General features: G+C 45.6%; 2 protein-coding genes across 11 annotated transcripts; both read right to left on the reverse strand.

The window, feature by feature from the left end:
* Positions 1-425: 425 nt before the first annotated feature.
* Positions 426-168,153, reverse strand: CYFIP2 (cytoplasmic FMR1 interacting protein 2). Of its 10 annotated transcripts, none has more exons than XR_013229167.1 (33): positions 167,882-168,152; positions 145,890-146,030; positions 139,343-139,432; positions 139,120-139,197; positions 117,527-117,628; positions 115,174-115,355; positions 114,822-114,918; positions 110,176-110,304; positions 109,037-109,141; positions 106,110-106,205; positions 103,363-103,454; positions 97,882-97,999; positions 94,105-94,224; positions 91,891-92,016; positions 89,284-89,450; positions 87,741-87,888; positions 85,509-85,662; positions 85,266-85,422; positions 84,487-84,583; positions 84,310-84,386; positions 81,759-81,867; positions 81,014-81,133; positions 77,266-77,465; positions 72,277-72,364; positions 62,227-62,370; positions 53,166-53,256; positions 35,830-35,960; positions 29,892-29,964; positions 29,388-29,482; positions 11,403-11,641; positions 9,964-10,111; positions 8,114-8,481; positions 426-3,829 (listed from the first exon to the last, which is right to left on the reverse strand). XR_013229167.1 is itself a non-coding variant. In XM_077326422.1 (33 exons), exons 3-33 carry the CDS (start codon positions 146,004-146,006, stop codon positions 8,314-8,316), a joined length of 3,858 nt encoding a protein of 1,285 aa, XP_077182537.1. In that variant the 5' UTR covers positions 146,007-146,030; positions 159,940-160,037; positions 167,882-168,152; the 3' UTR covers positions 426-8,313. The 10 variants fall into 10 exon arrangements, 9 of the variants coding, with proteins under 9 accessions (XP_077182537.1, XP_077182536.1, XP_077182539.1 ...); XM_077326422.1 differs by adding an exon at positions 159,940-160,037 and having other exon boundaries at positions 426-8,481; XM_077326421.1 differs by having other exon boundaries at positions 426-8,481.
* Positions 168,154-213,239: 45,086 nt separating this feature from the next.
* On the reverse strand, positions 213,240-230,157 carry LOC143832266 (tyrosine-protein kinase ITK/TSK-like). Its single transcript, XM_077326430.1, has 4 exons — positions 230,099-230,157; positions 229,149-229,267; positions 223,671-223,828; positions 213,240-214,675 (listed from the first exon to the last, which is right to left on the reverse strand). The coding sequence occupies exons 1-4, from the start codon at positions 230,104-230,106 to the stop codon at positions 214,604-214,606; spliced, it is 357 nt and encodes a 118-aa protein (XP_077182545.1). The 5' UTR covers positions 230,107-230,157; the 3' UTR covers positions 213,240-214,603.
* Positions 230,158-288,358: the final 58,201 nt, after the last annotated feature.

Raw genomic sequence — 288,358 nt, forward strand, 5'->3', positions numbered from 1 at the left:
TCTGGAGCAGCGGCGCTGGTATGGAACCGACTTAAGGTATGCCAACTGCTGAGTCTTGTCTTGCATTCATGCCCACAAAATAGTACTTGACAAAGGTATTCGATGAAGACCACATTGCTACTTGGCAGATGTCCTCCAAGAGAGTGCCTCACCAGAATGGTAGTGATGCTGCATGCACCTATGTAGGATGCTCCCAAAACTCCAGAGACTGTCCTGCCCCGAATAGCCAAGACTGTCCATCTAGAAAAGGAACAAATTTTGAGTCCTGTATCAGCTTTAAAACCAACAAAGTTTTATTCAAGTTATCTAGAAATGGTCTGTGCTGAGGCTAGTCTCCTCCTTGAGCTACCAAGGTAGCACTCAGGAAGGAATGGAAATTGCTAGAAGCCCTTCTGTCTAGGTAAAATAGTAAAGACCTCTTCACATTTATTTTATTTATTTTATTTAATTTATTTAGATTTCTATACCGCCCATTTCTCTGCAGCTCTGGGCGGTTTACACTGAACATTATATAACTTACATGGAACATTAACATCAACACAACTTTCAATAAAGCATCAAAATTTTAATAATAATAATAAAAAAATAACCTTCAAATTCTTTCTCTCCCCCTTCAGGCATGGTGAACAACTGCTGAAGCCTGACACGTCTGGTTAGGCCTGATAGCCAGAACATAGAAATGATGATGCGTAGCTCATGTTTAAACATTCCTAGAAAGATTTCTGGATCAAATCTTTCATTTTCAATTTTCTTTTCTAGGTTAAATAATATTTGTAGGGGTATGCCCAGAGGAATATTTTCAAATGTGGATTGTTTATATTGAAAAGTTTGGGCTTGGTTGGTACTCCCCATGAACTTGGACTTTAAGGCATCCCTTGTTAGAATACATAGTGCTGCATCCTCATCACCATTAGAAAAACCCGTAAACCTATTGTGACTTAATATTGCACTATGAACATATTAATAGTGAGTACAGTGGCAATTGACACATGGTAGGATGCAGCAGTTGGAAAAGTCTGAATCCCCAAATCTAACTTCAGGAAGTCAGCACCAACATACGCTGGTTCAGGTTGATTTGACGCTTATCACAAAACATAAGCATTAGGATGGAATACAAGCAGTTCTTCAATTTTCATTCCAAGCCTTGGGGTTGACACAATTTATGATCCAACTTTTATTTTCCTGTTGTTAACAGGATTCATCCCAGCTTTGCTGTACACATTGGATGCTGAAATACAGGTCATTTATGTTGTCACACACAAGGTGTTCTTATCATTACAGAAGCATTTTGAATGGAAATGAAAAACAAAATGTCTGCTGACCAAGGATGTAGGAACAATTTTTTTTTACAAAACAATACATATCATTTCAGCTGCTTAGCGAATATGAATCAAAAATTCAAACACCATAGTTGATCACTACTGGAAAGATACCGCACCATAAATAAATGTAAATCTGTTGTACAAAAGTCCTGGACAATTCTTCATACAAATATGGTACATTTGACATTATTATGCAAAGTTTTCTTTAAACATTTTTAAAACAACACCTTGCTCATGTTCTCAATTAGACAAATATCAATAAAACCAGAAGAATACATAAGAGGAGAAGAATTAATATGACCATTCATACTCCTGCCAAGCACTGCTGGAAAAAGAACATGATTGAGTGAACATAGTTTGCTCTTTCTTTAGGTTGTCACTAAACCTTCAGTGACTGGACTGTTTATAAACTGGACAGACCCTGGTAGTTCATTAGCACAGCCGCAATTTGCCCTCTGGCCTGGTTTATCCTTATACTTCTAGAATTTTCTTACACTGTGATACACATCTTTGTGGTTTCCTTCGTACTGGTAGTGATCGTACTTTGAAGTTAAATACAATCAAGAGTGGAAGAGTGATGGCAGGGAACCAATGGTGGGGAGAGAGGAAGGTGGCCTTTGTATGACTACGAACTACATACACTCAGCTAAGTATGGCTTCTCTACATTGGTTTCTACATTGGTCATGCTTCTACTCATGCTTCTACTCATGCTTCTTTTGAGACCAGCACCCCAGTTTTAGGATGAGACATAATTGAGGATAATCCTTTTCTCTCCACACTTGGGGCCTCTTTGCTTAATGTTCCTTACAAAGTCAGAGTCTTCAGGTGATTCTTCAGGTGATGGAATCATCCATTCACAGCTGTTGCAGAAACATATAAACATTACAGCTCTCAGTTTGCCTCTACAGGAGGTCAGTTCAGAGAAGTGAATTGTACAGAGACTATATGGAGGGCAGATGGGTACTCTGAGTTCTTCAAAGTCTTCAATTATGTAATTTATTTACGTACTTCTCATGATACATCAGTGATGTTTTTGAGGGACACCAACATGTCCTAGCACATGGTTTGATAATTGCTGAATTAGGTCTTCCATTTTTTTGGCATGGTGAAAACCTGATCTCTTCAGTTTACTCTTTGACTGGAACATTATGTAGCCCATAACAAATAACTGGAACTATCATATGATGAATGTCTAATGAAGGCCACTGGGATGTACTGCAAGGAATTAAAAAAATCTCAGGGGAAAAAATTTCCTATTATGCTAATAGATGTTGATTTAAAATCTAGGAAATAATTAATTTACCCTGAGCTTTTACCACATAGTGACTAAAATTATTACCCTGAGGTTAACCCACTCTTTCTCTGCTACATATTCTCACCAGGGGGTAAATAGTAGCCCCTCTACGATATCATTGTGAAAACCTCACAAACTAACTTTATAGATCTGAAAAATTTTGAGTTATGAGTCTTCAGTTTACTCTTTTATAAAACATTAGATATGAATGGTAACATATACCAGTGGTACTGACAATATCTGTTTTTTTAAGTTTTAGAAATTCTTAAAGCAAACATCATTTATACTTTTGGTATCTTCATCTGGTGATTGACCACCAATGTCAAAACATGAGAATAAAAAGTAATGAATATCAGCAGGCTTGTCCAGTTTGTGTCCAGTTTTGTGTTTCTCAAAGGCTGCTGGGATGAGTAAAGAAAGTTAAACTAGATCAGCCATGCCTATTCCCCAGAAACATTGACTTGTTCTAACAAAAATTTAGGATGAGACATAATTGAGGATAATCCTTTTCTCTTCACACTTGGGGCCTCTTTGCTTAATGTTCCTTACAAAGTCAGAGTCTTCAGGTGACTCTTCTGACACTTGCTTTAAGGTCTGTATAGCAGACTACAACAAGTATTTTGTAGTTTGAACAACTGCCTCAGCAATCATAGCTGACAAATGCTTACCAAGCTTGGCAAGGAGGATATCTATCAGGTACTGCGGAAATAGATATTGGCCTTCATAGAATCATAGAATCATAGAGTTGGAAGGGACCTCAGGGGTCATCTAGTCCAACCCCCTGCACTATGCAGGACACTCACAACCCTATAGCTCATCCACTGTAACCTGCCACCCCCTTGAGCCTTCCCAGAACCAGCCTCTCCGTCAGATGGCTATCCAGCTTCTGTTTCAAAATTTCCAAAGATGGAGAACCCACCACCTCCCGAGGAAGCCTGTTCCACTGAGGCCTCCTACCTCTCCCCACCCCCCAACTATTTTGGAATGTGAGAACTGCTGGGGGAAGTGCTTTTGCTGCTCCCGGAAAAATCTCTAAACACTGTAAAGCTTAGTGTGACCCTCAGCCCCTGCTCCTTTCCTGCAGAGAGTGGAGTCTCCCCATTGTCCTTTCCCAAGCAAGGGGAAAGAGAAAGGGAATCCTGCTAACCCCAGGAATGCCACAGTGGAAACACTCTTGAATTAGGCTGGCTTGAGGTCCAGTGGGAAATGGATCTGAGGACAACCATAAGGGAAACAAACAGCCTTAAGGGAAACACACAGATTTGTCAAAGGAGATATACCTCGTGCTAATAATCAATAGTACTCCCTTTATTTCATACAGAAAATTTTGTATCTGAGCAAGAACATTAAGAGGTTTCTACTTCATGTTCCTGGAATGTGAAGTCAAATGGGACTTAGGAAGTCTGAGTAACAATAAAGCTAGTGGAGGTGACAGCATTCCAGCTGAACTATTCAAAATCTTAAAAGATGATGCAGTGCTACACTCAATACACCAGCAAATTTGGAAAACTCAACAGTGGACACAGGATTGGAAAAGGTCAGTTTATATTCCAATCCCAATGAAGGGCAATGCCAAAGAATGTTCAAACAACCACATCATTGCACAAATTTCTCATGCTAGCAAAGTTATGCTCAAAATCCTACAAGCTAGGCTCCAGCAATATGTGGACCGAGAACTTTTTATTTTACTTATTTTATTTTATTTGATTTCTATACCGCCCTTCTATATGGCTCAGGTTCCAGAAGTACAGGCAGGATTTCAAAGAAGCAGAGGAACTAGAGGTCAAATTGCCAACAAACGCTGGATCATGGAAAAAGCTAGGGAGTTCAAGAAAAACATCTACTTCTGCTTCATTGACTATGCTAAAGCCTTTGATTGGATGGAGCACTACAAATTGTGGCAAGTTCTTAAAGAGATGGGAATACCAGAGCATCATCTGTCTCTTGAGAAACATATATGCTGGTCAAGAAGCAACAGTAAGAACTGGGCATGGAATCACTGATTGGTTCAAAATTAAGGAGTTTGGCAAGGCTGTATACTGTCGCCTTGCCTATTTAACTTGTATGCGGGGCACATCATGAGAAAGGTGAGGTTAGAGGAGTGACAAATTGGGATTAAGATTGCAGGGAGAAATATTAACAACCTCAGATATGCAGATGATACACTCTAATGGCAGAATGAAGAGGAACTAAAGAGCCTCTTGATGCGGGTGAAGGAGGAGAGTGCAAAAGTTGGCTTGAAACTCAACATCAAGAAAACTATGATCATGGCATCCGGCCCCTCAATTCCTGGCAAATAGATGGGGAAGAAATGGAGGTAGTGATAGATTTTATTTTCCTGGGCTTCAAGATCACTGCAGATGGGGACTGCAGCAAAGAAATTAAAAGACACTTGCTCCTGGAGAGAAAAGCTATGGCAAATCTAGGCAGCATCCTAAAAAGCAGAGACATCACCCTGACAACTAAAGTGCATCTAGTCAAAGCTATGGTCTTCCCAGTTGCAATGTATGACTGTGAAAGTTGGACCATAAGGAAGGCAGAGCATCAAAGAATTGAGGCTTTTGAACTCTGGTGCTGGAGAAGACTCCTATGAGTCCCTTGGACTGCAAGGCGAACAAACCGGTCAGTCCTAGAGGAGATCAGCCCTGACTGCTCCTTAGAAGGCCAGATCCTGAAGATGAAACTCGAATACTTTGGCCACCTCATGAGAAGGAAGGACTCCCTGGAGAAGAGTCTAATACTGGGAGCGATGGAGGGCAAAAGAAGAAGGGGGCGACAGAGAATGAGGTGGCTGGATGGAATCCCTGAAGCAGTTGGTGCGAGCTTAAATGTACTCCAGGGAATGGTAGGGGACAGGAAGGCCTGGAGGATCATTGTCCATAGGGTCGCAATAGGTTGGACATGACTTCGCAACTAACAACAACAACAATAACACTTCATGTTCTGTCAGCCGGGGAAAAACATTCCTAGTTCTGTATTCCAAAAACCTGTCATTGTTGTACTGTGAGAAACCAAACACCAGCAATCTTGTGCTGATTGACAGACCAAAGTACTCTGCATTGGCCACAATAACACTGAGGAGCAGTGGTGAAAACACTTCATATTCATCATCAGTGTGAATATCAGGATAACTAGGAAGTTGTTTTCACACCAGTTGCTGGTGAACCAGACTGTGACTCATTTTCACACTCTCTGTGTTAAAACAAATGGTTTGAGGATGGACTTTCCCCTGCGTAATCTTGGTGGTGGGGAGTTCAAAGGTATAACTGGCCTTGCCCCTCCCGAGGGAAGTGTTTTCAACAATAACCTTGCCTGTACTATGACTTCTTTTCTATGCTCCCGATTGTTCCTTCAAATAAAGAATAGCTGGAGTTTTGTTCTAAATGGTCTCCTTTTTTGAGTACTGAGGGAATTAGGACTGCATTCCTTGGGTCGTGACATTGATCATGGAGGACACAAGCCACCAGGAAGTTTTATAGGGCTGAACTCTCTTGTAGTTATTTTCACCTTATTTGGGTTTGTACAGTAGTACTTCCAGGTACAATTTAGTATTTCACAGGGAATTGCCCCTGAATTTCAAATGTTTCCATAGCACCTTTAAAAATTTTTGATTTGAAAACTTAAAACTAACAAGTCAAGGAGGAGGAAACAAAGTTATATCTTTTTCATTGCAGAATATCAGAACAACCTAAATTTTATTTCAATTTTATTACAATTTTTAAATAACCCCACAAAGAAGGCAGAAAATTTTTGTTTTGGTGCTTTTTGGTTATTTAATAGAAAGGATTCTTTTCCTCTTAAGATCGGTCATCTGTTTTGACATGTATTCAGTTCTTGTATGGTTCTGTAGAAATCTGTGACTTTTACTCTCAGGATCTAATATTTGGCCTTGGTAAGACGTTCTCCCTGGGCTGGATGCAGCAGTGACTATTTTATTACTCCTTGGCAATGTTTTGGCAGAATATTAAAAACTCTTGCTTTCTTTCTAAGCTTGTTCACTGACTTACAGGCATCTCTTTGGTGAGACACTTTGCTTATTCCTCCCTCTTGTGGGAGACAGTCCGATAGCTAAATTCTACTGTATGCTCTCTTAGGTTCATAGGGTAGCAAGAGGTTTGAGGAGTTGGATGGATTCCTTCTGCACCTACAGTTCTATGCATTGTTTGAATGGTTATTTTAATGTTTATCCCATAACTATTATAAAAGATTATTTTTAAACCCATAGGAAAACTGTGCTGGCTGAGGGAAAATGAACATGGCTTCTGAAAAGGGAAGTCCTGCCTCACCACCCTTTCGGAATTCTTTGAGATGGTTAACAAACGTGTGGAGAAGAGTGATGCTTTTAACAAAGTACCACACCAAAGATCCTTAAGTAATCTTAGCAGTCATGATATAATAGAAAATGTCCTCTTACGGATTAAAAATTGTTAAAATGACAAGAAGCAGAAAGAATGAATAAGAGGCAAAAGAAGGAGAGAACCTTGGTTTCCATGTCACTGTTGGCCATTCAGGGTAACCACAGTATGAAATAGGCTGTTGGACTAGATGGACTACTATTCTGAGGCAGGAGGGCTCTTCTTGTTCTTATCTCTTACAAGGAGTTAAATTTTGTTTCCTTTTCATTACCAAAGCCTAAATGTGGAATCATGAATTAATTACCAAATGTCATATACTTTCCTGAGACATGGACCAGTAATGCTTGCTCTTATTATTCCAAAGAGAATGATACCCAGCTTAGTGTGTTAATATTTCTTTAAAAACTTAAGAAGTTTTTGATTTCATGTGAAGCTCCTTGGTTGTTTAAAATGCTAAAGCTTGAGAAAGGAACTTTTGACAAACATTGGTGTAAGATCTTGAATAACCACGGTAAAGTTACTCAAGGCAAAATTTGAGAGGACTATCTTGTCGAGATTCAAATGGGTAGCCGTGTTGGTCTGAAGTAGCACAATAAAATCAGAGTCTAGTAGCACCTTTAAGACCAACAAAATATTTATTCAGGGTGTGAGCTTTCGAGTGCAAGCACTCTTCGTCAGACTATGATCTTCATAGTCTTAAAGGTGCTACTCGAGTCTGATTTTATCTTGTCGAGATTCTACTGTTGGGCTGAATTTAGCACAAATTGTTCTAGAAAGGCAGAAGGAAACATGCTCATGCCAATACCTGCTAATTCTAGATGAACAATAACATGCTATTCAGATTCTAAAGAAACATGATTTTCTTGATATAACAGGGTCTTTAAGCACTTCCTGTCATTAAATCATTAGGTCATATCAAGCTGGAATTCTGTTCCTGCTTTTTGTGCATTGAACAGAAGTTTTGCAACACTTCGAAACACTGGCTGCTTTAACTGGAACCCTGACTAAATACCACAGGGTTTTGTGCTTCATATATAGTGGCTTTAGGCCACCACAAAAGGAAATACCACAGAAGAAAAACCACATTATGCTCCTTTTCATCATATTATCAAATTATGGGAAAAACCAACCAGAAGGATACTATAGAAGAACATGCATTCAAACAGGACCTTCTAAGGAAATGCATTCTTTATATTCATTACATCCAAGTCTGCATTACTGCCAGATCTGTGTTCTTCCAGTTTTCTCTTCCAGACCTTCCTTGTGGTCCAGGTTCTCTCCCTTCACCAATTTCAAATGGAGAGACAAGGATATTATCATCGCTTTTCATTCACTGGCTCCTTAACATGTGGTGGCCAAGGACTGGTGGATGGGAGGCTGGAAGCAACGCACATGCTCAACTGTAGAGCTGTCTGTTTCCACTGACTTCATGTACTTGTTCAAGATGGCAAAAATCTCATTGTTCAGAATTTGGTACTTCCTGATCCTGTCAGCCATTTTCTTAAGTGGCTATGAAGAGACAAGGAAGGCAAAGTCAGATAAAATTACTGATCTCATTCTGCAGCTAGCCTAGCACTGAAAGAAGTCACAAAATCAACTGGAAGGATGAATGCATGGCCCAGTCTGTTCCAGCTTCTAGTAGGCAGAGATAATTTGACATCTTCTCATATGATATTGCATATCAGACAACTAGCAGGGAGCATATGCTGAGACAGCAGTCTGACATATTTGACCTACTTTTCACCAATTATGTATTGATTAGCAATGCAAATTAGTTACAGTTATAATAACAATTTGCGCCTGTCTGCATGGGAACTTGAGAACATCGCTCTTATTTGACAAATAAGCAAGCAGAGTGAAACATATAGGCAAAGCACTTGGCCTTCCTTCACCTTGCAAAACTGACTGGAAACTCTGGCAGTGTGATACCTGTCAAGTCATAGAATGCCTGTCTCACTGATATGGCCAAGTCTTGGAGACACATGATTTGTAGTACAAGCCTGAACTGAGAACACCTTTTGAAGCTCAGTAACTTCAATGGTGTTAGAAAAGTACAACTCGGTTTAGGATTGCACCCCTCCTTTTATTACCCATACTATTGAGCAGTGGTCCCCAACCTGCGGTCCATGGCCCGGTGCCGGGCCGCAAAGGCCTTGGCGCTGGGCCGCGGCTTCTTCCCTCCCCCGCCTGAAGTGAGAAGCTCGCCAGGCCGTGAGCAAATCGGCCGTCGAAGTGGCCGATTAGCTTGCGGCCCGGCAAGCTTCTTGTTTCGGGCGGGGGAGGGAAGAGAAGCTTGCCGAGCCGCAGGCTAATCGGCCGCTTTGGCAGCCAATTTGCTGGTGGCCCGGAGGGGCCGGGAGGCGAAGCCGCGGCCGCCGGCATGGCGGTGGCGCAAACGCGCATGCGCGGACTACCACGCACGCATGTTTGCGCCCCTGCCGGGTGCAAACGCGCGTGCGCAGCAGTCTGCGCACGTGTGTTTGCGCTGGGGCTGCCGCGCGTGTGCGGGCCCCCGGGCCGCCCTCTCCCCACTCTGCGGAGCAGCGGTCCGTGGCAGCCGAAAGGTTGCGGACTGCTGCTATTGAGGACTGCTGTCTCTTTTGCTATATCTCAGAGCAATGAAGAGGGACTTCTTCCTTACTCAAATGCTCCTTTTCATTTTCCTGCCTGACTCCTGGGCTGCTTTTTCCACGTTGTACTCCCAATACATCCCAAACTGCTAAGGCTAGCACAGATTGCATACAGCTGGACTTCCTTGCAAAGCTTCATGGGACTCTTGGCCAAAGCCTCTCCCAGAGATCTCATAAAAGCTCCTAGCTGACACATTCCTACAGAGGCTCCATGTCAGCCACAATGTTACTCTCTGGCTACACAATTCACTGTTCCGCTAACTAATTGGCTCCTCCCATCTTCGCCCACGTCCTTTGCACAATTCACATCCCCCAAACTGCACAACTTCATAAACTGACATTCTCCCCACCCTCAACTTACCACATTTTTAATGATTTCATCCTTCCCATCCTGCCGCTGCACCTTTAACAAGTGGTAACAGAAGTCAAAGAGATCAAAGCGGCGCTGTTGTCCCAGTAGAACTATGACTGAACAGCCAGCCCAGTTCAAACCATCTCCAAAACATTGCCTATTAGGAAAAGGTAACATGGCAAAATTATTTAGAGAACATCGGCACATAAGAATCTAAACAGCTGCTCTGAATTCTTTCCTTAAGTTATACCAAAATAGGTGCATCTGTACACCGCCCGTGGCGCCATGGGCGCCACGGACTATATAAAAGAGTAAGGGGTTGTGGGGAGGAGTTAGGGCGGGACCGGTCCGGGATAAAAACTCGGAGGCGTCCAATCAGGAGCCGCGAAGCGGCTCCTGATTGGGCCCCTCCGAGTGCCACTCGAGGGCCAAGTGGCCAATTGGGAGGTGCGCGTAGCGCGCCTCCCTATTGGCCACTTGGCCCGCTCTGGACTGGCCGCCCACATCCGCCATTTCCCCACTTGCCGCTGAGCTGGACGCATCTCCAGCAGGACCAGTGTCTTCTCCTGTCGGCAGCAGCCCGCATACGGCCACCAGCAGCCCGCCTTGCCGCCCTCCCAACCGGCTTCTTCTCACCCGCCGACACACTGGGTGCCGCCCACCCGCCGCCGCTTTCACCTGCCCCAGTGGCAAAGCGCCTCCCGACACCTCAGCCCGCCGCACAAGCTGCTGCCGCCGCCGCGCAAGGCCCAGGAGACGCCCGGCAGCCTCGCTCCCTCCCGCAGGCCGGGAATCGGCCCCAAAAGCCGCCGCCGCTGCGAGAGGCCTGGGAGACGCCCGGCAGCCTCACTCCCTTTGCAAGGCCGCCAATCGCCCCCAAAAGCCGCTGCCGCCGCTGCCGGAGAACCAGGAGACGCCCAGCAGCCGCGGGGAGAAGCCCAACCAGCGCCCCACCCTGAAACAACTCTGCATCAATCTGGAGCTCCACCACCTCCACGCCAGCCGCCCGGTGAGTGAGCTGGGGCCAGCAGCGTTCCACACCGCTGCCAGGCGCTCCCTGCAACGACAGGCTAGCGCCCATTGTATTTAGACATACAATGGGCTTTTTTACTAGTCTGATATAAAATCCAGAACACAGCATTGCCAAAGGCAGAAGAACCAACCAATGCACTTGGTCCAAACAGACCAGAGTCATTCAGAAAATAAATCACAAATTTTCGTCTACAAAATCCAGGATCCTATTTATGGATCAACAACAGAATGGGCAGCAGAAACAATGCCATGTCTAGTAAAATGGCTCACATTTATAATCATAACCCAAATAGTGCCATTTACAGGTCTGCTATCACTCAGAATATATAGCCTTATGAGGTGGAGAGAGGTAGTCCATAATACATGCAAATTAGAATTCAATGCTTTGCACCCCAGGGCAGAGTAGGCCTACTCACTCAGCAGTGAATTCATTTGTCCCCACAGGAATGCAGTAGACAAACTGCATGGCACTCCAAAGCCGGTGAAACTCAACACATTCATCGACATGCATAACACCATTGGTTGGGGGAGGGCCACGCCAGATGGGGTCCTGGAGGTAGCTCCGAATGCGGGTCAGAATAACTTCAAACATGGACAGGCCACAGCATAAGCGCTCCTTGGTCAGCAAGTCTCCTTCACGAGCTATGGCTATTTGCTGAAGAGGAAGAAAAGCCCAACAATAAGAATAGGGTAAGATGTCAATTCCTTCTCTAATCTTCATGCACCCCCCCCCCCGATGTGTTTTGCACCAGGTAATGAATTTCAGGTTGGAATTTACCTTGTTTTCTAAGAAAATAAAATTAACTTTGTACCTGAGAGCATTCAGTTGGTTTGCTATTTTTATTATGGAGGTGGAATTGTCCAAAATAGTACTTTGCTGACATAATTATTACTTGAAGGATCTCCTTGAAAAAAGCAATCCCAAGGGGGAAGAGTGAAACTGAAATTTGCTTCTCTTTCATATTTTTAGCTTCAAGATTTCCTGCACATTGTTTTATTGTTGCTGACTTAATTCCTCTTTGCTAGTTACTGGGTTGTAGTCCAGTTGTAGGACTCGTAATGAAGGCTAGGCTACCATGCAATGTGTTTCATATACCGTATATACTCGCATATAAGCCAAGTTTTTCAGCCCTTATTTAAAGTTGAAAAAGCCTCCCTTGGCTTATATGAAGCTTTAAAAAAATGCTGCCATACAAGAAATGAGGGTGGGGGTGGGAGACAAGTATACTTAACGGAAGAAGCAGAGGCAGGAACGGAGCAAGCCTAGGAGGGACAGTGGGAGGGGAGGTAAGAGCAGTCTCCGCCTCTCCCCCTCACTGCCTACCACAAGGCTAGCATGTGCTGCTGCAGGAAGCTCTGAAGCCTCTGTCTCAGAGGGAGAGCAGAGAGCAGAAGGAGAAAATACTCCTAGAGGAAGGAACCGAAAGTTGAGAGAACACCCGGCTAAGAAGAAGGGAATTGGATAAGAAGGATTGGATATAAAAAGGCAAGAGGGGTTAGAGGGAAAGAGGGAGGTAGAGGGGAAAGAAGGAGGAGGGTGGGAAGAAAAGGAAAAAAAGTTCCTGCCCAAAAGGGAAGGGGAGGGGAGGAGGAAAAGCCACTATCCAAACACCAGCCTCAGCTTATATGCGAGTCAATAAGGTTTTCTAGCATTTTGTGGTGAGATTAGGTGCCTCGGCTTATATGTGGGTTGGCTTATATGCAAGTATATAGTTTAATTTCTCTTACATGCTTATTTATTAACAGAAATAGCTTACTGCAAACTACTAAAATCTGAATCTCCCTGTCCATGATAGGCAAATAGGAGCTACTGTTCAGGATGGCCTATTTAACATATGTAATGTAATATGAAAGTCTAACTAGGAATATAATTTTCTAGAAAGACCTTAACATCAGACAGATGTTGGAGACATTATAAGCACTGCATGTTTGAGTGGTAGTTTTGTACACATTTCAGTTGTTTTTGGTAATTTTAGCATGCTTCTGCATTTCTGCTATCATATTTAAAGTATTAGCAAGAAATGTCTCTCCTCTCCTAGCATAACACTCAGTGCTAGAAAAATCCATATTTTGCAAAATAGGCAGGGCAACACTAGGGAATGAAAGAGGATCGCAGAGGGTCATTGTCTTCAGGATTGCACTGGTACGCTACATGCTGCTATTGGAAACAGAACACTAAGACAGAGAATATGAATATGCAGCACAGAAATGGGAGGCGGAATGCCAAGATGAGATGGTGGGAGCACTGGGGACAATTAAACTGGCCTTTCAGCCATCCTACAGCCTATCCAATATATGCCAGTGATCTTTTAGAATGCAGCTGACAGAGAACACAGCAGAACGGCTCTGAACAGAGGATGCTAAAGTACAGGATCAGTGGGTGTTACTCCTTGTGCTACAGCACCTATGTATGTCTTTATGATCAGGTGTCAATATTCCCCTAAAGGTTTCATTCTTCATTCCCTAGTGGCAAGCTAAAGTTGGATGTCCAGTACCGTGTTTCCCCGAAAATAAGGGGAAACCCATAAAATACCCATAAAATAAGCCATAGCAGGATTCCTAAGTATCTGCGCGATATAAGCCATACCCCGAAAATAAGACATACCCATAAGCCATAGCATGATTTCTAAATATACGCCATAGAAGTAAAGCTGCGGCTGACTTTTTACTCAGCATTGTGGGTCTCTCTCCCCCAGCCACAGGGCTGGGAATCCGCCCTGAGTTGGGGGTGTTTCTCTCTTCCCTCTTCAAATGGGGGGGTGGAAAAGCTTAGGCAAGAGGAGACAAAGGAAAGAGCCACTCACCTGCCTCCCTCCCTCGCGGCAGATTCCAGCGTGCTACCACATCTTCCTCAGCACAGCAGCAGTGATCCCGGCTTGTTCCCAGCAGCCAGAGGAGGAGAGGAGAGGCAGCGAGGAGGGCGTTTTTTGTAACCAGGGACAACCAGCAGCAACACGCCAGCTGATGCTTTGCGGAAGACTTGGGCACCTAAAGCCAGCCAGGGATCCTCCCAGGCACCAGCCCCGAGCACATCCGGCACATTTCCACCCCACCCCGCTTTTCTCTCCCCCTTCCCCCGCTGTGCACCCGCTTCCCTCCCCTGGTCCTTTTGGGGGTTGCTTTCCTGGTGGGAGGGGTAGAGCCTGCACCAGCGCGCCAGCTGGCACCCACGGAGCTCTGCGTCTGTGGGCGGGCGCCGGCTGATGAGCTGCCAGCATCAGCACTCCACCCCTCCATGGCAGCACTGGCTGACCCAGTCACTGACACCCCCCACAAACACCTGCTGCTCCCCGGCACTGCTGCTCCCCAGCCCTGGCCAGCAACAGTCTGTGGGTCTCTCTCACCCACACAAGCACCTTTGTTGATGGCACTGACATTTCTAAATACCAACAATACCAACAATACCCTTGAAAATAAACCATAGTGTGTCTTCTTGAGGAAAAATAAATAAATATAAGACAGTGTCTTATTATCGGGGAAACACGGTATGTCTCGTGGAATTTTCAACTCTATAACTAGACTGATCAATTTTTAAATTATTGCATAATAAAAACAGAAGTCATGAAAGGAAAATGCCACTTTAGAGAACCTTTTCCCAGGAGTAACATGATACATCCATGCAAGTTTTATAAAGGAAATCATTCATTAACTTAATAATATTTTTGATTCCAGATTATTCTTTCTTGCAGTATAATATTGATATATATTTAGAATGAAATCCTATGCACACTGTTGAGGATAAACTCCAAACTGTGAATCAGACTGAATAGGAGTTTACAACTGTGACATTCAAATGAAATCATGACAATTTAGTTAGACATTTGTCATAAGGACCCATTATGCATGGCGGCAGCTATGGCAGGCTGCCACCGTTCTGTTGTGGTGGGGCAAAAAGCCCCGCTATTCCCTATGTATGCATGGGGGAGGAACATGCAATGCGGGGCCAGGAGCACTCTGCCCCCGCAGTGGTGGTGGGGGATTGGGGACATGCTGCTCCCCCACCATGGTGGGGGGGCACCTCTGTCAGCTCTGCAGAACCATGGAGCTGGCAGGGGTGAGAGGTATCCCTGTAGGGACGCCATAGGTCGGGGGAAGAGCTGGACCGAAAGCCCGGCTCCTCCGATTATGCACAGTTCTAGCCCGACCTAGCCCTCGCCTGCACCTGTGGCAGATCCCGGCACACAGAAGAATCCACGTTTTCTTAACACGGGTCTACCAAGGGCCTGAGTCGGGCCAGGCCTTGGATGGCGGAGACGTCATGCATAATCCGGGATTTTCCCCTAAACCCTGATGGGCATTCCAGCCCATGCATAATCAGTCTAAGAAATATTTTCACAGTAATAGATTCAATCAGAAAATCTAGTAGTAATATCAGACCAGGTTTTCATCTTTCCCTGAATGAGCATGCCCAACACACAATCTTTTAATTTCCTGCACACAGTTAAACCTCACAATTTTTCTTTTGATATCTGACAAATTAGTAGTTTCTACCCCCTCTCTTTTCCCTAGCAGGCCTTCAGCAGTCACTCTACCATTATTCAGTGACAATACTAACCCAAACTTTTTAGAAAATTACAAAGACTAGCGTCAGCCTTGGCACCTGGCTTTCTTGATTTTAACCATAGTTATCTAAGAGTTAGAAGGCCATTGTGATGGAGAAGAGAGGAAATAAGATTCAACTGTAAGAAAATTCAAAGGGAAGAATGTAGGGTGGCCATTTCTGGGTTGGGAGATATCTGGAGACTGGGGGTTGGAGGTGGGAGTGGATGTGATTTGGAGTGAGGAGGGGTTTCAGTGGAGTATAATGCTATGGAATCTATGCTCCAAAGGAGCCATTTTCTCCAAGAGAACTGACCTCTTTTGGCGGGAGATAAGCTATAATTCCAGTGGATCTCCAGGTCCCACCTGGGGACTGGCATCCCTAGAAAAAAGCCAAATTACTGACTATAAACCTTTCAAATGATAGATTTTTCAGAATTTCCGATACTTGCTAAGTTTAACATGCCTGAACCCTGGTTTTAAAGAATTTATTCTCTTTTCTGATGAATAGGCTTAGTGGCAGAAATGGTAGAATCATGCCAGTTCAGTTTAGATAGAACAAAATTTCACTGGTGCTCAACCAGTGTTCCGAGACTAAATGTGTAAAAATGTAAAGATATGTTCTCTGTTACATTCCTGGGTGTTAAAATACATATGCCTTTCCTTCACAGCGTCACTTACTAGTTAAGTATACTTCTCAGGCAGGCTAATTACCCTCAGACATTCCTGCCTTCTCAATGTGAATGTGATGCCTGATTATAACTGCATCTGCTTATTGCCTGGTTCTCATACTTATGCAGGTTATCCTTGTTCTTCCTGTAGCAGAGGCACCATCTGTAACTGCTCCTGCGGAGCGGTAGTAATAAAAGAGTAAGGGCAATGTGGGAGGAGAAAGGGCAGGCCCTGTCCAGGATAAAAACTTGGAGGGCCCAGTTCAGTTAGTTTTATTACGGTCATAGACCAGCATAAGATGATACAGAAACATCCATTAAAACCAGGAATTAAAACATCTTAAAAGATAACAATAGAAAATAGAAAAGGTAGATAAACACAGCTGTCCAGATTCATTTAAAACAGACCATTCTATTACGAATTTTGATCGCTGCTGCGCAGAACTTGGCAACTCTATAAGTTGTATTATTTTCTATATATCTGCAAGCAGCAGAAAAATGTAAAATTCTCCTGAGCACCCTGGGAATCTGCCTAGCAATGGAAGAATTAGACTTAGATATATCGGAGGGCCCAAGTTTGGGCCCATTGAGTGTCAATCCAGGGCCAAGTGGCCAATGGGGAGCCACGCGAAGCGCGACTCCCCATTAGCTGCTTAGGCCAGCCTTGACTGGCCCAGCTGGGGAGTCGATGCACAGACGAAGAAGCCTGGCCGCATGGTGAGTCCTCCGGCAGGGTTCTCCTTGCACTAGGGAAAGAAGCAGGGACGCTGCGTCAAAGACGTGACATCCCTGATCCTTTCCTGCCCGTGGTCCCTTCCCCCTGGGGAAAGAAGCAAGGACGCCGGGTCTTCGACGCGGTGGCCCTGCTCCTTTCCAGCCCAGCAGCCACCCCCTAGGCCTGCACAGGCCAGCTGAAGTCTCTCGCCGCACCCCGCCAGCCCCGGGAGCGGGGGTGGGGTCAGGTCATGGCTTCGGCCGGCTTGAGCAGCCCTGGGGGGGTGGCTGCTGGGGGGTCTGGGGGCGGCCACCTACAAGCCTGCCCCGGGGAGGCCCCGCCCCCAATCCAACACGGCCGCCACGTCCACGCGGCGGCCCTCCTCTTTACTACCTGCTAATGCCGCCACGTCTCCCCAATAAGCTGCGGGCGCCTGTTTCCCTGCCGCCAGCACAGCTCTTCGCGCCGTGCCGCGGCCCATTGCTTCGGCCACCCGCTCAACCATCTCCCCGCCGCTCCAACAGCCCGCGCGCCAACACTTAAGCCGCGACGGGCCTCGCCGCGCCCCTCAAGCCCCACAGCGTTGACGCTGCACCCCTCCTTTGCCGCCACGACCCTGCTCTGTGCCCTTCCTCTGCCGCCGCCAGCCTGCTCTGCGCCCCTCTGTTACTGCTGCCAGCCTGCTCTGCGCCCGTCCTCTGCCGCCGCAAGCCTGCTCCGCGCCCTTGCTCTGCCGCGCCCTGCTCTCCGGCCGCCCCCCTGCTCTACAGCCACCGCTAACGCGCCCCTCACCCACGTGGTCTTCTTCCCCCCCCAAGCCAAACATGCCCATTTTTATAAATGAGCTTTGTTTCTAGTTGCACGTAATGCAAGCTGCAAGGCAAGAACTTTGTATGGATGTTCAGCTCGCACAATCTCCCAATATGCGTTTTTTTTAAAGATGGGCTTTTAATTTATTTAAAGTGTTTCTATAAATCCCCCCATTTTGTTCCACGTTGTTTTCATAAACCCAAGCAATCCTTTAACTGCATCCTAGTTACAAATTTTGTAATAATTCTGCAAGATAATAATGCTGCTTAACAGGGTCAAAAAGCTACTGTCTTCACCAAAAACAATTCTGCCTTACACTTTCTTCTGGGCACTAGCAAAGACGTCACTTCCTTCAATTTCTTAGGCAGCCCCATTTCATAGCAATGGGGCTGCTACAGGGAGGGGGGGGATTTGCTCAGAATAATATATTTCCAACCTCCTTTAAATGTTTGATAGAATATCATGCAAAATGGGTCTCTGAGTCCCACCTCACAAATTACATGAGGAGGTATGAATAACTGTTTCTGTACCATGTAAAGAGAATAATCAGGATGGGTCAGAATGTGAAGCAAAAAGATCATGTACATCTGGAGAACAAAACACTGTGTGGATTCTTTGTTCTTTGAGGAAGCATTACACCCGTAATCATACTGTTTAGCATTTATTCATTGGGATGCTTGGTTGTCTTTTAGTTGAACAGACAAGCAGGCAAGATTATTAGTTATCCAATTTTAATTAGCTGCTAATAATCAATTAATAATCAATTCAAAATGGAAGGTGAGCAAAAAGCTGATGTCTCAATCCAGTGAAAATTAAGCCATTTTCTTCCTATTGACTTCAACTGGAGAATTTAAATATGTGTTTTAATGTATCCTATTTAAAAATAATTTTAATCTATCCTATCTCTTTATAAACTAATCATCCCTATGAAGATAACGATTTTTCAAAAGCTAAAAGACTCAAATATATAGTTAGATAATCAGAAAGTTAAGCATTACATACACAAAGACACACAAGCACGAAGATAAACATTATCACAACATTATCTCTGATTGGAATTTGATGAGAGAAGCTCCTTTATTAGAATCCTTTAACAGCTGTATCTTCAAATAAAGTTCAAAATGACATTAGTGAATAGGAAACTTTTGTTTTGTTCCTATATAGCAGGCTTTCTCAACCAGGGAGACAGTTTCACGAATCGGTGGGAGTTAATTCCTTTTTAATATATTGTTTAAATATATTAAATATTTATTGGGTGATGTTACCATATATGGTCAGTCAACCCACCCACCCCCTCCCAAAATGGCTAATGATGGGTCTGGAGAGGGTGGGAAGGGGAGAGGTCCTGGGTGGGCATGTACACGGCTATACTTCCCAACCATATTCTGAACTTGCTACTTCTGGGGGTTCTCAAAGCCTGAAGAATGTTCAGGGGTTTCTCAATGGTTGAGGAAAAAAAGTTGGGAAAGGCTGCTATATATTCTTTCAATACTAAACGTTTTATCAACTTTAGAAAATTATTGAACCGAGATATTTCAGGGTCAGGAGGGTGATGGCTACAATCCTAGGTATATTCATAAGGAAGTACTTTGTACTGTTCTTGGTAGGACTACTTCAAAATAAAGTTTGAGATCTGATGTTAAGAGTTGCTTTGGTTCAGATTGGACATGATACATAAATGAGCACTGTGCTAGTGAAATTCCTCTTCTCCAAATGTCTTGATGCATTACATACTGAGAGGTCGACCTACCAAGGGAGTGTCAAAGTTATTGTTGTCGAAATACTGTTCTAGTTGGTATGTTATTGTTCTTATATTCTTATATTGATACTGATACTGTTCCATGTACATGTTCCAAAATGTTTTCTGTAAACCGCCCAGAGCCGTAGGGAAGGGTGGTATAAAAATATAAATGATAAATAAATAAATAAATAACGTTATTTCCAATTGAATGCAAAATCATAATATGTACACGCAGACCAACAAACTCCAATCTGTAATTCATCTCCCAAACTAGAGGTACAAACCTACATATGATTTGCATTATTGGCCTGGAGGAGAAGTGTAACAGAAATCATGGTTTGTGTTAAAGGAGAAGTCACTAATTGACTCTAATGGTGTGAGAGTAGTTGCACTGCCTAGAAGTTACAATGGACCTCTATGACACTCATCCCATCATCTGCAGTGAGTGTGACATGATTGCCTTCCTCCCTGAGGACAAGATGGACTACATCTGCCCCAAGTGTAAGCTGGTAAGACTTTTGGAGGAAAGGATTAGGGGCTTAGAAGACAGGATTATTACACTGACCCAAATTAAGAAAGGGGAGGAGTTCATAGACCAGAGCTGTGCAACTCGGAATAAAGAGGATACAACCAGTCCTGAAGAGGATAAGGGGATTGACCTCATTACGGAGCCTTTGCAGACAGTTAGGAAAAAGACTCAACGGTGTAGAGCGGGACGGTTCTCGGGGCCTTTGGAGCTCCAGAATAGATTTCAGGCCCTTGCAGAGGAGGTGCAAGTGTCAACGAGGGAACAGGTCCAAAAACAAAGTCTAAGACAAAGTAAAGAGGCCATGGGGATAGAAGGAAATGGTGTTGAGAAGAGAAAAAAAAGGAGAGTACTGGTAATTGGAGACTCCCTGCTAAGAGGAATGCATCGCCATGTGGCTGGGCCCGACCCGCTAACCCTAGAGGTGTGTTGCTTGCCAGGGGCAAAAATTAAAGACATTTCAGAACGGCTGCCCAAACTCCTCAAATCTACGGATCGCTATCCATTTGTGATGGTCCATGTGGGAACAAATGACATGTCCATGAATGCCATCATTCCTATTAAAACAGACTATCAAGGAAGCTCAAGCAAATGGGGGCACAAGTGGTATACTCTTCAATCTTGCCTGTCAAGGGACACACATATTGCTGGAGCCTAGCTTGTAAAATTTTGAGCATAACTTTGCTAGCATGAGAAATGAGTGCAATGGTGTGGTAGTTTGAACATTCTTTGGGATTGCCCTTCTTTGGGATTGGAATATAAACTGAGCTTTTCCAATCCTCTGGCCATTGCTGAGTTTTCCAAATTTGCTGGCATGTTGAGTGTAGCACTTTTACTGCACCGTCTTTTAAGATTTTGAATAGTTCAACTGGAATGCTGTCACCACCACTAGCTTTATTGTTGCTCAGACTTCCTAAGGCCCATTTGAGTTCACATTCCAGGATGTCTGGCTCCAGGTCAGTAACTACCCTTTTGTGGTTATCAGGGATGTTAAGCTTGCTCTTGTATAGATCTTCTGTATAATTTTGCCACCTTTTTAAAATCTCTTCTGCTTCTGTTAGGTCCCTACCATTTTGGTGCCTTATCATACCATATCTTTGCATGAAACGTTCTCTTCATAGGGAACCAAAAGTAAAAGGATTCAGATGCCTTTATACTAACGCCCGAAGCATGGGCAATAAAAAGGAAGAGCTGGAACTTCTCATGCTGATGGAAAGGTATGATCTAGTAGGCATCACAGAAACTTGGAATGATTCTCATGACTATAATGTAATGTAATAGTGGATGGATATAACCTGTTCAGAAAAAACAGAATAGATTGAAGAGGTGAAGGAGTGGCACTGTATGTGAGGAAAGGGCTTACCTGTCAGGAAATTCTAGTGAAGGAGAGCATATCTACAGTGGAAAGCATCTGGGTGAAAATAAGCGAGGGGGAAAAAAACAGTATGGTGGTTGGTGTCTGCTACTGACCGCCTGACCAGCTAGAGGATGTGGATGCTGCACTTTGTGAGCAGCTTGAGAAAATATCCAAGCGGCAGGACCTTGTCATCATGGGTGACTTCAATTTCCCAGATATGTGCGGGGAACAAACTCTGCAAAGCGTCCTCAGTCATGCAACTTTCTGACCTGCCTGGCTGATAATTTCATTTATCAAATGGTAGATGAACCCACAAGAGGTTCAGCCATACTTGACTTAATACTGATCAACAGGCAAGAGTTGGTGGATGAGGTGAAGGAGGTCGGGATCCTAGGGGGAAGTGACCATGTCCTCATAGAATTCATAGAATGAGATTGGGGGGGGGGGGCAAGGAAGCTTGTAGCCAGACGTGGATGTTGGATTTTCGTAGGGCAGACTTTAATACACTCAGAGACATGATGAGTGTCATACCGTGGACGAGAATGCTGGAAGGGAAGGGAGCATGTGAAGGGTGGGCGCTACTCAAACAAGAGCTATTGCATGCTCAATCAATGACTATCCCAGAAAGAGGAAAACACTGCAGGAGCTCTAGGAAGCCTATTTGGATGAATAGAGGAACTAAGAAAGAAAAGGGAAATGTTCAGGAAATGGAGGGAAGGACAGAGCTCTAAAGAAGAGTACCTACAGGTTACTAGGCACTGTAGATCAATCATCAGAAAGGCCAAAGCTGAGAGTGAGCTAAGATTGGCCAGGGAAGCCCATTGTAACAAGAAAAGATTTTTCAGTTATGTGAGGAGCAAACGTAAAGTAAAGGAGGCACTGTTGGATGTGGATGGACAAACTCTAACGGAGGATGCAGAGAAAGCAGAAAGGTTTGGTGCCTATTTTACATCTGTTTTTTTCCACAGGTCAAAGTGTTTAGGCACATCTAGAGATGGCCGTAGCCAAAGGATAGTGTCTGGGTGGTAGGTTAACATGGATAGAGAGGTCGTCGAGAGGCATTTAGCTGCACTGGATGAGTTCAAATCCCCTGGGCCGGATGAAATGCACCTGAGAGTGCTCAAAGAACTTTTCAGGACCTCTTTAAGGATTGGAGATGTCCCGGAGGACTGGAAGAGAGCAAACATTATTCAGATCTTCAAAAAAGGGAGGAAGGATGACTCGGGAAACTACAGACCAGTGAGTCTAACCTCTGTTGTGGGTAAGATAATGGAGCAGATATTAAATGCAGTGATCTGCAAACGTCTGGAGGACAATTTGGTGATCCAAGGAAGTCAGCATGGATTTGTCTCCAACAGGTCCTGTCAGACCAACATGGTTTCCTTTTCTGACCAAGTAACAGGTTTGCTGGATCGTGGAAATTCGGTTGATGTAATTTACTTGGATTTTAGTAAAGCTTTTGATAAGTTTCCATAGCTCCCCCTCCTGTGAGTTCTTATTTCTATGCCTTGGAGGGGGGCAGAGCCTGCATGCCAATTTCCATCTCAAAGTGTGTCCTGCCTCTTCCCTTTCCCCAATCCTCCTCAAACCTGCCTGTTAATGCAGGTGGTGATGCTGCTTCTGGTGACATGTAAAATGGGGGGGGGGGGGAGGGTATGGTGGGGAGGTATGGCCAGCTGACATCTGGGGCTCCTTGAAGCCTGAAAAAATATTTCCGGGGCTCCTCCATGGGCATGATAGGATATGATGTAATGTAATATAATAAAAGGTTGAGAAAGACTGCTCTAACCACTACATCATGCTGACTCTCTCAGGTCATCATCCATCATAAAAGATCAGATGTATTTACACTGGGTTCCAAACCCTTTTGAAGGCCAGCTTGGTGTAGTGGTTAGTAGTGTGGACTTCTTACCTGGCAAGCTGGGTTTAATTCCCCACTCTCCCACATGCAGCCAGCTGGGTGACCTTGGGCTCACCACAGCACTGATAAAGCTGTTCTGACCAAGCAGGAATATCAGGGCTCTCTCAGCCTCACCCACCCCACAGGATTTCTGTTGTAGGAAGGGAAGGCGAATGTAAGCCAATTTGAGACTCCAGGTAGAGAAAAGTGGCATATAAGAGCCAACTCCTCTTCTTCTTCTTCTAAAGCCTGGTCTTTGGAAAGCGCATTTGTTGACTTGAGAATTGTGCAAATTCTTAATAATAGGAGTTTTAAAAAATAACATATCGATGACATGAAGTTGCCCTAAATTGAACCATACAATTGTCTATCAAGGTCAGTACTTGACTTGGCAGTTGCTCTCTAGGTAGACTTTCACATCACATACTATCTGCTACTGTACCTGGAGTTTGATCCTAGGATCTTTTTTGTAGAAAGGAGATGTTTAACCGCTAAGCCATCCCCCCCACCTCTAATTGTTACAGTATTAGTATCTTCCCTGTGGGGACAGACATAGGCGAGGCAATGCTTGAGGAGATAAATGTAACCTTTGTAACTGCATTCCGAACTTGACTTATGGTTACTGAAGCTAGGCCTCAGTAGGACAGAAAGATCATTGAATATGGTACACTATCACTGCTGTAATTATAGGAGAGAAGCCCTTGCATATGGATGCTGAACATAATACTAAAGGAGTGAGGAATAAAAGGAAATAAAAACATTAGGTTCTAATATGCACCAAACTGAAGCTAGCTGTTCAGAACTAGCCACTAAGAATCAAATAATTTATGATACTAAACATTCCATGAAGGAAGCTCCTGATAGGTTCAACATCAACAACATAGTTTTATTACAGTCATAGACCAGCATAAGATAAGCTCCTGGTAGGTTTTATTTCTTTAAAGAGCAGATATAGGGGGACCCTATTCAGATAAGAACTGTGATGCAGGAAGTGGTGGTGCTTTAAACCTTCTCGTTGAAATTTTTCTCAGTCGCCAATGGCTCTGAAGAGCTATTATTTGCTCCGTTGGGGAAAAATACATATGGGTACCTAAAAAAGCAGAAATCAGTGGCTTAAATTCAGCTGTGGCAGTTTTCATTCCAATCTGATAGAAAATTTAGTTAAGACCCTATGGTGGTGGTAGAACGTGCTGTCAACTCACAGCTGATTTATGGTGACCCTGTGGAGGTTTTCAAGAAATTTACAAAGGTAATTTGCCATTACCTGCCTCCACGCCATGACCCCAATATTCCTTGGACGTCTCCCATACAAATACTATTCAGGGCCAACCCTATTTAGTTCCCCAGATTTGACAAGATCAGGCTAGCCTGTGCTGTCCGGGAAAGGGCTAAGACCTTACTTTATGGTGTTCCATAGTAAAGACAGAACAAAACTCCACACAGATTCAAAATCTGATACTTTAAAAACAAGTACTGTTATTAGTTTTAAAATAATGTTATATTGCTGAACAGAGTAATTTTACGCCTTGTTTTCTAAAATCCTTAAACCCAACAAGGTCTGTTATTGAGAATATTATGATCTTTTAAAACAAACAACATAACTAATTACTTTGGAATATATATATTTGAAATGTTTGCAGTCAAATATTGAGCTAAGGAATATTGCTTGAAAATATTATACCCATTGTTGTCCACTTCTAGTTTAGCATAAGAAACCACTTCTATGGAAACTACTGTTGTACCTTCATGAAAAGGATGCAGCCTCTCTCCACACATTCAGTCCACATACAATTATTTCTAAGGTAGAAGCAGAAAGAAGAGTTGCTTTTCTCTGCAGGAGTCTCAAAGTGGCTTACAGTCTCCTTCCTCTCCCCACAACAGACACCCTGTGAGGCAGGTGAGGCTGAGAGAGCTCTGACAAGACTGCTCAGTCAGAACAGTACTATTAGGGTTGTGACTAGCCCAAGGTCACCTCAGCTGGATGCATGTGGGGGAGCGGATAATCAAACCTGGCTCACTAGATTAGAAGCCGTCACTCTTAACCACTACACCACTCTGGCTGGTACATCTACAACTCAGGCTAATTCAATGCTTTTGTAGGCTGATCCACTTATACACATGCACCAATTAACTATGTACTTATCAGTACATGCCAGAGGCACTGCTGATATCCTTGGTATAAAGGGTGACTTGTGTGGCCTGTGTTAATAACATTGGTATAGTTTTTATGAGTTATTAAGTATCGCTTCCTTGCCGTGGCAAGGGGGCTTGCGTAGCTCAGTGAAGCTATGAGCTATGCCATGCAGGGCCACCCAAGATGGACAGATCATAGCAGAGAGCTCTGACAAAAGGTGATCCACTGGAGAAGGAAATGGCAAACCACTCCAGTATCTTTGCCATGAAAACTCTATGGACAGTACCAAAAGGCAAAACGATATGACGCCGGAAGATGAGCCCCTCAGATCGGAAGGTGTCCAATATGCTACTGGGGATGAGCAGACGGCTAGTACGAGTAGCGGCAGAATGAATGAAGCGACTGGGCCAAAGCCGAAAGGACACTCAGTTGTGGAAGTAACTAGTGGCGAAAAGACAGTCCAATTCTGTAAAGATTTTTATTCCATAGGAACCTGGAATGTCAGATCCATGAATCAAGGCAAGCTGGACGTGGTTAAACAAAAGATGACAAGACTGAACATCGCCATTTTAGGAATCAGTGAACTAAAATGGACAGGAATGGGTGAATTTAATTCAGATGACCATCAGGTATACTACTGTGGACAAGAATCGTGCAGAAGAATCTTGCATTTAGCTGCACTGGATGAGTTCAAATCCCCTGGGCCGGATGAAATGCACCCGAGAGTACTCAAAGAACTTTCCAGAGAACTTGCACAGCCCTTGTCCATCATCTTCGGAACCTCTTTAAGGACTGGAGATGTCCTGGAGGACTGGAAGAGAGCAAACATTATTCCGATCTTCAAAAAAGGGAGGAAGGATGACCCGGGAAACTACAGACCAGTGAGTCTGACCTCTGTTGTGGGGAAGATAATGGAGCAGATATTAAAGGGAGCGATCTGCAAACATCTGGAGGACAATTTGGTAATCCAAGGAAGTCAGCATGGATTTGTCTCCAACAGGTCTTGCCAGACCAACCTGGTTTCCTTTTTTGACCAAGTAACAGGTTTGCTGGATCGTGGAAATTCGGTTGATGTCATTTACTTGGATTTTATTATTATTTTTTATTATTATTTTTAGATTTATTTCCCGCTTCTCCCAACAGGCTCGATTTTAGTAAAGCTTTTGACAAGGTTCCCCATGATGTTCTGATGGATACGTTGAAGGACTGCAATCTGGATTTTCAGATAGTTAAGTGGATAGGGAATTGGTTAGAGAACTGCACTCAGAGTGTTGTTGTCAATGGTGTTTCATCAGACTGGAGAGAGGTGAGTAGTGGGGTACCTCAGGGCTCGGTGCTCGGCCCGGTACTTTTTAACATATTTATTAATGATCTAGATGAGGGGGTGGAGGGACTATTCATCAAGTTTGCAGATGACACCAAATTGGGAGGACTGGCAAATACTCCAGAAGATAGAGACAGAGTTCAACGAGATCTGAACACAATGGAAAAATGGGCAAATGAGAACAAGATGCAATTTAATAAAGATAAGTGTAAAGTTCTGCATCTGGGTCAGAAAAATGAAAAGAATGCCTACTGGATGGGGGATACGCTTCTAGGTAACACTGTGTGTGAACGAGACCTTAGGGTCCTTGTGGATTGTAAACTAAACATGAGCAGGCAGTGTGATGCAGCGGTAAAAAAGGCAAATACCATTTTGGGCTGTATCAACAGGGGCATCACACCAAAATCACAAGATGTCATAGTCCCATTGTATACGGCACTGGTCAGACCACACCTGGAGTACTGTGTGCAGTTCTGGAGGCCTCACTTCAAGAAGGATGTAGATAATATTGAAAGTGTACAGATGAGAGCGATGAGGATGATCTGGGGCCAAGGGACCAAGCCCTATCAAGATAGGTTGAGGGACTTGGGAATGTTCAGCCTGGAGAAAAGGAGGTTGAGAGGGGACATGATAGCCCTCTTTAAATATTTGAAAGGTTGTCACTTAGAGGAGAGCAGGATACTGTTCCCATTGGCTTCAGAGGAAAGGACAAGCAGTAATGGGTTTAAACTTCAAGTACAACTATATAGGCTAAATATCAGGAAAAAATTTTTCTCAGTCAGAGTAGTTCAGCAGTGGAATAGGCTGCCTAAGGAGGTGGTGACCTCCCCCTCACTGGCAGTCTTCAAGCAAAGGTTGGATACACACTTTTCCTGGATGCTTTAGGATGCTTAGGGCTGATCCTGCGTAGAGGAGGGGGTTGGACTAGATGGCCTGTATGGCCCCTTCCAACTCTATGGTTCTATGATTCTATGAGAGGAGGAAAAGAGGAGACATGCATGCATAGGGTTGGTGTAGCATCAATCATTTGGACTGGATCTGAATAAATTTTTTATGTATTTCATTAGTGTAAAATAACCTGATTTTCTTAGTTATATTTTGTTCAAATGTGTAAGGCTAATTTTACAGTCAGGGATAAGGCTAAGAACAGAATTATTTTCAGAAAAGCACTTAAAAATCGTGCTTAAATAAAGGAATGTGTGTACACCTCTAAGCATACACATAATGCTAAATAGTATATAAAATGTTTTCTGAATAAGCATTGGACTTATTTAGATCTTATTGCCCGTTAAGTAGTTTCTCAAAGACATGAGGGCACTTTTCAATTCTGCATCCCAATTATACAAATTTATTTGCCTTAAAATCAGCAGGCTTAATAGCTGCAGGAATACCGCTTCAGATCAATAATCACAATCTCTTTTTATAAAATTTCACTTCCTTGTAATTTCTTTCTAGACAATTCTCATGGCAAGTGATAATAATTATACTTGACAATAACAACATGTCCACCCTTGCTTTAGGATGCTTTGGGCTGATCCTGCGTTGAGCAGGGGGTTGGACTAGATGGCCTGTATGGCCCCTTCCAACTCTATGATTCTATGATTCTCTCTATATTTATACCCCCTCTTCCAGAAATGAAACAGTAGCAGTCCACTGCTTTAGATGTGTTGAGAATGAAAATGTCTCTTATCACAACATCACAGTGTGGAACAAGACTAAAAGACCATCTCATTCAGCTGCCTTCATTCATCCCAAATCTACACAGCAAGCAGAGAGCAGGCATGCTTTAGGAAAATACCTGAAGAAGAAATAGCTGGTGATGACTCATGCAAATAATGAGCCAAGCCACAGACTGCAGAAGACAGACAGACTGACCACTCTCCCAGGGTCATTTCAGCTCTGGTTGGATTTTTTCCCCCTTAATTAAAAATGTGATGGTACTTTTCAAAAGATGCACTCTTTTCAAAGCTGAGGATCATTTGGGTCCACTTCACAAGTTTCACTTTAGATACAGATATAATATTAAGTGTAAAGTGCAAATACACCAGTGTGTCTGAAAAAGTATATATTGTACAGAAACTTCAGATCAGAGAGGCAGATTTTATCATGTAATTTTGACCTCATTATACTGCATACAGCGAGAGGGGAAATTAACAGTATGATGTCTCAGAATCATATACTCATTGCCACTAGATATGTAGATTTTCAGAAATTTTAAAGCTAAGATGGGGGAGAAGGGGCTATTGCTGTTTTTCACCTACATTTATTATACTGCTTTAAGAATAATAACATGCGTCATTTATTGTGCTATCACCTGTTACACTGTTTGGAATACTTATATATTTTAAAGTATAAATGCCTTGGTTTTCGTCAAACAAAATTGCCACGAGAGAGAGAGAACTGAAAATGGTGACTATTGAGAACAAACCCTTTGTTCTTAGGACTGAATAATGTAAGAGGATGTGAATGCCCACACAAGACATATAGAAACTCATTGAAGACAATTGAACTTTAATTGGTCATTGTGATCTATCCATAGATGGAACTATATAGTGTAGGACTAAAACCCAGATAACAGCTGGAAAGACTTTCTGTATCTCAGGGTGCAATCTTAGGGGGTGGTGGGAGGCTGATGTGAATTTTGGGCAGCCTACTCGATGTGTGGGTTTTAATGTCATCCTTACCTGAGGTGTTCCCAGCCTCTCTATTAAGGGAACCAGGTGAAGTGGGGCATATTTGGCTTCGAGACGCTTCATGCGTACCTCCAAGCGTTCTCCTTCTGTTAAGCGAGCAGCAAACAGTGAAATGAGAAAGCAAAAACAAAAAAATGTCTAGTATTTCAGTGTCACCTCCCAACCATCCTCCAACTCTGGGACCAATGGGACAGAACAAAAACAGAGTAATGCATTGTGAAGAAGGAACTGTGATTACAGCCACAACACCAGGACACCTTGTAAAAGGGTTGTCATTTTAAAAACAAATGCCTTGCTTTTGGTCAAATTTTACCTTTCATATGGACTGTTCAGTGGCTGGCTAGGGTTTTGTTTTTGTTTTTTAGCCTTGAGGCCTATGTTTTTATACCAATCGCTTTGGAACCTATTAATCAAGAATGTATATCTGGAACTTTGTAGGTACTATACAGATTTGGGAATAAATGACTGATATCTGTTCACCTCTTCACTCCTTACCTTTGATGTAGACCCTGGGCAAAATATTTTGGAAGGGAGCAGCATGCAGCAAATCACACACTTCTTCCTGGGACTGAGGCAGGAGGAAGAAAGATAAAAGGTGTTAAAAATTCCCTAAGAGTTTGGTTCTTCAGCTGTCTGAAGGCTTAGGGGAAAGTGCTTCAAGAGGGCTTAATCAAATACCGCCCAACTTGCATAAACAACAGAAATGGAAGATAATGCCATGTGACTCCAAAGTAACAATTTATGCAAATCCTATAAAAGGTCATTTTTTCCTGAAAAATCTGGAGCTTTGCAAGTGGTTCTTTATCTTATCGAGTTACAGAGTCTATTGCAAGGCTTGTCCAAACCTTGGTGCTGAGTGGTGTGGCATTCTGTCATGATTCCAACATGTGCCGCTCACTGTTAACACAAGCTCCTTCTACTTTTGTATGACATAACAACATCATATGTTGTAAGGGAGTGTCTGCACCAGTTCACTGGGTGATTACAGACAACCATATGCTATCTATTCACTGCTAGTAAACTTTATCTTGGTCTATTTTTAAACATAGTATTATGACTTGCCCTGAAGACTCCTCTGTTAGTACCTTCTAGGATTATAGCCTTAACCTAGTGCAAGAGGACACCTGGACCCTATTATAATGTTAATTGTTGTTGTTGTTACTGTTATTATTACTAATATTGTCATTGTCCGTCACCAGCTGGATAGGGGCGGTTCAGCCATGCTGATTCTTTTAGATCTGTTGGTTGCTTTTGACATCATTGACCATAGATTGTTTGTCCACTGCCTCACCGGCATAGGGATACAGGGCACAGCTCTTTGCTGGATATGCTCCTTCCTCCAGAACCAGACTCAGAGGGTCGCGGTGGGGGATGAGTTCTCACGCCTCTATAGACTCCCTTGTGGGGTCCCTCAGGGCGCGGTTCTCTCCCCCACATTGTTCAACATCTTTATGCGTCCTCTGGCCCAGCTGGTACGGAGCTTCGGGTTGGGTTGCCATCAGTAGGCTGATGACACCCAGCTCTATCTCCTGATGGGGGTCCGCCCGGATTTTCCCCCGGAACTATTTGGAAGAAGTGACGGAATGGTTCAAGTAGAGTCACCTGAAACTCAACCCCTCCAAGACGGAGGTCCTATGGTTGGGAGGTAGGGGGTGGGACCAGGAAGCGCACTTACCCACCCTGGCAGGGATGCAACTTACAATCGTGCCCCAAGTAAGGAATTTGGATGTGACCATTGAGATCTCACTGACCATGGAGGCCCAGGTCAAGAAGATAGCTGGCCAGGCATTTTTCCATCTTCGTCAGGCTCGGCTACTAGCTCCCTACCTGTCCCCCGAACACTTGGCCACAGTGATCCAAATGACGGTCGCCTCCAGAATATATTTCTGTAACCCGCTCTATGCGGGCCTGCCCTTGTCTCTGATCCGAAGACTTCAGCTGGTGCAAAATTCAGCTGCTAGGGTCTTAACTGGTACACCTTGGAAGGCCCATATCTGGCCTGTGCTGAGGCAGCTACACTGGTTGCCAATTGCTGTCCGGATCCGGTTCAAGGTTTGGGTTTTGACCTTTAAGGCCTTGTGAGGGTTGGGACCAACATACCTGAGGGACCGCCTAATGCCATATGCTCCCTGGAGGGCTTTACACTCTGCTGGTGAAAATTTATTGATTGTTCCCGACCCCAGGGAAGCATGCCTCACCTCAACCAGGGCCAGGGCCTTTTTGGTCTTGGCCCCAATCTGGTGGAATGAGCTCTCTGGTGAGCTACGGGCCCTACCGGAGCTTTCGGCATTCCGCAGGGACTGTAAAACGAAGCTCTTCCACCAGGTCTATGGCTGAGGCTGGGATCAGCAAGGTAGACCAATGCCCCCCCTCCAGATATGAGCAGTACATCTGACCTCCTTCACCTCCCCTCTAATAGTGGGGGTGGGAGTGGGTTTCCCGCCATGTTGGGATTTTTTATGTCTTTTATTAGGGATTTTAATGGGGATTTTTTAAGACCTTATAAACAGTAATGACTGGGGAAGGCACTGGCAAACCACCCCGTATTGAGTCTGCCATGAAAACACTAGAGGCGTCACCCCAAGGGTCAGACATGGCCCAGTGCTTGCACAGGGGATACCTTTACCTTTAACCCGCCAAGAGCCGGTCTTGGAAGTGGCGGGGAATAAATTGAAATAATAACAATAACAACAATAACAACAACAACAATTGGGAAAGTGAATGGGGAAGGCACTGGCAAACCACCCCATATTGAGTCTGCCATGAAAACGCTAGAGGCGTCACCCCAAGGGTCAGACATGACCCAGTGCTTGCACAGGGGATATCTTTACTGTTACCTTTAACCCACCATGAGCTGGTCTTGGAAGTGGCAGGGAAGAAATTGAAATAACAACAACAACAACAACAACAATTGTTGTTGTGGTTATTATTGTATGCTGCCATTTCCAAACTGAGCCTGCTACTATTAGCAGGAACTTGTGCTCCGGAGATATTCTGAAACTTTTAAACTACAACTGAGTGACCTAAAGGTAGTGGCCAGGCCTGGCTTATCACCTGAAACTCATAGCCAGATGAAATGGGACACCACACACAAGAAACAACTTATTGTGGTATCTGATCATATACTGAGATAAAGAAGCAGGGATGTGGTAAAAATGACCTAAACTTTATCAACAATTAGTTTTCTGCATGGCTGCACATGCATAAAGTTATGTTTACAAGCAGTGACCACAGGCTAAATGGTTTTCTGTAGCTTCTCATTGTCACTTTTTCATTTATCTTCAGGATGCCTTTGTTGCTGTGCTAATCTTTGCACACCGGCAGTTAATATGTGCCAAGATCAGCACAGAAATAATGAAGGACAATGATGGACAAATGTGTTGATTAAAAACAATAAAAAATGGCAGGTTGGGGTGATTTTTCAAGTAGATTTACATGGTAGCCGATGCTCCAGTTTACTGTTTGAAATGGCAACTTAAAGAAAGCCAGTGTTTTACACAGTACAAAGCAATCCTAATCAGAAACAGAGAAACTATTCCAGGTATGTTTCTTGGGCGCACCTTGGGGGGAAATGTCTGGTGCAGACATAGTCCATGTCTTGTTATTTCGAATGGATGAAACTTTGGTGTTGCCTCTACTAGAGTAATATGGTTTGGAGACCTCCCTTCAAGATGCATCAAAGAGAACTCTGCAGGGCATAGATTGTGGACCACACAAAGGTATATGGAAGGGATTTAAATGTCTGTTTGATACCCACTTTTAAATACATTTAATCAGAATCAAAACTCATTGATGTACACTGTAGCCTAGCAACTTCCTGGCTATTAATTTGCCTATCTCTGGAGGTGAATGACCCTTTAGCCCCCACCCCTCCTTACTCCCAAGAAATCATGTTCAGGATGGGGCTGCAAGATGCCCAAGGAAAAACCACAGAATGAGAAGCAGCTTGAAAACACATAGAGTTAATCAAAGATACAAATGGGTAGCCATGTTGATCTGAAGTAGCACGATAAATTCAGAGTCCAGTAGCACCTTTAAGACCAACAAAGATTTATTCAGGGCATACCACAAGGGTGTACGCTCTCGTGGTACGCCCTGAACAAATCTTTGTTGGTCTTAAAGGTGCTACTGGGCTCTGATTTTACAGTTAATCAAGTTAATCCAAACCGCAGACACATAAAGAGGCAAGATCTGGAAAGCAGTAATGCCAAAGGAGACTTGAGTAATGGTTGGCAGTGAATTTTGCATGAGTATACAGGGCAGAACAGCAACAGAGTAAGCCATGATGGCTGCAGGTTGCATGCAAAGAGGTAAAACACTGCAAAAGGAGGAGGTGTCAGTATATCTCTGTACACATCTAGAATGTTGTGACCAATTTTCCAGTCTCCATCTTTGTCTTATAGTGTCAAAACTTTGTACATAGTCCCTGATCTAGGATTTATGGTACAATCCTGTTCAAAGTTACTGTTCCTGGGATTGCACTGTTAAGCAGTTCATTGTGTGAAGAAATACAACTGCCTCTTACTAGATGCTAGAATATTTGGGGGATAATATTTGGACTAGATGGCCTGTATGGCCCCTTCCAACTCTATGATTCTATGATTCTATAATACCCCTAGAACTACAAACAGAGTTGAATCTTTCTCTGAGGAATGATACAGCATCAAGCTGTTAAGATACTTTACAAATATTATTATTACTACTATTACTATTATTATAACTATGATTATAGTCAAAGGAACTCCATGAGCATACAGGTCTCTTTTGCCTTACATAGGAGACAATAAGCAAGCCTTATAACTTATGTTTTATTACACTTCAGGTCCAGTTGTGCTCCAGAACACATTCTGAATAACTGATTGGCAGTGCAGTCCTAAACTCAGTCACACTGTGCAATCCTAAATCACAGCTCACTTGATATTGGTTAACTTAGAAAGGTGTGGCTCACTTAGGACTGTGCAGTAAGTTCCTACATTAGTAAATTAATAGAGTAGCTTGCCTTTGGAAAAAGGATTTTAAAAAATCATAACTTGATTGACATTATGATGTTCAGGAAATCATGAATTCAAAAGCCCACTAGGAATACATTATTATTTTTCTGCTAGGAAAAACAACTTGTGTCGTATAACTTTGATCCATAATAAATGTGTTATTATGGGGGCAGTGAAGTTAAAGTGGAAAAAAAAGCTTGTGTCAAAATAGTTTCCCTTTAAACTGAAGATAAACAGAAATTCAGAGAGCAAAAATTAATGGATCAACCCACAATACAACTATAACCAGTAACTATGCAGCATTACATTCTATATATTTTAGAGCCTCCAGGAAGACTAAAGGAATTCAACAACATCCACAGGAATTTATTATTTTATCCAGAATCAAAATCATTACTGATGAACTTAGAACTCAAAGAGGATAAGATTATTATACACATGGATTCTACTGCCTGTTCCTTTCCTACCAGAGGCTCATCTACTTTTTTCACAGCACATGAGTGACTGCTCTTACCTCCATGTTCCTTTTTTTGTTTCTAAGCGATATAACATTAGCTCTCTAATGATGTGTCAATACTATGAAAGGCATTTAGGTGTTTTAAAGATCCCATGAGAAGAAGGTGTTCTGCACATTCAAGCACAGGTTTGACATTATGCAGACCAGAAGGACCAACATATTGACAATGGGAGAAGGCATTACGCAAGAGAACTGTGATAATTTCAAAACTCCAAAACAAGCATATGTTTGATCTTAATGGAAGGTAGTGGATTTCAAAATGACTAACTAGACATTTATGAGTACATCCTACTTCCCCTACTCTTGATTAGGTGTCCATATGTTAAACTAGGCAGGCAAAAAGTTGGGACAAAAAAAATCAGATGATATTTTTGCAGGTTTCCACGTCAACGGCATGCAAATAACCCAGTCTGTGCCAATCTCAGTATTGCTGCCATGCCTGAATGGGAGTATGTCTAGACATGCAAAGGATAAGCCACAGATCTATTTAAGGGTGCATATGGCCTGCAAGCACACCCTGCATAAAGACCACTGCACAAATGAGCTCCAAATACCCCTGCGAGACTACAGGATGGCATAGCTAGGAGTTCATACTGTCGGTACACAATATATCACAACCCACAAGCAAACTTCATGATGATCAGTTGCAATTTCTTCTAATAAAATCAAAATTCAGAATATAATTCAAACTACTTTCAAATTAATGTTCTTCCAACACGGAGCGATATTTAGATTATGATTTCAGCATGCACACCCCTAAATACTGCATTACAGCTGTCATTAAATCTCCTTCAACATACACATTTAAATAGCACCACAGTTGCTGGATCACAACCTCAGATGTTGTATTTGAACTGGGATGTCTTATTTGTCTTATTAAGCCACTTGTCTTTGCCAATGTTCAAAGGAATTCATTTTAACTCACCAAGGCCTGCTCTATGAGAAGGCAGAAAAGAATGGCATTACCCACTTCCCTCAGACTCTGGAACACATCGGTCTTTAGCTCTGCATACTCAATGATGTCCTTCAGCTGGTGATGGAAAAACTCCAGGATTCCTCAAGAGAAAGAAGGAAGACAGGGAAATTTAATCCAGGAGGATTTGATAATATAAAGCAGTGGACTGGTCCGTAGATCAGTCGGTACCGGGCCGCAGCTCCTCCTCATCCTCCTCCCTGGCTGCTGCCTCGTGGGCTGCCCTGCCTCTCTGCCGCCGACTCACCTTTGGTGCTCTCCAGCAGCCGCTGTGGCTGGGGCTCCCCCTTGGTGTGGCACTGCGCAGCCACTGCTGGCAGCGCCCCCCAGAGGGGCATCGGCAGGAAAGCAAGTGGAGCAGCGGCTCAGGCGGCGGCGGTGACGTCCCTCGGCAAAAGACTACCCCCCCTGGCCTCAGTAAAATTGTCAAGTGTTGATCAGTGATAAAAGGATTGGGGACCACTGGTATAAAGGATGAGTGTCATGAAGAGTGAGTTGGTAATGCTTTTGGAACTAGCTGTGATCCTGAGTTGTTGCCTCATGCTCTCTCCAATCATTTCATCCCTAGGGATACCCACAAAGTTCCCTTTTAGAAAAAGGGAAATTTTCCCACAGAAGAAAGCCTTCCTCTTGTCATGAGTACTCTTCCTTTGGATTGCTCTCTTAGTATAAGAAAACCATCAGATCCATCCCTATGATCGTTTATGCACAGGAGATGTCATGCTGGGTTGCTTCTCTTTTGTACATTGTACAGAATGTAACTGATCTGCACTGACTCACTTCTGCTTCTTCCTACACATTGATAAAATTCTGCATTTGGTTGGCTGGTTTACAATAAGATAACAATCAAATCATTAACACCCAATAAAAAATGTAGTATAGCAGGTCAAATCAGTTTGGAATTATAATAAAGGCAGCTCGGGAAGACAGGAGGCAAATAATTAATACCACTCTGTGAAGGCCAATTGCAATAAATGTTTCTGGAAAACCTAAAAAGTACTTTGCAGAGAATCCTGGTCCTTCAACAACTTCCTACTACTAGAATTATGCAGTGGTTGAACTGCTACAGTTCATCCACCTCCCTACTTCTTTCAGTGGTGGCTGCTGGTAGATGCAGAGATGCTCCTCAACTCCTTGTCTACTGCTCTAAGGTAGCCAGCATTCCACAGACCCACTGCTGACTGTTATTCACTGAATCCAACTTTCCCAGTTTGGTTTTAGCCTCCATTAAATTCCTGTATAGTGACTAAGCTCTGTGCATGACCTCCTGATGGGATGCCACCAGTGACTTTCTCAGAAGCCTTCATAGAATCATAGAGTTGGAAGGAACCTCCATCTAGTCATCTAGTACAACCTCCTGCATAATGCAGGAACTCACACCCCCACATTGACCACTATTTCATGCCCAAGTGATCCCAAGTAATTGATAAATTAGTGCTGAAATGCAGTCAGAAATTCCAACATGAATATACCCCAACATTGCCAGCATGGAGCACTGAACAGAGTGTTACTTGAATGTGACAGAATGGAGTTCAGGCTCCTGCTCTCCCTACTCCCTTTGGAGGGTACTAGCTGTAGTTAGGGGTGGGGTGAGGGTGGGATTCTTTTTCTTTTTGGGGGGTTGGGTGGGATGTGGGTGGGAGGGTAGTTTAGTCAGCTAGGGTTATTAGTCAGTCTAGCTAGAAGCTGCTCTACTGAAATGAGGTATATGGAAGAGAGAGGGGATGCTGGGCCAGGGATCCAGCCCGGGACCAGAATTCCAGTGATTTTGGGCCAAGGCAATCAAAGGGTGGGAGGAGATTCAATAATAGGGGGGCAGCGACATACATAGGAATTCCCATGGCCATTGGATGAACAGACATCTTTGGAACAGACCTCCCCAAACCTGAGAGCCAAAGGCCACATATATATAATACTAGTAATCAAGCCCACTGCAGGGGAATGCAGCGGGCGCTAGTTCCTTACTTTAGTCGGCTGCGGCGGCGGTGGGCTGGTCGGCGGCGGCGGGCTGTCGGCGGGGGCGAGCTTCTTTTGTTAGCGGGCTGGTCGGCGGCAGGCTGGTCGGCGTCGGCGGCGAGCTTCTTTTGTTGGCGGCAGCCTGACGCGGCGAGAGGCGCTTTGCGCCTCTCGCCGCGTCAGGTCGCCAGGCAGGGAACCCCCGGCAGCCGCGCTTCGCGCGACTGCCGGGGGCTCCCTGGGTCAACGGCCTGACGTGGCGAGAGGTCGGCGGCCCGACGCGGGAGGAACTGTGCGCTGTGCGCGGCTCGCAGTTCCTGAAGCTGGGGCTCCCTGGGTCGGCGGCCCGACGCGGCGAGAGGTCGGCGGCCCGACGCGGCCTCTCGCAGCGTCAGGCCAGGAGGAACTGCGAGCCGCGCTGTGCGCGGCTCGCAGTTCCTGGAGCTGGGAATCGGAGGGACCAATCGGCAGGCGCTTTGCGCCTGCCGATTGGTCCCTCCGATTGTCTGTCGTGAGGAAGGGTCCAATCTGGACCCTTCCTCATCACGGACTAATCCCACCTCTACCCTGCTTAACGAATTATTTAGTCCGTGGCGCCCGTGGCGCCATGGGCGGTTTAAAGATAATTTAAAGAAGGACAACCACTGAGGAAAACAAAATTGAAAACGGTTTAATCTAGAGGCCGTTCTGGTTGTGCTTATACACATAAATATATAAGAAGAGATAAGAAACGTTTATTTGTATTTATTGTTAAATTGTTTAATATAGCCCAGGATAGGTTCTTCTTCTTCTGTTACAATAATTTTGAACCGTCCCTTTCTTTTCGTGGTGTACTCTGGTCGATATGGATGCAATAAATGTTTCTGGAAAACCTAAAAAGTACTTTGCAGAAAATCCTGGTCCTTCAACAACTTCCTACTACTAGAATTATGCAGTGGTTATGCATTATTATGCATTCTTCAAATCTCCGATGTCTGCTACCGACCTCCTGGTGTCTGCTACTGACCTCCTGACCAACGAGAGGATGTGGATGCTGCACTTTGTGAGCAGCTTGAGAAAATATCCAAACGGCAGGACCTTGTCATCATGGGTGACTTCAATTTCCCAAATGTGTACTGGGAAACAAACTCTGCGAAGCGTCCTCAGTCATGCAACTTTCTGACCTGCCTGGCTGACAATTTCATTTATCAAATGGTAGATGAACCCACAAGAGGTTCAGCCATACTGGACTTAATACTGACCAACAGGCAAGAGTTGGTGGATGAGGTGAAGGAGGTGGGGACCCTAGGGGGAAGTGACCATGTCCTCATAGAATTCCTTTTGAGATGGGGAGCCAAGGAAGCTTGTAGCCAGACGCGGATGTTGGATTTTCGTAGGGCAAACTTTAATAAACTCAGAGACATGATGAGTATCATACCATGGACAAGAATGCTGGAAGGGAAGGGAGCATGTGAAGGGTGGGCGCTACTCAAACAAGAGCTATTGCATGCTCAATCAATGACTATTCCAGAAATACGAAAACACTGCAGGAGCTCTAAGAAGCCTATTTGGATGAACAGAGAACTTCAAGAGGAACTAAGAAAGAAAAGGAAAATGTTCAGAAAATGGAGGAAAGGACAGAGCTCTAAAGAAGAGTACCTACAGGTTACTAGGCACTGTAGATCAATCATCAGAAAGGCCAAAGCTGAGAGTGAGCTAAGATTGGCCAGGGAAGCCCATTGTAACAAGAAAATATTTTTCAGTTACGTGAGGAGCAAACGTAAAGTAAAAGAGGCAATAGGCCCGCTGTTGGGTACGGATGGACAAACTCTAACGGAAGATGCAGAGAAAGCAGAAAGGCTTAGTGCCTATTTTACATCTGTTTTTTCCCACAGGTCAAAGTGTTTAGGCACATCTAGAGATGGCCGTAGCCAAAGGATAGTGTCTGGGTGGCAGGTTAACATGGATAGAGAGGTTGTCGAGAGGCATTTAGCTGCACTGGATGAGTTCAAATCCCCTGGTCCAGATGAAATGCACTCAAGAGTACTCAAAGAACTTTCCAGAGAACTTGCACAGCCCTTGTTCATCATCTTCGGAACCTCTTTAAGGACTGCAGATGTCCCGGAGGACTGGAAAAGAGCAAATGTTATTCCGATCTTCAAAAAAGGGAGGAAGGATGACCCGGGAAACTACAGACCAGTGAGTCTGACCTCTGTTGTGGGGAAGATAATGGAGCAGATATTAAAGGGAGCGATCTGCAAACATCTGGAGGACAATTTGGTGATCCAAGGAAGTCAGCATGGATTTGTCTCCAACAGGTCCTGCCAGACCAACCTAGTTTCCTTTTTTGACCAAGTAACAGGTTTGCTGGATCGGGGAAATTTGGTTGATGTCATTTACTTGGATTTTAGTAAAGCTTTTGACAAGGTTCCCCATGATGTTCTGATGGATAAGTTGAAGGACTGCAATCTGGATTTTCAGATCGTTAGGTGGATAGGGAATTGGTTAAAGAACCGCACTCAAAGAGTTGTTGTCAATGGTGTTTCATCAGACTGGAGAGAGGTGAGTAGCGGGGTACCTCAGGGTTCGGTGCTCGGCCCGGTACTTTTTAACATATTTATTAATGATCTAGATGAGGGGGTGAAGGGACTACTCATCAAGTTTGCAGATGACACCAAATTGGGAGGACTGGCAAATACTCCGGAAGATAGAGACAGAGTTCAACGAGATCTGAACACAATGGAAAAATGGGCAAATGAGAACAAGATGCAATTTAATAAAGATAAGTGTAAAGTTCTGCATCTGGGTCAGAAAAATGAAAAGCATGCCTACTGGATGGGGGATACGCTTCTAGTTAGCACTGTGTGTGAACGAGACCTTGGGGTACTTGTGGATTGTAAACTAAACATGAGCAGGCAGTGTGATGCAGCGGTAAAAAAGGCAAATGCCATTTTGGGCTGTATCAAGAAGAAGAAGAAGAAGAAGAGTTGGTTCTTATATGCCGCTTTTCCCTACCCAAAGGAGGCTCAAAGCGGCTTACAGTCGCCTTCCCATTCCTCCCCCCACAACAGACACCCTGTGGGGTGGGTGAGGCTGAGAGAGCACTGATATCACTGCCCGGTCAGAACAGTTTTATCAGTGCCGTGGCGAGCCCAAGGTCACCCAGCTGGTTGCATGTGGGGGAGCGCAGAATCGAACCCGGCATGCCAGATTACAAGTCCGCACTCCTAACCACTACACCAAACTGGCTCTCAACAGAGGCATCACATCAAAATCACAAGATGTCATAGTCCCATTGTATACGGCACTGGTCAGACCACACCTGGAGTACTGTGTGCAGTTCTGGAGGCCTCACTTCAAGAAGGACATCGATAAAATTGAAAGGGTACAGAGGAGAGCGACGAAGATGATCTGGGGCCAAGGGACCAAGCCCTATGAAGATAGGTTGAGGGACTTGGGAATGTTCAGCCTGGAGAAAAGGAGGTTGAGAGGGGACATGATAGCCCTCTTTAAGTATTTGAAAGGTTGTCACTTGGAGGAGGGCAGGATGCTGTTTCTGCTGGCTGCAGAGGAGAGGACACGCAGTAATGGGTTTAAACTTCAAGTACAACGATATAGGCTAGATATCAGGAAAAAGTTTTTCACAGTCAGAGTAGTTCAGCAGTGGAATAGGCTGCCTAAGGAGGTGGTGAGCGCCCCCTCACTGGAAGTCTTCAAGCAAAGGTTGGATACACACTTTTCTTGGATGCTTTAGGATGCTTAGGGCTAATCCTGCGTTGAGCAGGGGGTTGGACTAGATGGCCTGTATGGCCCCTTCCAACTCTATGATTCTATGATTCTATATTGCCTCCGTTCCATCCCCAGGTTTGTGAGGGAGAGGGCTAGGGTAGAACCCGTGTTGATCTTATGCAACGCCAGATCAATTAACAACAAGTCCGCTACCTTGCAGGAATATTTTGCAAGGCATGAAGCCAACCTGGCTTGTGTGACCGAAATCTGGGTGCGCAAATGCGAGACAATCGCCTTGAAATAACTTATGCCACCTGGGATTTTGGTGGCAATCTTGGTCAGAGTCTCTGCACCTTCGATCTTGGGGATTGAGTGTGTCAGCCTAGAGTGGGAATCGGTTAAGAACGTGGTGATCTGGTTGGTATATCCAAGACTTTTGGTCCTGGGGGACATCAACGTCCATTTGGATGTGCCACCTTCAGGACATGGCCTGGACCTGCTGTCTGCCATGGAGACACTGGGGTTCTTGCAATTAGTTGCTGGTCCCACTCATCACGCCAATAAAACCCTCGATTTGATCTTTGGTGCAGGAGTAGCGGTAGATCTGGTGGCGAATAATATTGTTCCATGGTCTGAAGATTGGGTGACGGACATATTTTGGTCCGCCTGCGGAGACTTATGGAATCCCAGAAACTCCTGAATGCCCTGTGGAACCCGATGCCCTCCAGCAACTCATTGTCGGTGAAGGACTGACAGTCCTGCCTGACGGCCGCTATCAATGAGATTGCTCCTAGATGCCCTCTCCGCCTTCGCCTCAAACAGGCTTCTTGGTTTTCCCAGGAGCTTCGGGAGAGGAAGAAGGAAATGAGATGGCTTGATTGATTGTGGAGGAAGAATCGTGACGAAGTGACAAGGACAACTCATTTCACGCTTATGAAGGCGTATGAGAACACGGTGAAAGTGGTGAAACGAGACTTCTACGCTGCAGAAAACGCATCCGCAAGCTCTCGCCCAGCACAATTCTTTAGAGTAATTAGGTCATTTACTGCCCTCGAAGAAGAAGGTTTGGGGTTATGGGCTAGGGTGTCACCAATATACGCCAAAAATTAAGGGAATTGGATTTGAACTGTGTGGCATTTTTGAGCTATTTTGTGTATAAGGTTCTGTCACTCCGCCGCGACTTACCTGCCACTATTGATACAGTTAGCGAACTGGATACAGTTAGCGAACCGTGGCCATCGAGGGAGTTAGTGTTTGATTGCTTCAGGTGGCTTTCTTTAACCAAAGTAGACAAGTTACTAGGATCAGTGAGGGCTACCACATGCCGTTTGGATCCCTGTCCGTCCTGGTTGCTTAAACAGGGCAACCAACAGATAGGAGGCCCCCTGAGGGAGATTATCAACCTCTCTTTGACATCTGGAGAGTTCCCCGAGGGGCTTAAGGAAGCCGTGGTTCTCCCTCTGCTGAAAAAAACATCGCTGGACGTGCAGGACCCCGCCAGCTACCGCCCTGTCTTGCATCTTGCGTTTCTGGGGAAGGTAGTAGAGCGGGCTGCAGCAGACCACCTCCTAGTTTTCTTGGAGAAAACTTCAGCCCTCAACCCATACCAGTCTGGTTACCGTCCTGGCTATGGGGTGGATACCGTGCTGGTCGCTCTGACGGATGATATCCAACCCAGTTGATCAAGGTGGGTCCGCCATTCTCATGTTATTAGATATGTCGGCCGCATTTTATGTGGTTGACCACGAGCTATTGGTTCACCGCCTCGCCGGGACCGGAATTAGGGGGACTGCACTGCAATGGCTTGTCTCCTTCCTCTGGAACCGGATACAGAGGGTGGCAGTGAGGGATGAACTATCAAATCCCTGTGAGCTCCCTTGTGGGGTTCCGCAGGGGGTGGTACTCTCCCCCATGTTGTTCAACATCTACGTGCACCCTCTGGCCCAGCTGGTTTGGGGTTATGGGCTAGGGTGTCACTAATATGCGGATGACACCCAGCTCTATCTCCTTATGGACAGACGGCCGGGCTCCCCCCAGATACATTCGCCAGTTGTTTGGAAGCAGTGGCTGAATGGCTCAGGTAGAATCACCTGAAACTCAACCCCTCCAAGATGGAGGTCCTGTGGCTGGAAAGAAGGGGACAGGATCAGGAAGTGCATCACCCATGCCTGAATGGTGTACAATTAACATCTACACCAGTGGTCAGGAACTTGGGAGTGACTTTTGATGCCTCCCTGTCTATGGAGGCTCAGGTCACAAAAGTAGCCCAGACAGCTTTTTTCCATCTTTGCCAGGCCCGGCTACTAGCACCCTACCTGTCCTCGGAACACCTAGCCACTGTGATCCGACAGTCACTTCCAGACTAGAATACTATAACTTGCTTTAGGATGCTTTGGGCTGATCCTGCATTGAGCAGGGGGTTGGACTAGATGGCCTGTATGGCCCCTTGCAACTCTATGATTCTGTGATTCTGTGAACTCGCTCTACACAGGCCTAACCTTGACTCTGATCCAGAATTTACAGCTGGTACAAAATGCGGCAGCTAGGGTCCTCACTAGGACACCTTGGAGGGCCCATATTCAGCTGGTACTCCATCAGCTCCATTGGCTACCAGTCTGTTTCTCGGTCAAGTTTAAGGTGTTGGTATTAACCTTTAAGGCCATACGTGGGTCCTACTTACTTGCGGGACCGCTTGGTTGCTTATGCCCCCCGCAGGGCTCTCCACTCTGTGGGTATGAATCTACTGACTGTCCCGGGCCCCCGGGACGTTCGCCTGGCCTCGACCAAGGCCAGGGCCTTTTCGGTCCTGGCCCCAACCTGGTGGAATGAACCCCTGGAGGAGCTAAGGGCCCTGTCGGAACATCATCTTTCCACAGGGCCTGTATAATGGAGCTCTTCCACCAGGCATATGGTTGAGGCCAGGGCACAGCCCAGGTTCCATCCAAGATCCCTAATCCAACCAGTTTTTCTCTCCTCTCTCTCTTATGGAACTAACACCTGACCTCTCTCTGAACAAGCGGGGAGAGTCACAGAATAGAATATCATCTTTTTATTGTAATAATGGGTACTTATGGGGTTTTATGTGATTTACTGCGATTTTATATTTTATTATGAACCGCTGTGAGACCTTTTGGCGAACTATAAATAAATACATAAATACATAAACTCACTGGATGGCCTTTGTTGAGTCAATATTTCACAGCCTACCATATTTCATGGGGACTGGAAGGATAATCCCATTTTAGTTTCCCTGAGTATCTCAAAATGTCATAAATAAAGATTTAAAAGTTGTAAGCCATAATGGCCTATAAATGTAAAAGTATCCCCTGTGCAAGCACCGAGTCATGTCTGACCCTTGGGGTGATGCCCTCTAGCGTTTTCTTGGCAGACTAAATGGTGGTTTGCCATTTCCTTCCCCAGTCATTACCGTTTTACCCCCAGCAAGCTGAGTACTCATTTTACTGACCTCAGAAGGATGGAAGTGAGTTAACCTTAAGCCGGCTGCTGGGATCGAACTGCCAGCCTCATTGGGCAGAGCTTTCAGACTGCATGTCTGCTGCCTTACCACTCTGCGCCACAAGAGGCTCTTCCAAGAAATTTAGGGCAGTGTAAACTAAAATGTTGACCAAAAATATGACTGATTAAGCAAAAAATGTTTTATCAAAAAATCAGGTTTTGAAATTGTTAAAAAAGTAAAATACTTAAGGCATTTACATTTCCTGTCAGAAGACTTTATTTCAAGATACTTATTTCAAGATCTAGTCCTCTATAAAAAAGATTTACAGAAATGGTCAAGGCTAGATTTGTCTTTATTGGGGTGAATTGCTATTATCAAAATGAACCTTCTTTCAAAATTAATATTTTTGTTTCAAAATTATCAATATTCATCCCCATAAAATATTTTAAAATATGGCAAAAGGATATTCAAGATTTTATTTGGAAACAGAAAAAAAACAGGATTAGATTTAAACTGTTAACACATGATAAAGTTTGAGGCAGTTTTTCCCTTCCAAATCTTCAACTTTACCATGAAGCAGCATCATTGACATGGCTAAAGGAATGGTGTCTTCTGAAATATACTTGATTGTTGGAACTAGAAGGTTTTAATAAACGTTTTAGTTGGCACCAATATATCTGGCATGATAAAGATATTATACATAAAGAGTTTAAGGACCATTGTATAAGAAGAAACTGAATAACAGTCTGGAAGAGATATAAAAACAGGATGGAACCTTATACCCCATTATGGCTCTCTCCGGAAGAAATGTCGAGACTTTGGGGATTAAAGGAAACCCCTAATTGGTATACCTATAGGGAATTGATTTTTATTGATGGGAAAACTGTTAAACTGAAATCAAGAGAAGACCTTTCAGATCATAGGATAGATTGGTTTTTATGTTATCATATGGCGGAATTCTTTAAAATACATAAAGAAAAGGGTTTCAATATACAAAAACCTAGATTTCAAAAAGAAATATTAGAACAGGATGGTAAAGAAATTTCAAAACTCTACAAGCAGCTGTTAGAATGGAATATGGAAGACAAAAAAGTCAAAGAAGTAATGATTTCTTGGGCTACGGATTTTGGCAACTACGGAGTTTGGACATTTGGGAAAGGTTATGGAAGTGTCGGGGACCCGCTTGCTAACTGAAAAAACAGGGTGCCCCTTTGAAGAAAACGTCACGCCAGGCCTGGTGAACGATACAACAGGAACAAGCTTTATTTCAGCAACGTGGAGTCCGCTGGTATGGAGTAAGAGCTTCCACCGAACTCCAGGTGGAAGCTCCCTTTTATACAAAACCCACCTCCTTAGGCTGTATTGCCCCACCCAGTACTTGCGGAGGGAACATGCTGATACAATCATGACTCATGCACATATGCGAGGTTTTCCGGGGTTCCTGATGGCCCATTTTCCTGGAACAAAGGGCCATCTCCGGGCCCTTGTCAAAAGGTGGAGGGGGACATTGAGGTTCTTTAGCGGCCATTGCCACCTCAACGATCGGGTGGGGCGCCCAGCTGCCGGCTTGCCTATGATCACCATGCCCTACCTCCGTGATCGCGGGCGCCTCTGATGGCGGGGTTCGGTCCGGTTCCCAAGCCACCAAGGACCGAACCACGACATTCTGCCCCCCCAAAGGTCCATTCTCCAACCCCCCGGGACGGCCAGGATACCGCTTGTGGAAACGTTCAGTGAGTCGGGGCGCAAGGACGTCCGCTGCCCAGACCCATTCCCGGTCCCCCAAAGCGAAGTCCTTCCATTCCACGAGGTACTGCAACTTCCCCCTGTGGAGTCTAGAGTCCAGGATATCCGCCACCTCGTGGTGCTCCCCCCCCGGCAGGACCTCGGGCGCTGGCGGGGAAAACACGGGGTGCCAAACGTCACCGTCCGGAGTTTTTTTTAGAAGGCTCACGTGAAAGACGGGATGGATGTGCCGGAGGTTCTTGGGGAGCTTGAGCTTGACCGAAACTTCGTTGATCGGGGCCAAGACCTCGAAAGGCCCCAAAAACCGAGGGCCTAGCTTCTTGCTGGGCAAATTCAACCGTAGGTTCCGGGTGGAAAGGTAAACTCGATCCCCCGGTCGGATCTCTTCAGCTGGTCGTCTCTTCCGGTCGGCGTCCTCTTTCTGCGCTGCCTTGACTTTGTGGAGCTGCTCCTGCAGCGACTTCCAGCAGCTCCCGGCACGCTTCCCCCACTCGCGAAGGTCGGCCGATTCCCGGGCGGGGACCTCTCCAAGCTCCGGGAAGTGTCTCAGGTCTGTCCCGTAGACGACGGCAAAAGGCGACATCTCCGTGCTGCTGTGGTCTGCGTTGTTGTACGCGAACTCGGCCAGGGGGAGCAGGGGCACCCAGGTGTCTTGATGATAGGAACCGAAACACCGCAAGTACTGCTCCAGTACTTGATTAACCCGCTCGGTCTGCCCGTCCGTCTGGGGGTGGTAAGCGGAGCTCAGCCCTTGCTCGATGTCTAACAGGCGCAGGAAAGCTTGCCAAAACCGGGACACGAATTGTGAGCCCCGATCGGAAATCACCTTGTCCGGCAGCCCGTGCAGTCGGAACACGTGATCCAGGAACATCCGAGCCAACTGTGAAGCACTGGGGACACTGGCGCAAGGAATGAAATGGGCCTGTTTGGAAAATAGATCTACCACCACCCAGATCACCGTTTTCCCCTTGCTGGGAGGCAAGTCTGTTATAAAGTCCATGGAGATCACTGACCACGGCCGGGTCGGGACCTCGAGCGGGTGCAGCAGACCTTTCGGCTTGCCAACCCCCGGCTTGCAGGTCAGGCAGACAGGACAACCACTGACGTAAGCTTTTGTGTCCCGCCGCAGACTGGGCCACCAAAACCGCCGCCGGGCCAACTTCCAGGATTTTACGAAACCGAAGTGCCCGGCGGTCTTAGCATCGTGGCAGAGGCTGAGGGCTTCCCGTCGTAGCCCTTCCGGGACGTAGACAGCCTCCCCCCTCCGCCAGAGACCGGAGTCCAAAATCAAAGAGTCCCGGAGCTCAGCCAGCTCCTTGTCTGTCCCGTAGGCTGCCACTAGGCGGTCTCGGAGCGGGGCGGTCGCCGGGTCGGGCTCCCATCCCTCCCTGGCCCGACGCCTAGTGACGACCCCCCGTCCCAGCTGCTCCTCACCAAACACGGACCTGGTGCAGGGAGCGTACCCCTCCCCATAATGCGGCAGACGGGAGAGGGCGTCCGCGAGGAAATTCTCTTTGCCGGGGATGTGACCAAGCTTGAAATTGTACCGCGAAAAGAACTCCGCCCACCTCATCTGCTTGGCGTTCAGGGATCGCGGTTGCCGGAGCGCCTCCAGATTCTTGTGATCTGTCCAGACCTCGAACGGCTCCTCTGTTTCCTCCAGCCAATGCCGCCATTCGGTGAGGGCGAACTTAATCGCAAACGCCTCCTTCTCCCAGGTAGACCAGTTCCGCTCCGTTTCGGCGAATTTTCGTGAGAGGTAGGCCGCCGGCCTCAGCTGTCCCGCCTTGTCTCGCTGCAGGAGAACCGCCCCGGCTGCTGCGTCGCTGGCGTCGACTTGTACCACCATCGGCTGGGTTGGGTCGACGTGCAGTAGCGTGGGCTCAGACGCGAAAGCTTGCTTGAGGGCCAGGAACGCTGCCTCCGATTTCTCATTCCAGCCGAGCGCTGCGCTGGGCCGCGTGGCGCGAGGACCTCTCCCCTTGGTACCTAGCAAGTCCGTGAGGGGAGCCACTACGGAGGAGTATCTGGGGATGAAGCCTCTAAAAAAGTTAGCAAACCCCAGGAAGCTTTGTAGCTGTTTCCGGGTGCGGGGCCTTTCCCAGGCCAGCACCGCCTGCACCTTCTCGGGGTCCATAGCTATGCCCTGGGCTGAGATGCGGTAGCCCAAATAGTCCAGGGAGGGACGGTGGAATTCGCACTTAGCCAGCTTCACGTATAGGTGGTTTGCCAGCAGGCGCTTTAACACCTCCCTCACCAGGGTCACGTGCTCTTGGGGATCTTGGCTGTAGATCAGGACGTCATCCAAATAAACAACCACCCCCTGAAACAGAAGGTCCTGCAACACCTCATTAATTAGACTCATGAAAACCCCAGGTGCCCCGCTTAAACCGAACGGCATCACTTTAAATTCGAATTGTCCCAATTGACAGTTAAACGCTGTTTTCCACTCATCCCCCTCCCGGATGCGTACCCGGTAGTACGCCTCCCTTAGGTCCAGCTTAGTGAACAGAGTCCCTTTGCCCAGCCGGGCCAGCAAATCCGGGATCAGCGGGAGGGGGTAAGCGTTCCCCGCTGCGATGGCGTTGAGGCCCCGGTAGTCCTGGCACAGCCGTCGGGACCCATCCTTTTTCCGGACGAACAAGACTGGAGCTCCCATGGGACTGGAAGCGGGCCGGATGAAACCTCGGGCCAGATTTTTACCCAAAAACTCCCGGAGGTCCTTGAGCTCACCCTCACTCATCTTGTAGATGCGCCCTTTGGGTAGTACCGCCCCCTCTGGGATGTTGATAGCGCAGTCCGTGCGGCGGTGTGGGGGTAGCTCGTCCGCTTCCCGCTCGCTGAAAACGGCTGCGAGGTCTCGGTACTCTGGCGGGACCTCGGGCTCTGGTATCTCCTGCTGCGCCGCCGCCGCTCCCCTGGGACGCGCCGCCGTCCTCTTGTGGCTGGAATTCTCGTGGGGGACCCGATGCCGTGCACCCACCGTCAAGTCGAACTTCAGGGTCCCCGCCCGCCAGTCCACCACGGGGTTGTGTTCCTTCAGCCAATCCAGGCCCAACACCGCCCGATATCCCGCTACGGGGACCTGGATCAGCCACCGCAGCTCTTGGTGGTCCCCTATGTGGATGGCGATAGGACCCACCTCCTCCCCGAAAGGTCCCCCCTGAATCGGGCTGCCGTCCATCTGGACGAAAACCAGGGGAACCTTCCGAATGCGCTTCGGTAGCCCCAAAGCCCGGGCTATCTGGGGGTGGACCATGCTGTGGTCGCATCCAGAGTCCAAAAGAGCCTCCCCCACCCAACTTAGTCCGTTCTCCGGGTTCCGGAGCTCTAAAATTACCACGTTCGGAGGTCGCGCCTCATGCTGTAGGGGTTTTCCCTCGCACCGCGGGACCTGCTGCCCGGCGCCGTCTACAGCAGGTCCTGGCCGTTTCCCGTCGCCTGGGCGCTTCCCGGTTCGTTGCGGAGGTCCTCCGCCCGGCGTGCCTGCTGGGGGCGTGTCGCACCTCCCCCCTGGGAGAGCCCGCGGTCCTCCCCCCCTTGCCGTTGGCACGCTGCTGCGAAATGTCCTGACCCCCCGCATTTCAGGCACAGACCTTCCCGGCGTCTCCTTTCCCGCTCGGGGTTCGGGGGTCGTTTGGGGCGAGAGTTGTCGGGGCCCGGTCTCGGTGCCTCGGCTGACCCGCCTTTGGCCTCCCGGGGGGGTGCGGCGGCCCAACCCAGGCTGGCTTCCAGCTTGGCGACCACAAAACACCACCCCTCCAGTGTAGACAGATCTTCTTCCGTCCCCTTGATCACGGCCCATTCCCTGAGCTTCGGGTTAAGGCCCTCCCGGAAGTACTCGATTTGGGTCTCCTCGTTCCAGGAGAACACCTTGCCTGCTTCCCTCCGGAAAATGTCTATATAGTCCATAACCCCCCTAGTACCCTGTCGAAATCCCTTGATCCGACTCTTTGCCTTGTCCTCAGCCTGGGGGTCCTGGAATCGTCGGCGGAGCGCGACCACGAAGTCCTGCAGGTCCCGAGTTGCCGGGTCGCCGCGCTCGGCCAACCCTAGGTACCACTGACCCGCCTTGCCCTGGAGACACGAGGCCACCCCCCAGACCAAGTCCTCGGAGTCCTCATACCGGTCTCCATACCTCCGGGCATGCGTCAGCGCGTGGAGGAGGAACTGCGGGAGGTCGTCCGGCGTCCCGTCGAAACGCGCCTTAAGCTCTGGGGGGGAACGTTTTGGAGAGTAGTCCGACCCCCTCCGGATCCGGGATTCTCGGCGTCCGCCGTCTCGTCCTGCTCCGCTCCACCGGCTACCAACTTGCCCAACGACGCCGTGCCGCTCCCTGCCTTGCACGTTGCTCCTGCGTTGGTCCGGCTCTCGCCGCCCCGTCGGCTCACCCGCTCCCCCGAGATCCTCTGCTGTCTCGCCTCTCCGCTGGCCGTCTCGCCTACTCGGGACTGAAAACTGCTCCGGGTCGGGGTCCGGGGCCCGCTCACCAGTGCCGGGCTCGTCCTCGTCGCTGGAGACGTCCTCACTCGACGCGATCCCCTCCGCCGTTGTATTACCAGTCCCTCCGGGCCCGGCCCGAGCTTGCTCACGGGCTTCAGCTGCCTGCAAGCGCCTGGCCAAGTCCGCCATGGCCCGCCGCAGGTCCTCTAGGGATTCCTCAGGTCCTACCGGGCGAAGCGCCTGCCTCAGCTGGGTGTCCCAGGTTGGGGCCAACCCCCCAGACCTCGGCGCGCTCCCCGCCGTGCTTGGGAACCCCATGGCCCGGCGCCTTCCCTTGGCCGCCGCTGCCGAGGGTCTCGGGGTCCCGGACAGCTGCTCCTGGCCCCCCGATTTTTGGAGGAAATCTCCCGGGGACATTAAACTCATGTTCCCGGGGTTCGTGGGGGTCGAGACCGCCCCGTTGCTTGAAAACGCCATCTCTGGATCCGTCCCGATAAGCGCTCGGATGCGATGCCGACCCTGGAGTTCGGTGGGAAGCTCTTACGATGTCGGGGACCCGCTTGCTAACTGAAAAAACAGGGTGCCCCTTTGAAGAAAACGTCACGCCAGGCCTGGTGAACGATACAACAGGAACAAGCTTTATTTCAGCAACGTGGAGTCCGCTGGTATGGAGTAAGAGCTTCCACCGAACTCCAGGTGGAAGCTCCCTTTTATACAAAACCCACCTCCTTAGGCTGTATTGCCCCACCCAGTACTTGCGGAGGGAACATGCTGATACAATCATGACTCATGCACATATGCGAGGTTTTCCGGGGTTCCTGATGGCCCATTTTCCTGGAACAAAGGGCCATCTCCGGGCCCTTGTCAAAAGGTGGAGGGGGACATTGAGGTTCTTTAGCGGCCATTGCCACCTCAACGATCGGGTGGGGCGCCCAGCTGCCGGCTTGCCTATGATCACCATGCCCTACCTCCGTGATCGCGGGCGCCTCTGATGGCGGGGTTCGGTCCGGTTCCCAAGCCACCAAGGACCGAACCACGACAGGAAGTTTGATACGCGATTCACCCCTTGCTACTGTATTATAGAGAATACTTATAAAATGATTTACTGTTGGCATCTTACTCCAGTTAAGTTAGCTAAATGGAATAAAAAAATATGCGACAAATGTTGGAAATGTAAACAAAAGGGTGACTTTTCTCACATGTGGTGGGAATGTAAGAAAGCAAGACAGTATTGGGAGAATATACTTGTGGAATTTTAAAAAATGTTAAAATTTAATTTTGAAAAAAACCCAGAGATTTCTATTGAACCTTTTGGAGGGCAGGGTCCTCAAAGATCATAGAGTTTTATTTATGTATGCGACTTCTGCATCCAGAATTGTTTTTTCTAAATGGAAGAGCCTTGATATTCCCTCGACTGAAGAGTGGTTAACGAACCTGGCAGACTATGCTGAAGTTGCCAAATTGTCTGCCATCTACAAAAAAACTATCGAGACTTTGTGAAGATTTGTAAAATTTAACATAGACAACATTAGGTTTTAAGCATAGTTATGTCACAGATTTAGGTTTACTATCTCATTTGCTAGGACTAGGAGAGAAGTCTTGAATGTATATTTGTATTTATTTGTGATTGGATTTTAGATCGATGAATTGATGGATTAGTGATGGGTTTGGATATTTTGTCTATCAGAACAAAATATTTGAATTGAAAAAAAAAACGGATCTGGACAGCAACCGGTAACCAATGCAGCTGCCACAACACAGGCTGGATATGGGCTCTCCGTGATGTCCCAGTGAGGACCCTAGCAGCCGCATTTTGCACCAGCTGTAACTTCTGGATCAAGCTCAAGGGAAGGGCCACGTAGAGCCTCATGTCTCATGTTTTGTGTCATTTGTTTTGTGTCATTTGGGCTGGCCCCCATAAATAGATATCCAAAATAAATGATCATTTAGAAACATCTAATGAAGTTCAAGTACAAACCTGGAGATCCATATTCATGTCTTGGCAGACGACATATCTTCGGCATAACCTCTATTAAGGTTTTCACATACTGAAGGATGGTCCCTTGTAACTATCAGAAGCAATAGAAAATAAAATCAGTATTGCAAGTTAGCCTAACATATCTGAAAGTTTGTTCTGCTTTGCAAAGTGGTCAGCAATCCACAAATCTTGGTTGGCTTCTGTAATAAGTCAAAATTTGTGCTTACCCCCACCTCTTTCAATTCTGAGGCTTTGCCTCTCAGATTAACATGCTAACCTTTGGATATACCAGAAAACCTAAAGAGCTGCTTGTGCATTCCCAGAGAGACTTCTAAACCTTTTTTCATTGAAATGCCAGCATCTTCCAACCATGCTGTAATGCTCATTCTAAACTATTTTTCAAAATTGTTCATTTTTGTAGCTAGGGATGGGTTATTCAAGAACGGACAATTTAATACTTACAGTAAAGAGTCCTTCTCCTCTGAGGAAAGGAGGATATATTGGTGGGTGCTTCCCAACATCCATAACCCCCCCTGTCAGCATTTTTTTGATTCTGCTAAACTGAATCACACACCCCCAATGACCACTAATAGGGGCCAAAGGGCAGATTATGACAAGCAGTGCTTTTTGGCCCACTTTTGGTGTTCTGGTCCAATGTTCTCTCCGGTGGCAGTGGTAAAAGGTGCTTCCATCTCTTCCTCTGATAGAAAGCTGTCACTATCTCATCTTCACGCTATTACGAAGAGCAACTGAAATGACTCACTCTCTGCTTTCAAAATGACCGCCACATCGCAAAACAAAGCTTGAAGAGCCGTTCTTTTGCCTCTTCCAGGCTTGGGCTTAAAACAGTAAAAGGAAGGCAAGAGAGGAATGAAGAATGAAGAACTGAATGGAACAGAAAATAGGAATGTTTATGGAAAAGGAGAAGGATATAAAGAAGGAATAAAAGCAAAGCCAACACTAACACTGCTCTCTCTGATTAGGCAGGAAAGAAACTGAGAAGGATGGTAACTCTACCACAGAGACTGGAAATAAAAAAGATTGTTCCTGCCTCCCTGAATGAATGGTGGGAATGGTGAGAATCACCCACCAGGACTGCCACCGAGGGACCATTTATGTCCTGGGAACTTCACTGCCACAGCTCTACTGCAGGAGCACAAATTGTGGGTAGATGAGGTGCATCGGGCCAAATGCAGGAAGAGGTGGGACAACCTGCCATGACTAAAACTCCAGCCTGTAGCCCGGCATGAAGTCTCCAGTGCGTAAACAGTCAAGGAGAAATACAATGTTCAGGAATGAGTTTAAAGCTTACACACAAACTGGGTTAGAAGTTTGATTATATACATATTTCATTAAAGGAAATGCTTTTTCCTACTCTACAAATAAGTGAATACATCGCACTGTGTTCATCAAAATTATATATAACTGTGGCAGTCTGATACTAAAAGTATCAGAGATGCTAAACAACAAAGAAGCAGTTTATAATCTATTTTATATATTAAAAGATTTAAACTTTGACTATACAGTATTATTAAATTTTAATCACATCATTAATATAGTGTTTCCTGCATAACTGATTTACTTTTAACTTAGACAGCATCTAACCCCAAAATTATTATAGATCAATAAGCCTCTTCAGCACCATAAGTAAGCTGTATGCTAGGCACCTATGCTGGAAATAAAGAGACTAGCTAGAAGAAGAGAACATTCTAGCAGAGGAACAAGGGTGCTTTAGATAAGGATATTCCACACTGGATCATTGTATGCTGGTAGATCATCTAATAGCGAAATACTTCTCTAAGACATAAACCTCCCTTTATATCTCATTTATTGATTTTAAATCTGCATTGGACTCTATTTCAAGAGATGTGTTATGGGGCATAGAATCATAGAGTTGGAAGGGGCCATACAGGCCATCTAGTCCAACCCCCTGCTCAACGCAGGATTAGCCCTAAGCATCCTAAAGCATCCAAGAAAAGTGTGTATCCAACCTTTGCTTGAAGACTGCTAGGGAGGGGGAGCTCACCACCTCCTTAGGCAGCATATTCCACTGTTGAACTACTGGTCAAATTGGGCAGGATCTCCATAGACAGGCTACCTGTGCTTATTAAAAAACTACATGAAAATCTGTAACAGCGGGAGCTGTTATTAATAAAACGCTAAAGGCTAAGTGGGTGGAGAGTGGGCATCCCGATTGGGTCCTCCCTCAGACAGGTCATGCCCACTCAGGACTTTGGCCCAATCATTGGGCCAAAGTTCTGACAGGGCCCACCCACCCAGGGGCAATCTGGAGACATCACTGCCAGTCTGCTCCTAACCACCGCAGGGAGAGGTCTGTAGGGCTGCCAAGGGGGATGAGAACAGAGGTTTGGACAGGCTGTGCCAGCCTTTTTTACCCCAAGACTGTCCTAACTGTCATATCCAACTGCAAATTGCCTCAGAACCCTGACAGAGCTGGCAGGAGGCTGCAGAGTGCCCCCCCCCTTCAGGCCTGCTGGGAAAGAGCCTCTGACAGGCCCTGACTGAGGGGAGGGAGGCCTTTCCAAGAGCAACGCAGGGGAGCCTGAGGGCCTTCCTTTTGAGGGTGGGGAACTTTCCCCTCCTGCCAATAGTTGGCTGACAGGGAGGCCACAGAAAAGCCCCTTCTCACTTAAAATACTGCTCTAGCTGGGGGTTTGAAACAGCCAAGCTGTGTGTATTTCCTCTTCACAACTCTCTGCAGATTTGAGGCCTACTGCACAGCATTATTCTGCAGATGAAACTGGATGCTGTTGCAGAGGTTCTTTTGTCTCCTGTTTCATCAGCACAACAACCCTGTGCAGTAGGCCTGAAGTCTTTCAATTCAACAACAACCTGTGTGGGAGGCCTTAAATGTTTCTTCTCTACCACAGCCCTGTCCAAAGTAGCCCTTTCTGCCTGGGAAGCTGATCTGCAGATGAGCTATAACTCCAGGAGCTCTCCAGGCCCCACCTGGAGGTTCAGAAAAAAAAAAAGGAAATCACGAGGCACAATGATGTAGTAGTCTTCTTATATTTATAAGTGGAAAAGGTTATAACATAAAGTCTAGATAATCAAACATAAGGAATCAACCAAAACGGGATCCTTGGTTAAGTAACCCGCTTTCTATTCTATCTTCGTCAGCAGTTGCTCAGCAAAGTGAACAAAGTAGACAAGTAGAAAATATATACATGTAAAATTTCCAAAAAACATAGTTCATAAATTTATAAAGCTGCAGCATAACATACCTTCCAATATACTGTTGTAATAATAATCGTAGTATCACATTGTACTGTGACTACCCATGTGTATTAGGGCAGGGGACATTTCGGTGTCTGTGGCCTAATTCACACAAGAAGGGAAATGATGCAGAACTGGGGGGAGGAATTGGTTGCCATGTAATCTCCCCCTAAGAAGAATCTCCAGTCTGATTTTCCCTTCACATATCTGAAGACATGGCTCTGAGAAGCTCTGAAAAACTCAAATACTTTGGCCACCTCATGAGAAGGAAGGACTCCCTGGAGAAGAGCCTAATGCTGGGAGTGACTGAGGGCAAAAGAAGAAGGGAACGACAGAGAATGAGGTGGCTGGATGGAGTCACTGAAGCAGTCGGTGCAAATTTAAATGGACTCCGGGGAATGGTAGAAGACAGGAAGGCCTGGAGGATCATTGTCCATGGGGTCGCGATGGGTTGGACACGACTTCGCACCCAACAACAACAACAACAACAACAACAACAACAACAACAACAACAACAAACCACTATGCCAGAGTTCCCAACGGTCAGTCCTCTCCCATACTCAACAAACATTCCAAACCACAGGTTCGTGACACCCATATCTCCACACCCATGCCCTCATTTCTCACCATGCCACCACAACCTCCCACACAACACACACATTCAACCCCATGCCCTTACAGACTGGACAGCCCCTTCCCTTCCTCTTCCCACCACCAAGCTCTAGTGTCTGTTGTATTCCTGGATACAACGGGCTTTGCCCCTAGTACTGCCATAAGAATTAAATGTAGCCCTCAAGGACATCTCACAGATTTAATCAAGAAAACAAAGGGAGTTAAGCAGGGATGCATATTGACCTCCCTCATATTTAATTTCTTTATTAATGACATTGGCAGCTATCACAAAAACCCAAATTTCCATCCTCCAAAAATCAATGGAAAATACATTTCATGGAGTAGTAGGGGGAAGGGTTTAAGAGACAGAAGGAGTAAAAAGACGAATGAAGAGTATAATACAATATCTTTTTTTTGGATGTTTTATTTTTATTATATATAAGCATTTACAGAAAGATAGAGGGGAAAAAAAGAAACAACCAGCTGGCAGAATAATCATTGACCCATGTAAAAATACAATCCATTCTTATCTTTAAAAGTATGTACTCAGTTCCCATCGCTTCAGTTAAAGAGAAAAAGAGACAACCAGCTAGCCAAATAATTATTGATACATGTGAAAGTAGTTTGCCATCCTCTTATAACGTACATATTCAGTTCCCATCACATATTAGTCCTAACCTAGAATATTTACCGTCTTTCTTAGCAAAGTAATTGTTGATACATATGAGAGTATAATCTATTATGAGAGTATAATAGTATAATATCTTAAGTAATATAAAGTCAGTTCGTATGTTGGCCCTAACCTAAGAATTACTGCTGTCTTTCCCACAAAAAGCCAAGTAAATGCTCCACTGTTCATCACATTCTTCAGGTAGTCGCAGAAGATGAAATTGTGCTCTTTTCCATGATGTATCTGCTAGCAGGTCTTGAAGTATTTGTGTTTCTTGATCCACCAAACTCAGCGGTATCGCCTGATGGTTTCTGTATAGAGTATTTCTAGCAGCCTTGCTGTCAGGGCCAAAAATGTCTCTTGGTTGATTCTTGTGTGCAGTCGCCTTTGAATAGACTCTGTATACTTTATCAATCCGAATCTCTTCCTCCTCTAAGTAGTCTTCCGGGCTTTTTGTGATTTCATTCCTTAGATCTGTTTTCCCAAATTCTTCTGAGACGTCTTTAATTTTAATGTTCCTAGCTTTGAGTTCTACTTCCAGAGTTCTCTCCCACTCCTGTTGTTTGACTTCCAGATTCTCGTTTGGTGTGTTGCCTGCTGATTTGTGTTTTCATCAGCTGTTTTCTTCAAACCGTCGATTCTGTCTGAGAGCCCTTTCCTGGTATCTTGAATTTCATTTTCAATCTTTTTGACTACTTTCAGTATCTCTAAGTTGCCTTTGTTTAACAAATAAAACATCTGTGCATTTGTTAGATTTTCCATTTCTGTGTGCAGTATGCAGTAACAGCATCTCGCGAGAGTTTGAGTGATCAGATGTTATCAGTTTAAAAAATCTCCGTATTCTGTCAGGAACTTCCCCTGAGCTCACATTAACAAATACTCAAGTTCTTTCGTTGTCAGTTTTAACGAGTGTATTTAGCTGGCTTGCCTCCCATCCAAAGAAAGAATTTTCTTGGAAATTGGTTAGGGGGGAAGGAGGGAGGCTAATGCCTGGCTTTGAAGAAGAGAAGATCAAACAGAAAACTCACAGTCTTTGCGTTCCTCAGACTTCTGCTCTTTTCAAGCTGGAGAAAAAAAGATGGTCTGGGAAAAGTGCAGGCTTTTATCAGCTGGTCTTTCCAAGCTTAGAAGATTATTTATGACAAGGACGCCATTATGACCCCCTAGCACAAGTAGTGGTGATCCGGAGAACTTAGTCTCCGCGGATCTGTAGGACCCTCAGGAAGTTGTTCCCGGTTCCTGGGGCGACCGGCGAGCAAGATTTGCATATCTTGCTCAGGTCGGCCAGGTGCTTCTGCTCCTGGCCCTCTGTCTGGCTGGGGAGCCCGTTACGGATCGTGCTAGCACGGTGCCATCTTCAGTCATCTCTATAATACAATATGTTGATATTATGTTGGTATTACTATCATGCTGATACTATAGTTAATTTAGTTGTATTAGAAGACATACGTTATGAAAGAAGTTATATTAATTTAATTGGTAGGAAAATAATGTTATATCTAAAATGTAATAATAATAATAATAATAATAATAATAATAAAGATTTTTTTTTAAAGCATTTAGGTTTAAATGGGGGGGAAAAGGAAAACATATTTCACTTCTGCTTTAGGCCGATGATCTAGCCTTATTCTCTAGGACTCTCATAGGAATGAGAAGAGCTCTGAGTGCCTTAAACTTCTATTGCCATGCAAACTACCTTGAAATGAACTATAATAAAACCAAGGTGATGGTTTGTGGAAAAAGGCCAAAATCTCACACTTGGAGAATAAACGGGAGCCTGATAGAACAAGTAAAACACTACAAATATCTTGGAGTTATCATTCAGGCCACACAAAGTAGAACTGCACATATATAAAAATTGTATTTCACCAAACGTGCAGAAAAGCTCAAGTGCAATTCAGATACAAATCTAACAAGATGCCTTGGAAAGCATCAAAATCCGAAGAGTCCATTCATGGTTCCATCTCAAATCAATTTCATACTAGCCTAAGAAATTTCAGCAAACCTGTAGGATACAGTAAACCTGTAGGATTCAGACCTGAGGATTCGCATCATCAGGACCTCCTCTCTACCCACTAGTAATGGGAGGGGGGGAAGTTGAGTTGCCGTTCTTTGCCATGCCGGTAATATTGGTAACGTTATTATTGTTTTAATGGGGATTCTGGGACTGTTACCCGGCATGAGCCGCAAGGGAGTGGCGGGAAATAAATATAATGATAATAATAATAATAATAATAACAACAACAACAATAATAATTAGATAGGATTCCTGAACATCGCCCCCAGGATCTTAGAAAATATAAGGCATAGCTTTACTACACACATAAATGCCTATAACAATCACTCTTTCACCTCAGGTAATGCAATAACATTACTGTGGAAAGAAGGTAGGGGATGGGATTTCTAAGGAATAATTCTCAGCATCCTCACTGCAACTTCCACATTTCGTTGAAGAAAGCCATGACATTACTGAATTTTTGAGGTATAAAGGAACAAATAGTTTCTGGATTCTGGGTCCTTATGTTTGCTTTCATGTATAGAAGTTAGACATTGTATCTCCAGAGTTAAAAATAGAATATTTACAATTCTAGGAAAAATCAGGTAACTATATACAATAGACAAAGGAACCATACTCTAGAGCAGTGGTTCCCAAACTTATCTGGCCTACCGCCCCCTTTCCAGAAAAAATATTACTCAGCGCCTCCTGGAAATTAATTTTTTTTAAATTTTAATAGCAATTAAACAGAAAGATATATGTATTAATGTTTCTACCTTTTCCTAAAATATATTAAAGAAAGGTGTAAATTAGAAATATTGAAGTTTGAAATTATGAAACTATTTATTGAACTCAGAGTAGAAAGGTAATACAAAAAAAGTTAAAACATTCGAAATCATCTCAATGCTGCTATCAATTTAGTAATCCTATTTTTGTCAGCAGTAATCTTAAATCACCGCGATTGACGATTTGCAATCGGTTTCTTTTTTTGTTAATAAATTGGTTACCGCACTGAATCCACGTTCCACTAAATATGATGAAGAAAATGCAATTAAGAACTTTTGAATTACAGCCCATATTTCAGGATAAGCTGTAGGGATCTCCTTTTGCAGCCAGACTTGTTGGTAGCCGCTTTTGAATTTAAATTTCAATTCATCATTTGTACTTACTTCCATCTGTTCTTGCAACTGTGGAGATTCTTCTGTGTTTGCACTTGAAAAAGGATCCAAAATCCAATCAGGTATGTTCATTTTCAAAATATCATCAAATGTTGATTAAAATCTGAATGGAGAGCATCCAAGTCCTCACAATAAGAAAGTATGTCTTCATCTTTTTTTTATATAATTTGGCACCAGGATGATACCGGTGCGTGCCGCTTGGTGTCCAATTACCGAGTAGCCACGTCGAACGGCGTCAGCGTCACGCCATCGGCGCTAGCTAGAGACGGCGACCAGCGATTCTCAAATACGTTATTCCCTACAAATAATGGACCTATTCCAAGTATATGACTGACTTATTTATAGCTGCAGCTGGTGGGGACCGGAGAACCGGTCCGTTTCTCTACAAATACTTTACCAGAGAATCAATAGTTTTCAGGCCTAGTAAAAAGGCTTAAGTAGGGATCAGAAAACGGTTATAAATAAATAAATTACCGATAAATAAGTAAGAAATTTTGGTTTTAGACTAAAAACATAATACAAATAAAGGATGACGTTTTATATTTATTGGCATGTTTACGAGTTTGAAAAAAAATGATTCAAAAATTCAGAGCGAGACAGTCTCGCTCTTCAGTGGACAGAATCGAAAGTGCGGAGCGATACTGTCTCGTTCTTCGGAGTGAAAAGGTTTGTAAAGCGCATATAATTATTACAAAATAAATAAATAATACTCACCAATTATAGTTGCACTATTTGTTAGTTAACTTTAACTTGTACAATATCACAACAATCTAACTATATTACGCTGTAATTTTACCCTAATAATTATGGGAAATCTCCTGATTCATAGCGTGCTCCAAAATCTGCTGGTAGTACTGCTGCTGCCGTTCCAGACTTTGGCCTTGCGATTGACCAATCGCACGAGTGGCAGTTGCCCGCAGCAATGCTCAAAGTACTCACATGTTTTGGAACGGCAATTCAGTAGCACCGCATGAACAATAGCAGTGCGTGATTGCACATATCTCAATGCAAGTGAGGGAGTATGCTGAAACCGAGCTAACGTCCAGTACGTTGTTCAAAGAAAAATTAAGCGTTATTAGCGGAATACATAAATCAATTTTTCTAAATCTTCTCTTCTTTCTTTTATGCTTTCACCGCCCCCTTACAGTTATTCATCGCCCCCAAATGCACCTGTGGCCCATCACCGCCCCCCTGGATCACTGCAGCACCCACCAGGGGGCAGTAGCGCCCACTTTCGGAATCACTGCTCTAGAGGCATGTTGTAAAATAATGCCTACTTTTAAGATCATGTCCCAGCCGGAGATTATTTAGTTCATTGTTCTTAATTTTGCATCTATTTTAGCATTTTGCTTCAAATTTTGCCATTACCAGGCTCTTGACAATCTTCAGCAATTCCTCCATCACCACAGCTATCCCTTGGTATCCCAGAAGACGGCAGATTGTCTTGAAATGAGGGGGACCCACAAAGTTGCGATAGGAACTATAGATGTGGCTGTATGCAATGTTGAGTGGCTGGGGAAAAATGAAAAAAGCCAGTTATCAGCATCATTACCCGCTCAAATTTTACTTGTGCCTCAGATAGCTGATATGGCCATAACTCTGTATCTCAACTTTATCTAACCTCACCAAAGAGCTTAGGTTGGCTGCCATTTTATCCTCACAACAAGCCTACAAGGAATGCAGGGTCAATGAATTTGCCAACTTCATTACTGAGTGGGATTTTCTTGTCTCATCCAAGTCTTACTCTCTAGCAACATAATTGCACAGAGTGAAAAATTCTGCATTAGCTGTTCTGTCACTGATTCTTTCTTCCCCAAGTTCCAGTACATGGATTTCACAACATCACTTCCCCTTTATTTTATTTATTATATTTATATACCGCCCTCCCCAGAAGCTCAGGGTGGTTTACATAAGAACAGTACATGAAACAGTCTATAACATGTGACTAACCATACAATAATAATAACTAATAGTTGTAACCATATAACAATATAACAGTATAAACAATATAAACAATGCAACAGTGCAACAGTACAAACAGGTCCAGAGCACTCTGGTGGAGTTCTGAGGGGGGGTGGGGGGGAGCAGGGGCCCTTCAGTCGCTGTTGGTTATGTCGGGTCTTAACCAAATGCCTGGTGGAAGAGCCTTTTTGCAGGCCCTGTGGAACTGTTTAAGCTCTGTCAGGGCCCTGATCTCCTCCTGGAGCTCGTTCCACCAGGTGGGGGCCAGAACAGAGAATGCTCTTGCCCTGGTCAAGACCAGGCAGACATCTTTAGGGCCAGGGACCCTTAGCTGGTTGGTAGCGGTGGAGAGTAGAGCTCTTTTGGGGGCATAGGCGGGGAGGCAATCCCTCAGGTACACTGGGCCCTGACCATTTATTGATTTACATTATTTATACATCAGCTCTCTGATTGAGATTTAAGGCAGATTACACAGTGTAATCAAATGAAATCCACAGGATGGGGCATCCAATAAGCAGTGAAATAGGATTAGAATTATGGAAATCTGAAAGCAAGTGGAAACCTCAACTGTAAAATGGTACATCCAGTCAACAGTCCCTTTCAATTTCTTAAAGCATCATCCTGACCTTTGGCCTTCTGTATAATTCAGTTGTGGATAGTTTACTGAGAGCTAGAAGAGTGGGAGCCTTTCTAACTTAATTAGGCAGGCTATTCCATAAGGTGGGGACAGACAATCCAGAGGCATGGGCAGCTATTGATCTTTCCTAACTGTAGGGTGGCACTTACAGAAGGCCTTGCTCCAATGAGTAAAGCAGCAGTGACAGAGCATAATGAGACAGGTGGTCCTGCAGATATGAAGGTCCAAGGCCACAAACACTTCCACAATTCTGCAGGGCTTGCAAAAAGGAGCTCTTACACTATGCATTTGCTTGAGGCCAACTGACCCATAACATCTACAGATCCCCACCCCCCCTGCCCAGACTGAGAGGCCAAACCTTACCAAGGGAGTGTCAAAGTTATTGTTGTTGAAATACTGCTCTAGTTGTAGTTGGTATGTTATATTGTTATATTGCTGTATTGATACTGATACTGTTCCATGTAAATGTTTTTTCTGTAAACTGCCCAAAGCCATAGGGAAGGGCGTTATAAATAAATAAATAGATAGATAGATAGATAGATAGATAGATAGATAGATAGATAGATAGACAGACATGTTTGTATATGATAGTTAATGCCTTGAATCAAACTCAGTAACTGATGGGCAGCCAATGGAGTGACTGGAGGGTGGGAGTAATATGTATGCTCAGTTCCTGACAATAATCAAGCAGCATAATTCTGAATTAACTAGAGTTTCCAAGGTGACCTCAAGGGAAGGCCCATGTAATAGTGTAGCTCTGCGGTGACTGTGGCATGAATCCACATGGACAGGTCAACTGGGCTAAATGAAAACGGCAGTAAGCATTTTTTGCAGCTGCCTTAACTTGTTTCTTCAGCCTTTCTTAATTAAAATGCTTGGAATATTTATCTGGAATTCTATCCAGATTAGGTTCACACACAGGTCTACAGTGAGGTGATCCACACATACATGAACTGCTCCAGTAATCTTTTCTGGTAATATATAATTTGAAATCACCCCAGAGGACCTATTCTAAAAAGTTCCAGTGCAAAAGCCAAAACAATTTATTCTGTCTTAATGTTTCTAGTGCAGCAAAACACAAGGCAACTGCTTGTTCTGTGATTGCTAAATTAGATTTTAGTTTGATGTAAGGAAGCAAATTTGTATACTTTGAAATAAGAAGCCCATCCTGTTAGGTAAAAAGAACAAGTGTCATCTGCTGCATCGAAATCCTCTTTCAAATCCTGGGATAAGTTTCTCACCTGGATAAATTTGTTAGCATTCCTTTTTTTCCATTTCTGATCAGTTTGGTTTTCTGACAGTGGTTTTTTTGAAGCAGCTCATGGCTCTTAAGTCAGTCTTATATTTTAGAGGCCTTGTCTGAACCCTTCCCTGGCAAAGAAAGACTTTGCAAAAGTTTCCTTGTCTAGAAACTTTTATTTAAAACATTTATCATCCACCTTTGGAAATGCCCATTTCTGGCACAGTAGTTGCCAGTCTATCCTTCCTCCCTAGCCTGTTTCATAGTACCTCCTTTTATATTCCAACATCTCCCACCCCCTCTCATTCTTTCCATTCCCAGCCCTGTCTTCCCTGGACTACAGGCAACCAATGGCCACCCCCCTTACCATTCCCCCATTGGCTCTCTGTTCCCCAAGCCTTTCCCTTCCGATCACCCTTCAACTGGGTCACTCTTGCCTCGCCATCTTGGTCTGGGGTGGCAGTCTGTTTCTGATGGGGATAGGACTGGTGTTGCCTGATGCAGGCACTAACCTGGACAGCCCAGGTTTGGGGTCCTCTTCCTCCTGTACTTTTTCAACTCTTGTTCATGCACTATTCATATAATGATGACTTCTACAAAAAAGATGGTTCTTCTGAACCTAATGTATGAGAGAAATATATACCTCCTACTGATTTTCCTAAACAAACCTTTGTTTTAGTATGGACCTTCATATTTCTCCTAGCCAAGATTCAATTCGAGTTCACATTTACACAAGAGAGAATTAAATTTCTACTACATTGCAGTTCTACTACATTGCAACACAGAAATCAACACTAATAGTTTTCAAGGAATGAAAAATAAAATAAATGCAAAATTTTTATAGGTTTTGTTGAATGAGCATTTGTTGGTGGGAGAATACACGAATTGTGGAGCTATGCAAAATTTGTGATTGCATAGACTGGCAAGGCTACACATCTATGGCCTCCATGTGGAAGCTCTTGAACATAGCACCACAATACACTATAGTGTGTATAATGTGGAGTAGTGCTTGCAACCCATTTGTGCATATCTCCCGTCATTGTAAAATAGCTTTCTACTCAAATAGCTTTCATCCTAAAATGGCTGCCAGCTGAACCCCAACTAGACAAAAGTCTGTGAAATGTTCAGGAGAAGCACACCCCCCCATCCCCAGACCTCGGTTTGGGGAGCACAAACCAGGACATTTTTGCGGCATTTTGTGGTAATAGGTCTGGGAGTAAGATACAAATGATTACTGTAGTAAATATTACACATCTTCAAATGATATCATCCTAGCTGGAGTAATTCGTAGGCCACAGCTACTCTCAGCCATGATGCAGAGCAAAACTGCATATCAATACCATTTTTATTCACTGTAAATGACAAAATGATCAATATGACAAATAACTGGGAGGTGTGGCTAAAGATGTCATTCTGAGGGGATTGCAGTGCAATCACTGGAGCCTGACAGGGGTCAATTGTGGAAGCAATTGGCAGAAAAGAGGAAGGGTACGCAAACCCCACCAAGTTTTTTCTACCCAGGAAGTCCTAGTTAACTCTTGGGGCCGTCTCCAATCCTTTAGGGCAGTGGTCCCCAACCTTTTTATCACTGGGGTCCGGTCAATGCTTGACAATTTTACTGAAGCCCCGGGGGGGGTAGTCTTTTGCTGAGGGATGTTGTTGCCGCTGCCTGAGCCCCTGCTCCACTTGCTTTCCCGCTGGCGCCCCTGACTGCACAGCAGCTGTGCAGTGCCACGCCAAGGGGGAGCCCCAGCCATGGAGGTCACTGGAAAGCAACAAAGGTTAGCTGGCGGCAGAGTGGCAGGGCAGCCCCCGAGGCAGCAGCTGGGGAGGAGGATGAGGAGCCGCGGCCCAGTACCAACTGATCCACGGACCGGGACTGGTCCCCGGACCGGGGTTGGAGACCACTTCTTTAGGGAGCTTTTCTCCTCGGATTACAGGCTGTCAGCGTTTCAGGACAAGAGGACGACCGCCATATTTTTTCTTGGACTATTTTTCTTTCTTTCTTTCTTAAAAGAAACTGCTTTAACCCTCTTCTACGATTTATTTACTGCAAGTGAATGCGGTGGACTGGGTGGAGGACAGCATCTGGCAGCCTCAACAAAAGCCATTAATCAATGCTTCTATAAACAATAGCAAGTAATAAATCTAAGCTGGGCTCTGTGCCTGGCTGCTTTTTGCCTCTCTCTTTCCCTCCCCCTCTCTCTGCCTGAGTAGCCACCTCGATTTGGGGCAGGCTAATTTTCTTAAGTAGAAGAAGAGGACTTAGATTAACTTGCAATAGCTTTTACAGCAGTTGTTTTGGTTTCCGGAGATAAGAGCTGTGATTGGGAAGATCTCGCGAGAACTCTGCTCCAGGACGAGGCTATTGGCTTCACTGACTTCAAAACGTCATTTACTAGTGCCAGGAAATTCTGATATGCGACCAACTCTTAAAGGACACTTTTTTCGGCTATACTAAATTCAACTTGCTGAAAGTGCTTTAGTTCTAAACTGCCCTGTTTTTAATCTCCGTGCTGTTTTTTGGTCTTCTGTTTTTTTGTTTTGTTTTTTCATTCTACACTGAAGAACATTGGAGGACTAAACAGACTTTCGCTTTTGCCTAGGACTGTATACAACCTCTCCTGGCTAATTGCAATATTGTCTGAGCTTGGCTGCTGACTTATAAGCCTAAAAAATGTCTATGTTAAAAAGAATGGCCCATCTAATAGAGAAACAAACCCAAGATTTGAAAGCATTTACAGAAGGTTTGCTTAAGGATATTTCCAAGGAGATCCAAGATGGCAAGGAAGAAGTTTTCAACTGGATTGATGGACCAATAACAGTGGTTGATGACAGCACTAAACAAGGCTGGAAATCATCAGCAGAAGAGAAATCTGAAATTTTGGAGATGGAAACGGGGGTGTCGGAGCCTCGCACAAAACATGACTTCCCAGATAAGGACACCCTTTTTAAAAAGGCATACAGCTATTTCAAAGCAACAGTACACAAGAATCAACCAAAAGATACATGGATCTGTTTTGAAAGTAATCAATTTAAAGGAGCTTCTCAGGAAAAAAATTGTACTGATACATTTTGGATCGGCCATGAATCAAGGCAAGCTGGACGTGGTTAAACAAGAAATGAGAAGACTGAACATCGACATTTTAGGAATCAGTGAACTAAAATGGACAGGAATGGGTGAATTTAATTCAGATGACCATCAGGTATACTACTGTGGACAAGAATCTCGCAGAAGAAATGGAGTAGCCTTCATAATCAATAAGAGAGTAGGAAAAGCAGTCTTGGGATACAATCCCCAAAATGACAGAATGATCTCAGTTCGAATCCAAGGCAAACCATTCAACATCACAGTGATCCAGGTCTACGCCCCAACCACTGCTGCTGAAGAGGATGAAGTTGATCAGTTCTATGAAGCCCTACAACACCTTCTAGAAGCAACGCCCAAAAATGATGTGCTTATCATCATGGGGGATTGGAATGCTAAAGTAGGAAGCCAAAAGATAACCGGGATAACTGGCAAGTTTGGCCTTGGAGTACAAAATGAAGCAGGGCACAGGCTGGTAGAATTTTGTCAAGAGAATACAATGGTCATAGCAAACACTCTTTTCCAGCAACCCAAGAGACGACTCTACACATCGACATCACCAGACGGTCAACACAGAAATCAGATTGACTATGTGCTCTGCAGCCAAAGATGGAAAAGTTCTATCCAGTCAATAAAAACAAGACCAGGAGCTGATTGTGGTTCAGATCATGAGCTTCTTGTTGCAAAATTTAGGCTTAAATTGAAGAAAGTAGGGAAAAGCACTAGGCCACTCAGGTATGAACTAAATCATATCCCCGACGAATACACAGTGGAGGTGACAAATAGATTTAAGGAATTAGATCTGATAGACAGAGTGCCTGAAGAACTATGGACGGAGGTTCGCAACATTGTACAAGAGGTAGCAACTAAAACCATCCCAAAGAAAAAGAAATGCAAGAAATCAAAATGGCTGTCTGAGGAAGCTTTACAAATAGCTAAGGAGAGAAGGGAAGTGAAAGGCAAGGGAGAAAGAGAAAGATACACCCAATTGAATGCAGAATTCCAGAGAAAAGCTAGAAGAGATAAGAATGCCTTCTTAAATGAACAGTGCAAACAAATAGAAGAAAACAATAGAATCGGGAGGACCAGAGATCTTTTCAAGAAAATTGGAGATATGAAGAGAACGTTTCATGCAAAGATGGGTATGATAAGGGACCAAAATGGTAGGGACCTCACAGAAGCAGAAGAGATTAAACAAAGGTGGCAAAATTATACAGAAGAACTATACAAGAGCGAGCTTAACATCCCTGATGACCACAATGGGGTAGTTACTGACCTGGAGCCAGACATCCTGGAATGTGAAGTCAAATGGGCCTTAGGAAGTCTGAGCAACAATAAAGCTAGTGGTAGTGACAGCATTCCAGTTGAACTATTCAAAATCTTAAAGGACGATGCAGTAAAAGTGCTACACTCAATATGCCAGCAAATTTGGAAAACTCAACAATGGCCACAGGATTGGAAAAGGTCAGTTTACATTCCAATCCCAAAGAAGGGCAATGCCAAAGAATGTTCAAACTACCGCACCATTGCACTAATTTCTCATGCTAGCAAAGTTATGCTCAAAATCCTACAAGCTAGGCTCCAGCAATATGTGGACCGAGAACTTCCAGAAGTACAGGCAGGATTTCGAAGAGGCAGAGGAACTAGAGATCAAATTGCCAACATACGCTGGATCATGGAGAAAGCTAGGGAGTACCAGAAGAACGTCTACTTCTGCTTCATTGACTATGCTAAAGCCTTTGATTGTGTGGAGCACAACAAATTGTGGCAAGTTCTTAAAGAGATGGGAATACCAGAGCATCTTATTTGTCTCTTGAGAAATTTATATGCAGGTCAAGAAGCAACAGTGAGAACTGAACATGGAATCACTGACTGGTTCAAAATTGAGAAAGGAGTTCGGCAAGGCTGTATACTGTCGCCTTGCCTATTTAACTTGTATGCAGAGCACATCATGAGAAATGCGGGATTAGAGGAGTCACAAATTGGGATCAAGATTGCAGGGAGAAATATCAACAACCTCAGATATGCAGATGATACCACTCTAATGGCAGAAAGTGAAGAGGAACTAAAGAGCCTGTTGATGCGGGTGAAGGAGGAGAGTGCGAAAGTTGGCTTGAAACTCAACATCAAGAAAACAAAGATCATGGCATCCAGCCCTCTCAATTCCTGGCAAATAGAAGGGGAAGAAATGGAGATAGTGACAGATTTTATTTTCCTGGGCTCCAAGATCACTGCAGATGGGGACTGCAGCAAAGAAATTAAAAGACGCTTGCTCCTGGGGAGGAAAGCTATGGCAAATCTAGACAGCATCCTAAAAAGCAGAGACATCACCCTGCCAACAAAAGTGCGTTTAGTCAAGGCTATGGTCTTCCCAGTTGCAATGTATGGCTGCGAAAGTTGGACCATAAGGAAGGCCGAGCGTCAAAGAATTGAGGCTTTTGAACTCTGGTGCTGGAGAAGACTCTTGCGAGTCCCTTGGACTGCAAGGCGAACAAACAGGTCAGTCCTAGAGGAGATCAGCCCTGACTGCTCTTTAGAAGGCCAGATCCTGAAGATGAAACTCAAATATTTTGGCCACCTCATGAGAAGGAAGGACTCCCTGGAGAAGAGCCTAATGCTGGGAGCGATCGAGGGCAAAAGAAGAAGGGGACGACAGAGAATGAGGTGGCTGGATGGAGTCACTGAAGCAGTAGGTGCAAACTTAAATGGACTCCGGGGAATGGTAGAGGACAGGAAGGCCTGGAGGATCATTGTCCATGGGGTCGCGATGGGTCGGACACGACTTTGCACATAACAACAACATTTTGGATCGGAGTCCAGGAGGTGCAACTGCCTCAAGATTCATCTGTGAATATTTTGCGGGAACAACTGCACTTTCTATGCCAAAGTCTAACTGGACAGAATATTAGTCTACGGGTAAAACAAGGTGCAGTAATCCTCGATATGAGACCCCCTTAAGAAGATTGGGAAAGGGAAAGGAGAAGCAAAGGGAAGGGGGAACAAGATGTTTGAAATCTTTTCTTTATTCTTCTTCTGTACACTTTTAAGGCAATGCTGGAAGTGCTGGAAATGTAACTGCTGGAAATGTCATGATAAAGTGGGTTTTCCCCCCTTTTCTTTCTTCCTTATTAGTGTATTGTTATAGGCAAAGTTCATACTGTTCTACAAGAAATGTTCAATGTTAAGTATTTAATTCAAACCTGAAAATATGGTGTTGAATATCTGTCAGGAAGGCTCTTTTGACTGTTTTAAGTATAAAATGTTTTATAGGTGGTATGTGACACCAAAAGTGATTGCTAAAATTGCTAAAAATTATGTTAACAAATGTTGGAAGTGTGGTGATAAAGTAGGTTTCTTTTTTCAAATGTGGTGGAAATGGGAAAAATCTTATAAGTTTTGGGCAAAAGTTTATACCATTGTGTAGTTAATGTGGGGTCTTAGATTTCCCATGTAAACTGAATCGATGTTATTAAGTATATCTCTGCAGTGCCTTCTAGCCCAAACTCAAAGCTTAACTAAAAGGGGACACTTAATTTACAAACAACTATATACTCTGAAATTTTACCTGGCACATAATGCTGAGAACATCAAACCTCTTATTTGTTTCACCAGCATCTAAGTCAATATTAGAAAACCAAACTTTTAATGGAACCTCACAGAAAGGAAAAAAAAGATTCACTACTTTCTCTCTGGGGTACAAAGGGTAATGTGGAAAATTCAGGCAATTTCAGTTTCAGTTTCAGTAATGAAGAAAGGTAGCAAAGTACAGGATTATTACCTACTATATATAATTATATATGTATAATTAACAGAACTACCATGTGAACATAACTTATGCTGTATTCTATACTGCAACTCAAATTACAACTCAAATAGAACCAATCAGCCATTCAAAACTGGTTTTTATACACCACTTTTCACTACCCGAAGGAGTCTCAAAGCAACTTACAATCACTTTCCCTTCCCCTCCCCACAACAGTCAGCCTGTGAGGTAGGTGAGGCTGAGAAAACTCTGAGAGAGACTGCTCTGTGAGAACATCTTCTAATAGGGCTGTGACTAGTGGGAAATCAAACCCAGTTTGCCAGATTAGAATCTGTTGTTATTAATCACTACACCAATTAGGCATTAAACAGAATGAAACATGTTCAGTTTTGGGTTTTGTAGTCAGAAGTTCACTTATTTTGTCTTCTGGCCTATTCAGAAAAGAATCTAGTGAATTTAGAAAGTACATTCAAAAGAATGAGAGGGTTTTCATTTAACACTATAATCACAAAGGGTTTGCTGGAGATGTTTCAGTCTTGCTGTTACGGAAATTGTGAATTTGTTTGCTTGGTAATATTACTATGTCACTTGCTAATTTTGCTTCTTTCTTCAATCCTGTTAATAGATCTTTCTCCCCAGGCATGTATGAAGTATGATCTCATCATATATTCTGATTTCTTTTGAAAAATGACTTTCAAACTGGGTGCCTAATATGTTTCTCAACTCACCTTAGATCCATAAAGATAGTATGGTTGGACATTAGCCGGTTTGTCTCTTTGAGGTTCCTGTGTAAATGGAATTGCTGTCCGTACAAACCTGGAGTATGTGGAAATGAGAAGTAAATGGATTCATAACCTTTTATTTGGAGCAGCTGTGTTATGGTTCTGAACCAATCAAAGAACATGTCAGATTCTTTTTCTTCAAAATAACTGATTTTTCTAATATTTTCAGTCTGAAATAATGTTTTGATTGTTATCAACTACAGTGTTTGAGAAATAATAAAACTATTTACCTGCTAGAAGTGAATATTTACAGCTATTATCACCAGCTATAACTTCAGGCACTTAAAAAGTATATGAAATAAAATTGCATTGTTAATTCACAATAGGAACAATCATAAACATATCTACTCAGGGGTAAGTTCCCTTTTATTAAACAAAGCTTACTCCCACGAAACCATTCTTAAAATTGTATCTAACAATATTCCAGTCAAGAAACTCGTTACATTGACTGAGCTTCATGTCTATAACCAGTTCTATCACAATTATATATAAAAATTAAGTAAAGGTATAGGTATCCCCTGTGCAAACACCGGGTCATGTCTGACCCTTGGGGTGACACCCTCTAGCGTTTTCATGGCAGACTCAATACGGGGTGGTTTGCCAGTGCCTTCCCCAGTCATTACCGTTTAGCCCCCAGCAAGCTGGGTACTCATTTTACCGACCTTGGAAGGATGGAAGGCTGAGTCAACCTTGAGCCGGCTGCTGGGATCGAACTCCCAGCCTCATGGGCAGAGGTTCAGACTAGGGTTGTGCGATTCAGCCGCTTCTGATTCGGAGGATTCTATTCCTTTTGTGCTGCAAAGGCCTCTCACCGCCTCACAGGGTCAGAGAGAGGGCTTTCCTGCCCAAAGGGAAGCCTTTCAAAGCTTTGATACTAGTAATTATAATAAATATTTGGAAATTTAAACTAAAAAAAAATCTTTTTGCAGTTCAGTCTTTACATTTGTAACCAGTTTGAATGTTCAATGTAGCTTACTAATGCCACATGACCTCTGCATATACTTAGTGTTTTAACTGAATTAAACCAGAATGAATTACTAATGTCATACATGGTTGCATTGTTATGCATATATCTTGAATTAGTCAGAATCGGGGCAGAAGCAATTTTACATTTTTTAAAAAAAATCTCAAACTGTAGTTGGTCATGGTTGGAGGTTGTGGGAGAGTTGGGGAGAGATAAAGAAGTTTCACGGGCAAAGTTGCTTTATGCAGATTTGTTAGAGGGTACTTAATTTTTAAGAGCCTCTTGTGGCGCAGAGTGGTAAGGCAGCAGACATGCAGTCTGAACTAGGGTGGTACGATTCGGCCGCTTCTGCAGCCGTTCCCTCCGGGCGTAGCCAGCGCCGCGCCGCGGGGGGGAGGGCAGTGCCGGCAGTGGCGTGACAGCGGGCGCAACCACAAGGCGCGGAATTTCCTAAGGCGCGGAATTTCCAAACTGGTTACAAATCTAAAGACTGAACTGCAAAAAGATTTTTTTTAAGTTTAAATTTCCAAATATTTATTATAATTACTAGTATCAAACTTTGAAAGGCTTCCCTTTGGGCAGGAAAGTCCTCTCTCCGACCCTGTGAGGCAGTTGTGCTTTGCAGCACAAAAGGAATAGAATCCTCCCCCCCCTGCCGTGCTTCCCCTCGGCTCCCAAAGCCCTCTTGCTGTGTACCCGAGGTGGTGAGAGGGCTTTGGGGGCCAAAGGGAAGGGAATCCTCCACTCCGCCCTACGGCCGCTTCCCCTCAGCTCCCAAATCCCTATCGCTGCATCTCCGAGGCGGTGAGAAGGCTTTGGAGGCCAAGGGAAAAGGAACCCTTCCCACCACGCCCTGCAGCTGCTTCCCTTCGGCTCACAAAGCCTCTCTGAGATGGTGACAGGGCTTTACAGCCCAAAGGGAAGTGAATTCCCCGTGCTTCACTGCGCTGCTTGCCTTTGGGCCACAAAGCCCTGTCGCTGGCGGTGGCGAGGGAAAGGCTGCTGCCCCCACTGGCCCGCAAAGCACACCCCTAGGACAGAGCTATCTGTGAGCAGTGGATGTGCCCTCCTCACCAGCCAGGAAGCTTCTGGCAGCGTGGCTGGGCACGCAGCTCACTCCAGAGGCCGGCCCAATCTAGATGCGTCCAGCTTTGCTGGGCGCATCCGGATTGGCCCACTGGAAGGGAAGCGACAGCACCCGGACAGGAGGTTCCTGACCTGGACAGAGGTTCCTGTCCGGGACAGCGCCTGGACAGGACCGCCTAGATGGCCATTTCCATAATATAGAGAGGAACTATGGTAAGGATAAAGGTAAAGGTATCCCCTGTGCAAGCACCGAGTCATGTCTGACCCTTGGGGTGACGCCCTCTAGCGTTTTCATGGCAGACTCAATACGAGGTGGTTTGCCAGTGCCTTCCCCAGTCATTACTGTTTACCCCCCAGCAAGCTGGGTACTCATTTTACCGACCTCGGAAGGATGGAAGGCTGAGTCAACCTTGAGCCGGCTGCTGGGATTGAACTCCCAACCTCATGGGCAAAGCTTTCAGGCGGCTGCCTTACCACTCTGCGCCACAAGAGGCTCCTATAGGCACATTAAAAAGTTTAAAACATTGATAAAATATCAATTGTACGTATCAATCAATTGCTTTATAACGATCCATATTCAGCATACAAACACGTTAAAAAAAACACTGCTGGCATTCACACAGGTGATAAAACTGTAAATATCAAATAAATATAAATCCTTATCCATTGGTTCCTCTATATATTTATGAATCTGCTGGGGTAGAGCAAGTCCGGCTGTCTGAGTTGAAATTAGGCCAATCAGAGTGACTGGCCCTATTTCACCCTAATTGGCCCGGCCGGAACAACGGCCACCCTCACTCGATTGCTGCTCGCCACTCGCTTCAGAGGCACGCCTAGCTGCCTGAACTGAAGGGCGCCTCTCCACTGGCGTGACTGGTTAGGGGGGGCCTTTCCTGCCAAGGGGAGGGCTCTCAGTGTCCCCTTGGGCCGGGAAGGCTTCGCGAAGGCCACGCACCGCGGTGCTGATGCGCCGACATCCCGGGCCAGGAGGACGCTCTCCACAGGTGCGCTTGGTGGGAGGGGGGGCTTTCAGCATCCTCTTGCCCTGGGAAGGCCTTGTGCTGCGTTGCAGACGTGGGCCAAAGCCTTCCCAGGCCAAAAGGACACTCTCCGCCACCGCATCCGGCGGGGGGGTCTCTCACCATCCTCTTGGCCAGGGAAGGCCTTGTGCCGTGGCACAAATGCGGCACCAGGCCTTCCCGGCTCAAGGGGAAGCTCTCCGCCGGTACGCCTGGTGGGGGGGGAATCTCGCCCTCCTCTTGGCCTGAGATGGCCTCGCGCTGCATTGCTGGCACGGTGCATGCTCTCCCCGGTCCAAGGGGACACTCTCCGTCACCGCCTGTCTCTCCTCCTGTGCGCCCGGCGGTAGGCCACTCTCCTTGGCCCCTTGCGCTCACCCACAGCTCTCCAACGCCCCAGACCTCCACAAGCCACTGCAAAGGTAAACTTCGGGTGGAGGGGGGGCCATTCTCTTTCCCTTGCCCTTGTCCCTTCTCCCCTTTCAAAGCCCATTTTTTGCAAATGGGTTTTGCCGCTAGTCTATACATAAAAGACAATAATGTTTACTGGGAGTCAATCAGTTTCTTCTGCCTTATTTAGCAAGCTTCTGTGCAATATTTTGCTACCTTAAAAGTAATTTCAGTAGAGCTATCAACCAGAAGACAAGTATAAAAGTGGTATGTTCTACCTGGGAAGTTATATGTACTCTGTGGTGCAGCAAGTACAGAATCAATATGGAACATATAAGGAACAACACACAGAACATATAAAGAATGAAAAGCAGATACATTTAGACCCTTATACAGTCCTCCTCGGTAGTCAAATATGTTTAAATGCACTTCTTCAGTATAAAATTATATAATACTAGCAAGAAAGCCCATTGTAACCAGTAAGGAAATGGGTGCTAGGACCCAGGGGACACCGGGAGATGCAGATCTCTCTGTGTGTCTCTTTCTCTTTCTTTCTCTCCCGCTCGCTGCATGTCTCTCGGTGTGCCTTGCAGCAGGAGGCATAGCAGGTAATCAGGGCACGTTCTGAGGAGGGAAGCAGGGCTGGTCACCAGCTTGAGGTAGCTCTCTCTGTGTCTCTCTCTCTGTCTCCCTCACAGCAGGAGTGATAGGAAGGAATGAGGGCTTGTGTTCAGTCTGGCAGGGCTCTGTGTGTCTTTCTCTGTCTCTGGCATGGCTGAGAGGAACGTGGTTAGCGTCCAGGGAGGGAGGGCGGGAACTGTAGGGACAAGGCCCTATTCCAACTTGGGCAGCCAGACACATTCCATCCCCCAGGTGGTTTCACAAATATATAGAAGAACCATGGATAAGGACTAGAGGCCAAGCCCATTGCATTCAGGAATACAATGGGAGCTAGATTGGGGGGGGGGGGTTGGAAGATCTCTGCGGATGGCCTTCCCCTCCCCCCAGGACCTGGAAAGGCTGCAGGCAGCTGTTAGGGAACTCAATGGCAGGGGCAGCTCTCACAAAGCAGGGATCTGCAGCCTTCAAGCCTCAAGATGGAAGTGGAAAGACGAGGGAGCAATTGGCTGGCTGCTGGACAGACAGGCATGCCAGTTGGAGGAGGAGGCACTAAGGGATGGGACAGCTGTCCTGAGTGGGAGTTAACTGCTGAGTGGCACTTAGACATGCTCCTCTTCCAAGGCCTTACTAGAAATATTAAGTAGGACAGATTAGGGTACTATGTGGTAAAAAATATATAGAAACTGAAGCTCCAACTAATATGATTTGTATACAAGTATATCTAATATGGAGTCCACATTGTGAAGTATTGTTCAAAAACCACCACTCTCAGCATTGCTTGACTCTCATTCAAAATGCATTCACATGTGTTAAGCAGAATATTCTAACTGGCCATTTGATGTAGGTTTTTGTTACCTGTTAGTTGATCCATTGTAGCAATAATTAGGTAAAAAGTCAAAGTTTAGCTCCCAGAAGACATGCAGTGTGATGCGTCCATATGGAGCAGAGACATTATGATTGGCTTCCCGGAACATGGCATCAAAACTGTCCAAGGTCATGTGCTTGCACAGCAGTCTATGTGTCAGGCGGTTTATTTCCAAAAGCCACTCAAGCTCCTGCTCCCAAAGAAAGCAGCATCAAGAAGAAGACATGGAGTGTTATAAAATCACAGAACAATCTCATTGCATCAGCAAGGAGATGAGATACAAGGCAGGTTACATACAAACATCTCCTTTTCTCTAAAGTAAGGAAAGTGGCATATGAACCCAATGGGGTCTAACATTTTATACTAGGAAAGGGTAAAAAAAACATAGACCTCTGTAAGTACAATAATTTCACAATGTCACATTTTACATCAGAATATTAGCAAGGTATAAAATTGTATTTTTTTGTATTTTTATACTTCTTGACTCTGGATACTTCTCAAAGGAGGCTGATCACTGAAAATCCACATCTAATTTGAACAGATTCAGAGAACAAAGATAAAAATTATACATTTTATTTTAACTATATTACTGAAACCACTGTTTCCCTTCTACTAAGTGATCATGTCAAATATTAGATCCAGCTATATATCTCAGCATGTGTACAGCCCTTTGAAATCCACACATACATTTATCTCAGCAAATCTTGTGAGTGTTAAATGCCATCAAGGTGCTTTCAACTTAAGACAACCCAATGAAGTAATGATCTCCATAATATCCTATCTTTAACAGGTAATGTGAAATGAAGGTCATATCTTCCTTGACTGAGTCAATGCATCTCATAGAATCATAGAATAATAGTTGGAAGGGACCTCATGGGTCATCTAGTCTAACCCCCTGCACTATGCAGGACACTCTTATTCCTATCGCTCATCCACTGTAAGCTGCCATCCCCTTGAGCCTTCACAGAATCAGCCTCTCTGTCAGATGGCTACCTAGCCTCTGTTTAAAAATGTCCAAAGATGGAGAACCCACCACCTCCCGAGGAAGCCTGTTCCACTGAGAAACCACTCTAAGTGTCAGGAACTACTTCCTGATGTTTAGATGGAATTTCTTTTGAATTAATTTCATCCTATTGGTTCTGGTCTGTCCCTCTGGGGCAAGAGAGAACAACTTTGCTCCATCCTCTATATGGCAGCCATTTAAATACTTGAAGATGGTTATCAGATCCCCTCTCAGTTGTCTCCTCTCCAGGCTAAACAGACCAAGCTCCCCCAACCTTTCTTCATACGCCTTGGTTTCCAAACCCCTAATTATCTTTGTTGCCCTCCTCTGGACACGCTCCAGTTTGTCTACATCCCTCTTCAACTGGGGTGCCCAAAACTGAATACAGTACTCTGTGAGGCCAAACCAGAGCAGAATACAGCGGTACCATCACCTCCCGTGATTTGGACACGATACTCTGTTTGATACAGCCTAAAATCCCATTTGCTTTTTTAGCCACCGAGTACTCAGCTTACTTATGTTCAATGTATGGTCTACTAAGACTCCTAGATCCTTTTCGCACATGCTACTGCGAAGACAAGTCTCCCCCATCCTATATTGGTGTATTTAGTTTTTCCTACCTAAATGAAGAACTTTACATTTGTCCCTATTGAACTTCATTTTATTCAGTTTAGCCCAGTTTAGCCTATCAAGATCATCCTGTATTCTGATTCTGTCTTTGGTTATGTTTGCTACCTCTCCCAGTTTAGTATTGTCTGCAAATTTCATAAGTATCTCCTCTAATTCCTCAGCCAAATCATCTTTAACCGCTCCTAGCGGAGCAGAAGAAATAAAACAGTAAGGGCCCCGAGGGCAGGCCCTGTCCGGGATGAGGAAGGGTGCCGATAGGCCCCTTCCCCTGGACTGAAAAGCAGAGGGCCCAATCGGGAGGCGCAAAGCACCTCCTGATTAGGCCCTCCATTTGTCAGTCCAGCCCCAAACTGCCAATCAGCAGCCGCGCACAGCGCAGCTGCTGACTGGCTGTTTTCCCAGACTACAACCAATTGGGAGGCGCGAAGCGCCTCCCAACCCGCCCCACCCCCCACTAGAGCGGCTCGCTGAGCCGCCCAGAACCTTCCCTGGGGCCTGGGGAGCGTTTTGAAGATCGGGGAGGGAGGAAAAAAGCTCCTCAAGCCCTGGGGAAGCTCCCCAAGCTCTGTGAGCCGCGGATCGCCTTCCCCGGGGCCTGGAGAGCTTTTTTTCCAGATCGGGGGGGGGGGGGGAGGAAAAAATCTCCCCAAGCCCCGGGGAAGGCGATCCGCGGCTCCGCGATCGCCTTCCCCGGGGCCTGGAGAGCTTTTTTCCAGATCGGGGGGGGGGGAGGAAGGAAGCTCCCCAGGCCCCCAGCGCCCGCTGAATTTTGGTTTCAGCGGGCTTTACTACTAGTTTATAAATATGGTCATAGAATCATATAGAATCACAGAGTTGGAAGGGGCCATACAGGCCATCTAGTCCAACCCCCTGCTCAACGCAGGATTAGCCCTAAGCAATCCACCCACCCTGTGTTGAACAACACAGGCCCCTAGGGTACTCCATTTGTTGGTCTGACATGACTTGTTCTTGCAAAACCCATGCTGAGTCTTAGAAATCACAGCTCTCAGTTCCAGCTGCTCAAGGACTGAGTGTTTAATTATTTGTTCCAAAATTGTGCCAGCTACATGTCAGGCTAACGGGTCGATAGTTACCCGGATCCTCCTTTTTCCTTTCTTGAAGATGGGGACAACATTTGCCCACCTCCAATCATCTAGCACCTCTCCTTTTCTCCAAGAAGTGTCAAGAATAATTGATAGAGGTTCAGAAATTATATCTGCAAGTTCTTTTAGTACCCTAAGATGCAATTCATGTGGCTCAGAAGACTTTGTTTCATTTAAAGAAACTAGGTGTTTGTGGACTGCTACAACAGTGATCCTAGGCCACAATTCCCATCCCCCGTGTTGTGTTATGTTTTTGCCACCTTGAACACTATTTGTCTCACAAGAGGAGACTGAGGAGAAATAGGAGTTAAGCAACTCAGCCCTCTCTTCATCATGTTAGGTTTCCTTTTCCTTCAACTTTTCCTAGCATAATTGTCTTTTCCCATGAGTCTTGTATTTTCATAATATGACCAAAGTGCAAGAGCCTTAGTTTAGTAATTATAGCTGCTAGGAAAAGTCCATGCTTGATTTATTGTAAAACTTGTCTGACACCTTCCCGAACTGGAAACCATTCTGTGTCTCCATATTCTGTCCTAACAATACTCTCTTGTTCAGAGTATAGCTTGCACATCAAAATAATCAAACATAGTGGCATATCCATTTCTTTAAAAACCAACCATAGCTTTCCATAATCAATACAGTGAAAACCTTTGCTGTAATCTATGAAAAAGCCGATTTTCTACTGAAATTATCTCTTTTGCTTCAATAACCAACATAAATTTGCAGTATGATTGCCATACTGTGGAGGCTGTCAGCAATCACAAGGAAATACTGACAGTTTTTCCATTGTCAAGAGGTAGAATGGTGAATGTGGACAGCCTCAATTTACGGTCACAGCCAACAGATGTGTTCTGAATATCAACAGGTAATAGATTCTACAGTAATTAGGCACACAATAACCTCCCAGTACACTGTTAGATAGAAACCAGAAAATACAGTTAGTTAAACATGTTATATCTGAGCAACTGAAAATAGTTCTATTTATCTAAATCCCCCCCTTACCACAATAGATGTCAGGTCCTCACTCTCAAAGCGACTAATGGCCTGGTCCAGTGATTTATACATTGCAGCTGAGATACGTTGGGTGATAAGCCTGTTTAGGTCAATTGACCTACCTAGAAGCTGTGGAAAAAGCAAAATGCAGAGAGTAAATAAAATCAGATTGTTTTGTTTTAAAGTCCAACCCTAAGTACAAAATACAGAAAGATCTCATTTGGATCACAAATTATTAGTTATTATCTAAATAAAATTAACATGTTTGGAAAACATTATCTCTTTTTCTTCCCAGTAAAAGTAGGCCCAGGTTCAAAATTAACTATCACTATACTGAATTCTCATGGTTTAGTTATTCACTTGTATGTAACTTGCCTATATTTTTAAGCAGGCATATAGTGTATTTTTCTGATCTAGAGGCATATAAGCATTCCAGTGCACTCATAGAATATCCATCTATCTGTAAAGGGTATTAGCAGAGTTTAAATTTGCAAAGAGGTGCAGAGCATCAGGATGCTTAATAGAATACAATAGTTTAATTAAGAAGAGAAACAAACTTTGTGTAAATGGAGAAGAGAGATTCTTAACATAGTTTATGCTAAATACACATCTCCTCTGATGCCCCCTGCTTGATACTCTTCATATTCTGTTCAGTCATGCACACTGCAAATCTTGCATATTCCAACAAAGTGAATGTGTAAAATGACCTAGCTGATATGTCATATTCATTCTACAGAAATTAGCAAAATTGTACCTGGACATGTCTCTGTTTGAGCAACGTCTCATAACGGTTGGATGGTGGGTAAGGGATAATCACACCATAATTCTTACATTCAGCCCGGAACCGTTTATCTAATAAAACACTGCAAATGGAAAATAATATCAATATATTTATTTTATATATATATTTATTTTATGCCTCATTATGACCAAGATTCATATCTGTATAATAGGAGGCAACTCTATTATGTTTAATTTCCTGCTTTTTATGATTTCTATTCTAGCACATTGTGAGCTCTACTGCAAGTTTGTGGTGAGTAGAAGTCTCATCCACAGCAAGTAGTTGGAAATCAAAATGGGTTATAGAAATTAATCAAACATTAGCTAATCTAATTATATAAATTCAATGCATAGAAAATTGCATGGGTTACTCTGAATGTCAGGATCAGTGCCTGTTCTCTGCCATGTTTTATTCTAACCAGAGTTCTTCCATGTTTTCTTAATTGTTGGTTTATTGCTGGGCCCCTATGTAACCCTGGCCCGTTATATTAGCTGCCTGCCTGAAAACGAAACCTGTCTGCTGTTTGCTTGTTATCATGATTTGCTGTGCTCGCTGTGAACTGTTTGTCTTTTGAACCTGGCCAGCTAGCTCTGCTTAATGTAACAATAATAGTTATCTTGTCATTGTCCGCCAAACAAATGAGGTGGGCGGAGTTTTTCTCCCGGTTCAACTTTACTCTAAAGCATCTGCCGGGGAAAATGAATTTTCTGGCCGACGCGCTGTCGTGCCTCCCCCAGTACAACAGCAGACGGGACCCATTGGTGGATACAGTATTCACGCCCTCCCAGTTGGGACTGGTGGTCATGACATGCAGCAAAGCAAAGGGAGGGGTGCCGTTCCCCGGTGGGCGGGTCCAAAAGGACGTCCTTGCTGACGTGGAGTTTCAATCACTTCGCCCGTCCCTGGATGAGAAAGGAGGCATGTTTTTGAGAGACAATCGTTTGTACGTTCCTTTGGGGGCCAGAGCTGCTGTGTTGAAGCTAAGCCATGACTCAAAATCCGCAGGCCATTTCGGCTTCGTGAAAACACTGCACCTGGTCAGGAGCCATTATTGGTGGCCTTCTCTAAGACCAAGCGGTCCAAGGACACTCCAGAAGTAACACTCCCTGGCTAATTGCCCAGACTGGCACCTGGAGCCCTCCCTCTGGGAACCTTCAAGTTTTGGGTGGGAGAATTGTCTTGAAAAGGGCTTGGTTTTGTATTGTAAGGCAGATATGACTTTGCTAGTTATAGTGACTGAAGTAAACTTCCATGAAAGCTTTCTTTTTACAGAAGTTTGTTGTAAGTTCTTTTAGCACTTGACAGAATACAGTATCTGGCCTATTCCTAATTTTAAAAGCTTGGTTTCAATGACATGTATTTTCTGAAAATGCACAGATGCGCCGCCTCTGAGAGAGAGAGAGAGTTACCCCTCTCCTCTCGCCTTTTTTTGGGGAAGGGAGGTAATCACTAATCCGAGCATAGTTTCTTGCTTTCTTTTCTTTTTTTATGGCTCTCTCTTTCTCCCTCTCCCCCCCCCTTCTGATGCTCTTTTACGTTTTATTTGGTGTGTGGAAGAGGGGGTAGTCTTATACGTCGAGTATATAACAAACTCTATATTTTGAGTGGAAATGTTGGGGGGTGGTCTTATACGCCCAGTCGTCTTATACGCTGGCAAATATGGTAACCAAATTATGAAATTCAGTACTTGGTTGCGGCGAGACTGCCTTGGGCCCGCCAGAAGGCTGCGCTGCCCGTCGCCACCTGGAGCCTTCTGCCGGCCCCAGCAGCAGTCTCGTTGCGTCCTGGATGCAGCGAGACTGCCCTGGGCCCGGCAGAAGGCCGCACCGTCCGCCGCAGCTGCCTGGAACCTTCTGCCACCCCTGGGGCAGCATTGACACATCCTCGACACCGCGACGCTGCCCCTGGCCCCAGCAGAAGGCCGTGCCAACTGCCGCCGTCCGCCCCCACCATCCTCGCTCACCTCCGCCGCCGCTTACCAGCCCCCACCCACCCACCAACCCACACCCTCCCCCACCATCCCCACCCATCGCTACTGTCCACTCCCCCCATAGCACCTTACCCCCCTCTTCCTCTCACCCCTGCCCCATCCTCTTTCATGCCACCTACCTGACTCCCTTCCTGCCTTCCTTTCTCATAGCATTCCCTTTGTCCTCCCTCCCTCCCTCCTATCTCCCTCTTTCTCGCTCCCTGTTTCTCTCCCTCTTCTTTTGGCTCTTTCTGTCTTCCTCCCTTTCTTTCTGTCTTTCTCTCTGTCTCTCTTTCTCCTTTTCCTCCTTCCTTCTGCCCATCCACCCACCCACCCCGCTAGTGCCCACTGTATTTTGGCTAATGATCTTGTGGGAAATGATCTTCCACTCCTATGAAGCTTTACAATTATTTATGAATCTGTCTTGTTTTCCACTGATTCTTCTATTGATATTTGCTGTGATCTGATCACATGCACAAAACATAAAACCTTAAGGCCGGATAATAAATTTATCTTTGTAAAATTTACACAATAGAAATCAATAAAACCTCATACCTGCCAGCCATTGCTTTATAATAAGCAAAGATCTGATCTGCCAATTTGTACACAAACTGATCAAAACACAAGTTCACCTAGTAGAAGAAACAGGAAAGAAACAGGCTTCAGAATAAATATGTAAGTGAATACTTGCTCATGGAATTCCAAAAACAGTTGATAAAAAAAGAAACTCACTTCAGCTTCAATTTCATCATAGAGAAACTGCTTCTTAAACTTGGTCAAAGCATAATATGCACTGTCATTGTAGAGGTCCAGTGGGTAGAGCACATATCTGCAATTAAGGTTACAGGTAAAGGTAAAGGTGCATGTCTGACCCTTGGGGTGACGCCCTCTAGCATTTTTATGGCAGACTCAATATGGGGTGGTTTGCCAGTGTCTTCCCCAGTCATTACCGTTTACCCCCCAGCAAGCTGGGTACTCATTTTACCGACCTCGGAAGGATGGAAGGTTGAGTCAACCTTGAGCCAGGTGCTGGGATCAAACTCCCAGCCTCATGAGCAGACAGCTTCAGACAGCATTTCTGCTGCCTTACTACTCTGCACCACAAGAGGCTCCTAAGGTTACAGGTAGTTTCAGTTTAAACAGTCCAAGATTACTAATAGTGTAGGGATTACAACAACATAAACTTTTTTTGGGGGGGGTCAGTTAAGAGGCCCATAAGATTGTGTGTGGGGGGGTATAACTTTTTATTGCCATACAATTTCCCTGATGACAAGGAAAATGTAATTAAAAGCCGGTATTAAGGCTCATTTATGATAGCTCACCAGGACCTTGTCTAAAATTAAAATAATTTCTATCATTTAAGAGGCAGGTGCTTTGTATTAGTCATATTTCTTCTCATGCTAGAATTTAGACTGCAACCCCCCCCCCCACATCTCTCTGCCTATTCCTATTCTCAGTTACCCATGTTAATTAGTTTCGTAATACACTTTTTCCTATCTTTGAGTTCTTACTCCATCATAGAAGGCTCTTTGGTTTCCAGGATGTGATCTGTTAGAATCCAAGGCATAGACATTTCAATGGGGAACTGAATTCGACGGCCCATGGTCAATTCCAGAAAAAATTCTCGGAACCAAAGCTGAGATAGGTCACAACACTGCTGAAGAGCTTCTGAAAATAGACAATATATACCAAGCATCATGAGAGTTAAAGACTCATTCAGAACAGCATACTGTTATCCCATCATTGCTACTTACCACTAATGTTGAGAAGATGAGTGAAAAAAAATGATTGCTTATGGAACTCTTCAATGGCCAGAACTATTGGTCCATCCAGGCTGCTCCTGAGAGTCTTCTTTGAGCCACTCTTGTCTGCAATGAGGGACTCCAGCATGGTTCTTACCATATAAAGCTGAAAGAAGATGCCAATTATTTCATTAAGTTTCAAAATGAATAATCTTCTATGTGCCCTGACTATGGGTGGCAGAATGCATTCATCTGTATTTTGCCTTTATATGCTTCCAAGTAGGCCCATAAGGACATGAAGGTCTCATTTACTCCAGTTTCTGATCTCCATATTATCTTCTCTTTCCCTCCACCTAGTAATCCCCATATCCTCCCCCCCTTTCCCTGTTTCCTGCTTTCCTTCCCATCCACCAGCCAGCATACCTTTTATATGCCCACAAACTTTAGCTATACTTATTATTTATTTACTTCATTTTACCTCACCTTTTGCCTCAGTGGGGACCCATAACAGCTTACATCATTCCCCTCTCCTCCATTTTATCCACCCAACAAAATCATGTGAAATAGAATCCAGGGAGTATATGAGTGGCCAAGATCACTCAGTGAATTTCCTTGGAAGAGCTGGGACTGGAACCTGGGTTTCTCAAATCCCAGTCAGAAGTGCAAACCTCTACACTACAGTAGCTTTCAAGGATGACAGCTGTTGAACAGCCACAAGCAGCTGTGCCTGAGTAGGCTGTGCAAGTTGTATGGTATCAAGTTGCATGGAAAGTGCTGTGCCCTTCCCCCTCCTTTTACAACAGAAACCAAAGACTGGAGGTTGCCAATACTGCTGTAGTTCCCAGAATGGCCACTTCAGAGGGCACATTTTTTTAAACGTACCAGAACTGTTCCTACTATTCTGGTATTGTTAACTCCTGTGTATGTGTGTTTACGTTTTCAGCTTTTTCTGCAAACCTTAGGTTTTTCCATCATGTCTGTTCATGGCTCCAGCCTTTAGAGTTAAATATCCACAGATGGGGTCAGGCTGATGATTAGATATACTGCTAGGGTCCTCACAGGCACATCTTGGAGAGTCCATATCCAGCCTGTGCTGAGGCAGCTGCATTGGCTGCCAGTTGTAGCTCAGATCAGGTTCAAGGTGCTAGTTTTAACCTTTAAATCTATCTGCGGTTTGGGCTCTACCTATCTGAAGGACCGCTTCTATCCTTATGCCCCCTGCAAGGTTCTTCACTCTGTGGGTGCTAATCTGGCCCCAGGGAAGTGTGCCTGGCCTCAACCTGGGCCATGACCTTTTCAATCCTGGCCCCAACCTAGTGGAATGAGCTCTTGGAAAAGAGTTCAACGAGATCTGAACACAATGGAAAAATGTGCAAATGAGAACAAGATGCAATTTAATAAAGATAAGTGTAACGTTCTGCATCTGGGTCAGAAAAATGAAAAGCATGCCTACTGGATGGGGGATACACTTCTAGGTAACACTGTGTGTGAACGAGACCTTGGGGTACTTGTGGATTGTAAACTAAACATGAGCAGGCAGTGTGATGCAGCGGTAAAAAAGGCAAATGCCATTTGGGGCTGTATCAACAGGGGCATCACATCAAAATCACAAGATGTCATAGTCCCATTGTATACGGCACTGGTCAGACCACACCTGGAGTACTGTGTGCAGTTCTGGAGGCCTCACTTCAAGAAGGACGTCGATAAAATTGAAAGGGTACAGAGGAGAGCGACGAAGATGATCTGGGGCCAAGGGACCAAGCCCTATGAAGATAGGTTGAGGGACTTGGGAATGTTCAGCATGGAGAAAAGGAGGTTGAGAGGGGACATGATAGCCCTCTTTAAGTATTTGAAAGGTTGTCATTTGGAGGAGGGCAGGATGCTGTTTCTGCTGGCTGCACAGGAAAGGACACGCCATAATGGGTTTAAACTTCAAGTACAACGATATAGGCTAGAAATCAGGAAAAAAATGTTCACAGTCAGAGTAGTTCAGCAGTGGAATAGGCTGCCTAAGGAGGTGGTGAGCTCCCCCTCACTGGCAGTCTTCAAGCAAAGGTTGGATACACACTTTTCTTGGATGCTTTAGGATGCTTAGGGCTGATCCTGCGTTGAGCAGGAGGTTGGACTAGATGGCCTGTATGGCCTCTTCCAACTCTATGATTCTATGATTCTTTGATTCTATGATCACTGAATGGGTAAAAAGTGGGTAAAAAGTCTGCCCACTGCTGAAAAATTAGTACCTACCTGTGTGCTGGATGGCCCCACTGCTCGTCGTGGGACCTTGATGTCAAAGCCACCTTTGGGATCCTTCTCTCCTCTCAGACAGGGATCATTTGGAGGCTCACGGCCTCCTTCCCAATCACAAATAGTCTTTCTAATTGCCTGAAGGACACTGGGAAGGAAAGCATTTAAAATCACCAGGACTGGAAAGATTTGATTTAAATCCCTAGGAAGATCCCTGCATGGCCTTGGACAACTTATTTATTTGTGGTACTTGTGTACTGTTTTTATCTAGAAAAGAACTGTAAGTCACTTTGAGATCCCTTTGAGCCAACTCTTCTTCTACTTTTTCAATATCAGCACCTCAGATTTTGACCCAAAGATACAGGCAGTCAATGTTCATACAATATGCTGCATCCTGCCCACCAACAGACAAGCAGCAGCAGGTTAAGCTGCAGTTTCCAATTAAATCCAGTGGTGTTCGGGAAACACCACAATAATCTCCTCCATTTTATCCAGACAGAAGCTGATTCTGCACTTCCTTTTTTTCTGCTGTTGATCCTGATTAATTCAGATTGATTTGAACCCGAGTTTTTGTGCTCCCCACCCCCCCAACTTGAAACAGAAACCCATCTGCACTTGAGCATGAGGCTGCCCTTCCTAAAAGAGCAAGCGGGTGAGCGAGCGAGCAAACGGGTGGGTGGGTGGGCAGATGGGGCAGGGGGGGGGGGAGGTGAGCCAGCAGCAGCTTCTCACAGAATGAGGCAAATTTCTGCTGAGAGAAGTCTGGGATTCTGGAGCACAATCACATTAAACCTTTTAAAAATAAATCTTGGGAGGAAAATCTTGCAACCCGGAACTAGGAAGTCTTCGAACTGACACCCAGCCAGTCAGGGACAGACTGCTTCTCTACATCAGCGGGGAGGATGTTATTCTTGCAAAACACAGATCTGCACTTTAATACTGGGAGCCCTCAAAGCGGCTTGATCAATTATACCGAGTTTTCTCCAGTCCTGGATATCGTGGGGGGAAAAGTAGGATCACCACGACTCAATCAGATTGGTTCCAGATAGGAAATTTAAATTGCCCAAAATCAAAATAGAAATCACATTCAGTGTAGACGGCAGGGATTTAATTGACCTGGGATTGGAATAAAAGCTCCGTGCAGATTCAGCCAGAGTCTTACCTGCTCAACTGACTTTTTCTGGTTCAACTGTAAAGGATGAATGTTGGGTATTGTCAGCATGCTAATGACACCACACTCTAAATCTTCATATGATTACTCCTACCAGTTTATACAAGACCTTCCCCCTGGTTGTTTGCCCCTTTCCCTCTTCTTGCAAGGAGCAGGCAGAGGCCTACTAGATTTTTAACTGGAGATGCCAGAGATTAAACCTAACATTTTCTGCATACCAAGTATGTAGCTCCTTATAGCTCCTAACAAGAGCTTGTAAATGTATAAATGCTCATCAAGGAACAGTTATTTTTACCAGCAGCCCTGTGTTCATCATAAGATCCAGTTCCAGCCACAGAATATACAATGAAGTTTTGGAAAACACAATCTCACCTGATCAGGACATTCTTCTTCTTCCGGACAGCTTGTCTTAATGGCTCTCTCAGTGTCACCTGAGCAAAATCCTGCAAAGCTGCATAAATAGTGTTCCTAATGGCTTGGTTGAAGACACTCTCCATGCGGCCCATTAGCACTTGCAAACCTTTTATCATAGCTATCACCTGAATAAAATGAAAATAATCATTTCTTGTCTACACCCTGTTGTAAGGAAGAAAGACTTGTCAGGAAAATGAAATTCCAGGCTGAGGAAGAAAAAGTCTGACCATTTCAAAACTGCTTGGTATATTTCCCCCTCTATGATCAAATGTGCTAATACAGAGAAACTTTATGTTGAAAAATGATACATGCAAAGCAAATAATATTCTTGTACCTATTTTATGAGTCAAACCATGATATCTTAAGAGATTCCAATGAATATTTCCAACCATGTGAATTTAGCAACCATACAGCAGTACAACTGACCTGTATAAGAACTATGAACAAGATTAGTTATCTTTCAACATTCCTCAAAGACACGCTGTGGCCCATTATGCACTATGGGGAAGGTCCACATTCGGGGTGGAATGGCATCGCCTAAAATCACCGATAATGCACGGCGCCAGCTGCAACCGGCCGCAGATTTGGTGCATGCCGCCGAAAAAGCTGTGTTAGCAAAACGCGGAAGAAAGTGGAGCTTCCGGGCGACCAGGGCGCAACCAGAAGTGGCGCTGGGGTCGCCGCATGCACAATTGGTTATTCTGGGTTTTGCTGCCGTTGCGTCCTGTCCCATCCCGTGCGCAAGCGGTTTGCTTCGTGTCTTCCCCCTCCACGTTTTCCATGTGACCTGAAATCGCTGTTTCGGTGGCCGTGCATAAGATGCAAGGTTCCCCCTGGCCACCAGCAGTGGATGGGAGGGGGACACAGTTGCCAGATCCCAGTAGTGAGACTCCTGGAGATCTGGGGATGGAGTCTGGGAAGGACAGTGACCTCAGTGGGGTACAATGTCATGGAGTATACCCTCCAAAACATCCATTTTATCCAGGAAAGCTGATCTGTGTAGTCTAGAGATGAGCTGTAATTCTAGGAGATCCCCCAGGCCAGGTGTTGCCAGCATGGTGTTGCCAGCAGGGGTTCATAGGAATTGTAGTTCATGGACATCAGAAGAACCACAGTTTGGCTACCCCTGCAAAAATCCCACCAAAATCCCACCATCAGGCCTCACATCCCTAACAGGCTGAGATCCAAATAGCTCCTAAGGATCACTTCAATAGTTTATGCTGGCCTACTAATGTTTTCACTATTTGCCTTTGACTTGTAGACCGCAGTGCCATATCATGAACAACTTCTGTCCAGCCTCTCCCAGACTCCCACTCAGGGGGCCAGACTCCAGCACTCTCCGCCCCCCCCAAGCCCCGCCAAGTTGCAGACTCACCTGGGCCACCATGGGCCAAGATGGGCCTGCAGATGGCCAGAGCAACCCAGAATGAGAGCTGGCTGGCCACAGGCTTTGAGCAGCCGCCGAGCTGAGGAGGCACAGTGGCCCAGGCCCAGGAGATACAGGGCAGCACACCGTTCAAAGAGCCACCACCCTGGAACAGAGTGACATCTGGGTGGCCTCTGGGGCACAGCAGTGAAGGGAGGCAGACTGAGTCAGGCTCTGGGGCCCTGCCCAGAAGCAGAATGCCGAGGCAGGGCAAAGACTCTTGTCAGCTCAGGGAGAGACTGAGGGCTGATGGGACTGCTGGAAGGATAAAAGGCAGGAAGGCGAGCAGCACAGGGTCAGAAGTAGAAGGAGAGGTGGGCGAGCGGCCTGATGGAGGAAGACAAAGGAGTACAGATAGATGGATAAGCAAGGAGAAAGCAGACAGAGAGAAGGCAAAGGAACATCAATAAGTGGCAGCGTAATGCAGCCTTACGCTGGAGGAGACTGAGTGGGAGCTCTCCTTGGTGGGTGAGGAGGAGAACGATTTGGACAATGACAACCCCTCCCTGCCGCCCATCTGGTGCCCTCTGAAAGGGGGACCTCCACCCCACTTGTTAGGACAGGCACTAGGGGGAGCCCTAGCTGACAGGCAAGCGGAAGGCACTCACAACTTCTGCAGCGCTTTTCAGTTTACGCCACATGGCACAAGGCAGTTTTCAAGAAAAATAAAGCTAAAAACTTTATTGAACTCATGAAACTAAGTTGGCAGCACTTTGGTAAACCAGTCAGATTTTAAACTCATGAACCCCAAGTTTAATTTTGGAAGGAAATATCATGTAATAGGGACATGATATATCTGCCTAATTAGAACACTGACATGAGCATTCTTCATTGCTGAGAATATCTTTCTTTGTGCTCTATCCAATATACAGAGTTTTGGGTCATAGCTTTTGTCATTGATAACAATGGTAGTGATGTCTACATTCATAAAAATTTAAAAAACACTAATATAGTTCACTTGTTTTGTTATATATAATCCCCTAGAGAACAATATCACATAATAAGTTTGTTGATCAAGGGAAACATGAAGAAACAGAGCCAAATTTTACCCCAGATTCTTTGACTCTCAAAGACCATTACTTCAGTCAGCCTTTTAAACATGCACTTGCTGTTCTGAAGAAATCAATGTAACCACCCACCTCAACAAAAGCAAACTTTTCCTCACTGGTATAATTGTACCGTGTGGCTCTCTCGTACTCTTCAGCAGTGCCTGGGCAATCTTTGTTACAGAACTTATCTGTGGGATGGACCAGCTTCCAAGAATACTGAATGGAGAAAACATGGACAGAAGTACAAAGTAATCCAGCCACCAGTCTGCTATTTCAGGGGGGAAAATAAGTGTAATAATTCTTCTATTGTGTCTCTGCTCACTTTATACCTGGTGATACCACTCCTTTCACTTTGTTCAAATACCACTTCAAAATTTTCCTTTTCCCTCAAGGCTTTGACATAATGCTTTGATCACCCTTCCTCTAAAAACCTAAACCAAAGAATAGATTCAGATGAGTAGCCAGGTTTGTTTGAAGCAGCAGAACAAAGTTTGAGTCCAGTAGCACCTTTAAGAAGAATTAAGTTTTATTCTAGGTATAAATTTTTGTGTGCACATATACTATTTCAGATAACTAAGAATGTGAAATTGGAATGAATGCATGTTTTCTTCCACTGTTTATCCCTGCCTCCATCTTCTCCCCCACTTCCCTTTGTCATATCCCCTATGGTAAACTTTAGTTTATAAGCTCCTTGGGACAGGGATCTATATGCTTAGCTTTAACCGCTCCTCGTGGAGCAGAAGAAATAAAACAGTAAGGGCCCCAAGGGCGGGACCTGTCTGGGATGAGGAAGAGTGCCGATAGGCCCCTGGAATGACAAGCGGAGGGCCCAATCGGGAGGCTTCGTGCCTCCCGATTGGGCCCTCCGCTTGTCAGTCCAGCCCCAAACTGCCAATCAGCAGCCGCGCACAGCGTGGCTGCTGATTGGCTGTTTGCCTGGCCAACAACCAATTGGGAGGCGCGAGGCACCTCCCAACCCGCCCCACCCCCACGAGAGTGAACCTTCACTCCATGGCCCCCGTCCTCTACCCCAGAACGGCTCCCCAGACCCCGGGGAGGCCACTGGCCGCCTTGCCACCCCCCCACGCCCTCCTCGATGCGTGGGGAGCCTTTTTGCTTGCTGGGGTGAGCCAAAACGCTCCCCAGGCCCCGGGGAGCATGATCCGCGCCTCAGTGAGCCGCGGATTGTCCTCCCCAGGGCCTGGAGAGCCTTTTTGCCAGTCGGACCCTACAGAAAAACGCTCCCCAGGCCCCGGGGAAGGTGTCCTCTCCAGGGCCTGGGGACCATTTTTGCCGCGCTGGAAGCTCCGGACCCGGCCTGGAGCCTGCCGGGCCCATTGCCCTTCCTGCGCTGCGCCCGCCCCTGCTGCCTTCTCCCCAACCCTCCACATGCCCATTTTTTAAAATGGGCTTTGTTCCTAGTACTGATATAAAGCAGGGAGCCAAAATTGATATTGATGTCTTAATAATAGACTTTTATTATTATTATTATTATCTTTCGATTTATTGCCCGCCACTCCCTTACGGCTCGTGGCGGGTTACAACATTTTAAAACCCCCAATAAAATCCATTAAAAACCCTCAGCAACAATTACAATATAACATTATCGGTTAGCAAGCTAACCTGGCAAGATAGGCTAATCAACCTCCCCCTCCTACTACAAGCAGGTGGAGAGGGGATACTGATGGTACTAATCCCCAATCACAATCCCAGGTCCCGGGTCCCGGGTCCCTGGGGGGGGCATAGATGTTAGCCTCGTCCTCAACCGTAAACCTGGCGGAAGAGCTCCATCTTGCAGGCCCTGCGGAATGATGGAAGATCTCGCAGGGCCCGCAGCTCTCCCGGGAGCTCATTCCACCAGGTAGGGCCCTGGTCGAGGCCAGGCGCGCTTCCCTGGGGCCGGGAACGACCAGCAGATTTTCTCCCGCAGAACGTAAGGCCCTGCAAGGGGCATAGGGCGATAGGTGGTCCCTCAGGTATGTGGGTCCCAACTCGCGTAAAGCCTTGAAGGTTAAAACCAAAACCTTGAACCGGATCCGGGCAGCAATTGGCAACCAGTGCAGCTGCCTCAGCACTGGCTGAATGTGGGCCCTCCAAAGTGTACCAGTGAGGACCCTGGCAGCTGCGTTTTGCACTAGCTGGAGTTTCCGGACCAAGGACAAGGGAAGGCCCACGTACCCTTCTTTGCACCCTTCTTATCAGTATTCTTCTACATGAATTTCTCAATAAAACATTCCTTGATTATGCTCACCCAACTGGATAAGTGTCCTGGATTATGACTATGTGGTGCTGACCAGAACTTACCACTTCCATAACATGTGCACTCCACTTGGAAAGAAGTTGTAATCCTCGTAAAGCCAGGTCAAAAAGCTCTCTGTATTCTTCATCTGACTTCTGACTGTCCAGCCCTGAGCCAGTTACAACCTGAAGGACACCAGATAGTGCTGTGGGAACTATCTTAACAAATGTTACTTGATAAATGCCACTTCCCCATTACTGAGGTAAATAAACTGAGATGTAAATAGGAGCAAGAGAATGGAAACTCTTCTGAAAAAAATATAGAAAAGAAAAAGAGCAAATACAGCGAGTAAAAATACGAGGAGCCAGAACAACTGAGACACGGTTGAACTGAAACAGAATAAATCATCATATATTTTAATAGTTGAGTGTGGGCCCATCAGTAGATAGCTAAATCCATGCATCATGCCACAGCAACATAAAATAAATTTTTCTCCATACCTGGAATATGCCAGGTTTGCAGAAAAATCATTAAAAATTACCTGAGCTGTTGATGTGGCAGCTCCCTAGAGCCCTGTCAGTGACCAGGGAAGTGCTGCCGATGCAGCTACTCCTGAGAACCCTGCTGCTGAAGTGGCCGTTGATAGGAGTGTTGCCACTAATGCAACAGCTTTAGGGTTCCTTACCAGCTGCTGGGGGCCTGCTGCCATTGATATGTTGACTCCCAGGGAGCCTGCTGCCAATGCAGTGGCTCTCTGAGCAAGGGCAGCCCCAGCAGCCCATGGCAAGGGGGGAAACATGTTTGTGGTGGGGATAGTAAAAATCTCATGATTGCCTCCAAGGTCTTTATTGCTGAGGCTTTTATGGATGCTATGTGGGCATTCCATGACAGGGTCTCAGAGAATGTCACACCTAAGTACTTAAATGATTTGCATTGCTCGTTTGGGTGCACTTTATGCTCCAAGTTGATCTTTTTGGTTTTCTTTTAAAGACTATGACTTTTGATAGTTAATGGTTAGAGCTTCCTTCCTACAGTAATCACTCAATCTGTCCAGCAGCCTACTGTTATGAATCTAGATTCCTGACCCCCGTTTCACCTTGTTTCACTCAGGAGTCTCCCAGACTATGGTCATTAAGCCATAAACCCTTCCTGGTTCTTCCCCCACTTTGCCTACCAAAGTGTATGGTTGATTTGTTGTTGTTATGTGCGAAGTCGTGTCCGACCCATCGCGACCCCATGGACAATGATCCTCCAGGCCTTCCTGTCCTCTACCATTCCCCGGAGTCCATTTAAGTTTGCACCTACTGCTTCCGTGACTCCATCCAGCCACCTCATTCTCTGTCGTCCCCTTCTTCTTTTGCCCTCGATCGCTCCCAGCATTAGGCTCTTCTCCAGGGAGTCCTTCCTTCTCATGAGGTGGCCAAAGTATTTGAGTTTCATCTTCAGAATCTGGCCTTCTAAAGAGCAGTCAGGGCTGATCTCCTCTAAGACTGACCGGTTTGTTCGCCTTGCAGTCCAAGGGACTCGCAAGAGTCTTCTCCAGCACCAGAGTTCAAAAGCCTCAATTCTTTGACGCTCAGCCTTCCTTACGGTCCAACTTTCGCAGCCATACATTGCAACTGGGAATACCATAGCCTTGACTAAACGTACTTTTGTTGGCAGGGTGATGTCTCTGCTTTTTAGGATGCTGTCTAGATTTGTCATAGCTTTCCTCCCCAGGAGCAAGCGTCTTTTAATTTCTTTGCTGCAGTCCCCTTCTGCAGTGATCTTGGAGCCCAGGAAAATAAAATCTGTCACTATCTCAATTTCTTCCCCATCTATTTGCCAGGAATTGAGAGGGCCGGATGCCATGATCTTTGTTTTCTTGATGTTGAGTTTCAAGCCAACTTTTGCACTCTCCTCCTTTACCCGCATCAACAGGCTCTTTAGTTCCTCTTCACTTTCTGCCATTAGAGTGGTATCATCTGCATATCTGAGGTTGTTGATATTTCTCCCTGCAATCTTGATCCCAATTTGTGACTCCTCTAATCCCGCATTTCTCATGATGTGCTCTGCATACAAGTTAAATAGGCAAGGCGACAGTATACAGCCTTGCCGAATTCCTTTCTCAATTTTGAACCAGTTACTGATTCCATGTTCAATTCTCACTGTTGCTTCTTGACCTGCATATAAATTTCTCAAGAGACAAATAAGATGCTCTGGTATTCCCATCTCTTTAAGAACTTGCCACAATTTGTTGTGCTCCACACAATCAAAGGCTTTAGCATAGTCAATGAAGCAGAAGTAGACGTTCTTCTGGTACTCCCTAGCTTTCTCCATGATCCAGCGTATGTTGGCAATTTGAGCTCTAGTTCCTCTGCCGCTTCGAAATCCTGCCTGTACTTCTGGAAGTTCTCGGTCCACATATTGCTGGAGCCTAGCTTGTAGGATTTTTGAGCATAACTTTGCTAGCATGAGAAATTAGTGCAATGGTGCGGTAGTTTGAACATTCTTTGGCATTGCCCTTCTTTGGGATTGGAATGTAAACTGACCTTTTCCAATCCTGTGGCCATTGTTGAGTTTTCCATATTTGCTGGCATATTGAGTGTAGCACTTTTACTGCATCGTCCTTTAAGATTTTGAATAGTTCAACTGGAATGCTGTCACCACCACTAGCTTTATTGTTGCTCAGACTTCCTAAGGCCAATTTGACTTCACATTCCAGGATGTCTGGCTCCAGGTCAGTAACTACCCCACTGTGGTCATCAGGGATGTTAAGCTCGCTCTTGTATAGTTCTTCTGTATAATTTTGCCACCTTTGTTTAATCTCTTCTGCTTCTGTGAACCACTGGGAACCAATGACCCTTCCTGCCTTTGTACCTTCCCGTCCTGGCACCTTCTCACCTTGTACCTTCCTGCCTAAGTACCTACTCATCCCCCTCCCCTATAATGTCTGGTATATAAAGACCCCTTAGGATTTATTGTTCCTTGTCTCTGCCAAGACGTTTTCTTCAATGAACTCTGCCTATAGCACCTTTGCAGTAAAACCTGGAATAAAGCTTCCTTTTGGATTTCACCAACTGGTGGTCTCGAGGTTTGGCTTGACAAGTTTTCTGCAGGGTGTCTTCTGCCCAGTTCCTGACACCTACTTAGTCTGACTCTGGTGAAAGAGAAAAGGGCCATATCATCCGTATACAGCAAGACTGAAATTTTCTGCTGGCCTATAGAGGGTGCCACAAATTGTTGGCTGGCTAGTCATTAATAAACAAATTATGGGGATAGTAACAGTGAAGGGGAGGGAAGCAAGAAATAGATGAAGATTGTCAGAGAAGGGGAGGAGAGGATTAACTGAGGAAGGATTTACGGGGGGGGGGGCAGGACTTGAAACCACGTAACTTGTATGATTCATCTACATCTGGCTGTTTTTTATGGTTTAACAGGAGCCACTTCTTTTGGATCAACCAGGCATAGCTGACCTGGAAGAAGCAGAAGGCTCTGGGAAAAAAGAACAGGAAGAAGGGCTTAGCTCACAGTAAGCTACCTACAGTCTGTTGCAGGAGGCTACATCTACCCTGCCAAGTGATGATTCACAATCTGACAGTTGCACCCCAGTTGTTCAGGCTCAGGGCTCAGAACTCAGGGCCTCCCTCATCTCCAGAACCATAGCAATGGAGATGTTGGAGAGAAGGCGGAGTTAGTAGTTAGTAGCCCAAAAAGGGGAGGAAAGTGAGGAAATTTTGTCCCTCATTACCCACTGAGAGTTCCTGGCCATTGGAGATTTACTGAAGTCCATACACAACACTTAGTTTTATCTCCAGAATTCCCCTAGGGCCTCCTTTAATCTACAGGTAGTTTTAACTTACCTCACTGTTACTGTAGCGAGCAAGTTCTGAGATAAAACGAATGTGGTCATCTCGAATCTGTACCATCTGTTCACAGATGTTATACTGGGGACTGATGCTGCTCTGAGTACATGTCCACCTGGGCAGAAAATCAAGGCCTTTAAGTAGATGGCAGGGGGAATAACACTGTAAAATAAGTTAACTCCTGAGATATTTCTGCTTCATAACTCTTTGGATATGCCATTATACCCACTATAGCTTGCTGCTACACCCAGACATGAACATTTGTCAGACTGTGTTCATGAGTGCGACTCTGTGCGACATAAGTGGAACATATATTATTCTTTTATCCTTTTATTGATCTTATTGTTTTATAACAAAGGGCAGTCTATAAATTGAATAAATTTATTAATTAAATAAATAATAATGTTAAAGATTTACAGAGGATGGCCCTTTCATACAGCAATCCAGATATTAATGAATTAGTTTCAACTATCTTGTGCTTGTTTTGTAGGTTAGGAGAAAGCTGGACATTTGCAATGCCTTTGGCAAGAAACAGAACAGTTGTATTATGACCTTTCAGTAAATATGTGACAGAACTGGAAGACTGATTACTGGTATGTATCTTGTAAAGAAGGCCAAAAGTAGAAGGAATGTCTCTTTAATATTTTATATCAGCTCTAGGATATTTGCTTACAACTAAACCAATAAAAAACATCTGTGCTGCAAAGTGAAATGAGTAATTTTCACGAAAATGTTCACGAATCCGCCCAACCACTGGGTCTCAGTACGAGTTCAGCTAAGGCTCTTTGCAGTTCCACCTTCCTTTAATGTTATTGTTGTTATTGTTATTATGTTAATGTTATTGTTGTTACCACCTTACTGTTACTAGAGTGATGCTACCTGCACCATTTTGTTGTTTCATGTAAACCGCCCTGAGCCTTCGGGGAGGGCAGTATATAATTACAATAAATAAATAATACCTTTCTGGCTCATTAAAAAGCACTACAGTGGTGTAAACAGCTTATCTGCAAATTCGACTACGAACCAATCATTTTTCCTTCCACAGTGTTGATTAGCCAGAGATCTCACAACTGAAATGATCATACAAAAGTTCTTAAATAAAATAATCTCATGGTAGTCCTGTTGATTATTTCCCCAAATGAGGCTTCATAATTCAAAATCTACTATTTGTTTTGAGTCATCAGTACTATGTAGACCAAGCATGTTTTAATCCTGTAGGGAGATAAACTACATTTTCTTAGTGTCACTGTGGTGGATCCAGTTGTTAATCACATTAACTTCACTCTTACCCTTTCAGTGTCTCGCTTCCCGCAAAGGAATCGGCAAGTTAACAGGGATGATCAGATACTTTGATGCCTGCCATATATAATCTAGTTCATAATGCAGAATTAAAATTCCATGCAAGAAAAACAGTTAATTGCATCTCAGAACAAGGGTAAAATGTGTAAGGGAGAGGAAAATAAAAGGAAAGATATGGAAGTGCAGGAACACAGGAAAACTCTTGGAAACCATTGTGTATGAAATCTTTTTCTCCTAAGAAGGAGAGCGCCTCAAAGGTCATGCTGCTCTGGTTGGAAACTGAATGAGAAAGGTACGATTAGTATAGGAGGAATATTAGAAAGAAATATTTTGACCATTTGGTTGTAACTGAAGTAATCAGAAATGGGATTAAACAGACACATTGTTAGAGAGCTTCCATAAATCTTCTAAATTTACCTCAGGTTAAGTTAGGATCCAACAGAGTTTAGCAGTAATGCAGGAAAGGTTAGGATGATCAGTGAGGAACCACACATTCATACTGGTGAGGGAAATCATTTATCAGGTAGTTCAGAACTCAGAATATATATCCAAAGAACGGTGACTGAATTTTTTCATCAAGTTACTGAAAACTCTGGTTTTGTGTACTCGTGAGTACTTTCTATATGTAATTACCCTGTAACCTTTGAATTCATGGGGTCTTGACTCCTGATCTAAAGCCAAGATGCAGCAGGAAATATATTCCACATAGGTGGCTTATATTTACTGTATTCCAAAAGTAACCAAAGTTAAAGGAACACAATGCTAACTTCTGTAGGGTAATGTAAGTGGAGAATATTATATACCATCTGAGAAATGTGGACCAATATTGTTACAAAGCTAGCATTCTTAACTTTGATGATACCAGAGAAACATTGTAACTAGTCTTTGTGAAACATTTTTCAGAATTTTTTTAAAAGAAAGACAGACAAGTTTGTAAATGATCACTTGATGGGTTTTTTGAAACACAACTGTGAGGAGACTTTCATTTCAAGAGGCTATCCATGATCTGCTCATATGTGCTAATGGAGTCTGACAAAAGTTCAAATGGACTTCCCTTCAAAAAGACAATGCTCGCAAAGGTCACAGAGCCATGTTATTGTGCATATGCTATGGTACTCAAAATCCATTTTCAAATTTATTTCATGTGATCTGAATCCATATGATCAAGCCATTTGAATGAGACTCTAAAAGAAGCAGTGAACCTGAGCTCCAGTTTCACACTATATTTCCCCTTGAAAGTCTCTTGAAAATTCCTACATTGTTTCCTGATTATCTTCCTTAGTATCGGACAGAAAAAGAAAATATGGTGTCCATGCTCTGGAGGATTTTACACCCTCTACTGAAAAATGTGGATAAAAACTATCCAGAGCAGGCACACTTAATTCACATTCACATCATGACCATTCATTCTAACACTCACAGCCACCAAACAGAAAAGCATACAAGAACAGTGGACATACAGAGACTTACAATATATTTATAGTATACGTGCACACAAATATTTATAGGCATACCTTTGTTTTCAGATATATTAGATGCACACATCCAGCCACACTCTCATAATCATCAATATCCATGGCTAATATGGCATACAGCAATCACATACTCTCCAGGACAAATTGGACATGAGAATTGTCACTTGGTCACTACAGAAACATCTAGCCACATGCCACCTGCAAATTCCTCATGAGTCCTGTTTAGCAAAGCCTCAAGCGTTCAATTCTGGCTGAGGCCACAGTGTATGGGAAAGAGGAGTTGTGCAGTTACATAGGACTGGGTTTAAGCAAAATATTGGGGCAGGATCCTGGAAAAGCATGCAGAATGGGTGAGAAAGAAGAGTAACAGCGGCTTGGTTTGGGGCAAAAATAATGTGTTGTAGTAGTATACCTGAGGCCTACAGAATGACGGTGTGAAGTCCTAAGCAAATAAGGTGCAGTGTAGAAACAATTGGATACAGCAAGCACTAGGTAGCAGGCAACAGAAAACAGACAACAGGAGGCCAGAAGTCAGAGGTTTAGTCCGCAAGATGAGGACAAACTTACAAGGAGTACAGATGTTTCTCCAATGCCAGTCAGAGAATCCATAGCCAAAGGCCAAGGAGATAGTTTATCTGGATTGCCGTGGACATAGTCTATCTGGACTTCAATAAAGCTTTTGATAAGGTTCCACATGATTTTCTTGTTCACAAGTTAGTAAAATGCGGTATGGATCCTAATTCTGTCAGGTGGATCAATAACTGGTTGACAAATCGTACCCATAGAGTACATGTTAATGGTTCAGCATTTTCTTGGAAAACAGTGACAAGTGGAGTACCCCAAGGATCTCTCTGCATTGTTTATAAATTATTTGGATGAGGGATTAGAGGGGAGACTTATTAAATTTGCAGACAATACTAAACTGGGAGGGGTAGCAAACACACCTGTAGACAGAATACAGGATGATCTTGATAGGCTCAAGAAGTGGGCTAAACTGAATAAAATGAAGCTCAATAGGGACAAATGTAAAGTTCTGCATTTAGGTAGGAAAAACCAAATACACCAATATAAGATGGGGGAGACTTGTCTTGACAGTAGCATGTGCAAAAAGGATCTAGGAGTCTTAGCAGACCATACATTGAACATGAGTCAGCAGTGTGACTCAGTGGCTAAAAAGGCAAATGGAATTTTGGGCTGTATCAAACGGAGTATTGTGTCCAGATCACGGGAGTTGATGGTACCGCTTTACTCTGCTCTGGTTTGGCCTCACCTGGAGTACTGCGTTCAGTTTTGGGCACCCCAATTGAAGGATGTTGACAAACTGGAACATGTCCAGAGGAGGGCAACAAAGATGGTGAGGAGTTTGGAAACCAAGACATATGAAGAAAGGTTGGGGGAGCTTGGTCTGTTTAGCCTAGAGAGGAGATGACTGAGAGGGGATCTGATAACCATCTTTAAGTATTTAAAAGGGCGCCATATGGAGGATGGAACAGAATTGTTCTCTCTTGCCCAGAGGGACAGACCAGAACGAATGGGATGAAATTAATTAAAAAGAAATTCCATCTAAACATCCGGAAGAAGTTGCTTTAGGATGCTTAGGGCTGATCCTGCGTTGAGCAGGGGGTTGGACTAGATGGCCTGTATGGCCCCTTCCAACTCTTATGATTCTATGATTCTATGATTCTATGATTCTAAGTTCCTGACAGTTAGAGCGGTTTCTCAGTGGAACAGGCTTCCTCAGGAGGTGGTGGGTTCTCCATCTTTGGAGATTTTTAAACACAGGCTAGATAGCCATCTGATGGAGAGGCTGATTCTGTGAAGGCAAAGGGGTGGCAGGTTACAGTAGATGAGCGATTGGGATGTGAGTGTCCTGCATAGTGTAGGGGGTTGGACCAGATGACCCATGAGGTCTCTTCCAACTCTATTATTCTATGATTCAATGAAAGGCCTATTTCCCATCTGGGAGGTCTTAAAGGAACAGAGTTGTGACACCTCTAAATACCTATCAGAGATAGCAACTGACGGCCTTGCAGTCATTGGAAAGAAAAAGAGACCATTTTCTTTCCCTGAAAGATGCACCTCAGAAGGAGAGTCGGATATCACATCATCTACTACAGGGCTGCCTTTCAGAATGATCCTAAGACAAGTTCATGGAAGATGCCAGACTCTCTCTCCTCAGGGCATAACCTGACCTGGAAGTTTGAGGTGCAGGTCACATATAAGAGCAAGCCACAAAGAGGAACAAGCAGTTCTCAAGATGGCAGCAATAAAGAGCATGGGTCAAAGAATAATATCAGCAGCAGTCTGCACAGAGGCACAGACAAAAGCACTAGACTGTGGACCAGACATCTATTGGGATTGTTCTTTGTGTTGGGGGGGGGGGCACATTCATTCTTATGACATGGTAGGTTCGCTTAAGCCTGTTTTAATAACCATAGGGAATGCCTAGTTCTACACAGAATTGTTTGATCATTTCCATTCCAGGTATGGGACAGAGAGGATGGAGAATGAATCCAAATACACCACACATTTAAGTACTCACTTGTATGGAGTCATGCCTGGGATCATAACCTTATGGACACACACTCACAGGCACCCATGCAAAGACCTTACACGCGAGAGCAGGAGAGTTGCAAATGTCTTGGCAACTTCCTCTCTTGACCAGGACACACCAAAGCCAAGAGACATTATGGCAGGCACTCACTTGGATTTGTTCTCCTCATAGTGAGCACTGGTCTTAATGTATCTGGCCAGTTCTATCTGCATATCGCCGAATAAAGGAACCACCTGCAGCTGCTGGAAGAAAAAACAGAAGATGGTTTAAATGAGGCAGAGGTTCCCTTATGGGTCTGAGAGAGCAACACATAAGACCAGAAAAAAACAAAAAGAGGGGGAAACATTCCATGTAAAATTACATAAATGTTCCATGTAAACCGCCCAGAGCTGTAAAGAATGGGCGGTATAAAAATCCAAATGAACAAAGAAAGAAAGAAAGAAAGAAAGAAAGAAAGAAAGAAAGAAAGAAAGAAAGAAAGAAAGAAAGAAAGAAAGAAAGAAAGAAAGAAAGAAAGAAAGAAAGAAAGAAAGAAAGAAAAGTCCAGAACAATCTCCCCATAGAGTGCTGTGAACTTTTAGAATGAACTAAATAAATGTAATTAGGTGATGTGGCATGGGTTACTATAGTGTTTCAAGCCAGATTCACACACTCATTTCTGACATGGTAAAAACCAGAGATGCTAATGAAAAAGCTGGTTTTATAACTATCTAAAATATAAAATAAAATAACCATGAGAAGAATTTCAACTAGATTTTTTGGTGTGATGAGCATTTTCTTTCTGAAGAGAGTTATGTCTGGGGTGGTAGGTTACAGTAGATGAGCGATTGGGATGTGAGTGTCCTGCATAGTGCAGGGGGTTGGACTAGATGACCCAGGAGGTCCCTTCCATCTCTATGATTCTATGATTCTAAGATTCTATGAAATGTCACTACATCCTTGGGAAATATTAAAAACTAAACATTAAATTATACAATGATTCAGATGTTTAACAATACATTCCAATACAGATTTACTCTAATCCAAGTGTGCTGATTATAATGGGCTTAGAGTAGCTCGGCATAGAAATGCTAACAGGAAATATCTCTTTAACCAGCTACTTCCTATTGTGCTTCCAGAAACCAGCAGCAATCACAATGTTTTCTATGGCCATGGCTATAACAAAACTGTCTAAAATTATCAGCACAACAGGTACCAGACAGAGCCCTTTGACCATAAAAGTCAGGGAGATGGAAAGCTTTTTAGGGAATAAATTCAAACTAGATCTACCTAAAAAGTTCTGTACATGATGGAGCTTTCAGAATGATCACTTCATGATAACCTACTCCCCCCCCCCCGCATTTTCCATTTTTTAAATTCAATAATGAATACTGACAATGGTCTTAGAACTTCAGCTTGCATTCATGTTACTTTTAGATTAGATGCATGTCAGTTTCATGATGTCAACATATTTAATCAGTGACTAGAATGTAGAGAAGCCACCATGATCAAAAGCTTCCAGTGACCCACAAAAGGAAGCAATGACAGTCTGGACTTCTTTAACAGGTTTATATTTATGGTTCAAAATGGAATTTGCTTGAGATCAGAATTATTTCTTTGTCCCTTCCTTTAGAAAATGAGTTGCATAAATAATCTGTACTTCTATAGATCTTTCATGTCACCCCTGTGGCCCATTATGATGTGGATAACCAAAGTCTTAGTTATTCCAATACCTGGCAGAGGCAGAGGCTTTGCCCACTGACTTTGGCCTTTCGTGCCTTCCAAACCTTGATGGTAAAACAGAACTGTCACAGAGCATTCCAAAAACTAAGTGGATCCATAAGTCTCCACGGGCAGGCAAAAATACACCCCCTGCCCAATTGGGGAGGGGGTGGTATCCTGAGCCGGGCCCGCAGGGCATAGTGGTCCGATCATGGCACAGCCAAAGCCGTATCCAGAACCACCTTTATCCCTGCACCAAAGATTAAGTCGAGTGTGTGTCTGGCGTGATGGGTGGGCCCAGCAACAAATTACGAGATCCCCAGTGTCACCATGGATGACACCAGATCCGCACCAAGTACTGGGGATGGTGCGTCCGCATGAACATTGAAGTCCCCGAGGACAAATAGCCTGGGATACTGCAACGCCCAGGTGACCACCGCCTCCAGCAGGCACGGCCGGACATCTGGGAGCACATTGGGCAGACAGTATACCAGCCAGATAGCCACGCTCTCGACTGAGTTCTTGAAAATCTTCATCTGTTTTTCCATTGTCTATCAATGTCAGTTTGGCCATTTTGGTCAGGTCTGCCAGCTTGGTAATCCAATCCTCTATTGAAGGTAGGTCTTGCATCTTCCATCTACTAGCCTTGCTGCTGTCGTCATATGGAAGAATAGACTTTTGTTTTGCGCTGGGAGGCACTGTGGTGGTATATTGCAATAGGGGTTCTCTGTACCTCACACTTGGCTTATCTTTCCCAGCATAGCTGGACCTAACCTGGATTTCCCCCCTCTCAGAAAAAAAAAGGAGTAACCCTCTACACCCCTCCCAAACTCAGTCCCGATGAGAACACCAGAATTTCCTCAAAAGTTCTTCTTTTTCCTCAGGGGAAACAGGGGATTTCCTCAAAAGTTTTTCTTGGTGCCAACAGATGGAACTAGAAGAACAGTCTATGAAGCCAGGGGTCCAACAAACTGCCTTGGATAAGTGATTACAGACTATGGCCCATATGGCTATGTATAGCTTACTGTAAGTATCATGAAGATAGATGCAGGTGTTTGTTCGTCTGAAGCAAGAGAACAAAGAGACTACTGGCATCTTTAAGATCAAGTATTAAACTTGAAGATCCGGAATGAATCGTTGCTGGTTTTAAATACTGGGCTCAGACTTTGTTCTGTAAGCATCATGTTAATACTTACACTATTCTTCAGTACTTTCTGATGGTTCCAGACTTCTAAAATCCTATTGAATTGACAATCCCATTCTGTTGATTGTACTGACTCCCCATGTGAAATCTGCCTTGAGTTCCAGTGAGAAAGGTGGATGTAAATAACATAAATAAATAAATGATATCAAATTTGGACAGGCATCATGTATGATATAAATTCACAGTCTCAGGAAGTGTACTACTGAACTCAGAGGGCACAATGGCCTCTTGAAATATTTTTCTTCAGATACCATGGGCACGATGGAAAAGACAGATTCTTGCTTTTCCATGATAAGTCACATTTCTGACATGGTAAATGTTTGCTCAAAAATTCTCATGTAGACATAGGTCATGTTGTGTATTTTGACAAAATCAAACAATATGAGCACCATGGGAAAGTCAGGTTTTAATTTTTTTCCTGGTTTCTTCATGATAAGTAACATTTCTGACATGGTAAATATATGTTCAAGGGTCCTGATGTATTTGGACAAAATCTTCCTTGCACACCTTTGAGTGCTGACCACATATAGGAAGCAAATTAAACTTGATGTTCTCAGGTTTTATATAATGTTATATCTGCCAGATGAATGATGTCTTAGTATTTTAGGTTAGAATGACACATGTCCAAAAGACCTTAGGGAGGGACTGCTGGCTCCAGAAATAGAAGAGCCTCTTCCTTGCATGCAGAAGATCCCAGGTTCAATCCCTGGCATCTTCAATTTAAAATGGTTCTGGCAGTAGGTGATACTCTCCCTTAGACCCTGGAGAGCCACTTCATCTCAGTAGACAATATTGACTGTGAGGGACCAATAGTCTGATTCAGTACAAGTTCAAGGACCTGTCTTACATGTGACCTTAATGCAGGTGAACAATGTAAAATTAATTATACTAATTTGATTTTTATGGTGAATGTTCAGCCTGGAGAAAAGGAGGTTGAGAAGGGACATGATAGCCCTCTTTAAGTATTTGAAAGGTTGTCACTTGGAGGAGGGCAGGATGCTGTTTCCGTTGACTGCAGAGGAGAGGACACACAGTAATGGGTTTAAACTACAACGATGTAGGCTAGATATCAGGAAAAAATTTTCACAGTCAGAGTAGTTCAGCAGTGGAATAGGCTGCCTAAGGAGGTGGTGAGCTCCCCCACACTGGCAGTCTTCAAGCAAAGGCTGGATACACACTTTTCTTGGATGCTTTAGGATGCTGAGGGCTGATCCTGCATTGAGTAGGGGGTTAGACTAGATGGCCTGTATGGCCCCTTCCAACTCTATGATTCTGTGATTCTGTGATTCTATGAAGGGTTTTTGCAACAGTAAGAACTATGTCTGTATTAATTCGCTAATTTCTTCTGGAGGTCATAGCATAAATGTATTTGTCTTCCATACTCCCTTCCTTGCCCCAGGCTCCATCAAGAACTGGACAGCCTATCACTTCCCCCCCCCCACACCTGACCTACGGTATCCTGGAAGAGACAATAAATGGTCCAGGCAGAGTTGCTAGGGGCATTTATGTTATTTTTAAAACGGTGAGATTACGCAATCCCATTGTTTTAAAAATAACACAAATGCCCCTGGCAGCGAAGCTGTGTGGCAGAACCTTGCCAACGCAGCTGCCTCATCTGGAGGTACACATCTGGAGGCAGACCCTGTCCAGCAAGGAAAATGCTCCTCTGTACAGACCTAGGAAGAGGCAGGGCGACGTGCCCCAGCTGAAACATCTGGCAGCAGACCGGTGCAGCACCACTGGTGCAGAAAAGGTCACAGAGAAACAAATCCACCATGTTGGTACGTGGAAGCTGGAAAAAGACCCATTTGTCAAATGTAGTTGAGCCGGATCAAATACTATGTGGAAGCATATTATTATTATTATTATTATTATTATTATTATTATTATTATTATTATTATTATTATTATTATTATTATTAAATCTGAGTAAATCCAAAATTTTGCTAAATGTTTTGCACCTCTGATTTTGAGGAAAGTTGGATTTTTTTTCACCATTGCCTTTCTCGCAGTATATGGTTTGGACGGTCATAAAGAGACAGGTATTGGTGGGTGTCTTGTTTTCTAGTCCCTTCTTACAAAGAACATGGTGGTTAGGTGGACACCAGTCAGAACATTAAACAACTAAAAGAAGCAGTGCAAGATGGGAAATTGTGGCAGCAGTTGTGCCATAGGATCGCCAGGAGTCAGACTTGACTGAATGGCTAACATCATCATCATCCATCCTGAGTGTTGTGATCCTATAATTTTGTTTCCTACTTAATTCTACAATGTTCTTTACAGCACTGGTGCCCATATGATATTAAACATACTTTCAAAGAATAAGTTCTCGCAGTGATTCGTTTTCAACTGTGTAGTATATTATTATGTTACCAAAGTAATTGTTAAATTCATCTTTCACCCTAATCAGATCATTGATAATAACAAAAATGCAGTATTTTCAAATTAGGAAATTAATCTTCAGCATGTCAGATCACAGCCTGCACAAAACTGGGTAACAATCCAGAGAAAGAATCTATCAGAGTGTAACTGCATCCTCTGCAGTTCCAGGTGGAGCCAATTTATACTGTAGTCTTGCTGCAAAAGTGGAACACAAGCATTCAGAAAGGCTGCAAACTGATGTTAGAGATCTACTGATCAAAGAAACATAACAGATGCAAATAGTGATCTTATTAAGAGGTGAAACTAGCAAAAGTGAAACCAGCCCAACATGGAAACTATGACATCTGCTCAGCCAGACACAGCTTTCCAGCTCACCACATTATCAGACCCTGAATATTTCCCCTGTGCCTTTCAACCCAGAGTACCAATTAATTCTTCAGACCTTGTATGAACTTTATCCCTTGACAGACGGCCAAGCACAGTGAGCAAAAGCACTTCTGGAACATGTTCTAAACAGAAACAAATTCAGACACTGACCTTGAAGAATTTATCAATTTTACTGAGGTTGATTCTCTTCTTGGCATCTAGTTTATAAATATTACTGACATTTCCATCCATCAGATATAGACCAAAACCCATCACCTAAAAGAAAAATGAAATAATTCAGTTGTCACCTATGTTATGATCCTAAAAGAGTGCAAAACAGAATGTAAGGCTAACATTTCTACCATTTATTTATGATGATCTTGATTTCTTTGTTCCTCTGAAATACGATATTCAAGAAGAGATGCTTGTTAGGATAGACATGGATCCATGACACCAACCCCCCTCCCCCATTTTCTTAGGGAATCTCCACTGAAATGTTTGGCTCCCACATCTTTACACTGCTCCAGGAGGGGTATAAATAAAGCAGTAAGGGGGGTTGGGGTGAACCCAGTCTGGGATGAGAAAAGGGCGGCTCCTGATTGGCCCCGAGTCCCGGACTGCCCACCCAGCCCAGGACTGACAGTCTGGGGGGGGGGGCAATCGGGAGGCGCAAAGTGCTTCCCAATTGGCCCCCCCAATTGTCAGCCCTGGCCCAAGGGGCCAATTGGGAGTCGCGCACAACGCAGCTCCTGATTGGCCTCCTGAGCCCCAGACTGCCCCAGACTGCAGGGGAGAGGGCTTCACGACCGGGGAAGGAGCTGGGCCAGCGTGTCGCAGACGTGCCAGCCCAGTTCCTTCCTCAGGTTGGGCTGGGAAGGGGGGGGAGAGGGCTTCACGGCCGGCAAAGGAGCTGGGCCGGTGCGTCACAGACGTGCCGGCCCAGCAGGGAGGCTGGGGTGGAAGGGGGGCAGGGGAGAGGGCCCCCCTGCCACAGCCCCTTCCAGCCCGCTCCTAGCACCCATTGAATTTAAGAGTGCAATGGGCTATATTTCTAGTACATAATATAACAGATTAAATGTAAGGACAGGCAATTTAGCCCTATTTCCCTAGTCAGTTTAGCCCTGTTTCTCATGGCCTGGGGAATATAAAATTGTTAATTTTTCTATCTCTTTATAGACGAGTGCAGTACCACGTGGAGGAAAAAAGGCAAGGTGGAAGACAAAGAGCCACAAATACATTAATTTTTAAGAAAAGAATCCCAATGGAAAAGGAAAAGTCCAAGAACATATATCTGAGGATAGGAAACTTACTTTTAAGAGCATGTGCTTCTCACTGGGTGTCAAGTACATCTTATTTTCATAGTAATCTACACAGATGTTGACAATATCAGCCAACAGTTCTTCATAACCAGGGATAACTTCTAGCTGCTGATGCAGGCACTTTAAACAAACAAAAAACAAACCAAACATGAGTACAGAATACTCAAACACAAGTAAATGACTATAGCAAAGACAATTAATACATACAAAGTTAATTCACTTGCCGCATAGAAAAGAAACATCTCCCTTCAGACTTGCAGAACTGATGCAAAAATATTACTTCTTCATTTCAAACTGTAATATTTTGTTGTTGTGGAAATGTAGTTCTTAATTTTATTTGCCCATTCCTATTGTTTGCCCCACTTCAAGGATCACTGCCTTGACATGGCAAAGGGGCTTGCGTAGCTCAGTGAAGCTATGAGCTATGCCGTGCAGGGATAACCAAGACGGACAGGTCAAAGCAAAGATCTCTGACAAAAGGTGATCTACTGGAGAAGGAAATGGCAAACCACTCCAGTACCTTTGCCATGAAAACTCTATGGACAGGTTCAAAAGGCAAAACAATATGACTCCGAAATATGAACCCCTCAGGTCGGAAGGTGTCCAATATGCTACTGGGGATGAGCTGACGGCTAGTACGAGTAGCACCAGAACGAATGAAGCGACTGGGTCAAAGCCGAAAGGAAGCTCAGTTGCGGAGGGAACTGGAGGTGAAAAGGCAGTCCGATGCTGTAAAGACTTTTATTCCATAGGAACCTGGAACGTCAGATCCTTGAATCAAGACAAGCTGGAAGTGGTCAAACAAGAGATGACAAGACTGAACATCGACATTTTAGGAATCAGTGAACTAAAATAGACAGGAATGGGTGAATTTAATTCAGATGACCATCAGGTATACTACTGTGGGCAAGAATCTCTCAGAAGAAATGATCTTTCATAATCAATAAAAGAGTAGGTATAAAAGAGTGGGTATACAATCCCCAAAATGACAGAATGATCTCAGTTCGAATCCAAGGCAAACCATTTAACATCACAGTAATCCAGGTCTATGCCGCAACCACTACTGCTGAAGAGGATGAAGTTGACCAGTTCTATGAATCCCTACAACACCTTCTAGAAACAACGCCAAAAATTGATGTGCTTATCATCATGAGGGATTGGAATGCTAAAGTAGGAAGCCAAAAGATTACTGGGACAAGAGGCAAGTTTGGCCTTGGAGTACAAAATGAAGCAGGGCACAGGCTGGTAGAATTTTGTTAAGAGAATACAATGGTCATAGCAAACACTCTTTTCCAACAACCCAAGAGACGACTCTACACATGGACATCACCAGACGGTCAACACAGAAATCAGATTGACTATGTGCTCTGCAGCCAAAGATGGAGAAGTTCTATACAGTCAGTAAAAACAAGACCAGGAGCAGTTTGTGGTTCAGATCATCAGCTTCTTGTTGCAAAATTTAGGCTCAAATGGAAGAAAATAGGGAAAAGTACTAGGCCACTCAGGTATAAACTAAAACATATCCCTAACGAATATACAGTAGAGGTGACAAATAGACAGATAGAGGTTTGCAACATTGTACAAGAGGTAGCAACTAAAACCATCCCCAACGAATACACAGTAGAGGTGACAAATAGATTTAAAGAATTAGATCTGATAGACAGAGTGCCTGTAGAACTATGGACGGAGGTTTGCGACATTGTACAAGAGGTAGCAACTAAAACCATCCCAAAGGAAAAGAAATGCAAGAAATCAAAATGGCTGTCTGAGGAAGCTTTACAAATAGCTAAGGAGAGAAGGGAAGTGAAAGGCAAGGAGAATGAGAAAGATACACCCAACAATGCTGAATTTCAGAGAATAGCTAGAAGAGATAAGAATGCCTTCTTAAACGAACAGTGCAAACAAATAGAAGAAAACAATAGAATAGGGAAGACCAGATTACTCTTCAAAAAATTGGAGATATGAAGAGAACATGTCATACAGGGATGGGTAAAATAAAGGACCAAAATGGTAGGGACCTCACAGAAGCAGAAGAGATTTTAAAAGGTGGCAAAATTATACAGAAGAACTATACAAGAGCAAGCTTAACATCCCTGATAACCACGAGGGGGTAGTCACTGACCTGGGGCCAGAAATCCTGGAATGTGAAGTCGAATGGGCCTTAGGAAGTCTGAGCAACAATAAAGCTAGTGGAGGTGACAACATTCCAGTTGAACTATTCAAAATCTTAAAAGACGATGCAGTAAAAGTGCTACACTCAATATGCCAGCAAATTTGGAAAACTCAACAGTGGCCACAGGATTGGAAAAGGTCAGTTTACTTTCCAATCCCAAAGAAGGGCAATGCTGGAACATGGAGAAAGCTAGGGAGTTCCAGAAGAACATCTACTTCTGCTTCATTGACTATGCTAAAGCTTTTGATTGGGTGGAGCACAACAAATTGTGACAAGTTCTTAAAGGGATGGGAATACCAGAGCATGCTATCTGTCTCGTGAGAAACCTATATGCAGGTCAAAAAGCAACTGTGAGAACCGGGCATGGAATCACTGATTGGTTCAAAATTGAGAAAGGAGTTCGACAAGGCTGTATACCGTTGCCTTGCCTATTTAACTTGTATGCGGAGGACATCATGAGAACGGCGAGGTTAGATGAGTCACAAATTGGTATCAAATTGGGATCAAGGCAAATGCCATTTGGGGCTGTATCAACAGGGGCATCACATCAAAATCATAAGATGTCATAGTCCCATTGTATACAGCACTGGTCAGACCACACCAGGAGTACTGTGTGTAGTTCTGGAGGCCTCACTTCAAGAAGGATGTAGATAAAATTGAAAGGGTACAGAGGAGAGCGACAAGGATGATCTGGGGCCAAGTGGCCAAGCCCTATGAAGATAGGTTGAGGGACTTGGGAATGTCCAGCCTGGAGAAAAGGAGGTTGAGAGGGGACATGATAGCCCACTTTAAGTATTTGAAAGGTTGTCACTTGGAGGAGGGCAGGATGCTGTTCCCGTTGGCTGCAGAGGAAAGGACGCGCAGTAATGGGTTTAAACTACAACGATATAGGCTAGATATCAGGAAAAAAACTTTCACAGTCAGAGTAGTTCAGCAGTGGAATAGGCTGCCTAAGGAGGTGGTGAGCTCCCCCACACTGGCAGTCTTCAAGCAAAGGTTGGATACACACTTTTCTTGGATGCTTTAGGATGCTTTGGGCTTATTCTGCGTTGAGCAGGGGGTTGGACTAGATGGCCTGTGTGGCCCCTTCCATCTCTATGATTCTATGATTCTATGATTCTATTGCTGGGAGAAATATCAACAACCTCAGATATGCAGATGATACCACTCTAATGGCAGAAAGTAAAGGGGAACAAGGCACTCTTGATGCGGGTAAAGAAGGAGAGTGCAAAAGTTGGCTTGAAACTCAACATCAAGAAAACGAAGATCATGGCTTCTGGCCCTCACAAATCCTGGCAAATAGATGGGGAAGAAATGGAGGTAGTGACAGGGTTTATTTTCCTGGGCTCCAAGATCACTGCGGATGGGGACTGCAGCAAAGAAATTAAAAGACGCTTGCTCCTGGGGAGGAAAGCTATGGCAAATCTAGACAGCATCCTAAAAAGCAGAGACATCACCCTGCCAACTAAAATGTGTCTAGTCAAGGCTATGGTCTTCCTAGTTGCAATGTATGGCTGTGAAAGTTGGACCATAAGGAAGGCCGAGCGTCAAAGAATTGAGGCTTTTGAACGCTGGTGCTGGAGAAGACTCTTTTGAGTCCCTTGGACTGCAAGGCAAACAAACCAGTCAGTCCTAGAGGAGATCAGGCCTGACTGTTCCTTAGAAGGCCAGATCCTGAAGATGAAATTCAAATACTTTGGCCACCTCATGAGATGGAAGAACTCCCTGGAGAAGAGCCTAATTCTGGGAGCAATTGAGGGCAAAAGAAGAAGGGCACGACAGAGAATGAGGTGGCTGGATGGAGTCACTGAAGCAGTTGGTGCAAGCTTAAATGGACTCTGTCGAATAGTAGAGGACAGGAAGGCCCGGAGGATCATTGTCCATGGATACGACTTCGTACCTAACAACAACAATTGTTTGCTCACATCATTGCTCTAGGTGATTCATAAACAGTGATGCTCATTAGCAGCTGGTGTTCTCCAAAAGTAACAGTGTACACCGCTCTATCCTTAACCCCTTCTCTGTAACTACTCCCACATATCCCACACACATTTGTCTCATCCAAGCCCATCCATACACAATTTCCATCTTTACACAGTCCAGTTAGGTTTCCAAACAGAATTTCCTTTCACATAGTCCATTAGTAGTCCATTTACTACATTTCCTTGTAGCAAATGCACAGAAAGAAGAGAGGTAATTTCTTTTTCTTTCTTTCTTTCTTTCTTTCTTTCTTTCTTTCTTTCTTTCTTTCTTTCTTTCTTTCTTTCTTTCTTTCTTTCTTTCTTTCTTTCTTTCCATCTGGAACTATAGGCAAGATTTTAGTGTCTTCTGTAGTTATACTGTCCTAATACATCTAAATATGAGCAAAATAATAGTCTATGTTCTAGAAAACAGACATTGTTAATTGTATTTCCTGACAAAGCAAATGAAATATACTGTAAAGAAAGGAAAAAAAGATCCCTACCTGTGTAATTCTATTGTGATTTGCTAGAAACATGGAGAGGTTCTGTGATTCTTGAATAGACTGTGGATCAGCCATTTTCCTCAAAAACTGGGCTGCTCTGAAAGACAATAGATTCTCTTAGCTGGTCAAGAGAATCACTGCTTTAGTATAGGGTTAGCTAATACAGTCCAATAAAATGAGCCTGTCTTGTAAAGTTAGTATTGGTTTATTCTAACTACGTTCCTAGGGAATAACGATACAGAAAATTCTGTTCCATGACTATTCTAAGGGACTATCAAATTCATACAGACCTATATTCAAAGCATACTGATAATGGCCAGACTAAAGATTCACTGCCATTTATCCATCTCACCTTTTGTAGGCAGAGTGGTCATTTTTGACACTGCATTTCATATTCTTTAATTCATCCAGGACAGCAAACATATTGATGAACTTCCCCAGAGTTAGCAGATATGCTTCTGAAACAAAATCTTTCCTTCTCTCTGCATGGCACAAGCGCTTCACCTCACTACAGAATCGTTCAATGGCCTTTCGCTGAAAGACAGCAAGAGATCAACAAATGGGGGTAGGTGGGGAAGAGATGGCAAAGGAGCTGATGAAAACTGTTGGATTCTGACTAGGCTCTCATAGCATTACCAGCTTCAATTTTCATTTCTCAGAGTTCTTGTTTGGGTAGAAGTAGAAAAATTCAAATTCATCAGTCTACATTTCTTGACTTGAAAGAAAGGGATGAAGAGGCTGTGGCTCAGTGGTAGAGCATCCGCTTGCTATGTGGAAGGTTTTAGGTTCAGTCTCTAGCATCTCCAAATAAACCTTGCTCCTCATTAGTACTTTTGCGGTCCCTTTGGATGGCTGCTAGGATAAAAGAGCACCTGCGACAATCTCCCCGTGGTCATTACTTTTAAAAATAGGCGTGGGAGAGTGCGAGATAGAAGTAAGCCCCGCACTTCTTTACCGGACAGCTTCCTGCCCCCCTTCTGCCTTTCTCAGCTCTGGATCCGAGAAGCTGCGGCGGAGCAAGTGCTGGCAGAGAAAAGAGGCAGCGTATTCATAGAATCGTAGAGTTGGAAGGGGCCATACAGGCCATCTAGTCCATCTAGTCAAGACCACAAGGTGGAGAGATGGGGGGGGGGGGTGCCAGCCTCCGCCCTCACCCCCTCTCCTCTAAGGCACTACAGATCTGGAAGTCCATGGCCAAAGCACGTCAACCCTGGTGCCCTGAGTTCCGCAGGAAAACCGGCGACTGTGTCCTGGGGAGAGGCACCCTTTTCACGACCTCCATTCTCGCGGGAGATCCCCTCCTGCCCCCCAACAGCGGTGGCTGCGTTTTCATTGGTGGCGCCAGAACCCGGGCCCACGGCCACCCGGCTGCGCGGTCTCTTTACATGCTCCCCTCTCTTCCCCTCCCACATTTCGCCACCGCGAGTCAGTCCCTGCGTCATCAGAAGGGCTTCCTCTGCAGGGAAGGCTGGGAAATGCAGGGCGCCGGAGGGGGAGAAGCGCGGCGCCAGCAGCAGCGGCAAGTGCAGCCGCCGCCCAGCCCTCTCCGAGAGCGCCGCCGGCTCGTCCACTTACATCGCGGTGATGGCCGCGACGGGGCAGGGCGGCGAGGGCTCCCCGGGGCCCTGAGCTCTGCCGCTGCCACCTCGAAGCAGCAAGGAAAGTCAGACAACAAGGGAGAAACGAAGGAAAGGAGGAAGGACAGCAAGGGAGATAAAGGGATTGAAGAGATAAACGACGAAGAACAGAAAGTAACACAGTCAGCAGAGAAAGGGATGCATGGGCAAGAGAGAGGAGATTCAGGGATGGATGCCTGGAAGGATAGAAGGAAATATGATAGAAACACACAGCAATGGACAATTGAGAGAGAGAGGCAGCAAGACAGAGGAACAGAGACAGAAAACAGAGAGAGAGAGAGAGAGAGAGAGAGAGAGAGAACGTAAAACAGGGAGGCAGGAAGGATAGAACCGAGGAAGGAAAGAACGAAGGAAGGAGAAAGAGAGGGGGAGATAAGGGATGGGAGAAATACAGGGAGAAGGACAGAAAGTCAGACAGAAGACAAACGCATGGATGGGAGAGAGCAAGGAGATACAGGCGTGGGTGGATGGCTGGGTAGAACACTAGGAGGACGGCAGACAGAAAGACAGACAGAGGAAGAGAAATGGATAGATAGAGCCACAGACAGAGAGAAACACACACAAAGGAGATAGAGAAACACAGGGAGGGAGGGAGGAAGACACACAACACGCCAAGACACTCTCTACCCCACCCTTTCTAGTACTTGTTGCATTTACACCTGAAATGGGCTCTAAATCTAGTTCAGTGTAAGGCAGTTTATGTGTGTTCATGTGTTTATCATTTGTTGTTTCTGCTACCTCTAGTGATTGAGATCAAGTAAGAATTTTGGTACAGCTTGGTTGATTGAGATAAAGAGGATTAAGGCTGCAGCTAGATTGAATGGTGAAGATTTACAACAGGATCTTTTTAAACAGGGAGACTGGATTTAACCTGTGCATTTTTCCTGATAAAAACTGCCTCATCCCCATCCCCCAAGGTCTGTCATACAGATACAGGTAATGTGTAGCTTTAATGCACATCACTAATGGCATTTCCAGCCTTACTCTGAAGTATAAAATTTGTTCACCATGGTGGGCAACCAGGATCATGCTGAGGCATAGGATATAGGGCGTTCATGCAGTATTTACCTGAAAATACATGAATTTCATGAGCTTTGTGACCTCTGGTTCTAAGACTTCCACAGTCTTCTCATAAATCTCAACTCTGTTTGGCTGTTCATTACACTTTACCTAAAAGATAACATCACATTTATTATTATTATTATTATTATTATTATTCTAAAAGACATCACATTTATCATCATCATCATCATCATCATCATTATTATTATTATTTATTATTGGCATATATGCTGCTTTTTTGCTTCAACAGTGACAAAATAAACATCAGAGACAGAATTTTATGGCTACTTTCAACAAGGACTGAATTCAACTAATAGATATTGCTGTCATATTTTTCCTTATGTTTTTTCTAATTTAAATTTAAAAACATTTCATCCTGTTTCCTCTTTATTATGATTAATGTTTTGTTTTCAACTTTTTGAACTGCATTTAAAAAAAACTAGCAATGTCCATCTTTTAAGTTCAAAGTTTATTTCTCTTTAAAAATAATTGAATAAAAATGATTGTTTCCTAATCCTTTAAAGAAAAAAATGAATTACTAAATCTAATACAGATGATATTAGAAAACAGTGTACTTTGCACTGCTTTGTATACATTAAATAGCTTGATGGATTGATGGATTTTGTGATGTGGTTATACAGATTATCTTAATCTATGGAGAAGGAAGGCAACGGTATAGATCTTGGAGGCTAAGCAAGACTGATACTTGGATCCAAACCTACCAAGGAACACTCTGCAGAGGAAGACCACAGCAAACCATCTCTGCTTCTCACTTGCCTGGAAAGCCCATTTATGAGGTCACCATAAGTTCACTGGGACTTGACAGCACTTAAAATATGTAAAGCCTAAGAGGATTCCAGCAAGGGCCAAGACAGGCAAGTTAGAAAGAAAAAGAAACCCACATATGCCATAGCTCCATCAACTAAAGCACAAGAAAAAGTTTGTCTCCTGAGAACCATTCCCTTCACCAGTACATTCCATCAGATTTATACTTGATATTTATTAAAATTAGCCTGAATCATGCTTCAGTAATCAAAGAATGAAACCCAAACATATCAAACATTCCTAGGAAATAAGTAAATTTCCTTGGAAGCTCAAAGGATGCAGGAAGACAGAGAACCAACCCTCAGGGCCAAAATAGATGCTTCTTTTTAAAATGATTTGGATCAGGGTCCCCTCAACTTGCCTCTCATTCCCTTCAGTCAAAGAGCAGCTGCTGGGTTTCCCGGTACTGCAGACTCAGTTTAGATCAGGACTGTGGAACAAGAACACCCAACCTGAAATGGTCCAGGCAGAAGCTTATTTGCCTACTAGTTTTAAAAAATCTAGTTTGCAGATGATACAAGACTTGGAGGGGTAGCAAACACAGTAGAAGACTGAGACCATTGCCACATGGAGGCGAACAATGTGCACCATCTCCTGTTTGCAAACGTGAGTTAGTAAACTACATGTTTGCAAGGTTCCTGATGGGAGACAACCCCCCTGTGTTATTGCCAATAAACACAAGCCACCAATCCCTTCACAGCTGTTGCTTTGGCGACTCAAACCTCTGTCCCCCTGAGACCAGAAATTCATTTAAAAAATACACTTCTGCATTTCTATGGGAACATGGCAACACAGTAAAAGCTTTTTTTTTTTAATACACTTCCATGTTGCTATGGGATGACGGCACAACAACAAAAATGTCCTTAGATCTCTTTTTGGGATTCTTTGTATAATTGTCTCTATGTTTGGATAGGTTTTTGATAGGCTGGCCATGGTAACTGAATCTGATTATTGTGTGTTCACAATAAATATTTACAATAAAGAGCACAGATGCAAAGCTAATAAGGAGAGGTCTGCTTAATTACATGCCACTCTTTTTCCATTCATACCCCTCCACCAGAAAACATATGCAGAGTACTTCATTACTTAAATTATATAGGATTTCACTTGAAGACTTAGCTGCTCCGGCTCCTGTGTGGAAGCACAAATCCAGGGCGAACGAGGTACCCCAGGCCAAATACTCCCCTGTGCGGTAGCAGGAAGAGGAGGGACAACCTGTCCCAGCTCAAACTCCAGCCTGCAGCCCAGAGCAAAGCCTCTGGTATGGAAACAGTTGAAGTGAGGCAAAACCTATACAGAAAATGGTTTAGCTGTCTTTAAAATTTATTCTGGCAGATTTGTTGTAGTCAAGAAGACTATCACAAAAGCAAAGTTCATGGAAGAAGGAAACTTTAAGGGCAGACAATAAAATATACAGCAGGTATCAGTAAGTCTATAGAGAGATAATTAGGAATATTATGGTGGAATCAGTACTGTGCTGCAGAAGAAGAAGAAGAAGAAGAGTTGGTTCTTATATGCCGCTTTTCCCTACCCGAAGGAGGCTCAAAGCGGCTTACAGTCACCTTCCCATTCCTCTCCCCACAACAGACACCCTGTGAGGTGGGTGAGGCTGAGAGAGCCCTGATATCTCTGCCCGGTCAGAACAGTTTTATCAGCGCCATGGCGAGCCCAAGGTCACCCAGCTGGTTGCATGTGGGGGAGCGCAGAATCGAACCCGGCATGCCAGATTAGAAGTCCGCACTCCTAACCACTACACCAAACTGGCTCTCTCTGCAGCAACATAACACAGTGAAAGAGAATTCAGGGACCATCTGGTGGTAAGTAGCTTATGCAGTAGCAGCCAGGAAACCTTGATTCAAGTTTCAGTCCAGCCATGTACTCACTCAGTGCTTTAGATCAGGGGTCCCCAACCTTGCCCAGTGCCTAAAGAGAGCCACATCTTAAAGCAAAATGTAACAAACCTATTAACCTACTTATTTAGATCAAAACTAAACATTCAAAGGTAAATGAAATGTTAACATTAATGCAATCTATTTTGGAAAAATATTTGAGTGTGGAATCCTTTTATTTAGCTACACATGCTTACCTAGTCAGTGATTTTTGTGGCTGTTTTCTGTTAGCCAAGGCATTGATGTCCAAGTCAAGGTTTGTGACAGAAACTCTTAAAATGTCATGTAAGACCCTTTATGAATGGCGGCAGCTTCCCTGTGCTGGCGCTGTGCTGTTGCGCCCTGCCGTTTCCCGTGTACGCACGGTAGCAGGGCATGCTGGGTTGCTCCGGCATAGCATGCATGCGCTTTACACCAGGGCCAAGAGGGCCAGATCGCTGCCGGCCAAAGTAAGTGAAGCAGCGGGGGTGGGGGAGGTGGGGAGGGGCCAGGCCCCCTCCACACACACTGGTGGAGCCAGGGGGTCGCCCCTGCCAGCTCCGTGGCTCCACGGAGCCCGCAGGGGTGTGCGGTGTTCCCTGCATACATTCCCTTAAGAGACACAGTAGGGTTGGGGCTGGGTGGGCCGACAGGCCTGGTGGTGGCAATTACATGGGGGGAAGGAACTCAAAAGTTGAGCTGAACAATAAAAATAATGTAAAACTTGTTAATTATTTATTATAGTGCACAGTTAAAAACAGAATAAAAACATCTTAAAAACTATACTGAACTAACAACACATAGGACCAAACGCATTTCAATCCTTCCGGGTCTTCCTCAGTAGTCAAAATTATAATAATACACTATATAGCACTCTCTATAATGTGTAGCTGAATGGTTGAATGGGGACTGTAACTTATGGCTCCAACCAATATGTATAAATTATATCCTTTTTGGAGACCAATTCCTATGTTATGTCCCTATGATATAGCTTTTTCTGACGCACATGAGAATACACTCTGAATACAGAACTTAATGATAGAAAAATGAGAGAAAATTTTGAAACTAATGATGAGGAAGGCCATGATGCCTAATGTACTTAATGCTGGATATAACTATACATATCACGCTTACCCACTGAAGAATCTTATTACACAAGGCTTGCTGAAATTGCGTGGGAAGTGTACCGTTTAATTTCAATATAACTTCATTGATTTTTGCTACTACACCAATTTTACTTCGCACCATATTTCTTGCACCATCAATTGTGTTGCTTTTCAATTTATCCCAACTCAGATCAAGATTTTCTACTGATTTACACACCTTCATGAATATGTTTTCTGTACTGCACACATCTCTTCTGTAATTCTGAAGTTGGAAAATATCCCCCTGATAAAAATTAGTAGTTGCAGTGTCTATAATGTCATTGCTCTCATCTAATTCCAAGGGGGGAAATCAAAAAGTTTTTGCCTTGACAACTAGTGACATATGCAGCTCTTCTTCTGGTTCTTCAACTTACCTGGTGATTGTAGATGCAGATAAACTGACACTAACACAAGATACCTTCTTAGGGCACATTTCCTCCATTATTTTAACCATACATTTTTGAACTAATTCAGCTTCACAGAACGGGCTACCACTCTCAGCAATACATTTGGCAACATGATAGCCATGCCCTCACAGTAGACAGGTTCTCTTCAACACACTTTCTAAAATTATTTGCTGCAAAAATATTGATTTTTAAGAGGTTAAAAAATCACACTTGCACCACACCTAGATATATTGAGTAGCTCTTGTGACAGGATTCAAAGTGCCTTTTAATACTGTACTCCTTTAATACTGAGACAGTTTCAAGACATATTAGGCAAACTGCTTTATCCTTCTTTAAAACAAAGAAATAACTCAGTAGTCCATAAGTCATTAAAGACATGGTGCTCATCTGCAATTTTTCATTTCTTTGAAACAGAACTTCCATTTGCAGACATCTTACAGGGTTTTTAGCAGAGCAGCAGTTAGAAAGTTTCCATTTTATCCTTCAATAAATAAAATTGAGTAGTATAATCTTAGGGGCCTAACTCCTCCCTTTCTCATTAAATCCCCTCCCCTCTAGCTGCTATTAGCGGGGGATTTCCAATTCAACCATGGCAAAGAAGAGAAGAGACTCCTGCCTCACCTTTCCACTACAGTTCTCAGGAGCACTGGGCTATATACACAGGCTAGGAACAATTTTTAAATGATGCATTGTGAATCTGGCCTTCCAGATGGTAGAGTTGCAATCCTAAGAATATTAAAGACTTTGAGATTTATTCTATGATTCTATGATTCTATGATTTCTGAATAACACATCCCATGAAGTTTAAATATACAATTGCTAATACATTTCAATTTTAATACATTAAAAACTGGGGGCCCTCCAAAAAAGGGCAAGTAGACAGGAAGAGTGAAGGAGGGCAGACTTCCACCTGGAACAGAGGATATGCCATTAAGTTGGCTTCAGATTTTATGCAGGGTACACATACACATTGCTTGCCAGCCAAGCCTCAATCATGAGAAGTAAAATGGCAATCAGAGGGAGGGGAATTTGGCTGGAGGAAGATGTGAGAAAGGGAATGCCATAAGCTTTCCTGCGAAGAGTGTAGTCAAGGGGCCACTCACCGGCTCCTGCAACCAGAGATGTATAAGAAGACTCCTAGCTGGAGTGCAGGGGGAGGAGAGGCAGAAGGAAGAAAGGCAACCAGCTCTTGTTGTGGAAGGGAGAATGCTTTTGCTTGCAGCAGCAATCTCACCTGTAACTTTGGAAGCCATTTGTTTTGATGGGTAGAGCCTCTAGAAATGTTCAGTATGATTGATTATGCACGGGGCTAGAAATCCAGGGTGGCAGCAGCAGGGCAGCCCCGATTATGCACCCTGCCGCCGCCATTCCAGCCCTGGCCCTGGCCCTGGGCCGGCGCAGTGCCTCAGAAGACCTACGACAAGGGAATGCTGAATCTTACATGTTCCCTGGGATGCCATGGGTGCCAGCGGGGGCTGGCTTGGGCCAGCCCCATGCATAAGCGAAAGAGCCTGGCCTTCTGGCCCTTCCCTCAACCTACAGGGTCCCTAGAGGAACATTGCACACCCCTGTCATCTCTGTGGAGCTGTGGAGCCGACTGGGGAGTCCTCCTACCCCCACTTTGGTGTGAGAGTGGCATGCCACTCCCTGCCATTGTGCGGCGGGGACCCCATTCACGCCACTCCCCTCCTCACTGTTGCTGCATCCAGGCAGCAAGTCGGGCTATCCAGCCCCAGCATTGTGCATGTGCATGTGCACATGCCCGTGCTACACTGGGGCAGCCCGCATCCTGCCCCAGCGCAATGCCCAGCAGCAGCCAAGCTGGGCTGCTGCCATGCATAATGGGTCTATTTAAAACAATTTGTATCCTCTTTTTTTGGCAAGAATACCATACTTTTTACTGTCTTTTTCCTGCCTGTTTTGCAAAAGAAGACCTGACATCTCCTGAACCCATTCATATAGCAACTTTACCTCTCTTATATATAAACATAGCTTCACTATGGTAATTCATGGAGAGGGTGAGTTTAAAAGCTGAGTGGTATGCTGGCTACCAAAACACCTAGAATGGCCAGAATTCTGTTATGGAGGATAAGAACAAGCGAGGGCTGACAGAAGGAACCATGGAGGCCAAAACAAACAATGTTACTATTGTCTTTTCTGAAAGAAGCATAGAATCATAGAACCATAGAGTTGGAAGGAACCTCATGGGTCATCTAGTCCAACCCCCTGCACTATGCAGGACACTCACAGCCCAATCGCTCATCTACTGTAACCTGCCACCCCTTTGCCTTCACAGAATCAGCCTCTCTGCCAGATGGCTATCTAGCCTCTAAAAATTTCCAAAGATGGAGAACCCACTACCTCCCGAGGAAGCCTGTTCCACTGAGAAACCGCTCTGTCAGGAACCTCTTCCGGATGTTTAGATGGAATTTCTTTTGAATTAATTTAATCTCACTTGAATTAATTTCTGTCCCTCTGGGGCAAGAAAGAACAATTCTACTCCATTTTCCATATACTTGAATATGGTTATCAGATCGCCTCTCAGTCGTCTCCTCTCTAGGCTAAACAGACCAAACTCCCCCAACCTTTCTTCATATGTTGGTCTCCAAACCCCTCACCATCTTTGTTGCCCTCCTCTGGACATGTTCCAGTTTGTCAACATCCCTCTTCAACTGGGGTGCCCAAAACTGAACACAGAGGCCAAACCAGAGAAGACTACAGCGGTATCATCACCTCCCGTGATCTGGACACGATACTCTGTTTGATACAGCCCAAAATCCCATTTGCCTTTTTAGCCACTGAGTCACACTGCTGACTCATGTTCAATGTATGGTCTACTAAGACTCCTAGATCCTTTTTGCACCTGCAACTGCCAAGACAAGTCTCCCCCATCTTATATTGGTGTATTTGGTCTTTCCTACCTAAATGCAGAACTTTACATTTGTCCCTATTGAACTTTATTTTATTCAGTTTAGCCCACTTCTCAAGCCTATCAAGATCATCCTGTATTCTGTTGCTGCCTTCAGTTGTGTTTGCTACCCCTCCCAGTTTAGTGTCATCTGCAAATTGAATAAATATCCCCTCTAATCCCTCATCCAAATCATTTATAAATATGTTGAACAACACAGGCCACAGGACAGATCCTTGGGGTACTCCACTTGTCACTCTTTTCCAAGAAGAGCCATTAACAAGTACCCTCTGGGTACGATTTGTCAAGCAGTTATTGATCCACCTGTCATAATTAGGATCCATACCACATTTTACCAACTTGTGAATAAGAATACCATGTGGAGCCTTATCAAAAGCTTTACTGAAATCCAGATAAACTATGTCCACGATATTCCCCTGATCCAGCAAGAGATAAGGTTGGACTGACATGACTTGTTCTTACGAAACCCGTGTTTAGAAATCTTACAAATCACAGCTCTCAGTTCCAGCTGCTCAAGTACCGAGTGTTTGGTTATTTGTTCCAAAATTTTGCCAGCTACAGATGTCAAGCTAACGAGTCAATAATTACCTGGATCCTCCTTTTTCCCTTTCTTGAAGAAGGGGACAACATTTGTCCGCCTCCAGTTGTCTGGCACCTTACCCATTCTCCAAGAAGTGTCAAAAATAATGGACAGAGATTCAGAGATGACATCTGCAAGTTCTTTTAGTACCCTTGGATGCAGTTCATCTGGCCCAGAAGACTTTGTTTCATTTTTAAAAACTAGGTGTTTGTGGACTGTTCCAACAGTGATCCTAAGCTACCATTCACGTCCCCCGTGTTGTGTTACATTTTTGCCACATTGATCACAATTTCCCTCACAAGAGAAGACTGAGGAGAAATAGCAGTTAAACAGTTTAGCCCACTCTTCATCATCTGTTATAATTTCAGTTTTCATATTGAGCTTTGGCTTTTCTAACACTCCCCCTACAATTATTGATTATTTGTTTATACTCATCCTTGGTAATAAGGCCTTCCTTCCATTTCCTAAATGACTCTTTTTTATTCCTCAAATCTTTTGACAACTTCTTATGGAGCCAACTTGGCTTCCTTAGGCTCCTTCCATCTTTTCTTCTCAAGGGAATTGTTTGTGATTGAGCCTTCAGTATTTCACTTCTAAGAAACTCCCAGCCCTCTTGCACTCCCATCTCTTTAAGTCTTTCTGACCATGGGACTCTACCCAACATACCTTTAAAGGTAAAGGTAAAGGTATCCCCTGTGCAAGCACCGAGTCATGTCTGACCCTTGGGGTGACGCCCTCTAGCGTTTTCATGGCAGACTCAATACGGGGTGGTTTGCCAGTGCCTTCCCCAGTCATTACTGTTTACCCCCCAGCAAGCTGGGTACTCATTTTACCGACGTCGGAAGGATGGAAGGCTGAGTCAACCTTGAGCCGGCTGCTGGGATTGAACTCCCAGCCTCATGGGCAAAGCTTTCAGACGGCTGCCTTACCACTCTGCGCCACAAGAGGCTCTAACATACCTTTAAGTCTGTGAAAATCAGCTTTCCTGAAGTCCAGTCTATACGTACGATTACGTAAAGATTTTCTCTTTCCCACAATTGAAAATTCCAAAAGCACATGGTCACTGCTACCAAGTATGCCCACTACTTCCACCTCATCTATCAGTTCTTCCCTATTGATGAGAATCAAGTCTGAAATAGCAGAGCCCCTGGTTCCCCTCTCTACATTCTGGGAAATTAAGCTGTCAGCAAGACAAGTTAAGAATTTAACAGAGTTTGCATTTTTAGCAGAGTTGGTCTTCCAACAGATATCTGGGTAATTGAAGTCACCCATGACCACTGTTTCCCCCTTTTTTGAAAATTGTGTAATTTGTTCTAGCAGTAACTCATTCAAGTCCTCTAACTGGCTTGGTGGTGTATAGCAGACCCCCACAATAATACCACTCTCATTTCCTACTCCTTTTATATTTACCCAAATACACTCAACTGAACTTTCATGCTCGGGTACCTGTATTTCTTCACAAATATAAAGATTCCTAACATATATTGCTACACCTCCCCCTTCTTTTCTTTTCTGTCCCTTCTGAATAGATTGTACCCCTCAATTTTAGTATTCCAGTTGTATTATCTCACCAAGTTTCTGTCATTCCTATTAGCCCCCTTCCTCTATTACGACTACTAGTTCCTCCTGCTTGTTTCCCATACTCTGTGCATTAGTGTAGAGACATCGTAATCAATCCTTCCAGTCCGGAGGACTGGAAGAGAGCAAACGTTATTCCAATCTTCAAAAAAGGGAGGAAGGATGACCCAGGAAACTACAGACCAGTGAGTCTGACCTCTGTTGTGGGGAAGGTAATGGAACAGATATTAAAGGGAGCGATCTGCAAACATCTGGAGGACAATTTGGTGATCCAAGGAAGTCAGCATGGATTTGTCTCCAACAGGTCCTATCAGACCAACCTGGTTTCCTTTTTTGACCAAGTAACAAGATCGTGGAAATTCGGTTGATGTCATTTACTTGGATTTTAGTAAAGCTTTTGATAAGGTACCCCATGATGTTCTGAATCTTGAGGCTTCGTCGTGACCTTCCTTCAACTTTAGACACAGAAAGTGAACTAGAGGCCCCTTAGCCATCTTTGGAGAGAACAATGAATCACTTCAGACGACTCTCACAAACTGAAGTGGACAGGATGCTAGCAGCAACGAGGCCAACCACTTGCCCACTAGACCCATGCCCATCATGGCTTCTAAAAACAACAGACAGAAGAATAGGACCCCCCCCTCCGGGAAATAATTAACCTCTCCCTCTCTACAGGAGAATTCCCGGAGGGTTTAAAAGAGGCAGTGGTACGCCCGTTACTCAAGAAACCATCCCTGGCTGCGAAAGACCCTGACAACTATTGCCCTGTTTCACACTTAGCGTTTCTGGGGAAGTTAGTTGAAAGGGCTGCTGTGGACCAAATATCAGCATTCCTGGAGGAAACTTCAACCCTTGACCAATTTCAGCCGGCTTCCGGCCTGGACATGGGGTGGAGACAGCACTAGTTGCACTGATGCACGACCTCCGACGCCAGCTAAACCAGGGCGGATCAGCGCTGCTCATACTATTAGACGTATCGGCAGCGTTTGACACAGTAGACCATGAGCTCCGCCGACACCGGAATACGGGGAACGGCCCTCAGATGGCTGAATTCCTTCCTCCGGGGCTGTGGACAGAGGGTAGTGATAGGAGAGAGAATATCTAACTAACACCAGCTCACATGTAGAGTCCCACAAGGAGCAGTCCTCTCTCCTATCTTATTTAAATCTTTATGCGCCCTCTGGCTCAGCTGGTGCGGACGTTTGGGCTGGGTTGCCACCAATATGCGGATGACACCCAGCTCTTCCTCCTGATGGATGTCCGCCCTGACTCCCCCCCCCCCCCGAATCCTTAGCCAGATGTCTGGAAGCAGTGACTAAATGGATCAAGCAGAGTCACTTGAAGCTCAACCCTACAAAGACGGCGGTCCTATGGTTGGGTAGGAAGGGACCATGGGAGAAAGTACGTCTGCCCACCCTGGACGGTGTGCAGCTCTCACCAAAGCACTCCGCCAGGAACCTGGGCGTGATCCTGGATGCTTGCCTTACAAGGGAAGCCCAGGTCACAAAGGTAGCGCGGCTGGCATTCTACCACCTCCGCCAAGCCAAGCTACTAGCGCCCTACCTGGCCCCAGAGCCCCTAGACACAGTGATCTATGCGATGGTCACCTCTAGGTTGGACTTCTGCAACTCGCTTTACGCAGGCCTACCCTCATCCTTGATCCGGAAACTACAACTGGTACAGAATGCTGCGGCCAGGATTCTCACTAAAACATCATGGAGATCCCATATCCGGCCAGCACTCCAACAACTTGGCTGCCTCCCAGTTGAATTCCGGATTAAGCTTAAAGTTCTGATAATCACCTTTAAGGCCATACGTGGTTTGGGCTGAGTGTATCTGAGAGACCGCCTCCCTGCCTATACCCCCAAAAGAGTCTTACACTCCGCCACCTCCAACTGGCTGCGGATCCCTGGCCCCAGAGAAGCGCGTCGGACCTCAACAAGGGCTAGAGCCTTCTCGGTCGTGGCCCCCATCTGGTGGAACGAGCTTCCTGAGGAGATCAGAGCCCTGCCCGAACTTCCACTGTTCCGCAGGGCCTGCAAGAGGGAGGGAGCTCTTTCACCAGTCATTTGCTTGAGGCCGACCGACTCAGAACACCTGCTGGTCCCCCCAGACGCCTGCCCATGACTCTCCCAAAGTTACTGTTAATTGTTATTATACTACAATTGTGGTTTTGTAATATTTTGATATTTTTTAAGTTGTTTTGATGCTATAGTCTGCATAATGTTTCATGTAAGTTATAATGTTCTGTGTAAACCGCCCAGAGCTGCAAAGAAATCTAAATAAATAAATAAACAAACAAACAAACAAATAAATAAATAGTTAGGTGGATAGGGAATTGGTTAGAGTAGCGGTCCCTAACCTTTTAAAGGTTGAGGACCGCCTCCAGGCAGCCCGGGTGCCGCGCATGCTCATTAGCACACCCTGGTGATGAAAACGTGCATGCGCGGGAGCTCCGTGAATGCGCGTTTGTGCCCGCTGGCGTGCTGACAGCTGCGCCTGTGTCTTCCCCCCCAGCTCTCACAGCAGAAAACTAGCCGGGCCGCGAGTGAAGCGGCCGCTTTGGCGAGAAGCCTGGTGAGCTTCTCTCTGCGGGGGAGGGGGGGAGAGACAGGCGTGGCAGCCCATCACCGAGGCCTTCGCAGCCCACTAGTGGGCCGCAGACCGGGGGTTGACGACCCCCGGGTTAGAGAACCGCACTCAAAGAGTTGTTGTCAATGGTGTTTCATCAGACTGGTGAGTAGCGGGGTACCTCAGGGCTCGGTGCTCGGTTCGGGACTTTTTAACATATTTATTAATGATCTAGATGAGGGGGTGGAGGGGCTAACATCAAGTTTGCAGATGGCACCAAATTGGGAGGACTGGCAAATACTCCAGAAGATAGAGTTCAACGAGCTCTGAACACAATGGGCAAATGGGCAAATGGGCAAATGAGAACAAGATGCAATTTAATAAAGGTAAATGTAAAGTTCTGCATCTGGGTCAGAAAAATGAAAAGCATGTCTACTGGATGGGGGATACGCTTCTAGGTACCACTGTGTGTGAACGAGACCTTGGGGTACTTTTGGATTGTAAACTAAACATGAGCAGGCAGTGTGATGCAGCGGTAAAAAAGGCAAATGCCATTTTGGGCTGTATCAACAGGGGCATCACATCAAAATCACAAGATGTCATAGTCCCATTGTATACGGCACTGGTCAGACCACACTTGGAGTACTGTGTGCAGTTCTGGAGGCCTCACTTCAAGAAGGACATAAATAAAATTGAAAAGGTACAGAGGAGAGCGACGAGGATGATCTGGGGCCAAGAGACCAAGCCCTATGAAGATAGGTTGAGGGACTTGAGAATGTTCAGCCTGGAGAAAAGGAGGTTGAGAGGGGACATGATAGCCTCCTTTAAGTATTTGAAAGTTTGTAACTTGGAGGAGGCCAGGATGCTGTTCCCATTGGCTGCAGAGGAAAGGACACGCAATAATGGTTTTAAACTACAACGATACAGGCTAGATATCAGGGGAAAAAATTTCACAGTCAGAGTAGTAGTTAGCAGTGGAATAGGCTGCCTAAGGAGATGGTGAGCTCCCCCTCACTGGCAGTCTTCAAGCAAAGGTTGGCTATACACTTTTCTTGGATACTTTAGGATGCTTTGGGCTGACCTTGCGTAGAGCAGGGGGTTGGACTAGATGGCCTATATGGCCCCTTCCAACTCTATGATTCTATGATTTGTGTGCCTCAAGGTTTTGGTTTTTGAACTTCCTTGTAAGCTACTAGTTCCCTGCTTATGTAACATTCGCTGTAGATCTGAGATCTTCTCATGTTCAGATCTTGCACTGCTCTGCACCACAAGAGGCTCTACTCCTATGTGTAACATTCTTCTAATTATTACCCTCCTGTATTAGGTGCTCCTGATTATGTTCTGGTAGATTTCTCCTCCTGCAGTGTAATCAATCGTTTCTCTAATCCCCGGACCTTCTCCTCCAGCAGAGCCACTAATTTGCACTTGCTGCATTTGTAAAAATTGTCCCCCTGAGGTAAAAAGACAAACATTCTGCAGCTCGTACATGTCACTACGCAACCTTCTTCAGTCTTCACACCACTTTGATCCATCTGAACTGCTCACTTACTTTGGACACATGCAATCAAACTCGCTAGAAAAGTCATTAATGCTCGGCATGGTCAGCGGCAAAAGGAAATGTGGTTGCCAAAAGATCCACTGGTTCGACACGATCAAAGTCGATACAGGGATGACCATGAACCAACTAAAAGAAGCAGTCAGAGACAGGCGAAGACTTTCCTATAGAAATGCCAAGGTTCGGACACGACTGAAATTCATTTTGTTTTGTTAAAAACATTATTATTATTATTATTATTATTATTATTATTATTATTATTATTATTATTATTATTATTATTAGATTTATAGCCCGCCACTCCCTTGTGGCTCGTGGCGGGTAACAATATCACAAATCCCCATTAAAACCCCATAAAAAACAATAATAACATTGCCAATATTGCCAGCATGGCAAGAATGGCAGCTCAACTTCCCTCCCCCTCCCTCCCAGTACTAGCGGGTGGAGTGGGGGTCCTGATGATGTTTTGCTTCGGGTCCAGAACCCGAGTCCCCGGGGGGGAGCATAGATCTATTATCAGCCCCGGCATCAACCATAAACCTGGCCTATAGAGCTCCATCTTGCAGGCCCTGCGGAACGTTGAAAGATCCCGCAGGGCCCGCAGCTCTCCCGGGAGCTCATTCCACCAGGTCGGGGCCAGGTACGAAAAGACCCTGGCCCTGGCTGAGGCCAGGCGTGCTTCCCTAGGGCCGGGAACGACCAACAGATTTTCACCCGCAGAGCACAAGGCCCTGCAAGGGGCATAGGGCGATAGGCGGTCCCTCAGGTATGTGGGTCCCAACTCGCGTAAAGCCTTGAAGGTTAGAACCAGAACCTTGAACCGGATCCGGGCAGCAATTGGCAACCAGTGCAGCTGCCTCAGCACTGGCTGGATGTGGGCCCTCCAAGATGTGCAAGTGAGGACCCTAGCAGCTGCGTTTTACACTAGCTGAAGTTTCCGGATCAAGGACAAGGGAAGGCCCGCGGAGAGCAAGTTACAGAAATCTATTCTGGAGGTGACCGTTGCATGGATCACTGTGGCTAAGTGTTCGGGGGACAGGTAGGGCGCTAGTAGTCAAGCTGACTCTCCTAGATCTTAATCTAGCATGCTAACTAGGGGTGTGAAATTTTGTTTCCCAGTATTTTTTAGTTCATTTCTACTGGATCAGAAAACAAATAGAATTGCCTACCGGTTCCAGTAACTGTTGTTCATTGACGTCTTGTCGTGCAGTCCCACATTGGGACTGCGCACGCACAGGCCTGCCGCTCGGAACTTCCCTAGCTAAAAGTCTCCAAAGAGGGTGCTCCGCACCACTACCACGCATGCGCCAGGTTTCCTGCGCACCGATCACGAGGACACGGGGCGGAGCGCCCACCCTCCTCAGTTCTCTGCTGCCGCTCTTCGGAACGAATCCGATACACTCTAAGACTCAGTGGGGCAGGCGGGAGGGAATGTGTGCCTGCACACAAGACGTCAATGAACAACAGTTACCGGAACCGGTAAGCAACTCTGTTTTCATTTTCCGTCTTGTCATGCAGTCCCACATTGGGATTTTCACAAGCTAAATATCTGTGGAGGTGGGTGAGTCCTTTAAGAAAAAAGTGAATGCAGGACCGAAGTTCCAAACCGAGCCTCTGATCTTGCCAACAGATCGATTGCATAGTGCTTGATGAAAGTGCTTTCATTAGACCACGTCGCTGCTCTGCAGATGTCACGAAGAGGAACCTGCCTGAGGAATGCAGCAGAGGTGGCCTGAGATCTCAACGAATGCGCCCGCAGGTGTAATGGGCATGGGAGTGCTGCAGCCTTGTATGAGGCACGAATCGTGGACACCAGCCAACGAGAGAGGGTCTGGGAAGACGCCTTGCATCCCTTCTTAGGCCCCCAATAACAAACGAACAGGGACAACGACTTCCTAAAGTCCCTTGTCCTATCCAAATAATAAAGAATCGCACGTTTGACATCTAAATTGTGTAGTTCCTTTTCTCCCGGTGATTGTGGGTTCGGGAAAAAAACTGGAAGGGAAACCTCTTGTGAAAGATGAAATTGTGAGACTACCTTGGGTAGAAACTGCCAATCTGGATGGAGGACAACCCTGGAGGGGAAAACCTTCAGGAAGGAGGAATCTATCCTAAGCGAGGCTAGTTCACTGACTCTTCTCGCAGAGGTAACCCTGATTTAAAAAGCTACCTTCATGGATAGCAAAGCCAATGAAATGGAACCCATGGGTTCAAAGGGAGGACTCATTAAGGCCTGCAGGACCACCTCCAAAGACCATTGCGGGATTGGTGGTTGACGGGGAGGAAACAAATTAGTAAGACCCCGGAGAAAATGTTTGGATAATTTGTGGGCAAATAATGAAGTGCCTTGCACCTCGGCGTGGCAAGAAGCCAACGCCGCCAAGTGAGTCTTGACAGAAGTAACTGCCAGACCAGAGTTTGCTAATTCCCATAAGTACAACAGGACCTGTGGCAAGGGACAAGTAAATGGGCAAAGATGTCGTGATAAACACCAACGTTCAAACCTAGCCCACTTATTCCTGTAACTATGCCTAGTAGAGCTTTTCCGAGACTGCAACAACACCTCCCTCACGCTAGCCGGGAGGGGTTTGTTAGTGGTGTAATCCTCCATGCCGTGAGGTGAGGTCTGGACAAATCTGGGCATGTTTGGGAACCGTAAGTCAGGAGGGCAGGGTCCAATGGGAGTCGGATCCAAATGCCGTTGGCCATCACATTCAGTTTGGTAAACCATGGCTGACGGGGCCAAAAATGGGCAATCAATATCGCATCCGTATTGTCCGCCAACATCTTCACCAACACCCTCGGGATAAGAGGTAATGGGGAAAACGCGTAATGAAGAACCCCTGTCCATGTGATCTGGAACGCATCCCCCAGAGACTGCGGGTCTATCCCCCCTGGTGAGCAAAACTCGTGGGCCTTTGCAGAATGTGCCCTGGCAAAAAGGTCGATCTGGGGGGTTCCCCATAGGGAAAATAAACAGCTCAGGATCAGGTCGTCTAGTGTCCAGTCGTATTCCTGAGAAAACACCCTGCTCAATCTGTCTGCCCTGGTATTCATGAAGCCCGCTATGTGTATAGCCCTCATGTCTGCTTGAATCTCGAAAAGTATCTGCCACACTCTCAGAGCCTCGGCACATAGGGCTAAGGACCCGGTGCCCCCTTGTTTGTTGATGTAGAATAGGGTCGCAGTATTGTCCGTGCGAAGAAGAATCCGCTTGCTCCGGCATAAATCTGAAAAAGCAGTCAAGGCCAAAACCACAGCTCGAATTTCCAGAAAGTTAATGTGTAATGTACATTCCCAAGGGGACCAACGACCCTGAGTTGACAGCTCGCCACAGTATGCCCCCCAACCCTCTAAAGACGCATCAGTAGTAAGAACTAAATCATGCGTCCAGGAGCAAAAGGGTACACCCCTCAACAGGTTATTTTCCGAAGACCACCAGTGAAGGGATCGGACAACTGACCTCGGAACCGAAAAGTGTTGGAACTGTGAGTGTCTTAATGGGTTAAAACGTCTAACAAACCAGAATTGAAGACCCCTCATGTGCCATCTGGCATAGGGAACCACAGCTGTCACTGAGGCCATAAGGCCGAGAGCCTGTTGAAATCTGTATGCAGGTTGCCATTGGTTCCGTCCCAAGGAACCTAGAACCGAAGACAAGGGCCGTATTCTATGGACTGGCAAGGAGGCAGTAGCAGTAGAATCTAGGAATGCTCCTATGAACTCTACCTCCTGAGACGGAACAAGGCGGGACTTCTCTCTGTTCACTGCCAAGCCCAGTCGGGCACAGACCGATAAGGTAAATCGGACTTGGTCCGTGAGCTCCGAAGCGTCAGGACCTACTAAAAGCCAATCATCCACGTATGGAAATATGGTAATGCCTCTGAGTCTAAGAAAAGCAATTACTACTGCCATACACTTTGTGAAAACACGCGGAGCAGTAGCTAATCCAAAAGGTAAAACAGTATACTGATAAATATCGGATCCGTATCAGAACCAAAGGTATTTTCTGTAGGACCTATGAATACCAATATGAAAGTATGCGTCCTTGAGGTCCTTGAGGTCCAAGACCGCAAACCAAGCATTGCGTTGTAGAGATTCGATAATGGAAGGTAAAGAGACCATACGAAATTTGGAAATTTATAAGCATTTATTCAGCTGCCGAAGATCTAGGATCGGGCGGACCCCGCTGTCCCTCTTATCCACCAGGAAAAACGGGAGAAAAAACCCAACTCTTGGGCACCTGTTGGCACCAACTCTACAGCTCCCTTGGACAAGAGGTCAGAGAGCTGGACACTAAGCTCTGGGAAGGGGTTGCCTGGGGCAAAGGAACCCAAGACACAGACTGGGGAGGACTGAAACTCCAAGCGATAACCCTCAACAATGATGGACAAAACCCAGGTGTCCTGGGTAACACTGAACCAGGCCTCACGGAATTTGGCCAAACGATCCCCAAAAAATCGAACTACGGGTTCGGGCTGCTGGCATAGTCAGAACTTTTGTTGGGGGTGGGGGTGGCTTCGACCAAAAGATTGGTTCGAAGGGCGTTGACGCTGAGGATGTTTTCGAGCTTGGAACTGGGGCGGACCGGAGCAGGGCGGATACTGGGATGGAGGACCTGAGGAACATTGAGGGTAGTAAGGCGTGGAAAACGAGGCCTGACGCTGGAAGCGCTGCTGATAATAATTTTGAGAAGGTGGAGGAGGAAAAGAATTCAAATATCTCGCTGACTGCCGGGTCTTCTTCAAGGAGAATAAGAAATCATCCGTTGTCTTAGCAAACAGCGAGGACTTCTCGAAAGGCATATCTTCAACCTTGATTCTGGTTTCGAGAGGAAGGGATGTATTTCGGAGCCAAGAATGGTGACGAAGGACAATAGCGGAGGCCATGGATCGGGCCGCGATATCTGCCGCGTGTTTGCCTGAATTGGTACCCTGTTTGGAAGTCTTAATCGCCTCTGCCTGGATCATGCGGGCAAGGCTTCGTTGTTCCTTGGGAATCAGCTCGATATATTTCGAGAAACTCTCCCACAAGCATAGCTGATGATGGCCTGGTAATTGGCTATACAAAAACTGAGCGCCGAGGAGGAGTAGACCTTCCGTCCCTAAGTATCCAAGTGCCTGCTCTCCCTATATACCGGAGAGGAATGTTGGCCAGGTTTGCGTTTCAACTGCATATCGTCTATAATGGACGACGTGGCAGACGGATGGATGGAAAGATATTTCGAAGAATCGGGCTTAACCCTGTACAAGGATTCACTTTTCTTCGGTGCCGGTTGTACCAAGGCAGGTTTGTCCCAGATAGGGACCATCAGATCCTCGAAGCCCTGGATAATGGGAAGGGCAATGTTCGACGGGGTGTTGGAATAGAGTCTGCTCAGGATCTTGTCCTTGGGCCTTGCATCCAACGTTGAAACGTCCAGTTCAAGGACCTTAGCCATTCTTAGGAGCTGCTCTCCATACATTCTGTAGTCAGTAGGCGAAGCTGAGGTAGGGTCTGCTAATGCTTCATCGGGGGACGGATCCGACACGGATTCTGGGCTGGTGGGAATCGGGACAGACTGGAGCCCAAGCGAACCCGACGGAACAGCCGACATCATGGCCGAAGCACTATCAGGGAAATCCAAAGTGGGATCCTCCTCCTCGGCCATAGGCCGGTCCCATTGGCCGACATAAACTGGCGAATGCTCCACAGGGACCTGGGTCAACCGTCTCCACTGTGCCAGGGGAGTAGAAACTGATCGAGGCAACGCTACCGAGGATCCATCGTCCTGCACATCCAAGGAATAGGATTGCGTTAAAGGCTTTCACAATGGAGATGTGGAGGATCGACGATTGGAACCCATGGATCTGTGTTTCGGAACCGAAGGCTTGTCCTTATGCTTGGACTTTTCGCCTTCTTGACAGGGGGGTCGGCTGAAGCGCCCCGTTCCAATGACGGTAAAACCAGTGCCGAAGCTATGTTAGGAACCTCAGACGCCACTGGGGGTCTCTTAGGAGGTTTCGGGGAGCCTCTTGATGGCTCCATGGCAGAACGAACGGACGAAGGCCTTGATCCAAGGACGGATGGGGCCTTCGATAGTGCCCTAGATGGAGTCGGCTCAGACTGAGTTCGTACAGGAGGGTCTGCTGAAAGGGCCCTCTCCCAAAGCGCTGCCTTGAGCCTCGCAGCTCTGTCAGAGCGGGCCTTTGGTGTAAACTTTTGACAAATTGTACACGAAGGTACGGAGTGGCCCTCACCCAGGCAAATAAGGCAACGGTCATGCTCGTCCGTCACTGGCATCTTCACAGCACACTGGCTGCACTTCTTAAAAATAGCCTTAGAAGCCATTCTGAAGTAATCGACTAATGCAGTAAGAAAAAAGATGAGGAGACTAGCAAAGGACGTCCACTAATTGCGGCGGCAAAAAGAGAACTGAGGAGGGTGGGCGCTCCGCCCCATGTCCTCGTGATCGGTGAGTGGGAAACCCGGCGCATGAGTGGTAGCGGTGTGGAGCGCCCTCTTTGGAGACTTTTAGCTAGGGAAGTTCCGAGCGGCAGGCCTGCGCGTGCGCAGTCCTAATGTGGGACTGCACGACAAGACGGAAAATGAATTTTGGGTTTCCTGAAAAACTCTGGATTCTAATACCAAGAATGTATATGGATCCAGGATTTTTTGAAAATCCCAACTTATTTCTGGTCCAATAGACCTGAAATGAAATATACGGGGGGGGGGGGGAGAGAAAGGAACAGCAAAGAAACAAAAAACAGCTAAGGGGTGGCTCAGCTGGGGTCTTTTGGGGGGTCCGTTTACACAGGACTGCCAACAGAACCCTCCACCAGTGAAGCCATGAAGCAAGCAGAAGAAATAAGTCTCAAGCTGGCAATGGCAAGCACAACTATTTATTTCAATAAAGGACAATGTCCCAAAAATGTTCAGATCAAAATCAGAATGGACTCCTAGGTATTATCCAATTTTTATGTCTTCATCAATTATACTTAATGTTATATTTGAACTATAAATGAATCCTTTTCAATTGTAGAAATGTCTCAAAATGGTATCGACCTGCTTATTCAGTCCTTTGTTATAATATTAATTAATGTATATAAGATCTGAAATTTGATTATTCATTCTCCATGTTGTTCATTTTTCCAAATACTAATCTTTAAACAGCCCGTGGCGCCACGGGCGCCACGGACTAAATAATTCGTTAAGCCCCCTTGAGGTGGGCTTTGTCCGTGATGAGGAAGGGTCCGGGTTGGACCCTTCCTCACGACAGACAATCAGAGGGACCAGTCGGCAGGCGCTTTGCGCCTGCCGATTTGTCCCTCCGATTCCCAGCCTGAGCAACTGCGAGCCGCGCGCAGCGCGGCTCACAGTTGCTCCCGGCCTGACGCGGCGAGAGGCGCGAAGCGCCTCTCACCGCGTCAGGCTGCCGCCCCAGGGAACCCCCGGCAGTCGCGCGAAGCGCGGCTGCCGGGGGTTCCCTCCCTGGCGGACTGACGCAGCGAGAGGCGCGAAGCGCCTCTCGCTGCGTCAGACCGCTGCCCGAGGGAGCCTGCCGCAGCAGCGGCGTCCCCCAAGGAAAACCAGCAGAGAGGCGTCGGGGAAGGGGCTGCCCGGCCGCCGCCTCTCCGGGCCTGCGTCTCCTCGCCCATGGTCCTTCGCCTCCTCCCACGGCGCGACGAGCGGACCTCAGCGACGGGGTCTGAGCTGCCTTCCCGCAGCCGGACCCACCAGCCCCAGCAGCAGCAGCAGCTACGTTCCCTGAGCCAGCCAACAGCCGCTGAGAAGCCTCGGGGAGGGGGCTGGCCAGCACACGCCTCTCTAGCCCGTGTCTCCAACATGCTGCCCGGCCTCCTCGGCCACGCCCGCGCCTTTAACGGCCAGGAACAACGCGAAGCCGGTGAGTGTACCTCGCGTTCTCACTCGCCTTCGGAGGGAGGACTGCGGCGCCGCTTTTCGGGGGGAGGCTCTAGGAGAGGGGGTGGGTGGGACCGTGTCCCTTACTCTTCCCCCTTCTCCTCTTTCAAAGCCCCTTTTTATAAAGGGGCTTTGAAACTAGTACTAATATAATCATCATTGCTTCATGACGCTGATTGAACGATCTTCCTGATTTACCAGGTGGCATTTTCTACTCAAGCGAGCTGGGTAGACTTTACCTGAGGAATGGCTCTAGAACAGCTTCTCCAGGTATAAAGCATCACTGCATATTCATGTCCTTCCTCCAGCATTTCATTCTGTAACACAGAAACACACATTATGGCAAAATGGCAGTACTGGTTGTCAGAGAAAAGTAAGCTATACCATTCAGTTATAACTTAATAAATCCTACCCTGGAGTCCCCTCCAGTGAAGATGGCTGCCTATCTCCTACCACACTTACCATGCTTGAGTGTACTGTGGCTTGTTCAATATACCTGGCAATGCCAGTCACAAAGGCATTTCTGTCTTCAAAGTTGGTATCAAAGTTAGCCTGGGAGCAAGCAAGAGGCAAAGGTTAAAATGTGTTACCGTTAAAATGTGAACAACTTCACAGATATTATATACATGGTAACCCCAGTTGTTATTTGATAACTAGAATATTTACATTCAATATGTCATAAATGGAAGATCACTGCTTATTATCATTGCACATCTCAGAATAGAAACCTTTTAGAGGAAAGTTCCACTGCTTTCTTCTATGCTCACCTTCTGTCAAAATTTTCCCCATAGGATTAAGGGTAGAAAAAACATATTAAAATAAAATACTGAAATTTATATTAAGCATTGGAATACTATTTATTTATTTAATCTAGTTATTTATTATATTTATATACCGCCCTCCCCAAAGGCACAGAGCGGTTTACAAGAAACAAGAAAAAGATACAGATAACATATGGTAACAAGTGATAACAGTAATAACATTATAACAACAACTAGATATTAAGCCCGCTGTGGGCAAAATACAGCGGGCCCTAGCATGATGGGTGGGTGGAGGGATGGGGCGAAGGAAGGAGGAAAAGGAGAGAGACAGAAAGACAGAAAGAAAGGGAGGAAGATAGAGACAGAAGAAGAGGGAGAGAAACAGGTAGCCAGAAAGAGGCAGATGGAAGAGAGGAAGGGAGAAAGGGAAAAACAAAGTGAATGCTGGGAGGAAGGGAAGGAAAGGGCAAAAGGAATGCTGGGAGGAAGGGAAGGAAAGGGCAAAGGGAATGCTGGGAGGAAGGGAGGAACAGAGGAAGGTAGGTGGCCTTGGGACCTTTTGCTGGGACCAGGGGCAGGCTCGGCTGCTCTAGGGCCCGGCAGAAGGCTCAGGAAGGCGGTGGCAGGCTCCGCGGCCTACTGCCAGGCCTAGGAGCAGTCTCGGCTGCTCCAAGGCCTGGCAGAAGGCTCTGGACGGGGGCGGTGGGCTCCGCGGCCTACTGCCAGGCCTAGGAGCAGGCTCGGCTGCTCCAGGGCCTGGCAGAAGGCTCGGGACTGGAGCAGTGGGCTCCGCGGCCTACTGCCAGGCCTAGGAGCAGGCTCGGCTGCTCCAGGGCCTGGCAGAAGGCTCGGGACGGGAGCGGTGGGCTCCACGGCCTACTGCCAGGCCTAGGAGCAGGCTCGGCTGCTCCAGGCCCTGGCAGAAGGCTCGGGACTTCGGGAGTGGGCTTTGTGGCCTTCTGGCGGGCCCAAGGGCAGGCGAGCCTGCCCCAGGGCCCGGCAGAAGGCTCCCTGGGCGAGGGGAAGCCGGCCGGAGGACTTACCGCTGGGGAAGGCTTCTTCCTCTGAGCGGCAACTCCCCGGCCGGCCCAGGCGAGGCTGGGCCAAGCAGCCAATGGGGTGCCGCGCTTTGCGCGGCTCCCCATTGGCTGCTTGGCCCTCGAGTGACACTCGGAGGGCCCAATCAGGAGCCGCTTCGCGGCTCCTGATTGGGCCCTCTGAGTTTTTATCCCGGACAGGGCCCGCCCTAACTCCTCCCCACTTGCCCTTACTCCTTTATTCCTCCCGCTCCTCTGGAGTGGGGGGAGGGTTAAAGATAACCTTAACATGATCACAACAATAACATTAGAGAGTGATGGAGCTGCAAGAGAGCCCCAGCTCAACTCTTACTGGGACCCAGTGGGTTAGGCAGATTACTGGCAGTCGTAGTAGTAGGGGAGGGGGCATGGGGGCCAATGGGAAGCGATGGTTTGGGTCGACCTCAACCAAATGCCAGGCGGAGGAGCTCCCTTTTGCAGGCCCTGTGGAACTGTTTAGGTTCTGTCAGGGCCCTGATCTCCTCAGGGAGCTCATTCCACCAGGCGGGGGCCAGAATGGAGAAAGCTCTGGCCCTGGTTGAGGTCAAGCGGGCTTCCTTGGGCCAGGACCACCGAGAGGTTGGAGGTAGTTGAGTGCAAGGCTCTTTGAGGAGTGTAGGCGGAGAGGCGGTCCCTCAGGTATACTGGGCCCACCTTAAGCCTTAAGCCTGATCCGGAATTCAACCAGGAGCCACCACATCTGCTGGAGGATGGGCTGGATGTCGATCCTCTGAGGTGTTGCTGTGAGGACCCTGGCAGCCGCGTTCTGGACCAATTGCAGTTTCCGGATCAAGGATAAGGGTAGACCAGCATAGAGCGAGTTACAGAAGTCCAGCCTAGAGGTGACTGTCCCGTGGATCACTGTGGCTAGGTGTTCCGGGGCCAAGTAGGGTGCTAGTAGTTTGGCTTGGCGAAGGTGGTCAAATGCCAGACATGCTACCGTCGTGATCTGAGCTTCCATTGAGAGGGAGGCATCAAGTATCACTCCCAAGTTCCTGGCGGGCCACTATTAGCTGAACTCCATCCAGATTGGGTAGGCACGCTTCCTCGCTTGGGCCTTTCCTGCCCAGTCACAGGACCTCCATCTTTGAAGGGTTGAGCTTCAGACGACTCTGCTTGAGCCACCCCGTCACCGCTTCCTGGCAGCTGGCTACTGTTTCTGGGGGAGAGTCAGAGTGGCCATCCATTAGGAGGAAGAGCTGGGTGTCATCAGCATATTGGTGACAACCCAGCCCAAACCTCCACACCAGTTGGTCAAGAGGGAGCATAAAGATGTTAAATAGGGTTGGAGAAAGAATTGCCCCCTGGGGAAATCCGCAAGCCAGTTGGTGACGGCTTGATGAACTCTCTCCTAATGCTACCCTCGGTCCGCAATTCTGGAGAAAGGAGATCAGCCACTGAAGGGCAGTGTCTCTGATCCAGTGAGGCGGTAAGCTAAAAGCTCATGATCTACTCTGTTAAACGCTTCTGAGAGATCTAATAATATAAGTAGCGCTGACCCGCCCCGGTCCAGCTGGTGACTACCAATTGTGTAAGCTCCACTCCAACCCAATTATTTGGCACTGTCTAGTTAGACAAATCATCAGAAAGAATATACGATATAGGGATGATTTCCTGCTACCTTTTTTCGTCATCCTTATTTTCAGCTTCTTGCTCTGTTATAAATATGTAGATAGCGTACGAAACAAAACACCTGGTTCTAATACATGGTCTTATATGGAACATAAAGCCAAGTCACACAGAATATTTTTTTATTGCATAACACAATACTTTGCATAAAGGTAAAGGTATCCCCTGTGCAAGCACTGGGTCATGTCTGACCCTTGGGGTGACACCCTCTAGCGTTTTCATGGCAGACTCAATACGGGGTGGTTTGCCGGTGCCTTCCCCAGTCATTACCGTTTACCTCCCAGCAAGCTGGGTACTCATTTTACCGACCTCGGAAGGATGGAAGGCTGAGTCAACCTTGAGCCGGCTGCTGGGATCGAACTCCCAACCTCATCGGCAGAGCTTCAGACTGCATGTCGGCTGCCTTACCACTCTGCGCCACAAGAGGTTCTAATACTTTGCATAGCAGGTGTTAACACAGGTAAAAAGTTTATGACACTTTATAAGTTCAATGAAAGCAAAATATTTCCTTTCTTCCCAATTTTCTTCACCATTTTTAAATGCCACTTTCATAATGGTTCAACAAATTAAATACATTCATTCAATGCATTTATTTATTTTATTTATATTTACATTTATGGTTCACCGTTCCTCAGCCAGTCATGTCACAAAGTATTCCTTAATACTCCAATAATCTATATCTTCTACTTGCTTCTTGCTAGCCTTTGCTCTTCAGTTCTAGCTTGCTGACCTGCATCTTCTCCCAAGATCACCCTTGAGGCACTGGGTGTGGAAGGGATGGTGGAGGGAGGATGAGAGTTTTATGCTGCTGTCTGGTTCTTAGTAATTGTGGGTTTTTTTAATTGGGGGAGTCTATGTTTTTATGATTGTGAGGTTTATGCTCTATGATTGTAACCCACTGAGAGACGGTTCCCTGATAGCGGTGGGAAACAAATCAGATCAATGAATCAATTAAATATTTTATTGTCCTCAAACTGCAAAAAAGAATTGTGCAATCTATGACAGGCCTTTCCTGCCATTGAGGGGACCCAGACAGCATCCTATTATTTGGGTGGAGGGGATCAAGTTTGTTTTAAACTACTAATCCTCCTCTTAGTTACCAGAAGTTCTCAGGGTAGCAATTGCCATGACATAAGCTTTGTGGCAAACAGGTAGAAGATAGAGATCACTGAGGCTAGAGTTGTATAGGGAAGGGACCAGGAAGGAGGTCAGGTAAACTAGAGGTAAAGGTGGTGAGGGTAGGGGATGAATGGGGAGAAGGAATTTGTGTGTGTCTGAGAAAGGGGAATGGGGAGGGAGCCAGTCAAGCTAGGGGTAAGGAGGGCAAGGGCAGGGGGAAATGGGGGGAAGGAGCTTATGTATGTGTATGTCTGAGAGAGAGAGAGAGAGGTGGGACCATGGAGCCCTTGGCAGGTATGTGTTCCACATACCTTATGAGAGTCATTAATTTATTTATTTACAACAGCACAAGTTTCCAGATAATCAGAGAAGAAACTAGGCAGAGGCACATACATTTAAGATAGTTACAGCTTCCAAGTGTGGATTAAATTTTTTCAGAGCTTTCTGTTACAAACAGGCTTTTACTGACCAGGTTATATCCTCTCACATACATGTATTCTGTCCTTTTCCAAGAGTCACACTACATGCTGTTACCAGAAAAAGGCCTAACAATAAGGTACTCTCTTCACTCCCAGAGGTAGAGTTTATTTATTTATTATTTCGATTTGCATTTCCTAGGAACCCTCGGCGGTTCACAGAATAAAACATTAAAATACAATAAACCCCCTGTAAAACCCCAATTTACAGTAGACAGCAAGTGGACAAAAACGTATCCCATCCCACCTTGTTCAGATGGAGGCCGTGTCTTTTACACTCAGAGTGAGTAGGTGCAGATCTCATAAACTTTAATAGACTTTGGGAAGTGGTCCCCGATGGAAACACCCGGGGTCTGCCCTGGTCTCAACCAAATGCCTGGTGGAAGAGCGCCATCTTGCAGGCCCTGCAGAAAGCTCACAATTCCGGAAGGGCCCTCAACTCTTCGGGAGCTCGTTCCACCAGGTTGGGGCCTGGACCAAAAAGGCCCTGGCCCAGGTTGAGGCCAAGTGAACATCCCGGGGGCCCAGGACAGCCAGTAAATTCCTATGCACAGAGCGGAGGGCCCTCTGGGGGGCATAAGCAACTAGGTGGTCCCACAGGTAAGTAGGATCCAAGCTGCGTATGGTCTTAAAGGTTAATACCAAAACCTTGAACTTGACCCGGAAACAGACTGGTAACCAGTGCAGATGGCGGAGCACCAGCTGAATATGGGCCCTTCAAGGTGTCCTATTGAGGATCCTCAAAGACGCATTTTGTACCAGCTGTAACTTACGGATCAGAATCAAGGGCAGGCCCGCATAGAGCGAGTTACAGTAGTCTAGTGTGGAAGTAATCATTGCATGGATCACTGTGGCCAAGTAATCCGAGGACAGGTAGTGTGCTACTATTGATCTGAGGACAGGTAGTGTGCCAAGCGATCTGAGGACACGTAGTGTGCTTGGCAAAGATGGGAAAATGCCATCCGGGCTATGTTAGTGACCTGAGCCTCCATAGAAAGGGAGGCATCAAAGGGCACACTGAAATTCCTGGCAACAGGTGCAGGTAATTGCACACCGTCCAAGCATGGGAGACGTGCTTCCTGATCCTGCCCTCTTCTTCCTAGCCACAGAACCTCCGTCTTGGAGGGGTTGAGTTTCAGGAGCCATGGCTTCCAAACAACTGGCAAATATATCCGGGGGGGGGGGGGGAGAGTCTGGCCATTAGGAAGTAGAGCTAGGTGTCATCCACATATTGGTGCCATCCCAGCTCATAGCCCCAGACCAGCTGGGTTAGAGGGCACAAGTAGATGTTAAAAAGTGTAGGGGAGAATATCGCCCCCTGCGGAACTCCACAAGGCCGCTCACTAGGACCCGACAGTTCCTCCCCTACAGCAACCCTCTGCATCTAGGTCCAGAGAAAGGAGACTAGCCATCAAAGTGCAGTCCCTCTTATTCTGGCCCCAGCAAGGCGGTGTACCAATAGCTTGTGATCAACCACATCAAATGCGCCCCACAGATTTTAAAGCACGAGAATGGCGGAACCGCCCCAATTCAGCTGGCATCGGATATCATCCGTCAGGGTGACCAGCACAGTCTCCACCCCATGGCCAGGATAGAAGCCAGACTGGTATGGATCAAGGGCCAAAGTTTCTTCCAAGAATACTAGGAGTTGGTTCGCCGTGGCCCGCTCTACTACCTTACCCAGAAAATTACTTGCCACGCTACCAGGCAGACTAGAGCTATCACTAGCTGAGCCAGTCCTGAGTATCACTACCCTCTCCCTCAGGCAGAACTGAACTATTTTCTGCTGTGCTTCCCTCCAACAATGCACCCCACCTTCTGAAAGGTGATTGGAGCAGCATTTCCATATGTTCATCAGAATGTCTGTTTTCCCCCTCAGGGGTAGGGCAGCTTTCTGTCTGTTACACAGTCTCCTCTGGGCCCTGATATTTGAGGGACTGCTGCTTACCTGGTACATGATAGATGAAGGAGGTGGCTCGATGCATGGCTGCTGGTCAGGCAATGGAAGCTCCTCCAGCAGATCCACATTGGACAGTGCATCCTCCAGCGTGACATGAGTCGTCATGGTTCTATGCTTTAAGTCTTACCACTAAACCAAAAGAAAGCCAAATTATGGGAGAGAATGAAACCAAGAAATTTTGGGTTTCTAACTGAATCATTTTGACTGAATCAATTTGACTGAACCCCCCCCCCCCTACATCTCCCATATCCCCCCTCCATCAGCACTTCATGACCTCAGTCCCCAAGGATGCTTATAGTTCTTGGTTGAGGAGTGGCAAATGAGAAAACAGATCAGCAATGTTTGCTTAACTTGCCATTAAAACCAATCTGACCTAAGTAAGTATGGTTTAACTATGGATACTACAACACCTGTCAGTTCTACTCTACTTCCCACTGGTGAACAGGAAACTGACTGTTTTTTCAATCACTTCAGCTGTTTATGAGAAAGTCTAGCTTGTTCAATCGCATATATTTGAACAGTACAGTACAACAGTTCATTGGCAGTAGTTCATACATGTGCATTCTCACACAACCTGCTGGCAGCCCAAGCCCCCACCCCACAAAGATCTGTTGTTGCTGTGCACTGTTTGGTAACCAATACTTAAAACAGGAAAATAATAAAGCCAGCCAGTCCATTTAGGGTTCATTTAAGTCTGTGATATAAATGCTATTTTGTGCATACACATTTTCATACTCCCTTATGGGAGTTTCCCACATACTGCATCATTTAACTAACTGTCTTGAGCATACCCTGGGTTAAATTTCACCAATAGCATGGATGCAAAATTAGAGACACAGCAAAGATGGAAATACCACCAGCAGAGCTAATGTGCAGTTGCAAAGCTGTTTGACAAGGGCAAGGTTCAGTTTCCAGGTGAACACAGCCACCAAATGGAAGCCTCGTTTTAATTATTCTATAGCAGTGGTCCCCAACCAAACATGAGCCAGCAGCAGAGCGGCAGGGAAGCCCCCGAGGTAGCACCCGGGGAGGAGGATGAGGAGGAGCCACAGCCTGGTACCAACTGATCCACGGATCGGTCCCGGTCCCCGACGGGGGGTTGGGGACCACAGTTCTATAGTCTACAGCTGTAGTCAGATGTACAGCTCATTGAGAATCAACCCAACTGACATCAGCAGGGCTTATTTCCAAGTATGTACAATATGAGTATGAGTAGTAGTAGCAGTAGCAGTAGTAGTAATTAAATTTCTTACCCACTGCTTTCAGAATTTACTCACGGCAGGTTACAACAAGAATAAAACCCCAATACATAAAAGCATAAAAACCAAAAAATCAAATCAGCACCTCATGACCCCAAGGATGCCAATAGTTCTTGGTTGAGGAGTAGTCCCCATGATCTCTCATGCCCTGGCCTCAACCAAAGACCTGGCAGAAGAGCTCCATTTTACAGGTCATAGAACCATAGAATCATAGAGTTGGAAGGGGCCACACAGGCCAACCCCCTGCTCAGCGCAGGATCAGCCCAAAGCATACTAAAGCATCAAAGAAAAGTGTGTATCCAACCTTTGTTTGAGGACTGGCAGTGTGGGGAAGCTCACCACCTCCTTAGGTAGACTATTCCACTGCTGAACAACTCTGACTGTGAAAAATTTTCCCCTGATATCTAGCCTATATCGTTGTACTTGTAGTTTAAACCAGTGGTCCCCAACCTGCGGGCCGCGGCCCGGTGCCGGGCCGCAAAGGCCATGGCACCGGGCCGCGGCTCCCTCTCCCCGCCCCGCCCCCGCAGTAAAAAACTTCCCAGGCCGCAAGCTTGCGGCCCGGGAAGCTTCTTACTGCGGGAGGCGGGGAGAGGGAATCAGGGTCGGGCCGCGCCTGTGCGGGCCACGCCCGCTCGGCCCGATCCGCGGGCGCGGCCCGTGGGCGCGGCCCGATCCGTGGGCGCGGCCCGGGCGCGGCTCGCGGGCGCGGCTCGGGTGCGGCCCGCTCCGCGGGCGCGGCCCGCGGGCGCGGCCCGATCAGTGGGCGTGGCCCGCACGGGCGCGGTCCGCGGGGGCGCGGCCCGATGCCCTGCCGGTCCCCAGCCTCGGAAAGGTTGGGGACCACTGGTTTAAACCCATTACTGCGCGTCCTTTCCTCTGCAGCCAACAGAAACAGCATCCTGCCCTCCTCTAAGTGACATCCTTTCAAATACTTAAAGAGGGCTATCATGTCCCCTCTCAACCTCCTTTTCTCCAGGCTGAACATTCCCAAGTCCCTCAAAGTATCTTCATAGGGCTTGGTCCACTGGCCCCAGATCATCCTCGTTTTCCATTATGTTCAGATCTCATTGAACTATGTCTCTATCTTCTCAAGTATTTGCCAGTCCTCCCAATTTGGTGTCATCTGCAAACTTAATGAGCAGTCCCTCCACACCCTCATCTAGATAATTAATAAATATGTTTAAAAGTACCGGACCAAGCCCCGAGCCCTGAGGCACCCTGCTACTCACCTTCCTAAAGTCTGATGAAACACCATTGACAACAACTCTTTGAGTGTGATTCTCTAACCAATTCCCTATCCACCTAACTATCTGAAAATCCAGACTGCAGTCCTTCAATTTATCCATCAGAACATCATGAGGAACCTTATCAAAAGCTTTACTAAAATCCAAGTAAATGACATCAACCGAATTTCCACGATCCCGCAAACCTGTTACTTGGTCAAAGAAGGAAACCAGGTTGATCTGACAGGACCTGTTGGAGACAAATCCATGCTGACTTCCCTGGATCACCAAATTGTCCTCCAGATGTTTGCAAATCATTCCCTTTAATATCTGCTCCATTATCTTCCCCAAAACAGAGGTCAGACTCACTGGTCTGTAGTTTCCCGGGCCATCCTTCGTCCTTTTTTTGAAGATCGGAATAATGTTTGCTCTCTTCCTCCGGGACATCTCCAGTCCTTAAAGAGGTCCCGAAGATGATGGACAAGGGTTCTGCAAGTTCTTTAAGCACTCTTTGGGGCATTTCATCCGGCCCAGGGGATTTGAACTCATCCAGTGCAGCTAAGTGCCTCTCGACAACCTGGCAGGTCCATGTCAACCTGCCACCCAGACGCTATCCCTTGGCTATTGCCAACTCTGGATGTGCCTAAACCCAGAACTGTGAAAGCTCCTGCAGAGCTCTTAGCTCTTCCAGGAGTTCATTCCACCAGGTCGGGGCCAAGACCGATATAAGGCTGTGTTTAAATGACCAAATGGTATTACAAGGCAACATCCTAACAATGTCCAGAACAAGTACATGATGTGTCTGCTCTAAAAAAAAAAGACATAAAGAAGCAAAATGAGAGACATAATCTCCAATTTGTAATTTATTAGTACTTTGCTTCTATATAATACCTCAGTTACTATAATCCACAAAGCATTTTTCATCATGTATTCTCTCAGTCTATATAAGGGTGAAACTATACTGAGAATGGTCATAATAAAGGTAATCATTAGGGTTGAAACCAATCAGTTGTTCCACTGCTGAAAATGAAAGAAGGCTGACTACCCAAACAAACAAATTCCTCTCATTGGGCTTAGACTTCCACTTTTTGATGGATCTTGAGGAGAAAAGTATATATAAGTTCATAGTAAAGAGACTGGAGGACATTGAATATCAATCCTTACTGTCATTTACATTTCCATCTTGCTCTCCCCGTGTATGGAATATTATCCCGTTATATAAAGTTACCCTCCTCCCCTCCTTACCATTATTGAAGCTTACTCCTACAGGAAAGCTTTCATGCTTGCTCGGCTGAACTCTTTCCCTTCTAACGTTCTCTGAGGGAGGTTTAACCATATTCATTCAGCGGAGAGATTGTTTTCATGGTTGTATGGTCCCTGATCTTCTTCCTTATATTATTTTATACTAGGCAAAAAGCCCATTGCATTCAGGAATGTGATGGGCACTAGCGAGCAGTGGCAGGGAGAGCCGGCCAAGGTGCGGGAGTACTGGAGGCTATGGGTGCGGTGGTGGCGAGCAATTTTACTGAGGCCCGGAGGTTGGGGACCACTGAATTAAAGTATTTGTGAATAAATGTATATCTTTAACATTTTTTACTCCCTTTTATATTTCGGAAACAGCCTCCTGGGAGGAGACTGTCCGGGGCCCTGTCCGTACAGTGTCCATCCGGTGCATTTGGCCCTGTCCGTCCGGTATATCCCTCCTGATTGGCTGGCGATCATATGGCCCATCCCCCACAAAGCCCGCAAGGCCAGTAGCCACCATTTGGCCACTGGACATTGCCAGAGACATAGGTCAGAGTCAGGGGCACTGGTCTGGAGAGTGGGTGATGAAGGGGCCTGCCTGCTGCTGCCCCCGCTGCCAGAAAACCTCTGCTGCTTGGGAGTAGGCTCTGAGGCAATGAGTGCTTGGTCCCCCTCAGAGCTATCAGCCCCACTTCTCTCATAGGATGTCTGTTATGGGGAGAGGAAGAAAAGGCGATGTTAAACTGCTTAGAGACAACTGAGGCCTGCTGGGTGACTTTGCACCATTCCAGTTCTCTCAGAGCTCTCAGCCCCACTTCACTCACAGGTGACTGTTAGGGGAGAGGAAGGGGAGGCAATTTTAAATTGCTTACAGACATCTGAGGCCTGTTGTGTGACTCAGAGCCATTCCCAATTCTCTCAGGGCTCTCACAGCCCCACATCCCTCACAGGTTGTCTATTGTGGGGAGATGAAGGGAAAATGTGTTTGGTAACAGCTTTGTGATATCTTTTGGTAGTAAACAGCAGTGTACAAAAATCCACCTTCTAAGGGGCAACAGTGAAAGAAGCATGTGGACACATAACTTTATATCAACAGTAACAAAATTGAGACAGAAGGAGTAGGGCCACAGAACTGGGAGGAATTGGTTGCCATGTAATCTCCCCCTAAGAATAGTCTCCAGTCTGATTTTCCCTTCATATATCTGAAGACATGGCTCTTGAAAGCTCATATTTAACCACTATGCCACAATTCCCAAAGGTCAGTCCACTCCCACACTCAATTAGCATTCCAAACCACAGGTTCTTGACACCCATATCTCCACACCCACGGCCTCATTTGGCACTACGCCTCCACAGCCCCCCACACAACACACAACCTTTAAAGACCTAAAGGGCCTGGCACCATCATACTTGCAGGACCTCCTCTTCCTTAAGTCCCCCAAGGAGCTTTAAGATTCAGTGAGCAAAACATGCTCAGGATCCCCGGCCCCAAGGAGATTAGATTGGTCACAACTAGGGCCAGGGCCTTTTCATTCATTCGTTCGCTCGTTTATAGATTTATATACCACTGCTCCCCGGGGACAACCAATAAATTCATACCCACAGCGAGAAGGGCTCTGCAGGGGGCATAAGCAACCAAGTGGTCCTGCAGGTAGGCAGGACCCAGGACGCATATGGCCCTAAAGGTTAATACCAATACCTTAAACTTGATCCAGAAACAGACTGGTAACCAGTGCTGATGACAAAGGACCGGCTGAATATAGGCCCTTCGAGGTGTCCGAGTGAGGACCCTTGCAGGCGTATTTTGTACCAGTTGTAACTTCTGGATCAGAGTCAATGGTAGGCCTGAGTAGAGCAAGTTACAGTAGTCTAGTCTAGAAGTGACCGTTGCATGGATCACAGTGGCCAGGTGTTCCGAGGACAGGTAGGGCACTAGTAGCTGGGCTTGGCAGAGATGGAAAAAAGCCATCCGGGTTACTTTTGTGACCCGAGCCTCCATAGAAAGGGAGGCATCACCCTCAAATTCCTGGCAACTGGTGCAGGTGTTAATTGCACTCCATCCAGGCATGGGAGATGTGCTTCCTGGTCCCGCCCTCTCCTCCTCAGTCACAGGACTTCCGTCATGGAGGGGTTGAGTTTCAGGCGACTCTGCCTGAGCCAGCCAACCACTGCTTCCAAACAACTGACAAATGTTTCCGGGGGGGAGGGGGGGAGTCCGGCCGGCTGTCCATTAGGAAGCAGAGCTGGGTTTCAACCCTGGCCTAGATTTGGTGGCATGCACTTCCAAAGAAGATCATAGTCCTGTGAGACCTTGAACAGTTGTGCAGGGATTGAGAAATGGGGCTGTTTTACCAGGCCTTTGAAGCCTAAAACAACATTCAAACTGTGTTGGCCTCCCTCTCAACCCCCCACCCCCACCCCATGTATGTCATCCAGGGTAGATTATGAGCTTCCCACCTCCTTTCCAGTGAACAGAAGAACTATGCAATTAAAATTTTGCTATTAATAATTTTAAATTTTATTTAATTAATGATTTAAATTTTATCTGTATATTCTATTTTATATAAACTTAATTTGATGTACTTTGCCCAGAGTCTCCTGAGGTAGGGAGAAAAATAAATGTAACAATAAATAAATAAAAATAAATGCCAGCCTTGCAGCAATATGACAGGTTAGGCTTTTCTATTACTTAATCTCCATCCCAAGAAAAGTTTCACCCACTAAATTTTGGCCTATATGTAATGGGTTCTACTGCTTATATGAGCAGGTTTACATAAACCTACTGTTTCTGCCTTTTTAATTCATTATTTCTACAGAACAATTAGAAGTAAAGGCATATAAAATCACAAAGAATTTTTTCCCCACATTTTGAGGAATTTTTATTTTGTTTTGCCAATGGAGTAAACTGAAATTTTGTGGAGCATTAGACTGTTATAAATTATTTTCTCTTTCAGAATGATTTTAATATAAGATTTCACAAATTTAAGATCTATAATATGGAAACTTTTATTTTAGACATTCAGCGACACCAGCTGGATCAACGCGCTTCTGCTGTGCTCGTCTTATTACATCTGTCGGCCATGTTTGACGTGGTCGACCACGAGCTACTAGCACACTGCCTCACTGGGACGGGGATAAGGGGCACAGCTCTTAGCTGGATATTCTCCTTCCTCCAGAACTGGACCCAGAGGGTGGGAGTTAGGGAGAAGTTGACGGGCCCTTATTGACTCCCTTGTGAGGTCCCTCAGGGCTCAATACTCTTCCCCACGTTATTCAACATCTTTATGCACCCTCTAGCCCAGCAGGTAAGGTGTTTTGGGCTGGGTTACCATCAGTACACTGATGACACCCAGTTCTATCTCCTAATGGATGGCCACCCGGATTTCCCCTCCATTTGCCAGATGTTTGAAAGCAGTAGCTGAATGGCTCGAGCAGAGTTGGCTGAAACTCAACCCTGACAAGACTGAGGTCCTGGGTTTGGGCTGTAGGGGATCAGGAGAGGAAGCACGTTTACCCCCTCTGGAAGGGATGCAACTTAAGATCACGCCCCAAGCCAAAAATTGGAGGGTGACCATTGATGCCTCCTTAACACTCGAGGCTCACGTCAAGAAGGTAGCCAGCCAGGCTTTTTTCCATCTGCACCAAGCTCGGCTACTAGCACCCTACCTGTCATCTGAACACCTGGCCACAGTGATCCATGCGACGGTCACCTCCAGAATAGATTTCTGTAACTCGCTCAACACTGGTCTGCCCTTGTGATTGATTCGAAAGCTTCAACTGGTGCAGAATGCAACTGCTAGGGTCCTCACAGGTACATCTTGGAGTGCCCATATCCAGCCTGTGCTGAGTCAGCTGCACTGGTTACCGGTTATTTTCCGGATTTGGTTCAAGGTATTGGTTTTGACCTTTAAGGCCTTACGTGGTCTGGGCCCGGCATATTTGAGGGACCGCCTGTTGTTCTATGCCCCCGCAGGGCGTTATGCTCAGTGGGTACTAATTTATTGGTTGTTCCTGGCCCCAGAGGAGTGTGCCTAGTCTTGACCAGAGCCAGGGCTTTTTTGGTCCTGACCCCGACCTAGTGGAATGAGCTCCCGGAGGAACTGCGGACCCTGCGGGAGCTTTCAGCATTCGCAGGACCTGCAAAATGGAGCTCTTCCATCAGGTTGTTGGGTGAGGCTGGGCTGCAAGATTGATCTGCCCCCCCCTAGCAGCTATAGCAGCAGTATCGAAGAACAACTGACACCCTTATCTTCCTCCCCCCCCCCCCCAGGATGGGTATCAGAGGTGGATTAAGTTAAGCTTATGTGTTTTTGCCGCATCTTGGTTTAATGTGTTGACTATGTTTATGTTTTTTGTGATTTTATTGTATGGGGTCTTTTATTGGGGTTTTTCATCTACTGTAACTCGTTTTGAGCCTCCGGGGATAGGCGAGTAACAAATCAAATGATGATGATGATGAAGATGATGATGACAATGACGACATTTTATATGTATGCTGTACATATATAGAACATTTTCAACATTATTTAAATAATAATTATAATAATAATAACTGCCCAGTGCCATAAAGAATGGGCGGTATAAAAAATCCATATAAATAAATAAATAAATAAATAAATAAATAAATAAATAAATAAATAAATAAATAAATAAATAAATAATATTACTAATTTGATCAGAATTAGCATGCTATTATGCATATGGTTGTTATATATTATCAAAAATAAAAAGTTTTCAATATTATTGAGTTTAACTTGATTTTGAATATTTACTTATTAGTGCTCAGCTGGCAAAAACTAAGATTAATGAGCTATGGTAGCACAGGGAACAGCATTTTATAGTTCCTCAGTAAGGTAACAAAATATGTTTATAGACTATAATAAAATAAACATTGCATACTTTTCAATTCCCCTCCCCACAAATTTGCCTGCTTTGAGGCAATGAGGTCACTGGGTCAGTGATCAAAAGGTCAACATGGGGTGTGAACTAGCACAGGTCATCCGTGCCTTCCAGACTAGTATTAGGCAGAGATCACTGAAGCAAGTCCTCCAAAATGGAAAAAAACAGCATGAAACAACATTGGTTGTGGTTTACATATAGGTGCAACATTTCCTGCATTGTCATCACTGTCATACAACTGTTGCAATACCACAAAGATGCTCAGCACATTTCTAGAACATTAGGCTAGCAAACTCAGAAATGAGACTTTTGCACAAGGCTTTATCTTTGTATGGGAAATCGTCTGCAATTAAACTTTTAAGCAAAGAAAACAGTACCTCCAAACAATCTTGTGTGTGTATTTTAAATATTTTCCCATGCAATGCTTTCCTTTCCTCACTCCAGCAAGAGAAGATCATTTTAAGTATTTCCAGACATCACAAAAATAGCCTAAATCAGAAACTTCCCCAGTAAAATTAGTGATATGCTAGGAAGATATTATGTTGACTAAAAATGCTTGTTTTTTGATGGATTTGGAGAATATATTTGATTGGTCTAGGCCAGGGGTAGTCAACCTGTGGTCCTCCAGATGTCTATGGACTACATTTCCCATGAAAACCTGCCAGCATTTGCTGGCAGGGGCTCATGGGAATTATAGTCCATGGACATCTGGAGGACCACAGGTTGACTACCCCTGGTCTAGGCAACTGCTTTCATAAATGGGCAGGAACCTCTTTAAGCATCAGCAGAACATCGGTTCCATGATTAAATGGGGGCAAATGTCTACATTGGCATAATGGTTGGCTATCACTGTTCAAAAAAGATGTTCTCACATAATTTCATTCTGTGGTTCTCACAGTGTTGTGGTTCTCACAGTGTTATCTAGTAAGAATTTCCTGATTCTTATTTTGTATACAAGCTAAAATGTAATTGGAAGAAAAAAAATCCACAATAAGATCTATGAGATGGATCCAGAATCTCATGTATTTCGACTAGTACTTGTTCCTCCAGAAGAGATTTTGGTCAATCCCCCCTCTACACTATAGCCTGTGTCACACTGAATTTTGTTCACAATGTTCCGAACTAACAGAAAAGGACTTTCAAGGTCTTTGAATTATCATATATACTGCATATACTTGAGTATAAGCCCACTTTTTCAGCAGATCTTTTATGCTGAAAAAGCCCCCCTAGGCTTATACTCAAGTGAGGGTCCCACTTAGCTGTTATTGTTGATATTGTGGTAACATTAGGTGCCTCAGCTAAAATTCAAGTTGGCTTATGCTTGAGTATATTTATGCGTAATTGATTCTTACCATATTCCAACTATGCTGCCGTTTTAGAATTGATTTTACTGGAGGGTTATTGCTTTGCTGGGTGTTTCTTAGCAAGAACTAGAGGGAGGACCCAATCCAAGTAGTATGTTAGAAATACAGGTTGTTTTCATTGGCAACAAATCTACAAATAACGGTGATTGTTGAAAATTGGCAGCAAGGGAGAATATGTTCTGTGACATAAAATTCTGTTCTGTAATTATCTGCTAGGATAATTAATTATTAGTAAAATTATTTGAAAGTCACCCCTTCTCTCCTTGTCCAGAATGCCCAAATTATGACTTTGTATAGTTAAAAGATCACAAAGGAATTATTTCCTGCACTTTCCCAATTGCAGCTGATATTGATTTAGTGCAACAGTAACAAGGCTTCCATCCACTTAGTGGATTTCCCCACATTTACCATGCCCTCTTTTGCACCTTACTCCTCTGCAATAAAAATATCTAAAGACCTATCTTTAACTGTTCTTGCGGCATTAAATAAAAGGGTAAGGTCACCTAGGGAGGAGTTAGGGCGGGCCCTGTCCAGGATAAAAACTCAGAGGGCCCGCGGCTCCTGATAGGGCCCTCCGAGTGTCCATCCAGGGCCACGTAGCCAATGGGGAGGCACGCAAAGCGCCTTCCTACTGGCCCCTCACCAGGACAGACCAAAATTCCATTCACCCAGCCCAGTCTGGCTGCCAGTCTGCTCCTGACCACCGCAGGGAGAGGAGGTCAGTAGGGCTTCCAAGGGGGATGAGAACAGAGGCTTGGACAGGCTGTGTCAGCCCTTTTCGCCCCAAGGCTGTCCTAACTGTCATGTCCAACTGTGAATTGCCTCAGAACCCTGACAGAGCTGGCAGGAGGCTGGAGAGTGCTCCCCTGCCCCTTCAGGCCTGCTGCGAAGGAGCCTCTGATAGGTCCTGACTGAGTGGAGGGAGGCATTTTCCTTCCAAGAGCAACACAGGGAAGCTTGAGGGCATTCCTTTTGAGGCTGGGGAACTTTCCCCTTCTGCCAAACAGTTGGCTGACAGGGAGGCCACAGAAAAGCCCCTTCTCACTTAAAATACTGCTCTGGCCGGGGGTTAGACACAGCCAAGCCATATGTATTTCTTCTTTGCAACTGTCTGCAGTTTTGAGGCCACTAAACAGCGTTATTCTGCAGAGGAAACTGGCTCTTTTGTCTCCTGTTTCATCTGCAAAACAACCCTGTGCAGTAAGCCTCAAGTCTTTCAATTCAACAACAACCTGTGTGGGAAGCCTTAAATGTTTCTTCTCTACCACAACCCTGTCCAAAGTAGCCTTTTCTGCCTGGGGAGCTGATCTTTATACTCTGCAGGTGAGCTGTAATTCCAGGAGCTCTCCAGGCCACACCTGTAGGTTGGCTACCCCTGGGTTGGAAATATTCCTGGAGGTTTGAAGGTGGGAATTCAAAATCATACAATGCCTCAGAGTCCAGCCTTCAAAGGAGACATTTTTGCCTGCAGTTGGTAGGAAGTGGTGCTGGTGTGTCCCTCCTGGGCTATGGGCTATGGCCAGCCCTTACCAGCAACTGTTTGTATTCTGGGGCGCAGACAGGCAGACCAGCATCAGTCCTGTGAGTCTGGAAAGTGCAGGAAGATCTAAATAAATATTTACAGCCTGAAACTGTAAATAGAGAACAAGTGAATGTCTGGAGACACATAGTAACTGTAATGACATTGGCCTGGCAAATAGCCTTAGTCTGGCAAATTAAAAAAACAGTATAAAAAACCTTACTAAGGTCAAGACTGCTGTGTACAGAGAGTCTTCCCCTTAGGGTTGCCAGCTTCCCTGTGAGGCTCGCTACCCCACCTCCCTCATGTGGAGTCTGCTATGGGGAGAGAAAGGGAAGACGATTGGAAAATGCTTTGAGACACCTGAGGCCTGCTGGGTCACTGCGGCCCATTCCCAGTTCTCTCACAACCCCACATACCTCACAGGTTGACTATTGTGGAGAGACGAATGGAAAAGGTGTTTGTAAACCACTTTGAGACTCCTTTGGGTAGTAAGCAATAGGGTACAAAAATCCGTTCTTCTAAGGAGCAACCATGAAAGAAGCATGTAGGCACATAACATTTTACCAACAATGAAAACATGGGAGACAGAAGGAACAGGGTGGACACCTGTATACTGTGACTACCCTATGTATATTAGGGCAGAGGGGCATTTCGGTGAATGTGGCCTAATTCACACAAAAAGGGAAATGACGCAGAACTGGGGGGAATTGGTTGCCATGTAATCTTCCCCTAAGAAGATTCTCCAGTCTGATTTTCCCTTCACATATCTGAAACCATGATTGTTGAAAGCTCATCTGTAAGGACTATGCCAAAATTCCCAAAGGTCAGTCCTCTCCCACACTCAACGAACATTCCGCACCACAGGTTCTTGACACCCATATCTCCACACCCATGCCCTCATTTGCCACCACGCCACCACAACCTCCCACACAACACACACATTCAACCCCATGCCCTTACAGACTGGACAACTCCTCCCCTTTCTCTTCCCACTGCCAAGCTCTAGCGCCCGTTGTATTCTTGGATACAACGGGCTTTGCCCCTAGTTTTTAAATAAATATATAAAAGCTGGGAATCAGGGGAGACTGACAATAAATAGTTAACATGTTAATATGCTATTAGTGATCTAGCAATGTCCATTTTTAAAAAGCCCTCCAGTGTGAGGGAAGAAATTATGGTCACAGGGGACAGCAGAAGGGACCAAGAAAGATCAGGACCAAGAAAGGACCAAGAAAGATCAGTACTTTCACATCCACATGGCACCCACTCCAGCCTTTCCTAAGTAAATCAGAAATAAAATACAGAAAAGCCAAAGAGAATCTAGGAGGCGCATGAAATCACTAAAATGTTGTGGAGATTTTGGGGGGAAACATGCTTCCGCATGAACTGAGGCAAACAATCCATGTGTAAGATCCCTATATCTAATTGTGAAGGGCTGGCAACCATCATCCGTATCCATTATCGGTCCTCTTAATATTTGTGAAACAGCCCTGGGGGGGGGGGAGAGTGTCCTGATGGTCTGAGATGGAACAGGGCCCTTCCCCTCCAGCTCCCACCCTCCACCTCCCACTGGGAACATTGTTCACCTCCGCAATAGAGGCCCTGCACATCTTGCGCACCTCTCCCAAACTAGCAGGGGAGGTAAAAGTGGCACACCTGCCCTGCAGAAGCCCCACCACTCTTGACTGCCTGCTTGCTGCCAATGGGGTGGGGAGGAGCAGCTGTCACATCCTCCACTCCCTCCAACCTCTCACTGTGAGAGCTGGGCAGGGCGGGGGAACACCAGTCCCCAGCCCGTTTTAACAACAGGCTTCATCACTAGTTTAGATAATAAAATAGATCCAAATGGATCCAACACATTATTATAACTGATGGTTCTGTAAATCTGTAAGAATCCTAATTTGTAGAAGCATCTCACTTTTAAAAAGAAAACACACACACACAATTGGAGGATAAATTTTTTTTACCAGCGATGTGTGTAACCATTGAAAAATTTTAAAAGCAGGTGGAGTTTCAAATAGTAAGAGCAATGTACACTGAGGCACCTACCCCATGATTTGGCCACACAGCAGGCAGAATGTAAAGGCGAAAGAGGAAATGGAATTGAGCATGAAAGAAGAGAAGGGGGCCTTTCACACAGGGATGGGTTTATGTGGTTTCTCCTTTGCAGGTACAGGTTCTCCCATAGTTTCCATGCCACAAGTCCCCCATCTCCAGTCCAACTGAACTTTTGCAGTTTTTAAAATAGTCATCACTAAACTATTGTTATGTAAATACATCAGTCTAACAGTAGGAACAGCAAGTTCTCTGATTCCAGAGCTACTTTTTTTTTAAAGGTAGGCTTATTGTTCCTTCCCTTATGAAGAATCATAGAATCATAGAGTTGGAAGGGGCCATACAGGCCGTCTAGTCCAACCCCCTGCTCAACGCAGGATCAGCCCTAAGCATCCACCCCATTGGCAGCAAGCAGGCAGTCAAGAGTGGTGGGGCTTCTGCAGGGGAGGTGTGCCACTTTTACCTTACCTGCTAATTTGGGAGAGGTTCGTAAGATGTGCAGGGCCTCTATGGAGGAGGTGGACAGTGTTCCCAGTCCCTGGAGGTGGTGAGGAGACAGTGGAGACCTGCAGAACAGAGGAGAGCAGGGGTCATCTTCCTCACCATGGCCAGTGATGATGAGGATGGGGAGATTGGCAGGGCCTCCACAGAGGAGGCAACTGCCTTCCATGCCCCGTCAGTGGGAAGGAGGTATGTGAGAGTGGTGGAGCCATCATGGAGAAGGCAACCAGATTCCTCGCCCCTGCCATCAGGGGGAAGATGGCCAAGAGTGGCAGGGCCTCTGCAGTGGAGGTGGTGGGATTTGCTGGGCTTGGTGTCGGTGAGGATTTTGGCAACAGCTGCGGGGACTCATTGGAGAATGGGGGTGGCCTTCTATTTGTGGCCCTTGGTCGGCCCTCAGTGGGGGAGGGCCCTCGCATTGAAGGGCAATCAGAGGGCCGGGGTAGAGCATGCCAGGCCCTCTGAATGGCTGTCATTAGGAGGGTCAATTAGAGGGTTGACATATTGTGGTCACAATTTTATATGTCACTAGCATCAAAGCTCATTCTCCCTTGCTGCCAATTTTCAACAATCACCGTTATTTGTAGATTTGTTGCCAATGAAAACAACCTGTATTTCTAACATACTACTTGGATTGGGTCCCCCCTCTAGTTCTTGCTAAGAAACACCCAGCAAAGCAATAACCCTCCAGTAAAATCAATTCTAAAATGGCAGCATAGTTGGAATATGGTAAGAATCAATTACCCGTATATACTCAAGCATAAGCCAACTTGAATTTTAGCTGAGGAACCTAATGTTACCACAATATCAACAATAACGGCTAAGTGGGACCCTCACTTGAGTATAAACCTAGGGGGGCTTTTTCAGCATAAAAGATCTGCTGAAAAGGTGGGCTTATACTCGAGTATATGCAGTATATAGAATAATTCAAAGACCTTGAAAGTCCTTTTCTGTTAGTTAGGAACATTGTGAACAAAATTCAGTTTGACAGAGGCTATAGTGTGTGTGTGTCGGGGGGGGGGGACTGACCAAAATCTCTTCTGGAGGAACAAGTACTAGTTGAAATACATGAGATTCTGGATCCATCTCATGGATCTTATTGTGGGTTTTTTTCTTCCAATTACAGTTTAGCTGGTATACAAAATAAGAATCAGGAAATCCTTACTAGATAACACTGTGAGAACCACAACAATGTGAGAACCACAGAATGAAATTATGTGAGAACATCTTTATTGTACAGAGGTACCCAAACATTATGCACACGTAGACATTTGCCGCCATTTAATCATGAAACTGATGCTTTTCATTTTTCTGCCCCAGATGCAGAACTTTACACTAATCTTTATTAAATTGCATCTTGTTCTCATTTGCCCAATTTTCCATTGTGTTCAGGACTCGTTGAACTCTGTCTCTATCTTCTGGAGTATTTGCCAGTCCTCCTAAATTGGTGTCATCTGCAAACTTGATGAGTAGTCCCTCCACCCCATCATCTAGATAATTAGTAAATATGTTTAAAAGTACCGGATCAAGCACCAAGCCATGAGGTACCCCGCTACTCATCTCCCTCCAGTCTGATGAAACACCATTGACAACAACTCTTTGAGTGCGGTTCTCTAACCAATTCCCTATCCACCTAACTATCTGAAAATCCAGATTGCACTCCTTCAATTAATTTATCCATCGGAACATCAAGGGGAACCTTATCAAAAGCTATACTAAAATCCAAGTAAACGACATCAACTGAATTTCCACGATCCAGCAAACCTGTTACTTGGTCAAAAAAGGAAACCAGGTTGGTCTGACAGGCCCTGTTGGAGACCATACCAGGAGTACTGTGTGCAGTTCTGGAGGCCTCACTTCAAGGACGTAGATAAAATTGAAAGGGTACAGAGGAGCGCAACGAGGATGATCTGGGGCCAAGGGACCAAGCCCTATGAAGATAGGTTGAGGGACTTGGGAATGTTCAGCCTGTAGAAAAGGAGGTTGAGAGGGGACATGATAGCCCTCTTTAAGTATTTGAAAGGTTGTCACTTGGAGGAGGGCAGGATGGTGTTCCAGTTGGTTGCAGAGAAAAGGACGCGCAGTAATGGGTTTAAACTCCATGTACAATGATATAGGCTAGATATCAGGAAATTTTTTTTCACAGTCAGAGTAATTACGCAGTGGAATAGGCTGCCTAAGGAGGTGGTGAGCTCCCCCTCACTGGCAGTCTTCAAGCAAAGGTTGGATACACACTTTTCTTGGATACTTTAGGATGCTTCGGGCTGATCCTGTGTTGAGCAGGGCTTTGGACTAGATGGCCTGTATGGTCCCATCCAACTCTATGATTCTATGATTCAAATCCATGCTGACTTCCTTGGATCACCAAATTGTCCTCCAGATGTTTGCAGATCGCTCCCTTAATATCTGCTCCATTATCTTCCCCACAACAGAGGTCAGACTCACTGGTCTGTAGTTTCCCGGGTCATCCTTCCTCTTTTTTTTGAAGATTGGAATAACTTTTGCTCTCTTCCAGTCCTCCGGGACATCTCCGGTCCTTAAAGAGGTCCCGAAGATGATGGACAAGGGTTCTGCAAGTTCTCTGGAAAGTTCTTTAAGCACTCTCGGGTGCATTTCATCTGGCCCAGGGGACTTGAACTCATCCAGTACATCTAAATGCCTCTCGCCAACCTCTCTGTCCATGTCAACCTACCACCCAGACGCTATCCCTTGGCTACTGCCATCTCTAGATGTGCCTAAACCCTTTGACCTGTGGGAAAAACTAATGTAAAATTTCTACTTTCTCTGCATCCTCCGTTAGAGTTTGTCCATCTGCACCCAACAGTGGGCCTATTGCCTCCTTTACTTTATGTCTGCTCCTCACATAACTGAAAAATCTTTTCTTCTTACCATGGGCTTCCCTGGCCAATCTCAAGCTCAATCTCAGCTTTGGCCTTTCTGATTATTGATCTTCAGTGCCTAGTAACCTGTAGGTACTCTTCTTTAGAGCTCTGTCCTTCCCTCCATTTCCTGAACATTTTCCTTTTCTTTCTTAGTTCCTCTAGAAGTTCTCTGTTCATCCAAATAGGCTACTTAGAGCTCCTGCAGTGTTTTCGTCTTTCTGGGATAGTAATGGATTGCGCATACAATAGCTCTTGTTTGAGTGGCGCCCACCCTTCACATGCAATAAAGGCAAAACAGGAAGTGGAATTGAGCATAAAAGAAGAGAAGGGGGCCTTTCACACAGGGATGGGTTTATGTGGTTTCTCCTTTGCAGGTACAGATTCTCCCATAGTTTCCATGCTACAAGTCCCCCCTCTCCAGTCCAACTGAACTTTGCAGTTTTTAAAATAGTCATCACTAAACTATTGTTATGTAAATACATCAGTCTAACAGTAGGAACAGCTAGTTCTCTGATTTCAGAGCTACTTTTTTTTAAGGTAGGCTTATTGTTCCTTCCCTTATGAAGAATCATAGACTCATAGAGTTGGAAGGGGCCATAGAGGCCATCTAGTTCAACCCCCTGCTCAACGCAGGATCAGCCCTAAGCATCCAAGAAAAATGTGTATCCAACCTTTGCTTGAAGACTGCCAGTGAGGGGGAGCTCACCACCTCCTTAGGCAGCCTATTCCACTGCTGAACTACTCTGAGTGTGAAAATTTCTTTCCTGATATCTAGCCTATATCGTTGAAGTTTAAACCCATTACTGCATGTCCTCTCCTCTGCAGCCAACAGAAACAGCATCCTGCCCTCCTCCAAGTGACAACCTTTCAAATACTTAAAGAGGGCTATCATGTCCCCTCTCAACCTCCTTTTCTCCAGGCTGAACATTCCCAAGTCCCTCAACCTATCTTCATAGGGCTTGGTCCCTTGACCCCAGATCATCTTTGTCGCTCTCCTTTACCAGACCGAGTCCCGAGCCCTGAGGTACCCCGCTATGATATAAGAAAGAAGGTATATATATTTCTGATATAAGAAAGAAGGTATGCCTTCTTTCTTATATCTGCACAAGTGAAGAAATTATAGACTGTTAACAATGTAAACTGGAAATTCAGAGAACCTGCTATACCTTTAGAGACATTTCTAGCTGATATACATTTATGATTTCAGTGTAATTTAAAAAAGATTTCGAAATAACCTGTTGCAGGGGGGAGGAAATGGCAGAGATAGCTGGCTCTGGGTTAGAAAACATCTAGACAACTGGAGGGTGAAACCTGGGGAGGGAGATGCTTGGGGATAGGAGGGACCTCAGCAGGGTATAATGCCACAGAGTCCACTCTCCAGAGCTGCCATTTTTTTACAGGGAAACTGCTGGTGGGAGAACTCCAGATTCCATCTGGAGGTTGGTAATAGGATGCCAGATCCCAGGTGGGACCTTGGGATCCTCTAGACTTACAGGTGTCAGTGTAAAGCAGCTTTAAGAAACATCAGAGAAAAGCACAAATGCATCATGACGCTGTGGGGACATGGGAATATGAACCACTTCCCAAAAGCATTGAACCTGGGGCAGATAATATATGTGGAAGATCTTCCTGAATACTAGAAATGGGGGGAGCAACACCACCCAGTAGCATGGGGAAGATTATGGTAACCGGGAAGAGAAGGAACAGGAAATGGTGAGTAGGAGTAGAAGAAGAAAGAAGGGTTTCCTTCGAGTTCCCTTCCTGTACTTATCTAATGCATGGCAAGTATGTTACAAAGCAGCTCTTCAAATTCTGACACAATAAGGTTCTCGGAAGTAGATTCAAATGAACACCTGCCATGTGGTAGCTGTTTAAAAATCAGCCATGTGTTAAACCAAATAGCTGTAATTTTTGCTAAGCAGTTAGGCAATTTTAACATAGCTTTCCCACTGCATAATGGTCAAGTCGCTATGCTACAGATGTGTCAGCACAACATGGCAAATCAATGTTAATGTGAATTTCCTGTAAATCAAAAAAAAAGACCATTTTTAATAACTCCTAGATCAGGATTAATATGCGATGGGAATTGAATATGTATGTTAATATGTATGCTAAAAGAGGATGACAAACCATATTTTATAGGCATTAACAAGACAACAGTAGTAATTCGTGGGTCAAGGCCAATTTATGAAGGAGACTGACCTAATATCATTTAAGATAATAACAGAATGTATTCCTATAACAGATCATACTCTCATATGTATTAACAATCACTTGGCTAAGAAAAATGGTAAAAACTTCTAGATCAGGAATAATATGTGATGGGAACTAAATATCTATGTTAGATGGCAAACCATATCAACTGGTCGCTTTTTCTTTACAACTTCTTTGTAAATGCTTTATATAACGATAAACAATAAAATTATTATAATAATAAAAAAAAAGACCATTTGATCCTCCCTCTCCAAAGGTGTCTCATGCAAAATGTTGTCTGGGATCCAAACAGCATCTCATGGAATTCCAAGGATTCCTGCCTTTACCCCCTGAGTCATCCAGTTTCTTTCTTTTCTTTTCTTTTTTTTTTACTGCAAAAGAAAGTCAGTTCACAGGATGAGATTGGCCTTTAACCCCTGTCAATATTGCAGAAGAAACAAAAAAAGTACTTGAGAACTGGCAGGTAAAAACAGAACTGGCAGGTAAAAAGTTAGCATACATAGAAACACATACTAACTCAAGGAGCCCTCTCTCACATTGATTTGTGACTGGCTGGCAAAGGCCACTTCTCTATCTGTCTGTCTGTCATTTTGTACTACCCATTCTTTACAGCTTTTTTTGTTTTCTTTTCTTTTTCAGCCATTTTGAGAACTTTAAATTAGAGGGGAGATGTTTTAAAATAGTCCCCAAACAAAAAAAATCCTCTTTTTGCACAAAGATCAATTTTTCCCCTCTAATTAACTAGGCCAGAAATAACATTTGACTTTCTTTTCATGCCTTTCTTGCCATTTCCTGTAATCAATAGATCACCTTTAGCAGTTTAATAATTTTAAACCCAACCTAATTACTTAAGTTTCTTATGATGCATGTATAATCCCACAGCTGCAAGCTAGCACAAAGGCAGCAACAGATGGCCTTGAGGCACCTTCTGTATTATTAACAGCAAAATCATTTTTGCCTTTAAACTACACATTCTTATTTATTTTTAATTTGATGTATATGTTCTGGACCTCACAGGGCACAAAGCACTCCAGAAACACTCCACACACAAAAAAATCAGCCCTCATTTTCCACAGATTTTACCTGTGATTTCCCCAACAATTACCTGCAAAAGATGGGCTGTAATCCTAAAAATACTCTCCTGGGAGTAAGCACCACTTGATAAAATGCAACATACTTCTGAACAGGCCTTCTTAATATTGCACCACTGCACTGTCATTTGGCAACAGAACCTATCTAACTCATTTCCACCACATTCACCGATTGTAGGTTTCAAAGTCTGACTCAGACAAATGCAGTAGCATCATGCTACTTTAATATCCTCTTAAGGGTGAAATGGAGAGATGGGTTTAAACAGATGTGAGGGCAGAACTGCAAGAATTGAGCTTGATTTACTGTTGATCAATTTAAAAATACATATTTGAGGTACATCTAAAGGCAGACCTGTTTAAGATTAACTTCTGATTCCAAAATATCACAACATTCATAGAATCATAGAATCATAGAGTTGGAAGGGGCCATACAGGCCATCTAGTCCAACCCCCTGCTCAACGCAGGATCAGCCCAAAGCATCCTAAAGCATCCAAGAAAAGTGTGTATCCAACCTTTGCTTGAAGACTGCCAGTGAGGGGGAGCTCACCACCTCCTTCATTTCCATCATTTTCACTGGCTGCAAACATTTCTGTCCTCCCACTTTCAGTATGACTTGCATTAAAATGTTTTATTTGGTTTTGTTTATTTTTATTACTTCCACCACCATATCACCTTTTTTTTTACTTTCAGTTTAAAAGATAACATTTACAGGTCCCAAACTTCCAAACTATTTCCCTCGTCACCCACTCCCCAATCTATTTGTGCCTATATGCCACGCCTACAATATAAAACTAAAACCAAAATCCAGCATCATAACCAAATTATTAGTTAACTGGGCATTGGATGATGAGCCAGGATTTTATCTCCAAATGAAACCTGATGTGGCAGTTCAGAAATAAATCAATAAGCATCCCATCCAGAATTCTAAATATGAAAATCCCAATTTTTCACCCAGATCATTTGCAAAGCTTGATCACATGGTAGTTGCTTGGTGCACTAAAATAAACAAGAAGGCCTTGAATATTGCAGGTACCTCTAAGCATTCTGGGATATCTCTTGTAAAAACGTTTCTTGAGGGCCAAGCTGGGCCCAGTTTCTTTTCAGAGAGGCATGAACATGCTTTAAAATCATCATCATCTTAACGTTTTCCTCCTCCCTCCTGATCTCGCATTAAAACCACCGAGCTGTGTTAAGCAGAAATCCCAGCGCCTGTGTGGGCTAGATTCGTATCATGGCAGAGCTTCGCAGTCTCATGCTAAACCACCCTTCTGCAAAGCTGTCACTTTCCGCCCCGAGAAGGCAGCCAGCCCTAACCCCCCCCCCCCACCAGAACACTGCCTAGAGCCTTCCCATCAAATAGTGACACTGGCCCCCATCCCCCTTCTAAGCTGCTGCTGTCGCGTGATCGCCCAGCCTGGATCAACTAGACAACGAGTCAATCAGGGGGCGACGGGCAGGTCCCAGCTTCCGTCGCCACAGGGAAGAGGGGGGCCGTGGATCCCGCCTTCCTCTCCCCCCCGCCCCCGCATCAGACATGACAGCCCAGCTTGGTAACCTTCGCCCACCCAATCCAGCCAGGCGGCATCCCTGCAGCCGCAACCACGGTTCCCTCCCGTCTCCAGCCTTGTGCTCAATGGTGGCTATCCTTCCCTGCGGTAAAGGGACTGCCATGATTCCCACGCACCCCCAGAGAACAGAAGCGGGGAAGCCTCAGCTCCTACCTGTGGGGGGAAGATGCGAAGATGCTGCTGGCCTCTGCAGCTGGGCGTGGGATACAGCAGCAGCAGAAAGGTGGCAGAGATGCTCAGCGAGGCTGCCGCTGCCGCCGCCACCGCACGTCAGTCTCCTCCCCCTCCGCCCCCTCCTACTACTGCCTGGGTCTATCTGTGTCACCAAGAGAGGGAGAGATCCACTCTCACTTACATACAAAGAGCAGGAAATGGCTACAGCCAGTGCACTTCCCGAGCACTGTGCTGAACTCACCGCCTCCCGCCCACTGGGGAGAAAAACCGCCCCTTGCCCATGCCCGCGCAAAGCCTCCCACCCTGTGCAGCCGGCCCCTTTCCTGACAGGCAGCTGCACCTGTTAGTCAGACAACAGAGACCCCTTTGAGTCGACTCCTTTCGGTTGACATAAAGAGGGATCTCATCTGTTGACCTCTCTCTCTCTCTCTCTCTCTCTCTCTCTCTGGCTTCATAATAAAAGTAAAAAGGCTGCCGTTCATGATTTGGAGTGTATAGTTTATGCCTTGGACAAACTGTTGGACATAGTTGATGAAGGAGGTTGGTTGATCCCCTACTCCCAATGGGAAATATTCATCCTTCCATAATATCATGATATAATAATAAGCTATATTTCTCTTCTGCCTTAGTAAACTGTGTATGATAAATGTCACTGAGAAAAACTCAGAAATCTAAGGAGAGAATCAGAGCATTTTCATTATACATATTTGTGACCATTGAATTCATAACAATCTGGCATGGCCATGCAATTTTATTATGCTTTCAGTCACTGAGAATTAAAGGAGGTTACCCACAAACCACTTGAACCAAGATACTTAAAATAAGACAGTTATTTTTGTTTTCCAACCTCCAGGTGGTGTGGATGCCAAATGATAGAGATTAGTTGCCATGTTGATATAGGATGGATGCTATGGTGTTAAACTCTTTTGGGGTCCCTGACCTTCCAAACCCTGTCTTCCTCAGGCTTCACCCCCAAATCCCCAGGAGTTTCTCAACTTGGACTAGCAATCCTACATCTGTGATCTGGTACAAATCTCCACTCTGCCATGAACATCTCCTGGGAGATCTTAGGCCAGTCATACACTCTCTGCCTTATCCACTCCACATGGTTGCGTTGATGATAAAATTGAGGGGAATGGTGATAGATGCTTTGGGGAGAAAGGCAGGGTATAAATAAAGTTGATTATTTTAAGCAAATAGCATGAAGACATTTGTATACTGTTGCTCATCTGTATAAGACTCATGAATGCAACTGTGACTAAAGTTTTGAAGGGAATTTCATTGAAATAATTTCATTGATATTATTGCAGAGGAACAGGCAAGATTTAGGGAAGGCAGATCCACCTTAGATCATTGTCTAATCCTGCAACATATTATTGGAAAGTATAGCACAAATGGCCCACTATCCTTGTATGCCGCATTTGTGGATCTTAAGGCAGCCTTTGACTCCATCTCTCCCCTTATTCATTCTACATTCATAATTCATCCCCTTCTACATTCATAAAATGTATAGTGGATTTTTAAAACTAGAGCAGAAATAGCTTTGCGCATGAAACAAAATCCTCATATTCTCGACTCTGGGCAAAGCTTGAAGCATCCACAGCCACCTGCTTTACCCCACTCGAAAAAGTACAAACCAAATTCCTGAGAGCATAAATTACTGTCTGACGAATCCCCTAAAATCACTAAACCTGTAGCTAAATTTTGTTCAATAGTATGTAGAGTTTGTGGAGCTGGTAGGGTCCACCATGAAAAAATGAAATATGAGGATTTTGTTTCATGCGCAAAGCTATTTCTGCTCTAGTTTTTAAAATCCACAATACATTTTATGAATGTAGAAGGGGATGAATTATGAATGTAGAATGAAGAAGGGGATGACAGAGAATGAGGTGGCTGGATGGAGTCACTGAAGCAGTCAGTGTGAGCTTAAATGGACTCTGGGGAATGGTAGAGGACAGGAACGCCTCAAGAATGATTGTCCATGGGGTTGTGATGAGTCAGGCACTACTTTGCACTTAACAACAACAACAAATACATTTTACTACCTTATCTGGGATGCATTGCATAATTTCCCCTGATGTGCCTGCTGCAAACTGTAATAAAATTTCTATTCTATAACTGAAGCAATGCCTCTTGATTGAGAAAAATGCAGATTTTAACCCTCTGTTGGGGCTCTTCTGGCAGAACAATAGAACAGTTGCTAAAAAGTTGAGAGGGAGCCTACAAGAAGGAGAGCTTCATGATTCTTAAAGCAATGCTGTGAAGAAGTATTTTGTATAAACTAGAATTAAAGCCCGTTGCAGCCGATACAACGGGCGCTAGCAGGAGGGGGGTAGGGAAAAAATAGCAAAGAAAGAGAGGTAGAAAAGAAGAGTCATTGAGATAGAGAGAGCTTGGCATTGGGAGGAGTAAGGGGAGGGGTTGTCCATTCTGTAATGACATGAGGTTGAATATGTGTGTTGTGTGGGGGGTTGTGGTGGCGTGGTGACAAATGAGGGCATGGGTGTGGAGAGATGGGAGTCAGGAGGGAGTGAGTGAGGGAGAGGACTGACCTTTGGGAACTGTTGCATAGTGGTTAAAGATGAGATTTCAATAGCCATGCCTTCAGATATGGACGGAAAAATCAGACTGTAGACTATTCTTAGGGGGATGGCAATGAATTCCTCCTAGTTATGTAGCCCTACTCCTTCTGTCTCCATTTTTTTACTGTTAATATAAATGTTATTTGCCCACATGCTTCTTTAACTGTTGCCCCTTAGAAGAAGAGATGGATTTTGGACCCTGCTGTTTACTACCAAAAGGAGTCACAAAGCGGTTTAGAAACACCTTTTCCCTTCATCTCCTCACAGTAGACAACCTGTGAGGAATGTGGGCCTGTGAAAGGTCTGAGAGAACTGGCAATGGTCCACAGTCATCCAGCAATCCTTAAGTGTCTCTAAGCAGTTTAAAATCGCCTGCCCTTCCTCTACCCATAAGTCAGTCTGTGAGAGAAATGGGGATGAGAGCTCTGAGAGAACTGGGAATGGCTCACAGTCACCCAGAAGGCCTCAGGTGTCTCTAAGCAGTCTTCCCTTCCCCCCGTGAGGTTTGTGGGGCTGTGAGAGGGCTGAGAGAACTGGGAATGGCTCACAGTCACTTAGCAGGCCTCTGGTGTCTCTAAGCAGTTTAAAAGCACAAATTTATAGAAGAACCATGGACATGTATGTGTGTATGTATGTATGTATGTATGTATGTATGTATCTTTAAATAGGACAGGGTCCTATTAAATAAAAGAGTAAGGCCACCTGGGGAGGAGTTAGGGCGGGCCCTGTCCAGGATAAAAACTCAGAGGGCCCAATCAGGAGCCGCGAAGCGGCTCCTGATTGGGCCCTCCAAGTGTCCATCCAGGGCCAAGCAGCCAATGGGGAGGCGCGCAAAGTGCCTTCCTATTGGCCCCTCACCAAGACAGACCAAAATTCCATTCACCCAGCCCAGTCTGGCTGCCAGTCTGCTCCTGACCACCAAAGGGAGAGGAGGTCAGTGGGGCTTCCAAGGGGGATGAGAACAGAGGCTTGGACAGGCTGTGCCAGCCCTTTTTGCCCCAAGGCTGTCCTAACTGTCATGTCCAACTGCACATTGCCTCAGAACCCTGACAGAGCTGGCAGGAGGCTGCAGAGTGCTCCCTCCCCCTCCCTTCAGGCCTGATGCGAAGGAGCCTCTGACAGGCCCTGACTGAGGGGAGGGAGGCCTTTCCAAGAGCAATGCAGGGGAGCCTTAGGGGGCCTTCCTTTTGAGGGGGGGGGATTTCCCCTTCTGCCAAACAGTTGCCTGACAGGGAGGCCACAGAAAAGCCCCTTCTCACTTAAAATACTGCTCTGGCCGGGGGTTAGACACAGCCAAGCCATGTGTCTTTCTTCTTTGCAACTCTCTGCAGATTTGAGGCCACTGCACAGCGTTATTCTGCAGAGGAAGGGGCATTTCGGTGAATGTGGCCTAATTCACACAAGAAGGGAAATGACGCAGAACTGGGGGGAATTGGTTGCCATGTAATCTTCCCCTAAGAAGAGTCTCCAGTCTGATTTTCCCTTCACATATCTGAGGACATGGCTCTGGAAAGCTCATCTGTAACCACTATGCCACAATTCCCAAAGGTCAGTCCTCTCCCACAATCAACGAACATTCCACACTACAGGTTCTTGACACCCATATCTCCACACCCATGGCCTCATTTGCCACCATGCCACCACAACCTCCCACGCAACACACATGACAACCCCATGCCCTTACAGACTGGACAACTCCTCCCCTTCCTCTTCCCACTGCCAAGCTCTAGCGCCCGTTGTATTCTTGGAGACAACGGGCTTTGCCCCTAGTAACAAATAATGCAATAAAAACTGCTTAAAATTTCACTAGCATTCTTTAGCATTGAAAAGCTACAGGAGCAACATAGGTTGTCTGTCTTTGAAGAAGAGAACATTTCAGATTTATAATGGACTGAAAGTCTCTAGTGAGATGGACTGAGACTCTGAGGTCATTCTAAGTTTACAGAGAGTTCCGTGTTCCATTCACCACTGCATTCCTGAGGTTTGTGGCCTGGTTTAAAAATAATACCAGGCTAAATTCTATGAAGTCGGCAACATGTTTAGCTATCCTGGAAATGCACATATATGTGATATTATCTTTCAAGGCATTCATTATTTTATTGCATTTATATACTCCACTCCCTTGTGTCTCAGGGTAGTTTACAGTGAAATTCATGGTGCCATACAGAGAACATATAATAATTGAGAACACATATATTTCTAACAGTGGAAATGCATATCAATAATCTGTAGAATATTTGACACTTAATTATAACATAATTTATAACTCACGATTTCATATTTCAGTGCAATAGTTTGCAAGATATAGTTGGTGTTATGGGGGGAGGGTCTCTAGATCCTGATGTACTGCCAGACTGAATATTACATATGCAATGGCAGCCTTACCCATACAGAGAAGTTTTCATTGACATGCCTATGATCATGTTTAATCAGGCCTATACTGTTTTTATTATTATTTTCCAGTCACACAAATGACTAAGGCCATTCCACACGAGTTCAAAGTAGCAGAAGGCTTGCAAATGGTAAACGCTACTAATTTGCCATTCCGCCTGACGTCACACACAATCTACAACAGTCCTGCAACATTAGTGCTAAAATTGCTTCGTTGTAGTGATTTCCGGTGAATCCAGAAAAGTGGATTCACCCTCAGAAAATCGCTACACTCCTGCCAACAACCTGCAACACTTGCGAAAAAGACCTGTGCGTTCTCAATGTAGCGGCGTTCTCAATGTCCCTCACCTGGCTCTCTCCTCCGAACTTCCAGTGAAGCGATCACCATTTTTTCCCCCTCGGAGCAAGTGGGGAAAGCAACGGACCAGCGAGGCTTGATTCACCCAGCAAGGCTTCTCCAGCTACAGTCCCTCCACAGAAGTGCTTTAAAACTCCGCTAAGTCCCCAAGCACAACACAGCCCCCTGTTTGCCAGTTCCCTTTATTTTCGGCTGAAAATCATGCCCATGCGGGGGGGGGGATTTTTTTTTCACTCGGGGGAGCATGGTAACGATGACTCGCCAGCTCACATGCCAGCTAGATGAGTCTCTAGTTAGGAAGAATCAAGGCATATTCGTTGCAACGTGTGTGTGTTTTTTTAACCTGTGCTTAAAGGGAAAGGGGCTTTTCGGGAGCATGATAACAACTGCCCATTGGCTGTTCGTTTGATTGATGGCCGGGGGTGGGAACAAACACAGAAAAAATCGCTTCCTTTCTAGCGATTTTTGAGAGACCGGAAACCTGTGGGGAACGAATGAAACGCTACTGGATTCCACTACAAATGCAGGTATGTGGAACGCCGAGATTCCACTATTTAAAATAGCATTTCCATTTTGTGAAACCAATTGGCAACATTGGTCCTTGTGCAGAAAGGCCCCTAGTATTGCTAATGTCCTTATTGCTATTATTAATGCTGCTGCTACCAACTATTTGAGAGCAAGCTTGGTTGTAGTGGTTAGGAGTACGGACTTCTAATCTGGCAAGCCGGGTTTCATTCCGTGCTCCCCCACATGCGACCAGCTGGGTAACCTTGGGCTCACCACAGCACTGATAAAGCTCTTCTGACTGAGGAATTATATCAAGGCTCTCTCAGCCTCACCTACCTCACAGAGTGTCTGTAGTTAGGAGCGGAAAGGAAAGGCCGCTTTGAGATTCCTTCAAGTAGAGAAAAGCAGCATATAAGAACCAACTCCTCCTCCTCCTCCTCCTCCTCCTCCTCCTCCTCCTCTACTTCTTCTGCTTCTTCTTCTTCTTCATGATAATTTGTGTCAGTAGTATAAAAGTAATAGTAATTGGGAGGAAAGGAACTGATGGCAAGTAATACATGTGGCATAACATAGATAAGTCATTTATTTATTCAAAACATCTATAAACATACCTTCCTCCCAAGGTGGGTATCAGAATAATACCACATGAATAACAGAACGTTGCAAACAAATGATAATAGCCAACAGAAGCCTTATACACTCCAAAGCCTGTCTTAAAAAGTCCCGTCTTTGCTGTCAAGTTGTTGTTAGAGTGTTCTTCCATAGGGCTGGAGCAGCTACAGGGAAAGACCTTTGGAGATGGGGCAGCTGCAGAACAAACCCCTGCAGAGACTGGGCTAACTAACAAGTGTTGCTGACCCAATAGTGGAATAGATGATCCTTCAAGTTGTTGTTGTTAGTTGCGAAGTTGTGTCCAATCCATCACGACCCCATGGACAATGATCAATTTTCCAGATGTGTGCTCAGAAACAAACTCTGCAAAGCGTCCCCAGTCATGCAACTTTTTGACCTGCCTGGCTGACAATTTCATTTATCAAATTTATCAAATGGTAGATGAACCCACAAGAGGTTCAGCCATACTGGACTTAATACTGACCAACATGCAAGAGTTGGTGGATGGGGTGAAGGAGATGGGGACATTGGAGGAAGTGACCATGTCCTCATAGAATAACTTTTGAGATGGGGGGAGGCAAGGAAGCTTGTAGCCAGACGCAGACGTTGGATTTTCCTATGGCAAACTTTAATAAACAGAGACATGATGAGTATCATAGCATGGACGAGAATGCTGGAAGGGAAAAGAGTGCTCAAAGAACTTTCAGGAGAACTTGCACAACCCTTGTCCATCATCTTCGGGACCTCTTTAAGGACTGGAGATGTCCCGGAGGACTGGAAGAGAGCAAACGTTATTCTGATATTCAAAAAAGGGAGGAAAGATGACCCGGAAAACTACAGACCAGTGAGTCTGACCTCTGTTGTGGGGAAGATAATGGAGCAGGTATTAAAGGAAGCAATCTGCAAACTTCTGGAGGACAATTTGGTGATCCAAGGAAATCAGCATGGATTTGTCTCCAACAGGTCCTGTCAGACCAACCTGGTTTCTGTTTTTGACCAAGTAACAGGTTTGCTGGATCGTGGAAATTCGGTTGATGTTGTTTACTTGGTTTTTAGTAAAGCTTTAGATAAGGTTCTACATGATGTTCTGATGGATTAATTGAAGGAGTGCAATCTGGATTTTCAGATAGTTAGGAGGATAGGGAATCGGTTAGAGAACCACACTCAAAGAGTTGTTGTCAATGGTGTTTCATCAGACTGGAGGGAGGTGAGTAGCGGGGTACCTCAGGGCTCGGGGCTCGGTCTGGTACTTTTTAACATATTTATTAATGATCTAGATGAGGGTGTGGAGGGACTACTCATCAAGTTTGCAGATGACACCAAATTGGGAGGACTGGCAAATACTCCAGAAGATAGAGACAGCGTGCAACGAGATCTGAACACAATGGAAAGATGGACAAAACGGAACAATATGCAATTTAATAAAGATTAGTGTAAAGTTCTGCATCTGGATCAGAAAAATGAAAAGCATGCCTACTGGATGGTGCATATGCTTCTATCTAACACTGTGTGTGAACAAGACCTTGGGGTACTTGTGGATTGTAAGCTAAACATGAGCAGGCAGTGTGATGCAGTGGGAAAAAGGCAAATGCCATTTTGGGCTGTATCAACGGGGGCATCACATCAAAATCACAAGATGTCATAGTCCCATTGTATACGGCACTGGTCAGACCACACCTGGAGTACTGTGTGCAGTTCTGGAGGCCTCACTTCAAGAAGGATGTAGATAAAATTGAAAGGGTACAGAGGAGAACGACGAGGATGATCTGGGGCCAAGGGACCAAGCCCTATGAAGATAGGTTGAGGGACTTGGGAATGTTCAGCCTGGAGAAAAGGAGGTTGAGAAGGAGGTTGAGAGGGGACATGGTAGCCCAAGCCCTATGAAGATAGGTTGAGGGACTTGGGAATGTTCAGCCTGGAGAAAAGGAGGTTGAGAAGCAGGTTGAGAGGGGACATGGTAGCCCTCATTAAGTATTTTAAAGGTTGTCACTTGGAGGAGGGCAGGATGCTGTTCCCGTTGGCTGCAAAGGACGCACATTAATGGGTTTAAACTATAAGTACAACGATATAGGAAGTAAGCGATATTTGCCGTGCTTTGTCCCGCCCCTGGCCATCAATCAAACGAGCAGCCAATGGGCGGTTACCATGTTCCAAAAAAGGCCCTTTGCCTTTTAGAACAGGTTTAAAAAAAAAAACATGTTGCACTGAATCTGCGTTGATTCGTTGCAACGGAGAGACCCATCTAGCTGGCAGGTGGTGTATGAGCTAGCGATTCATCGTTGCCACGCTCCCCCGAGTGAAAAAAAAATCCCCCCCGTGCACGGGCGCGATTTTCTGCCGAAAATAAAGGTAACTAGCAAACGGGGCTTGTGTTGTGCTTGGCGACTTGAGGCAAGCTTTAAAGCAGCTCTGTGTAGGGACTGCAGCCGGAGAAGCCTCGCTGGGTGAATGAAGGCTCACGGATTCGTTGTTTCCGCTCGCTCCGAGAAAAAAAATGGTGATCGCTTCGCCAGAAGTTCAGAGGAGAGAGCCAAGGGGAGGGACTGTGCTGAAACCCCAACAATGGGAACGCACAGTTCTTTTTCTGAACTGTTGAAGATTGCTTGCAAGAGGGTAGCGCTTTTTGGAGGGTGAATCCACCTTTTGTGATTTCCCTTTATGCGCTACAAAGAAACGGTTTTAGCTGATCGTTTGCAGGAGTGTGGCAGATTGTCTGCAATTGCAGTTACTAATTTACCAACTGCAAATTAGTAGCGATTACAATTTGCCACACTCCTGTTACTTTGAACACGTGCGGAAAGGCCCTCAGTGTACATTGCTCTTACTACGTGAAACTCCACCTGCTTTTAAAATTTTTGAATGGTTACACGCATCGCTGGTAATATTTTTTTTATCCTCAAATTGTGTGTATGTATTTTCTTTTTAAAAGTGAGAAGCTTCTGCAAATTAGGATTCTTACAGATTTACAGAACCATCAGTTATAATAATGTGTTGGATCCATTTGGATCTATTTATTACTAGTGATGAAGCCTGCTGTTAAAACGGGCTGGGGACTGGTGTTCCCTCGCCCTGCCCAGCTCCACAGTGAGAGGTTGGAGGGAGTGGAGGATGTGACAGCTGCTCCTCCCCACTCCATTGGCAGCAAGCAGGCAGTCAAGAGTGGTGGGGCTTCTGCAGGGGAGGTGTGCCACTTTTACCTCCCCTGCTAGTTTGGGAGAGGTGCGCAAGATGTGCAGGGCCTCTATGGAGGAGGTGGACTGTGTTCCCAGTCCCTGGAGGTGGTGAGGAGGCAGTGGAGACCAGCAGAACAGAGGAGAGCTGCGAAGGAGCCTCTGATAGGTCCTGACTGAGTGGAGGGAGGCATTTTCCTTCCAAGAGCAACACAGGGAAGCTTGAGGGCATTCCTTTTGAGGCTGGGGAACTTTCCCCTTCTGCCAAACAGTTGGCTGACAGGGAGGCCACAGAAAAGCCCCTTCTCACTTAAAATACTGCTCTGGCCGGGGGTTAGACACAGCCAAGCCATATGTATTTCTTCTTTGCAACTGTCTGCAGTTTTGAGGCCACTAAACAGCGTTATTCTGCAGAGGAAACTGGCTCTTTTGTCTCCTGTTTCATCTGCAAAACAACCCTGTGCAGTAAGCCTCAAGTCTTTCAATTCAACAACAACCTGTGTGGGAAGCCTTAAATGTTTCTTCTCTACCACAACCCTGTCCAAAGTAGCCTTTTCTGCCTGGGGAGCTGATCTTTATACTCTGCAGGTGAGCTGTAATTCCAGGAGCTCTCCAGGCCACACCTGTAGGTTGGCTACCCCTGGGTTGGAAATATTCCTGGAGGTTTGAAGGTGGGAATTCAAAATCATACAATGCCTCAGAGTCCAGCCTTCAAAGGAGACATTTTTGCCTGCAGTTGGTAGGAAGTGGTGCTGGTGTGTCCCTCCTGGGCTATGGGCTATGGCCAGCCCTTACCAGCAACTGTTTGTATTCTGGGGCGCAGACAGGCAGACCAGCATCAGTCCTGTGAGTCTGGAAAGTGCAGGAAGATCTAAATAAATATTTACAGCCTGAAACTGTAAATAGAGAACAAGTGAATGTCTGGAGACACATAGTAACTGTAATGACATTGGCCTGGCAAATAGCCTTAGTCTGGCAAATTAAAAAAACAGTATAAAAAACCTTACTAAGGTCAAGACTGCTGTGTACAGAGAGTCTTCCCCTTAGGGTTGCCAGCTTCCCTGTGAGGCTCGCTACCCCACCTCCCTCATGTGGAGTCTGCTATGGGGAGAGAAAGGGAAGACGATTGGAAAATGCTTTGAGACACCTGAGGCCTGCTGGGTCACTGCGGCCCATTCCCAGTTCTCTCACAACCCCACATACCTCACAGGTTGACTATTGTGGAGAGACGAATGGAAAAGGTGTTTGTAAACCACTTTGAGACTCCTTTGGGTAGTAAGCAATAGGGTACAAAAATCCGTTCTTCTAAGGAGCAACCATGAAAGAAGCATGTAGGCACATAACATTTTACCAACAATGAAAACATGGGAGACAGAAGGAACAGGGTGGACACCTGTATACTGTGACTACCCTATGTATATTAGGGCAGAGGGGCATTTCGGTGAATGTGGCCTAATTCACACAAAAAGGGAAATGACGCAGAACTGGGGGGAATTGGTTGCCATGTAATCTTCCCCTAAGAAGATTCTCCAGTCTGATTTTCCCTTCACATATCTGAAACCATGATTGTTGAAAGCTCATCTGTAAGGACTATGCCAAAATTCCCAAAGGTCAGTCCTCTCCCACACTCAACGAACATTCCGCACCACAGGTTCTTGACACCCATATCTCCACACCCATGCCCTCATTTGCCACCACGCCACCACAACCTCCCACACAACACACACATTCAACCCCATGCCCTTACAGACTGGACAACTCCTCCCCTTTCTCTTCCCACTGCCAAGCTCTAGCGCCCGTTGTATTCTTGGATACAACGGGCTTTGCCCCTAGTTTTTAAATAAATATATAAAAGCTGGGAATCAGGGGAGACTGACAATAAATAGTTAACATGTTAATATGCTATTAGTGATCTAGCAATGTCCATTTTTAAAAAGCCCTCCAGTGTGAGGGAAGAAATTATGGTCACAGGGGACAGCAGAAGGGACCAAGAAAGATCAGGACCAAGAAAGGACCAAGAAAGATCAGTACTTTCACATCCACATGGCACCCACTCCAGCCTTTCCTAAGTAAATCAGAAATAAAATACAGAAAAGCCAAAGAGAATCTAGGAGGCGCATGAAATCACTAAAATGTTGTGGAGATTTTGGGGGGAAACATGCTTCCGCATGAACTGAGGCAAACAATCCATGTGTAAGATCCCTATATCTAATTGTGAAGGGCTGGCAACCATCATCCGTATCCATTATCGGTCCTCTTAATATTTGTGAAACAGCCCTGGGGGGGGGGGAGAGTGTCCTGATGGTCTGAGATGGAACAGGGCCCTTCCCCTCCAGCTCCCACCCTCCACCTCCCACTGGGAACATTGTTCACCTCCGCAATAGAGGCCCTGCACATCTTGCGCACCTCTCCCAAACTAGCAGGGGAGGTAAAAGTGGCACACCTGCCCTGCAGAAGCCCCACCACTCTTGACTGCCTGCTTGCTGCCAATGGGGTGGGGAGGAGCAGCTGTCACATCCTCCACTCCCTCCAACCTCTCACTGTGAGAGCTGGGCAGGGCGGGGGAACACCAGTCCCCAGCCCGTTTTAACAACAGGCTTCATCACTAGTTTAGATAATAAAATAGATCCAAATGGATCCAACACATTATTATAACTGATGGTTCTGTAAATCTGTAAGAATCCTAATTTGTAGAAGCATCTCACTTTTAAAAAGAAAACACACACACACAATTGGAGGATAAATTTTTTTTACCAGCGATGTGTGTAACCATTGAAAAATTTTAAAAGCAGGTGGAGTTTCAAATAGTAAGAGCAATGTACACTGAGGCACCTACCCCATGATTTGGCCACACAGCAGGCAGAATGTAAAGGCGAAAGAGGAAATGGAATTGAGCATGAAAGAAGAGAAGGGGGCCTTTCACACAGGGATGGGTTTATGTGGTTTCTCCTTTGCAGGTACAGGTTCTCCCATAGTTTCCATGCCACAAGTCCCCCATCTCCAGTCCAACTGAACTTTTGCAGTTTTTAAAATAGTCATCACTAAACTATTGTTATGTAAATACATCAGTCTAACAGTAGGAACAGCAAGTTCTCTGATTCCAGAGCTACTTTTTTTTTAAAGGTAGGCTTATTGTTCCTTCCCTTATGAAGAATCATAGAATCATAGAGTTGGAAGGGGCCATACAGGCCGTCTAGTCCAACCCCCTGCTCAACGCAGGATCAGCCCTAAGCATCCACCCCATTGGCAGCAAGCAGGCAGTCAAGAGTGGTGGGGCTTCTGCAGGGGAGGTGTGCCACTTTTACCTTACCTGCTAATTTGGGAGAGGTTCGTAAGATGTGCAGGGCCTCTATGGAGGAGGTGGACAGTGTTCCCAGTCCCTGGAGGTGGTGAGGAGACAGTGGAGACCTGCAGAACAGAGGAGAGCAGGGGTCATCTTCCTCACCATGGCCAGTGATGATGAGGATGGGGAGATTGGCAGGGCCTCCACAGAGGAGGCAACTGCCTTCCATGCCCCGTCAGTGGGAAGGAGGTATGTGAGAGTGGTGGAGCCATCATGGAGAAGGCAACCAGATTCCTCGCCCCTGCCATCAGGGGGAAGATGGCCAAGAGTGGCAGGGCCTCTGCAGTGGAGGTGGTGGGATTTGCTGGGCTTGGTGTCGGTGAGGATTTTGGCAACAGCTGCGGGGACTCATTGGAGAATGGGGGTGGCCTTCTATTTGTGGCCCTTGGTCGGCCCTCAGTGGGGGAGGGCCCTCGCATTGAAGGGCAATCAGAGGGCCGGGGTAGAGCATGCCAGGCCCTCTGAATGGCTGTCATTAGGAGGGTCAATTAGAGGGTTGACATATTGTGGTCACAATTTTATATGTCACTAGCATCAAAGCTCATTCTCCCTTGCTGCCAATTTTCAACAATCACCGTTATTTGTAGATTTGTTGCCAATGAAAACAACCTGTATTTCTAACATACTACTTGGATTGGGTCCCCCCTCTAGTTCTTGCTAAGAAACACCCAGCAAAGCAATAACCCTCCAGTAAAATCAATTCTAAAATGGCAGCATAGTTGGAATATGGTAAGAATCAATTACCCGTATATACTCAAGCATAAGCCAACTTGAATTTTAGCTGAGGAACCTAATGTTACCACAATATCAACAATAACGGCTAAGTGGGACCCTCACTTGAGTATAAACCTAGGGGGGCTTTTTCAGCATAAAAGATCTGCTGAAAAGGTGGGCTTATACTCGAGTATATGCAGTATATAGAATAATTCAAAGACCTTGAAAGTCCTTTTCTGTTAGTTAGGAACATTGTGAACAAAATTCAGTTTGACAGAGGCTATAGTGTGTGTGTGTCGGGGGGGGGGGACTGACCAAAATCTCTTCTGGAGGAACAAGTACTAGTTGAAATACATGAGATTCTGGATCCATCTCATGGATCTTATTGTGGGTTTTTTTCTTCCAATTACAGTTTAGCTGGTATACAAAATAAGAATCAGGAAATCCTTACTAGATAACACTGTGAGAACCACAACAATGTGAGAACCACAGAATGAAATTATGTGAGAACATCTTTGTTGTACAGAGGTAGCCAAACATTATGCCCATGTAGACATTTGCCACCTTTTAATCATGAAACTGATGCTTTTCATTTTTCTGCCCCAGATGCAGAACTTTACACTAATCTTTATTAAATTGCATCTTGTTCTCATTTGCCCAATTTTCCATTGTGTTCAGGACTCGTTGAACTCTGTCTCTATCTTCTGGAGTATTTGCCAGTCCTCCTAAATTGGTGTCATCTGCAAACCTGATGAGTAGTCCCTCCACCCCGTCATCTAGATAATTAGTAAATATGTTTAAAAGTACCGGATCAAGCACCAAGCCATGAGGTACTCCGCTACTCACCTCCCTCCAGTATGATGAAACACCATTGACAACAACTCTTTGAGTGCGGTTCTCTAACCAATTCCCTATCCACCTAACTATCTGAAAATCCAGATTGCACTCCTTCAATTAATTTATCCATCAGAACATCAAGAGGAACCTTATCAAAAGCTTTACTAAAATCCAAGTAAACGACATCAACTGAATTTCCACGATCCAGCAAACCTGTTACTTGGTCAAAAAAGGAAACCAGGTTGGTCTGACAGGCCCTGTTGGAGACTGGTCAGACCATACCAGGAGTACTGTGCAGTTCTGGAGGCCTCAATTCAAGAAGGACGTAGATAAAATTGAAAGGGTACAGAGGAGAGCAACAAGGATGATCTTCAAGCAAAGGTTGGATACACAATTTTTTGGATACTTTAGGATGCTTTGGGCTGATCCTGTGTTGAGCAGGGCTTTGGACTAGATGGCCTGTATGGTCCCATCCAACTCTATGATTCTATGATTCAAATCCATGCTGACTTCCTTGGATCACCAAATTGTCCTCCAGATGTTTGCAGATCGCTCCCTTAATATCTGCTCCATTATCTTCCCCACAACAGAGGTCAGACTCACTGGTCTGTAGTTTCCCGGGTCATCCTTCCTCTTTTTTTTGAAGATTGGAATAACTTTTGCTCTCTTCCAGTCCTCCGGGACATCTCCGGTCCTTAAAGAGGTCCCGAAGATGATGGACAAGGGTTCTGCAAGTTCTCTGGAAAGTTCTTTAAGCACTCTCGGGTGCATTTCATCTGGCCCAGGGGACTTGAACTCATCCAGTACATCTAAATGCCTCTCGCCAACCTCTCTGTCCATGTCAACCTACCACCCAGACGCTATCCCTTGGCTACTGCCATCTCTAGATGTGCCTAAACCCTTTGACCTGTGGGAAAAACTAATGTAAAATTTCTACTTTCTCTGCATCCTCCGTTAGAGTTTGTCCATCTGCACCCAACAGTGGGCCTATTGCCTCCTTTACTTTATGTCTGCTCCTCACATAACTGAAAAATCTTTTCTTCTTACCATGGGCTTCCCTGGCCAATCTCAAGCTCAATCTCAGCTTTGGCCTTTCTGATTATTGATCTTCAGTGCCTAGTAACCTGTAGGTACTCTTCTTTAGAGCTCTGTCCTTCCCTCCATTTCCTGAACATTTTCCTTTTCTTTCTTAGTTCCTCTAGAAGTTCTCTGTTCATCCAAATAGGCTACTTAGAGCTCCTGCAGTGTTTTCGTCTTTCTGGGATAGTAATGGATTGCGCATACAATAGCTCTTGTTTGAGTGGCGCCCACCCTTCACATGCAATAAAGGCAAAACAGGAAGTGGAATTGAGCATAAAAGAAGAGAAGGGGGCCTTTCACACAGGGATGGGTTTATGTGGTTTCTCCTTTGCAGGTACAGATTCTCCCATAGTTTCCATGCTACAAGTCCCCCCTCTCCAGTCCAACTGAACTTTGCAGTTTTTAAAATAGTCATCACTAAACTATTGTTATGTAAATACATCAGTCTAACAGTAGGAACAGCTAGTTCTCTGATTTCAGAGCTACTTTTTTTTTAAGGTAGGCTTATTGTTCCTTCCCTTATGAAGAATCATAGACTCATAGAGTTGGAAGGGGCCATAGAGGCCATCTAGTTCAACCCCCTGCTCAACGCAGGATCAGCCCTAAGCATCCAAGAAAAATGTGTATCCAACCTTTGCTTGAAGACTGCCAGTGAGGGGGAGCTCACCACCTCCTTAGGCAGCCTATTCCACTGCTGAACTACTCTGAGTGTGAAAATTTCTTTCCTGATATCTAGCCTATATCGTTGAAGTTTAAACCCATTACTGCATGTCCTCTCCTCTGCAGCCAACAGAAACAGCATCCTGCCCTCCTCCAAGTGACAACCTTTCAAATACTTAAAGAGGGCTATCATGTCCCCTCTCAACCTCCTTTTCTCCAGGCTGAACATTCCCAAGTCCCTCAACCTATCTTCATAGGGCTTGGTCCCTTGACCCCAGATCATCTTTGTCGCTCTCCTTTACCAGACCGAGTCCCGAGCCCTGAGGTACCCCGCTATGATATAAGAAAGAAGGTATATATATTTCTGATATAAGAAAGAAGGTATGCCTTCTTTCTTATATCTGCACAAGTGAAGAAATTATAGACTGTTAACAATGTAAACTGGAAATTCAGAGAACCTGCTATACCTTTAGAGACATTTCTAGCTGATATACATTTATGATTTCAGTGTAATTTAAAAAAGATTTCGAAATAACCTGTTGCAGGGGGGAGGAAATGGCAGAGATAGCTGGCTCTGGGTTAGAAAACATCTAGACAACTGGAGGGTGAAACCTGGGGAGGGAGATGCTTGGGGATAGGAGGGACCTCAGCAGGGTATAATGCCACAGAGTCCACTCTCCAGAGCTGCCATTTTTTTACAGGGAAACTGCTGGTGGGAGAACTCCAGATTCCATCTGGAGGTTGGTAATAGGATGCCAGATCCCAGGTGGGACCTTGGGATCCTCTAGACTTACAGGTGTCAGTGTAAAGCAGCTTTAAGAAACATCAGAGAAAAGCACAAATGCATCATGACGCTGTGGGGACATGGGAATATGAACCACTTCCCAAAAGCATTGAACCTGGGGCAGATAATATATGTGGAAGATCTTCCTGAATACTAGAAATGGGGGGAGCAACACCACCCAGTAGCATGGGGAAGATTATGGTAACCGGGAAGAGAAGGAACAGGAAATGGTGAGTAGGAGTAGAAGAAGAAAGAAGGGTTTCCTTCGAGTTCCCTTCCTGTACTTATCTAATGCATGGCAAGTATGTTACAAAGCAGCTCTTCAAATTCTGACACAATAAGGTTCTCGGAAGTAGATTCAAATGAACACCTGCCATGTGGTAGCTGTTTAAAAATCAGCCATGTGTTAAACCAAATAGCTGTAATTTTTGCTAAGCAGTTAGGCAATTTTAACATAGCTTTCCCACTGCATAATGGTCAAGTCGCTATGCTACAGATGTGTCAGCACAACATGGCAAATCAATGTTAATGTGAATTTCCTGTAAATCAAAAAAAAAGACCATTTTTAATAACTCCTAGATCAGGATTAATATGCGATGGGAATTGAATATGTATGTTAATATGTATGCTAAAAGAGGATGACAAACCATATTTTATAGGCATTAACAAGACAACAGTAGTAATTCGTGGGTCAAGGCCAATTTATGAAGGAGACTGACCTAATATCATTTAAGATAATAACAGAATGTATTCCTATAACAGATCATACTCTCATATGTATTAACAATCACTTGGCTAAGAAAAATGGTAAAAACTTCTAGATCAGGAATAATATGTGATGGGAACTAAATATCTATGTTAGATGGCAAACCATATCAACTGGTCGCTTTTTCTTTACAACTTCTTTGTAAATGCTTTATATAACGATAAACAATAAAATTATTATAATAATAAAAAAAAAGACCATTTGATCCTCCCTCTCCAAAGGTGTCTCATGCAAAATGTTGTCTGGGATCCAAACAGCATCTCATGGAATTCCAAGGATTCCTGCCTTTACCCCCTGAGTCATCCAGTTTCTTTCTTTTCTTTTCTTTTTTTTTTACTGCAAAAGAAAGTCAGTTCACAGGATGAGATTGGCCTTTAACCCCTGTCAATATTGCAGAAGAAACAAAAAAAGTACTTGAGAACTGGCAGGTAAAAACAGAACTGGCAGGTAAAAAGTTAGCATACATAGAAACACATACTAACTCAAGGAGCCCTCTCTCACATTGATTTGTGACTGGCTGGCAAAGGCCACTTCTCTATCTGTCTGTCTGTCATTTTGTACTACCCATTCTTTACAGCTTTTTTTGTTTTCTTTTCTTTTTCAGCCATTTTGAGAACTTTAAATTAGAGGGGAGATGTTTTAAAATAGTCCCCAAACAAAAAAAATCCTCTTTTTGCACAAAGATCAATTTTTCCCCTCTAATTAACTAGGCCAGAAATAACATTTGACTTTCTTTTCATGCCTTTCTTGCCATTTCCTGTAATCAATAGATCACCTTTAGCAGTTTAATAATTTTAAACCCAACCTAATTACTTAAGTTTCTTATGATGCATGTATAATCCCACAGCTGCAAGCTAGCACAAAGGCAGCAACAGATGGCCTTGAGGCACCTTCTGTATTATTAACAGCAAAATCATTTTTGCCTTTAAACTACACATTCTTATTTATTTTTAATTTGATGTATATGTTCTGGACCTCACAGGGCACAAAGCACTCCAGAAACACTCCACACACAAAAAAATCAGCCCTCATTTTCCACAGATTTTACCTGTGATTTCCCCAACAATTACCTGCAAAAGATGGGCTGTAATCCTAAAAATACTCTCCTGGGAGTAAGCACCACTTGATAAAATGCAACATACTTCTGAACAGGCCTTCTTAATATTGCACCACTGCACTGTCATTTGGCAACAGAACCTATCTAACTCATTTCCACCACATTCACCGATTGTAGGTTTCAAAGTCTGACTCAGACAAATGCAGTAGCATCATGCTACTTTAATATCCTCTTAAGGGTGAAATGGAGAGATGGGTTTAAACAGATGTGAGGGCAGAACTGCAAGAATTGAGCTTGATTTACTGTTGATCAATTTAAAAATACATATTTGAGGTACATCTAAAGGCAGACCTGTTTAAGATTAACTTCTGATTCCAAAATATCACAACATTCATAGAATCATAGAATCATAGAGTTGGAAGGGGCCATACAGGCCATCTAGTCCAACCCCCTGCTCAACGCAGGATCAGCCCAAAGCATCCTAAAGCATCCAAGAAAAGTGTGTATCCAACCTTTGCTTGAAGACTGCCAGTGAGGGGGAGCTCACCACCTCCTTCATTTCCATCATTTTCACTGGCTGCAAACATTTCTGTCCTCCCACTTTCAGTATGACTTGCATTAAAATGTTTTATTTGGTTTTGTTTATTTTTATTACTTCCACCACCATATCACCTTTTTTTTTACTTTCAGTTTAAAAGATAACATTTACAGGTCCCAAACTTCCAAACTATTTCCCTCGTCACCCACTCCCCAATCTATTTGTGCCTATATGCCACGCCTACAATATAAAACTAAAACCAAAATCCAGCATCATAACCAAATTATTAGTTAACTGGGCATTGGATGATGAGCCAGGATTTTATCTCCAAATGAAACCTGATGTGGCAGTTCAGAAATAAATCAATAAGCATCCCATCCAGAATTCTAAATATGAAAATCCCAATTTTTCACCCAGATCATTTGCAAAGCTTGATCACATGGTAGTTGCTTGGTGCACTAAAATAAACAAGAAGGCCTTGAATATTGCAGGTACCTCTAAGCATTCTGGGATATCTCTTGTAAAAACGTTTCTTGAGGGCCAAGCTGGGCCCAGTTTCTTTTCAGAGAGGCATGAACATGCTTTAAAATCATCATCATCTTAACGTTTTCCTCCTCCCTCCTGATCTCGCATTAAAACCACCGAGCTGTGTTAAGCAGAAATCCCAGCGCCTGTGTGGGCTAGATTCGTATCATGGCAGAGCTTCGCAGTCTCATGCTAAACCACCCTTCTGCAAAGCTGTCACTTTCCGCCCCGAGAAGGCAGCCAGCCCTAACCCCCCCCCCCCACCAGAACACTGCCTAGAGCCTTCCCATCAAATAGTGACACTGGCCCCCATCCCCCTTCTAAGCTGCTGCTGTCGCGTGATCGCCCAGCCTGGATCAACTAGACAACGAGTCAATCAGGGGGCGACGGGCAGGTCCCAGCTTCCGTCGCCACAGGGAAGAGGGGGGCCGTGGATCCCGCCTTCCTCTCCCCCCCGCCCCCGCATCAGACATGACAGCCCAGCTTGGTAACCTTCGCCCACCCAATCCAGCCAGGCGGCATCCCTGCAGCCGCAACCACGGTTCCCTCCCGTCTCCAGCCTTGTGCTCAATGGTGGCTATCCTTCCCTGCGGTAAAGGGACTGCCATGATTCCCACGCACCCCCAGAGAACAGAAGCGGGGAAGCCTCAGCTCCTACCTGTGGGGGGAAGATGCGAAGATGCTGCTGGCCTCTGCAGCTGGGCGTGGGATACAGCAGCAGCAGAAAGGTGGCAGAGATGCTCAGCGAGGCTGCCGCTGCCGCCGCCACCGCACGTCAGTCTCCTCCCCCTCCGCCCCCTCCTACTACTGCCTGGGTCTATCTGTGTCACCAAGAGAGGGAGAGATCCACTCTCACTTACATACAAAGAGCAGGAAATGGCTACAGCCAGTGCACTTCCCGAGCACTGTGCTGAACTCACCGCCTCCCGCCCACTGGGGAGAAAAACCGCCCCTTGCCCATGCCCGCGCAAAGCCTCCCACCCTGTGCAGCCGGCCCCTTTCCTGACAGGCAGCTGCACCTGTTAGTCAGACAACAGAGACCCCTTTGAGTCGACTCCTTTCGGTTGACATAAAGAGGGATCTCATCTGTTGACCTCTCTCTCTCTCTCTCTCTCTCTCTCTCTCTGGCTTCATAATAAAAGTAAAAAGGCTGCCGTTCATGATTTGGAGTGTATAGTTTATGCCTTGGACAAACTGTTGGACATAGTTGATGAAGGAGGTTGGTTGATCCCCTACTCCCAATGGGAAATATTCATCCTTCCATAATATCATGATATAATAATAAGCTATATTTCTCTTCTGCCTTAGTAAACTGTGTATGATAAATGTCACTGAGAAAAACTCAGAAATCTAAGGAGAGAATCAGAGCATTTTCATTATACATATTTGTGACCATTGAATTCATAACAATCTGGCATGGCCATGCAATTTTATTATGCTTTCAGTCACTGAGAATTAAAGGAGGTTACCCACAAACCACTTGAACCAAGATACTTAAAATAAGACAGTTATTTTTGTTTTCCAACCTCCAGGTGGTGTGGATGCCAAATGATAGAGATTAGTTGCCATGTTGATATAGGATGGATGCTATGGTGTTAAACTCTTTTGGGGTCCCTGACCTTCCAAACCCTGTCTTCCTCAGGCTTCACCCCCAAATCCCCAGGAGTTTCTCAACTTGGACTAGCAATCCTACATCTGTGATCTGGTACAAATCTCCACTCTGCCATGAACATCTCCTGGGAGATCTTAGGCCAGTCATACACTCTCTGCCTTATCCACTCCACATGGTTGCGTTGATGATAAAATTGAGGGGAATGGTGATAGATGCTTTGGGGAGAAAGGCAGGGTATAAATAAAGTTGATTATTTTAAGCAAATAGCATGAAGACATTTGTATACTGTTGCTCATCTGTATAAGACTCATGAATGCAACTGTGACTAAAGTTTTGAAGGGAATTTCATTGAAATAATTTCATTGATATTATTGCAGAGGAACAGGCAAGATTTAGGGAAGGCAGATCCACCTTAGATCATTGTCTAATCCTGCAACATATTATTGGAAAGTATAGCACAAATGGCCCACTATCCTTGTATGCCGCATTTGTGGATCTTAAGGCAGCCTTTGACTCCATCTCTCCCCTTATTCATTCTACATTCATAATTCATCCCCTTCTACATTCATAAAATGTATAGTGGATTTTTAAAACTAGAGCAGAAATAGCTTTGCGCATGAAACAAAATCCTCATATTCTCGACTCTGGGCAAAGCTTGAAGCATCCACAGCCACCTGCTTTACCCCACTCGAAAAAGTACAAACCAAATTCCTGAGAGCATAAATTACTGTCTGACGAATCCCCTAAAATCACTAAACCTGTAGCTAAATTTTGTTCAATAGTATGTAGAGTTTGTGGAGCTGGTAGGGTCCACCATGAAAAAATGAAATATGAGGATTTTGTTTCATGCGCAAAGCTATTTCTGCTCTAGTTTTTAAAATCCACAATACATTTTATGAATGTAGAAGGGGATGAATTATGAATGTAGAATGAAGAAGGGGATGACAGAGAATGAGGTGGCTGGATGGAGTCACTGAAGCAGTCAGTGTGAGCTTAAATGGACTCTGGGGAATGGTAGAGGACAGGAACGCCTCAAGAATGATTGTCCATGGGGTTGTGATGAGTCAGGCACTACTTTGCACTTAACAACAACAACAAATACATTTTACTACCTTATCTGGGATGCATTGCATAATTTCCCCTGATGTGCCTGCTGCAAACTGTAATAAAATTTCTATTCTATTCTATAACTGAAGCAATGCCTCTTGATTGAGAAAAATGCAGATTTTAACCCTCTGTTGGGGCTCTTCTGGCAGAACAATAGAACAGTTGCTAAAAAGTTGAGAGGGAGCCTACAAGAAGGAGAGCTTCATGATTCTTAAAGCAATGCTGTGAAGAAGTATTTTGTATAAACTAGAATTAAAGCCCGTTGCAGCCGATACAACGGGCGCTAGCAGGAGGGGGGTAGGGAAAAAATAGCAAAGAAAGAGAGGTAGAAAAGAAGAGTCATTGAGATAGAGAGAGCTTGGCATTGGGAGGAGTAAGGGGAGGGGTTGTCCATTCTGTAATGACATGAGGTTGAATATGTGTGTTGTGTGGGGGGTTGTGGTGGCGTGGTGACAAATGAGGGCATGGGTGTGGAGAGATGGGAGTCAGGAGGGAGTGAGTGAGGGAGAGGACTGACCTTTGGGAACTGTTGCATAGTGGTTAAAGATGAGATTTCAATAGCCATGCCTTCAGATATGGACGGAAAAATCAGACTGTAGACTATTCTTAGGGGGATGGCAATGAATTCCTCCTAGTTATGTAGCCCTACTCCTTCTGTCTCCATTTTTTTACTGTTAATATAAATGTTATTTGCCCACATGCTTCTTTAACTGTTGCCCCTTAGAAGAAGAGATGGATTTTGGACCCTGCTGTTTACTACCAAAAGGAGTCACAAAGCGGTTTAGAAACACCTTTTCCCTTCATCTCCTCACAGTAGACAACCTGTGAGGAATGTGGGCCTGTGAAAGGTCTGAGAGAACTGGCAATGGTCCACAGTCATCCAGCAATCCTTAAGTGTCTCTAAGCAGTTTAAAATCGCCTGCCCTTCCTCTACCCATAAGTCAGTCTGTGAGAGAAATGGGGATGAGAGCTCTGAGAGAACTGGGAATGGCTCACAGTCACCCAGAAGGCCTCAGGTGTCTCTAAGCAGTCTTCCCTTCCCCCCGTGAGGTTTGTGGGGCTGTGAGAGGGCTGAGAGAACTGGGAATGGCTCACAGTCACTTAGCAGGCCTCTGGTGTCTCTAAGCAGTTTAAAAGCACAAATTTATAGAAGAACCATGGACATGTATGTGTGTATGTATGTATGTATGTATGTATGTATCTTTAAATAGGACAGGGTCCTATTAAATAAAAGAGTAAGGCCACCTGGGGAGGAGTTAGGGCGGGCCCTGTCCAGGATAAAAACTCAGAGGGCCCAATCAGGAGCCGCGAAGCGGCTCCTGATTGGGCCCTCCAAGTGTCCATCCAGGGCCAAGCAGCCAATGGGGAGGCGCGCAAAGTGCCTTCCTATTGGCCCCTCACCAAGACAGACCAAAATTCCATTCACCCAGCCCAGTCTGGCTGCCAGTCTGCTCCTGACCACCAAAGGGAGAGGAGGTCAGTGGGGCTTCCAAGGGGGATGAGAACAGAGGCTTGGACAGGCTGTGCCAGCCCTTTTTGCCCCAAGGCTGTCCTAACTGTCATGTCCAACTGCACATTGCCTCAGAACCCTGACAGAGCTGGCAGGAGGCTGCAGAGTGCTCCCTCCCCCTCCCTTCAGGCCTGATGCGAAGGAGCCTCTGACAGGCCCTGACTGAGGGGAGGGAGGCCTTTCCAAGAGCAATGCAGGGGAGCCTTAGGGGGCCTTCCTTTTGAGGGGGGGGGATTTCCCCTTCTGCCAAACAGTTGCCTGACAGGGAGGCCACAGAAAAGCCCCTTCTCACTTAAAATACTGCTCTGGCCGGGGGTTAGACACAGCCAAGCCATGTGTCTTTCTTCTTTGCAACTCTCTGCAGATTTGAGGCCACTGCACAGCGTTATTCTGCAGAGGAAGGGGCATTTCGGTGAATGTGGCCTAATTCACACAAGAAGGGAAATGACGCAGAACTGGGGGGAATTGGTTGCCATGTAATCTTCCCCTAAGAAGAGTCTCCAGTCTGATTTTCCCTTCACATATCTGAGGACATGGCTCTGGAAAGCTCATCTGTAACCACTATGCCACAATTCCCAAAGGTCAGTCCTCTCCCACAATCAACGAACATTCCACACTACAGGTTCTTGACACCCATATCTCCACACCCATGGCCTCATTTGCCACCATGCCACCACAACCTCCCACGCAACACACATGACAACCCCATGCCCTTACAGACTGGACAACTCCTCCCCTTCCTCTTCCCACTGCCAAGCTCTAGCGCCCGTTGTATTCTTGGAGACAACGGGCTTTGCCCCTAGTAACAAATAATGCAATAAAAACTGCTTAAAATTTCACTAGCATTCTTTAGCATTGAAAAGCTACAGGAGCAACATAGGTTGTCTGTCTTTGAAGAAGAGAACATTTCAGATTTATAATGGACTGAAAGTCTCTAGTGAGATGGACTGAGACTCTGAGGTCATTCTAAGTTTACAGAGAGTTCCGTGTTCCATTCACCACTGCATTCCTGAGGTTTGTGGCCTGGTTTAAAAATAATACCAGGCTAAATTCTATGAAGTCGGCAACATGTTTAGCTATCCTGGAAATGCACATATATGTGATATTATCTTTCAAGGCATTCATTATTTTATTGCATTTATATACTCCACTCCCTTGTGTCTCAGGGTAGTTTACAGTGAAATTCATGGTGCCATACAGAGAACATATAATAATTGAGAACACATATATTTCTAACAGTGGAAATGCATATCAATAATCTGTAGAATATTTGACACTTAATTATAACATAATTTATAACTCACGATTTCATATTTCAGTGCAATAGTTTGCAAGATATAGTTGGTGTTATGGGGGGAGGGTCTCTAGATCCTGATGTACTGCCAGACTGAATATTACATATGCAATGGCAGCCTTACCCATACAGAGAAGTTTTCATTGACATGCCTATGATCATGTTTAATCAGGCCTATACTGTTTTTATTATTATTTTCCAGTCACACAAATGACTAAGGCCATTCCACACGAGTTCAAAGTAGCAGAAGGCTTGCAAATGGTAAACGCTACTAATTTGCCATTCCGCCTGACGTCACACACAATCTACAACAGTCCTGCAACATTAGTGCTAAAATTGCTTCGTTGTAGTGATTTCCGGTGAATCCAGAAAAGTGGATTCACCCTCAGAAAATCGCTACACTCCTGCCAACAACCTGCAACACTTGCGAAAAAGACCTGTGCGTTCTCAATGTAGCGGCGTTCTCAATGTCCCTCACCTGGCTCTCTCCTCCGAACTTCCAGTGAAGCGATCACCATTTTTTCCCCCTCGGAGCAAGTGGGGAAAGCAACGGACCAGCGAGGCTTGATTCACCCAGCAAGGCTTCTCCAGCTACAGTCCCTCCACAGAAGTGCTTTAAAACTCCGCTAAGTCCCCAAGCACAACACAGCCCCCTGTTTGCCAGTTCCCTTTATTTTCGGCTGAAAATCATGCCCATGCGGGGGGGGGGATTTTTTTTTCACTCGGGGGAGCATGGTAACGATGACTCGCCAGCTCACATGCCAGCTAGATGAGTCTCTAGTTAGGAAGAATCAAGGCATATTCGTTGCAACGTGTGTGTGTTTTTTTAACCTGTGCTTAAAGGGAAAGGGGCTTTTCGGGAGCATGATAACAACTGCCCATTGGCTGTTCGTTTGATTGATGGCCGGGGGTGGGAACAAACACAGAAAAAATCGCTTCCTTTCTAGCGATTTTTGAGAGACCGGAAACCTGTGGGGAACGAATGAAACGCTACTGGATTCCACTACAAATGCAGGTATGTGGAACGCCGAGATTCCACTATTTAAAATAGCATTTCCATTTTGTGAAACCAATTGGCAACATTGGTCCTTGTGCAGAAAGGCCCCTAGTATTGCTAATGTCCTTATTGCTATTATTAATGCTGCTGCTACCAACTATTTGAGAGCAAGCTTGGTTGTAGTGGTTAGGAGTACGGACTTCTAATCTGGCAAGCCGGGTTTCATTCCGTGCTCCCCCACATGCGACCAGCTGGGTAACCTTGGGCTCACCACAGCACTGATAAAGCTCTTCTGACTGAGGAATTATATCAAGGCTCTCTCAGCCTCACCTACCTCACAGAGTGTCTGTAGTTAGGAGCGGAAAGGAAAGGCCGCTTTGAGATTCCTTCAAGTAGAGAAAAGCAGCATATAAGAACCAACTCCTCCTCCTCCTCCTCCTCCTCCTCCTCCTCCTCCTCTACTTCTTCTGCTTCTTCTTCTTCTTCATGATAATTTGTGTCAGTAGTATAAAAGTAATAGTAATTGGGAGGAAAGGAACTGATGGCAAGTAATACATGTGGCATAACATAGATAAGTCATTTATTTATTCAAAACATCTATAAACATACCTTCCTCCCAAGGTGGGTATCAGAATAATACCACATGAATAACAGAACGTTGCAAACAAATGATAATAGCCAACAGAAGCCTTATACACTCCAAAGCCTGTCTTAAAAAGTCCCGTCTTTGCTGTCAAGTTGTTGTTAGAGTGTTCTTCCATAGGGCTGGAGCAGCTACAGGGAAAGACCTTTGGAGATGAACCCACAAGAGGTTCAGCCATACTGGACTTAATACTGACCAACATGCAAGAGTTGGTGGATGGGGTGAAGGAGATGGGGACATTGGAGGAAGTGACCATGTCCTCATAGAATAACTTTTGAGATGGGGGGAGGCAAGGAAGCTTGTAGCCAGACGCAGACGTTGGATTTTCCTATGGCAAACTTTAATAAACAGAGACATGATGAGTATCATACCATGGACGAGAATGCTGGAAGGGAAAAGAGTGCTCAAAGAACTTTCAGGAGAACTTGCACAACCCTTGTCCATCATCTTCGGGACCTCTTTAAGGACTGGAGATGTCCCGGAGGACTGGAAGAGAGCAAACGTTATTCTGATATTCAAAAAAGGGAGGAAAGATGACCTGGAAAACTACAGACCAGTGAGTCTGACCTCTGTTGTGGGGAAGATAATGGAGCAGGTATTAAAGGAAGCAATCTGCAAACTTCTGGAGGACAATTTGGTGATCCAAGGAAATCAGCATGGATTTGTCTCCAACAGGTCCTGTCAGACCAACCTGGTTTCTGTTTTTGACCAAGTAACAGGTTTGCTGGATCGTGGAAATTCGGTTGATGTTGTTTACTTGGTTTTTAGTAAAGCTTTAGATAAGGTTCTACATGATGTTCTGATGGATTAATTGAAGGAGTGCAATCTGGATTTTCAGATAGTTAGGAGGATAGGGAATCGGTTAGAGAACCACACTCAAAGAGTTGTTGTCAATGGTGTTTCATCAGACTGGAGGGAGGTGAGTAGCGGGGTACCTCAGGGCTCGGGGCTCGGTCTGGTACTTTTTAACATATTTATTAATGATCTAGATGAGGGTGTGGAGGGACTACTCATCAGGTTTGCAGATGACACCAAATTGGGAGGACTGGCAAATACTCCAGAAGATAGAGACAGCGTGCAACGAGATCTGAACACAATGGAAAGATGGACAAAACGGAACAATATGCAATTTAATAAAGATTAGTGTAAAGTTCTGCATCTGGATCAGAAAAATGAAAAGCATGCCTACTGGATGGTGCATATGCTTCTATCTAACACTGTGTGTGAACAAGACCTTGGGGTACTTGTGGATTGTAAGCTAAACATGAGCAGGCAGTGTGATGCAGCGGTAAAAAAGTTGGAATATAGTAAGAATCAATTACCCGTATATACTCAAGCATAAGCCAACTTGAATTTTAGCTGAGGCACCTAATGTTACCACAATATCAACAATAACAGCTAAGTGGGACCCTTCTGTCTCCATTTTTTTACTGTTAATATAAATATTATTTGCTAACATGCTTCTTTAACTGTTGCCCCTTAGAAGAAGAGATGGATTATTCTCAGAAAGTAAATATCCCATTAGTTCATAAAAATTTCAGATATCTTGGTATAACAATTACTAAAAATTTGAATAAGATGTATCAATATAATTATAAGCCATTGTGGAGACAGATATTAAGACATGAAAAACATTTTCCAGAGAGATGTAACTGGATGTTGAAACTTCAAATTTCATCCTTTCTGCAAAGGAAACAAATTCAAATCCAGTTGGATAGACCATTAACAGATTTTGAACAATTAATTGCCAACATAGTTAAAATTAATAGGGAAATTAATGTCGAAATTATATAAAATACTAGTAATTAAGCCTGCTGTAAAATTAATACAGCGGGTGCTAGCTGTTCTCAACCACCCTGGCAGTGGTAGTCGGGTGGCTGGGAAGGGCTCCCGCTGCGCACAGGCTGAAGCCGTTCCGAGGTAGCCGGGAAAGTGATCCCCGGTCCTTGGGAAGGACTGTAGGCTGTGGTGGGGTGGAGAAAGGCCTTCCCAGGGGGTTGGAAGAGCGCTCCCTGGCCCCTGAGAAGGACTGTAGGCTGGGGGGGGGGCAGAGAAAGCCCTTCCCAGGGGCTGGGGAGAACGACAGGTCCCCCGGTCCCTGGTAAGGGCTCAAGGCTGGGGGGGGGGGTGGAGGAAGCCCTTCCCAGGGGACAGGAGAGCGACCGCAGTCTCTGCAAGCCAGTGGTTGGTCTCCCCGGTCCCTGGGAAGAGCTTAAGACTGGGGGGAAGGAGGAGAAAGCCCTTGCCAGGGGCTGGGGAGAGTGACAGCAGTTGTTCTCCCCGGTCCCTGGAAAGAGCTTAAAGGTGGGGAGGGGAGGAGAAAGCCATTGCCGGGGGCCGGGGAGAGTGACAGCAGTGGTTCTCCCTGATCCCTGGAAAGAGCTTAAGGGTGGGGAGGGGAGGAGAAAGCCCTTGTCAGGGGTCAGGGAAAGTGACTGCAGTCGTTCTCCCCAGTCCCTGGAGAGAGCTGAAGGGTGGGGAGGCGGCAGAAGCCTTTCCCCTGCAGCCCCCCATCGGTAAAGGCTCCCTCGGGGCCGGGGACAGCGCTGGTCGGCTCTGCGAGCTGCCCAGAGCCGCCCCCCGCCCCAGAGAAGGCTTTTTCTTCCCCCCCCCTACCGGCAAAGGCTTCTGCGGGGTGGGGAGGACGCTGGTTGGCTCGCAGAGCTGGCCAGCACCGTCCCCAGTGCCGCTGAAGCCTTTTTCTCCCCACCCCCCGCACCGGGAAAGCCGCCCAGCGAGCCGCCCAGCACCCAACCGCCCCGCAAAAGCCGTTTTGCTCCTGCAGTCGGGGGAAGGGACGGCGGCGGGCAGCGGAGGCTTCTGCCAGGCCCAGGTGCTCCCTCGCGGCTGCGGGAGAGCTCCTGGGCTCGGCAGAAGCCGAGAAGGTACAGCGGCGGGCAGCGGAGGCTTCTGCCGGGCCCAGGCACTCCCTCGTGGCCGCGGTAGAGCACCTGGGCCCGGCAGAAGGCGGGAAACAACAGCGTCAGGCGGCGGAGGATTCTGCCGGGCCCAGGCACTCCCTCGCTGCTGCGAGGGAGCGCCTGGGCCCGGCAGGAGCCAGAGAGAGAAGGCGGCAGGTGGCGGAGGCTTCTGCTGGCATCAGGCGCTCCCTCGCAGTCACGAGGGAGCGGCAGGGGCCAGCAGAAGGGTCATGAGTAAGGGACCCGGGGCGGGAAAGGAGCAGGGACGCCGCGTCGAACTCTAACTTAAAGAGTGAGGAGGGAGTGAGAGGTGATAAGGCTGTGAGACTGATAATGAGAACAATGAAACGCCCACGTTCCCTCTCAGAGGAGCTTGAAACTAATGTGGGGAAACAACTCAGAATAGACTGCTTTCTGGAAAACAATAATCCAGGAGACTTAATACTTTAAAACTTAACTCAAATACTTTGGCCACCTCATGAGAAGGAAGGACTCCCTGGAGAAGAGCCTAATGCTGGGAGCGATCGAGGGCAAAAGAAGAAGGGGACGACAGAGAATGAGATGGCTGGATGGAGTCACTGAAGCAGTAGGTGCAAACTTAAATGGACTCCAGGGAATGGTAGAGGACAGGAAGGCCTGGAGGATCATTGTCCATGGGGTCGCGATGGGTCGGACACGACTTCGCACATAACAACAACAACAACAACAACAGGAGACTTAATAAGCACTTTTCCTATATCAAACAGTTTTTCTGTCTTGAGTCCTAGGCAAGGAAAAGACCAAGAATGCACTCGTCAGGGAAAGGAGCATGGAAGGGGAGAGATGACTCCTTTAGAGCCACTTACAATACCCGGAGAAATATTGAAGCTAACAAGTCCGGTGGAAAAAATAAGTGACTTGGAATTGTTAGCCAAACAAACTACCTTAGTCTCAGAGATGTTGGTAAACTTGTATATAAAATTGGACTTGATAAATATAAACCTTGAGAAGGTTAAAACAACTCTGACCTCTCTCACTGAAAAAATGCTGATTCACTCCCCAGGAGAGTCAAAAGCAAGACTATGCACTCGGGACAGTAATTGCCCAGTAATGCTTAATAAAACATCAAAAACTACTAAAAAGGAAACTCACCTGGGAAAATGTATCTCTGAGCCGAAGCATTCTCCTGCTATACTTGGCAAGCAGAACAACAAAAATACTCACAGACTTCAACTAAGAAAGGTGGCCCTGCTCATTGGCAAACTAAGAGTAAACGCTGGCAGATGGGACACCAGAGCAACTGTAGAATGCTCCCTTATCCAACTTTTGAACAACAATCGTGTTAAACAGGAGATTGTAAGCATTCATTGGCTTCCAAGTAATGACTTCCTCAAGAGGCTAATCATCACTTTTACATCTAATAACTTCCCTTCTCTACTCTTGAGAAGGCGAGGGCATCTAAAGAACTTCCAAATCACTCCTACAAGGGTCTTTGCAGACAGTGAATGCCCCCCATTGTGTAAGCTGAAGGATCCTCAAAAACAACTAAGAGGCATAAACATAAGGCCTGCAGCACTGAAGACAGGAGAGAAGGAACTATCTACTTCTAAAATGCTACCAAATAGCAACATATGTAGGAGGAAAGGAGTAATAACTTCCCTACAAAAAGGAAATCTAAAGAAGTCAAAGCTGACAATAAATCAACAGAGTACAAGAATAAATCCAAGTAAAAGTTCAAGGAACTTAAGCCTTAAGGGGAAAACATACAGTGTGGTGGTTGGTGTCTGCTACCGACCGCCTGACCAACGAGAGGATGTGGATGCTGCACTTTGTGAGCAGCTTGAGAAAATATCCAAGCGGCAGGACCTTGTCATCATGGGTGACTTCAATTTCCCAGATGTGTGCTGGGAAACAAACTATGCAAAGCGTCCTCAGTCATGCAAGTTTCTGACCTGCCTGGCTGACAATTTCATTTATCAAATGGTAAATGAACACACAAGAGGTTCAGCCATACTGGACTTAATACTGACCAACAGGCAAGAGTTGGTGGATGAGGTGAAGGAGGTGGGGACCCTAGGGGGAAGTTACCATGTCCTCATAGAATTCCTTTTGAGATGGGGAGCCAAGGAAGCTTGTAGCCAGACGCGGATGTTGGATTTTCGTAGGGCAAACTTTAATAAACTCAGAGACATGATGATTGTCATACCATGGACGAGAATGCTGGAAGGGAAGGGAGCATGTGAAGGGTGGGCGCTACTCAAACAGGAGCTATTGCATGCTCAATCAATGACTATCCCAGAAAGACGAAAACACTGCAGGAGCTCTACGAAGCCTATTTGGATGAACAGAGAACTTCAAGAGGAACTAAGAAAGAAAAGGAAAATGTTCAGGAAATGGAGGGAAGGACAGAGCTCTAAAGAAGAGTACCTACAGGTTAATAGGCACTATAGATCAATCATCAGGAAGGCCAAAGCTGAGAGTGAGCTAAGATTGGCCAGGGAAGCCCATTGTAACAAGAAAAGATTTTTCAGTTATGTGAGGAGTAAACGTAAATTAAAGGAGGCAATAGGCCCATTGTTGGGTGCGGATGGACAAACTCTAACGGAAGATGCAGAGAAAGCAGAAAGGCTTAGTGCCTATTTTACATCTGTTTTTCCCCACAGGTCAAAGTGTTTAGGCACATCTAGAGATGGCCATAGCCAAAGGACAGTGTCTGGGTGGCAGGTTAACATGGATAGAGAGGTTGTCGAGAGGCATTTAGCTGCACTGGATGAGTTCAAATACCCTGGTCCGGATGAAATGCACCCGAGAGTACTCAAAGAACTTTCCAGAGAACTTGCACAGCCCTTGTCCATCATCTTCGGAACATCTTTAAGGACTGGAGATGTCCCGGAGGACTGGAAGAGAGCAAATGTTATTCCGATCTTCAAAAAAGGGAGGAAGGATGACCCGGGAAACTACAGACCAGTGAGTCTGACCTCTGTTGTGGGGAAGATAATGGAGCAGATATTAAAGGGAGCGATCTGCAAACATCTGGAGGACAATTTGGTGATCCAAGGAAGTCAGCATGGATTTGTCTCCAACAGGTCCTGCCAGACCAACCTGGTTTCCTTTTTTGACCAAGTAACAGATTTGCTGGATAGGGGAAATTCGGTTGATGTCATTTACTTGGATTTTAGTAAAGCTTTTGACAAGGTTCCCCATGATGTTCTGATGGATAAATTGAAGGACTGCAATCTGGATTTTCAGATAGTCAGGTGGATAGGGAATTGGTTAGAGAACCACACTCAAAGAGTTGTTGTCAATGGTGTTTCATCAGACTGGAGGGAGGTGAGTAGTGGGGTACCTCAGGGCTCGGGGCTTGGTCTGGTACTTTTTAACATATTTATTAATGATGTAGATGAGGGGGTGGAGGGACTACTCATCAAGTTTGCAGATGACACCAAATTGGGAGGACTGGCAAATACTCCGGAAGATAGAGACCGAGTTCAACGAGATCTGAACACAATGGAAAAATGGGCAAATGAGAACAAGATGCAATTTAATAAAGATAAGTGTAAAATTCTGCATCTGGGTCAGAAAAATGAAAAGCATGCCTACTGGATGGGTGATACGCTTCTAGGTAACACTGTTTGTGAATGAGACCTTGGGGTACTTGTGGATTGTAAACTAAACATGAGCAGGCAGTGTGATGCAGCGGTAAAAAAGGCAAATGCCATTTTGGGCTGTATCCACAGAGGCATCACATCAAAATCACAAGATGTCATAGTCCCATTGTATACGGCACTGGTCAGACCACACTTGGAGTACTGTGTGCAGTTCTGGAGGCCTCACTTCAAGAAGGACGTAGATACAATTGAAAGGGTACAGAGGAGAGCGACGAAGATGATCTGGGGCCAAGGGACCAAGCCCTATGAAGATAGGTTGAGGGACTTGGGAGTGTTCAGCCTGGAGAAAAGGAGGTTGAGAGGGGACATGATAGCCCTCTTTAAGTATGTGAAAGGTTGTCACTTGGAGGAGGGCAGGATGCTGTTTCTGTTGGCTGCAGAGGAGAGGACACACAGTAATGGGTTTAAACTTCAAGTACAACGATATAGGCTTGATATAAGGAAAAATTTTTCACAGTCAGGGTAGTTCAGCAGTGGAATAGGCTGCCTAGGGAGGTGGTGAGCTCCCCCTCACTGGCAGTCTTCAAGCAAAGGTTGGATACACACTTTTCTTGGATGCTTTAGGATGCTTAGGGCTAATCCTGCGTTGAGCAGGGGGTTGGACTAGATGGCCTGTATGGCCCCTTCCAACTCTATGATTCTATGATTCTATGATTCTATCACCTCTCCAGACTATTCAGACTTTAAGAGCAAAGAGTAGCAGCTACAAAGAAAGCCAAAGAGACTTAGATCTCTCCCTAAACACAAGTGAAGGGAGACCAGTAACTCCTGACTCAATGCCAGCTTTAGAATCCACCTTCTGTTTAGCAAAGGAGGTGAGTCTGAGGAAACCAGACCCATTTAAAGGCCTGGAAATGGAAGAAAAAAATAAACCGAGGGGGTCAAGAAATGAACTTGAAACAAATCCTCAAGGAAAGAGACTAGAGAGATCCATGGCCTCATCACAGCCAACAGATCACAGAGAAGATTTTGAGTTGGACTCACGAATAATTCTTAGTACTTTGCTGAGCCAAAGACAAAACAACCAACCCAATACTAAATCTCTGGCCCAGGAATTTTGAGAATTAGTAAATCAAACACCACATATTGCATCCAGGGAACTTTATAAGATGATTGAAGAAAAGAAGCTGTTGTTAGATACTTCACCTTCCCCCTCATCCCACAATACGCCAAAGACTAATGCAAACGTGGAAGGAAAATCTCCACAAGCAAAATCTCTCCAGGAAGATCTTAAGACCCCAGAAGGGGAGGAGCTCACTCAGACCAACTCTGATCCTTCTCCCCAGTGGACGCAACCTGAAGAACCAGCTGCAAGGAATGATTGACTATTTGGAGACCATTCCCATCTTAGACTTCGGATAGCATCCTGGAACATCGCTGGATGGAAAAACAAATCCGGAGACTCTGATTTTGCGGAATTTTTAACCTCCTTTGATTGTATTCTCCTCCAGGAATCTTGGTTTCAAGAAAAAATTCATCTCAAGGGATTTACATCATTTAACTTATCAGCCTATAAAAATGAGCCCAAGGGACGTTACAAAGCGGGCATTTCCACCTTGCTGAAGATTGACTCTGTTGCTAACCCTTCTATTTTAGGCTGCTGCCAAAATTTAGCTATGGCCATCCTATTGCACTGGAATAATTCCTCACTAATAATAATTAATGCTTACCTCCCTCCTGCCCAGAATTATTTGACTCTCAACCAAAACTGGGCCAAATTTTCTAATTTTATATTTTCAATATATAAGGACCACTCTTCAGCACAATTTATTATTTTAGGAGATTTTAATGCTCGAATTGGCACTAATAATAATGATATCTTTGCAAGGTTGGGGTTTGGGGAAGATGATGAGGACTTACTACCCTCCCTTTGGCCTTTGAGGAACTCAAGGGACAGTGACATTAACGAGGCAGGGATCAAATTAACTGAATTCTGTATAGAGCACAATTTTCTGATATTAAATGGTCAAAGCAAGTTTCCCACATCTGCAGATTTCACATTCATGTCCCCTCGAGGACAGAGTGTGATTGATTACGGCTTATGCACTTTTAACTGCTTCCAAAATATTTCTTCTTTCTCTATAGAGTCATGTACTGAGAGTGACCACCTTCCATTGACTCTAAACTGGGATCGTACTGGAATAGATGTTTAAAGTCCCAGTGTATCTCTACCAGCAGCTCCCACGGAATCTTGTTTGAAATGGATTAGATGGTCCGCTAAGATTCCAAAAGAGATTACATCTCTTTTGGAATCTGAAAGAATGATAGAACTTTGGGAGACTTTAATTAACTCAAGCTCACCTATGACTGCTGTAGAGCTGTATTCTCAGATAATTGACCTTTGCGGCCTTAAAGCACAACCAGTCTGTAACAAAGGCAGCAATTCCTCCTGGTTTGACCAAGAATGTCATATCTCAAAAAAAAAAAAAAAAAAAAAACCTGAGAGAGCTAATTAGACAGGCCCAATCGTCAGAGGATCAGACTATTATCCACAGTTACTTTGAACAAAAAAAAACAGTATAATTATCTTATCCGAGAGAAAAACCGGCTTTATTCTCACAATAATTGGGCCCGCCTATTTGACATTGTTAAATCCAAAAATTCCAAGGCATTCTGGTCAGCTGTAAGAGGACACTTGAGTGGGAAGACAGGTAATTTAGAACTTATTATTGCCCCCCAAGTTTGGGTTGATCATTTTTCTGCTCTATTTAATGTCCCAGCAGCTCCAGAAAATCTGCTGAATGACTCCATCCCAACTAATGTCCCTAGATGGTCCCCAGTTTTGCCTGACGAAGTAGAGGAACTAATTCTGAGCCTTAAGATAGGGAAAGCCCTAGGCCAGGATGCCCTATCAGCTGAACTTCTAAAAAACAACCCTAAATGGTGGGCTCCACCCTTGGCCAACTTATTTAGCTTAATTGACTTGCATGGGATTGTCCCAAATTCTTGGTTGAATTCAATCATTGTTCCCATGCTTAAAAATGGTGACCATAATGACCCTAATAATTTTAGACCTATTAGTTTATTATCAATTATAGGTAACATTTATGCAAAACATCTTGAACGGCGCCTAACTGACTGGGTTCGCTCTCAAAGAATTATAGGTCCTGAACAGATTGGTTTCTTGCAGGGTAACTCTACTATAGATCATTGTTTAACTCTCTCATGCCTGGCCGAGAAATATACGTCCCAAAATGGTAAGAGGCTATACACAGCTTTTATAGACCTTAAAAGTGCCTTTGATAAGATAGATAGGGATATGCTCTGGAATAAATTGCGATTAATGGGTATGGAACCGAGACTTGTGTTTCTCATCCAAAAACTTTATGTTTCCACCTCCTGTCAAGTGCGGTATTCTTCAAAGGGAGACTTAACCTCTAAGATCTCAACAACCATTGGAGTTAAGCAAGGCTGTATTCTGGCCCCCTTGTCATTTAATTTATTCATTAATGATTTAGCGCAAAAACTGGAACCTATTAATGGTCATCCCCCAAAACTTGATTCCCAGCATATTCCTTTGTTGTTGTATGCTGACGATACTACAATACTCTCATATACAAGGGTTGGCTTACAACGATACTTATCCACCTTTTACCAATATTGCCAAGATAATAAGTTAGTAATTAACTATGGTAAAACAAAAGTTTTGGTTTTCTCTAAGAGCTGGCACACAATGACTTGGTCTATTGGAGGCACTTCAATAGAACAAGACAAAACATTTAAGTATCTAGGTGTTACCTTCCAATATAACCAGAACTGGCGCTCCCACTGCCAACGAGCTATCAATCTGGCCAAATCCTCATCTTCCTTGATAAAACAGTTCTTTTTCTCTGTGAAAGGTAACCAATTTATTCCTGTAGCAATTAAAATTTTTAATGCCAAAGTAATGTCCCAGCTCCTGTTTGGATGCCCCTTATGGGTTCCTGCCTTTAATAAATCTATTGAGGGTGTTCAATCTGCTTTCTATAGGCAAATTGCAGGGGTTCCCAATTGTGTCTCCTACCATGCCATTTGCACAGAATATGGCCAAATTAGGGTAGAGACAAGAGCCTGGATAGCTACTTTTAAATTTTGGGTCAGACTGTTTTTTAGAATAGAAACTGGCAACCTTTTAACTTGTCTAAAAAGTGACCCTCTTAAATTTCAATGGTTCCAGGCTATTGAACAAAAAGTAGTCTCCATTGGCATCGATCTGAACTCGCTACTACCTCTGGAGGAAAAATGTATCTTCCGAATTATTAAACAGAGAATATTAGACCATGAGCAGCAGGAACTCATACCTACCTAGCCTCGAGTCTGCTCACCAGCATTCTTTGGCATCATTATGCAGAGAAATATTATGCCTACATATTTGCATCTCTTTGATGTCCCACCCCTGAGAAGAGCTTTTCTCCTGGCACGAATGAATGCTTTCCCCTCAAAGGTCTTAGAGGGAAGATTCCACCGTATCCCATACCATGCAAGACTCTGTCCGTGTGGTTCTGGCTGCCCTGACTCTGTCTCACACATTTTGTTAGATTGCCCCTTATATGAGCAGTGTTGGGATGACAGCTTTGTTGCTTTGCTGGGAAACAAGCCTTCTGTAAGTAAATCTATAACCTTGCAATTTCTGCTCTCTGACAAAGACCCAGAGGTAACCATTTTAGTTGCCAGAGTTTTAACTAAGATGCTTTTATAATATGCTGCCTACCTTGTATTTTATCTTTTATAGTTTATTTAATCATTTTAAGATCTGTTCGGTTATGTAACCCTATTTTATTATTTTGTTGAAATTTCAAACCCTATTTGTCTTATACATATTTTATGCCAATAAAAGGTTACTGACTGACTGACTGACTGACAAGTATTTTAAAGGTTGTCACTTGGAGGAGGGCAGGATGCTGTTTCCGTTGGCTGCAGAGGAGAGGACGCGCAGTAATGGGTTTAAATTTCAAGTACAACGATATAGGCTAGATATCAGGGAAAAGGTTTTCACAGTCAGAGTAGTTCAGCAGTGGAATAGGCTGCCTAAGGAGGTGCTCAGCTCCCCCTCACTGGCAGTCTTCAAGCAAAGGTTGGATACACACTTTTCTTGGATTCTTTAGGATGCTTTGGGCTGATCCTGCGTTGAGCAGGGGGTTGGACTAGATGGCCTGTATGGCCCCTTCCAACGCTATGATTCTGTGATTCTGTAAATCCTCCAGGCTGGATGCCATGATCTTCATTTTTTTTGGTGTTGAGTTTCAAGCCAACTTTTGCACTCTCCTCCTTCACTCAAATCAAGAAGCTCTTTAGTTCCTCTTTGCTTTCTGCCAGTAGAGTGGTATCATCTACATATCTGAGGTTGTTGATATTTCTATCTGCAATCTTGATCCCAATTTGTGACTCATCTAACCTCGCCTTTCTCATGATGTGCTCCGCATACAACTTAAATAGGCAAGTATACAGCCTTGCCGAACTCCTTTCTCAATTTTGAACCAATCAGTGATTCCATGCCCGGTTCTCACTATTGCTTCTTGACCTGCATATAAGTTTCTCAAAAGACAGATAAGATGCTGTGGTATTCCGTTCTCTTTACGAACTTGCAACAATTTGTTGTACTCCACACAATCAAAGGCTTCAGCATACTCAATAAAGCAGAAGTAGATGTTTTTCTGGAACTCCCTAGCTTTCTCCATTAGCTAGCATATGTTGGCAATTTGATCTAGTTCCTCTGCCTCTTTGAAATCCTGCCTGTACTTCTGGAAGTTCTCAATCCATGCATGCACGTTTGCGCTGGCGGCCGCGCTTCCCTCCACCCCCCACCCGCAGAAAAAAGCTTGCCGGGCTAATCGGCCACTTTGGTGGTCAATTAAGTGTATCTTTATCTTTCTCCCTTGCCTTTCCCTTCCCTTCTCTCTTCAGCTATTTGTGAAGCTTCCTCAGACAGCCATTTTTCTTTCTTGCATTTCTTTTCCTTTGGGATGGTTTTATCTGCTAACTCTTGTATAATGTTGCGAAACTCCATCCAGAGTTCTTCAGACACTCTGTCTATCAGATCTAGTTTCTTAAATCTATTTGTCACCTCTACTGTATAATCATTAGGGATATGATTTAGTTCATACCTGAGTGGCCTAGTGCTTTTCCCTACTTTCTTCAATTTGAGCCTAAGGGGCTTTCCGCACCGGGATCTTTGTAGCAAATTGGTTGCTGAATGAAAAATCGCCATTTAAAATAGTGGAATTCGTCGTTATGCATACCTGCCTTTGTAGTGGAATCCAGTTGCGTTTTGTAGCGTTTCCCACAGGCTTCCGGTCTCGGCAAAAATCGCTAGCCAGGAAGCGCTATTGCCAAGCTGGTCCCGCCCCTGGCCGTCAAGCAGCCAATGGGCGGCCGTTAGCATGCTCCCAAACAGCCCCTTTCCCTTTAAGAAAGTTAAAAAAAAAACACACCCATTGCAACGAATCTGTGTTGATTCGTTGCAATGGAGAGACCCATCCAGCTGCCTGGTGTGTTTGAGCTGTCGTTTCATCGTTGCCACGCTCCCTCCGAGTGAAAAAAAAATCCCCCCCCCTCTCACGGGCCCGATTTTCGGCTGAAAAAAGTGTAAAAAATAAAGTGAAAATACATCAGCAAACGGGCTTCTCTGTGTTTGTGCTTAGTAACTCTGGGGAGGGACTGAAGCCGGGGAAGCCTCTAAACAGAAAGAGGCTAGCTGGTGCGTTTATCCCCGCTTGCTCGGAGAAAAAAAAATGGTGATCGCTTCGCCAGAAGATCAGAGGAGAGAGCCAGGGGGAGGGACTTTGTAGAAACCACAACAATGTTAACGCACAGGTCTTTTTCGCTAGTGTTGCAGATTGGTTGCAGGAGAGTATCGCTTTCCGGAGGGTGAATCCACTTTTGGGGATTTCCCTGAAAGCGCTACAACGAAGCGCTTTTTGCGGATCGGTTTCAGGTGTGTGGCAGATTGTCAACGACGTTGTGCATAACGGCAAATCAATAGCGTTTTCAATTGGCAACCATTGTGCGATTTTGAAGGCGTGCGAAAAGCCCCTAAATTTTGCAACAAGAAGCTGATGACCTGAACCACAATCGGCTCCTAGTCTTGTTTTTATTGACTGTATAGAACTTCTCCTTAGAATCATAGAACCATAGAGTTGGAAGGGGCCATCTAGTCCAACCCCCTGCTAAACGCAGGATGAGCCCTAAGGATACTAAAGCATCCAAGAAAAGTGTGTATCCAACCTTTGCTTGAAGACTGCGAGTGAGGGGGGAGTTCACCATCTCCTTAGGCAGCCTATTCCACTGTTTAATTACTCTGACTGTAAAAAAATTTTTTCCTCATATCTAGCCTACATCGTTGTACTTGTAGTTTAAACCCATTACTGCACGTCCTTTTCTCTGCAGCCAATGGGAACAACATCCTGCCCTCCTCCAAGTGACAACCTTTCAAATACTTAATGAGGGCTATCATGTCCCCTCTCAACCTCCTTTTCTCCAGGCTGAACATTCCCAAGTCCCTCAACCTATCTTCATAGGGCTTGGTCCCTTGGCCCCAGATCATCCTCGTCACTCTCCTCTGTACCCTTTCAATTTTATCTACGTCCTTCTTGAAGTGAGGTCTCCAGAACTGCACACAGTACTCCAGGTGCACGGGCATGGCCTGCGTGGGCGCGGCCCGACGCGCGGGCGCAGCCCCCGGGTGCGGCCCGATGCACGGGCGCGGCCCTCGGACGTGGTCCGCGCAGGCGCGGCCTGATGCCCTGCCGGTCCCCAGCCTCAGAAAGGTTGGGGACCACTGCTCTAACCAATTTACTATCCACCTAACTATGTGAAAATCCAGATTGCACTTCTTCAACTTACCCATCAGAACATCATGGGGAACCTTATCAAAAGCTTTATTAAAATCCAAGTAATTTCCACAATCCAGCAAACCTATTACTTGGTCAAAAAAGGAAACCAGGTTGGTCTGACAGGACCTGTTGGAGACAAATCCATGCTGACTTCCTTGAATCACCATATTGTCCTCCAGATGTTTGCAGATCGTTCCTTTTAATATTTGCTCCATTATCTTCCCCACATCAGAGGTCAGACTCACTGGTCTGTAGTTTCCCGGGTCATCCTTCCTCCCTTTTTTAAAGATCGGAATAACATTTGCCTATTGCCTCCTTTACTTTACATTTGCTCCTCACATAACTGAAAAATCTTTTCTTGTTACAATGGGCTTCCCTGACCAATCTTAGCTCACTATCAGCTTTGGCCTTTCTGATGATTGATCTACAGTGCCTAGTAACCTGTAGGTACTCTTCTTTAGAGTTCTGTCCTTCCCTCCATTTCCTGAACATTTCCCTTTTCTTTCTTAGTTCCTCTTGAAGTTCTCTGTTGATCCAAATAGGCTTCTTAGAGCTCCTGCAGTGTTTTCGTCTTTCTGGGATAGTCATTGATTGAGCATGCAATAGCTCTTGTTTGAGTAGCGCCCACCCTTCACATGCTCCCTTCCCTTCCAGCATTCTTGTCCATGGTATGACACTCATCTTTGGCTGCAGTGCACATAATCAATCTGATTTCTGTGTTGACCATCTGGTGTTGTCCATGTGTAGAGTTGTCTCTTGGATTGTTGGAATCGAGTGTTCGCTATGACTTTTGTATTCTCTCATCAAAATTCTACCAGCCTGTGCCCTGCTTAATTTTGTACTCCGAGGCCAAACTTGCCTGTTGTTATCTTTTGACTTCCTACTTTAGCATTCCAATCCCCCATGATGATAAGAAGAAGAAGAAGAAGAAGAAGAAGCGCATCATTTTTTGCCGTTACTTCTAGAAGGTGTTTTAGGGCTTCTTAGAATTGGTCAACATCCTCTTCAGCAGTAGTGGTTGGGGTATAGTCCTGGATTAGTGCGATGTTGAATGGTTTACCTTGGATTCGAACTGAGATCATTCTGTCATTTTGGGGATTGTACCCCAATATTGCTTTTCCTACTCTTTTATTGATTATGAAGGCTACTCCATTTCTTCTGAGAGATTCTTGCCCACAGTAGTACACCTGATGGTCATCTGAATTAAATTCACCCATTCCTGTACTTTTTAGTTCACCGATTCTTAAAATGTCAATGTTCAGTCTTGTCATCTCTTGTTTGCGCACGTCCAGCTTGCCTTGATTCATGGATCTGACATTCCAGGTTCCTATAGAATAAAAGTCTTTACCGCGTCGGACTGTCTTTTTGCTGCCATTTCCTTCGGCAAGGCTGTATACTGTTGCCTTTCTTATTTAACTTGTATGCGGAGTACATCATAAGAAAGGCGAGGTTAGATGAATCACAAATCGGGATTAAGATTGCAGGGAGAAATATCAACAACATCAGATATGCAGATACCACTCTAATGCCAGAAAACAAAGAGGAACTTTTAATTCGGGTGAAGGAGGAAAGTGCAAAAGTTGCCTTGAAACTGAACATCAAGAAAACGAAGATCGTGGCATCCGACCCTCTCAATTCCTGGCAAATAGATTGTGAAGAAATAGAGGTAGTGACAGATTTTATTTCCCTGGGCTCCAAGATTACTGCAGATGGAGACTGCAGCAAATAAATTAGAAGACACTTGCTTCTGGGGAGGAAAGCTATGACAAATCTAGACAGCATCCTAAAAAGCAGAGACATCACCCTGAAAGCTAAAGTGCGTCTAGTCAAGGCTATGGTCTTCCCAGTTGCAATGTATGGCTGTGAAAATTGGACCATAAGGAAGGTTGAGCATGAAAGAATTAAGGCTTTTGAACTCTGGTGCTGGAGAAGACTCTTGTGAGTCCCTTGGACTGCAAGGCGAATAGACCAGTAAGTCTTAGAGGAGATCAGCCCTGACTGCTCCTTAGAAGGCCAGATCCTGAAGATGAAACTCAAATACTTTGGTCACCTCATGAGAAGGAAGGACTCCCTGGAGAAGAGCCTAATGCTGGGAGCGACTGAGGGCAAAAGAAGAAGGGGACGACAGAGAATGGAGAATGGAGAATGGCTGGATGGAGTCACTGAAGCAGTTGGTGCAAACTTAAATGGACTTCGAGGAATGGTAGAGGACAGGAAGGCCTGGAGTATCATTATCCATGGGGTCGTAATGGGTCGGACACGACTTCGCACATAACAGCAGCAACATACAGCCTTCCCTACGGCTCTGGGTGGTTTACATAAAACATTGTAGAACATTTACATAGAACAACATCAATATAAAATATAACATACCTATTTGAGCAGCATTTCAACAACAATAACTTTGACATTCCCTTGGTAAGTTTGTCCTCTCAGTCTGAGGGGGGGAGGGTACTCCTGTAGATGTTTTCAGTCAGTCGGCCTCAAGCAAATACCTGGTGGAAGAGCTCCCTCTTGCAGGCCCCGCGGAATTGTGGACATTTTAGGCAAGGCCCTGATATTCTCGGGGAGCTCATTCCAGGTGGGGGCCAGGACTAAAAAGGCCCTGGGCCTTGTTGAGGTCCAACGTACCTCTTTAGGGCCAGGGATCTGCAGCCAGTTTGAGGTGGCAGAGTGTAAAGCTCTTCTGCGGGTATAGGCAGGGAGGGGATCTCTCAGATACACTGGGCCCAGAAAGTGTATGGCCTTAAAAGTGATTACAAGAACCTTAAGCTTAATCCAGAATTCAACTGAGAGCCAGCTGAGTTCTTGGCATACCGGCCAGATGTGAAATCTCCATGATGTCTTAGTGAGAATCCTGGCTGTGGTGTTCTGCACCAGTTGTAGCTTCCAGATCAAGTATAAGGGTAGGCCTGCATAGAGCAAGTTGCAGAAGTCCAGTCTAGAGGACTGTGGATCTTAGTGAACTGGGGATATTATACACATACCAGTTTTCACCAAAGTCAATTCTCAGACCCTGTTAAATCACCCTTTCTAAACACAATCCTGTTTATGCATGTGTGCTGATACGGCATTCCCCCCCTACCATAGTAGACCAAAGTAAATAATTATACATTGGAGAGAGTTATCTTCAAATGGGAGGGACACTTCCTCCATTGTGCTGGGAGCTCATTGGTAGGTTATGGGCAGCAGCAATATAATCTAACTGACATGTTGCTGGCAGATCCTCCTAGGAATTGTAGTTCATGGGCTTTCTGTTTGGCCATTAATGTAAGAGCCCAGGGGAGGAGAGAAAAAACACGGTCACATTTATACATCTTTGGAACTACCTTAAAGGAAAAGTCATAGCTAAGCAAGTTTACAGTACTGTGAGGAAAGGACACAGAAAATGCATGCTTACTGCCATGAAGGGTGTCCATGGGGTCGCGATGGGTTGGACACGACTTTGCACTTAACAAGAACACATTTCTTCGTATCTACAGTTTTCTCCAGTGTCAATAAATAATCTATATCAGACTTTTAAAATACAGTGATTCCACAAAAAAACATGACTTTACAAAAAAAAATTCTGGGTTTGGGAGACTTAGAGGCACGTGACTATCATTTTGTAATTAGACATTGGAAGTTCAAGATATCCTAATATATTGAAAATTATCAAAGATTAGCCTAATATCAAATTATCGCTTAATTCTGTATAATTTTTGACCCTGATCCAGGTATCAATAGTCACCTATAATAGGTTGCCATCAATGCAACTATGAACTCCTATTTGTTTCAAAAGATGCCTTCAGGCAGTTCAGTGTAACTTTGATATGTGGCTTTGTGTTGCTGGAAGATGGACAGATCCATCAGCTAAGTGGACAGATGGCCACTAAAACACATGCGCTTGTCTTGTGAAATCATGGCATTTGTTTTTAAATTTGTTACTCTGAGTCTAACAAAGTTTCAAATCCAGAAGGTTTACAGAAAATGAATGTGAACATGTACATCATTATTTTCTAATGCTACTGTAAAACAATCTGTGACCAATAAATATTTTTCTATATTAATATGATATTGCTATCTGGAACAGTGCTATCAAACACATTAGCAAAGAAGCAAGTTGTGATTTAGGGGGTCAAAAAGTGTGTAGTATAGCTGGGCATTGTGAATGAACAAACAGCAACAGAGCCATGCCAAGGTATTTTGGCAAATCAAGCTGAAAAATTTATATTGCCCCTCCCCCATTACTCTGCAATAATAAATTAAATAAATTACAATTGGCTGCCCTTAATGACACCCAATATTTTGGCATCCAGATCATTCTACCTAATTCCAGGGTGAACTTGAGTGAGAGAAGCTTGGTGATTAGATGTTCTTGGTGGAACATCCCCGTATAGAATGTAACAGTATGGCTGATCTTTGACAGCAGGTCCAGTCCAAATAAATGGCACAGTGCAAGAAAAAGAATGCATGGCCTTCTGTCAGTTGATGGAGAAACCATTATGATACCATGCACTACATCCCATCCAGTTCACAGTTCATATCTGAGTCCTATAGTCTTAGCAATAGGCTAGACCACAATGATGAGAGAAGAACAACAAGCACATGAAATATCCTAGAATTCACTCATTAGGTTTTAGGTATGAGTCAGTTAAATTCTTTTGCCCTTGATTTTTTTTTCCAGTTTTCCATTTTCAGTGTCTATTAAGACACTATTAAGAAAGAGAGAAAAGTGAACAAAAAGCCACATTAAATACTACTTTGTGAAGGCCAGTAGCAAACTGAAGACCTCTGGAAATTAAAACAGTATATTGTTGGCATGGATGTAACAAATGTTAACAAATGTTAACTGAATATTCTCTTTCACTGCAAGCAAGTTTGAATGGTGGGGGTCATGTTTCAATGCCTCATCATCTGGAACCCTTTTCCATAAAGAAAAGGTCTAATATTTGTAAAACTGGCTAATCATTTCACTATCATTGCCTGTTTTATTAATATTTCTGTATGATAGCAATTAGTAATCCACGAAATTCTCACATAATCTTGAAAGCATCTGGTGCTATCCAATAGACAGCTGGTCCTATCCAGTAGGCAGCTGTGAGATCAATTTCTGTAAGAACTTCTGTGCCAGGCTGTCTGTCTCCAGAAGACCCATATGATGGAAAAGTCTGGTTGACACATGCATAAGAATAGGCATATTTTTCATATGTTCTCCATTTCAGGAGCTTTAAAAGAATCTCTTTAAAGCATTGGCTACAGATCAGAGTCAGAGATTTCATTGAGCTGGTAAAGCAGGGTGGAAAAGGATGGTCTGTCGTCCTGCTTCTGAAAGAGAGAAAATTGAACAAAAAGCCACATTAAATACTACTTCGTGAAAGGCCAGTTGCAAACTGAAGACCTCTGGAAATTAAAACAGTATATTGTTGTCATGGATGTATAAACAACAGATTGAAACTTATCTATGGAAAGAGTCTGACCAGGGACGAAGCTGATGAGATGTTGCAATTCAGACTGGGGCTGTACAGGGAAAGAGTGTACAGTGTACTCCTATTTGCCATGGAAGGGAAAAGGGTATGGAGAAGAGTACAATAGATAAATTCTGCAGGAGTGGACAGATTGAGCTTTCCTCTCTTTTCCACATATAGCACCAAGCCAAATCAGGGCCATGCACACTGCAATTAACCTTTACAAGAAGCTGGTGGATCTGTGATCTTTGTCTCATCTAATTTGACCTTCACTCTCCTATTGCCAAAAAATTAACCTTCCTTTCTCCCTGCATAGCCAGAGATTAATTTGATAGAAAAGTAACCATGAAATGGAAAAAAAATATATCAGGGCACCTTATTTTGTGATTGTGGCCTCATGTGTTGAATATGGAGAACCTATTATCTCCATCCCCAAAGAAACTAGCTTGGCCTCAACCAGGGCCAGGCCTTTTGTGCCCTCAACCAGGGCCAGGCCTTTTGTGCATGGTGGAGTGCTCTGTACAGCAAAAATCAGAGCACTGTGAGACCTTAAAAAGGTCTGCAGGGCTTGTAAGACAGAGCTGCTCTGCTGGGCCTAGGCTGAGGTCCTTGGAATAACATAAAATAATACCAAAATCCACTGGCCTCCCTATCAAAATCCATGTAATAAAATGTCAACAGTAGGTTACATTGTATGTCCTGCCACTTTCCCTTGATAGGAAGATGGTTTTGGGCAACTTAGTTATTGGTTTTTTAGAATTTTAAAACTTAAGAATTAAAATTTCTATTTTTGTATATAGAAATTGTACTTTTTAAATCACTGTTAATACACCCTGAGCCTGAAAGGAAGCGTGGAATAGAAATAAAACTAAATCAAAGAAAAATAAAATGAAATAAATCCTCTATCCTACCATTTTGCTTAGTAAAGTTTGGAGCGTTCCTTTAGACTAAGGAGCCTACTTAAGTCGGAGGCTCAGGAAAGGCTTCAAACCTTTTGAGAGGAGTCTTAGGGTACTGGTCAATATCCTATCTTGAAATATATTTAAATATATATATTTTCAAAAACAGGGTTAAGTATGAATCTGAACATATGAAGTTCCTTTCAGAATAAAGCTTCAGTGTGGATAAAGAATGGACCAAAGGCATAGTGACTTTTCCTCCCAAATGTTAGCACACATATTTATATTCAGCTTGTCTTTCCCATTGACAGGGAATGACTTTTCAGTTGAATTGATTTGACTGATAGACTGGCTCTAGAAAGAGAGAATAGATTTTTATTTAACCAGGGCAGTCTGCACTTATTTTGTTTATTCCATTGTCAGTCCTGTTGAATTCAGATCACTTTGAACTCGAGTCTTCCTCTTCCCCCCCCCCCCCCGCCATTGAAACAGGAAAGTGTTCTGCACGTGGTTAGGGTAGTTCAGAAGGAGGGGGGAGCCAAGCTTTCTTTCTTTTCTTGAAGTGGGGGAGGGGGAAGAGGAGCCTCTTTCTTCTCTTGGAGGGGGGGGGGAGAGGATTAAAAAAAGGCAGAGAAGGGGGAAAAATCTAAGACCCACAGAAGTTGAGAGAAATTAGGGGCTTCTCCTTTAAGGCAAGCTTACCACATAAGCTAAATATTGAGCATTTAAAGCACTCTAAGATATCGCACAATAAAGGTAGGGTCACTCTGGATCAATCCTTCTTGCTGCAGAAGGAAAATTTAAATCTCGCCAAATCAAAACGGATATCGCATTCTGTGTAGACGGCAGGGACTGAATCGACCTGGGATTGGAATAAAAACTCCGTGCAGTTTACACCCAGGGGTGAGATGATATAATACATATATGTTTTATATATTCATTCCAGTAATTCTTTTGACCAACACAGAGCTGTTTTCAGAATTTAAGTGAAAAGATAACATATGCATTGTCTATGGGAAGATACCTATAGTGCTTCTATAACTTGAGGTAGATGTGCATGTTTGTTTGTTTATTTATGTATTGACTAGGGGCAAAGCCCATTGTAGCCAAAAATACATCAAGCGCTAGAGCTTGGCAGTGGGAAGAAGAAAGGAAGGAGCTGTACAGTCTGTAAGGGCATGGGGTGGAATGTGTGTGTTGTGTGGGAGGTTGTGGTGGCATGGTGGCAAATGAGGGCTTGGGTGTGGAGATATGGATGCCAAGAACCTGTGGTTTGGAATGTTCATTGAGTGTGGGAGAGGACTGACCTTTGGGAATTGTGGCACAGTGGTTACAGATGAGCTTTCAGTAGCCATGTCCTCAAATATGTAAAGGGAAAATCAGGCTGGAGACTCTTCTTAGGGGGAGATTACATGGCAACCAATTCCTCCCAGTTCTGCATCATTTCCCTTCTTCTGTGAATTAGGCCACAAACACCAAAATGTCTCCCTGCCCTAATACACATGGGGTAGTCACAGTACACAGGTCTCAACCCTGTTCCTTCTATCTCCATTTTTTCACTGTTGATAAAATATTATGTGCCCACATGCTTCTTTCATAGTTGCTCCTTAGAAGAAATGGATTTTGTACCCAGCTGTTTACTACCAAAAGGAGTCACAAAGCGGTTTAAAAACACCCTTTCCCTTCATCTTCCCACAAAAGAGAACCTGTGAGGGATGAGGGGCTGTGAGAGGTCTGAGAGAACTGGCAATGTGGTTCACAGTCATCCAGCAACCCTTAAGTGTCTCTAAGCAGTTTAAAAGTGTCTTCCCTTCCTCTCCCCATAAGTCACTCTGTGAGGGAAATGTGGCTGAGAGCTCTGAGAGAACTCAGAATGGTCCATAGTCACCCAGCAGGCCTCAGGTGTCTCAAAGCAGTTTAAAATCACCTTCTCTTCCTCTCCCCATAACAGTCACCCTGTGAGGGAAATAGGCTGAGAGTTCTGAGAGAACTGGGAATGGCTCACAGTCACCCAGCAGGCCTCAGGTGTCTCTAAACAGTTTAAAATCACCTTCCCTTCCCTTCTTCTCTTGTCCAGGGAAAGGAAGGCTAAAGAAAGAGGGAGAACAAATCTGGTTGGCTCCAACATTGATCCTACTCTTGATTATTATTTGAAATATAAGCAGTTTAAAAGCGCCTTCTCTTTTGTCTCCATTTTTTTACTGTTTTTCTGTCTCCATTTTTTTACTGTTGATATAATGTTATGTGCCCACATGCTTCTTTCACTGTTGCCCCTTAGAAGAAGAAAAGCTGGATTATCGTACTCTGCTGTTTACTACCAAAAGGAGTCTCAAAGCAGTTTACAAACACCTTTTCCCTTCATCTCCCCACAATAGACAACCTGTGAGGGATGTGGGGCTGTGAGTAGTCTGAGAGAACTGGGAATGGGCTGCAGTCATCCAGCAACCCTTAGGTGTCTCTAAGCAGTTTAAAATTGCCTTCCCTTCCTCTCTCCATAAGTCTGTGAGAGAAATGGGGATGAGAGCTCTGAGAGAACTGGGAATGGCTCACAGTCATCCAGAAGGCCTCAGGTGTCTCTAAGTGGTTTAAAATAACCTTTCCTTCCTTTCCCCATAATCGGCCCCCTGTGAGGGAGGTCCCCTGTGCTGGTCACACCCGTAATCAACTTGGACACCCCAGACACGCTCCTCTCACAGGGGCGTTTCACAAATATAGAGAAGAACCATGGATAAGGACATGTATGTATGTATGTATGTATGTATGTATGTATGTATGTATGCATGCATGCATGCATGCATGCATGCATGCATGCATGTATGTATAACAAATAATGCAATAAAAACTGCTTAAAATTTCACTAGATTATTCTTTAGCATTTAAAAGCTACAGGAGCAACATAGGTTGTCTGTCTTTGAAGAAGAGAACATTTCAGATTTATAATGGACTGAAAGTCTCTGATGAGACGGACTGAGACTCTGAGGTCATTCTAAGTTTACAGAGAGTTCCGTGTTCCATTCACCACTGCATTCCTGAGGTTTGTGGCCTGGTTTAAAAATAATACCAGGCTAAGTTCTATGAAGTCGGCAACATGTTTAGCTATCCTGGAAATGCACATATATGTGATATTATCTTTCAAGGCATTCATTATTTTATTGCATTTATATACTTCCCTCCCTTGTGTCTCAGGGTAGTTTACAGTGAAATTCATGGTGCCATACAGAGAACATATAATAATTGAGAACACATATATTTCTAACAGTGGAAATGCATATCAATAATCTGTAGAATATTTCACATTTAATTATAACATTATAATTTATACCTCACGATTTCATATTTCAGTGCAATAGTTTGCAAGATATAGTTGGTGTTATGGGGGGAGGGTCTCTAGATCCTGATGTACTTCCAGACTGAATATTACATATGCAATGGCAGCCTTACCCATACAGAGAAGTTTTCTTTGACATGCCTATGATCATGTTTAATCAGGCCTATACTGTTTTTATTATGATTTTCCAGTCACACAAATGACTAGTATTGCTAATGTCATTATTGCTATTATTTGATAATACAGTGAAAACTAAATTTTAGGATTATTGGTAAATGCTCACTGTCATAATATGAAGAGACTTCAAATGAGTCTACATACTGGAAAAAGTTTTTTGATGTTGCTATATAATCAATGGTATTCATCCAACTATCAGACCAATAAGTATATTACCCAGGATTATCACCTGATACCACCCCATTTAAGATGTAAAAATCCAATTGGCAAATCATTTGTGCAAGAAGGAATCCAGCATAGGTTTATTTACAATCCTTAGACTGTCTAATAAATGGTAATTCTAGGTTTTCAACAATAGGTGGACAGATCCCATAACTAGCATTATGGTCAGGGACCAATTTTGCATTGAAATCACCCCAAAAATTACATGTGTAGCTGGATAATCCTTGAATCAATTTTATTTATGGTCATAGACCAACCAATAGAAAACATAAAATTACAGATATAAAATCAATTATGAATGGATAAAAACTAAAAAATAAGTTGTATATAGATCCAGTATAAAAGTATTAGGGCATAGGGTTGGTCCAGCTCTGCCTTATTTTTATAGCTACGTAAGCAAATGTAGCAATGATTTTTGTTAGGTCTTTATTTGTATCTGACAGTATTAGATGCTGTTTTCTTAGACCTCTGGGACATTCTGCAAGCAACAAGGTCAGTGAATCTGTATGGAGGTGATGATAGAGTCCACACTCAAATAGGACAAGTTCAGCTGTCTCTATTTGACCTTCGCCACAAATACACTTGTGTGCTTCTATCGGTAGCCCCTTGAACTTTCCTTCCAAGAAGCAGAAGGGAGAGCATTAAAATGGAGAAGAGTGAAAGTTCTTCTTTGATAATCTTTAAACCGCTCCTGCAGAGTGGAAGGAATAAAGGAGTAAGGGCAAGTGGGGAGGAATTAGGGCGGGCCCTGTCCGGGATAAAAACTCGGAGGGGCAAATCAGGAGTCTGCGACGTGGCGAGGCTCTTTCCGGGGCCGGGAGAAGCCGCCAAGTTTCGGCTGGGTCGGGGGGGGGGGGCGGGCCTGGCCTTCTCCTGGCTCCGGAAAGAGCATCGCTGCGCCTGCGACGTGGCAAGGTTCTTCCCGGGGCCGGGAGAAGCTACCAAGTTTTGGTCAGGTGAGGGGGCGGGCCTGGCCTTCTCCCGGCTCCGGAAAGAGCCTTGCCGTGTCTGCTATGCGGCGAGGCTCTTCCCGGGGCCAGGAGAAGCCACCAAGTTAAGGCCGGGTGGGTGGGTGGTCAGCCCTGGCCTTCTCCCGGCCCCAGGAAGAGCCTTGCAACGTCTGCGACGCGCCGAAGCTCTTCCCGCGGCTGGGAGAAGCCGCCAAGTTTGGGCCGGGTGGGGGGGCGGGGCCGTGGGAGTTGCGGGTGCCTTTCTGCCGGCCCCAGGAGCAGCCTCGCCGCGCTGAGGCTGCTCCCAGGGTCGGCACAAGCCTGTCAGGATTAGAAAACCCTGTCATTAATTAGCCTGAGTTCTTCCATGTCAGTTTTATTGCTTGGTGCCTGGGAGCTCCAGGCCCTATATCATGCTAACTAGTAGAAAGTGAAATGTATGTTATTGTAACCATTATCTCTTTTGTGGGGCCTCTCGGCTGGGTCTGGTTCTACTGCAAATACCATCTTATCTGAGACAGCCAAGGCAGCCAAGGCCATGTGAAAGTAACACTGTTTTTAATTGCATGTGTAGCCTCTCTCACTCTCCCCTCCCTTGGGAACTTTCAAGTTTTGGGTGGGAGAATAGTATTGACAAGAAGAAGCAAATCTGTCCTCAGGCCAGATTTGACTTCGCCAGTCTAGATGTATGAAGTACTTCTCAATTAAACTCTTTATTTCCAAGAAGTTGGTTGTGAGGTCTTGCAACGTCTGACAAAGCCTCCGGGCCGCTACTGGGGGGAGGGGGTGAGCTCCAGCCTTCTGCTGGCCCCAGCAGCCGCTTGGCCGGGCTGTGGCCGGGCCCGGGGCTGGTAGAAGGCTCCAGGATGCTGCCGGGGGGGGGGGCTTCTGCCGGCCCCGGGAGCAGCCTCGCCGGGCTGTGGCCGCTCCTGGGCCCAGTAGAAGCCTCCAGGACGCTGCCAGGGGGGGCACCGAAAGCTTCCTGTCTGCCCCGGGAGTGCACTCGCCATAGCCAGCCTGCTCCCAGGGATGGCAGAAGCTTCCGGGTCGCTGCCGGGGGGTGGGGGTGGCTCCCACCCTTCTGCTGGGGCTGGCAGAAGGCTCTGAGATGCTGCTGGGGGGTGGGGGTCATCGCCAGCCTTCTACCATCCCCAGGAGCAGCCTTGCCACCTCACAGATGCATTGGCCGCCGAAAGGCCCCCCGTCGCGGCCAGGTGGCCCCGCCACTCCATCCCCTGGGAAGCCTTCGCCCTGCGAAGGCTTCCCCGGGGACGGGGGTCCTAGCGCCCATTTTATTCCTTATTAAAATGGGCTTTAATTCTAGTCCTTCAATAATTACCATACATATGTTTCAAGGGCATTCCAGTCTGCCTCAGTTTGTGCTTTTTTAGCTGGAGGCTATTAAACTAGGGTTATGTGCTTCAGCGTCCGAAGCGGCCATTCTAGGCCAAAGCAGCCAGCGTGTAGCGCAGGGGGAGAGGTGGCGCCAATGCCCAAGTTAGTGCACATACACAGGCACAGAGCTCTGGGTTCTGCACTGCCACCAGCATGTTAGTACCAAGCCCTATGAAGATAGGTTTAGGCACTTGGGAATGTTCAGTCTGGACAAAAGGAGGTTGAGAGGGGACATGTTAGTTATTTTAAAGATTGTCACTTGGAGGAGGGCAGGATGCTGTTTCTGTTGGCTGCAGAGGAAAGGACGTGCAGTAATGGATTTAAACTACATGTACGATATAGGCTAAATATCAGGAAAAAATTTTCATAGTTCATCAGTGGAATAGGCTGCCTAAGGAGGTGGTGAGCTCCCCCTCACTGGCAGTCTTCATGCAAAGGTTGGATACACACTTTTCTTGGATGCTTTGGGCTGCTTCTGCATTGAGCAGGGGGTTAGACTAGATGGCCTGTATAGCCCCTTCCAACTCTATGATTCTAATTACCAGAAATCTCCTTTTTTCCCCCTCAACACCATTTCCTTCTATCCCCGTGGCCTCTTCACTCTGTCTTAGACTTTGTTTTGGAACCTCTTTCCTCATTGACACTTGCACCTCCTCTGCAATCTATTCTGAAATCTATTCTGGAGCTCTAAAGGCCCCGAGAACCGTATCGCTCTACCCCTTTGAGTCTTTTTCCTAACTGACTGTAGTGGCTCCGTAAGGAGGTCAATCCCCATATCCTATTCAGGACTGTTTGTATCCTCTGTATTCAGAGTTGACAGCTCTTGTCTATGAATTCCTAGAATCATAGAATCATAGAGTTGGAAGGGGCCATACAGGCCATCTAATCCAACCCCCTGCTCAACGCAGAATCAGCCCAAAGCATCCTAAAGTATCCAAGAAAAGTGTGTATCCAACCTTTGCTTGAAGACTGCCAGTGAGGGGGAGCTCACCACCTCCTTAGGCAGCCTATTCCACTGCTTAATTACTCTGACTGTGAAAAATTTTTTCCTGATATATCATATATCATTGAAGTTTAAACTCATTACTGTGTGTCCTCTCCTCTGCAGCCAACAGAAACAGCATCCTGCCCTCCTCCAAGTGACAACCTTTCAAATACTTGGACTAGATGGCCTGTGTGACCCCTTCCAACTCTATGATTCTGTGATTCTATGAAGAGTCTCCAGTCTGGTTTTCCCTTCACATATTTGAAGACATGGCTCTGGAAAGCTCCTCTGTAACCACTATGTCAGAATTCCCAAAGGTTAGTCATCTCCCACACTCAATGAATATTCCAAACCACAGTTTCTTGACACCCATATCTCCGCACCCATGCTCTCATATGCCACAACCGCCACCACAACCTCCCATGCAACACACACATTCAATCCCATGCCCTTACAGACTGGACAACTCCTCCCCTTCCTCTTCCCACTGCCAAGCTCTAGTGCCCGTTGTATTCTTGGATACCACGGGCTTTGCCCCTAGTCTTGTATGATTCAAATTTATGACTCCCTTTCTTGCTTGAACAAAGCAACACGAGTTACAGCACTGACCTCACTGGATAGCTCAACTAAGCTCCTTTCCTATAACATCTCAGAAGCTAAGCAGGTCTAGTATTTGGGAGACCCCGAAAGAATTGGATGGAGTTCCTCCAAGGAACTCTAGGAGTTGTCATGTTGATACAGGGAATGCAAACCATCTCTGAACATCCCTTACCTGGATGCTAATTAATTTGTGAATCTCCTTGCTATGCTACATGGGTCACATATAATAAATAAATAAATAAATAAATAAATAAATGAATGAATGAATGAATGAATGAATGAATGAATGAATAACTGACCTCACTCCAACAACTTCTCATGAGCTTGTAAATAATATTGCAGGCATGTCTGGGTTTATACAATCGAAGACCAGTGCTGATTTCTTCTACCACTTCAGCATTGCTCCGATTCTCGTAAGGTGTTTTGCCTTCACTGAACACCTCCCATATCAACACTCCTGAAATAAAACAAAATATAATTTCTAAATAGTAATCCTTACTTTCCCTATGGATATCTTCAGGTCCCACATATCTACTGGAATTTTTCAAGAAATGAGAGATTTCGTATCCCTATCCCTATCAACTTCCTGATTGCCTATTTGCCTTTCCAATACATTCTGTGATATTTGGTATTATTACTGCTGCTTCATGAGTGCTGTAAATATTTGTATCTACTAGGTATGATAAATGATCTCATCTGAATCATTTAAATTCTTTGCTTCCAGCAGTTGAATTTTATGCATATTTATTCAGAAAGAAGTCCCACTTTTCTGACTGGAATCAAGATTGTCTGCTAACTGGTTGTGTCTAGGCACAATTACCTACCATAGCTTAACCCAGAATGAAGAACAAAGTCTGTTTTATCATTCCAAAGTTTTATTGTTTCCTATGACTGGAGATAAACATACCTACCATACCAACCACTAGGGATCAATTCAAAATGAATAGGCAAAATGGAATGTTTCACTTTGGTTCTGCAAAAGCCAATATTTTACTATGACAGAAATATTAATTAAAATCTACTGAATGCAATGCCCTTTCTGTAACTCAATTTCCTATTCGGTTTGGCTAAACTGTGCTGGTTCTTAGAGAAGGAAACATTTTCATAACTGCTACACTTTAAAAATCATTTATAGGGGATATTCTGCCTATAGTCAAGGAAAATATTAAAAGATTCAATTGTCCTTGAGATTATTGCTAATAGATTCAGGCTAATTCACATGGCCAGGATATTTTTTATCCTGCATACAATAGAGTAGATTAGTAACCAATGGAGTGGAAAGTAGTAAAGAGGAAAGTATCAGAAGCATGAAGTCTTGATATAACAGTGGAATCCTCTTATGCAAACAATGCTATCTTTAACTGCTCCTGCGGAACGGATTAAATAAAAGGGCAAGGGCTATTGGGGAGGACTTGGGGGGGGGGCTGTCCGGGATAAAAACTCGGAGGACCCAATCAGGAGCCGCGAAGCCCTCCGAGTGTCCATCCAGGAGGGCCTCCGAGTGTCCATCCAGTGACACCCATATCTCCGCACTCCGAGTGTCCATCCAGGGCCCTCCGATTGGGCCCTCCAAGTGTCCATCCAGGGCCAAGCCACCAATGGGGAGCCGTGCTTTGCTGGGGGGGGGGCGTGGTAGGTGGAGGCCTTCTCCCGGCCCCAGGAATTCTGAGAAGGCCCCGGGACACTGCCGGGTGGGGGGGGGAATGAGAAAGCCTCCCCAGGGCCCGGACAGGACGATCACCAGCTTGCGCAGCCAGCGATCGGCCTCCCCGGGCCCTGGGGAGCCTTTCTGCATGGAAGGGGGGAGGAAACAGACAACTGAGAGCACGTGGAGAGAGCTACTGGGGAGAGTTCCTGCTGACCAGGTGAGGCTATTGTTCTGCCTGGGTGAGGTGATTGCTGGGTAATTGTTGGGAGGCTTAAAAAGGGCTGCTCCTCACCAGAGGCGCGAGCCTTTGGCGCGAGCCGAAGGGCGAGAGACAAAGGGATCTTGGCCTGGGGTTCTTGGCCGAGCAATTAGAATCAGTAGATTATATTTCCCTAGCACTTCCACTGCCTAGACATTACAAAGGACCTCCAGGACACTCATCCCATCATCTGCAGTGAGTGTGACATGATTGCCTTCCTCCCAGAAGACAAGATGGACTACAGCTGCCCCAAGTGTAAGCTGGTAAGACTTTTGGAGGAAAAGATTAGGGGATTAGAAAACAGAATTATTACTCTGACCCAAAGTAAGAAAGGGGAGGAGTTCATAGTCCAGAGCTGTGAAACTTGGAATTAAGAGAATACAACCAGTCCTGAAGTGGATAAGGACATTGACCACAATAGGGAGCCTCTGCAGGCAGTTCGGAAAAAGACTGAACGGCGAAGGCGAGACAGTTTTCGGGGCCTTTGGAGCTCCAGAATAGATTTCAGGCCCTTGCAGAGGAGGTGCAAGGGTCAACAAGGGAAGAGGTCCCAAAACAAACTCTAAGACAAAGGGAAGAGGCCACGGGGACAGAAGGAAATGGAGTTGAGAAGAAAAAAAAAAAAGGAGAGTACTGGTAATTGGAGACTCCCTGCTAAGAGGAATGGATCGCCATGTGGCTGGGCCCGACCCCCTAACCCGAGAGGTGTGTTGCTTGCCAGGGGCGAAAATTAAAGATGTTTCAGAACGGCTGCCCAAACTCCTCAAATCTACGGATCGCTACCCATTTGTGATGGTCCATGTGGGAACGAATGACATGTCCCTGAATACCATCGCTCCTATTAAAAAAGAGTATCAAGATCTGGGGAGGAAGCTCAAGCAAATGGGGGCACAAGTGGTATTCTCTTCAATCTTGCCTATCAAGGGAAGAGGAATGCGTCGGGAGAAGAAGATAATGGAGGTGAATCACTGGCTGCGTAGTTGTTGCCGGCAGGAGAGATTTGGTTTCTGGGACCATGGGATAGGCTTTCTTGAGGAAGGCCTACTAGCACCTGATGGACTGCACTTATCGAAACTGGGGAAGAATGTGTTTGGCGGGAACCTGGGGAGATTCATCAGGAGAGCTTTAAACTAAAGCCACTAGGGGAAGGAGACGATCAACATAGGGAGTGTATGGAAGGAAAATGATTGGAGGCAGCCCAACCGGCAAGGCCAGCTCATAGGGAACCAAAAGAAAAAGAATTCAGATGTCTTTATACTAACGCTCAAAGCATGGGCAATAAAAAGGAAGAGCTTGAACTTCTCATGCTGATGGAAAGGTGTGATCTAGTAGGCATCACAGAAACTTGGTGGAATGATTCTCATGACTGGCATGTAATGGTGGATGGATATGAACTGTTCAGAAAAAAACAGAATAGATCGAAGAGGTGGAGGAGTGGCACTGTATGTGAGGAAAGGGCTTACCTGTCAGGAAATTCTAGTGAAGGAGAGCATATCTAGAGATAGCCATAGCCAAAGGATAGTGTCTGAGTGGCAGGTTAACATGGATAGAGAGGTTGTCGAGAGGCATTTAGCTGCACTGGATGTGCAGAACTTTCCAGAGAACTTGCACAGCCCTTGTCCATCATCTTCGGAAACTCTTTAAGGACTGGAGATGTCCCGGAGGACTGGAAAAGAGCAAACGTTACTCCGATCTTCAAAAAAGGGAGGAAGGATGACCCAGGAAACTACAGACCAGTGAGTTTGACCTCTGTTGTGGGGAAGATAATGGAGCAGATATTAAAGGGAGCGATCTGCAAACATCTGAAGGACAATTTGCTGATCCAAGGAAGTCAGCATGGATTTGTCTCCAACAGGTCCTGCCAGACCAACCTAGTTTCCTTTTTTGACCAAGTAACAGGTTTGCTGGATCGGGGAAATTTGGTTGATGTCATTTACTTGGATTTTAGTAAAGCTTTTGACAAGGTTCCCCATGATGTTCTGATGGATAAGTTGAAGGACTGCAATCTGGATTTTCAGATAGTTAGGTGGATAGGGAATTGGTTAGAGAACCGCACTCAAAGAGTTGTTGTCAATGGTGTTTCATCAGACTGGAGAGAGGTGAGTAGCGGGGTACCTCAGGGCTCGGTGCTCGGCCCGGTACTTTTTAACATATTTATTAATGATCTAGATGAGGGGGTGGAGGGACTACTCATCAAGTTTGCAGATGACACCAAATTGGGAGGACTGGCAAATACTCCGGAAGATAGAGACAGAGTTCAACGAGATCTGAACACAATGGAAAAATGGGCAAATGAGAACAAGATGCAGTATAATAAAGATAAGTGTAAACTTCTGCATCTGGGTCAGAAAAATGAAAAGCATGCCTACTGGATGGGGGATACGCTTCTAGGTAGCACTGTGTGTGAACGAGACCTTGGGGTACTTGTGGATTGTAAACTAAACATGAGCAGGCAGTGTGATGCAGCGGTAAAAAAGGCAAATGCCATTTTGGGCTGTATCAACAGGGGCATCACATCAAAATCACAAGATGTCATAGCCCCATTGTATACGGCACTGGTCAGACCACACCTGGAGTACTCTGTGCAGTTCAGGAGGCCTCACTTCAAAAAGGACGTCAATAAAATTGAAAGGGTACAGAGGAGAGCGACGAAGATGATCTGGGGCCAAGGGACCAAGCCCTATGAAGATAGGTTGAGGGACTTGGGAATGTTCAGCCTGGAGAAAAGGAGGCTGAGAGGGGACATGATATCCCTCTTTAAGTATTTGAAAGGTTGTCACTTGGAGGAGGGCAGGATGCTGTTTCTGCTGGCTGCAGAGGAGAGGACACGTAGTAATGGGTTTAAACTTCAAGTACAATGATATAGGCTAGATATCAGGAAAAAGTTTTTCACAGTCAGAGTAGTTCAGCAGTGGAATAGGCTGCCTAAGGAGGTGGTGAGCGCCCCCTCACTGGAAGTCTTCAAGCAAAGGTTGGATACACACTTTTCTTGGATGCTTTGGGATGCTTAGGGCTGATCCTGCGTTGATCAGGGGGTTGGACTAGATGGCCTGTATGGCCCCGTCCAACTCTATGATTCTATGATTCTATGAAAAAGGCTCCCCAGGACCCGGGGAGGGCGATCGGTGGCATGAACAGCTGGCGATCGGCCTCCCTGGGCCCTGGGGATCCTTTATCCATGGAGAGTGGGAGTTCAGGGGTCCCAGCCCTTCCCACCCGTCCAGGCAGTGCTACCAGGGCAGTTGGGAATGGCTAGCGCCCCCTGTATTTTTTTTTTTTTACAGTGGGCTTAATTACTAGTAAGTGATAAAAAAGTCTTGTCATTTCTTGTTTGACCACGTCCAGCTTACCTTGATTCATGGATCTGACGTTCCAGGTTCCTATGGAATAAAAATCTTTACAGCATCGGACTGTCTTTTCACCACCAGTTACTTCCACAACTGAGCGTCCTTTCGGCTTTGGCCCAGTCGCTTCATTCTTTCTGGCGCTACTCGTACTAGCCGTCTGCTCATCCCCAGTAGCATATTGGACACCTTCCGACCTGAGGGGCTCATCTTCCGGCGTCATATCGTTATGCCTATTGGAACTGTCCATAGAGTTTTCATGGCAAAGATACTGGAGTGGTTTGCCATTTCCTTCTCCAGTGGATCACCTTTTGTCAGAGCTCTCAGCTATGACCTGTCCGTCTTGGGTGGCCCTGCACGGTATAGCTCATAGCTTCACTGAACTACGCAAGCCCCCTTGCCACAACAAGGCAGCGATCTTCGAAGGGGGTCTTACAAAGTAGTATTCCCTAAAAGCTAAGAAAGGCTGTTCCAGACTAAGAAGTCTAAGCAGCTGAATGCAAATTTCCTTTTTAAAAGGCCTTACCAAATGACCAGACATCAGATTTGCTGCTGTACCGGCTGTAGGAGAACACCTCCGGTGCTGACCATTTGATGGCAAATTTGGTACCCATAGAGCTTGTATACTGATCATCAAGAACATATCTGGAACAAACAATCATGGTTACTGTCACAAACATTGTAAAAATTCTTGTTTAATTTTGCAAAGGCAAAAAAGAAAGGCTGTAACTCAACAAGCATTACAAGCAGATAGTTCAAAGCTCATCATATGAGGTAGTGGATTAATTTATATCATAGCTATGATAGAATAGCCTCTTGTGGAGCAGAGTGGTAGGGCAGCAGACATGCAGTCTGAAAGCTTTGCCCATGAGGCTGGGAGTTCAATCCCAGCAGCCAGCTCAAAGTTGACTCAGCCTTCCATCCTCCCGAGGTCGGAAAAATGAGTACCCAGCTTGCTGGGGGGTAAATGGTAATGACTGGGGAAGGCACTGGCAAACCACCCCGTATTGAGTCTGCCATGAAAACACTAGAGGGCGTCACCCCAAGGGTCAGACATGACCCGATGCTTGCACAGGGGATACCTTTACCTTTACCTATGATAGAATAATTAGATCAGTGGCAGGCCCACTGATCTAATCATTGCCTCTGCTCACAGTATGAGTAGGGGATTTTTGGAAATAACTTTCAAAATGGGTTTGACCTGAGATGACAATGTAAACTATCCATGTGTAAACTATGGAAATAGATGAGATTTTCATATCACCTCTTAAGCTATTGTCTATCCATAAAGAGGGAGAAGGGGATTAGATGCAATCATAGCAAGAATGGGGCAGTTATTAGCTCCAGACCAAATGTTGGTTTTATCACCACAATAAGCTTGGTTTTGGATGCACTTGAAAGGAGGATCAACATAAGTGGTATTCCATCATTAGAGTAGGAGAAAATCATTAGTTAAGCATGTGAAGTTCAAATTACCGTGACATTCCAAAATCAGATACTTTGACAACATGACATTCTCCCACCAGACAATTCCGAGCAGCCTATAAGATAAAAAATGATGATTATTAATTAATAGGACTTTGCATTCTGGAATATTTTGTCAGTGTCCAAAAGTACAAGCACACATAAAGCCATCTGAGAAATTTTCAGAAATGCCTCTCAAAATTTACATTGCCTACTGTGATGGACAGCACTAAAACAGCAAGGTTCCAAATGCTGAATTAACAGCAACAAGTAAATGAAGGGTCAAAATTCCTCACTAAGGCCCTTTCTGCATGCACAGCTTATTTTCTATTTTCACTGAATTTGGGTCAGAATGACTTAATTTTACTGCTGTGCATGAACTGTTTTTTTCTGATTTTTTGATATGGATTTCTGGAGTATAGACTGAAGAATTGCAATTAGTTTAGTGGAGGGCAGGCCACCCTGTTTGCATGAATCTACCAATAGGTCAATTTTGCTAGGGGTGTATTAATTGGAAGATGAAGGAGGTTCTTTGATCTGTTGTGTTGTGTTGTCTGCAGCACTCAGTTGGGAGACATATGTGCATGCCTGCACACTTGCTCACTTGTGTGTCTTCCTGAGCAACATTATAGACCTGTAGCTGTGGATGTGTGACTGCTTACCCTCCTCTGCAATCCCAAGTATACACAAAACTATCTATCTTGCTATTATTCAAGTATTAGTTGAACTTTAGAATCATAGAATCATAGAATAATAGAGTTGGAAGGGACCTCATGGGTCATCTAGTCTAGCAATTCCCAACCTGTGGGCTGCGGACCACATGTGGTCCTTCGACTAATTGGAGGTGGGCCCCGAAGGATGCCTTCTCCCCCCCCCCCCGGCCCTTTACAACACACTTCATTGTTGTGGCGTGTCTGTATCTTATTTTGAAGGGATGTTTAAACATTACCATAGCGATCAGAGAGCGTTAGGGCAGTGGTTGAGAGTAGAGGAGTAAACTACCCCACTGAACCACTGAATCTAGTCCAACCCCCTGGACTATGCAGAACACTAACATCCCAGTCATTCATCTACTGTAACCTGTCACCCCTTTGCCTTCACAGAATCAGCCTCTCCATCAGGTGGCTATCTAGCCTGTGTTTAAAAATCTCCAAAGATGGAGAACCCACCACCTCCTGAGGAAGCCTGCTCCACTGAGAAATGGCTCTAACTGTGAGGAACTTCTTCTGGATGTTTAGATGGGATTTCTTTTGAATTAATTTCACCCCATTCATTCTGGTCAGTCTCTCTGGGGCAAGAGAAAATAATTCTGCTCCATCCTCTATATGACACCCTTTTAAATACTTGATTGGAAGTTCATGTTATTAATAACAGGGCTGGAACACAGATGCTGATTGGATCAATTCATGCCTCCCTGGTAAAATGCCAACTCAAGAGTAAATAAAGTTGAAATACCTATGAGGCAATTTAAACTGGATGCCAACTACTCAGGTGGGAGTAACAGGTAAGCCCTAGTGTGAGGGAAAAGAGAGGACTGCAATTTATACAATTAACTGACCCCTATTCCTCCCTCCCCCTGCCCTGTGTCTGGAACTGCTTCAGAAGCTGCTGCTCCACAAGCAACCCCTGTCTAGTGACCAACATTCATTTTTGCTAGACAGAATTAAGCTATCAAAGAAGCTGGAAAATGGGAACAGATGGAAATTGTAAATGTAAAAAGAGTGTGGGGAAGTGGTGGAAGGTACAGAGTAGGAGGTATGAGTACAATGTGGATGGTGTTGGATTGGATGAGGAGCACTCTCTGAGCAGCAAAAAAGGGCAGGGGAACTAACCTTTATGCTTTTGATTTAACTTTCTCTTTTGAGCAAAGAGAGGCAAAGACTGTCCCAAAAGGTCTTTCAAATAAGCTAGAGATAAAAAGGCCAGAAAGCAAACTGAGGGATGAAGTGAGGAAAAGTGATACAGAAGGCAAAATTAATCCCGAATGAGATGCGTAGTAAACTCAATAAAAGCAGAATGGTTTAAAACAAACAAATTACGGAAATGCACTGTAAAAGCAAGGGAAATCACCGAAGCAAAAAAGCCAAAAGAGAAAGCTTAAACAACAGGCAGCTCCAATCACTCTCACTGGCCAGCGACAATTGAGAGGGAAGCCATATAGTAGCTGTGTGCTGAAGGGATCTGATGCTGGTTCAGAGAGAGATATTGCTAGGAGGGTTGGGTTAGTTTACGCCATCTGTTTTTGTTGTTGTTTTGTTGTTTATTGATAAACTAGAAAATAAGCCCGCTGTAATCCAAATACAGCGGGTTCTAGGGAGGCTGTGGAGGTAGAGGTGCCAGCGGGGCCAGAGCACCGAGGCCAGGTGTTGGCCATCTGGGGAGGCGGCAGCGAGTAATCCTGGCCCGCCCCCCGGCCCGTGGCTTACCGGAGTGCGTGTGCAAGGCAGGAAGCGGAGGCAGCCAGGCTGGAGGGCAGGAGAGAGCTGGTTACTGGAGTCTGGAGCCGCTCAGGGCAGCCCGTTGTTGGTGGCGGCCGCGCCCGCGCATCGAGCCGCACCCGGATCAGATCGGGCCACGCCCAGAAGTCACGCCCGCTGATCGGGCCGCGCCCGCGAGCCACGCCCGCGGATCGGGCCGCGCCCGCGAGCCACGCCCGCGGATCGGGACGCGCCCGCGAGCCACGCCCGCGGATCGGGACGCGCCCGCGAGCCACGCCCGCGGATCGGGCCGCGCCCGCGAGCCACGCCCGCGGATCGGGCCACGCCCGCGAGCCGCGCCCACGGATCGGGCCGCGCGGTCGCGGCCTGCACGGGCGCAGCCCGGCCCTGATTCCCTCTCCCCGCCCTCTCGCAGTAAGTAGCTTCCCGGGCCGCAAGCTTGCGGCCTGAGAAGTTTTTTACTGCGGGGGGGGGGCGGGGAGAGGGAGCTGCGGCCCGGCGCCATGGCCTTTGCGACCCGGCGCCGGACTGCGGCCCGCAGGTTGGGGACCACTGCAGACGGCGAGCCAGGTAATGTTGCTTTTCGGTTTTTTTTTTTTTTTTTAATGTCTGTTTCTCCTCGGAAGTTTCCTTAGCGGCCATGTGGGCTGGGAGCCCCCAGGCCGGCAGCTTAATGCGAGGCGCGCTAAGGAATGGGGCTTTTCGTCTGTTGTTTTTTTTTTATGTTGGTGTTTCCCCGGAGGTTTCTGTTGGGGCCATGCGGGCTGGCCTCTCGGGGCGTCAGGCCGGGGGCTCCCTAGCCGCCGGCCTTTTTTTTTTTTTTTTATGTTGGTGTTTCCCCGTAGGTCTCCGTAGCGGCCATGTGGGCTGGGAGCCCCCAGGCCGGCTGCTTAATGCGAGGCGCGCCAGGGAATGGCGCTTTTCGTCTGTTTATTTTTCTTTTTATGTTGGTGTTTACCCGGAGGTTTCTGTTGTGGCCATGCGGGCTGGGCTCTTGGGGCGTCAGGCCGGCGGCAAAGAAGCAACTGCGAGCCGCGCTGCACGCGGCTCGCAATTGCTCGGGGCTGGGAATCGGAGGGACCAATCGGCAGGCGCGAAGCGCCTGCCGATTGGTCCCTCCGATTGTCTGTCCGGAGGAAGGGTCCAATCCGGACCCTTCCTCATCCCGGACACATCCCGCCTCAGAACGCCTTACCGTTTTATTTAGTCCGTGACGCCCGTGGCGCAACGGGCGGTGTTAAGATGTTCTGTTTTAATGGGGATTTATCTGGGTTTTAGGATGGACTATTGTAACCCGCCATGAGTTGGCTTTGGGAGTGGCGGAGAATAAATATCATCATCCCAGGAAACTACAGACCAGTGAGTCTGACCTCTGTTGTGGGGAAGATAATGGAGCAGATATTAAAGAGAGCGATCTGCAAACATCTGGAGGACAATTTGGTGATCCAAGGAAGTCAGCATGGATTTGTCTCCAACAGGTCCTGCCAGACCAACCTAGTTTCCTTTTTTGACCAAGTAACAGGTTTGCTGGATCGGGGAAATTCGGTTGATGTCATTTACTTGGATTTTAGTAAAGTTTTTGACAAGGTTCCCCATGATGTTCTGATGGATAAGTTGAAGGACTGCAATCTGGATTTTCAGATAGTTAGGTGGATAGGGAATTGGTTAGAGAACCGCACTCAAAGAGTTGTTGTCAATGGTGTTTCATCAGACTGGAGAGAGGTGAGTAGCGGGGTACCTCAGGGCTCGGTGCTCGGCCCGGTACTTTTTAACATATTTATTAATGATCTAGATGAGGGGGTGGAGGGACTACTCATCAAGTTTGCAGATGACACCAAATTGGGAGGACTGGCAAATACTCCGGAAGATAGAGACAGAGTTCAACGAGATCTGAACACAATGGAAAAATGGGCAAATGAGAACAAGATGCAATTTAATAAAGATAAGTGTAAAGTTCTGCATCTGGGTCAGAAAAATGAAAAGCATGCCTACTGGATGGGGGATATGCTTCTAGGTAGCACTGTGTGTGAACGAGACCTTGGGGTACTTGTGGATTGTAAACTAAACATGAGCAGGCAGTGTGATGCAGCGGTAAAAAAGGCAAATGCCATTTTGGGCTGTATCAACAGAGGCATCACATCAAAATCACAAGATGTCATAGTCCCATTGTATACGGCACTGGTCAGACCACACCTGGAGTACTGTGTGCAGTTCTGGAGGCCTCACTTCAAGAAGGACATTGATAAAATTGAAAGGGTACAGAGGAGAGCGACGAAGATGATCTGGGGCCAAGGGACCAAGCCCTATGAAGATAGGTTGAGGGACTTGGGAATGTTCAGCCTGGAGAAAAGGAGGTTGAGAGGGGACATGATAGCCCTCTTTAAGTATTTGAAAGGTTGTCACTTGGAGGAGGGCAGGATGCTGTTTCTGCTGGCTGCAGAGGAGAGGACACGCAGTAATGGGTTTAAACTTCAAGTACAACGATATAGGCTAGATATCCGGAAAAAGTTTTTCACAGTCAGAGTAGTTCAGCAGTGGAATAGGCTGCCTAAGGAGGTGGTGAGCTCCCCCCCACTGGAAGTCTTCAAGCAAAGGTTGGATACACACTTTTCTTGGATGCTTTAGGATGCTTATGGCTAATCCTGCGTTGAGCAGGGGGTTGGACTAGATGGCCTGTATGGCCCCTTCCAACTCTATGATTCTATGATTCTATGATTCTATGATTCCAGAACTGCACACAGTACTCCAGGTGTGCTCTGACCAGTGCCGTATACAATGGGACTATGACATCTTGTGATTTTGATGTGATGCCCCTGTTGATACAGCCCAAAATGGCATTTGCCTTTTTTACCGCTGCATCACACTGCCTGCTCATGTTTAGTTTACTTTCCACAAGTACCCCAAGGTCTCGTTCTCACACAGTATTACCTAGAAGCGTATCCCCCATCCAGTAGGCATGCTTTTCATTTTTCTGGCCCAGATACAGAACTTTACACTTATCTTTATTAAATTGCATTTTGTTCTCATTTGTCCATTTTTCCATTCTGTTCAGATCTCGTTGAACTCTGTCTCTATCTTCCGGAGTATTTGCCAGTCCTCCCAATTTGGTGTCATCTGCAAACTTGATGAGTAGTCCTTCCACCCCCTCATCTAGGTCATTAATAAATATGTTAAAAAGTACCGGGCCGAGCAGCAAGCCCTGAGGTACCCCACTACTCACCTCCCTCCAGTATGGTGAAACACCATTGACAACAACTCTTTGAGTGCGATTCTCTAACCAATTCCCTATCCACTTAACTATCTGAAAATCCAGATTGCAGTCCTTCAGTTTATCCATCAGAACATCATGGGGAACCTTGTCAAAAGCTTTACTAAAATCCAAGTAAATGACATCAACCGAATTTCCCCGATCCAGCAAACCTCTTACTTGGTCAAAAAAGGAAACCAGGTTGGTCTTCCCCACAACAGAGGTCAGACTCACTGGTCTGTAGTTTCCCGGGTCATCCTTCCTCCCTTTTTTGAAGATCAGAATAACGTTTGTTCTCTTCCAGTCCTCCAGGACATCTCCAGTCCTTAAAGAGGTCCCGAAGATGATGGATAAGGGTTGTGCAAGTTCTCCAGAAAGTTCTTTGAGCACTCTCGGGTGCATTTCATCTGGCCCAGGGGATTTGAACTCATCCAGTGCAGCCAAATGCCTCTCGACAACCCCTCTATCCATGTCAACCTGCCACCCAGACACTATCCTTTGGCTACTGCAATCTCTAGATGTGTCTAAACCCTTTGACCTGTGGGAAAAAACAGGTGTAAAACAGGTGTAAAATAGGCGCTAAGCCTTTCTGCTTTCTCTGCATCTTCCGTTACAGTTTGTCCATCTGCACCCAACAGTGGGCCTATTGCCTCCTTTACTTTATGTTTGCTCCTCACATAACTGAAAAATCTTTTCTTGTTACAATGGGCTTCCCTGGCCAATCTTAGCTCACTCTCAGCTTTGGCCTTTCTGATGATTGATCTACAGTGCCTAGTAACCTGTAGGTACTCTTCTTTTGAGCTCTGTCCTTCCCTCCATTTCCTGAACATTTTCCTTTTCTTTCTTAGTTCCTCTTGAAGTTCTCTGTTCATCCAAATAGGCTTCTTAGAGCTCCTGCAGTGTTTTTTTCTTTCTAGGATAGTCCTCATCATCATAAGACTTTATTGTTTCCAGCCATAGGCTATTACAATGCAATGTAATCAATATATCAGTTGATATAAAAACAGTAAAAGAATTAGAAAAATACATGCGGTAGTCCATAGATAATAAAAGACAATAAGAATTTAGGTTTCTAGCTCTCTGGTGGCATAAGTTTGGCTCGAATTTTCCTTGCGGCTAATGCAAATAGGGAAACATTATAACTAATTAGGGGGTTGGTATCTGATAATAAAAAGACTATTTTGTCCAAATTCATAGGGAAGTTCTGGCCACTCAAACATCTCTCAATATATTTGGTTCTTGGCTCCAAGTATAGTGGGCAATCCAAAACATAATGATAAAGGTCTTCAACAGCAGATTCTCCACAAATACATAGGCGAAGGGCAAAAGGTACACCAGAAAAACGGCCTGAGAGTAGGGCTGATGGCATAACTTGAAAGCGTAAATGAGCAAACGCCATTCGAAGTTTTTGTACAGAGATGGTTACTAAGTAGTCTGATCTGAGATGGACTGTTTTGAATAGTTTAAACAAAGGAGAAAAGTTAGATTTTATTATTGTTTGTCTATCCAGTATGGCATCAGTATTAAAGATCCAGTCTCTCAGTTTAGACCCATCAACTTGTGCTCTTAATAAATCATCTGGGATGGAATACCGTGATTGTATTTTATCATAACTGGCAAGTCAGCAAGGTTCAGTATTCAAGGTTAGTTCAAAACATTGCTTGAATATTGAATTGGTAGTGTTTTTCCTATGTTTTGCCCAAAATTTTAACAAAGCTTAGTGGACTCGAGCCCTGATCGATGGAAGCCCTAACTCTGCACGCATATGTGTGGCAGGAGTTCCTTTAGGTAAGGCCAAGATACGTCTAAGGAAGTGATTCTGAATCACTTCCAAACTAGAAATCAGATGATCCCTCCATCCCCAGACTTCAATACCATAAAGGAGATGGGGTAAGGCCTTGGCTACAAATAGTTTTATTGCTGGATCAATAAGAAATCCTCCCTTAGATGCATAGAATCTTAGTATGGCCCCAATTATTTTAAGAGTGGAGGCCTTAATCAAGGCTAAATGGTTGTTCCAACTCAGTGTCTCAGTGAAGGTCACTCCCAGGTATTTGAATGAGCTGCTTTGTTCAATGGGAATATTATGGATGTTCCATTTAAATCTCTTTGGCCTTCTCCTAAAGACCATGACCTTGGTCTTGTTGTAATTTATATTAAGAGCCTCCTCATTACAGTAATCTCCTAGTTTGACCAACAACCTCTTTAATCCAATGCAGGTACGTGAAATTAAAACCATATCATCCGCATATAATAAGATTGATACTTTTTGCTGCCCAAAGGAGGGAGGAGTAAACTCTGGTCCAGTTAAACTCAAAACAATATCATTCAAATAAAGATTAAACAGCATGGGGGCCAGGACACAACCCTGTTTAACTCCTCTCTGAATTGGAATTGGGTCAGTCACTGAGCCAGAAATACCAACTCTGACTTTTGCATGTATGTCCGTGTGTAGTGCTTGTAGGAGGAATAACAGGCGTTTATCAATGTTTGTTTTGGCTAGCTTTTCCCAAAGGCGGGCTCTATTGATTGTATCAAATGCTGTGGCCAAGTCCACAAAAGCTACAAAAAGGGCTTTGGTGGGGCCATTAATGCTTAAAGTGGCAAGTTGAAAAAGACTCTGACAGTGTTCAATAGTGCTTTGTCCTTTTCTAAACCCTGCCTGATTCGGGTGAATAACACAGTTAGATTATTCCCAATCCTCTAATTTATGCAACAGATGTTTACTATAGAGTTTAGCAGTTATATTCAACAAACTTATAGGGCGATAGTTCTTTGGGTCTGTTTTGTCCCCCGTCTTGTGAATAGGAACCACAATGCTCATTTTCCAATCGGGTGGGACAATGCCTGAATCATTTATTTGAGTGAATATCTTGGCTAATACTGGAGCCCACCAGTCCGGAAAGGATTTATACAAGTTTGGGGGAATCATGTCCTCCCCTGGAGATTTTCCTCCTCTTAATGATAGAATAAGTTTTTTGATTTCCGATTCAGTTACTTGGGGCCAAGCTGGTAAAATTTGGGGGATTTGTGCTTGAGTGCCATCATTCAAGGAATTGGAATGAGAACTACTAAAGATGTTTCTAAAATATACATACCAATCCTTACCAGAAATTTGGGCATCTAATTGTAAATGAGGCCTACCAAAACCAGAAGAAATGAGTTGCCAAAAGCGTGTCTCATTCTTCTCTGTAACAGTCTTACTTAATTCTTGCCATAATTGTTTTGAATGATCCAGTTTCTTTTGCTTAAGAAGATTTTTGTATTTACATCTGAGTGAATTAAGAGCAGAAACTGAGATATTAGTATTTGAGTGGCGAAACTTTCTGGTGTAGGATACAAGTTCCTTCCTGGCCATCTTACATTCAGCATCAAACCAACCTTTATTAAGATATGTTAAGTTATTTAAAGGTTTGTCATTGGGAAAAAAAGGCTTAAGAAAATAAACTATGTCCATGAAGTACTTAGAAGAGTCGCTATCCGATTGAATTAAAGCACAACGCCTCGCCCATATATCCCCCTCAATCAGAGCATGAGATAATGTTGCGTGAAGCTGTTCCGACCACTTGATTCTTCTAGGTTCAGGGAAACAGCCTTCTGCTATATTAGAGGTAGAATTCAAATAAATGCCGGGCTGGAAATTTAAAAGAAGTCTCAATGGGCAGTGGTCACTTTCAACTCTATTGATAATATCAAATAACCCAACATGACTCAAGAGTGAGGGGGGGACAGCTACATAGTCTATAGTACTAGCGCCACGAGAAGATAAAAACGTAAAAGAACCACCTGACACATCATATTTTGTTCCATGTAGAATACATAAGTTAAAATCAGAAGTCAATTCAAGCAGTTTTAACCCTGGTCTATTAATAACTAAGTCCTTTGAAGCTCGGTCTAAGATACAAGCAGCAGTTGCAATCTGGTTTTTATGCCTTAACAAGGAGTTAGATAGGCCAGGGTCAATTCTGGCATTAAAATCTCCACAAAGTACTAAATTGGCATTGGAAAACTAAGAAGTTAAACGTTCCAAGGTGTCTATTAATAGATTCCGTTTTCACCATTTAGAGAAGCCGGTAATTTAGGTGGAATATAGATGTTAAAAAGTAGGATGGGTCTTATTTTCCTCCCCTGCAAAAGTAAGGCCTGGAAATAATGAGAGGATTTAGTGTCTAAAACTTGGATATTGATTTGCAAGTCAACATTAATACAGATTGCCAAGCCACCACGTCCACCACCTTTGGAATTTACTTTGATAGCTGGGACTGTGTATAATCGAAAACCTTGAAGGTTACTGAGACCAGACTCTTGCACCCAAGTCTCCTGTAAACATAGAATCTCAAATTTACCCAGAAATAATAGAAATTCTGAGTCATGAAGTTTGTTACACCACCCACCTAAATTCCAAGATAAGACATTTAATTGTCAATCTGTTTTTTCAATCAATCATAGTCCATATAAATACAGCCATTTTTAGTTGAGTTTGAGGATTCATGGTTTTGTACTTTTACTATAAGGCTTTTCCCTACTGAACTGTCCTTTGTTGCTGTTGTCATACTGTCTACCTGTTTGTCAGACTCTTGCTGATCAGTTGTTCTTCCTAACTCTTGAGTTTTGATGCTGTCTGAAGAAGAGAAGGTGGGCTCAAGGTCCTGGATAGAAACAAACGTGGAGTTGTCAAATAGGGATGGAGTTTGAATATGACTCTGTGTTGCTGATGCTTTTGTGGATCCCAATAGTCTGCATCTTAACAGACCCAGCCTGTCCGTAATGTTCTTTTGATCCTGGAGTGGTAAAGCTGAGAAAGAGGTTAACAAGTCTTTTTCAACTGAATTTGCAAGAGTAGGACACTTGGAAATGTGAGTGTTTACTGGGGATTCACACAGCTCTATCAAATCAGGATCAGAGGTATTAACGAAAGTATTCTTGTCTGTGGAGTTATCATCTGGCAGAGCTTTTGATTGTTGGAATTTTGAGACCAAAGAAGTTTGTATCATATTTGTAAAGGCACGTACAGGAAAAATTCCTCTAGAATTAAGGAAGGGCTTCTGCCTTAGGAGTAATGATGGAATATTAGAACTAGCAAACGAGAGTAGAACTCTGTGTGTTTGATTGGGCTGATTGAGTAGTTCTATAGAATTCAGGTCGATAAATCCAATTTGGTTTCCAAAAAGGGCTTTAAGATGCCATTTAGCCAAGTTTTTAGTTCCCCAGAAAGGTAGATGTCCATTATACCAACCTATAGTCAGGCCAACTGTATGAGGCTGGAGTACTAAACGATAGAATTGTCCTGATTCTTGGTTTGATGTAAAGATTTGTTTATGTCCATATAGCTCCTCCTTGTCCTTTTTGGCTATGTTTCTAGTTAAAGGTATAGTTACTTCCTGTATGAGATGATCGAGCTTATTTGTTATTAACTTCAAGCTGTTGTAAATAGATTGTACAGTTCTGGCTGTCAGCTGACATAACTCTTTGATATCACTTTTGGTCTCTTCAGGTCCCTCGATGCCTCTAATCTTCTCCATTTCTTTCTCCTCAAGTGTTAGAGATACTGGTTCCTCACAGGGGTTCTTTAAAACATCCTCCTCTAGAGGAGTGCAGCCCAATGAAGCCAGGGGGGTAAACTGATTAGAGGTGGGAATGTTGTATTTTAATATATTATCTGGAGCAAAGTAATCTTCTATCTTTTTTTGCTTGCAAGCAGGAGTAGTCAAATCTTCCATTCCTTCTGTACCCTCTAAATCCTGGATCCTCCTTTTTTGCCCCATCTCTTGCAGGCTTATTAATTAATCAGGTAATTAACACGACTCAGCGGTATACAGTAAACAATCCACGAGACCAGGATAAACTTTCAGTCTTTTCCAATAAATTTTAAAAGATCAGAAATTAGTACCAGTAATCCTTCTCAGTGTGCTTACCCGAGTTGCACATTTAGCAGATAAGAGAATTCAGTTGTAGACAGTCCGCTTTAAAAATCCTCCTTAATCAGCAGAGATAACCGTTCCAAGGACATGTGAGAAGGAATTCCAGTTGTTATTAATAAATAAAAGAACTTAAGACAACTTAAAACAACTTAATTAGCTGTTGAGAGATTAAAAGAGGAGGTTTAAGACTCCCAGCTCTCAGCGTCAGAACCTCGCCACCGCCATCTTGTCTCCCCCTCAACCTGGCTTTTTTTTGGATAGTCATTGATTGAGCATGTAATAGCTCTTGTTTGAGTAGTGCCCACCCTTCACATGCTCCCTTGCCTTCCAGTATTCTCGTCCATGGTATGACACTCATCATGTCTCTGAGTTTATTAAAGTTTGCCCTATGGAAATCCAACATCCACGTCTGGCTACAAGCTTCCTTGGCTCCCCATCTCAAAAGGAATTCTATGAGGACTTCTATGGTCACTTCCCCCTAGGGTCCCCACCTCCTTCACCTCATCCACCAACTCTTGCCTGTTGGTCAGTATTAAGTCCAGTATGGCTGAACTTTTTGTGGGTTCATCTACCATTTGATAAATGAAATTATCAGCCAGGCAGGTCAGAAAGTTGCATGACTGAGGACGCTTCGCAGAGTTTGTTTCCCCGTACACATCTGGGAAATTGAAGTCACCTATGATGACAAGGTCCTGCCACTTGGATATTTTCTCAAGCTGCTCACAAAGTGCAGCATCCACATCCTCTCATTGGTCAGGCGGTCGGTAGCAGACACCAACCACCACACTGTTTGTTTTCCCCTCGCTTATTTTCACCCAGATGCTTTCCACTGTAGATATGCTCTCCTTCAGTAGAATTTCCTAACAGGTAAGCCCTTTCCTCACATACAGTGCCACTCCTCCACCTCTTCGATCTATTCTTTTTTTTCTGAACAGTTCCTATCCATAAATGAAGTTGACCTACGGTGACCCCAGCCAGGGGCTGTCAATCTAGGTGAGAAACAGAGGTGGTTTGCTATTCCTTTCTGCTGCAAGAGTCTTCCTTGGTGATCTCCATTCCAACTACTGACTCTGTTTAGCTTCCAGGATCTGATGAGACTAGCTATATCATTCCACCTTCAATCCCTCCCTAAGAAATATCTTTAACCACTCCTAGCGGAGCGGCTAAAATAATTCGTTAAGGGCACCAAAGGTGGACCCTGTCTGTGATGAGGAAGGGTGCCCCTAGGCCCCTTCCCCCGGACTGAGAATCGGAGGGCCCAATCGGCAGGCACGAAGCGCCTGTCTATTGGGCCCTCCGATTGTCAGTCCAGCGGCAAGGGACCAATTGCGAGCTCTGCGCGTTGCCCTTCCTCCTCGCCCGCAGCTGCCCAACCCCTGCCATTACTTGCCTCATCTCCCCAATGCCAGGTCACTGCCTCTTCACCGCGCCGACGCAGCCTTGCCTCCTCGCCGACGCCACCTACCGACAAGACCCCAGGTAGCCAGTGCCGGGGGGGAGTGACGAGCTGCGCCGCGCCACGCCCCATCGAGCGCGGCGACTCCCGTGGCCCAGCCAAGCCGTGCCACGCCCAGATCAACCTTTCCCACTCCCGCGCCATCCCCGGATCGAGCTCGCCCACTCCCACATGCGGCTTGCCCACTCCCACGGCCCGGATGAGCCACGCCGCGCCGCCCCATGCGAGCCCCGGCCCCGCATATTCCTGGGCTCCGCTCACGCCCCGACCCACGGAAGCGCCAGCCCCGCCGACTCCGGAGCCCCATTAGCGCCCGCTGCATTAAGACTGCAGCAGGCTTATTTACTAGTCAGAAATAAAATGCATCTTTTTCTAAAGCAATGCATTCTTCCACTGAACCATAATTAAGTAAACTCTTTCCTATAAAGTATTCATGTATTGTGTTTGATAAAAATATCAGCTTTGTGTCTCTAAGACCATTTACGCAGTGGGAACTTCACTGCCCCAGCTCCCATACAGGACCACAAATTGGGGGCGGATGAGGCGCACCGGGCCAAATGCTCCCCCATGTGGGTGCAGGAAGAGGTGGGGCAACCTGTTACAGCTAAAATTCCAGCCTGCAGCCCAGCATGAAACCTCCAATGCATAAACGGTCCAAGTGAACAACCTCTTTATATTGTTAAATCCAAACATTCAAAATAATCAATCATTTAAAATAACTGGGTTGTTCATTTGCTTCTGGCCTCTAATCCTTCAGGAAATGGTGATGTCATATTTTAAATTGTTTTATTCCAACCAATGTACTGTTGAAACCAATAGCAGAAATTCTCCTTCAAGGATCGCTGCCTTGTCGTGGCAAAGGGGCTTGCGTAGCTCAGTGAAGCTATGAGCTATGCCGTGCAGGGCCACCCAAGACGGACAGGTCATAGCAGAGAACTCTGACAAAAGGTGATCCACTGGAGAAGGGAATGGCAAACCACTCCAGTATCTTTGCCATGAAAACTCTATGGACAGTTCCAAAAGACAAAACGATATGACGCTGGAAGATGAGCCCCTCAGGTCAGAAGGTGTCCAGTATGCTACTGGGGATAAGTAGATGGCTAGTAGAAGTAGCACCAGAATGAATGAAGCGACTGGGCCAAAGCCGAAAGCAAAAAGACAGTCCGATGCTGTAAAGTCTTTTATTCCATAGAAACCTGGAATGTCAGATCCATTAATTTTTTTTTAGGGTTGGGAGGAGCGCCTTTTTCTATTTGCTTCCTTCTATTCATGACGTTTTTATTGAACTACATGTCAAGTGCATAAACACTCAATTATACAATAAAACTGATGTGGTCAAACAAGAGATGACAAGACTGAAGATAGACATTTTAGGAATCAGTGAACTAAAATCATAGAATCATAGAATCATAGAGTTGGAAGGGGCCATACAGGCCATCTAGTCCAACCCCCTGCTCAACGCAGGATCAGCCCTAAGCATCCTAAAGCATCCAAGAAAAGTGTGTATCCAACCTTTGCTTGAAGACTGCCAATGAGGGGGAGCTCACCACCTCCTTAGGCAGCCTATGGACAGGAATGGACAGGAATGGGTGAATTTAATTCAGATGACCATCAGGTGGGCAAGAATCTCACAGAAGAAATGGAGTAGCCTTCATAATCAATAAAAGATTAGGAAAAGCAGTATTGGGATAAAATCCCCAAAATGACACAGTAATCCAGGTCTATGCCCCAATCACTGCTGCTGAAAAGGATGAAGTTGACCAGTTCTATGAAGCCCTATAACACCTTCTAGAAGCAATGACAACAAATGATGTGCTTATCATCATGGGGGATTGGAATGCTAAAGTAGGAAGTCAAAAGATAACAAGGATAACAGGCAAGTTTGGCCTTGGAGTACAAAATGAAGCAGGGCACAGGCTGGTAGAATTTAGTCAAGAGAATACAATGGTCATAGCAAACACTCTTTTCCAACAACCCAAGAGACGACTCTACACATCGACCAGACGGTCAACACAGAAATCAGATTGACTATGTGCTCTGCAGCCAAAGATAGAGATGTTCTGTACAGTCAAGTAAAAACAAGACCAGGAGCTGATTGTGTTTCAGATCATCAAATACTTGTTGCAAAATTTAGACTTAAATTGAAGAAAATAGGGAAAAGCACTAGGCCATTCAGGTATGAACTAAATCATATCCCTGACGAATATGCAGTAGAGGTGACAAATAGATTTAAGGAATTAGATCTGATAGACAGAGTACCTGCGGAACTATGGACGGAGGTTCACAACATTGTACAAGAGGTAGCAACTAAAACCATCCCAAAGATAAAGAAATGCAAGAAAGCAAAATGGCTGTCTGAAGAAGCTTTACAAATAGCTGAGGAGAGAAGGGAAGTGAAAGGCAAGGGAGAAAGAGAAAGATACACCAATTGAATGCAGAATTCCAGAGAATAGCAAGAAGAGATAAGGATGCCTTTTTAAATGAACAGTGCAAACAAATTGTAGAAAACAATAGAATAGGGAGGACCAGAGATCTCTTCAAGAAAATTGGAAATATGAAGAGAACGTTTCATGCAAAGATAGGTATGATAAAGGACCAAAATGGTAGGGACCTCACAGAAGAGATTTTAAAAGGTTGCAAAATTATACAGAATAACTATACAAGAGTGAGCTTAACATCCCTGATAACCACGATGGGGTAGTCACTGACCTGGAGCCAGACATCCTGGAATGTGAAGTCAAATGGGCCTTAGGAAGTCTGAGCAACAATAAAGTTAGTGGAGGTGACAGCATTCCAGTTGAACTATTCAAAATCCTAAAACACGGTGCAGTAAAAGTGATACACTCAATATGCCAGCAAATTTGGAAAACTCAGCAGTGGCCACAGGATTGGAAAAGGTCAGTTTACATTCCAATCCCAAAGAAGGACAATGCCAAAGAATGTTTAAAGCTAGGGATAGCTAGGGAGTTCCAAAATAACATCTACTTCTGCTTCATTGAATATGCTAAAGCCTTTGATTGTGTGGAGCACAACAAATTGTGGCCGGATGCCATGATCTTTGTTTTCTTGATGTTGAGTTTCAAGCCAGCTTTTGCACTCTCCTCCTTCACCCGCATCTACAGGCTCTTTAGTTCCTCTTCACTTTCTGCCATTAGAGTGGTATCATCTGCATATCTGAGGTTGTTGATATTTCTCCCTGTGATCTTGATCCCAATTTGTGACTCCTCTAATCCCGCCTTTCTCATGATGTGCTCTGCATACAAGTTAAATAGGCAAGGTGACAGTATACAGCCTTGCCGAACTCCTCTCTCAATTTTGAACCAGTTAGTGATTCCATGTTCAGTTCTCACTGTTGCTTCTTGAGCTGCATATAAATTTCTCAAGAGACAAATAAGATGCTCTGGTATTCCCATCTCTTTAAGAACTTGCCACAATTTGTTGTGCTCCAACAATCAAAGGCTTTAGCATAGTCAATGAAGCAGAAGTAGACGTTCTTCTGGTATTCCCTAGCTTTCTCCATGATCCAGCATATGTTGGCAATTTGATCTCTAGTTCCTCTGCCTCTTCGAAATCCTGCCTGTACTTCTGGAAGTTCTCGGTCCACATATTGCTGGAGCCTAGCTTGTAGGATTTTGAGCATAACTTTGCTAGCATGAGAAATTAATGCAATGGTGTGGTAGTTTGAACATTCTTTGGCATTGCCCTTCTTTGGGATTGGAATGTAAACTGACCTTTTCCAATCCTGTGGCCATTGTTGAGTTTTCCAAATTTGCTGGCATATTGAGTGTAGCACTTTTACTGTATCGTCCTTGAAGATTTTGAATAGTTCAACTGGAATGCTGTCACCACCACCAGCTTTATTGTTGCTCAGACTTCCTAAGGCCCATTTGACTTCACATTCCAGGATGTCTGGCTCCAGGTCAGTAACTACCCCATTGTGGTCATCAGGGATGTTAAGCTCGCTCTTGTATAGTTCTTCTGTATAGTTTTGCCACCTTTGTTTAATCTCTTCTGCTTCTGTGAGGTCCCTACCATTTTGGTCCCTTATCATACCCATCTTTGCATGAAACGTTTCCTTCATATCTCCAATTTTCTTGAAAAGATCTCTGGTCCTCCCCATTCTATTGTTTTCTTCTATTTGTTTGCACTGTTCATTTAAGAAGGCATTCTTATCTCTTCTAGCTTTTCTCTGGAATTCTGCATTCAATTGGGTGTATCTTTCTCCTTCTCCCTTACCTTTCACTTCCCTTCTCTCCTTAGCTATTTGTAAAGCTTCCTCAGACAGCCATTTTGATTTCTTGCATTTCTTTTTCTTTGGGATGGTTTTAGTTGCTACCTCTTGTACAATGTCGCAAACCTCCGTCCATAGTTCTTCAGGCACTCTGTCTATCAGATCTAATTCCTTAAATCTATTTGTCACCTCTACTTTGTATTCGTTGGGATTATGATTTAGTTCATACCTGAGTGGCCTAGTGGTTTTCCCTACTTTCTTCAATTTAAGCCTAAATTTTGCAACAAGAAGCTCATGATCTGAACCACAATCAGCTACTGGTCTTGTTTTTATTGACTGGATAGAACTTTTCCATCTTTGGCTGCAGAGCACATAGGTCAATCTGATTTCTGTGTTGACCGTCTGGTGATGTCCATGTGTAGAATCCTCTCTTGGGTTGTTGGAAAAGAGTGTTTGCTATGACCATTGTATTCTCTTGACAAAATTCTACCAGCCTGTGCCCTGCTCCATTTTGTACTCCAAGGCCAAACTTGCCTGTTATCCCAGTTATCTTTTGGCTTCCTACTTTAGCATTCCAAACCCCCATGATGATAAGCACATCATTTTTTGGCGTTGCTTCTAGAAGGTGTTGTAAGGCTTCATAGAACTGGTCAACTTCATCCTCTTCAGCAGCAGTGGTTGGGGCATAGACCTGGATCACTGTGATGTTGAATGGTTTGCCTTGGATTCGAACTGAGATCATTCTGTCATTTTGGGGATTGTATCCCAAGACTGCTTTTCCTACTCTCTTATTGATTATGAAGGCTACTCCATTTCTTCTGCGAGATTCTTGTCCACAGTAGTATACCTGATGGTCATCTGAATTAAATTCACCCATTCCTGTCCATTTTAGTTCACTGATTCCTAAAATGTCGATGTTCAGTCTTGTCATTTCTTGTTTAACCACGTCCAGCTTGCCTTGATTCATGGATCTGACGTTCCAGGTTCCTATGGAATAAAAATCTTTACAGCATCGGACTGTTTTTTCGCCACCAGTTACTTCCACAACTGAGTGTCCTTTCGGCTTTGGCCCAGTCGCTTCATTCATTCTGGTGCTACTCGTACTAGCCATCTACTCATCCCCAGTAGCATATTGGACACCTTCCGACCTGAGGGGCTCATTTTCCGGCGTCATATCGTTTTGCCTTTTGGAACTGTCCATAGAGTTTTCATGGCAAAGATACTGGAGTGGTTTGCCATTTCCTTCTCCAGTGGATCACCTTTTGTCAGAGGTCTCTGCTATGACCTGTCCGTCTTGGGTGGCCCTGCACGGCATAGCTCATAGCTTCACTGAACTACGCAAGCCCCCTTGCCATCGGCAAGGCAGCGATCCTTGGAGGGGGATTTTAGTATTACCTAATATTAAAATGACAGAATATAGATCTGCAACCAACCTAAACATCTTCCAAATATCCTCACTTTTTGTCATTCATTTATGCATTAATAAATGAATGCGTAAACACATGAACAAAAATGAAGTACAAAGGATAACTCTTGTCTTCTGATAAATGTTAGTTCCATCAGAGACATTAAGGAGTATGCCCAGCTTTCAGGTTGTACTCTCCATTACAGTGGAGAAAGTAAAGAACTAAAAGAATATTATGACTCTGATTATAGAAATTACTGAGAAGTTTACAGTAAATGAACTATGCCTGGAGTTCAATGGCCACACAGCTTAACAATGCCATGCTCAAGAAAATGGTAAATAAATCATTAGGTTCACTCAGCATTGCTCTCCAAAGACACAATACTATGCTGTTCACCTAAATGGAGTTTTGTGTTGCTTACGTCATGACTTGGGCTTCTTCCATAAAGTCCTCTTTTGACATTGCTCCGGTACGGATTGTCTTTATGGCCACTTTCAACTGCTGAAGCCAGGAGCGAAGATGAACTATCCCAAATTCACCTACACCAATTTCCTGCTCAAAAGTCAGTTCCTGAGTGTTTATCATCCATTTTCCTAGGAAGGAAAAGCAGAAAGCACTTTAAATCCTGATTACTGCTTTTTGGAAGGAAAAAAAGGAAGAAGGTGCAACAGTAAGTTTATCTAAATTTACCAATAGTTACACTGAATGTTTACTTCTTTAGTTACTAATAAGAGTGTAGTTAGCTTCAAAGAGTACTTTGGCACTTTGCATTTGAAAATTTTAGCATCATCCTAAAGGTTTTGAGGCTCCCAGTCTTTCAAGTCATTGCCCCTTTTAAAATGTTGGGATATCAAGTTCTTTGAGATTAGACCAATAACAATAACAACAACAACAATAATTTCTATCCCGCCCTTCCAGAATTTTTCAGGACAGATTACAACATTGTATAAAACTACATACATGGAGATTAAAAATGTGGTTGTGTGCTTTGGCTGCTGAAGCGGCCGTTCCAGTCTGAAGCAGCCAGCACCACAGCGCACGCGGGAGGGGCGCCGCCGGAGCCACCCCTCCCCCCATGCTGCGGTGCTGGCTGCTTCGGGCTGGAACAGCCGCTTCGGCCCTTGAAGTTCACAACTCTAGTTAAAAACATTATAGATCCATTAAAGCCCCTTACTAAATTTTCGGTCAGGGGGTATCAGCGACTGGAGTCAGTCACCCCATCTGTTGTTAGTGGATGTTATTTTGGGCTCCAACTATAAGCCTGGTGGAATAGTTCCATCTTACAGGCCTTGCAGAGCATATTCCACCAGGCTGGGGGGCAAGGCTGAAGAGGCCTGACCCTGGTTGAGGCCAATTTCACCTGCTTCGCATTGGGGATTCTGAGCAAATGTTGATATGTCGATCTTAGTGGTCTTGGAGGGCTATAGGGGAAAGGACAATCTCACAGGTACATCGTCCCAGACTGTTTAGGGCTCTGAAGGTTAAAACCAGCACCTTGAAACTGAACATTAGTTTACTGAGACTAACGCCTATGTCACCAATGTTGTGAGGTTTCAAAAGGACTAATTCACAGTTTGCAATGAATTTTCTCAGGCTGCGATTATCTGATTGTCTTTGCTTATGATATTAATCATGACTTGTTTGCTCAAATAATTCAGAATGACAGGACAAATATTGCAGTGCAATCCTTATAAAAGTATTATCCTTCTAAACCCATTGACATCAATGGATTTAGAAGAGTGTAACTGTTTATGATTATACTGTCAATCTTTAAAGTTGTTTATGGAACTAAAAACAAGGGATGAATTGTACAGGTTGACCTATGAATAATTGAATGCTGGTGTGAGCTTTTTGATGTCTTCTACCTCTGATTATGTCCTACAGTCTTATTAAAGCTCCATTGAGACACAGCAGTGTAAGGAATAATTGAATCACTCCACAATCCCTTAGACCAGTGGTCCCCAACCTGCGGGCTGCGGCCCGGTGCCGGGCCACAAAGGCCATGGCGCCGGGCCGCGGCTCCCTCTCCCCGCCCCCCCCCCCCCCCCGCAGTAAAAAACTTCCCAGGCCGCAAGCTTACGGCCCGGGAAGTTTCTTACTGCGAGAGGGCGGGGAGAGGGAATCAGGGCCGGGCCGCGCCCGTGTAGGCCGCGCCCGCGGGTGCGGCCCGATCCGCGGGCGTGGCTTGCGGGTGCGGCCCGATCCGCGGGCATGGCCCGCGGGCGCCGCCCGCCACGTGGGCGTGGCCCGTGCGGGTGCGGTCCCCGCAGGCGCGGCCCAATGCCCTGCCGGTCCCCAGCCTCATAAAGGTTGGGGACCACTGCCTTAGACTGTTTGACTTGTGAGATGTACCTGAATAATAAGTATATTTAGATCTTTCTAATAAAGACTGCTTACCATAGCTTAAACCAGCTGTGACAGGGGCTTTTTCTTTCCAGGAGCAAACAGCATACCGCAAACGAGTTACAAGACCTGTATTTCCAAGATCAATACAAGATGGGGTGAGGGAAGGAGGTGGCTGAGAGAACTGAATGGATGCTAGGAAGCTGCATAGCCTATAATAGAGGAAGCTGAGAGAACAAAACGACACAGTGGGTCATCGAGACCACAACGAGGGAGGGTAGAGAGGAGTGTGTGCGTGGAGGTGTGAGGTGTGGGAAGGGTGGGAGAGCACAGTGGGTGGGTGGCTGTGTGTGTGTGTGTCTCTGTGGGGGCAGGGAAGTGGTTGCGGTGCGATCGTGTGGGGGGGGCGGCCAGGGGGGTTTGGCTGGTGTGTGTGTGTGCGCGTGTCTATGGGGGCGGGGAATTGGCGGTGGCGCAATGGGGGGGCGGCCAGGGGGGGTTGTGTGTGTGTGTGTGTGTCTCTGTGGGGGCGGGGAAGCAGCAGCGGGGTGATCATGGAGGGGGCGGCCAGGGGGGTTTGGCATGTGTGTGTGTGTCTCTGGGTGCGGGGAAGCAGCTGCGGCACAATGAGGGGGCGGCCAGGTGGGTTGTGTGTGTATGTGTGTGTGTCTGGACGAGGGGAAGCCAGCGGGGGAGACTCACCGTCGGGGAAGGCTGCTTCTCCTTGTGCACGGTGTGTCCCCGGCTGGGCAAGGCGAGGCTGGGTGAAGCAGCCAATGGGGAGCCGGGCTTTGCGCGGCTCCCCATTGGCCACTTGGCCCTGGAGTGACACTCGGAGGGCCCAATCAGGAGCCGCTTCATGGCTCCTGATTGGGCCCTCCAAGTTTTTATCCCGGACAGATCTCGCCCTTTCTCCTCCCCCTTAGGGCTTACTCTTTTATTTATTCCACTCTGCAGGAGCGGTTAAAGATGATTCTTTGTTACTTTGCGGCCCCAAACCTACGTGGACTGCACATTTAAAAATGGAGCGGGGATGGCAGGTTCAAGGGTGGCCAAAATGCTATCAAGACTGTCATGTATTTCTCCCTCCAGACAGGTTTACCCCTGTTTGAGCCTTGATTTGCAGTGTGATAAGAAGAGGGAAATCAGGTTTTTGCGATTTCCTGCATCGTGGAGCATACTGGATGAAAACGCATGGCACCCATTAGAGATCTTCGGGTTGCTGCTGGCATCACATGGAAGCAACACTAAAACCCACAAGAAATGAAAGGGTGTCCAGGGAAAAATTCCTCATGAGGTCTCTCTCTCGTGCTCTCCCTCTCAAGTTTCTTGCCTCTACTTACCTCCTGCATTATGGTGGTGATAGTTGATCATTTCTGGGATAGAGTCAAAAACATACTTTTCTGCCAGGTAGTACTTCTTGGGGCTGTCACATGTCTCCTTAATGAGATAATGCTTTATAACTGGGTAGTTCTCATTGCTAAACAAAAAAAAAAGTTTTTTGCTTTCAAATTTGTGTAGAAACAGTTAAAACTCAAGGTAGGGCAGAGAAATAAACTACCAAGCATCAATAGACCTTGGGGAACACAGTTGTTATTGTTGTTAGGTGCGAAGTCGTGTCCGACCCATCGCGACCCCATGGACAATGATCCTCCAGGCCTTCCTGTCCTCCACCATTCCCCGGAGTCCCTTTAAGTTTGCACCTACTGCTTCAGTGACTCCATCCAGCCACCTCATTCTCTGTCGTCCCCTTCTTCTTTTGCCCTTGATCGCTCCCAGCATTAGGCTCTTCTCCAGGAAGTCCTTCCTTCTCATGAGATGGCCAAAGTATTTGAGTTTCATCTTCAGGATCTGGCCTTCTAAAGGGCAGTCAGGGCTGACCTCCTCTAGGACTGACCGGTTTGTTCGCCTTGCAGTTCAAGGGACTTGCAAGAGTCTTCTCCAGCACCAGAGTTCAAAAGTCTCAATTCTTTGACGCTCGGCCTTCCTTATGGTCCAACTTTCGCAGCCATACATTGCAACTGGGAATACCATAGCCTTGACTAAACGCACTTTTGTTGACAAGGTGATGTCTCTGCTTTTTAGGATGTTGTCAAGATTTGCCATAACTTTCCTCCCCAGGAGCAAGCATCTTAATTTCTTTGCTGCAGTCCCCATCTGCAGTGATCTTGGAGCCCAGGAAAATAAAATCTGTCACTATCTCCATTTCTTCCTGATCTATTTGCAAGGAATTAAGAGGGCCGGATGCCATGATCTTTGTTTTCTTAAGAACTTGCCACAATTTGTTGTGCTCCACACAATCAAAGGCTTTAGCATAGTCAATGAGGCAGAAGTAGATGTTCTTCTGGAATTCCCTACCTTTCTCCATGATCCAGCGTATGTTGGCAATTTAATCTCTAGTTCCTCTGCCTCTTCAAAATCCTGCCTATACTTCTGGAAGTTCTCAGTCCACATATTGCTGGAGCCTAGCTTGTAGGATTTTGAGCATAACTTTGCTAGCATGAGAAATGAGTGCAATGGTGCGGTAGTTTGAACATTCTTTGGCATTGCCCTTCTTTGGGAATGGAGTGTAAACTGACCTTTTCCAATCCTGTGGCCATTGCTGAGTTTTCCAAATTTGCTGGCATATTGAGTTCAGCACTTTTACTGCATCGTCCTTGAAGATTGTGAATAGTTCAACTGGAATGCTGTCACCACCACTAGCTTTATTGTTGCTCAGACTTCCTAAGGCCCATTTGACTTCACATTCCAGGATGTCTGGCTCCAGGTCAGTAACTACCCCACTGTGGCCATCAGGGATGTTAAGCTCGCTCTTGTATAGTTCTTCTGTATAATTTTGCCACCTTTGTTTAATCTCTTCTGCTTCTGTGAGGTCCCTACCATTTTGGTCCCTTATCATACCCATCTTTGCATGAAACGTTCTCTTCATATCTCCAATTTTCTTGAAAAGATCTCTGGTCCTCCCCATTCTATTGTTTTCTACTATTTGTTTGAACTGTTCATTTAAGAAGGCATTCTTATCTCTTCTAGCTTTTCTCTGGAATTCTGCATTCAATTGGGTGTATCTTTCTCTTTCTCCCTTGCCTTTCACTTCCCTTCTCTCCTTAGCTATTTGTAAAGCTTCCTCAGACAGCCATTTTGATATCTTGCATTTCTTTTTCTTTGGGATGGTTTTAGTTGCTACCTCTTGTACAATGTCGCAAACCTCCGTCCATAGTTCTTCAGGCACTCTGTCTATCAGATCTAATTCCTTAAATCTATTTGTCACCTCTACTGTGTATTCGTTGGGGATATGATTTAGTTCATACCTGAGTGGCCTAGTGGTTTTCCCTACTTTCTTCAAATCTTTACAGCGTCAGACTGTCTTTTCGCCACCAGTTACTTCCACAACTGAGCGTCCTTTCGGCTTTGGCCCAGTCGCTTCATTCTTTCTGGCGCTACTCGTACTAGCCATCTGCTCATCCCCAGTAGCATACTGGACACCTTCCGACCTGAGGGGCTCATTTTCCGGCGTCATATCGTTTTGCCTTTTGGAACTGTCCATAGAGTTTTCATGGCAAAGATACTGGAGTGGTTTGCCATTTCCTTCTCCAGTGGATCACCTTTTGTCAGAGGTCTCTGCTATGACCTGTCCGTCTTGGGTGGCCCTGCACGGCATAGCTCATAGCTTCACGGAACTACGCAAGCCCCCTTGGCACGGCAAGGCAGTGATCCTTGAAGTGTGTGTGTGTGTGGGGGGGGGACGACACAGTAGAGTTATGTTATAAGCAAAGCCAAATTAGTGGCCTCCACAGTATCAATCTACTTGTAGCATAATAAACCTTCTGCTATTTCTGTTTGAATACAAATCACCATTAGAATTACACATTTCATAAAGTCTGGACTAGATGGGTTTGATACCTTTTGATACATGTGTCCTTCACTTTTTCTTTTTTTCCACATCTCACCTTACATCATCATGTGAGGCTCACTCTCGCTCTGGAGTGGGGAGGGTAACAGTACTATAATAATTAGGGAATTCACCCCATTCAAATTAGGGAATAACCAAATAAATGTGAAACCAATGAAACTGTTTCCATTACTTGTTCTATTGCCATACAAAGCACTGCAATGGAGGCACTGTGTGTTAAGTACACTGGTTGGCATATCAAAAAAGTTACAGGAGTGAGAATGGAAAGCTCTCCATTCTTCAACTGTGACACATCTGAACAATGGGTAGGAAATAGAATTTACTGACTTTTAAAACGGTGTCTTAAATAGGCATCCTTTGTTTTTTATCTAGCTTAAAACTGGCTGACATAGCAGTAGAATGCCTGAAAACTGTGGATGCAAAACAGGAATGTTATGGGCAGGAGAAGACTGGCTAGTTTCCCATCAGTGGAAAATTGAAAGGAATGCCAACCCCCCTAAAGAAAAATGAAACAAAGAATTAGAATGAATGAAAATTCATATAAATGGGATCTTTAAAATGAAGAGGAGACACATTTTTTTTTCCAGCACACCTCTAGTAATAACCATGTCAGGACATGATCTCAGGGAATGGTATTACCAGAATGGTATGACAAGGAGCCTTGGAGCTGCAGCTCCCACATCACTGATTTAATATCAAATTAGGCTTTCAGCAAAATGCTATAGGAGTATGCCTGGATTCCATGACTTCCACCAATATTTCTCCTCTATCCATAATCATTCATACAATTACAGAATCACAGAATCATAGAGTTGGAAGGGGCCATACAGGCCATCTAGTCCAATCCCCTGCTCAACGCAGGATCAGCCCTAAGCATCCTAAAGCATCCAAGAAATGTGTGTATCCAACCTTTGCTTGAAGACTGCCAGTGAGGGCGAGCTCACCACCTCCTTAGGCAGCCTATTCCACTGCTGATCTACTCTGACTGTGAAATTTTTTCCCCTGATATCTAGTGCAGTGGTCCCCAACCTGCGGTCCGCGGTTCCCTCCCCCCCCCCCAAGCTTGTGGCCCGGGAAGCTTCTTACTGCGGGAGGGCAGGGAGAGGGAATCAGGGCCGTGCCGCTCATGCGCGATTTCGGCCGCGTAGCGCGCATGCTCGATGCGCGGGCGGGGCAGTTGCCCTGCCGGTCCCCAGCCGAAAAAGGTTGGGGGCCACTGATCTAGCCTATATCGTTGTACTTGAAGTTTAAACCCATTACTGCGTGTCCTCTCCTCTGCAGCCAACAGAAACAGCATTGTGCCCTCCTCCAAGTGACAACCTTTCAAATACTTAAAGAGGGCTATCATGTCCCCTCTCAACCTCCTTTTCTCCAGGCTGAACATTCTCAAGTCCCTCAACCTATCTTCATTGGGCTTGGTCCCTTGGACCCAGATTATCTTCGTTGCTCTCCTCTGTACCCTTTCAATTTTATCTACGTCCTTCTTGAAGTGAGGCCTCCAGAACTGCACACAGTACTCCAGGTGTGGTCTGACCAGTCCCATATACAATGGGACTATGACATCTTGTGATTTTGATGCGATGCCCCTGTTGATACAGCCCAAAATGGCATTCACCTTTTTACTGCTGCATCACACTGCCTGCTCATGTTTAATTTACAATCCACAAGTACCCCAAGGTCTCGTTCACACACAGTGGTACCTAGAAGCCATCCAGTAGGCATGCTTTTCATTTTTCTCACCCAGATGCAGAACTTTACACTTATCTTTATTAAATTGCATTTGCCCTTTTTTCCATTGTGTTCAGATCTCGCTGAACTCTGTCTCTATCTTCTGAAGTATTTGCCAGTCCTCCCAACTTGGTGTCATCTGCAAACGTAACGAGCAGTCCCTCCACCCCCTCATCTAGATCATTAATAAATATGTTAAAAAGTATCGAGCACTGAGCCCTGAGGTACCCCGCTACTCACCTCCCTCCAATTCTCATGTCATGAAATATTTTACAGCTACATCAGACCATTGAATCAAAATTATTTTCAGAAGATGCTTCTTTTTATGCAAAATGTTGAATAGAAATGAAAGTGAAAAATGACAGGCCAATGAAAATTAGTCATGTTAGCTGATGCTGTTCTTCTTAAAAATATTTATGGAAAAATATAGGATGTCCATCCATGCGAAAGAACTAACAATGTATTTTAATATACATGTACATCATGACCTCTTTTCAGTTCAGTCATAAACATATGCATTTGGATGTAAGTTGCCTCTGAGTTATAGTTCAAATAAAAATTGTGTGGAATTTTGTTCAAACAAATTTGCAAATACACAAGTCTATGTGCTATAGGGGAGAATTGCAGCAGTAACCTCAACTTGAAGAAACATTTTTCTCTTGCTGAAAATAAATATGATAAAATATATACAGATTTGTACAATTCAGATACCTGTTTTGGAGCTGAGCAAAGAAATTTTCTGTGGTCCTGATCCACAGGGTGGCAATAAATATTTGTTTTATGAGCAGAGTTCTGCTCATGATTCTTAAGATCTTAAGTATAATCTTATGTAATATTAAGGTATCTTCTTGACTTTTTATGCACGGCGGCAGCTACCCCGCGCTGCCACCATGCTGTTGCGGTGGGGCACGATGCCCCGCCATTCCCCGTGTACGCACGGGGGCAGGGCATGCTGAGCTGCACCAGTGTAGCGCGCCAGTGTGCTTTACGCCGGGGCCAGGAGGGTCGGATCGCTGCTGGCCGAGGTAAGCGAAGCAGAGGGGGAGAGGTGGGGAGGGGCCAGGGGGAGTGGGGGGAGCAGGCCCCCTCCTCATGCACTGGTGGGGGCAGGGGGTCGCCCCTGCCAGCTCCACGGCTCCACGGAGCCCGCAGGGGCATGCGGTGTCCCTGAAGGGACACCGCAGGTCGGGGCTGGGCAGGCCGAAAGACCCGGTGCCCATGATTATGCACAGTGCCGGCCCACCTCAGCCCCTGCCAGCCCCTGGTGTACCCAGGAAGCTGTGGAAGTTCCCACATTTGCTTAACGTGGGCCTTGTGTATCTCTGGGCTGGGATATGCCCACACTGGCGGCAGCGAGCATTATCGGGGATTTTTCCTGAAGCACTGCTACTGCCCATGCATAATTGCCCGTGCATAATGGGCCCTTGAAAATATCATCAATATCATCAAATAACTGAATGAACATCAAGTTTGTAGTTACCTCCGGGCTCTTGTGAAGACAGAGACTGTATATGTACCTGGGTGCCTTGAGTCTCTCACCATAAAGGCTCCTTCCTTAGCCTGAAAACAGAAATAATAGAAATTACCGTTAAATTAAAAGGCAGGGTACCAGGTTTCTGGGGGGTAAACGATAATGACTGGGGAAGGCACTGGCAAGGCCACCCTGTATTGAGTCTGCCGTGAAAATGCTGGAAGGCGTCACCCCAAGGGTCAGACATGACTCGGTGCTTGTACAGGGGATACCTTTACTAGGTTTCTACTAAATAAATAAATATAAATCCCTGCCATTAACAAGGCTCTAGTGAACAAAGAGACTAGTGTGTTGGGGTGGGCTATGATAAGATAAATACAAAAGCAGTTATCAATCCATTCCTAAACCCGACCACTGAACTTCATTTTTCCACATGTTCAGAGAATCAGGGTAGCAAATATTGTATCCATGTAAATTAGAAGATGGCTGTCATCTTACCTCTTCCCTGAGCAGTGATTCAGCCTTGATTCGACTGATATTCTTGCTGTACCACCTGCAATAATACCAAAAGTCTTGGAGTGTGAGCTTTAGTTTTGTTTTGTTTTTAATACTTATTGTGGTTTTACTTTCATTTCAAGGAACTTATAGTGTTTTTCGGCTTTTAAAAAGTATCTAAGGCATCATGAACAAAATCAAAAGAAAGCAAATATAAACAACAGATTAAAACAGATACAAGGAGCAGGTGTTATTAAACAAGGCAGTGTCATATGCACACAAAATTAGCAAAAGTTAGAAGACACATAAGAAATCTTGGGGAATTAAAGATGCCAAAATGAAAGCAGTGTGGGTGTTTAATAAATCTGTCTAGGGAGGATATTGCACAAAAGGGGCTCAACCTACTGGGGGGAAAAACATTCTCCAATCACCACCCTCCTGATCCTAAAGAGTTACCTTTTTAAAAAAAATTCTATGTTTATCAACTATTTCTTATTTCAAGGGACATTTTAAATATTTTGTTTTAAAAAATGGAGTTCATTTTCAAGAAAAGATGTGCCATAACAGAAGGAATTGTTATTCATGTTGAGGAAATCATATGACCAATAATGCACAGTGGCAGCTGCACTGGCCTGCCACTGGTTTCTTGCAGCAGGGCAGCATGCTTCACCGCTTCCCATGTACTAACAGAGGGAGAAATCCCCTGGCAGCCCATGCTAGCTCGATCTTATCAGATCTCAGAAGCTAGGCAGGGGTCAGCTCTGGTTAGTATTTGGTTGGTAGACTATCAAGGAATATCAGGATACCGCTACAGCAGCGGTCTGCAAGCTTTCCGCCGCTGCGGACCGCTGCTCCGGAGTGTGGGGAGAAGGCGGCCCAGGGGCCCGCGCACGCGCGGCAGCCCCAGCGCAAACACGCGTGCGCGGACTGCCGCGCATGTGCATTTGCGCCCGGCAGAGAGATGATAATGCTCTCGCCGCCGGGGCAGCTGCCCGGCTCTCCTTGGCCCGTAGCAGGAGAGGAAGCCAGTTTCCTGTCAGGGCACACAACGGCCGCCGCGCCAAGACACAGCCTCGGGGGAGAAGGCGGGGAGAGCCGCCGGGGGTCCTGCTCCAGCTGCACGCGTCTCTTCCTGCATCGAAGGCGCTCCCCCGCACCCTGACCCGACTTCCCTCCACACACAGAAACGCTGGAGCGCCGATCCCGCCTCCGGGCTACACACTCCGGGCAACGTCACCAGCCTCGCCGCACGTCAGCCGGGCCACCTCCAAGGTGGCGGCGGGGCTCCGTTCGCATGCAGCCGGAGTGCCCCGCTTCCTCTTCCACACCCCTTTACTCCCTCTTGCGGTGGATGGCGGGCGGGCGGGCAGGAAGGCGGCGAACGAAGAGCGCGGTGCTACTCCGCTTTGGCGCCCTCCGTCCCCATCCGGACACCCTTCCTAGGCAATGTTTGTGCCGCCGCCATGCGATTCCCCCTCCCGCCGCGGCTCCCCCTCCCGCCGCGGCTCCCCCTCCCAGCCCCTCCGGGCCGCCAGCCAATTGGCCGCTAAAGCGGCCGATTAGCTTGCGGCTCGGCAAGCTTCTCTTCCCTCCCGAAACAAGAAGCTTGCCGGGCCGCTAGCTAATCGGCCGCTTTGGTGGCCGATTTGCTCGCGGCTTGGCGAGCTTCTCACTTCGGGGGGAGAGGGAAGAAGGAGCCGCGGCCCGGCGCCAAGGCCTTCGCGGCCCGGCACCGGGCCGCGGCCCGCGGGTTGGGGACCACTGCCTTACAGCTCCCACCCCCTATGCCCAGCCACTCACCACTCTGAAAGCCTCGGCACAGACGCGCCTGCCTAACGAGGCCAGCCATATGTGGCACTCACCCACTCCACATGGTGGCCTGCAGTGCTGGAGCACGGATGCCTCCCGCTGTGCCAGTGAGGGGCCAACTGAGGAGGCCCCGCTGAAGACACCAAGGGGCCGCCGCACACTGCCCACCACCACCACTGGCGAGGAGGGGCTGGGATTTCTTGCAACCAACTTCTCTCTTCTCCCTCCCCCTCCCTGCAATTTGCATCTGGGTGTCTGCCTGTCTTCCACCTTCCCTTATGCAAAGTTTCACCGCGGGTAAGATGCCTGGGGTCGGGGAGGATTTGCGGCTCTGTGGGGTGCGCCGGGTAGCCAGCATTATACATTTTTCGTTTATGGGGAGAAAAACATTCCACTCAAGGGCACTCAAGGGCACGCACACCTTTGGGTCTCTCTCTCTTCCAGGTGCATTCCATCAAGCCAGGTGACTGACTCTCTCTGTGCTATGAATAAAGAGCGGCTGCGACATACTGCGGCCACCATTGATGCGGCAGTGGGTGGCCAGGAAGACACAGCAAGCCTGGTATGACGTGGGCACACTGCAGTGCATGCACAGGAGGCAAGGCACGGAAGTCCTTATAGGGAAACGTGAGCCTGCCTTGCCATTGTTATCGTCCCGGGTTGACAGAGAGCCAACGCGCTCTGGACAGACAGGCAAGGCAAGGTACAGCGGGGTCAGATCTGGATGAGGGACTGAAGCGGAAGAGGTATCCAGATCAGTGGCGGGAGCAGTTGGTCAGATGGTGGGCAGGTCCAGCCTGCTTGGAGGCCTGTGAGGCACACCGTGTCAGTGGCAATGTGAGTCCCTGTTTTGCCCAGCTCCTTCCTTTTAAAAAAACCCCTCAAAGTGCAATGCAGAAGGGAAGCACATGGGCGCTGCGTCCTTGGGCGGACAGGGCTGGACGGCCCAGGTGGCCATGCGCATCATCCCCCGGACCCGCTGGTAGGCGCACTTGAAAATAAATACACAAAGGCGAAGCCGGAAGAAGGAGGGTGGGCTCTTCGCGAGTGGCCTCTGCTTCCTGCATCTCCCCTCATAGTGCGGGGGAGCGGGGGGGGGACCTGATCATGCTGCCCAGGCAGAGGGCACCAGCGAATGGTGTGAAGGTAGAAGGGGAGGCAAGGGCCCCAGTGGTGGGTGGCGGCACAGTGGGGGACCAGGCCATGGATGAGTGCACAGGGCCTGGGTAGCTGGCCCAAATACAGGCCCAGGTGGTGCGGTCTGCAGTGGTCCCTGGGTACAGGCATGGGGCAACCGCAGGGTCTTCAGGAAGGGACCAGGGGCAGCGGGGTGACAGTGGCCCGAATCCCTGGAAGAGTGGAGCCACTCCCCCATGGACGTAAGCCCAGCCAGGCGGGCCTCCGGGGGTCTGGGCCGGAACGCAGGCTCAGCAGACCCCGGGAGGATGGAGGGTCCAGTCACCTGCCCTGCAGGCCACCTCTGCTTTGGCTACATCAGAGTCCTCAGTAATAGAGAAGTCTTGGGGCAGCAATGCCAGGAGAGGCTCTATGCAGGGAGAGGGAATGAGCACCATCGCCACTGTGGAGACCAAGTGCAGGTAGTAATGTCGGGGCACCCCTTCTGTGGGGAGAAGGCAGGGGGCATGCACCAGCCGGGGGCCAGATGAGAGCAGCGGGTCCAACAGGGGGAGGCAGAGAAGGCACGATTGTTGGCCTCTAGATATTGGGGCAGAACCTAGGGGATTGCCACTGTCCATGAGGGTGGCATATTGGGAGGGGTACTCCTGGTCAATGGAATAGCTCTCCACCGGGGAGTGGTCTCAGGGATCCCGGGATAGCCCCGGCACTTCAGGCTCGATGAGCACAGCTAGCAATTCCGAATCCCTGGTATCGTCCAGAACAGCTGCGTGGGGCGGCACGAGAAGGTGGAGGAAACACAAGTAGAGGATTCGGAAGCACAGGCGTCCTTTGAGGCACACCCCATCATCAGGTGAATTCTCGTCTTGGGAAGAGAGTGATATCCATGATGGGTGGTAATGGTTGGAGGGGGTATACGTTCCGGGTTTGCCCTTATGGATGAAGAAGAGGCGGAAGGAGGCGACCCGGCTCTTGGATAAGACAGGGATAAAAAAATGGAAGTGGGAACCACCAGGGGGCTTCAGGGATGGGGAGGCCCCCCCGGGGGTCCAATTGCCAGAAAAACTGTGGGAGAGAGCATTAGATGATTACTATGTTGATGCCTTTGACTTGGTAAAAGGGTGCAGTGAGGGGGGGACATCAGCAAAAGGAAGGACAAAGGGAAACCCGGCAGCACTGCGAGCAGTCCATGCTGAACTGGATAAAAAGGTACTTGGAATACCAGGGGCTGATCAGTGGTGTTTATCCTGAGCGGGGTTGGAATCTGAACAGGCACTTTACGAATGTCATCAAGGCCTGGGAGATGGCCGGAGAGGACGCAGCCCTGGAGTATGATCATGAATTCCGGGAGATGGCGTGCCACAAGGCGTTCACATCCTGGAACCTGAAGTTGCATGATGCCTGGATCATGCAAGTGGGGCCCAGTGTGGGAAAGAAGAGAAAGAGACCTAAGGAACCAGGGAAAGGGCCCTTCAAAAAGTCCACAGGGATGGTATGCTGGAATTTCAATAGGGAGGGATGCAGTGCTGCTTCGACCACAGGTGCGAGTCCTGTGGGGGGGGGGCACTCCATGTCCTCCTGCACACAGGGCACCGGTTCCGGGGTGCCCTTTTGGAATGCCCAAGTCCCGGGTTGGAAGGATGGGGGCATGGGGAGTGGAGCTCCTTCTGGCTGTGCCAAAGCCACAGGAAACCGGGTGGTGACAGAGTAGTTTGGCACACACGCCAATCCAACTTGGCCCCCTGCTGAAGTGGCTGTGGAGGTGACAGGTGGGTGGCAGCCTACCTGGTGAAGGGCTTCACAGAGGGGTTTCACATCCCATTTATGGGGGATAGCATAGCCACCACATGCAGCAACTTAAAATCAGCGGAAGAGTTGCCAGATGTAGTGGTGGGGAAGACCACGAAGGAGCGCGAGGTGTGCCACATTGCTGACCCATTCGACAGTCCACCCATGCTCAATCTGTGGGTGTCCCCGATGGAGGTAGTACCTAAGAAGGTACCCGGGTAGTATACGTTGATCCACCACCTATCCTATCCTCTGTGTGCCTCAGTGAACGATGCCATCACTCTAGAACTGTGTAGAGTGTGGTACGCCTCATTCGACTCAGCAATAGCCATGATACAAGGTTGTGGCCATGGGGCACTGCTGGCCAAATGCGATATCCAGTCTGACTTCCGCCTGGTGCCAGTACACCCAGAGGACTTCTGTCCGGAATCAATGGTATGTTGATAAGGGGATGCCCATGGGGTGCTCCATTGGTTGCATAGCTGTTGAGACCTTTAGTTCATTCTTAGAATGGTCGTCAGGGAGCGGGGCTGCTTCACAGCCATTACACACAATGATTTCTTGATTGTGGGGCCTGGGGATTCTAAGCTTTGTGAGACCCAGCTCCAGGTCTCTCAGGAACTGAGGGGGAATTGGGAGTTCCATTGGCAGCAGACAAGACAGAGGGCCTGGCATATTGGCTGACTTTCCAGAGCATTGTGCTGTATTCCGTGGCGGGCACTTCCAGGCTCCCAAAGGGCAAATTGATGGGCCTAAGCAGACTCCTTGATGGCACGTTACGGCAGCAAAAATGCACATTCAGGGACATGCAGGCACTGCTAGGCCATTTAAACTTCTCATGTAGTGCTCACTTCGGCAGAACATATACTAAAATTGGAACGATACAGAGTAAACTTCTCATGTAAAGTGGTGGCCCCAGGAGGGCCTTCAGCGGACGCCATCCGCATCACGGAAGGCATCAAGGCAGACCTGTGGGTCTGGGCACAGTTCATTCAAATACTGGTTAAAAATCCACTTCAATTCTTTTCCACTATCTTTACTTTCTAACACTTTAGGAGATCCCTATTTCATTAAGGGCTTTAATGAAGTAATTTTCCATAAACTTTATTCCTTAGGACTAGATTTATCTACTCTAGTTAATTATGATGAGAGCACAGTCCTGAAGCTGATCACTAAAAGACTAGAAGACCAGGATATTCAGATAATAGGCACATCAACCCACAGTATCTGTTCGCCAGGCCATTGGGACATCCCCTGGTCTTATAAATCAATGCCCCTATATCTTCAAGTATTAGATGACTATTCCTTTAAAAGGACCTTTCTCCTTGCGCGCCTAAACATCTTCCCTTCAAAACTGTCAAGAGGACGCTTCCTTCAAATCCCTCAAAATGAGAGAAGCTGTCTGCAAGGGTGCAATGTAACAGATCCCCCTAGCCACCTATTATTCAACTGTCCCAAATTTTAGATGTTCCATCATTATTTGGGGGATTTTATGGGGAAACTGACGTATCATAGAATCATAGAATCATAGAGTTGGTAGGGGCCATACAAGCCATCTAGTCCAACCCCCTGCTCAACGCAGGATCAGCCCAAAGCATCCTAAAGCATCCAAGAAAAGTGTGTATCCAACCTTTGCTTGAAGACTGCCAGTGAGGGGGAGCTCACCACCTCCTTAGGCAGCCTATTCCACTGCTGAACTAGTCTGACAGTGAAACATTTTTTCCTGATATCTAGCCTATATCATTGTACTTGTAGTTTAAACCCATTATTGCGTGTCCTCTCCTCTGCAGCCAACAGAAACAGCTTCCTGCCCTCCTCCAAGAGACAACCTTTCAAATACTTAAAGAGGGCTATCATGTCCCCTCTCAACCTCCTTTTCTCCAGGCTAAACATTCCCAAGTCCCTCAACCTATCTTCATAGGGCTTGGTCCCTTGGCCCCAGATCATCTTCGTCGCTCTCCTCTGTACCCTTTCAATCTTATCTTCTTGAAGTGAGGCCTCGAGAACTACACACAGTACTCCAGGTGTGGTCTGACCAGTGCCGTATACAATGGGACTATGACATCTTGTGATATTGATGTGATGCCCCTGTTGATACAGCCCAAAATGGCATTCACCTTTTTACCGCTACATCACACTGCCTGCTCATGTTTAGTTTACAATCCACAAGTACCCCACGGTCTCGTTCACACACAGTGGTACCTAGAAGAGTATCCCCCATTGAGTAGGCATGCTTTTCATTTTTCTGACCTAGATGCAGAACTTTACATTTCTCCTTATTAAATTGCATCTCTATGATTCTGTGATTCTGCAAACTTGATGTCATCTGCAAACTTGGATCACCAAATTGTCCTCCAGATGTTTGCAGATCGCTCCCTTTAATATCTGCTCCATTATCTTCTCCACAACAGAGGTCAGACTCACTGGTCTCTAGTTTCCCAGGTCATCCTTCCTCCCTTTTTTGAAGATCAGAATAACGTTTGTTCTCTTCCAGTCCTCCGGGACATCTCCAGTCCTTAAAGAGGTCCCGAAGATGATGGATAAGGGTTCTGCAAATTCTCCAGAAAGTTCTTTAAGCACTCTCGGGTGCATTTCATCCGGCCCAGGGGATTTAAACTCATCCAGTGCAGCTAAATGCCTCTCGACAACCCCTCTATCCATGTCAACCTGCTACCCAGACACTATCCTTTGGCTACTGCCATCTCTAGATGTGCGTAAACCCTTTGACCTGTGGGAAAAAACAGATGTAAAATAGGCGCTAAGCCTTTCTCTGCATCTTCCGTTAGAGTTTGTCCATCTGCACCCAACAGTGGGCCTATTGCCTCCCTTACTTTACGTTTGCTCCTCACATAACTGAAAAATCTTTTCTTGTTACAATGGGCTTCCCTGACCAATCTTAGCCTTTCTTATGATTGATCTACAATGCCTAGTAACCTGTAGGTACTCTTCTTTAGAGCTCTGTCTGTCGCTCCATTTCCTGGACATTTTCCTTTTTTTCTTAGTTCCTCTTGAAGTTTTCTGTTCATCCAAATAGGCTTCTTAGAGCTCCTGCAGTGTTTTCGTCTTTCTGGAATAGTCATTGATTGAGCATGCAATAGCTCTTGTTTGAGTAGCGCCCACCCTTCACATGCTCCCTTCCCTTCCAGCATTCTCGTCCATGGTATGACACTCATCATGTCTCTGAGTTTATTAAAGTTTGCCCTATGAAAATCTAACATCCGCGTCTGGCTACAAGCTTCCTTGGCTCCCCATCTCAAAAGGAATTCTATGAGGACATGGTCACTTCCCCCTAGGGTCCCCACCTCCTTCACCTCATCCACCAACTCTTGCCTGTTGGTCAGTATTAAGTTCAGTATGGCTGAACCTCTTGTGGGTTCATCTACCATTTGATAAATGAAATTGTCAGCCAGGCAGGTCAGAAAGTTGCATGACTGAGGACGCTTCGCAGAGTTTGTTTCCCAGCACACATATGGGAAATTGAAGTTACCCATGATGACAAGGTCCTGCCGCTTGGATATTTTCTCAGGCTGCTTACAAAGTGCAGCATCCACATCCTCTCATTGGTCAGGCGGTCGGTAGCAGACACCAACCACCACACTGTTTGTTTTCCCCTCACTTATTTTCACCCCAATGCTTTCCACTGTAGATATACTCTCCTTCACTGGAATTTCCTGACAGGTAAGCCCTTTCCTCACATACAGTGCCACTCCTCCACCTCTTCGATCTATTCTGTTTTTTTCTGAACAGTTCATATCAATCCATTATTACATTCCAGTCATGAGAATCATTCCACCAAGTTTCTGTGATGCCATCAGCATGAGAAGTTCCAGCTCTTCCTTCTTATTGCCCATGCTTCGGGCGTTAGTATAAAGGCATCTGAATCCTTTTACTTTTGGTTCCCTATGAGCTGGCCTTGCCGGTTGGGCTGCCCCTAATCGGTCTCCTTCCTTATACTCCCTATGTTGATCGTCTCCTTCCCCTAGTGGCTTTAGTTTAAAGCTCTCCTGATGAATCTCCCCAGGTTCCTGCCAAACACATTCTTCCCCAGTTTCGATAAGTGCTGTCCATCAGGTGCTAATAGGCCTTCCTCAAGAAAGCCTATCCCATGGTCCCAGAAACCAAATCTCTCCTGCCGGCACCAACTACGCAGCCAGTGATTCACCTCCATTATCTTCCTCTCCCGACACATTCCTCTTCCCTTGACAGGCAAGATTGAAAAGAATACCACTTTTGCCCCCATTTGCTTGAGCTTCTTCCCCAGATCTTGATAGTCTTTTTTAATAGGAGCGATGGTATTCAGGGACATGTCATTCAATGAGAAACATCTAGTGAAGATGTCGCAGAGTGTAAAGGAGCCTTCTCAGATAGTGGACCTTGCAAAAATCCTGTCAATTATCTTGAGAACTAATCTGTCTCTGCTGTAGATCGGCTATACGACATAAGGCCTTATTATTGTTGTTCATATGTCTATGCCCGGAATTTGTTTCTGTTTTAAGTTTCAAATATTATGCCAATAAAAGTATCTGAATCTGATCTACTGGTGGTGGTCAGCTTGTGGAATGATAAGTTTGCCAATAAGTGGGTGATTTTTTGGTGTGACATCCTGGAGGTTGTCTGCATAATGAACAAGCTGACACCCAGATCCTGCCAGGTCATGTGCTTGGTCTGGTGTTTTGTGTTAGTGTGCCTAGTGGACAACATCACGTTTACCGCCTGGCATGTGGCAGGCGTACAGAATGAGTTAGCGGATGCTCTCTTTCAGTTTCAGGTTGAAGAATTTTGTCGGCTAGCCCCAGGGTTGGATCTGGATCCGTTGACCTTCCCGAACAATCTCTGGGGCTTTGGGCTTGAGTGATCATGGATGGGGTGCTAATTTCAGTGGCTGGTTTCACTCAGTGGGTGTGCAAGGGTTATCACCTTCGCCAGAGAGTTCGGCAAATCAGCCTAGTAGCCCGAAGACAAGGAAACGATGGTACATTACTTGGCCCACTTATGGGGGTGGGACCTGTTTCACAGGTCCCTGAAGGTCATGCTGGCCAGGCTGTTGTTCTATAGCAAGGCGATAGGGGTGTGGGATCCTGACTCCTCATTGCAGTCCAGGAAGGCCATCCAAGGCTGGGGGCGACTAACCCCAGCAAACCAGGATGCCAGGCTACCAGGCTACCGATATCCCCACAATTGTTGGGTTGGATGGTGGGACACCTGCTAAGGGTCTGCGGCTACCATTTTTAGATGGCCCTCTTCAGGGTGGCCTTTTCATTGGTATATCATGGAGTGCTTCGGGGAAGTGAGCTGGTGTCCCCATCCAGGGCAGGCTCTTTTTCTGGGTTTTGGAGAGGCATGACCTTGAGGTCTGCGATGATGTGATGTGGTGCACCACTGGGCGGTCCAAAATGTTTCTGAGGGGCAGAGGCGCCCATATCCGCATACCAGCAGTCCCAGGGTCATCTACATGCCCGGTGCAGTATGTGACCAGTTACATGAAGTGGAGGCCAGAAGTCCCCAGGCCCCTCCTCATTCACATCCACTTGAGGGCAAGTACACTTTTGGGTGTACTTCCAGGCGCATTCTCTTCCAGGCGCATTCAGTTAACCCAGGTGACCAACTCTCTCTGTGCTATGAATACTGTCATGATTGCCTGGAGACCTCTTTCACAGTGCATCCCTCCATTCACAGCGCTTCGCCTTTCTCCTCCTCCCCCCAACCTTCCCTGTGACTTGAGAATGTAAACCATAGTAGACACACAGGGAAGGCCAGGGGGGAGGCTTCCCCCCAACCTCTAGCGCCTGTTGCTTTGCTGCTAGTTTCCCATAAAATGAAAACTTTGGCTAACTCAGGTTAAATTGTTGTTATATTTCAAATAATAATCAAGAGAAGGATCAATGTTGGAGCCAACCAGATTTGTTCTCCCTCTTTCTTTAGCCTTCCTTTCCCTGGACAAGAGAAGAAGGGAAGGGAAGGTGATTTTAAACTGTTTAGACACACCTGAGGCCTGCTGTGTGACTGTGAGCCATTCCCAGTTCTTTCAAACCACTCACAGCCCCACATCCCTATGGATCAGTCCTTTGCCAATTTATTAACCCTTTCCATCACTGAGCATTTATGCTGGTTAGAATGAATGTCTATCAGCAGTACTGTTTGGGGAATATCAGAACATTCCTTACAACCACAGATTATGTGCTTGCCATGTCGGTGAACCTGAATCCATCTTTCACACCTCTTATCTTGCCCATTATTTTCTAAAAAACAATGCTCTTCCATGCTAGGCCCTCTGTAGCAGACTAAGAAATCATCTGCTCATGGCATTTAAAAGTTGTTAGCAGATACATCCTCTGCAGTAACAGAACATGTGCCATGAACCCCAGTTCCTGACCCATGTTTTGTAGGTACTCTCCCGGTGACTCCTGGGCTGTTGGCCCCTCGATCCTTTAGGAGCCATAAACTCATAAATCCCCCTGTTGGCTTTCTGCCTCCCTTTGTATTCCAAAACATCTCTCTGCCAGCTCACCCTTATCGCTTCCTGACATTGCCAGGCTCTGTGAAGTCTCAACATTTGCAACTTTCAGATCAAAGTGTGTTCCCAGTTGCTCCCTTGAGGACTATGGGCCATTGCCAGTTCTCTCAGAGCTCTCAGCCCAACCTCCCTCACAGAGTGTCTGTTATGGGGAGAAGAAGGGAAGGCAATTTTAAACTGCTTAGAGACACCTGAGGCCTACTGGGTGACTGTGGCCCACTCCCAGTTCTCTCAGACCTCTCACAGCCCCACAGGTTGTCTATTGTGGAGAGACGAAGGGAAAAGGTGTTTGTAAACTGCTTTGAGACTCCTTTTGGTAGTAAACAGCCGTCCCGACTCGCCCCAGCTCCTGGGTGGGAGTAGGAACTTTCTCCACCCCTCCCTCCCCGGGAGACCTGCACCAGCCACCCAGACCCCAGCAAACCAGTGACAGAACCTGCCAAAATCGGAGCTGCAGACCACAGAAGGGGAGCCGCCCCAACCCAGCTGCCTCCAAGCCACCTAGGGGTTGCTGACCACCTGGACCCCAACACACCTGCAACGGGAGGCTCCGGTGTTAGTGCCACCAACCACAGCTGTGAGGAACTACCAACCCCGCGGGCCCTGAACCTCCCTGGGAGTGCCAGATGGAAACGACTGGTTTAGCGTGACTGGGGGGTGGCAAAGGGGGAGCAGTGCAAGCTGCAGATGCTCTTGGAGCTCCGCAATGAGCGGAGCAGTCAGGCAGGACACACGTCAGCCCCAAGGCTGGTCCACGAGAACGGGGCGCGGGTGGGCCCGAGCAGGTGCAACGCTGAGAGAAGGGGGGAGTTTTGGGCATCTCGGGACAGTGGAGAGGGGGCGGGACACACACAGGGAGGGAGGGCTTAAGGGAGATGGAACAGGAGGGAGGGGAAAAAAGGGATGCATGCAGAAGGAGTGAGAGATGACTGTCTATAGCAGGAAGGCGAATAAAGGAAGACATTGGTTGAGCAACCCATTGGCAGCTCATGTGTTTTCTCGCCCTGGACTCAACCCTGCCACTGGGATTGGACACCGAAGCAGGCTCTGACGACTCTGATGCCATAACCCCACATACAACACACATATTCCACCTCATGCCCTTACAGACTGGACAACTCCTCCCCTTACTCTTCCCAATGCCAAGCTCTCACTCTCTTAATCACTCTCTTCCTTTCTACCTCCCTCTCTCTTTGCTATTTCCCCCTCCCCCCTGCCAGCACCCATTGTATCAGCTACAACGGGCTTTAATCCTAGTGTGTGTGTGTGTGTGTGTGTATATATATATATACACACACACATATACACACATTCATAATTAAAGGCAGGGTAGATGTTCAAAGATATTGGGTCAAACTTTTAAAAGAAAACTTACCCATTCTTATCCTGAACTAACCACCAGTGATCCTCAGAACTGTCAATAACATAATATTCTTCATTACACTTTAATGTCAGTTCCAGGGGATTTTGAACTTGATATAAATTGCTATTACTAGAGATTTCTTGGAGTTTAGAAGTAAATGCTATACAAAAGAAAAAATAAACTTATCAACAAATTAAACAGAGCTAGTGTGGTACAATAGTATGAGAGCATTTCTGCATGGATTCCTCCTCCCATTGATTCTAGCCCTATCCTGTTTCATTTTAAGTAGAATGTTAAAGAGCTAGAGGGCAAGAGGGCTATAATGCTACAATTGAGATCAACTGATCATTGAGATCAAAGTGAGATTGGCTGTTGTAATCTGGAAACAAGAGGAAAGAAGCAATGTCTGTCACACCAATCACTGATGCTCTGAGTACTCACTGTTAAATAAGCTACTTCTTTCCTCTTGTTTCTAAGGCATAAAAGCCATTCTCATTTGGATCTCAGTGCTCAATTGATTTCAATACTATTCTAATGCTCTAGCACTATAATGCTCAAATTAGAAAGTTCAAAACATAAGGTTTCACAATGAAAAAAGAGTGCTGTAATAATAAACTTAGAACAAAGTTTGAGTCTTTAAGACCAACAAAGTTTAATGGCCGCACCCTGATTGGCCCTATTTCAACTCGGAAAGCCAGGACACTCTCCACCCCCAGGGTAAGGATATGTGCAGAAGAAAATAAACTGACTCTACAGCTGTGCAAATGCAGAGGGAGGGCAGACATGGCAAAGAGAAGACCCATGCCCAAATGTTTGTAGATTGATTCCCATGAAAATCAGGAGTAAGCTGAGTGTGCAGAAAAGCCCTGTATGTTGGGAAAAGATATGGGAGACCCAAGTTCATTTTTGGAGTGTACCATAATGGATGACCTCTGTTTCAGCCTAAACTACCTCAGTGGTACTGTTAGGATGAAATGGAAAAGGGGAGAATGATGCACATTCTAACTATAAAGTGGATGGGGGTGAAGATGATAATTTAAATGTACAAGTCACTTCTGACTTGTACATTCATAGCCAGGCATATGAATTAATGTCCTTAAAAATGTCATATTGTTAACAACCTTGCTCAGGTTTTACAAACTGAGGGGGCCTGGCTTTCTTTATTCTAGAATACTTATTGAGTTGGAAATTTTGCATAATAGCATGCAGATGAGTACACAGCCTCCTGAACCACATGTTGCATGAGGAATATAGTAGGAGGGATACAGATATTCTCCTGCCCATTAACATATGTGATAGATTGAGAGAATTTAAAACGATGCATACTTTGATTCCTTTGCATACTGTGAACTACACTAAAAAGCTATGGGGTAAATGAAGGCAAAATATATAAATATTCAGGCTACGACCATTCCTACATTTTTTTTCACAGCATGTCCTGAAAAGCCAACAGAAATTGCCACATAAAAGATGAACAAGCAAGTCATGTTATACTTTTCTCTTGGATGTAAACAGTATTCAAATGAAAATGATATCACAAACTGAAGACATTCAGTTCAATTGGAGTACAAAATCTGACATGAAGTTTCTGCAATTCTCTATTTTGAATTTCTGGGCATGACCTATTGTCCTGTGCTTACCTGGTTATTCTCTGGAGTTGGGAGGAAGAGGTTTCTTAAAGGCTGAAAGAAAAGAAAAGTCACATGTCTAGGCCAAAGCAGAAAGAATCCAATGATTGCCAAGCTAGAAATTTGGGTTCAACTAGCCACATGGTGGCTCTGTTCTCATTTAGAGCAGGTTGCTGTGGTCCCTGGTCATGCAAAACACAGTTGTTATACATCTGCATCAGGCAAGATAATGGGGGAAACAGGATACTGGTATGAAAGACAGATCTGAGATAAAGATTGTGATAGAATCATAGAATCATAGAATCATAGAGTTGGAAGGGGCCATACAGGCCATCTAGTCCAACCCCCTGCTCAACGCAGGATTAGCCCTAAGCATCCTAAAGCATCCAAGAAAAGTGTGTATCCAACCTTTGCTTGAAGACTTCCAGTGAGGGGACACTCACCACCTCCTTAGGCAGCCTATTCCACTGCTGAACGACTCTGACTGAGAAAAACTTTTTCCTGATATCTAGCCTATATCGTTGTACTTTAAGTTTAAACCCATTACTGCGTGTCCTTTCCTCTGCAGCCAGCAGAAACAGCATCCTGCCCTCCTCCAAGTGACAACCTTTCAAATACTTAAAGAGGGCTATCATGTCCCCTCTCAACCTCCTTTTCTCCAGGCTGAACATTCCCAAGTCCCTCAACCTATCTTCATAGGGCTTGGTCCCTTGGCCCCAGATCATCTTCGTCGCTCTCCTCTGTACCCTTTCAATTTTATCAATGTCCTTCTTGAAGTGAGGCCTCCAGAACTGCACACAGTACTCCAGGTGTGGTCTGACCAGTGCCGTATACAATGGGACTATGACATCTTGTGATTTTGATGTGATGCCTCTGTTGATACAGCCCAAAATGGCATTTGCCTTTTTTACCGCTGCATCACACTGCCTGCTCATGTTTAGTTTACAATCCACAAGTACCCCAAGGTCTCGTTCACACACAGTGCTACCTAGAAGCGTATCCCCCATCCAGTAGGCATGCTTTTCATTTTTCTGACCCAGATGCAGAACTTTACACTTATCTTTATTAAATTGCATCTTGTTCTCATTTGCCCATTTTTCCATTGTGTTCAGATCTCGTTGAACTCTGTCTCTATCTTCCGGAGTATTTGCCAGTCCTCCCAATTTGGTGTCATCTGCAAACTTGATGAGTAGTCCCTCCACCCCCTCATCTAGATCATTAATAAATATGTTAAAAAGTACCGGGCTGAGCACCGAACCCTGAGGTACCCCGCTACTCACCTCTCTCCAGTCTGATGAAACACCATTGACAACAACTTTTTGAGTGCGGTTCTCTAACCAATTCCCTATCCACCTAACGATCTGAAAATCCAGATTGCAGTCCTTCAACTTATCCATCAGAACATCATGGGGAACCTTGTCAAAAGCTTTACTAAAATCCAAGTAAATGACATCAACCAAATTTCCCCGATCCAGCAAACCTGTTACTTTGTCAAAAAAGGAAACTAGGTTGGTCTGGCAGGACCTGTTGGAGACAAATCCATGCTGACTTCCTTGGATCACCAAATTGTCCTCCAGATGTTTGCAGATCGCTCCCTTTAATATCTGCTCCATTATCTTCCCCACAACAGAGGTCAGACTCACTGGTCTGTAGTTTCCCGGGTCATCCTTCCTCCCTTTTTTGAAGATCGGAATAACGTTTGCTCTTTTCCAGTCCTCCGGGACATCTCCAGTCCTTAAAGAGGTTCCGAAGATGATGGACAAGGGCTGTGCAAGTTCTCTGGAAAGTTCTTTGAGTACTCTCGGGTGCATTTCATCTGGACCAGGGGATTTGAACTCATCCAGTGCAGCTAAATGCCTCTCGACCACCTCTCTATCCATGTTAACCTGCCACCCAGACACTATCCTTTGGCTACAGCCATCTCTAGATGTGCCTAAACACTTAGACCTGTGGGAAAAAACAGATGTAAAATAGGCACTAAGCCTTTCTGCTTTCTCTGCATCTTTCGTTAGAGTTTGTCCATCCGCACCCAACAGCGGGCCTATTGCCTCCTTTACTTTACGTTTGCTCCTCACGTAACTGAAAAATCTTTTCTTGTTACAATGGGCTTCCCTGGCCAATCTTAGCTCACTCTCAGCTTTGGCCTTTCTGATGATTGATCTACAGTGCCTAGTAACCTGTAGGTACTCTTCTTTAGAGCTCTGTCCTTCCCTCCATTTCCTGAACATTTTCCTTTTCTTTCTTAGTTCCTCTTGAAGTTCTCTGTTCATCCAAATAGGCTTCTTAGAGCTCCTGCAGTGTTTTCGTCTTTCTGGAATAGTCATTGATTGAGCATGCAATAGCTCTTGTTTGAGTAGCGCCCACCCTTCACATGCTCCCTTCCCTTCCAGCATTCTCGTCCATGGTATGACACTCATCATGTCTCTGAGTTTATTAAAGTTTGCCCCACGAAAATCCAACATCCGCGTCTGGCTACAAGCTTCCTTGGCTCCCCATCTCAAAAGGAATTCTATGAGGACATGGTCACTTCCCCCTAGGGTCCCCACCTCCTTCACCTCATCCACCAACTCTTGCCTGTTGGTCAGTATTAAGTCCAGTATGGCTGAACCTCTTGTGGGTTTATCTACCATTTGATAAATGAAATTGTCAGCCAGGCAGGTCAGAAACTTGCATGACTGAGGACGCTTCGCAGAGTTTGTTTCCCAGCACACATCTGGGAAATTGAAGTCACCCATGATGACAAGGTCCTGCCGTTTGGATATTTTCTCAAGCTGCTCACAAAGTGCAGCATCCACATCCTCTCATTGGTCAGGCGGTCGGTAGCAGACACCAACCACCACACTGTTTGTTTTCCCCTCGCTTATTTTCACCCAGATGCTTTCCACTGTAGATATGCTCTCCTTCACTAGAATTTCCTGACAGGTAAGTCCTTTCCTCACATACAGTGCCACTCCTCCACCTCTTCGATCTATTCTGTTTTTTCTGAACAGTTCATATCCATCCACCATTACATTCCAGTCATGAGAATCATTCCACCACGTTTCTGTGATGCCTACTAGATCATACCTTTCCATCAGCATGAGAAGTTCCAGCTCTTCCTTTTTATTGCCCATGCTTCGGGCGTTAGTATAAAGACATCTGAATCCTTTTACTTTTGGTTCCCTATGAGCTGGCCATTACTTTTGGTTCCCTATGAGCTGGTGATCTTTGAATACAGATAACTCCTCTTCCTGTGATACTGCAAATGCTCACTTGGATTTATCTGAAATAAGTCTGCAACTTCTTTTCATAAAACTCATATTCAGCCATTCAAAATTATAAATGTTTAGGTCATTTTCACATTGGGGTTACTTGGAACTGGTCCTGCATCCTTTTAGGGATGTAATTTCCTTTCTTTAAAACAACATTATTTCTTGAGTCTAGCATGGCAGTTCTCAAACGCCCTAATGCTGAGACCCCTACAGCAGAGGTGGCGGCAGCACACGTGGCACACACATCTAGAATGTTCATATTATAAGTGCTCAGTGAGCAGTATCATATTTTGCTAAAAGCCAGGGGGGCAGAGAGTGGGCGGGCACTCACCAGGAAAGACCAGAGTTCTAACCAGTCAGAAGGCATGAAGCGCCTCCTTCCCCCCCCCCCAAGCACACCTGCTGCCTCACAGAGATGGCGAGTGTGCTCGGCAGGCCCCGTGGAAGCCGCAGGCTTGATGACGGGGAAGGGGCCAGGGATGGCTTCCATGGGGCCCGCCAAGCACACCTGCTGCCTTGCTGGGCAACCGGGTGTATTGGGCGGTCGCCGAGGGAGTGGGGCCTTTCAGCCCATTCTGATGAACGGGCTTTGAATCTAGTTATATAAATATATATATTCTTCCTTGCAGATTCTTCCTTGCAGAAAGGGATACAGAACAATTGGCAGCTCCTGGAAGACAGACATGTAGTTTCTAGGAAGGACCTAGGACAAAACCATGTCCCTAGTCTTTTCCTTACTTGAAATATAACTTATTATTAATATTATTATTATTATTATTATTATTATTATTATTATTATTATTATTATTATTATTATTAATAGGTTTCTTTAGTGATATTTCAAGTAAGAAAAAGACTAGGGACATGGTAGGACCACTGCGAAGACAAGAAAGTGAAATTATAACAGACGATGAAGAGAGGGCTGAACTGCTTAACTCCTATTCTCCTCAGTCTTCTCTTGTGACGGAAAGAGTGCTCAATGTGGAAAAAATGTAACACAACAGAGTAGATGGGAATGGTGGCCTAGGATCTGTTGGGGCAGTCCACAAACACCTAGTTTCTTTAAATGTAACAAAGTCATCTGGGTCAGATGAATTGCATCCAAGAGTACTAAAAGAATTTGCAGATGTCATCTCTGAACCTCTGTCAATTATTTTGACATTTCTTGGAGAACAGGTGAGGTGCCAGAGGATTGGAGGTGGGCAAATGTTGTCCCCATCTTCAAGAAAGGGATCCGGGTAACTATGGACATGCCAGCTTGACATCTGTAGCTGGCAAAATTTTGGAACAAATCATCTGACATTCAATCCTTGAGTAGAGAGCTGTGATTTCGAAGACTCAGCATAGGTTTCACAAAAACAAATCACGTGAGACTAACCTTATCTTTTTTTTCGAGAAAGTGACTACCTTGCTGGATCAGGGGAATGCTGTGGACATAGTTTAGTTGGATTTCAGTAAAGCGTTTGATCAGGTTCCACATGATATTCTTGTTGACAAGTTGGTAAAACGTCAGGTGGATTGATAACTGGTTGACAGATCATACCCAAAGGATACTTGTTAATCGTTCAGCATCCTCTTGGAGAAGAGTGACAAGTGGAGTTCCCCAGGGATCTGTCCTGGTGCCTGTGTTATTCAACATATTTATAAATGATTTGGATGAGGTATTAGAGGGGATACTTATTAAATTTGCAGATGATACTAAACTGTGAGGGGTAGCAAACACAACCGAAGACAGAATCAAAATACAAGATGATCTTTATAGGCTCGAGAAGTGGGCTAAACTGAGGGCCATTCCACATAACCGCCAATGTAGCTAAATATAAGCACTATTGTGAGGCACTACAATTAATAGCAGCAGGTCTTGACAATGCACACGGCCATTGCTAGCAGAAAAAAGGCTCTCCCACTAGCGCTGTTTTCATTACCCACAAGTTTCCGGTCTTGCCGGAATTGCAACAAAGGAGGCGATATTTTCTGTGCTTCTTCCCGCCCCTGGTCATCAATCAAAAAGAACAGCCTATGAACTGTTGTGTTCGTGCTCCCAGAAAGCCCCTTTCCCTTTAAAATATGTTTCAGAAAGACCTTTTTCATTGGCGTAGGACCTGGCACTTAATTGTTTACATGCTCTTCAAGTAAAAAAAAAATCCCCCCCACCGATGGGTACAATTTCTGGCCAAAAATACAAGGCAGTGTCCAACAGTGTCCAACAGTATTGTGCTCAGAAAGTTTAAAGACAATTGCAGAAGGAAGCTTTGTTTTACTGTTAAGCACTTCTGTGGAGGGACCAAAGAAGCCTCGCTTATTCGTTGCTTTCGCCGTTTTAAGGGGGAAGGGAAATGGCAATCGCGTCTCCGGAAACTCGGGGGCAAGAGCTAGAGAGGGACATTTTTCTACCGCTATATTGAGAATGTACATGTCTTTTTTGGATGTGTTGCAGGTTGTTTTCAGGAATGAAGTGGTCTTTTAGGGGTAATCCACTTTTTACGATTCCCTGAAAAGCACTACATCAAAGCACTTTTTGCAGAAGTGTTGCAGGAGTGTTGCGGATTGTGTAAGATGTCATGCATAATGTTAAAAAATAGCATTACACAACAGTTAGACTTCAGCAACATTAGCGCTGTGTGAAATGACCTTGAATAAAACGAAGTTCAATAGGGACAAATGTAAAGTTTTTAATTTAGGTAGGAAAAACCAAATACACCAATACAGGATGGGGGAGACTTGTCTTGGCAGCAGCATGTGTGAAAAGGATCTAGGAGTCTTAGTAGACCATACATTGAACATGAGTCAACAGTGTGACTCAGTGGCTAAAAAGGCAAATGGGATTTTGGGCTGTATCAAACGGAGTATCGTGTCTAGATCACAGGAGGTGATTGTACTACTTTACTCTGCTCTGGTTCGGCCTCACTTGGAGTACTATGTTCAGTTTTGGGCACCCCAGTTGAAGAGGGATGTAGACAAACTGTAGCGTGTCCAGAGGAGGGTAACAAAGATGGTGTGGGGGTTGGAGATCAAGATGTATGAAGAAAGGTTGGGGGACCTTGGTCTGTTTAGCCTGGAGAGGAGACGACTGAGAGGGGATCTGATAACCATCTTCAAGTATTGAAAAGGGTGCCATATAGAGGATGGAGCAGAATTGTTCTCTCTTGCCCCAGAGGGACAGACCAGAATGAATGGGATGAAATTAATTCAAAATAAATTCCATCTAAACATCTGGAAGAAGTCCCTGACAGTTAGTGCGGTTTCTCAGTGGAACAGGCTTCCTCAGGATGTAGTGGGTTCTTCCTGTTTGGAGATTTTTAAACAGAGGCTAGATAGCCATCTGATGGAGAGGCTGATTCTGTGAAAGCTTAAGGGGATGGCAGGTTCCTGTGGATGAACAATTGGGATGTCAGTGTCCTGCATAGTGCAGGGGATTGGATTAGATGACCCACAAGGTCCCTTCCAACTCTATGATTCTATGCTTCTATGATTCTAAAATTTAATGGCTTGGAACATTATACATCAATACACAACTCTGTCAGAACCCAGTCTACAAGTACATCTGTGGCACAGAGGTGGGACTAAATCATATGGGTAGACTACACATTAAATCACATGTATAATACACAGATGTGCAGCAGATTACAAAAGGTAACTGTTTAGAATTCAGTCTAGAAAACTCATAACATTCATCACTTGAGGTGATAGTCTCTAGTTCCAAGGATAATCAGTTAATGCATGACCGAGATTTCACAAGCTTTGCAGCAGAGCAGATCACTCAGCATGGAACTCAGATCACATTACCACATATATACAAATAATCTCTCTCACACACACTTACCCCTTATTATTATTGTTGTTGTTGTTATTGTTGTTGTTGTTCAATTTATTTCCCGCCACTCCCTTGCAGCTCGTGGCGGGTTCCCCAACACATTTAAACAGATTGTACATGCTGAGGCCTGCCTCTGAACGATTTGCCTTTTGTTTAGGGATACCAGCCCTGGGTTGGGAAATACCTGAAGATTTTTGGCATTGAGCCTTGGCAGGGCAGGGTTTGAGAGGGGAGAGACCACAGCAGGGTATAATGGCATAAGGCTCACCTTCCAAAGCTGACATTTTCTTTGGAGGATCTGACCTTGGTCTCCTGGAGATCAAATGAAGTAGTCAGATATCTCTAGGCCCTACCTGGAGTTTGGCAACCCTACTTCTATTCCTTTGGCCTACATACTCTCTCTCTGTTCACACAGCTCTGTTTCTTTCCTTGTCTTCTTTGTGCTCCAAGAAGAAGAGTTGGTTTTTAGACCTTGCTTTTCACTACCTGAAGGATTCTCAAAGTTTCTTACAAATGCCTTCCATTCCTCTCCAGTCACCCAACAGGCATAGCTTTGTCCACCAGATAGCCTTGCCACCATGAATACCCTGAGTGCAGTGCAAACAGGAGAGCTCCAAAAAGTGAGCCAGCCAATCCTATGGACAGGGAACCATTCATTCATTAATTCACTCATTCATTCATTTTATTATATTTGTTGACCGCCACTCTTGGTTTGGCTGGCTCGAGGCCAATCTGGATTTAGAGATCGTTAAGTGGATAGGGAATTGGTTAGAGAACCGCACTCAAAGAGTTGTTGTCAATGGTGTTTCATCAGACTGGAGAGACGTGAGTAGCGGGGTACCTCAGGGCTCGGTGCTCGGCCCGGTACTTTTTAACATATTTATTAATGATCTAGATAAGGGGGTGGAGGGACTACTCATCATGTTTGCAGATGACACCAAATTGGGAGGACTGGCAAATACTCCGGAAGATAGAGACAGAGTTCAACGAGATCTGAACACAATGGAAAAATGGGCAAATGAGAACAAGATGCAATTTAATAAAGATAAATGTAAAGTTCTGCATCTGGGTCAGAAAAATGAAAAGCATGCCTACTCGATGGGGGATACGCTTCTAGGTAGCACTGTGTGTGAACAAGACATTGGGGTACTTGTGGATTGTAAACTAAACATGAGCAGGCAGTGTGATGCAGCGGTAAAAAAGGCAAATGCCATTTTGGGCTGTATCAACAGAGGCATCACATCAAAATCACAAGATGTCATAGTCCCATTGTATATGGCACTGGTCAGACCACACCTGGAGTACTGTGTGCAGTTCTGGAGGCCTCACTTCAGGAAGGACGTAGATAAAATTGAAAGGGTCCAGAGGAGAGCGACGAAGATGATCTGGGGCCAAGGGACCAAGCCCTATGAAGATAGGTTGAGGGACTTGGGAATGTTCAGCCTGGAGAAAAGGAGGTTGAGAGGGGACATGATAGCCCTCTTTAAGTATTTGAAAGGTTGTCACTTGGAGGAGGGCAGGATGCTGTTTCTGTTGGCTGCAGAGGAGAGGACACGCAGTAATGGATTTAAACCAGTGGTCCACATCCCCCGGTCCGGGGACCAGTCCCGGTCCGTGGATCAGTCGGTACCGGTCCATGGCTCCTCCTCATCCTCCTCCCCAGCTGCTGCCTCGGGGGCTACCCTGCCACTCTGCCGCTGGCTCACCTTTGGTGCTCTCCGGCAGCTGCCATGGCCGGGGCTCCCCCTCGGCCTGGCACTGTGCAACTGCTGCTAGCAGTGCCCCCAGCAGGTGGCGGGAAGTCAGGGGCGCCGTTAGGAAAGTAAGCGGAGCAGGGACTCAGGCGGTGACGTCCCTCGACAAAAGACTACCCCCCCCGGGCCTCAGTAAAATTGTCAAGCGTTGACCAGTCTCCGGTGATAAAAAGGTTGGGGACCACTGGTTTAAACTTCAAGTACAACGATATAGGCTTGATATCAGGAAAAAAAATTTCACAGCCAGAGTAGTTCAGCAGTGGAATAGGCTGCCTAAGGAGGTGGTGAGCTCCCCCTCACTGGCAGTCTTCAAGCAAAGGTTGGATACACACTTTTCTTGGATGCTTTAGGATGCTTAGGGCTGATCCTGCGTTGAGCAGGGGGTTGGACTAGATGGCCTGTATGGCCCCTTCCAACTCTATGATTCTATGATTCTATGAGGCAGTTTACAACAAGAATTTAAAATACAAAAACAAACACAATACCCATAGAACCCATCCCCGCAGCACGTCTCCCCTCCTGCCAGACTCAATGGACCACCTCTGGCCCCATGCATTGGGGGGGGGGTGCTCAGAAGATGAACCCAACATATCTTCCTGGTGAAAGAGGCCTTGCAAAACTGTGATAGCTCCGACAGGGCCCTTAGCTCTTTTGGGAGCTCATTCCACCAGGTAGGGATCAGGATTGAAAAGGCCCCAGACCTGATCAAGGCTAGGCATACTTCCCATGGGCTGAGGATCACCAACCAGTTCAGATTTGCAGAAGAGCTCTCCGTGGGGCATAAGGAGTTAGATGATCTCTCAGGTATGCTGGGCCCAGACCACGAATGGCTTTGAAGGTCAAAACCAAAACCTTGTGGACAGGCAACCATTATTCTCAATAGCCACTGTTGGTGTTGTGAGAATTTCAAGATTTTGTGGGTTTTAGCTAGTACATGACGCCACACACATATGTCCTTCTGCTGAAGCTTAGTGCCAGTATGTGTATATGCTCACAGTAACATTTACAAAACATATGTGTTTGTGTGTATATATAAAAATAATAAAAATAGGCTGAAGGTGGGAAAATTAGCTTCCTCCAACTTTTTTGGCAGCAGCAGGTGGAGTCAAGCGTTCCAAAACCAATCAGACAGTACTTTTCTAGTTGGCAAACTTAATACATACAGAAAGATAATTTGCTTTGTTCCCTGCCTCTGTAGTCCTGGCACATAGAATCATAGAATCATAGAATCAATCATAGAATCATAGAATCATAGAGTTGGAAGGGGCCATAAAGGCCATCTAGTCCAACCCCCTGCTCAACGCAGGACTAGCCCTAAGCATCCTAAAGCATCCAAGAAAAGTGTGTATCCAACCTTTACTTGAAGACTTCCAGTGAGGGGGGCTCACCACCTCCTTAGGCAGCCTATTCCACTGCTGAACTACTCTGACTGTGAAAAACTTTTTCCTGATATCTAGCCTATATCGTTGTACTTGAAGTTTAAACCCATTACTGCGTGTCCTCTCCTCTGCAGCCAGCAGAAACAGCATCCTGCCCTCCTCCAAGTGACAACCTTTCAAATACTTAAAGAGGGCTATCATGTCCCCTCTCAACCTCCTTTTCTCCAGGCTGAACATTCCCAAGTCCCTCAACCTATCTTCATAGGGCTTGGTCCCTTGGCCCCAGATCATCTTCGTCGCTCTCCTCTGGACCCTTTCAATTTTATCTACGTCCTTCTTGAAGTGAGGCCTCCAGAACTGCACACAGTACTCCAGGTGTGGTCTGACCAGTGCCATATACAATGGGACTATGACATCTTGTGATTTTGATGTGATGCCTCTGTTGATACAGCCCAAAATGGCATTTGCCTTTTTTACCGCTGCATCACACTGCCTGCTCATGTTTAGATTACAATCCACTGTCAGGATTGTAGAATCTCTGTCATAAATTAGCCTGAGTTCTTCCATGTCAGTTATATTGCTTGATTGGGCCTGGCGCCTGCTTGCCCCGGCCTTGTAGTTTGTAAGCTATAAAATAGAATAGTGATGTTATGTTAACCTTATCTTGTTATGGGCTCACAGGGTTGTTGTCACCTCTTCCAAGGTTGGGAGTTTGGAATCCTGTTTTTGTTTCACATATGTCTTTCCTCTCTAACCCCCCTCCTTGGGAACTGTCAAGTTTTGGGCGGGAGAAATGTATTGATAAGCTGAGGCAAATCTGGCCTCTGGTCAGATTTGACTTTCAGTCCAATGCGTATAGTGCTAATCAATAAAACTCTTTTCTTTTGAATAAGTTTTGTTGTGAGTTTCCTGTGCGTCTGACATCAAGTCAAATCTCACAACTCCTTTCACCTGCAAAAATGCAGGGCGAGGGACATACTTTTTCTGAACAGGGAGAGGGCCTGGATTGGGACCTCTCCCAGGGCGACGGCGCTGGTGCAGGGCCGTACAGCTCGGGCATGCTGAGGGCAGTCTCGGGGACAACCCCGGGGCCCGAGGAATTTTTGGAACGACACGTCACCCAGCGTAGGCGATTGTCAAAGTACGACCGCCCTACTGGGGACGAATTGTGGCCGGAGCACCTGGCACTGCCTAGCTACGGGCTGGAGCCTGTGGGTGAGACACAGGACTTGCAGTACAAGCTGGACAGGGTGACCAACTGGCTGCAGGACCTTTCGGGTCGGCTGGATCCGGAGGAGAAACGCCAGACACAACGCCTGTTGAAGGAAGTGCTCGGTGGTGGTGCGCACGATACCAGCAGGCGCAGAGCGAGCGGTGGGCTTGCCCTGCGGGAGCACGGCATGGCGGACACGCAAGCAGCGGCAGATGCTGAAGCGGTGGCCAGGGCCAGAGCGCAGCTGGAGATCGAGGCGGAGGCGGCGGCTCGAGCGAGAGCGCAGAGGGAAAGGGAAAACGAAGGCGAGGAGCGAGAGGACGCAGGCGGCGCTGGCGGTGATGGAGCCGGAGGAGACGGCGCGGAGGGAGACGATGAAGCAGCGGCGGCGGCAGCAGCGGCGGCGGCAGCGGCGGCGGCGGCGGCGGCGGACGTTGCGGGAGCCGAGGCGGCAGCAGCAGCAGCGGCACGAGAAGCAGCGGCGGCGGCCGCACGGGCAGCAGAGGCGGCGAGGGTGGCAGATCGAGCGAGAGCGGCGGCGGGAAGAGGACGGGGCATCGGCCGTGGTGCGAGACCCCTGGTCCCAGCTCCGGCGCCAGCGGATTGGGGCCCAGGACGCCTACCCCCCCACCTCCGTGGAGTGGAGATGCGGAGCACCTATAAATTCAAGGCTAAGTTTTCTGGGAACCCCGCAGATTTTCCTACGTTCCTGGTGCATCTCCAGGCCTACATGATGGACATGGGTTTCACTTTCCATGACGACGCCGAGCGGGTGCGCTTCGTGGGGGAAGCCCTAGAAGGCAAAGCTGCCAAATGGTTCGTGGACTTGTACCGTTACCATCCCCAAGCCATCCGTAACTACAACCATTTTCTGCGGGCCATGCGCCAGATGTACGTGGAGCCGTTCGAACGGGAGACTGCAGAAAAGAAACTCAGAGCTCACCGGCAAGGAAAATTGTCAGTGGTTGAGTATGCCAGGGAATTTAAGGAGCTGGCGTCTTCGGTGCCAGACTGGACCGAACCCCAACGCGTACTGGCGTTTGTGGGGGGCCTCAATTCTACTCTGGCTGACAAATGCCTCCTTTTGGAAGACCCGCTTACAGTCGACGGGTGGGTCCAATTGGCTGGAGAGATGGAAAATCGATTGGAGCGGGCCTCGATGGTTCAGGTCCTGGCCGGTAAAACCGTGGCGAAGACTTCCACCCCGGCGAAAGTCAAACCCCGAGCGAAACTGGAGCCGACTGAGCGCACTCGGCGCATGGCGAAAGGGCTGTGCTTGGGCTGCGGCCAAGCGGGGCATTTTCTCGCACAATGCCCGTCAAAAGCAGTATCGACCCCGAGGGCCGCGAGCAGCCCCCCCCCGAAAGCCCAGCCCGCCAAGAAGACCGCTCCGAAGAAAAGTGCCAAGTCTCTTCTGGTGCCAGTGGCTGCCGTACCGGCAGTGGACGACTCGGAGGAAAGTAGCGGGCTGGAGGACGAGGATCAAGCTGAGGTGCAGTCGGGAAACGAGGACGGTCTGCTGTAAAGGCGCCCCGCCAGCAGGCCGCCAACAGGGGCAAACGCGCGGTGAGTGATTCCCCCTTGCTGCTATTACCCGCCAATCTCTCCAACCCCAAATCGGGGAAATCAGTGGGAGTCCGATGTATCGTGGACTCGGGGTGCACCCAATCCTTAGTGAGCCCGGCGCTGGCCGAGACTTTGGGGGTGGGAAAGGTGCCGCTGAGAGAACCCTTGCCAATCACCCAATTAGATGGGAAATGTGCCCCCGGAGGGGAAGCCACGGCAAAAACGCGCCCAATGGACTTGGACATAGAAAAACATTGGGAGCAAATCCAACCTTTGGTAGCCCCTCACTCTGCCTTCCCTTGCGTGTTGGGATTGGATTGGCTGAAGGAACATGACCCCCTAGTGAAATGGAAAGAAGGGACTGTGGAATTCACCTCTCCCGCTTGCGAGCAGCACGCTCGGCCGCGGAGCCCCCCGAGCTCGGGAGTTGTGGCCGCGTTGGGATCCGGGGGGGCAGCGCTCCCTCCCGAGTATCGGGACTTTGCTGATGTATTCGCGGAGGTGGAGTGCAACCAACTTCCCCCCCATCGTAAAACTGACTGTGCCATTGAATTGAAGAAGGGGGAACCCCTCCCCAAAGCCAAACTTTATTCCATGAGCCCGCGGGAAATGGCGGAGCTCAGGGAATTTTTGGATAAAAACCTGGCGAGGGGCTTTATTAGACCGGCCACATCGTCCTTGGCGGCCCCGGTCCTCTTTGTGAAAAAGAAAGACGGTTCACTGCGCTTGTGCACCGACTACCGTGGTTTAAACGCAGTCTCCACATGCAATGCCTACCCGCTTCCCCTGATAAAGGACTTATTGGGCCACTTGGGGAAGGCACGAATCTTCACGAAACTGGATTTAAGGGAGGCCTATTACCGGGTCCGAATAAAGAAGGGGCATGAATATTTGACAGCTTTTAACACTCCCCTGGGGCAGTTTGAGTACACTGTAATGCCGTTCGGCCTCGCCGGTGCTCCGGGCGTGTTCATGAATATGATTAATGAAATTATGCATGATTTATTGTACCAAGGGGTGTTGGTTTATATTGATGACATTCTTGTATATTCAGAAAATGTGGAGAGTCATGCTAACCTGGTCCGCGAAGTGCTCCGCCGCTTGCGGGAGCACCAGTTGTTTGCCAAACTGTCAAAATGCGAGTTCCACCGAGATGCGGTGGAGTTTTTGGGTTTCCGAGTCTCCCAGGCTGGGATTGAGATGGACCCAGGCAAGGTGCGGGACCTGTTAGCTTGGGAACCCCCCCGCACCAGGAGGCAACTGCAAAGTTTTTTGGGATTCGCTAATTTTTATAGAACTTTTATTCCCAATTTTGCCAAAGTGGCGTTGCCTCTCACTGATTTGTTAAAAACTAAACAAGGGGGGAAAACAGCGAACCGTCCGGGGACGCCCCTCCTTTGGACCCCCTCATGCCAGGACGCGTTTGACAAACTAAAATTGTTGTTTACGTCCGAACCGGTGCTGGCCCATGCTGACCCATCCAGGCAATTCACTGTGCAAGTAGACTCCTCGGACGTAGCAATGGGGGCCGTAATCCTCCAAGAGGGGGAGGACGGGAAATTGCACCCGCTAGCCTATCTTTCAAAGAAATTTTCTGGGGCTGAACGAAACTGGGCGATTTGGGAAAAGGAGGCGGCTGCAGTAAAATTGGCCCTTTCCACCTGGAGGCATTGGTTGGAGGGGTCCACAGTCCCATTCGTAGTCTGGACGGATCATAAAAACCTCCAGGCACTCAAGCAGCCCCGCTCGCTTTCGGCGAAGCAGATGAGATGGGCGGAGTTTTTTGCCCGTTTCAACTTCTCCCTGAAACATCTGCCAGGCAAAATGAACTTTTTGGCAGACGCTTTGTCACGCCTGCCCCAGTACAACAGCAAACGAGACCCATTGGTGGATACAGTATTTACCCCCGCCCAACTGGGGATGGCCGCCGTGACGCGTAGCCACACGAAGGCTGAAACGCCCATCCCAGGGGGCTGGGTCCAAAAAGAGATGTCACAAGATCCGGAGTTTCGCTCCCTCTGCCCCGATCTGACTGAGAAGGGGGGGCTCTTTTTTAAGGGCGAGAGACTTTTTGTTCCGGCGGCGGTCAGGGGGAAGATTTTGAAACTTTGCCACGATGCAAAAACCGCTGGACATTTTGGGTTTGTGAACACTCTGCACCTGGTCAGGAGACAGTATTGGTGGCCGTCTCTACGCAAAGATGTGGAAAAATATGTGCAAGGGTGCCCCATTTGTGTTGCCTCAAAACCGGTCGGGGGACAGAAAAAAGGGCTATTGCAACCCCAGCCCACCCCCGTTCGCCCATGGACAGATGTTACTATGGACTTTATCACGGACCTCCCTCCCAGCCAAGGGAAAACCGTCATCTGGGTGGTAGTGGACGCTTTTTCTAAACAGGCTCACTTCATTC

This window comes from Paroedura picta, chromosome 3, assembly GCF_049243985.1.
Source record: "Paroedura picta isolate Pp20150507F chromosome 3, Ppicta_v3.0, whole genome shotgun sequence".
In the NCBI taxonomy this organism is placed as follows: Eukaryota; Metazoa; Chordata; class Lepidosauria; order Squamata; family Gekkonidae; genus Paroedura; species Paroedura picta.

Coding starts and splice junctions, on each gene's coding strand:
- LOC143832266 (XM_077326430.1), bottom strand. Junction 223,829..229,148: donor ATCTGATGTCTGGTCATTTG/GTAAGGCCTTTT, acceptor GTTTTATTTCAG/GAGTGTTGATATGGGAGGTG. Junction 214,676..223,670: donor TGAGAAGTTGTTGGAGTGAG/GTCAGTTATTCA, acceptor TCTCTCTTTCAG/AAGCAGGACGACAGACCATC.
- CYFIP2 (XM_077326421.1), bottom strand. CDS start 146,006: ATGACGACTCATGTCACGCTGGAGGATGCACTGTCCAATGTGGATCTG. Junction 115,356..117,526: donor TGAAATTCATGTATTTTCAG/GTAAATACTGCA, acceptor GCTGTCTTTCAG/CGAAAGGCCATTGAACGATT. Junction 98,000..103,362: donor TATGAGGAGAACAAATCCAA/GTGAGTGCCTGC, acceptor TTTTCTGCCCAG/GTGGACATGTACTCAGAGCA.